The sequence below is a fragment of the Stegostoma tigrinum genome, chromosome 1 (assembly GCF_030684315.1).
Source record: "Stegostoma tigrinum isolate sSteTig4 chromosome 1, sSteTig4.hap1, whole genome shotgun sequence".
In the NCBI taxonomy this organism is placed as follows: domain Eukaryota; kingdom Metazoa; phylum Chordata; class Chondrichthyes; order Orectolobiformes; family Stegostomatidae; genus Stegostoma; species Stegostoma tigrinum.
This window is the reverse complement of record NC_081354.1, coordinates 754,461-1,034,472: the sequence shown is the minus strand read 5'-3', so window position 1 is coordinate 1,034,472 and position 280,012 is coordinate 754,461. Positions and strand designations below refer to the sequence as shown.

The following is a 280,012-nucleotide window of genomic DNA, read 5'->3' as shown; positions in this document are numbered from 1 at the left end:
CCCAATTCCTCTCTCTCTCACACACACACACACACCCCAATTCCTCTCTCTCACACACACACCCCAATTCCTCTCTCTCACACACACACCCCAATTCCTCTCTCTCACACACACACACACACCCCAATTCCTCTCTCTCACACACACACCCCAATTCCTCTCTCTCACACACACACCCCAATTCCTCTCTCTCACACACACACCCCAATTCCTCTCTCTCACACACACACACACACCCCAATTCCTCTCTCTCACACACACACACACACCCCAATTCCTCCTCTCTCACACACACACACACCCCAATTCCTCTCTCTCACACACACACACACACACCCCAATTCCTCTCTCTCACACACACACCCCAATTCCTCTCTCTCACACACACACCACCCCAATTCCTCTCTCTCACACACACACACACACCCCAATTCCTCTCTCTCACACACACACACACACCCCAATTCCTCTCTCTCACACACACACACACACACACCCCAATTCCTCTCTCTCACACACACACACACACACCCCAATTCCTCTCTCTCACACACACACACACACACCCCAATTCCTCTCTCTCACACACACACACACACCCCAATTCCTCTCTCTCTCACACACACACACACACCCCAATTCCTCTCTCTCTCACACACACACACACACCCCAATTCCTCTCCTCTCACACACACACACACACACCCCAATTCCTCCTCTCACACACACACACACACACCCCAATTCCTCTCTCTCACACACACACACACCCAATTCCTCTCTCTCACACACACACACACACACCCCAATTCCTCTCTCTCACACACACACACACCCCAATTCCTCTCTCTCACACACACACACACACACCCCAATTCCTCTCTCTCACACACACACCCAATTCCTCTCTCTCACACACACACACCCCAATTCCTCTCTCTCACACACACACACACACCCCAATTCCTCTCTCTCACACACACACACACACACCCCAATTCCTCTCTCTCACACACACACACACACACACACCCCAATTCCTCTCTCTCTCACACACACACACACACACCCCCCAATTCCTCTCTCTCACACACACACACACACCCCAATTCCTCTCTCTCCCACACACACACACACACCCCAATTCCTCTCTCACTCACACACACACACACACCCCAATTCCTCTCTCTCTCACACACACACACACACCCCAATTCCTCTCTCTCCACACACACACACACACCCCAATTCCTCTCTCTCACACACACACACACACACCCCAATTCCTCTCCTCACACACACACACACCCCAATCCTCCTCTCTCACACACACACACACACACCCCAATTCCTCTCTCCACACACCACACACACACCCCAATTCCCCCTCTCACACACACACACACACACACACCCCAATTCCTCTCTCTCACACACACACACACACCCCAATTCCTCTCTCTCACACACACACACACCCCCAATCCTCTCTCTCACACACACACACACACCCCAATTCCTCTCTCTCACACACACACACACCCCAATTCCTCTCTCACACACACACACACACCCCAATCCCTCTCCACACACACACACACCCATCCTCCTCTCACACACACACACACACCCCAATTCCTCTCTCTCACACACACACACACCCCCAATTCCCTCTCTCACACACACACACACACCCCAATTCCTCTCTCCCTCACACACACACACCCCAATTCCTCTCTCTCACACACACACACACACCCCAATTCCTCTCTCTCACACACACACACACCCCAATTCCTCTCTCTCACACACACACACACACACACCCCAATCCTCTCTCCTCACACACACACACACACACCCCCAACCCTCTCCTCACACACACACACACACCCCAATTCCTCTCTCTCACACACACACACACACCCCAATTCCTCTCTCTCACACACACACACACACCCCCAATCCCTCTCTCCTCACACACACACACACACCCCAATTCCTCTCTCTCTCACACACACACACACACCCCAATTCCTCTCTCTCACACACACACCCCAATTCCTCTCTCTCACACACACACCCCCATCCCTCTCTCACACACACACACACACCCCCAATTCCTCTCTCCACACACACACACACACCCCAATTCCTCTCTCTCACACACACACACACACACCCCAATTCCTCTCCTCACACACACACCCCCACCCCCCCCAACCACACACACACCCCAATTCCTCCTCTCACACACACACACACACCCCCAATCCTCCCTCCCCACACACACACACACACCCCAATCCTCCCCCCCCACACACACACACACACCCCCAATCCTCTCCCCACACACACACCCCACCCCCCACACACACACCCCAATTCCTCTCTCTCACACACACACACACACCCCAATTCCTCTCTCCCACACACACACACACACCCCAATTCCTCTCTCTCACAACACACACACACACCCCAATTCCTCTCTCTCACACACACACACACACACCCCCAATCCTCTCCTCACACACACACCCCCAATTCCTCTCTCTCACACACACACACACACCCCAATTCCCTCTCTCCACACACACACACACACCCCAATTCCTCTCCTCACACACACACACACACCCCAATTCCTCTCTCTCACACACACACACACACACACACACACCCCAATTCCTCTCTCTCACACACACACACACACACCCCAATCCCCCTCACACACACACACACACCCCAATTCCTCTCTCCACACACACACACACACCCCCAATTCCTCTCTCTCACACACACACACACACCCCAATCCTCTCTCCACACACACACACACACCCCCCAATTCCCTCTCTCCACACACACACACACACACCCCAATTCCTCTCTCCCACAACCACACACACACACCCCCCCCCAATCCCCCCCACACACACACACCACACCCCAATTCCACTCCTCACACACACACACACACCCCAATTCCCCCCCACACCACACACACACACCCCCAACCCCCTCCCCACACACACACACACCCCCATCCACCCCTCACACACACACACACACCCCCAACCCCACCCCCACACACACACACACACCCCAATCCCTCCCCTCTCACACACACACACACACCCCATCCCCTCACCCACACACACACCCCAATTCCTCTCCTCACACACACACACACACCCCAATTCCCTCTCTCTCACACACACACACACACCCCAATTCCTCTCTCTCACACACACACACACACCCCAATTCCTCTCTCTCACACACACACACACACCCCAATTCCTCTCTCTCACACACACACACACACCCCAATTCCTCTCTCTCACACACACACACACACCCCAATTCCTCTCTCTCACACACACACACACACCCCAATTCCTCTCTCTCACACACACACACACACCCCAATTCCTCTCTCTCACACACACACACACACCCCAATTCCTCTCTCTCACACACACACACACACCCCAATTCCTCTCTCTCACACACACACACACACCCCAATTCCTCTCTCTCACACACACACACACACCCCAATTCCTCTCTCTCACACACACACACACACCCCAATTCCTCTCTCTCACACACACACACACACCCCAATTCCTCTCTCTCACACACACACACACACCCCAATTCCTCTCTCTCACACACACACACACACACCCCAATTCCTCTCTCTCACACACACACACACCCCAATTCCTCTCTCTCACACACACACACACACACCCCAATTCCTCTCTCTCACACACACACACACACACACCCCAATTCCTCTCTCTCACACACACACACACCCCAATTCCTCTCTCTCACACACACACACACCCCAATTCCTCTCTCTCACACACACACACACCCCAATTCCTCTCTCTCACACACACACACACACACACCCCAATTCCTCTCTCTCACACACACACACACACACCCCAATTCCTCTCTCACACACACACACACACACACACACCCCAATTCCTCTCTCTCACACACACACACACACACACCCAATTCCTCTCTCTCACACACACACACACACCCCAATTCCTCTCTCTCACACACACACACACCCCAATTCCTCTCTCTCACACACACACACACCCCAATTCCTCTCTCTCACACACACACACACCCCAATTCCTCTCTCTCACACACACACACACCCCAATTCCTCTCTCTCACACACACACACACCCCAATTCCTCTCTCTCACACACACACACACACCCCAATTCCTCTCTCTCACACACACACACACCCCAATTCCTCTCTCTCACACACACACACACCCCAATTCCTCTCTCTCACACACACACACACACCCCAATTCCACTCTCTCACACACACACACACCCCAATTCCTCTCTCTCACACACACACACACCCCAATTCCTCTCTCTCACACACACACACACCCCAATTCCTCTCTCTCACACACACACACACACCCCAATTCCTCTCTCTCACACACACACACACCCCAATTCCTCTCTCTCTCACACACACACACCCCAATTCCTCTCTCTCTCACACACACACACCCCAATTCCTCTCTCTCTCACACACACACACACAAATTGCTCTCTCTCTCACACACACACACACAAATTCCTCTCTCTCTCACACACACACACCCCAATTCCTCTCTCACACACACACACACACACAAATTCCTCTCTCTCTCACACACACACACACCCCAATTCCTCTCTCTCACACACACACACACACAAATTCCTCTCTCTCTCACACACACACACACCCCAATTCCTCTCTCTCACACACACACACACACGCACACTGATTCCTCTCTCTCTCACTCACACACACACACACAGATTCCTCTCTCTCTCTCTCTCTCACTCACACACACACACTAATTGCTCTCTCTCACACACACACTGATTGCTCTCTCTCTCTCACACACTGATTGCTCTCTCTCTCACACACACACACACACACACACACACTGATTGCTCTCTCTCTCTCTCTCTCACACACACACACACACGCTGATTCCTCTCACACACACACACACACACACACACACAGATTCCTCTCTCTCACACACACACACACACACAGATTCCTCTTACACACACCCACTGATTCCTCACACACACACACACTGATTCCTCTTACACACACACACACACACTGATTCCTCTTACACACACACACACACTGATTCCTCTTACACACACACACACACTGATTCCTCTTATACACACACACACTGATTCCTCTTACTTACACACACACACACAGATTCCTCTTACACACACCCACTGATTCCTCACACACACACACACACACACACACACACTGATTCCTCACACACACACACACACTGATTCCTCTTACACACACACACACACACTGATTCCTCTTACTTACACACACACTGATTCCTCTTACACACTGATTCCTCTTACACACACACACACTGATTCCTCTTACTTACACACACACACACAGATTCCTCTTACACACACCCACTGATTCCTCACACACACACACACACACACACTGATTCCTCTTACACACACACACACACTGATTCCTCTTACACACACACACACACTGATTCCTCTTACACACACACACACACTGATTCCTCTTACTTACACACACACTGATTCCTCTTACTTACACACACACACACTGATTCCTCTTACTTACACACACACTGATTCCTCTTACACACACACACACTGATTCCTCTTACTTACACCCACACTGATTCCTCTTACACACACACTGATTCCTCTTACTTACACACACACTGATTCCTCTTATACACACACACTGATTCCTCTCTCTCTCTCACACACGCACACTGATTCCTCTCTCTCACACACACACACTGATTCCTCTCTCTCACACACAGACAGATTCCTCTCTCTCTCTCACGCACACACACACACACACACTGATTCCTCTCTCTCTCACACACGCACACTGATTCCTCTCTCTCTCACACACGCACACTGATTCCTCTCTCTCACACACACACACACTGATTCCTCTCTCTCACACACACACACTGATTCCTCTCTCTCTCACACACGCACACTGATTCCTCTCTCTCACACACACACACTGATTCCTCTCTCTCACACACAGACAGATTCCTCTCTCTCTCTCACGCACACACACACACACACACTGATTCCTCTCTCTCTCACACACGCACACTGATTCCTCTCTCTCTCACACACGCACACTGATTCCTCTCTCTCACACACACACACACTGATTCCTCTCTCTCACACACACACACACACACTTATTCCTGTCTCTCAGACACACACACAGATTCCGCTCTCTCTCTCTCACACACACACACAGATTCCTCTCTCTCTCTCTCACACAGACACACACAGATTCCTCTCTCTCTCTCTCACACACACACACAGATTCCTCTCACACACACACACACACACACACACACAGATTCCTCTCACACACACACACAGATTCCTCTCACACACACACACACCCCAATTCCTCTCTCTCACACACACACACACCCCAATTCCTCTCTCTCACACACACACACACCCCAATTCCTCTCTCTCACACACACACACACCCCAATTCCTCTCTCTCTCACTCACACACACACACAGATTCCTCTCTCTCTCTCTCACACTCACACACACATTGCTCTCTCTCTCTCACACACACACACACACACACGCTGATTCCTCTCACTCACACACACACAGATTCCTCTCTCTCACACACACACACCCACTGATTCCTCACACACACACACACTGATTCCTCTTACTTACACACACACTGCTGATTCCTCTTACACACACACACACACTGATTCCTCTTACACACACACACACTGATTCCTCTTACTTACACACACACTGATTCCTCTTATACACACACACACACACTGATTCCTCTTACTTACACACACACACAGATTCCTCTTACACACACCCACTGATTCCTCACACACACACGCACACTGATTCCTCACACACACACACACGCACACTGATTCCTCTTACTTACACACACACTGATTCCTCTTACACACACACACACACTGATTCCTCTTACTTACACACACACTGATTCCTCTTACTTACACACACACTGATTCCTCTTATACACACACACACACACACTGATTCCTCGTACTTACACACACACACAGATTCCTCTTACACACACCCACTGATTCCTCACACACACACCCACTGATTCCTCTTACACACACACACACACACTGATTCCTCTTACACACACACACTGATTCCTCTTACACACACACACACACACTGATTCCTCTTACTTACACACACTGATTCCTCACACACACACACACACACACACACAGATTCCTCTTACACACACCCACTGATTCCTCACACACACACACACTGATTCCTCTTACTTACACACACTGATTCCTCACACACACACACTGATTCCTCTTACTTACACACACACTGATTCCTCTTACTTACACACACACTGATTCCTCTTACACACACACTGATTCCTCTTACACACACACACTGATTCCTCTTACACACACACTGATTCCTCTTACACACACACTGATTCCTCTTACTTACACACACTGATTCCTCTTACTTACACACACACTGATTCCTCTTACACACACACTGATTCCTCTTACTTACACACACACTGATTCCTCTTACACACACACACACACACAGATTCCTCTTACTTACACACACACTGATTCCTCTTACACACACACTGATTCCTCTTACTTACACACTGATTCCTCTTACTTACACACACACTGATTCCTCTTACACACACACTGATTCCTCTTACTTACACACACACTGATTCCTCTTACACACACACACACTGATTCCTCTTATACACACACTGATTCCTCTTATACACACACACACACACACACATTGATTCCTCTTACACACACACTGATTCCTCTTATACACACACACACACAGATTCCTCCTACACACACAGATTCCTCCTACACACACACACACACAGATTCCTCCTACACACACACACACACAGATTCCTCCTACACACACACTGATTCCTCTTACACACACACTGATTCCTCTTACACACACACTCACACTGATTCCTCTTACACACACACTCACATTGATTCCTCTTACTTACACACACACTGATTCCTCTTACTTACACACACTCACACTGATGCCTCTTACACACACACACAGATTCCTCTTACACACACACACACACAGACAGATTCCTCTTACACACAAACAGATTCCTCTTACACACACACTGATTCCTCTTACACACACACACAGATTCCTCTTACACACACACTGATGCCTCTTACACACACACACACTCTCTCTCTCTGTAGGAGATGCCGCCGGACCTGCTGAGTTTCTCCAGTTATTTCTGTGTTTGTTATTAAACGGCAGTGCAGTGTCACTCCAGCAGTCACTGCGAGGCGGCGGGGGCATTCCCCCCGGACTCCCCGCGTCTCCCCCCTGTCCCCGGACCCCGCTCCCTCCTGTCTCCCCTCCGTCCCCTCTCTCCCCTTGTGTTCGGCCCCCGCACCCGGGGGTGACTGACTCTCCCACCCCTCGGCATCTTACCTCAGCTCGGGCTCGGCTCCGGTCTCCGTCCCATATTTCCTTCCCCCTCCTCCCCTGCCGAATGGTTCCGCCCGCTGACGTGCTGACGTACGGTGCATTGGCATAGCGCCCACGGCCTACGTGTCTCTAACGGCTCCTGAACTCCCTCCCCTTTTGTTCAGTTTTACAGAAGGTGCAGTTCCACACACTCTGATAAGTTGAAGAGGCTGTTAAACCTGTGTATGTATATAGAGCCGGCTTTGTTAGTAGCTGCCGAGGGTTGAGTAAGGCCACGTCCCCCTTTGTGAACGGTCTAGGAATCCCATTCTTTGGGAAGGACTTTGGAAAAGGTGCAGAGGATGAGGAGGCCCTGAATGTAAAGAGACAGCCTTTCCTAGAGAAACTTGGAGAGATTCATTGCATTACATCAACAGCTTCCCGAGGCAAAAAAGCTCAAGGTCTCTGATTTGAGTTGATTTACAAAACTTCTTTGTAAAATGGAACAAAGAACTGCAGATGCTGAAAATCTGAGACCAAAACAGAAATTGCTGGAGAAACTCAGCCGGTCTGGCAGCATCTGTGGGAAGAGGAACAGTTAATGTTTCACGTTTAGTGATCGTTCAGTTTCTGTTTTTGTTTGAAATTGCTTTCTTGTCCACTCACTTGTGATTTGGAAATTCATACCTAAAGAGGGATTCAATAATTCAATATACTTCAGCAATAGCCTTCCAAAATAATATGTGAATATTTAAAGGCAGAGAAGAATACAGAAAAATGGAGAAAGGATAGATGTTTATAGAGTTTTGAGAAGATTTGTAACTCGGTTTGAGGTTCTGGATGTGAGTTTGCTCGCTGAGCTGGAAGGTTCATTTTCAGACGTTTGTCACTTTTTTTATTTGAAAAAATATACTTTATTCATAGAATGTACAAAAAATAAAACATTTATACACTTACCCAGTTATGCAAGCTGCTCCGGGTTACCCGGGGTACGTACACCAACTAAAGGAAAAAAAAAACAAAGAAGAAAAAAAAACAAAGCAAAGAAAACACCCCAGCAGTCGTCACCCCGCACAGTCCCAGTTGGCCCCCTGACCAGTTGGGGAAGGCGCCAGCTGGGCCCAGTTACCAAATAGGGCCCTTTTTTCTATTCTGGACAAGGGGGTTCATACGGTGGTCTTTCCCCACCGCGCCTTGGCGGTGGCTGCCCCAAGCTTTAGCGCGTCCCTCAGCACATAGTCCTGGACCTTGGAGTGCGCCAGTCTGCAACACTCGGTCAGGGTCAGTTCTTTCAGCTGGCAGACCAGCAAGTTGCGGGCAGACCAAAGAGCGTCTTTCACCGCGTTGATGATCCTCCAGGCGCAGTTGATGTTGGTCTCAGTGTGCGTCCCGGGAAACAGCCCATAGAGCACGGAGTCCCGCGCCACGGAGCTGCTCGGGACGAACCTCGACAAGTACCACTGCATCCCCCTCCAGACCTCCTGCGCATAGGCACACTCCAGAAGGAGGTGATCGACAGTCTCGTCCCCCCCGCAGCCACCTCAAGGGCAGCATGCGGTGGCTCAGAGATTCCGGGCATGCGTAAAGGACCTCACTGACAGAGCCCCTCTCACCGCCAGCCAAGCAATGTCCTTGTGCTTGTTTGAAAGTTCTGGCGATGAGGCATTCTGCCAAATGACTTTGGCAGTCTGCGTGCGGAACCACATGACGGGATCCACTCTCTTTTTCCCGAAGGGTCTCGAGGATACTAATTGCTGACCACTGCCTGACGGCCTTGTAGTCAAAGGTGTTTCCTTTCAAAAATTTCTCCACGAAGGGCAGGTGGTACGGAACGGTCCAACTACTCGGAGCGTTCCGCGGCAACGAGGCCAGGCCCATCCTTCGCAACACCAGGGACAGGTAGAACCTCAGTACGTAGTGACACTTGGTGTTTGCATACTGAGGGTCTATGCACAGCTTGATGCAGCCGCACACAAAAGTAGCCGTCAGGCCGAGGGTGGCATTCAGTACGGCCTTTCCCCCATTTTCCAGGTCTTTGTACATGGTGTCCCTGCGGACCCGGTCCATCCTCGACCCCCAAATGAAGTGGAAGATGGCCCGGGTGACCACAGCGGCGCAGGTCCATGGAATAGGCCAGGCCTGCGCCACATACAACAGTACCGATAGCCCCTCGCACCTAACAACCAGGTTCTTACCCGCGATGGAGAGGGACCGGAGCGTCCACCTGCCCAGCTTCTGCTTCAATTTGGTGATATGCTCCTCCCAAGTCTTAGTGTACGTCCCAGCTCCACCAAACCAAACACCCAGCACCTTCAGGTAGTCTGTCCTGACAGTGAAAGGGATGAAGGAGCAGTCGTCCCAGTTCCCGAAGAACATGACCTCGCTCTTACCCCTATTGACTTTGGCACCCGAGGCCAGTTCAAACTGGCTGCAGATGTCCAACAGTCTACTCACCGACTGACGATCGGTGCAGAAGACGGCGACATCGTCCATGTACAGGGAGGTCTTGATCTGAAGGCCTCCACTGCCTGGGATAGTCACGCCCTTCAGGCTCACATCCTTCCTGATGGATGTGGCAAAGGGTTCCACACAGCACACGAACAAGGCAGGAGAGAGCGAGCAGCCCTGCCTGACTGCAGATCCGACGGGAAAACTGTCGATTCCCACCCGTTGATTGAGACTGCACTAATGATGTTGGTGTAGAGCAGCCGGATCCAATTGCGGATGCCCTCCCCGAACCCCAATTTGGAGAGGACGTTCCTCATGTAAGCATGAGAGACCCTGTCGAAGACCTTCTCCTGGTCCAGGCTGACGAGGCAGGTGTCCAACCGCCTGTCCTGAACGTAGGCGATCGTATCCCTGATGAGCGCGAGGCTCTCAGCGATCTTCCTGCCCGGCACAGCACAGGTTAGATCAGGCTGAATCACCGACTCCAGGACAGACCTGACCAGGTTGGCTATGACCTTGGCCAGGATTTTGTAGTCCACATTCAATAGTGAAATGGGACACCAATTCTTAATTTCTTCCCTCTCCCCCTTCCTCTTGTAAATGAGGGTGATGATGCCCTTCCTCATGGACTTGCACATTTCCCCTGCCCGAAGCGCACTATCGTACACTTCCAGCAGGTCCTGGCTGACCAGGTCCCACAGAGCGGAATACAGCTCGACCGGTAAGCCGTTGCCTCCGGGAGTCCTATGCCTCTCCAAGGACTTGAGGGCTCTGGTCAGCTCATCCAGGGATATCGGCCGGTCCAGCCAGTCCCTTGTGCCGTCGTCTAAGACCTCTGTGATAGACGACAGGAACGACTTGGACGCCGTGCTGTCCGTGGGCTTCGTGTCGTACAGTCCGGCATAGAAGGATCTGCTGATCCTCAAAATGTCGGGCCGAGACAACGTCACCGAGCCGTCGTCCTCCTTCAGCCGTCTAAGCACAGAGCTCTCTTTGTGCATCTTCTGAAAGAAGAAACGCGAGCACGTCACGTCCTGCTCCACGGAGCGCACCTGGACCAGAAGATTATCCTGGAGGCCTCCGCAGCGAAGAGCGAGGCTTGCTGGCCCCTCACCTCACGGAGGTCCTCCGTGACATCGACCCCCATCAACTGCAGAAGGAGCAGGTTCTGCACCCTTTTCTGGAGTCGCGACAGCTTTCCCCGCCTCTCGCCTTCCGAACACCCTTGAGGACAAAGAACCTCTTGATGTTCTCCTTCACCATCTCCCACCAGTCGCCCGGAGACTCAAAGAAGGGTTTCATGGTTCTCCAACCGGCGTACTCGCTCTTAAGTTCCTCGACGCTCTCTGGGGTCAACAGAGTCATGTTGAGCTTCCACGTCCCCTTGCCAGCCGGCTGGTCATCCTGTAAGTGACAGTCGGCCAGCAGGAGGCAGTGGTCAGAGAAGAACACCGGCTCGATGCTGATGGACCTGACCGAGAACGCCCGTGACACAAACAGGAAGTCTATCCTTGAGCGAATAGACCCGTCTGGCTGCGACCAGGTGTACCTCCGCTGCAGTCCATCTGCAGGGGCGCTGAAGACGTCGAGCAGCTTGGCGTCCTTCACCGTGCCCATCAGGAATCTGGACGTGACGTCCGGTTGACTCCCCTCACCTGCTGTCCCCACGCCGGATCTTCCATCTGCATTGATGATGCAGTTGAAGTCTCCGTCTAGGATGACCGGCCTGGACGTAGCCAGCAGGGGTGGAAGCTGCTGCAGGACGGCCAACCGCTCACTCCGTACCGTTGGGGCGTACATGTTGATCAGCCTCAGGGGAGCGTTCCTGTAGGTGACATCAGCCACGAGGAGGTGCCCCTCCTGAACTTGAGAGATGGTGAAGTTGTGCCCCCGCAGCAGAATAGCCAGGCCCGAGGAGCGACAGTCGTTACCCCCGACCAGATCGAAGGCCCACAGGTCCAGGCGCCGGACCATTTCCCGTACCTGCTGAGTTGCGGTATCCTGCACTCCTGCAGAAACAGGAGGTCCGCCTTGACGGTGGTCAGGTAGGCCAACGTGGACACACATCTTGCGGTGGACTTGACGCTGCGCACATTAATGCTCGCAACTCGTACCCCCATTGTGGGCAGTGACCGCAGTACCCTCCCCAAGTCCAAGGTCCAGCCCCTCTATCTGTCCCTTCATGCCCATTGCTCGGGCTAACTGCTGGACGCTCTCTGGGCTCAGGAAACCGTCCGTGCTGCCTTCCGGGTGGCATCCCCCCATCGGGGGTACGGAGGCAGGAGAGTCCGGCTCTGGGTCAGGCTGGGGACGCGCTGTTTTCTCCTTCCCGCCTGGAAGTTCCGGGGGGCCCTCCAGTGCCGCAGCAGCACGTGACTGGGTGTCGGAGGGAGCCTCAGGACGCCTCCCGTCACCTGGAAGCGTGGTGTTGCTTTCCTTCTCCCTTGAGATCTTTAACTTGTGCTTCGGGTGGGCCGTCTCCGAATCCCCCTCGTCAGAGGAGCTCTTTATAGCCCCCCCTGTAGCTGCCTCTGCCCACCTGATGGTTGCGGTTCCTGGGCCCGCTAACGCACCTTCCTCCTCGCTTTCCGGACCGTCGTCCACTCCCCTGGGTCGCCTGTCGCAGCCTCCATCGACTCCGGGTTGTCAGGGGGGAGCGAAGCCTGCAGGGGCGCTTTGCTGGCCTCGAGCCCATCCTGCAGGGCTGGGCCCTCCTGCATGACCTGGCCCTCCTGCACATTAGTGGGGTCCTTGCAGGGCCCTGGTGCCTTCCTCTCCTCCGGGGGGGCTGGCCCCGCATTGCCCCTGCCGGCGACCTGGGCATAGGTGGTCCCCCGCTGCGGGCATGCCCTATAGAGGTGGCCCGCTTCCTCGCAAAGGTTGCAGCTTTTCTCTTGTGGGCAATCCTTTGCAAGGTGTCCCTCCTCCCTGCAGTTCCTGCAGATGGTGGCTTTGCAGTCGGCCGCCACGTGACCTGACCTACCACAGGCATGGCAGACTTTAGGTTGCCCTGCATAGGTCAGGTAGCCCTTGCTCCTGCCAATCGCGAAGCTGGACGGTGGGTGTATGACGTTCCCGTCCGCGCCCATCCTCGGCGTCACCTTGACCTGCCTCTTACTGGTCCAGATGCCAAACAGGTCCATGATGTCAGTTAGGTCCCCTTCCACCTTCACGTACCTTCCAAGGAAGGTCAGGACATCAACTGCTGGCACATGCGGGTTGTACATGTGTACAGTCACCATACGGCTCCTCTGCGCTGGCATCACAAACAGCGGGACAGCGGTCAATACAGAGAGGGGGCCCTCACCTCCTTTCTCCTTGAAAACCTCCTGGAAGCGCTCGCAAAGCTTGGCACTCCTGAAGGTCACGTCGTGAAAACCTCCTCCGGGGAAATCCTGCAGGCAGTAAATGTCCGCAGCAGCGAACCCACAACAGTCCCACAGGACCCTCTTCACGAAGAAGGTGCGGTCCACAAGTGCACCTTCATCCACCTTCTTCACGGAAACACGGATGGTGTTCCGGACCCCCTGACCTGGGGCACGAGCACTTGCCGCAGCCATCGTTGCAGGTTGGCTGCTCCCCTGAACCAGCGTTAGGCTGAAGCCAGCATTAAGATCCACTGGTTGCACGGGTGCACAGCCAACCCGACGTCTTCCTTTCACCTCCAACACAGCGCTCTCCTCCTCTCGGTCCATAAGAGAGTGGGTCTTTATTTTGTTCCAGATGTAAGCTGGTTCACTGAGCTTGAAGGTGTGTTCCCAGATGTTTTGTCACCGTTCTAGGTAACATCTTGGTATGTTGTTGCTGCTGGTGCAAGGCTCTGGATTGTCAGTGAAGAACTTCAGATGTCTCTTGGGGGAAGGGTGAACAGCCATTGGTCCTGCTCCGTATTGATAGCAATAAATAGTTAGAAAGAGACTTGAGCTCTTACAGGCAGAGTTTAGAGAGTGTTAGATATGACAAGCAGGACCTGAAAAGTATTAATCTCTTGAATTTATTCCAGTACTTAGTATCAATAAGTATAGTAATAGGATGATACATGGCTGGGGTGACGCTGCAGAAGATTGGGGTATAGATATTTGGACTATTGGGACAGGTTCTGAAGGAGCTAGGATCTACATCGGCCGGTTGAATCGTACCTGACCACAGCTCAGATTGGGTTCTTTTGGAGGTGAATTGTTGATGCTGCAGGGGACGATTCAAACTAAGGCAGGTGTGTGGAAATTTAAAGGTCATATTGGAGAAGCAAAATAAGGTGTACAGAACATAGGAAGAGGCTGATAGCAGTGGAGTAAGAAATGTTAATGCATTTGTTGGGATCTGTATCAGTATTTTTGGATACTTGCTGTGGAGCAGTACGTAAATGAGAAGTAGGAAGCGGCTAAGGAACCCTGCAGCCTAATGGTATCAATGTGGACTTCACCAGTTTCAAAATCTCCCCTTCCCCTACTGCATCCCTAAACCAGCCCAGTTCGTCCCCTCCCCCCACTGCACCACACAACCAGCGCAGCTCTTCCCCCCCACCCACTGCATCCCAAAACCAGTCCAACCTGTCTCTGCCTCCCTAACCGGTTCTTCCTCTCACCCATCCCTTCCTCCCACCCCAAGCCGCACCTCCATTTCCTACCTACTAACCTCATCCCACCTCCTTGACCTGTCCGTCTTCCCTGGACTGACCTATCCCCTCCCTACCTCCCCACCTATACTCTCTCCACCTATCTTCTTTACTCTCCATCTTTGGTCCGCCTCCCCCTCTCTCCCTATTTATTCCAGTTCCCTCTCCCCATCCCCCTCTCTGATGAAGGGTCTAGGCCCGAAACGTCAGCTTTTGTGCTCCTGAGATGCTGCTTGGCCTGCTGTGTTCATCCAGCCTCACATTTTATTATCAGCGGCTAAGGATTGAGCATGGGGGTCAGAAGTAATGGTGTGGAATAGAGAGGGAAGCTACTGATGGCTGCCTGGCTACAATTTGATGGAGAACAATGGAATTAAGTGCCAGCCAGGTGGATGGTGGAAATTGATTGAAGGAGCGTGATGTGACTAACAGTGTCAAAGGCACCCAATAGGTTAAGAAGGATGAGAAGGGCCCAGCAGAGGTTAATAGTTTTCAGAACAAGTAACAGTTAAGAAGGATGAGAAGGTCCCAGCAGAGGTTAATAGTTTTCAGAACAAGTAACAGTTAAGAAGGATGAGAAGGGCCCAGCAGAGGTAAAAAGTTTCCAGAACAAGTAATAGAACAGAGAGAATAAAAAGGGTCAGGAATCTAAATTCGGGCACAGCAGAAATGGGTCAACTATGAGAAAGGAGCAGTCAAAGCAGGACCGAGGGCTTTGTAGTTAAATGCACGCAGTTAACGAAACAAGGTGAATAGCACAGATTGAAATTGGTAGCCACAATGTTGTGGGTATCACAGAGATGTGGCTTCAAGGGGATCAGGGCTGGGAACTAAATATCCAAGGATACACATCCAATCAAAAGGACAGGCAGAGGGGCAGAGAGGACAGGGTTGCCTTTTTAGTAAGATGAAAGTAAATTGGTAGCAGCAAGTGATATAGAGTCAGAAGACATAGAATCTGTGTGGACAGAAATGAGGAACCACAAAGGAGAAAAAGACCATGATGGGACTTTTACACAACCTCCTAGCAGTAGTAAGGATGTGGGGCAGAAAATAAATCAGGAGATAGAAAAGACATGTAAAAAAGGCAGTATTACAATAATCATGGGGCACTTAAATATGTAAGTGGACTGGGAAAATCAGGTTGGAGCAGAGCTCAAGAAAAGGAATTCATGAAATATTTACAAAGTGATTTTTTTTGGAGCAGCTTGTGGTGGAGTCCAATAGGGAACAGGTAATTCTGGATTTGGTGATGTGTAATGAGGCAGATATGATTCAGCATCTTAAGGTGAAGGGGTCCCGGGGACCAGTGACCATAATATGATATATTTCATCCTGCAGTTTGAGAGGAAGAAGTTGGAATCAGACGATAATGGTATTACAACTAAGTAAAGGTAAATACAAAGTCATGAGCGAGGAGCTGGCCAGAATTATTAGGAAGGAGGGAAGATAATGGAGCAGCAATGGCGGGAGTTTATGGGAGTATTTCAGGAGGCACAGCAGAAATTCATCCCGAGGAAGAAGAAACAATTATGGGGAGGATGAGGCAGTCATGGCTGATGAGTGAAGTCAGGGTCTGCATGAAAACAAAAGTATACAATGTGGTTTGGATTAATAGCGGTAAACCAGACGATTAAGAAGTCTGTAAAAACCGGCAGAGAACAACTAAAAAAGCAATAAAGGGGAAGAAGATGAAATATGCAAATAAACTAGATAGCCAAATAATTTTTTTGATATCTGAAAAGTAAGAGAGAGGCAAGAGTGGACATTGGAGCACTAGAAAATGAAGGTGGAGAAGAGGTAATAAGGAACAGAATTTTCACTGTGGAAGAACCAAAAACATACCAGAACTTCAAGAGAGTCGGGTCAGAGGTGAGTGTAGTGCCCATCACTAAGGAGATGGTGGTGGGGCAGCTGAAAGGATAGGATATGCCCCAGCATTCTGAAGGAGAAAGCTGAGGAAATTGTACAGGCATTGGTGGTGATCTTTCAGGAATCACTGGAGTGTCTCAGAGGACTGACCAATAGCTAATGTAACACCCCTGTTTAGAAAGGGAGGGAGGCAGAAGGCAGTAAAGTAAAGGGCAGTTAACATGACCTTGGTTATTGTCAAGAGTTTATAGTCCATTATTAAGGATGAGATTGCACAGTAATTGACTCCTTCCAATGTTGGGGCCAGAACTGTTCATGTTATACATTAACGATCTGGATGAAGGAACTGAGGGCATTGTTGCTAAATTTGCAAATGACACGAAGATAGGTGGAGGGGCAGGTGGTGTTGAGGAAGTGAGTGCGTGCAGAAGTACTCAGACATGCTTGACAAGTAGGCAAAGGAATGGCACATGGAGTACAGTATGGGAACTTGTGAGGTTATGCACTTTGATAGGAAGAAGAATAGAGGCATAGACTATATTATAAAGGGGAAGAGGCTACAGAAATCTGAAGCACAAAGCGACGTGAGAGTTCTTGTTCAGGATTCTATTAAAATTAACGTTCAGGCTCAGTGGCAATTAGGAAGGTAAATGCAACTTTTGCATTTATTTCAAGAGGTCAGAGATGTACTGCTGAGGCACTATAAGGCCCTGGTGAGACTGTATTTGGAACATTTTGAGCAGTTTTGGGCCCCATTTCCAAGGAAGGATGTGCTGACATTTGAGAGGGTCCAGAGGAGGTTTCCGAGATTGATTCCAGGGATGAAGAGCTTGTAACATGAGGCGTGATTGAAGACTGTGGGCCTGTACTCAATGGAGCAAAAACAGAAGTTGCTGGAAAAGCCAGCAGGTCTGGTGGCATCTGTGAAAGAAAAAGAAAACAGAGTTAATGTTTCAGGTTGGATGATCCTTCCGCAGAACTTGATAGAGTTTAGAAGAATGATGGGGATGAAGGATGATTGAAACTTACTGAATACTGAGAGGCCTGAATAGAGTGGACATGGGAAAGATATTCCCACTTGTAGGAGAGACTAGGACCCAAGTGCGCAGCCTCAGAGTGAGAGGACCATCAATTAGAACTGAGATGAGGGGGAATTTCTTCAGCCAGAGGATGGTGAATCTGTGGAACTTATTGCGAAGAGGCCTATCGAGGCCAAGTCATTGAGTGGATTTAAGACACAAATAGACAACGTTCTTGACTAATAAGGGGAGAAGGCAGGAGAATGGAGTTGAGAAACATATCAGCCATGATCGAATGGCAGAGTAGTCTTGATGGGCTGAATGGCTTAATTCGACGCCTGCATCTTATGGTCTTATGAAAAGCAGACTGATTCTTTGAGGAAGTAATGAACAAGTTACACAAAGGAGAGCCAGTGGACATGATCTATTTGGATTTCAAATAGGATGGTAGTTTGAAAGGATAGTGAAAGGTTGTTTTTGAGAGGGCTGAGGAGTGCAGATTTGAAAGAGTGGAATAGAATCCCGTGAGAAGTGTCAACAATGTTCGCTGACTTGGCAGCCAGGAAAGTAATTTGGGAGGTCAGTACTTTAATGAGAATTGGGTTGAAAGAGCATGAGGTGAATGTCATTGACATAATGAGCTCAGAAGACACGAGAGGCGATAGGATGGAAAGTTAGAAAGATACAATTAACGATGGAAAAATGATTCAGGATTACAACAATGAAGAAGAACCTTGGAAGAAATTTGGTCTTGTAACCTGATTAAAGGGCGCAAAGTCACTAAAATGACTGATCAGATCATCTCAGTTTTAGTGATACAGAAGTCCAGGTATTGCTTTCACTTTTTGACAGGAAGGGTGGAGAAAATGGGGAGCAGGGATTCCAGAAGCATTTTACAGTAGAGAAAAGAAATCTGGGAATTAGCTTTACATTCTAGGAATATACTGGAACAATAAACTGTTTTGATGGAAGAGAGCAGTGCCCAGTAATAGTTCATGTGATCCAGTGAATGGCTTAATGATTTGTCTGTCACATCTATTCAAATCAGTGTTCCTTGATGAAAGAGAATGGAAATTAGGGAATAAAGACCAAAAGAACTGCGGATGCTGTAAATCAGGAACAAAAACAAAAGTTGCTGAAAAATCTCAGCAGGTCTAGCAGCATCTGTGTAGGAGAAAACAAAGTTAACGTTTTGGGTCCAGTGACCCTTCCTCAGAACGGAAATTAGGGAAGTCAGCAGCCAGAGAAATCGAAAGAGTTCGGTGGGGACAAGGGTGTTGATGATGAAGGTGGTCTAGGACTGTGCAAATTGGTAGCTGCAAAAATATAGTGAACACAAACCAGGTGTTCCAAGGTGAATTGGGGAATTTATTTTCCATAGGCAGATACCAAAGGAAGTAGGATTAAGGTGATAGCAATGTTTAAGAGGCACTTGGATTCATGAACAGGTGGGGAATTGAGGGATATGGAGCATGTGCAGGGAGATGTGATTAGTTTAGAATGGTATCATGGTAAGCTCAGACATCATCGGCTGAAAGTTCTGTTCCGGTCCTGTACTGTTCTGTGTTCTAAGCTCTGTGAGAGGGGCAAGTGGGATCTGGGTGGAAAGTGTTATATGGCAACCAAGTTGTATCAGCAAATTTCTACAAACAGCAATGAATAACTAACCTGTTTTATGGTGATTAGATGATTAGGCATAGAATATGGTTTGGATTTTGTGTGAACTGTTTGAAATGGCTTTGATTGAAGTCCCATGTGCCACTTATCCTAGCAATTCATTCAGTCCCTGGAGGTCTTGCTGAATGCCAGTCTGTAGTTAGACAAAGTCCTTCGGAACCATAGCTGAACTGAACAAAGTTGGTTAATTACAGCAATGCTAAGGTGCAGGTGGCAAATCGCACCTTCACAAAGCATTTCCCTTCTGTGTTTGCAATCCCTCAGTCACAATGCATAGGCTTCCTCTGACATTCTTACAGGATGAATGTCCAAGCTCAGAGGTGGATTTGAGACGGAGAATAGAAATCATTGCAGGAAGGGAGCATTCTGGTCTCTAAAATGATACTGAGGCTTTGAAAAGAAACTTTTACCTCCCAGCAGATATGTAGCTCAGCCATTTCATCAGGCAGTTTTTTGATAACCAGAAATCCAGATATCTAACATTGATGAAGGTTCTAGGCCCGAAACGTCAGCTTTTGTGCTCCTGAGATGCTTCTTAGGCCTGCTGTGGTCATTCAGCTCCACACTTTGTTATCTAACATTGAATTAGTTTAAGATGGTCTACAATATATCACAGAGTTCTACATAATTATTCCAAACCATTGTACATAGACATGTATTACTTACTCAGGAAGGCATCTCTTGGACCTGGAATTTCATCTGGAGGCTTAAAGTTCATGAAAAATAACTTCAACCTGGTTGACCAAGACAAAGTGTAGCTAACTCATAAACACATGGGGCTAGTGGTTAACATCAAAACTACTTTTAAAATTTTCTAGACAGAACTGCTTATTATTCTGGCGTTTACACTGTGGATAGGTGCTTTACATCTTAACAACAACTATTACCACTCCTTTTGCCTTTGCTCCATGACATCTTTGGAATTTAACCTCTCTTACTATCTACCCTATACCAGACCTTCGTTTTGTATTTCCCTGCCCACATCCACAACATATAACCAATAACATTTCTACCCTCCTTCACTTCTAAAGATGAATCATATTCAATTTGATACATTAACTCTGTTTTTCTCCCTCCACAAATGCTGCTAGACCCATTTTCAGCACCTTCTGTTTTTATTTCTAAACTTTGTCAGACTATTTATTTTAATTATGTATTTTAAGCCATTATTACAATGCATATTAATCAGTGTAATTTATTTTAGTTATGCACCAAGTTATAACAATATACATTTATAAAATGTAATATTATTACTTCATTGAATATCATTTCCATTTTATACTGATCTAAAATAAACCAGGAAGAATTTCTGGCCACCATGTGGCACTATAAGCCTGTTGGTATCAGCCACTGACAGATACAGGGAGCTGATTAGAAAACCAATACGTTCAACATTTTTTATGGCATCAGACATTCAGAGTCAAACTGCATGGCCTCACCTCGTCCTTTCATGGATTGAGGATGGTTAACCCTGCCAAAAGAAGATTTGTTTATTATATCCTGTTTGAAAGAACAAACTGTTCAATTGTTGTTCCTTTTGTTTTGTAGATAACTTGCTATTTTCACATACAGAAACTAGAATAAATGAACCAGCACTGAGGAAAAACTACTTAATCTGCTCTTCACAAATCTACCAGTATGGTTAGGAGCAACCACTGAAATGTCCTTATGGACACCGAGTCCTGTCCTCATGGAGGATACATTCCATTGAGTTGTGTGGCACTACTACTGTGCAAAAAGGAATAAATTCAGAATAGCTCACATCTGGGTATCTGTGAAGTGCTGTGGACCCTCAATAATAACAGATTTATATTCTACCACAATCCATAAATTCATGGCCTGGCATATCTTTCATTCTACTATTACCATCAAGATAACCAAACAAGGTTAATAAGAAATGTAAAGAGGACATGAAGTGCAGACAATACACACATCTAAAAATGAGATGCAAACCTGATGAAGGTAGAAAATAGAGCACAAAAACTGACGTTTCGGGCCTAGACCCTTCATTAGATGAAGGGGCTAGGCCCAAAACGTCAGCTTTTGTGCTCCCAAGATGCTGCTTGGCCTGCTGTGTTCATCTACACTTTGTTATCTTGGATTCTCCAGCATCTGCAGTTCCCATTATCTCTGAAGGTAGAAAATAGAACTACGTGCTGGCTAAACAGCAGAAGCAGATCTAAATGACCCTGAGACTAAAGGATCAGGTTGAAGTTATGTAATTCTGCTACATTCAGTCACAAATGGTGGTGAACATGCACACTAGTCACACGAAAAGCAGGTTCCATGAAACCTGAACTCCAAGGGTTAAATCAGAAGGTGAGGTTACATAAAGCAGTGTTGTATTCCCTGAAATTTAGAAGATTGTGTCGATTTGAATAAACTTTGCAAGAATAATTGAATCAATAATTAGGATGGGAACTATTTCTGCTCATTAGATTGTCCAGCACTAGGGAACCTTTCAGGAGTGAAATTGAGATAAGTGGGGAGGTAAATAGTGAAGAAGAGCGCCTTAGATAACAGGAGTATTTCCACGGGCTGGTGAGATTGGCTGATTAGTGGCAAATAGAATTCAATCTGGATAAGTGTGAGGCGATGTACCTTGGCAGGACAAACAAGGCATGGGAATACACGATGAACGGTAGGAACCTGTGAAACTGGATCAGAGGGACCTTGGAGTGCATATCCACCAATCCCTTAAGGGGCATGAACAGATTCTTCAAGCACTTGGGAATGCCACCACCAAGTTACACACCATTCTAACCTGATGTTCTGTTATCTTTCCTTTATTGTAACTGGATCAAACTCCCGGAATTCCCTTACAGCATTGTGAAGGATTTCCTTCACAATTCAGGCTTCACATTTTGAAGAAGGTGAATCTTCACCAGCTTCTAAAGGTCACTCAGGGGATTTGACAATAAATGTTGTCTTGCATGTGATATTCATAACCAATAATTTAAAAATACCCAATAAATCTGTAACTTGGTCATGCTTCATAAACGGATAAAAAATTGTCAGGATACTCAAAGAGCATGCCTGCTATTCCATATGTTCATGAGGTTTTTTACATTTACCTCAAAGAACCTCTTGGGTTTAACAATGCATCCCAAATGTTACATCTCCATTAAAACCCAACACTAATCAGTAAAGTGTCAAATTCAGATTGTGTGCTACAGTCCAGTAGTGAGACACAAAATGTTAACTTGGAGGTGAAAGTAATTTAGTCAATTTGACTTTTAAAACAAGGATCAATAAATTAATCCTCAAGCAATATGAGGCTTTCTGATACACCATTGAAAAAATTACTACTGTCAATGGTTTTCTCTGACACCTGTAACCTTGCAACTGGCTTTAAAAAATTCTGAGCTGCAAGGAGAGCCTATAGAAGCCAAACTCGTTTATTGTAGAGAAGAAATATGTGATTTTATTAACACCTTCAGGATCCTTAAAAACAATAATAAGTTTAATTGTGAGAAATTGTTTACTGCAACCCTGAGAATGGTGATGATGGTGCACAGCACAAAGTTTAGAATGAGGAAGATGAATGATCTTTTTATGGGGAAATATAGAAATACAGGAGCTCAGTAAGAGAATAGGGGCCTCCCATATAAGCCACAGATGAGTAAGAGCGACTTCTCTTAAGGGGTCATCAGCCCTTAGAATATCACCCCCACCCAAGTAAAACATTTGAGATTTTAGCATTCAGATCTCCCACTATTACTCACCACGATGTGGAGGTGCTAGTGTTGGAATGGGATGGACTTCACCTGGTGAAGGAGCAACACTGTGAAAGCTTGTGATTTCAAATAAACCTGTTGGACTATACCTGGTGTTATGCAACTTCTGACTATTATTTGCAGTACTTATTCTTTTTACAAATCACCAACATTTCTTAATTTATACCCTGTTCTACAATATAACTAATGTCAAGAGATCTATAAACCCCTTCTACCGGTGACTTATTTACTATTCCTTATCAGCAGCCAAGTTGAATCTATATTTTGGTCCTCGAAACTAAATTACACTGTGAACTGTTTGATCTCTGGTGCTGGTTAGAGGTCTCCTTATTTTTTGATGTTCCTAAGAACACAGAGAAAGGTTTTGTTTAATTATCATCATACACACGTATGATCCATCATTTAATCTAATCAATACAACAGACTCTGTTCACATCTTCAGTGAATTGAATTCAACCAAAATATCCAGCACTTATTATCACTATTGAATCTCAAATTGCTGAAAATTTATTTCTGGAAACAGTAGGAACAGGACTAATTCATTCAGCTACTCAAGACTGTTCCATCGTTCACGTACATTAATCTGATCTAGTACCTGAATTCCATTTTCCCACCCTTCCCCCATATTCCTTTACCCCAATTCAACAAGATAGCTATTAATTGTAGTCTTGAAAATTTCATTTGATCCTGACCATTCACAGCCTTTTTATTCACTCATGGGATGTGAACCTCACTGACCAGCATTAATTGTCCACCCTTAGTTGCATTTTAGAAGGTGCTATCCGTGGTGTCTGTGGTGTCCAGGGATGTGCAGGCTAGGTCGATTAGCCATGGTAAATTCAGAGGTTATGGGGATAGAGTGAGTCTGGGTGGGATGCTTGTTAAAGGGCCAGTGCAGACTTGATGGGCTGAATGACCTCTCTCAGCACTGTAGGGATTATATGATTCTATATCAAGGGCGGTCACTCACCTCGCCTCTGGATTTCAGTTTTTTTGTCCATTTTACCAAAGAGATTTACATTATTTGTTTGAAAAAGGAACAGTGTTGCTTTAAAATCTATAGGATGTTGAAAATAGTTCAATGGGACATCAGTGAATTGCCCCCCCACCTCTGGGTCCTAGGTATAAATCAAATTAAACCTTTTTGCAAGGTATTAAACTCTGTATGAAACCGGTTAGACTCATTTTAACGTAATGACATGTTTGTAATGTTCGAAACCATAAAACTGCCTCCAATTGCTGTCTAAATGTGGAAACATGCATTGATGGAAAAGAGTGTTCTATGGAGAAGAGTTAAGACAAGTCATGGATAGAAATAATTAAGAATGAAATTAATGGAGTCTCAGGAGATCAAGAAAGACTTGCATTCATATCCGCTGTTCTTGATTTCAGGAGATCCTGAAATGCTATCTGGCCAACTAAAAAAGTCTTGAAGGTATTATTACAAAGTTGGAAACCTGAAGTCAAACTGCACTAGGTAAGAACCAGTAAACAGAATTATGCTAATAACCAACTCATTGGTTTTAGAGATAATAGGATCTGCAGATGCTGGAGAATCCAGCCTGACCCGAAATGTCAGCCTTCCTGCTCCTCTGATGCTGTTTAGCCTGCTGTGTTCATCCAGCTCCACACCTTGTTATCATTGGTTTTCGAGATTATGTTTCAGGAGATAGTCTCCCGACAAGGTGGTGGCAGGGTAAGTTGCTCCATTTGGAGCTCCAATCTGCTCGCCAGGTCTCTTTCTGTTTCTTGCTTTGTCTTTCCTTTTCTTTATCCCTTCCTCTCTCTCCCTGTGTAGTAATTCTATCCCTCCCCATATCTTTTAACTAACTACCTAAGGAGCCAGGTCGCGACCAGGAACCATGTGGCGGGAGCTGAACGCATGGGTTGTGTCCTGCAGTGATGGTGGATCAAGTATGGTCAGGTGAGAGCGGGCCGGAGAGACGGCGGTGGATCAAGAGTGAGCTGGAGAGATGGCGGTGGATCGAGAGTGAGCCAGAGAGAGCGGGCCGGAGAGACGGCGGTGGATCGAGAGTGAGCCGGAGAGAGTGGGCCGGAGAGACGGTGGTAGATCAAGAGTGAGCCGGACAGAGCGGGTTGGAGAGACGGCGATGGGGCAAGAGTGAACCAGAGAGACGGTGATGGATCGAGTGAGCCGGAGAGAGCGGGCTGGAGAGACGGCGGTGGATCGAGAGTGAGCCAGAGACAGCGGGTCAGAGAGACGGCGATGGGGCAAGAGTGAACCAGAGAGAGTGAGACAGCGATGGATCGAGAGTGAGCCGGAGAGAGTGGGCTGGAGAGACGGCGATGGATTGAGAGTGAGCTGGAGAGACGGCAGTGGATCGAGAGTGAGCCGGAGAGAGCAGGCTGGAGAGACGACGGTGGATCGAGAGTGAGCTGGAGAGAGTGGGTCGGAGAGATGGCGGTGGATCGAGAGTGAGCCAGAGAGACGGCGGTGGATCAAGAATGAGCCGGTGGGAGTGGATCAGTGAGGCAGTCGAATTGGGATGCTGTCAGCAGCATGGTGTGTACTGGAAAGCCCGGAGCAGGACTCTGGTGGAGTCATGATGAGGGTTGGAAAACCCGGAGCGGGATTGTGTCAGTGGAAAGAAAAATTGGGCTATCTTAAGTTATTTTTATTTGCTTGTCTTATTGTAAGTGAATGTGAATGGTGCTATGTATGTACAGTGAAGGTACACACTTTTCACTGTATTTTTACATTGAATGCACGTGACAATAAATGATTAAATTCAATAAATATTAGCTTCATTCCTCAGGCAAATAATGCTACTGTCCCTTAAAATTGTGGCCATTTGACAGGACAGACAAGTTCCCATTTAAATTCCCATTGGAATGATTGCAGCCCTGGCAATGCAGCACTTCCCTCAGCACTACAATGGGAGTGTCAGTCTGGATTATGTGTTCAACCCTTTGGAATGGGATTTAACCTCATAACTTCTGACCAAAGGTCAATGCCGCTTAACACGTGGAGAGAATAAATCTATACTGAAATTAGTAATGGTTTTAAGATCAATTTGAAATAGATGATCACACATTAAATAAATCGTAAAGAGTTGTAAACTAATGGGATATCTTAAATAATATCATTAGCACTTATCAATATTACTGGATTGCTGTGATTTAAGTTTTAGTCCTGTAATCCAATGATGCTGTAATAATTTTACTTTATTTGTTTCGGTGCAGTCTGAAAATGTGGATAGCAGACATCACCCATTTCTGATTGATAGCAGTCTAATTTAAGATGTTAATGTTATGTGAGAGCATGAAGGATCATAATCTGATTATAAATGCAAAAGCAATGAAACAGTATGAGGAAGGCTTTTGTCCGTGAAGCTAAATCCAGTTGACATTGTTGATAACAAAGTGTGGAGCTGGATGAACACAGCAGGCCAAGCAGCATCTTAGGAGCCCAAAAGCTGACGTTTTGGGCCTAGACCCTTCATCAGAAAAAGCTTTTTTGCTCCTAAGATGCTGCTTGGCCTGCTGTGTTCATCCAGCTCCACACCTTGTTATCTCGGATTCTCCAGCATCTGCAGTTCCCATTATCTCTCTCCAGTTGACATTATAATCTATTAAGTACAGACCTATAGCACAGTGTGAAAGGTATATGTATTAAATTCACCACAGTCCCAGAGCACCATAGGGCTGCTGGCTGATTAGAGAGACACGACCAGCGGTGGTTTAACCTGAGGGCCACTGCACTTCAGGCGAGAGGCAAAGTTGAGAAAGTGGGACTTTCATGGTGACTTCAGCTAGCGTGGGATCATATTATTACTTTGTTCAGCTGTTGATCTTCTCTTAATTCTTTGCAAATTTGTAGGTAGACTGGGATGAAAACAGTGCAGCAGAAGTGGGTTCCGGTTCATAGGGCACTAGCAACAGTCCTGGAGAAAGTGGGATCTGAACTGTTTGGACAGAGTGCACCTGAACACTCCGGAGCTGGTGTTTCTGCAAGCCACATAACTGGAAAAAATAGACAGAATTTTAAACTAAATAGTGTGGAAAAGGGATCAAGTTTTGGGAGGATTTGGTAGATTAAAGAGTAGAGAAAAGGTGAAAGAGAACAATACAGGAAAAGATAAATACACCATGACAGAAAGGATAGAGAGTACAAATCAAAGTAAGGTGCCATTTCAACACACCACTGTGCTCCCTGGCCAATGTCTCTGTGTCAGGCTTCTTGCAGTGCTGCAGCAAAGCTCAATGTAAACTGGAAGGACAGCACCTCATTTTCCATGTGAGAAGTCTACAGCCTATTGGAGTCAATCTTGAGTTCAACTATTTTAGGGCTTGAGGCATCTTCTCGCATGTCCTTACCATAACCCCCACACACCAGGCCTTGTTATCACGTGGTCTGCTACTACACACAACCCATTATCAGCCAGTAATAGTCCCCATTAGCAGCTATTCATTCTCCCGGGCTGACCATTATCCACTCCTTTGTCTGTCCAACTGTTCTCTCTCATTGGGCTCGATCTCCACTTATTGTTTATTCCTACCCCCTCACTCATCCCTACCTTCTGCATAAAGAAGCAAGTTTCTCCTAGCTACCATCAGTTCCGAAGAACAGTCACCAGACTCAAAACATTTTCAGATGAAGCTTTTCTGATGAAGGGTCTAGGCCCAAAACGTTAGCTTTTGTGCTCCTAAAATGCTGCTTGGCCTGCTGTTTTCGTCCAGCTCCACTCTTTGTTATCTCAAAACATTAACTTGGATTTTTCTCCACAGATGCTACCAGACCTGCTGAGATTTTCCAGAAAGACCTGGGCAGTTTCCAGGCTTGGGCTTTCAAATGGCAAACAATATTCATGCCATATAAGATAACAAAGTGTGAAGCTGGATGAACACAGCAGGCCAAGCAGCATCTCAGGAGCACAAAAGCTGACGTTTTGGGCCTAGAGCCTTCATCATGCCATACATGCCAGACAATGACCATCTCCAAAAGGGAAAATTTAACCATCACTCCTTGACATTCAATCACATTATCCCCACTATCAACATCCTGTAGCTTACCTTTGACCAGTAACAGAACCAGCTATATAAGTATCATGCCTACAAGCACAGGTAGGAGGCTAGGTATCCTGCAGCAAGTAACTCACTTCCTGACTCCCTAAAGTGCACCACTATAAACAAGGCACAAGTCAGGACTGCGATGGAATACTGCCCACTTTCCTAGGTAAACTCCAATAAAACAATTGACAACACCAAGAACAAAACTTTGTACTTTATTTGCACTAAATCCACATTCACTGCCTCCACCATTGGTCCAAACTTGCAGCAGTGTATACCATTCAAAAGACGCACTGCAGAACTTTACCAGAGTTCCTGTGACAGCACCTTCCAAACCCATAACCACTACCATCTAGATGGACAAGGCCAGCAGTTACATGAGAACGCCATCACTGAAATTCCTCTCTAAGCCACTCACTATCCTGACTTGAAAATATATCACCATTCCTTCATTGTCACTTGGTCAAGACCCTGGAACTTCCTAGCAGCATTATTGGTTTACCTGAACTAAATAGATTCAAGAAAGCAGCTCCCTGTTACCTATTAAAGGATGATTAGGAGAAAACAGAGTTAACATTTCGGGTCCGGTGACTCTTCCTCAGAACAGTTCTTTTGCTTTTTTTTGAAGGATGATTAGGAGTAGGCAATAAATGTTTTCCTTGTCAACAATGGCCATAGTCCCTGAATGAATTTTTAAGAAGAGAATAGACATGTGAACAAAGAGTAGATGGTGATTTCACGCATAGTGGTACTGCCAAATAATGTCGAGAAATTTTAGGGATAATGCATGAATTTCCTGGGGCAAGTCATGTTGGAATCCAGCATATCTAAATACGTATTAGAAAACATTTTCACTGGCACCTTTACTGAAAACAAAAGCAGGAGTATATTCTCACTATAACAGATGTGGCTACTTGACCCCAGAGGCCACACCCTCCCAAAAATAATTCAAGTCACCACAGACCCAGGGGACAATAGATCTGCTCTGTCGTTACAGATAGACAACTGGCGGTGGTTTAACCTGAGAATCACCACACATCAGGTGAAGGAAGAGGTTGAGAAGGAGAGTCCTTCATGCTAACTTCAGACAGTACAGGATTTGAACCCCATTTTGTGGGTGTCATTCACAAATCTGCCATCCAGCCAACTGAGCTAACTGACTCTTTATGAGTAGCCACTGCTAAGGTAGAGGTAGGGAAATTAACCCAGCTCATCATTCACTATGAATTACCAAGAGATCCAGTCAGATGAAGTTTCCAATTTCATGTTTATAACTTCAGGAAACAATAAGCTGCTTGTGTATAACACATCACCCACAGAATCAAGGGGCTTTAAAACATACCAGCAAATCCTCAAGACAATTGTCATGGTTTTATATCTTAAATATCCTCGTGATCGAGACAAAGAACTTGAATTTCTTTTCTTTGTCAAATGGGGTTCACCGAATGAGTCTACTGGATTTAATCTTTTTGATAACAAAGTGTGAACCAGCCCAGCTTGTCCCCTCCCCCCACTGCATCCCAAAACCAGCCCAGCTCGTCCCTGCCTCCCTAACCTGTTCTTCCTCTCACCCATCCCCTCCTCCCACCTCAAGCTGCACCCCATTTCCCACCTAACAACCTCATCCCGCCTCCTTGACCTGTCTGTCCTCCCCGGACTGACCTATCCCCTCCCCACCTGTAGTCTCCTCTCCACCTATAGAACATAGAACATAACAGCACAGTACAGGCCCTTCGGCCCTCAATGTTGAGCTGACCTATCATACCGATCTGAAGCCCATCTAACCTACACTACTCCATATACGTCCATATGCTTATCCAATGATGACTTAAATGTACCTAAAGTTGGCGAATCTACTACCGTTGCAGGCAAAGCATTCCATTCCCTTACTTCTCTCTGAGTAAAGAAACCACCTCTGCCATCTGTCCTATATCTTTCACCCCTCAATTTAAAGCTATGCCCCCTCGTGCTCACCGTCACCATCCTAGGAAAAAGGGTCTCCCTATCCACCCTATCTAGCCCTCTGATTATCTTATATGTTTCAATTAAGTCACCTCTCAACCTTCTTCTCTCTAATGAAAACAGCCTCAAGTCCCTCAGGCTTTCCTCGTAAGACCTTCCCTCCATACCAGGCATCCTAGTAAATCTCCTCTGCACCCTTTCCAAAGCTTCCACATCCTTCTTGTAATGCGGTGACCAGAACTGTATGCAATACTCCAAGTACGGCCACACCAGAGTTTTGTACAGCTGCAGTATAACCTCTTGGTTCTGGAACTCGATCCCTCTATTAATAGCTAAAAACTGCTATATCTCCCACAATTCCATTCCTCAGCATTTTGTACAATAACCTAATGTGGGGAACCTTATCGAACGCCTTGCTGAAATCCATATACACCACATCAACCTGTTTACTCTCATCTAACTGTTTGGTCACCTTCTCAAGGAACTCAATAAGGTTTGTGAGGCACGACCTTCCCTGAGGAAGAAGAAGGCTTATGTTGGGATGAGATGTGAAGGCTCAGTTAGGGCACTTGAGGGCTAGGAGGTAGCCAGGAAAGACCTAAAGAGAGAGCTCAGAAGAGCCAGGAGGAGACATGAGAAGTTGTTGGTGGATAGGATCAGGGTAAACCCTAAGGCTTTCTATAGGTATTTAAGGAATAAAAGAATGACGAAAGTAAGATTAGGGCCAATCAAGGATAGTAGTGCTAAGTTGTGTGTGGAGTCAGAGGAGATAGGGGAAGCACTAAATGAATATTTTTCAACAGTATTCGCTCTAGAAAACGACAATGTTGTCGAGGAGATTACTGAGATACAGGCTACTAGACTAGGTGGGATTGAGGTTCACAAGGAAGAGGTATTAGAAATCCTACAGAGGGTGAAGATAGATAAGTCCCCGGGCCAGATGTGATTTATCCTAGGATCCTCTGGGAAGCCAGGGAGGAGATTGCCGAGCCTTTGGCATTGATCTTTAACTCGTCATTGTCTACAGGAATATTGCCAGACGACTGGAGGATAGCAAATGTGGTTCCCCTGTTCAAGAAGGGGAGTAGAGACAACCCTGGTAATTATAGACTAGTGAGCCTTACCTCAGTTGTTGGTAAAGTGTTGGAAAAGGTTATAAGGATAGGATTTATAATCATCTAAAAAAGAATAAATTGATTAGGGATAGTCAGCACGGTTTTGTGAAGGGAAGGTCATGCCTCACAAATCTTATTGAGCTTGAGAAGGTGATCAAACAGGTAGCTGGGAGTAAACCGGTTGATGTGGTGTATATGGATTTCAGCAAAGCCTCCTGGAAAGGACACATTTGCTCCTAAGATGCTTCTTGGCCTGCTGTGTTCATCCAGCTCTACACCTTGTTATCTTATTTACATCTACTGTCTGCTTCCTGTTAGCCAGCCAGTCTTCTGCAAATTAGCTTCCCTCATTCCATGAGCTGTTTTCTTTGACAATAATCTTTGATGTGATATTCCTGGTGCTGGTTCTGCAATATCCTCCTGCACTTTTCAGTGTTTATCAAATAAAAACAGAAAGAACTGTGGATGATGTGAATCAGGTACAAAAACAAAGTTGCTGGAGAAGCTCAGAAGGTCTGACTGCATCTGTGAAGGAAAAAACAGAGTTAACGTTTCAGGTCCGGTGACCCTTCCTTAGAACCCACACCCGAAACATTAACTCTGTTTTTTCCTTCACAGATGCTGTCAGACCTGCTGAGCATCTCCAGCAACTTTGTTTTTGCTTTGTTTCAGTGTTTATCCCCTGGCTTGCTGTTAATGGTGGAATGGATGATATGCTGGGCCATGAGTCTACAGCTGAGTCTGCGTAAAAATCTGCTGCTGTTAATGGCCAACAGCACTTCACTTATGTCCATTTGAAATCTATTCCATTCAGAAATGCACTGTGAGGTTGTTATTCATAACAGTACTGTCAAGAGAAGATGGGGTTGAGGTAGATGGTGAGGATAGGTTCAAGTATGTTTTTTCCTCTTGTTAGTTCCCTCACCACCTGCTGAAGGCCCAGTCTAGCAGCTCTGTCCTGTGGGACTTGACCGCCTCAATCAGCAGTGGGGCTACCATACCAGCCTTGGAGAAACACTGATTCATCAGCTGAGGGTGGGTGATCCGATAATCAGCAGGAGAATTCCTTGCTCATATTTGACCTGATGCTATGAGACTTTATGGGGTTCTGAGTCAATGTTGAGCACCCAGGTCAACCTCTTTCCTGACCTTTTACTACTGAATCTGCCCTGCAGTGGTACAGGACATACCCAGAGATGATGATGGTGGTGTCTGGGGCAAAGTCTGTAAGTTATGGTTCTATGAGTATGCCTGTGTCAGCCTGTTGCTTGACTACCTTTACAAGCTAGCTCTCCCAAGTTTGGCAGTAGGTTCCTGGTACTATATCACTGATCTTTCGCTAAGACCGTGTCAAAATCATGGAATTCCCTGCCTACCAGTACAGTGGGTGTACTAACACTGACACCAAATGGACTGCAGTGGTTCAAGAAGGCAGCTCATGATTACCTTCTTAAAGGCAGTTATTGTGAGTAATAAATACTGGTCCAGGCATTGTGTCCCATTCCCCTTAATGAATAAAAATGTTGGTGAGAAGGACTTTGTGGAACCAAGTGGATTGCTGTTACCATTGTCATTTCTTGGGCCTAGGTTGCTGCCAAGTAGTCAATCCAGTTTTATTTCTTTGAGACTGTTTTGTGACTTGCTTGGCCATTTCAAAAGGCAGTTAAGAATCAAACGCATTGCTGATGAGTCTGGAGTTACGTGGGCTTCCTTCCCGAAAGCATATTAGTTCACCAGATATAATGGGAACTGCAGATGCTGGAGAATCCAAGATAATAAAGTGTGAAGCTGGATGAACACAGCAGGCCAAGCAACATCTCTCCTGAGATGCTGCTTGGCCTGCTGTGTTCATCCAGCTTCACACTTTATTATCTTAGTTCACCAGTTGATCTTTTAAAAAATGAAAATCAACTGGTTTTATGGTCTTAATTCCAGATTTTCTTGGATTCAAATTCCACCATTTGCTATGAATGTATTTGAACTCAGGTCCTCAAAGCATTACCTGATTTGATTTTGATTTATTATTGTCACATGTACTGAGATACAGTGAAAAGTATTGTTTTGAGTGCTATCCAGGCTTATCATACCTTACATAAGTACATCAGGGTAATAGAACAGAATGCAGAATATAGTGTTACAGCTACAGAGAAGGTGCAGAGAAAGATCAACTTTTAAAGTACGAGAGGTCCATTCAAAAGTCGGATGATAGTGGAGAAGAAACTATTCTTGAATCTGTTAATGTGTGTTTTCAAACTTTTGTATCCTCAGCCTGATAGAAGACGGTAGAAGAGAATATAACCAATGTGGGATGGGTCATGGCTGCTTTCCTGAGGCAGCAAGAAGTGTAGATGTGGTCAATGGATAGAAGGTTGGTTTCTGTGATGGACTGGGCCATGTTCATAACTCTCTGTAATTTCTTGTAGTCTTGGCAGAGCAGTTGTTAAAACTAGCTGTGATGCATCCCAATAGGATGCTTTCCATGATGCAACTATAAAAATTGGTAAGAGTCAATGTGGACATGCTGAATTTCCTTCGCCTCCTGAGTAGAGGTGTTGGTATGCTTGCGTGATTGTAACGTTGTTACAGAATAGATTGTTGGTGATATTTACTATCAGGAACTCAAAAGTCTAGACCAGTTCCAACTCAGCACCATTGATACAGACAGGGGCATGTCCTCTACTCTGTTCCCTGAAGTCAGTGACAAGTTCCTTCATTTTGCTGACATCGAGGGAGAGAATGTTGTCTTTGCTTCATACCACTAAGCTTTCTATCTCTTTCCTGTACTCTGACCCACCATTGTTTAAGAAATGACACACTATTTTGTGTCATCAGCAAATTTATAAATGGAGTTTGAGTGGAATTTAGATACACAGTCATGAGTTTGTAAGGAATATAGTAAGAGGCTGAGTATCCTGATGTTCCAGGCACATGTGTAGGGTCAGGGAGATGGTGTCTGCTATGGACCTAATGCAACAGTAGGTGAACTGTAGTGGATAAAGGCAGTCGGGGAGGCTGGAATTGATGTGTTCCATGACTAACCTCTCAAAGTATTTCATAATGATCGATGTCAGAGCCACCAGGCTGTAGCCATTAAGGCATTAAGGTCCCAGAAATTGAAGTTCCTGCTGAACAAAACCTCGGCATCCGTGACCTTTGAAAATAATCCAATGACGTTGGAGAGATTGGAGCAGTACCCCCCCAATTGAAATAATAGTTATCCAGGAAATGTTAGAGAATTAAAAATAAATTCTAACTCCTGGGTAACAATTAAACTGACCCCAAATTCACTACTCATCACGCCAGGCAGCATCTGAAGGACATGAGGAGTCAATGTTTCGGGTATAACCCTTCTCCAGGACTGGATGTGGGGTGGGGGTAGCAGATTGGGTTGTGATAGGTGGGCACTGGTGGTAGGTATGAACCTGGTTGGTCAGTGGGAAGGGAGGATCAGTAGGTGGAATGGAAGGGAGGAGGTGCGGCTGGAAAGGAAACCGGGGAGATGGGTGGCATTGAGTTCTCTGGTTTCAAATAACTCAGTGAGTGAACTATCCTAAGCTGGAATTTCAGGAACACAGCTGAGAACTGCCATTACCATGACACCTTCACTGTCCAGTAGCCTTTAATTACCCTGGCACACTGCTCTGAGGAAAGGTCACTGGACCCAAAATATTAACTCTGCTTTCTCCCCACAACTGCTGCCAGAACTGCTGAGTTTCTCCAGCGATTTCTGTTTTTGACCTGAGTGCAATTATCCGTTAACCTGATATTCCATGGTCTCCTTATTTCTGCCATTCGCCTGATCTCCCAAATCCTCACTGATGCAGGATGTGGTATTGCTGTTCTCCTGCTCAGCATCCTGCGCTAACCTGGAGTTTCAGTATTTTCCTACTGTTTACACTGATCTGGGCACACATTTAAAATTTTATGGTCAATATAATCCAGACTGTTCAAACCATGTTGGTTTTTGCTCCCAGTGTGAGGTGGAATTCTCTCTTTAATCTAACACTGACCTTGTTTTAGTTCAGCCCTGGCGCTATATGCAGAGTGAGTGAGAGCCAGAGTGGCATGGAGGCACTTGGCCAGCCTCTCTCTCTTGTTATAGCGCAGTTTCCTCTTCAGTCACAGTCTGCCTCATCCTCAGGCTCCAATCTCGCTAGATTCAGAGCAGGAAATGATAAGGTATCTTCCTCACGAGCTGCTGGCAACACTATCACCCTCAACACAGAACACCAACAGCCCAGCAGGCACAACCATCACACACAGCAGGCTAGACTGTTACCCCCAGCAGGCAGCACTGTTACCCCCAGCAGGCAGCACTGTTACCCCAGCAGGCTGGACCATCATCTCCAACAGGCAGGACTGTTACCCCTCCAGCAGGCAGGAATATCACCCCCAGCAGGCAGGACCATTATCCCCAGCAGGCAGGACCATCACCTCCAGCAGGCAGGACTGTTACCCCTCCAGCAGGCAGGAATATCACCCCCATCAGGCAGGACTGTTACTCCCAGCAGGCAGGACCATTACCCCCAGCAGGCAGGACTGTTACCTCCAGCAGGCAGGACCATCACCTCCAGCAGGCAGGACTGTAACCGCCAGCAGGCAGGACTGTAACCAGGAGAGAGAACCTGCACAGCAGCACTGTTAGGCCTGACAGGAGCTCAGTTGCGAGCATCAGCCACCCCCTGCCCCTGTCTCCTGGGGTTTGCTGTTTCTATGTGACAGTAAACTGGAGCAATTTGTTGGATCCAGGCACCAGGTGATTTCAGACCTTCCGGTTGCTTCCCCATTCGGGCCGGAAGCAAGTTTCCATCGCATCTCTGTTGCTGGGAGAAGGCAGTGAGCAGCCTGAGGTAGTGCATGGTATTTGGGACTTCCAGCTGTAGGGACGTGCTGGGGTTTCATTTATTGTTTGTTTCTGTAGGTTTGCGGGTGCTGTGGCTCTCCTGCTGGGATGGTGGGATAGTCAGACACACACACAGGGGCTCCTACTGGGATGGTGGGATAGTCAGTCACACACACACACACACACACATGGGCTCCTGCTGGGATGGTGGGATAATCAGTCACACACACACATGCACTGGGGCAATGGGATGGTGGGATAGTGACACACACACTGGGGCTGCTCCCAGCCCAGTGCCCCTTTCCCGGGCTTTGTCGCTCCCCAACCTCCTGCTTCCCGGGCTCTCCCTCCACCCCCAAATCCCGGGCTCTGCCCCCACCCCCCCACCCCGCGCCCTGGGCTGTGTTCCCCCCGCACATCCAGTTAATCTCAGCCTGCTCACTGCCTGCTCCTTGGCTCTCGGTTGCAGCGTGGTCCTGGGCACCGTTCCCCCACCCCCCCCGCCAACACACACCCCGGGGGTCGGGGCTGGTGTGACTGTGAAGCTGGTCCCCGGCTGCTGTCAGTGCTCGGTACCGTCCCAAAGCCTGTTCCCTCCCGGTTAGCCACAGAGCAGGACACTGGAGGGTTATCCCTGGGCACTGTCTGACCGCCTGGGAATGACTGTGATCCCAAGAAACTTCAGAGCAGGTCCCTCTCACCACAGTGCCCGCAATCAGAGGGAAACCTCACCGGCTGGGGAGAGGGAGAGAGAGTGGGAGGGAGAGGGGGAGAGAGGGTAACAGGAGAGAGGGAGAGAGAGAGGGAGGGAGGGGGGGAGAGGGTAACAGGAGAGAGGGAGGGAGAGGGGGAGAGGGTAACAGGAGAGAGGGAGAGAGAGAGGGTAAGGGAGAGGGGGAGAGAGGGTAATAGGAGAGAGGGAGAGAGAGAGGGTAAGGGAGGGGGGAGAGAGGGTAATAGGAGAGAGGGAGAGAGAGATGGTAAGGGAGAGGGGGGAGAGAGGGTAACAGGAGAGAGGGAGAGAGAGAGGGAGGGAGAGGGGGAGAGGGTAACAGGAGAGAGGGAGAGAGAGAGGGAGGGGGGAGAGAGGGTAACAGGAGAGAGGGAGAGAGAGAGGGTAAGGGAGGGGGGAGAGAGGTTAACAAGAGAGAGGGAGAGAGAGATGGTAAGGGAGAGGGGGGAGAGAGGGTAACAGGAGAGAGGGAGAGAGGGTAGGGGAGAGGGGGGAGAGAGGGATGGGAGGAGAGAGGAGAGGGGGAGAAGGTGAGGGGGATTTGCGGGAAGAAGGGAGAGACAAGGAGGAGGGAGAGAGGGAGGGAGAGAGAGAGGGAAATGAGAGACGGGGCGGTAGGGGGGCGTGGAAAAAGAAGAGAGAGGGATGGAGAGAGAGAGGGGTGAGTGAGAGACGGGGTGGTGGGGGGGAGAGAGAGGGACGGGAGGGAGTGGGGTGGGAGGGAGAGGGGAGTGAGGGAGAGAGAGAGAGAGGGAAGTGGGGGGGGAGAGAGAGAGGAATGAGACACGGGGCGGTGGGGGTAGAGAGAGGGGAGGAAGGGAGAGGGGTGGGAGGGAGAGAGAGAGGGGAGTGAGAGACGGGGCGGTGGGGGGGAGAGAGAGGAGAGGGAGGGAGAGGGGAGGGAGAGTGAGGGGGTGAGAGAGAGAGAGAGGAGTGAGAGACGGGGCAGTGGGGGGGAGAGAGAGGGGAGTGAGACACGGGGCGGTGGGTGAGAGAGAGAGGGGAGTGAGACGGGGCAGTGGGGGGTGGAGAGAGGGGAGTGGGAGAGGGGGAGGGAGAGGGAAGTGATGGCGAGAGGAGAGTGGGGGGGGAGAGAGAGAGGAGTGAGAGAGGGCGCGGTGAGGTGGGAGAGAGGGGAGGGAGGGAGAGGGGTGGGAGAGAGAGGGGAGTGAGAGAGGGCGCGGTGGGTGGGAGAGAGATGGGAGTGAGAGAGCGCGGTGGGGTGGGAGAGAGAGGGGAGTGAGAGACCGGGCGCGGTGGGGTGGGAGAGAGAGGGAAGTGAGAGATGGGGCGGTGGGGTGGGAGAGAGGGGAGGGAGGGAGAGAGAGAGAGGGAAGTGAGAGAGGGCGGTGGGGTGGGAGAGAGAGGGGAATGAGAGAGGGAGCGGTGGGGTGAGAGAGAGAGGGGAGTGAGAAGGGGCGACGGGGTGGGAGAGAGAGGGGAGTGAGGGGGGGGGCGGTGGGGTGGGAGAGAGAGGGGAGGGAGAGATGGGGCGGTGGGGTGGGAGAGAGGGGAGGGAGGGAGAGAGAGAGAGGGAAGTGAGAGAGGGCGGTGGGGTGGGAGAGAGAGGGGAATGAGAGAGGGAGCGGTGGGGTGAGAGAGAGAGGGGAGTGCGAGACGGGGCGGTGGGGCGGGAGAGAGAGGGGAGTGAGAGAGGGGGCGGTGCGTGGGAGAGAGATGGGAGTGAGAGGGGACGGTGGGGTGGCAGAGAGAGGGGAGTGAGAGAGGGGGCGGTGGGGTGGGAGAGAGAGGGGAGTGAGAGAGGGGACGGTGAGTGGGAGAGAGAGGGGAGTGAGAGAGGCGGCTGTGTGGGGGAGAGAGAGGGGACTGAGGGGGGGCGGTGGGGCGGGAGAGAGAGGGGAGTGAGAGAGGGGGTGGTGGGTGGGAGAGAGAGGGGAGTGAGAGAGGGCGCGGTGTGGGGGAGAGAGGGGAGTGAGAGAGGGTGTGTTGGGGTGGGAGAGAGAGGGGACTGAGAGAGGGGAGGGAGGGAGAGAGAGAGAGGGGAGTGAGAGAGGGGAGGGAGGGAGAGAGAGAGGGGAGGAGAGAGGGGGCCGTGGGATGGTGATGCGGTGGGGGGAGCTGGCTGGCCTGGTTGCAGATGGAATAGCGAGGAGACTATCTCCTAAGGGAACAGCAGGCAGTAATGGATGTGGAGTGGGGGGATGAATTTGCTGAGTAGGGAGATGTGTGTGTGCGGATTGGCGCAGGGAGGGAGGGATGGAGCGGGGGGGTGGGGGAGCTATTTTTAGAGAGAGTGCAGAGCTGGAATGTGTTAGTGCTGCTGAGGAAGGGGACGTGCTGGAGCCCGAGCTGGAGCTGTTCGTTCAGCACCTTCTCACACACACTCTCTTTCTCAGTCTCTGTCAGCCTGGTAACCAGCAGGAGCCGGTAAGCAATTCCAACCTCCTCTGTATCGCTAGCTCAGCTACAGGAGCATTTGCTGCCGAGGAAAGGGCCAGGAGCATGGTGTTGCCAGTTTGATGTGTTAGTGAGGGGGGGAGATTCGGACTACAGTGCGGCTGGAATCTCCGTTTCCTGGGCATTCGGTTCAGGAGCCTGGCTCAGAGTTCCCGCAACATGCACCGTGACTGTGTGTCGGAATTCAGGGGGCACCTTCCTGAAGGTGATCCCCGCCAACCCGGGGGCACAGATTGCGATAAGGAAATGGGTTTATTGTGAACAGCTGAGAGAGGCGGTTTGCCATTTGACAGAATCCGGAACCAGAGAGGGAACGGAGAGAGAGACAGAGACAGAGAGCCAGGCTCTCTCTCTGTAGGCAGTAAAACGGGATAGGCTGTGGGAACTAGCAAAACGCGATGCGGGTTTAGTGGCCGCGGTGTTTAATGCGACCCACGGCGACCTTGAGTTTATTGAAAGTCAGCAGTGTTCTCTCACAGTGCTGCCCGTGTTACAACAGGCAAGTGATCAGCGCGCACACACACGCACAGTGCACAGGATACACACTGTCCTGTACACACACTGCCCTGTATATACACACACAACACGGTTCTGTACACGCACAGCACAGGCTTGTACACTCACAGCATGGTCCTGTACACACATGGCACTGCCCTGTACACACATAGCGCTGGCCTGTATATGCACACACAGCAATATCTTGTACACACACAGAGCACTATCCTGTACACACAGCACTGCCCTGCACACGCACACAGCACTGTCCTGCACACGCACACAGCACTGTCCTGCACACGCACACAGCACTGCCCTGCATACGCACACAACACTGTCCTGCACACACTGGGCATTGTCCTGTATGCATACAGCACTGTCCTGTACACACACAGAGCACTGTCCTGTACACACACAGAGCACTGTCCTGTACACACATCCAGTACTGTCCTGTACACACACAGCACTGTCCTGTACACACATCCAGCACTGGCCTGTACACACACCCAGCACTGTCCTGTACACACACCCAGTACTGTCCTCTACACACACCCAGCACTGTCCTGTACACACACCCAGTACTGTCCTGTACACACACCCAGTACTGTCCTGTACATACACACAGCACTGTCCTGTACACACACAGCACTGTCCTGTACATACACACAGCGCTGTCCTGTACACACACCCAGTACTGTCCTCTACACACACCCAGCACTGTCCTGTACACACACCCAGTACTGTCCTGTACACACACACAGCACAGTCCTGTACACACAGGGCATTGTCCTGTACACACACACTACTGTCCTGTACACTAGCCACAAGGAAAGCTATTTCCACATTGACCCAGAATCTTGAACCTGAAAGTACCCTATACAGAATCATTTCCTTCCAGTCAGCAAATAATTTCACCCAGCAATTTTCTTTCGAGATAGTTTCGGAGTTTCCACCGGCAAACCAGTGGCACGGAGCCCTTTCAATTAATCAGTCCCCGCGGATGAGAAATTAGCAAACGCGATAGCAATTTGGCACAACAGAGTGGAAAGTAATTGCTGTCCGGGGGAGGAACTGCAGTTATATGAGACCGTGCAGGATTGACCCTGAACGGCCAGAAGCCCGGAGGTAAGCCCGGAAAGTATGGACAGAAAGGGAAAGTATGAACTTCCGATAATTCCTAACTATATGTCAGCAACAGTAACACCGCAGGCAGCTTCTCATCTACTACTCTCCCATTCAATAAAAAATCTTCCGAAAGTGACAGTACATATGCACGAAATCGCGGAGACGGAGTAGAAAACAGGTATCGCAGCCATCAGTTATTCCTCAGCATTCAGAGCTCAGATTAGTCTCCGGATTACTCACATCACAAAGCAGGCAGGATCATTCCCCAACCAATGCTACTGAGATTGGGGGAAAAAAACTCTCCGATTGTCACACTGGAGGGAGACAGTCAGAAAACAGGAATCTTCCCCCATTCTCACTATGTCACAAGTTACAGACACCAGGTTATAGTCCAACAGGTTTACTTGAAATCGCAAGCTTTCGGAGGGCAGCCCCTTCGTCAGGTGAACCCTGAAAGTATGTGTTTTCAAATAAACCTGTCAGACTATAACCTGGTGTCTGTGACTTCTGGTCTTGTCCGCCTCAGTCCAACACCGGCACTTTCACATCAATCTCACAACGGAGAGAGACAGTCTCATTTTCCAAAAGCTAGTGTAATTAAAAAGAACTCCAAGTCCTCACTTTTATATGAGAGCGCCTTTTCAGTTAACCACGTTCCCACAAAGCCCGCAGCCCAGTGATTACTAGCTCCCTACATTTATACAATCAATTAATTAGCTCTTCATTTGTATATGCATTACTTCTCATTTTATTAGGTCTCAGGCAATCCTAGATTATAACAGTACCTAAAGCTACTGGAGAAATTCAGCAGGTCAGACAGCATCAATGGAGAGAAAGCAGAGTTGTTTTGGTCCCTTCCTCATTGAGTCCCTTCCTCACTGAACTTGTAACGTTAACTGCATTTATTAGTATATGCTGTCAAACCTGCTGAGTTTCTCCAATAATTTATGTTTTTGTTTCAGATCTTCAGCATCTGCAGTTCTTTGATTTATTTTAGACGATAACAGATATACTTTTTCTTCTTAGATAATTCAATCTATAAGAATAGGAAAAAAAACACCAAAATGATGACAGATTATATTCAGAGATAGCAAGAACTGCAGATGCTGGAGAATCTGAGATAACAAGGTGTAGAGCTGGATGAACACAGCAGGCCAAGCAGCATCAATGGAGCAGGAAAGCTGATGTTCTTGGATCTGGATCTTTCTTCAGAAAAGGTTATATTCCCATTTTTTTTCTTTGCATATTAAAATTCCAAGTGACCTTTTCTGGTATGCCCAACAGTTTCTCTGAAATTGTTGCTTTCTTAGTAAAATAACCAGATCACTGACTGTTGTTTTTCACCTATTTCAATTTGGACATTTCTCCATTCTTCACCATTTGCTATACTGATCCTCAGCCTTTTTCTCAATGTTGAGTTTACATTATTCCGCAGTGATTTATTATCGATACAGCGCTCATTGGGTATTGTTGCTGAATCCCTATTTGATTTTCTTTCAATATTTTTGATAAGGAAAATACAATTTCTACCACCTCACCAAGAGTTAAAGCCTGTACCATTAATGTACTTTTTACTCTTTTCCAATCTTTTTAGCTTCCCAAGCTAAAGTGTAACATTTACCTCCCTTTCCTACAAGAAAGATTTTGAACCTTTCTGCATGTGGAAACCAATCACAGAGATTTGCTTAAGGAACATCACTAAAAGCAAGTTTTGTGCTCCTGGCATCTCCCATTAATAGAATGTTTAAAACACTATGTTCCATTTTTAATTTTTTCAATGGATTGTTGCCTAAATGATATCTTCTGCCTTGGGAGTTCTCATAGTTTTACTCAACTCTAATACTTTAAAATTAGCATCTTGCCTTATTTAAGTGCCAGCTAATATATCTGTCCAATGACCCTTCACAATTCCTCCACTTCGGCTTTGGAAGCTACTGTATCTTTTCGTGAAACCCTATTTTGACAAATAGCAATGGCTAAACATTTTCCAAATAAGATTGCTGTTGAAAAATGACATTGATCTATGTTGCTGCATTTCCATTCCAGTATCTGACTTCTAATTTTGAATTCTGCTTTAATTCCATTCATGACAATGTTTTTGAATTCACTGCTCTTACTCCATAAAACATCATGTAAATGCAGCATAAAAATGCTTGAAAGCTGTCCTTTATAATGCCAGTAAAACATGGCAGGGCCTTCTTTTAACTGAAGATAACCCAATTTTAATAAAACATACCTTTCTGAGAAGCAACAAACTCTAGAAGCATCATTCATGTGCACTTTGATTTAACTTACAAAGTGCCTCATTGCAAATGTGCCTTTTTAAGAGATAAAGAAACACTTCCCTCTTAAGTTGTTGTCCCTGTAGCTTTAATAGATTGATCACTCTCCCAAGCATTCATAACTACTAAGCCAAAAATTTATTTTTTATCCTATCAGTGAATCTACCCTAGTATCCTGATCCTTCATTTTTCTTCAAAACCTTGTGTCACCAGCCTTGCTTCAGCCTCATAAGTTCCATTAAAGGACATCTTTTCAATTCATACCCACTATTCTGTTGGAGCTCGTTGTGTCCCTGCTGGCACCTCTATGCATACATGTACATTCAAATACTCCGAAAAAGTAAAATCAATTGCAGTCTCTTCCCAAGATAGGAGCTGAACATTTATTATTGATGTAACTTTAGGGTTCTTGCTAAAACTATCTGCTGTGAAAAATATCTTCCAACCATCTGCAATGAATTCCTAGCATGAGCAGCCCACACTAGTGGAGGTGATAATTTAAGGTTTTGCTGATCTAACAAAATCTTATGAACTATTTTGTCTATTACTGCATGGTTCCTTTCATGTAACCCATTGCTAAAATCTGATGCCATATTCATAACCGTTACATTTATATTAACCCATATATCTCCAAATTCATCATTCGCAGACTCTGTCTCCCCACCATTATCATTGAGAAATTTTGCCAGTTATGCAAGTCCAGTACCCGTCCGCTTTTCCATTCACTTATCCATAGTTATTTTCTTGACATTAATGTGAATTGAAAATTTTTTTTTCTTTATCCCATTTCCCCTTCTTTAAATCCATGGCTGACTGAAATCTCTTGATAAGGGCAGATTTATTATCAGCTATGATGGTGTTCTTTGTATTTCTTACAAATCTCACATCTATCACATCTCTTTTATGAACTTATTGTACTGTCCATCCTTAATCATGCATCCTTTACAAAAAGTTTTAATCTTTTAGAAGATGGATGAGAAAATTGCCTAAGTAATTTTAACATAATTGACATTTTGTCTTCTAAATCTTTACCCTAATTTCTTCTTAACCTGCTATCATTAACATCTCTTTAATTCCTTTCATGGAAATGTTATATTTCATTAAAGGAATATAATATTGTCCTGATTGTGGAAATTGCAAATTCAAATTTTCCTGATATTGCTGGCTTCCATTTTCCGTTTCAACTGCGCATTCTTCATTGCTGGTTTGCTGAATAAAAAAGGTATTTCATTGGACACTATATCTAATAAAAGTATTGATTCTGGTTATTTTGCAAGGAATAACCACTCTTTTCAAAGATTTAAGTGTGTCATCATTCCCAAATCTGAAATGGTAGCACAGTCAAATTCCTTAAATTTGTTCCAATTGTTTTTACTCAGGAAGACTAGGTAGTATTTTAGCCAACCTTCTTTACACACTGGAGATGTACATCCACTGTTCAATACTCCACAATTGAAAGACTCTGTTACCAAGGCATTCACCATGGGATTAAAACCTGTTGTGACTAATACAATGTCCATTCTTTGATCTGTATCTCCATCATCTGCCACAAAATCCTGTTTCATGACTGGTTTTGAATACTTCATTGTAGTGTTTGGGACTTTACATGGGATATTGTTATTTGGAGTCACATCTCAAACATGATTCAGCATAGCCTCAGTTATTTCTGATGTTCATTCACTTATTGTAAATCCTAAATTCTCTTTGCTTTTTCAGAATTATCAATAGCATTTCTGTTCACAGTTCTCCTTTCATACAGTTTCCTGCAGCCTGTAAGTAGACAGGTCTTGCCAAATTGTTCACATTATATCCTTCATTTTTGGAGGTTTTGCCAATCACTCACTTTATGCTATGCGTGCATCTGGGAAGGAATGCTATCCTACAAATTTTTTTTAGAACTGTTGACAGTAATTGGAATGGTGATGCTAGAATTCCACACACTGAGGAAGTGGAATCCTTTCTTATTCAGGCACTCAGAGACAGAACCCTCTCCCATCTCACATGTGAGGAAGACAGAATTCTCCTACATTTTTATATTTGAGGGAGACAGAATCCTCCTACATTTTTATATTTGAGGGAGATAGGATCCTCCTACATTTTTATATTTGAGGGAGACAGAATCCTCCTACATTTTTATATTTGAGGGAGATAGGATCCTCCCTGATCTCACATTGATATGAAACAGATACCTCCCTCATTTTCATAAATGCTTCTTATTATCATTGATGATATAACTTGGCCATATTTCCAGTGATATATTATCTGTTTGTAGCCAGCCATTGGTGCAATTGTACAGATTTGCTCATACTATCAAATTATTTGATATAAAGATCAGTTCTAAATTTCTTTGCTTCAAATCTTTCCACTCTTTCTTGTTTTGGTAATTGTAGGTGCAAATGTTGCATATTAAGGGCACATATCATGAATTTAGGGCAGTTCTCCCCGTTAGGTGCCAGATTTTCTGCCTCTGGTCTGGGGGACAGATGTCCCCTCAAGGATGGACTTGTTGTCCAGAGTCAGATAATTTGCATCAGGAAATTCTAATGCCATTTGGAATGTTGAAACATTAGTATACCTTGAAAATATCATGTAATAAATGTGAACTTAATTTGGTGAAGAATGAGTTGTCCCTGTGTTATCACTTGTTCGGATTAGTTCCATTTAATATCGTTCCTGTCAATGTTAGGTCTGAAATTGGAGCCAATGTTAATGACCTGGCTGAAGCTGATGTTGTGGTCGTGACTAGAAGTGGAATTGAGTTTGAATTGAAACTAGTTGAATTATGATTGAATCAGTGATAATGGGAACTGCAGATGCTGGAGAATCCAAGATAATAAAATGCGAGGCTGGATGAACACAGCAGGCCCAGCAGCATCTCAGGAGCTCCTGAGTCTCCTGAGATGCTGCTGGGCCTGCTGTGTTCATCCAGCCTCACATTTTATTATCTTGAATTATGATTGATACCAGATGTGGGGTCATGTTGGGGTTTTGTTGAAGGCTAAAGATAGGGTTAGCTTAAGAAACCCATGTTTCAGGCTGGTGAGGTTAGGACTGTAGCTGTAATCAGGTTCAATATGCAGCTGGATTGTGGACTGTATTGTTTTATGTTAAAGGTGAGATTGGAGATAGGTTGGAATTATGGATTACATTTGCAATTGAGGACGGGGATGGGTTTGTGTATGAAATCAGTTTTGGGGATTTAGGGGCAATAGGATTGGGGTTGGATGTTGGCACTTGGAGTGGAGATAGGTCAGGTTGAGACTGGGATGAGGACTGGTGTTGTTCGAATTAGGATTGTAGTCAGGGTGATATAAGAATTGAGGACATGTTTGAATGAATCTGGGATGCAGGTTGGGCTCAGAGTAGGGTATGTAGAGGTTAGCATTGGCAGTAGGTATGAGGGGATTAGGTGTGGTGGTGATTTAAGGTTCTGTGTTGGATTGCTGTTAGGATTATGGTTGAGGTTGGGTTTGAATTGCAAGTGGGATTGAGGGAAAATTGAGGCTGGAGGTGGGATGGGGGTTGGGTTTAAATTTAGGGTTAGGCTTCAGGTTACAGGCATGGGTAGGGTTTATGGTTTAGGGTGAGAGTTATGATCAGATGGCAAGTGGAATCAGGTTTGTGATTGGAGTTTGGAGTTCAGTGATTAAACTTAAAAGTGAGATGAGGTTTTGAATTGATTTTAGAGTTGAGATAGAAGGTTGAGATTATAGTCAAGGTCAAAGTTACTGTTGGGGTTTAGCTGGGCACAGTGGTTTGGGTGTTATTCATGCTGGGTGGAAGTTGCAGGTGTGATTGTTTAGGATTGGTTTGAGATTGAATTTGGGGGTTGAGATTGAGAATGGAGTTGGAGTGGGTTAATGGTTGAGGTTGCATTGAGATCAGATTTGTGTTTGTGATTTGGAAGGTACCAGGATTGTGGGGCTATAAGTATTTGTATGGGTGTTGGTGTTGGATGACTGCTTGGAATTGAGTTTATAATTGGGGATTAAGTGAACTGGTGCGAAGACAGATTAAACAAGGCTGGGAAATTCAGGAATTCAAATATTTGGGAAAGTAGTTTGCTTTTATTTAAATTTAAATTTACTACTTGAAAATAATTTGAATTGTTTCAAAGGCAGGTGAAAATTCACTAGAAATATTCTGCTGCCTTCCTCAAAGTGCCTATTATAGAAGCTGGCCTCTGAGAGCCATTTCTAGCCAATTAATGCATTTATCAATTCACTAGAAAGAGCAAACATAAAATCTTTCTGCTATGTTTAAACTTTGCCTAACAGAGGAACCAGAAGATCTGCGGGTCTGTCATTGCCTTCAGTTCGCAAGTTTCTTTTAAGTTCTTTCACCTGTGCTCCTGCTAATCATACCATCTGTTCCTGCATCAGTCTGTTATATAACAAGTAAACTGAGACATTTTCCTAATGTTGGTAAATCACACCACATTATAAACCAGTCATTTGTGCAGACAATATACCAGTTACCTCAGAACACAACAGTAACTTAGATTTAAGATAACAAAGTGTGGAGCTGGATGAACACAGCAGGCCAAGCATCATCTCAGGAGCACAAAAGCTGACTTGTCGGGCCTAGACCCTTTATCAGAGATCTCTGATGAAGGGTCTAGGCCCGAAACGTCAGCTTTTGTGCTCCTGAGATGCTGCTTGGCCTGCTGTGTTCATCCAGCTCCACACTTTGTTATCTTGGATTCTCCAGCATCGGCAGTTCCCATTATCACTCAGTAACTTAGATTTATACAGCTTCTTTACTGAAATGAAACATCTCAAGGTGCTTGGCATGACATTGATCAAATTACAAGATATTACATCAGATGACTAAAGTTTTGTCAAGTAGGTAGACTTTGTCTCATAAGGTGGTTAGTCTATACCATGATGGTCGATATTTGTGTGAGGCACCCCATGGAGTGGCTAAAGAGTCCCACTCTGGTGCCTTGAACTCTGTTGCATTCGGTGCAGAACGGTTGAATGTGTTGAGATGGTTCATGGTTCACTGCTCGCTGTTTTCACTGGGCTTTGGCCTGTTGAGATTTTCATTTCCACTCACCTCTTCTGATGCTGTTTGAATCAGTCTCCACTTACCAGCCTGCCCTCTTCCTGTCTTACTTGTGATAATGGCAACTGCAGATGCTGGAGAATACAAGATAACAAAGCGTGGAGCTGGATGAACACAGCAGGCCAAGCAGCATCTCAGGAGCACAAAAGCTGACGTTTCGGGCCTAGGATGAAGGGTTTAGGCCCGAAACATCAGCTTTTGTGCTCCTGAGATGCTGCTTGGCCTGCTGTGTTCATCCAGCTACACACTTTGTTATCCTGTCTTACTTGTCCTTGTCACGGGGGAAAGAACTCTCAGTGTCTAATTCACAACAGAGGACCATTGGCATATGCCATTCATTGAATGAATTTGAGCTAAATGAAGCATCATTGGCTTAGCAATAAGTATGTGTTAATGGGTTTAGTACAGAGGTTGAAACAAGAGGAGTAAGTGATAACACAAGTACAAGCTCAGAAAGTTATCTTGGGTTCAAGGGTGACACCAATGTTACACACAGCCTGGTTTAATCTCACACTGCTGCCAGGGAGAGGATGATCTTTGTAGCTGGGAGGAATTTAGAGCAAGAACAAAATACAATGCCCCCTGTCTTCCCTTATTTACTTGAGGGAAATTTCTGCGTATCCAGTGTTTGATGTTAGTATATAATCTGACAAATTAATAATAGAAGAGGAATGGAGAGAAGTGGTGATGAAGTAGAATTAGGTGCCATGATCAATGTGAAAACAATGCTGTGCTTACAGATGATATGGCTAAAGGGCAGCATGTAGATGAGAAATGCAGGGAGGCCAAGATCATTCCAAGATGAATCCATGGGGCAACACCAGAAGCAGTGATGTGCTAACATTCCCACCAACTGGACTGTAGTGGAGGGACATATGAGGTGGGTGGTCTATTTAACTGTGTCAAAGGCTGCGGATAGATTGAGATGGTTGAGGAGGGTACATAGCATATACCAATTTGACCACACTGATAGTAGTAGATAGAGGGCTGGGTTTAATGGTGTTGGGGTGCGGGGTGGGGGGTGGTGTGCTGTGTGGTGGTGAACATAGTCTTGTCAGCCAACTGGAGATCTGGCAACAGCCCGTTGTCACCCCTGTTCGAGAAGCATTGCCAAATTAAGTGCCATCTAATTTTAACAGACAAACAGTGAGCCTTGCCCTATGTTTACATAGCTGCCAGCCAACCAGAGAGGATCACCTGGAGGCATGGCTGTTGTTGGCTTGACACACACCAGAGGCCTAGGACTTTTCCAGATCCAAGATCACAGGAAATCGATAGTGGAAGGAGATGGTCACGGGATTGGGATACCAAAGGAGTTAAGATGGGAGGAGTGGCAGCAAGAGCAGGGTCAGTGGCTCTCAGCAGATCCTGCCTCCCTGATGCTGGGTTCCTTGACAAGGCACTTCCTTTGAATGATAAAGTCCCATCTCCACCTCCGCACTCCCCATTCCACCCACCGCCCTTGACACTCTCAAACAAACCCAAGGGAACATGGCAAGAACCTTGGTCGTAGAATGTAGATCAGGAAGTTATCCACAGGCCTTTCCAGCAGCGATAAAGGGAAGGAACATAAAGTTAACAGGATCTTCACTCACCACTTTCCTGCCTGGCTAAATAACCCTCTACAGAGGTTTATAATTTGGTTGAAAATGTAGGTAGTCTGATTAATAAGTTTGCAGACAATATGAAAATTGGTGGAGTTATGGATAGTGAAGAAGATTATCAAAGGATACAGCATTATATTAATCACTTAGAAAGTTGGGTAGAGATGGAGTTTAATCCTGGCATGTGTGAGGTAGTGTGTGTTGGGAGATCAAATGAAAGAGGAAAGTATACAGTATATGGCACGATCCTGGGGAGCATTGATATACAGAGTGATCTTGCGGCACAAGTTCATAGCTCCCTGAAAGTGGTAAAACAAGTGGATAAGGTGATATAGAAGGCAGACAGCATACTTACCTTCATCACTCAGGGCATTGAGTATTAAAAGTTAGGTTACATTTGTAGCATTGTGAACAGCTCACTACACTATACGAAGAATGTAGAAGCTTTGAAGAGGGTGCAGCAGAGGTTTATCAGGATGCTGTCTGGATTAGAGTGTAGTAGCTTTAAGGGCAGGTTGGACAAAGTTGGATTATTTTTGCCAGAGCTGAGGGGTGACATACATGTACACATACATGAAATAAAGAGAGGTATGGACGGGGTGGATAGTTGGAATCTTTCTCCCAGGGTGGAAATGTGAAATACTAGAGGTGTGGGTTTAAGATGAAAGGGGCAAAGTTTAAAGGAGATGTGTAAGGCAAGATTTTAACATAGAGGGTGGTATGTGACTGGAATGCACTGCAGGGGAGATATTGGAAGCAAATATGATAACGATGTTTAGGGGGCATTTAGCCACTCACATGAACAGGCAGGGAATCGAGGGATTAGTTTAGAATGGCATCATGGTGGTTACAGAGATAAAACCATAAGACCATAAGATAAAGGAGCAGAAATTGGCCTTTTGACCCATCGAGTCTGCTCTGCTATTCAATCATGGCTGATAAGTTCCTCAACCCGATTCTCCTGCTTTCTCCCTGTAACCCTTGAACCCCTTGATAATCAAGAACCTATCTATCTGTGTCTTAAATGTACTCAATGACCTGGTCTCCACAGCTTTCTGTGGCAGTGAATTCCATAGATTCACCACTCCCTGGCTGAAGAAGTTCCTCCTTATCTTACTTCTGAAAGGTCTTTCCTTTACTCTAAGGCTGTGCCCTCAGGTCCTAGACTCTTCTACCGATAGAAGCATCTTCCCAACATCCATTTTGTCCAGGCCATTCTGTATTTTGAAAGTTTCAATTAGATCCCCCCTCATCCTTCTAAACTCCAATGAGTATAGCCGAAGACTGCTCAAATGTTCCTCATATGTTAAGCAAGATTGTGGCTGTTCCTGTCCTGTATGTTCTACATTCTGTGTAAATCTGTGCCCAACTGTTTTTGATCTTTTCATGAGTGAGAATGGTTTCTCCCTATCTACTGTGTCCAGATTTCTCATTACTTTGAAAACTTCAATCAAATCTTCTCTTAGCCTTCTCCTTTCCAAGGAAAATAGTCCCAACTTCACTAATCTTCATAACTAAAGTTTGTCATCCTTTGAAATATTTTCATAGACTTGTTTTGCATTCACTCCATGCATTCCTAAAATGTGGAACCCAGAACTAGATGCAATATTCCAGCTGAGGACTAACTAGTGTCCTGTAATAGATCAGCAGGACCTCCCTACACTTGTACTCTACACTCTTATTAATAAGATTCAGGATACTGTATACTTTCTTAAACTTGCCTTCACCTGTCTTGCCATCTTGAACAAAAACAGAAATTGCTGGAAAAATCTCAGAAGGTCTGGCATCATCTGTAGAGAGAAATCAGAGTTAATGTTTCGGGTTCAGACCCTTCCTCAGATCTGTGAATCTCAAAAACCTTATTTCCTCAAATACATTGGAGAAGGAATCGTTTAACAGAGATCCCTGTGCGAAATACCATTTCAATAACAATAATGATAAAATTCAAATCAAACTGGGCTGGTTTTCAGTAGTTCTGTAATTGGAATATGTCTCAGAAAACTATTACTAATGTGTAACGCTAGAGCTCTTCAGAAAATATGAGCAACGAGCTGTTCTTTCAGCTGTCTCCCTGGTTGGTCAGATGACCCATGACTTGTGATAACAAAGTGTGGAGCTGGATGAACACAACAGGCCAAACAGCATCTTAGGAGCACAAAAGCTGACGTTTCGGGCCTCGACCCTTCACAATTTGTGATCTCGGACTCTCTAGCATCTGCAGTTCCCATTATCTCTGACCCATGATTTGTGACTGCTGGTTGTCAAGGTTCAGTGTGGCTTCTAGTCTCTGCTCGTCACAATATTCTGGAGCGCACCTCTATAATTTGGTGGACCTCCTTTGGACATAGTGTCCCTTCATGTCAAGCAGCACCCTCCCATGCCATTTCCTCCACCCTCCCCCATGATGACTCCCCAGAGAGGGTTCAGAAAAGATTTACAAAAATGTTGCCAGGACTGGAGGATTTGAGTTATAGGGAGAGGTGGGACAGGTTGGGCCTTTTTTCACTGGACTGTAGGAGTTTGAGGGGTGACCTTATAGATGTTTATAAAATCATGAGGGGCATAGATAATGTCAATAACAAAGTCCTCTTCCCTAGGGTGGGGAAGTTTAAGACTGGGTTTAAGGTGAGAGGAGGCAGATTTAAAAGGGACCTGAGGTGGCTCATATGTGGAATGAACTGCCAGAGGAAGTGGTAGATGCAGGTAAATTTAAAAGACATTTGGACAGGTACATGAGTAGGAAAGATTTCGAGGGATAGGGGCTACACTTGAACAAGTGGGACCAGTTTAGTTTGGGAAACATGGATGGCATGGATGAGTTGGACTGAAGAGTCTGTTTCTGTGCTGTATGACTATGACTCTATGACTCGAGTTTTAGCAACGTAACAGCTGTTAAAAGGGCCCTCTTTTCTTTCAAGTGCTCTAGTCACTGGTTTTATTTGTGACATCCCTAGCTGTATGTTAATTGATTCTCTCTGATTAAAGATCTTGGTAAAATCTGTAAATTCTGCAAACTATATTTGATTTGATGACGTACCATTTGCATGTGGGCAGATGTACGTGGCATGGATGGTGACCTGGAAATGAATGGTTAAATGCAAGAAGCCCTTGATTGACAAACCAATAATTTAAAGACAGTTACTCCATTTGCCACTGTTGTGTATGTAGCAGCTTGTTACATGGGCTCTCAGGTTTTTCTGTCATGAAGTAACAGTAAGGTGACTTACTGCTCCAGTTCCCCTGTGGAAGCTAGTCAGCTCATGAGAGTTGATAAGCAGTGATAATCTTCTTTACTGCCAGTAGTGCAGAAGATTAGCATTCCTTAGATCTTTAAAGTCAGGTGTCACATCTCAGTGGCAGCCTTCCTGCATAACTCGAGCCTTCTCAGGCAGTTCTTGTTTGGTATGTTTCCCACTATAGGAGATCTGTACTTGGTTGAATGGCTGATTAATAGGCCTGATGAATTTCCCCATGCTTCTGTTTTTTTAGGAGCTTAGGCAGAAATATGGAAACAAGGAGCATGAGTAGTCCATTTGGCCTTCAAGCCTGATCCACCATTCAATATGCCCAAGGCTGAGCATCCAACTCAGTCTCCTAGATAATAAAATGTGAGGCTGGACGAACACAGCAGGCCAACCAGCATCTCAGGAGCACAAAAGCTGACGTTTCGGGCCTAGACCCTTCATCAGAGAGGGGGATGGGGAGAGGGAACTGGAATAAATAGGGAGAGAGGGGGAGGCGGACCGAAGATGGAGAGTAAAGAAGATAGGTGGAGAGAGTATAGGTGGGGAGGTAGGGAGGGGATAGGTCAGTCCAGGGAAGACGGACAGGTCAAGGAGGTGGGATGAGGTTAGTAGGTAGATGGGGGTGCGGCTTGGGGTGGGAGGAAGGGATGGGTGAGAGGAAGAACCGGTTAGGGAGGCAGAGACAGGTTGGACTGGTTTTGGGATGCAGTGGGTGGGGGGGAGGAGCGGGGCTGGTTGTGTGGTGCAGTGGGGGGAGGGGACAAACTGGCCTGGTTTAGGGATGCAGTAGGGGAAGGGGAGATTTTGAAACTGGTGAAGTCCACATTGATACCCTTAGGCTGCAGGGTCCCCAGGCGGAATATGAGTTGCTGTTCCTGCAACCTTCGGGTGGCATCATTGTGGCAGTGCAGGAGGCCCATGATGGACATGTCATCTAAAGAATGGGAGGGGGAGTGGAAATGGTTTGCGACTGGGAGGTGCAGTTGTTTGTTGCGAACTGAGCGGAGGTGTTCTGCAAAGCGGTCTCCAAGCCTCCGCTTGGTTTCCCCAATGTAGAGGAAGCCACACCGGGTACAGTGGATGCAGTATACCACATTGGCAGATGTGCAGGTGAACCTCTGCTTAATGTGGAATGTCATCTTGGGGCCTGGGATAGGGGTGAGGGAGGAGGTGTGGGGGCAAGTGTAGCATTTCCTTCGGTTGCAGGGGAAGATGCCGGGTGTGGTGGGGTTGGAGGGCAGTGTGGAGCGAACAAGGGCGTCACGGAGAGAGTGGTCTCTCTGGAAAGCAGACAGGGGTGGGGATGGAAAAATGTCTTGGGTGGTGGGGTCGGATTGTAAATGGCGGAAGTGTCGGAGGATGATGCGTTGTATCCGGAGGTTGGTAGGGTGGTGTGTGAGAACGAGGGGGATCCTCTTTGGGCGGTTGTGGCGGGGGTGGGGTGTGAGGGATGTGTTGCGGGAAATACGGGAGACGCGGTCAAGGGCGTTCTCGATCACTGTGGGGGGAAAGTTGAGGTCCTTGAAGAACTTGGACATCTGGGATGTGCGGGAGTGGAATGTCTTATCGTGGGAGCAGATGCGGCGGAGGCGGAGGAATTGGGAATAGGCGATGGAATTTTTGCAGGAGGGTGGGTGGGAGGAGGTGTATTCTAGGTAGGTGTGGGAGTCGGTGGGCTTGAAATGGACATCAGTTACAAGCTGGTTGCCTGAGATGGAGACTGAGAGGTCCAGGAAGGTGAGGGATGTGCTGGAGATGGCCCAGGTGAACTGAAGGTTCAGTCTCCTGTTCAACTCAGTCTCCTGTTCCCTTTTCTCTCCATACCATTTGATCCCTTCATCATATTATGGACCAGACCAAATCCCATGAAAATATATTGAGGACATAGCCTAGACCTGAACTTTTATACTATTTAAAGATGATAGAGATTCTATGAATAAGTGTATGGTGCTGTGTTCCAGGTGTAAGTTCATTGATCACACTATTTGGCTTTAAGCTAAACAGACTTCATTCTCACATGTTTATTCTTGTACCAACAAAGCAAAGAAGAACCTTTGTATCTTCAATTCTACTGGAAAACTGACCAGAATAGTGGATTTTTAAGTTACTAAACAGCTACTGTTCCAGTATAATAACATCCCATAAACACAACCTTGGCAAAGACAAATTCAGTAAAACAGATTGTCTCAATTCTGTCAGCAGAGAGAGAAAATTCTGGTAGAGAGGGAGTGAGAGAGAGACAGTTTACAGACCCAACTTCAAAAGTTCCAACAACTGCAAAAAACTAAACTAAAAACCTGGTTCTGAGGGAGCCTGACTGCACTCATTTTGCTTCTATTGTTCCAATTTAAAAAGCCCAAGACCTCACAAGCTGTTTACTTTATTGGCTTGGAACAGCCTACTCAGCACTTCTGTCTCAACCCCTGTTCCTAAAAAAAGGACAAATTACACCTGTTAAAGCCATAATATTGTTACAAGCTTTCCAACTATACCTAACTCCTTCTGAAAGCATTCAATATTTTTGCCTCAGGCAGTATCTATGGCAGAGAATTCCACAGGCTCACTATTCTCTGGGAGAAGAAATTTCTCCTTGTCTTGGTAATCATTGTTGATTGTTGTAAAAGCCCATCTGGTTCACTGGACTTACTTTTTGACATAATATGCCCAGCAACAAATTAGGTTCTAAGTTAAGAGAGTTAGAACAATTAGAACAGTGTTGTCTGCTCATCTCTATTTATATGAACACAGTTGTGGAGTCATTTGTTTCCTTAATGGTTGTTAGCAAGTAAAAAAATCTCTTTTTTGTATTTTTTATACAGTGTTGACTTTCTTTTGAGGATGAAAATACTCACTTTCATGTGTTAATCACAGACAGCTTCCACCCCACCCCACCCACTGCTATGTTTACATTCACTTTACTATCATTAATAAAATAGATGGTTAATTGCCATAATTAGGGGGTCAGTAACCTGGAACTTCTGAGGAAAATATTGCTGCCTCCATCTCCTCATGCCTTCGTGTTTCTGGGCACATTTTTCATCACTGCCTGGGCAGTACTCTGTACATTAATCCCTTTAACTTGCATCAGGATCCTATGTGCCTCCCAGGAGACTGATTAACTGACAGTAATGAGGCTTCTGCTGGATTCAATGGGTCATCTTAACTCTAACTTAACTTTATCCTGAAACCTGACCCTAAACCTAACCTTGCCCTAACCCTAATCCTAACCCTAAACCTAACCTAACCCCAACCCTAACCCTAACCCTAAACCTAATCTAGCCCTAACCCTAACCCTAACCCTAAACCTAACCCTAACCTAGCCCTAACCCCAACCCTAACCCTAACCCTAAACCTAATCTAGCCGTAACCCTAACCCTAAACCTAAACCTAACCCTAACCTAGCCCTAACCCTAACCCTAACCCTAAACCTAACCTAACCCCAACCCTAACCCTAACCCTAAACCTAATCTAGCCCTAACCCTAACCCTAACCCTAACCCTAAACCTAACCTAACCCTAACCCTAACCCTAACCCTAAACCTAATCTAGCCCAAACCCTAGCCCTGACCCTAACCCTAACCCTAAACCTAATCTAGCCCAAACCCTAACCCTAACCCTAAACCTAACCTAGCCCTAACCCTAGCCCTAACCCTAACCCTAACCCTAACCCTAAACCTAACCTAGCCCAAACCCTAGCCCTAACCCTAACACTAAGCCTAACCTTAAGCCTAAGCCTATTGTAGAAGTCTGTAGCAGACAGTAAGTGTGAGAAGGCAGTAGGTGGTGCATGGTGACTTTAACTCTCCTGTAATTCCACTCTGTCAGATTCAGTTAAAATCAACTCTTTGACTCCAAAGACAAAAAAAAAATTCAGGGAAATTCACACTTTGCACAATGTGAGCATTACAACTACGAGAGAATTGTAGAACTATCACACACAGCAGGCTGGCAACCATAAAGGAACTAAATAATTTCCTTTGCTTTCCTCAAAACAGTGACAAATGCATGTTCAAGTTACACTTTGGGTAATATTGGACATGTTACCTTGGGAGGCAGTTAATAAGTTGGTAGCTGGGGTTATTCTTGCTTCTGTTGGCTGTGTTGTGCAAAATGGTGCTCATGCGGAAGGTGCACAACATCCTACTACCTCTTTGGTGAAGGGTGTTCTAATTGCATAGACCTTTGAATTGAGATCTTTGAATTGTTTGTAGCTTGCAAGTAAAGCTGCCTCATCCCTCCATCCTGTACTGTTCCTACAGGCCGACTGCAAACAAGATATTCTCATGACAATATGTGCATTGGGGAGAAGATTGAAAACTCTCCTGAGGGTTTCTAAGCTCTCATGTAACCATAAGAGCAGAAAATGTAGGAGCACAATTGGGCCATTCGGTCCATCGAATGCTCCACCATTCAATTATTGTTGATGTGTTTCTCAACCCTATTCTCCTGCATTCTCCCCATTACTCTTGACACCCTTATTAATCAAGAACTGATCTATCTCCTAAATCCATTCAATGACTTGACCTCCACAGCACTTTGTGGCAATGCATTCCATATATTCATGATTCTCTGGCTGAAGAAATTGTACTGCATCTCAGTTCTAAAGAGTCGTCCATTCACTTTGAGGCTCGCCCTTGGAAGACATCTTCTCCGTGTCCACTCTATCCAGGCCTCTCAGTCTTCTGTAAGTTTCAATCACACCCCCAGCCTCATTCTCTAAACTCCATTGAGTCCTGAACTGCTCCTCAACAAGCTCTTCATCCCCAGGATCATTCTTGTAAGCCTCATCTGGGACTCCCTCCAAGGTACATCTTTCTTAGCTATAGGGCCCAAAACTGTTCACAATATTCCAAATGCAGAGCCTTACAAGCCACTGCAGAAAATGTGCACTCTTGCATTCTAGCCCTCTTGAAATAAATGCTAAAGTTGCATTTGCCTTCATAATTACCAGTGAGCCTGAATGTTAATCTTAATAGAATCCTGAACTAGGACACCCACATCTGTTTGTGCTTCACATTTACAGAGTCTTTCCATGTTAAAAAAATCATCTACACCTCTCTTCTTCCTACCAGAATGCATAAACTCACACTTTACCACATTGTATTTCATCTTCCAGTTCTTTGCCCACTTGCCAAGCATGTCTCATTCCTTCTGCCATCTCTCAGCTTCCTCGACATTCCCTGTCTCTCCAACTATCTTTGTGTCGTTTATGAACTTATTAACAATGTCCTCAGTTCCTTCATCCAGATTGTTAATGTAATGTGAACAGGTCTGGTCCCAACATGATCCCTGTGGAACTCCACTAGCCGCCATCTTGAAAAAGGCACCTTTATCCCCACTCTCTGCCTTCTGCCAGTCAGCCAACCCTATATCCATGCCAGTAGCTTGCCCCTAACACCCATGGGCTGTTATCTTGTTTAGCAGCCTCCTGTACAGCACTTTGTCAAAGGCCTTCTGGAAAACCAAATAGATCAAGTCCCCTGGCTCTTTTTTGCCTAACTTGCTCATTACTGCCTCAAAGAATTCTAACCTCCCACTGATAAAGCCATGCTGACTCACCCCTATTTTACCATGCACAATCTCATCCTGAAAAATGGACTATAAAATCTATGGCCAAGTTCAGGCTAACTGACCTGTAGTTTCCAGTCTTTTGTCTCCCTCACCCCGTAAACAGGAGTGTGAAATCAGCTCAGAAGTTCTGAGAAAGGGCCACCGGACCCGAAATGTTAACTCTGTTTTTTCCTTCACAGATGTTACCAGACCTGCTGGGCTTCGCTAGCAATTTTGTTTTTGCTCCTGATTTAAAGCACCTTTTGATTTTTATTTATGTGTTATATTAGCGATTTTCCAGTCCTCTGGAAACCTTCCTTCCCAAAAGATAACCATCAATGCCTCTACACCCCCTCAGCTATCTCCTTCAGAACTCTGGGGTGTTGTCCATCCAGTCCAGATGATTTATCCACCTTCAGACCTTTCGCCTTCCTCATCCTCGTCTTCTCTTTAATGACAACCACTGCGCTCACCTCTGCGCCCGACTCTCTTGAAGTACCAGTGAGCTACTAGTGTCTTCCACTGTGAAGACTGATGTAAAGTACCTTTTCATGCCACCACCATTTCTTTATTCTCCATAACTAATTTTTCTGCCTCATTTTGAGCAGTCCAATGTGCACACTGGAACGGTGGCTCAGTGGTTAGCCCTGCTGCCTCACAGTGCCAGGGACCTACATTCAATTCCGGCCTCAGGCAACTGTCTGTGTGGAGTTTGCACATTCTCCCCATGTCCGCGTGGGTTTCCTCCCACAGTCCAAAGATGAGCAGGTTAGGTGGATAGGCCATGCTAAATTGCCTGTAGTGTTCAGGGAGGTGTAGATTAGGTGGATTATAGGGGCATGGGTGTGGGTGGGATGCTCTGAGGTTCAATGTGGACTTGTTGGGCCAAAGGGCCTGTTTCCACACTGTAGGGATTCTAATTCTAACTATATTCTTGAAAACTTCTTTTATGTTAATAACTAGTCTCCCCTTGTATTTTATCTTCTCTCCTCTTATTGCTGTTTTCATTATTTGCTGATTTTTAAAGGCTTCCCAGTAATCTTCATCCTATTGTATGCTCTTCACTTGCTTTTAGGATCTCCCTGACTTCCCTTGTTAGTCACAGTTGCCTCACCGCCCTTTTGGTATGTTTTATTTCCTTGGGATGAATCTTTGCTGTGCCTCCCCAAATTACTCCCAGAAGCTCCTGCCCTTACTGCTGCACCATATTGCCTGCAAGGCTCCCCTTCCAATCAACTCTGGCCAGTTCCTCCATCATGACTTTGTCGTTACCTTTGCTCAATTGTAATGCTGTAATATCTGATTCTGGTTTCTCTCTCTCAAACTGCAAGGTGAGTTCAATCATATTTTGGTCACTTCACCAAGGTGTTCCTTAACATTAAGCTCCTGAATCAAGTCTGCCTCATCATCAAACCCAGAATTGCCTGTTCCCTATGGGCTCCACCACAAGCTGCTCCAAAAAACTATCTCTTAGATATCCCACCAATTCCTTTTCTTGCCTCCTTTGCAGAGACAAACACAGCTCTATTGCCAGTGAAAACATCCTGAACACTCTTCTGTAATTCCAGTACAGTAAAGTTCTGCCAGTCACGCTTATGTAAAGCATTCTGCGCACCATATCATCCATCTCCGATGTTCACTTAATCTATCATTGGATCTGGTGTCATTGGTTAGAACGCCACAAAATAGCTGGCTTTACCCAGCTATATCACTATGAGGTGTTTGAGTCGAAAACAAGAATGCATGGTATAATCACATCTTAGTTGTATGAATTTTAAAACTATGTAACCATTACTTTACAAATAACGTATTTGATTCTTCAGTTTCTGGTTAATATTGGGCATGTTGGGGTGATCCCCATCTCGCAATCAGTTATTGTTTCCCATAAAAGTTTAATTTTTTGTCTAAGATTCATCAATTTCTTTTCACCAAAAATTTCCACCGTCAGGCGGAAGATACAGAAACCTGAACACATGCTCAAACATGTTCAGGAACAGCTTCTTTCTGGCCCTTATCAGACTGTTGAATGGACTCTAACTTCAAACAGTGTAACTTGTAGTTGATCTGTACATCCTTTGCTTGCTGTGATCTGTTTGTACTGATCATAAACAAAGTTTTTCACTGTATTTCAGTACACGTGACAATAAAAACAATGAATCAATCAATCAATGATGTGAGAACAGACTTTCTGACTCTGAACAATTCTCTTTCCCCATAACTGAGAATTAGGTTACATGTGCAATTCCAATAGCTGGCCACATTACCAGAATTAGGTTTTTACTTCAGGGAAGCAGAAGTTGTTCTGAGGAAGGGTCAATGGAGCCAAAATGTTGACTCTAATTACTTCATTTTTTTTTCAGTTCTTTTTGAAGAAAATAAGCATGTCTTGATATATTTTCCAAAATTTTGATAAAATAACGAATCCCTTAAATGTTTCTATTCAAGGCAAGGCTATCCAGTCAGCTTGACATTTATTACCAGCATTTTGCTGGGACCACTCAGATTTAACTTTCAAAGTTGCTAAAGTAGCTCATTACTACCATTCTTCTTTAGCAAAATGCATTGGATATTAAACATTTGTATGGGTTGGAACCTATCCAGTTGACTCCAATCCTTTGGGTGTTTTGCCATTTGCAAAGTTTTCTGGGAATATATTGCCAACAAATAGTGGAACTTTGCTGTGAACCATCCTTTTCACACTACAGGGTCCTGCATACAGCATTGCCAGTGTCATGTTCAAGATTATAGTGGTTTGGGGTGGATCATATAAGGACCCTAGACAATAACAAGACTATCAGCGCAACTGTTACTGGGCACAAAAAGCAATCATATCACAAATTCAGCCCAACGTTGCCAGAATGTTAGATTAATGCCATAAAGTGAGAGCAGAATGAATGTAAATTTACGATAAGTTTTGTTCTTAATTTAATGCCAGAAATGTTGGCATTTTTGAGCTTTTTGAGCTGTCTCAGCTATTGTGGTGATAGTACTCCAAAGAGGATGTGATGTGGGAATTCTTAACACTGACCAGGAGTATATGATCATAATATGGCAAGTTCACAGTTTATATTATAAAAGTGGACATAGTGGTTTATAATAAAGCAACAAAGTGTACAAGATATAACATTCTATTTGTTACGATTTCGATGGGAATCCAGGTAACCGTGAATTCCTAAGATTATTCTGAAGTGATAAAATTTTAAGTAAATTATTGCCAGAACTCAGCAAAATGTGCCTGTCTCCCTCTCTCTCGTTTCGTTTTCAGCAAACAGTGTAATGTGATGGGTATCACAGATGGTGCACCATTTGGATACAGCAGCAAAGTACATTTTGTAATAAATCAGATTTACACTTTGCATTAATTAGTGCGCTTCATTATTATAGGTTCTAGTTTAGGTTTGCTACCATAAAGATTAATTTTCATAAAGAAAAGACTTCTAGGACTGACTTCCGAAAAGCACATTTCTTGCTTTGAATCTCACCTGGCAGATCACACATTGGGAAACCACAAAACTGCTCTCTAAAAATTTGTGGAACTGCATGGCCAGGCATTTCTTAAGTACATTGCTGGCAGTGGATATTCTGCACCAGGGATGAACAACTGCTCTTCATTACTTTGGATCACAGTGAAAGTTTATCTATTAATCTAATACTGCAGTGAGACTCTTGAGCTTCCAGTCAGCATTGCTGAATACTTCTAATAGCAAGGTATTAGGGGTGGGATGGTGGCACAGTGGTTAGCACTGCTGTCTCATGGCTCTAGGAACCCAGGTTCAATCCCAGCCTAGGGTGATTGTCTGTGTGGAGTTTGCCCATTCTCCCTGTGTCTGCATGGGTTTCCTCCCACAGTCCAAACATGTGCAGGTTAGGTTGGTTGGCCATGCTAAATTGCCTGTAGTATTAAGGGGGACAATTGTGTAATGTTTGGAGAGCCCGTCAGTTTCTGTGGGTTCCTCTCTCATGCCCACCCACCTCTCTCTTGCTCTTTCTCTGCAGACCCTGCTTCGAACAGCTGCCTGAGGAGGAGCTTTTGTCAACATCGCCCTTTGCCTCATCTGATACTATTAACTAAATAATTTCTTCTTTTTATCGTGTTTTTCCCTGTAGCTGTCTTGAAGTGCAAATCATATCATACCTTACAGTCCACCTGATAATTAATTCTATTGACAGCAATAGAACTGAATATCATAAAAGGTGTGGAACAGGAGTTGATGCCCAAAGTAGATCTCAACACCCTAAGTGTGAGGTGGCATCAGTTGTACAATTATACTGAAGAGATTCACTGTCATATATTAAATAGTTACATAAAAAGTTCTCTTTACAAGTTCACAAAATTATTGAAGATGTTTGCAATGCACTGAACCATATTATTTCCAGCTCAGTCAGTGGCCGAGGAACCCGAGTGCATTTAATCATTGTTACCATTTTACAAAACAAGAGTTAATGAAACTTTGAAGAATTACAGAGAAATTGTTCCTCTGGCATGAAATGGAACAATATACACATTTAATTGAAACACGCAGGACTATTTGAGAAACCAATACATAAAGCAGACAGGATCCTGGACTAAGAACAAAAGCAAGGAAGTTATTATTAGACTTGTACAAAGCGCAGATTTGGTCACAATAAAACCTCATACAGTTTTGAGTGGCGCAGTTTAGGAAGGATATGAAGACATTAGGGAGGTGTGGTAAAGGTTCACAAGAATGGTTCCAGGGATGAGGAACTGTTGGCAGATTGGAGAAGAAGGGACTATTCTTGGTGGGAAAAAGGATGTTGGGAGATTTGACTGACATGTCCAAAACCACGAGGTGTGATTTCACTCTGGGCTGTGTGCAGCCGTTCCAACATTCTGTGTATGGTGTTTAGCTTGCCAGTGTGGATCGTTGCACTGACTCTTAGTTCCAGAAGTCCCTGCCATGTTCAGACCGCAGAGGCCCACACAGAAGAAAGGAATTAGAGGGAGCACTGCTGAAAAGTCTAGACAGAGTAGAGAGGGAAAGAAATGTGTTCCCATTGGGGGAAGTATCAAGAATCTGTTGGTTGCAGAGTGATGCTAACAGCATGGATTTAATTCCTACATTAGCTGAGATCACAATGAAGTATTCTCCTTCTCAATTTCTCCCCTTTCCTGAGGTGTGGTGACCATCAGGTTAAACCACATTATTTGTCTCTCTAATGAGGGAACAGCCCTATGGTCTGTACCTTTTACTGATCCATTATCACTGAGGAAGGGAAAGCTCATACCCCACTTTTTGGACAGCCTGAGGTGCTGGTGGAGTATGATGGAGAGGAGGGTTATCCTTTATCGTGCAGACTTGCAACAAAGCCCTTGCCACCAAAGTCAGGCAGCCTCAAACCAGACAGGTTCTTGATCTGGTGCTGTTGTTGACACAAAACATAATGTCCAGCTTTGCATGTCAATGATCTTATGGATTCTGCAAAGCTAAATGCCATTATCCTCTGTCAGCTACCTCACAGTCTAGCTCTGACAGTGCTCTGTAAGACCACCTAGGCACATGGTCCACAACTCTCACTATTGCAAGCAGCACTTCCACTCAGTGGTCCTCACACACCACATTTTTCTAAATTACTAACACTCCTGCTCTCTGTGCTTCCTACTGACACACTGGGGACAGATCACCCTCTCTTACTCCAACACCATCACTAGTAACTCTTCCATTCACTTTCACCTCACTCAATTGCAGGAGAATCTGTCATATAATCAAGCCATGAAGACAATAACAGGGATAACAAGGTGTAGAGCTGGATGAACACAGCAGGCCAAGCAGCATCATAGGAGCAGGAAAGCTGACATTTCGGGCCTAGACCCTTCTTCAGAAATGGGGGAGGGGAAGGGGATTCAGAAATAAGTAGGGAGAGAGGGAGACGTGGATAGAAGATGGATAGAGGAGAAGATAGGTGGAGAGTAGACAGACAGGTCAAAGAAGCGGAGATGGAACCAGTAAAGATGCGTGTAGGTGGGGAGTTTGGGAGGAGACAGGTCAGTTCAGGGAGGGTGGACAGGTCAAGGGGGCAGGATGAGGATAGTCCATAGGAGATGGGGGTGGGGCCTGAGGTGGGAGGAGGGGATAGGTGGGAGGAAGCACAGGTTAGGGAGGTGGGGTCAAGCTGGGCTGGTTTTGGCATGCAGTAGGGAGAGGGGAGATTTTGAAGCTTGTGAAGTCCACATTGATGCCATTGGGCTGCAGGGTTCCCAAGCGGAATATGAGTTGGTGTTCCTGCATCCTTCGGGTGGCATCATTGTGGCACTGCAGAAGGCCCACGGTGGACATGTCATTTGAGGAGTGGGAGGGGGAGTTGAAATGGTTCGCGACTGGGAGGTGCAGTTGTTTAGTGTGAACCAAGCGTAGGTGTTCTGCAAAGTGATCCCCAATCCTCTGCTTGGTTTCCCCAATGTAGAGGAAGCCACACCGGGTACAACAGATGCAGTATACCACATTGGCAGATGTGCAGGTGAACATCTGCTTGATGTGGAAGGTCTCCTTGGGGCCTGGGTTGGTGGTGAAGGGAGGAAGTGTAGGGGCAGGTGTAGTAGCACTTCCTGTGGTTGCAGGGAAAAGTGTCGGGTGTGGTGGGTTGGAGGGGAGTGTGGAGTGGACAAGGGAGTCCTGGAGAGAGTGGACCCTCCAGAAAGCAGACAAGGGTGGGGAGGGAAAAATGTCTTTGATGGTGGGGTCGGATCGCAGATGGCGGAAGTGTTGGAGAATGATGTGTTGGATCCGGAGGTTGATGGGGTGGTTCGTGGGGACAAGTGAGATTCTGTTTTGGTTGTTATTGCAGGGAGTGGATGTGAGGGATGAGTTGCGGGAAGTGGGGAGACACGGTCAAGGGTGTTCTTGACCACTGAGGGGGGAAAGTTGCGGTCCTTGAAAAACAGGGCTTGGGTTTTCAGAAATGATCCAGGAGATGGATGGAGAGGAGGATCAAGAGCACTTGAGGGATGCACTGAAAGCTTCATGTCTAGCCAACCCAGTGAACTTGCACATCCGTCAACTAGGTCTACTATATCTGCTGCTCCCGACGTGGCCTCCTCGACATCATTGAGACCAAGCAGAGATTCAGAACCGTTTTGTAGAGCATCTGCATTCTGTATGCGACAAACGACAACACCTTTTGGTTGCCAATCATTTTAACTCCCCCTCCCACTCCCTGGGTGACATGTCCATCCTGGGCCTCCTCCAGTGTCACAACGACACCACCCGCAAGGTGCACTATGGCAATGGGCTATTTCAAGCTATGGGCTACATTCCATATGGAGGAGCAGCACCACCTAGTCCACCTCAGGAGCCTACAAACCAATAGCCTAAACATGGAATTCACCCTTGTACAGCAGTGATACCTGTGGCATGTGTTTCTGCACTGGTGAGCTCAGATAACATTGAAAAATTCACCTGTGATCTCATCAGCTTTGCAAAGATGACAAAGATTCAATTATTGTAAGCAATAAGATGGTTATGATTGTTTGAGGTCAAGACTTGTATTGTGCATTGTTGGCCAATGCATGAACTGTGCACGTCGTGCAGTTTGATAGCAGGAGTATGGTATCACTGAGTTGTTCGATACCTGCTTGGTGCACACCCTTCCCCAGACAGACCAAAGAAATAAACCTACTCCTTTCACTTTGAATGCATTGCCAGCCAACTGCTCTCCTTGTTGTGCACTTGAACTTTGGTCAAAGACGTATGGCATCAAGTTTGTTTGCTTGTGAGTAATCATCAGGATTGCTGCCATTCTTAGTGTTCCAGTTTGTAACCAAGTCAGCCTGTCAAATTTAGGCTCCCCTATGTCCTCATCCAAACCATTTAACTGTCAATATCCCCAAAAGCACCCCTCAGGCCATGGTTCACCACATTGCCATGCACACAATTGGGCTCCACTGTCCTCCCATTGAAGCCAGAATGGTGGTGACTTGAGAAAATCTTCCCCTCTTACAGGATCCAATTAATTCTATGCTGTATCAGATTCCACCTTTATATTTGGTCTAGTGCCACTACCAACCCCACCATAACCCCCTCACTGTCATTATCCCCTCAACATCACAGTATACCACAACCAGACTCGAGTTTTCCATTTAGTTCAAAACCCTGACTGCTGGCCATTATTATCAACCTCCTAGGACTGGCCCAGCCTTTGAGGACAACCATGACTGAACATGACCTACCCCTTGACTGATGCCTCCTTAGCTTTCTGACTGATGGACCTGTATACCTTGGTCTGGCTGGAGTTGATGTGCAGGACTGACCTTGGCTTTATCCCTTGACAGTGTTAGGATTAAATGACTGGCCGACTTAGTTAATCCCTTGTTCTATAATTGTTTGAGCGCCATAACAGATGCTTGGTCCCCCTGCCTGTTCATAGTCCCCCCTTGATCTCATTAAGAACTGGTTTCTTTCAGACATTGCCACACCATTTGATTGCGGCATAAGTTGCTGGCACATGTTATGGATGTGACGTTGAAATAGCCCATTGCCATAGTGCACCTTGTCCATCCCCACGACAGTTCAATACTGCCAAGCATGACAAGATGCTTTCTGTTCTGTCTGTGCTAAAAGCCAATGCATACCAAAGGTTCTGTGAGTCACAATATTAGCGCAAGTGAGTGACTGCTAAGAAAGAAAGCTAGGAGGCGTAAGATACATCCTATGTATATGCAAGAGTCCTATTGAGCACTGAGTGGTGTAGCAGCAACGGATTCTAATGACTTTCTTGTACTGGTCACACAAATGTTTCATTGATCACGAGCCAAATTGAGAAGTGTGAATTTAGATGAATCCTTTTCTCATGTAAGGAATGCTGCATGGATGTGATGATTGGAACCAGGTTGACCTTGTTGACTATGAGGTCATTGATTGGGGTTGTTAAGCTGGGCCAATCAGGAAAGGCCTGGCTGACTAATATGACCAGGGCATAAGAATCTCCTCAGTTCAGGTGACTGCCTCTATGCTGGCTGGTTGTAGCCAGTGTACTGTGTATGAGTAAATAAAGTGGGTCTTGCTAATGGGATACTGGCTTTGGTACAGTTATTTTAATGACATAGGTCTGAGAACTACCCAATGACCCCAGTGTCTTACAAGTCTCTGTTTTACAAGCTTTTGAGTAAACAGTTGAACAAATTTAGCGGTGATATTTGTATTGTTATTGCATATTATTATGGTGACCTGGTGAAAATGAAACCAGGCTGGTAACCTGGAGGCCCAAGCAAATGTTCTGGAGACAATGGGTTTAAAAGCTCGGTCTCTTTTCATTGGAGAAAAGGAGGAGGAGGAGGAGGAGGAGAGGGGACCTAATTGAGGTATACAAGATAATAAGAGGCATAGATAGAGTCGATAGCCAGAGACTATTCCCCAGGGCAGAAATGGCTAGCATGAGAGGTCATAGTTTTAAGCTGGTTGGAGGAAAGTATAGAGGGGATGTCAGAGGTGGGTTCTTTACACAGAGAGTTGTGAGAGCATGGAATGCGTTGCCAGCAGCAGTTGTGGAAGCAAGGTCATTGGGGTCATTTAAGAGACTGCTGGACATGCATATGGTCACAGAAATTTGAGGGTGCATACATGAGGATCAATGGTCGGCACAACATTGTGGGCTGGAGGGCCTGTTCTGTGCTGTACTGTTCTATTGGACATGCATATGGTCACAGAAATTTGAGGGTGCATACATGAGGATCAATGGTCGGCACAACATTGTGGGCTGAAGGGCCTGTTCTGTGCTGTACTGTTCTATGTTCTATGTTCTAAATGCCACTGCAGCAGCTGGTGGAACTTAAGTTCTGTGAATAAAAAAATTTGTAAGTTAAAGCTGATCTAATAGTGACCATGAAACTGTTGTCAATTACTGTAAGAACCCATCTCGTTCACTAATGTGCTGAAGAGGAAGTCTGCAATCATTACCTGGTCTGGCCTCCATGTGGTTCTCAACCCACAGCAATGTGGGTTGACTCTTTACAGCCCTCTGAAATAGCCTGATCAAGGTATTCAGTCATATAAACCACCATGATGTCTAAAATGAATTATACAAGGCAGACCACCTGATATTAAGAGCTCGTGGGAACTGCAGATACTGGAGAATCTGAGATAACAAAGTGTAGAGCTGGATGAACACAGCAGGCCAAGCAGCATCAGAGGAACAGGAAAACCCTGTTGCAGCTTTTCTAAAGAAGGGTCTAGGCTTGAAACGTCAGTCTTCCTGCACCTCTGATGCTGCTTGGCCTGCTGTGTTTATCCAGCTCCACACCTTGTTATCTCACCTGGTATTAATCTAGGCACTAGAAAAAACATGGCAAACCTAGCTCTATTGATCTTGCAAAATCCTTCTTAATGCCATCTTAGGGCTTGTGCCATAACTAGGAGAGCTGTCCACAGAAAAGGTAAGCGACAGCCTGACAGTCATACTCATGGAATATTGCCTTGCAGACAATGCACCAGGCACGATCATCACCAACCCTGGATATTTCCAATCCCACCAATAGAGGTGATGGCACAGCGGTATGCGTGGTTGGGAAGGACTTGATCAGGGAGTTGTCAACATTGAATCCAGGCCCTGAACTCTCATGGTGTCAGGTCAAACACAGACACAGAAAACTCCTGCTGATGGCCTGCTGACCACCTACTTCATCGTAAGGTCTGGTGGTGGTGGTGGCCAAGTAGTGGCAGAAGGACATCACAGCAACATCGCCCAGCAGCAAGAGACATGACTCCATTGTTGGTAGGTCTGGTGCAAGTGGCAGTGAGGTGATGGTGAAAGAGAATTGGCCCAGTGGCAAAAGATTACAGAACAAAGTTGCTGGAAAAGCCCAGCAGGTCTGGCAGCATCTGTGAAGGAAAAATCAGAGTTAATGTTTCAGGTCCGGTGACCCTCGGAACTGTAAAAGATTACACCTGAGGATCGGCAACTTCAGTGTTGGTTGGGTCCAGTATAGAAAGCAGCGCGGTGATGGTGGAGAAATGGCGGTGCTGCTGTTGTTGATGGTGATGTGCTGGCTCAGGACTGATGGACTCTCTTTTAGTTATATCTTTCCTTTTTTCAGTTATTCTTAAACTATTCAAAATGGCACTGAATTGTGGCAACAAATGAAAGCTTTTCACTTTATTTTGTTGTATTCTTACTGTAAAATGCATGTGAAAATAAAATCATTCATTCATTTCCACTGACCAGAGACTGGACTGGATCAAACATTTTAATACTGTGTCTGACAGAGCAGGTCTGAATCTAGGAATTCTGAGGTAAGGAGCTTATTTTCTATCTCCTCAAAGCCTGTCCACTATGTACAGGGCATGCCAGGAGTGTGATAGAGTGCTCTCCAATCGCCTGGATGATTACAGCTCCACCAACAATCAAAAATCTCAGCACCATCTATGAGAAAGCAGCCTTGTCTATTGTCACCCTATTCCCCACCTTTAACTATCATTCCATTCATTACCAATGCACTGTGACCACAGTGTTTCCCACCTACAAGACTCAGAGCAGTAACTTGCCAGGGTTTCTTCAAGCCCATGTTTTCTACTGTTTAGAGGGTCAAGGGCAGCAACTGCATGGAATTTAACCACCATACACTATCCTGATCTTGTACCACATTACTCCTCCTTCACTGTTGCTGGGTCAAAATTGTGGAGGTCCTTTCATGTAGCGTTGAGGGTGTTAGCACCCCATGTGAACTTACAGCAATTCAACAAGGCAGCTCACCACTATCCCACCAAGGGCAGTTAGGAATGGGCAAGAGATGCTGGCCTTGCTAGGCTATCCAAATTGTGAACAATTTTGTTTTGTTTGAATTACAGACCTTTCAAAGGGCAATGTAACAAAACTCAAATATTTTACTGAACCTTATGAAATTTTAATTAATACAATAGTTCAGCGTAAGGGATCCATGCTTTTGGGTCTTTTACATCCACTGGTCATGGAAAGCCTCTAGTTTACCAGTTACCTCTCCTGGGACATGTAGGAGCATACATAGCTGTGGAAGAAACTCAAGCAGTCAAGTTGAATGACTACCCCCACCGTCAACATCTCACTGCTTGGACCTGTTGATGATTACATTGGCCAAGTCCAAGACTAGGCTAATAAGCAGGTCCTCCAATTTACTAACTTCACTTGGCACAAGCTGGCCAAACAGGTACCCGAGGGACTATGTTTTCACACAGAGGGTGGTTCATACGTGGAATGAACTGCCAGAGGAAGTGATAGCTACAGGTACAGTTACAACATTTAAAAGGCATTTGGACAGGTGCATGCTCTGAGGAAAGGTCACTAAACCCCGAGATTTTAACTGTGATTTTGCTTCGTGGATGCTGCTAGACCTGCTGAGCTTTTCCAGAAATTTTGGTTTTGTTTCTGATTTACAGCATCAGCAGTTCTTTTGGTTTTTATTCAGACAGGTACGTGAATAAGAAATGTTTTAGAGGGATATGAGCCAAACACAGGCAAATGAGAAACCTAGTCAGCATGGACAAGTTGGACTGAAGGATCTGTTTCTGTGCTGTATGACTCAGTGACTCTTTCACCAGGTGTACGGAGCTGAAGTGCAAAAAATCAGAAGCAGTCCCTTCAAAAAATGAAAGAGCTAGCAATTCTTTTGTGGTCTTTTGGAAAACCCCAAAATAAAAATTAACTAAATTAGCCAGTGATTTATCTACTGACAACCCCGACAGAAAGTCTTTCTTTAGAATGTATTCAATGAATATAATCAATAAATGCTCTTCACTTGTGTACTCCTAACCTTGACAACACAATTAACATACCACTAATAATTACTTTAATACTAATAACTGTATCTAAAAGTATTTTGTCAGTTTTTTTAGATAAAATTCTCTTTAATCTTGCCATATATGAGATGACTTAAATTTCACCATAAAAACATTGAAAATAGGAGCAGGAGTAGGCTGTTCAGCCCTTCGAGCCTGCATTACCAGTCAGTATGATCATCACTGATCATTCAACTTAATATCCAGCTCCAGCCTCCTCCCCGTACCCTTGGATCCCTTTAGCACTAAGAACTATACCTATTTCATTCTTGAAAACATTCAATGTTTCGGCCTCGACCACTTCCTGTGCAGATAATTCCACTGGTACACCACTCTCTGGGTGAAGACATTTCTCTTCATCTTAGACTTAAATAGCCTACCTCTTATCTTTAAACTGAGGCCTCTGGTTCTGGACTACACAGTCGTTGGCAACGTCCTGTTTTTCCCCTGCCTAGTCCTGTTAGAATTTTATAGCTTTAAATGAGATGCTTCCTCATTCTCGAAACTGCATTGAATATAACTGATCCAATCTGATTCCTATGTCAATTCCGCCATTCCAGGAATCAGTCTGGTAAAGCTTTGTTCCATTCCTTCCATAGCCAGACCATCCTTCCTCAAATAAAACCAAATCTGCACACAGTACTCCATCATGGTCTCACCAAGGCCCATTATAATTGTAGCAAGACATCCCTGCTCCTGTACTCGAATCCTCTCGCTATGAAGGCCAACATACCATTTTCCTTCTTCATTGCCTGTTACACCTGCATACTTACTTTCAGCAAGTGGTGTGTGAGGGCACCCAGGTCTCATTGCACCTCCCTTTTCTCAATCTATCGCCATTCTAGTAATAACCTGCATTCCTGTTTTTGCTACTAAAATAATCTCCTGTGTGCTTTGGTGGCAGTAGGAATTGAATCAACAAAATATTATAAAGTTTGGGATCTTGAAATGAGTAGGATAGTGTTTGCAGAGAAACCAAGGGCACTTTAGTTACATGTTTAATTGTTTCTGAAAATAGATATTTAAAAATACTTTTGTAGTTGAATTTCTCTTAGGAAAATTTGCTCAATTAATGCTCGTTATCATTTGGTGATTTGAGTTCTACTGAGATAGGTCACTCTTGTACATAAGCCTGTTCTTGGTGATATTCTGACAAATTATGAGAAATTTATCTCACTTATCCTTTCAGCACCTTTAGTGTAGAGATATCTATTTTTGTCCATTCATTGCTAGGAATGATGTATTATGAAAGGCTAACCTGTATCTTGTTCTGATTGTTTGTAATAACATTTTCTGGCACACGCTAGTCGAGAAGGTTGATCTCCACATTCTGCTCTCTGGGGATATTTGCCTTCGTTGTATTGATTTAAGTGTAAATAAAATTCTGCAGTTGTAGCAGAATCAGTAATTTAAGTACTTGCCTGAATAGAATTATGGTTTTAGTTTTGTGGTTTGACCTTTTTATTTAAAGGGCATTGTCTTTTGAGTAAAAATGTTAGGCAAAGCATTTTTGATTGCAGGTTGAGAAAAGCTACAGGAAAGTGTGCCCTTGCACTCTGTTCGAGTGATTTTTATCGAATGATTCAACATCAATGCTACACCTCAGCATAATTATTGTTATGGTGGTATAGCAATAATATTGCTACATTGGTAATCTCAAGCTAATGTTCTGAATTCAAATGTCACCATGACAGCTGGTGGAATTTAAAAATCTGTGAATAAATCTGAAATATAAACCTTTATCAATAATGGTAATGTACAGGCTGTTGTTCTGGTTAGGAACCGAACTAGATGGGAGTACACGTTATTGAATTTACCCAATAATGGTACAGCTTTGCTCCAATCCAAGGATTTACAAAAGGGAAATCTTCCTTGATGGATCTACTGGAATTCTTTGAGAATGTAACTTGTAGAGCTAGTGAATGTGATTTATTTGGACATTAGTGTGTAAAATTAAAGTGTATTGGATAGGGATAGTGTATCAACATGAATAGAAAGCTGGTTGGTAGACAGGAAAGAATAGAAATGAATGGATATTGTTTGGAGTGTCAGGCAGTGACTAGTGGAGTACTTCAGTGATCAATTACTTCTAGGATCCCAGATATTCACAGTATATATTGGTGATTTGGATGAGGGAACTAAATATCATACAGTCATTGAGATCTACAGCACAGAAGAAGGCCTTTCAGCCCATTGTGTCCATACTGGTCCAAAACAGTCATCTTCCTTGAGATGGTGGTGGTGAGCTGCCTTCTTGAACTGCTGCAGTCCACCTATTGTGGGTTGACCCACAATACCAGTAGGGAGGGAATTCCAGGATTTTGACTCAATGGCAGTAAAAGAACGGTCATATATTTCCCAATCAGGATGGTGAATGGCTTGGAGGGGAACTCGCAGGGGGTGGTGTTCCCGTGTATCTGCTGCCCTTGTCCTTCTAGATGGAAGTGGTCGTGGGTTTGGAAGGTGCTGTCTGAGGATGTTTGGTGAATCTCTGCAGAGTATCCTGTAGATAGTACACACTGCTGTTACTGAGTGTTGGTGGTGGGGGGAGTGGGATGCTTGTGGATGTGGTGCCAATCAAGCCGCTGCTTTGTCCTGGATGGTGTCAAGCTTCTTGAGTGTTGTTGGGGCTACACCCATCCAGGCAAGTGGGGAGCATTCCATCACACTCCTGACTTGTGCCTTGTAGGTAATTGACAGGCTCTGGGGAGTTAGGAGGTGAGTTAATTGCTGCTGTATTCTTGGCATATGATCTGCTGTTGTAGCCACTGTATTTTTGTGGTGAGTTCAGTTGAATTTCTGGTCAATGTTAACAACCCCACGATGTTGATAGCGGGAGAATTCAGTGATAGCAACACCATTGAATCTAAAGAGGTGGTGCTTAGATTGTCTCTTATTGGTGATGGTCATAGCCTGGCATTTGTATGGCACAAATGTTACTTGCCACTTGTCAGCCCAAGAGGCTCTTACCTTAAATCTATGTCTCAGTCATTGATCCCTCCAGCCAGGAGGAAAAGTTCATTCCTGCCTACCCTATCTATGTCCCTCAATTTTATACATCTCAATCATGTCTTTTTCAATCTCCTCTGCTGTGAGGAAAACAAGCCCAGTGTGTCTGGTCTGTCTTCATCACTAAAACTCTCCAGCCCAGGCAACATTGTGGCAAATCTCCTCCTCTGCACCCTCTCCACTTCTAACACATTTCTCCTATAATGTGAATATCAAATTTTCACACAATACTGTAGCTGTGGCCAACGTTTTATAAGTCCCAGGCCTTCAACGCTGCTCAACTAACCAGGGCAAGTGCACCTTATGCCTTCTTAGCCACATTATCCACTTGTCCTGATACTTTAAAGGAGCAGTGTAGCTGTAATCCCTCCGACCCTCAGTGCTTCCCAGCATCCAACTGTTGATCACATATTCCCTCGCGCTGTTTGTTCTGCCCAAGCCCATCGCCTCACATTTATTTGGAATGGCTTCAATTTGTCATTGATCAGTCTTTGTGACCAGCCCGAATATTTCCCCTTATAGCCTGAGGCTATCCTCCTCACTACTTACCACCTCTCCAATTTTTACACCATCTTAAATATTTCCAAACTAGCAGATGACAGAAAGCTGGGTGGGAGGGTGTGCTGTGAGGACGATGAAAAGCTGCTTCAATGTGAAATGGAGAAGTTGAGTAAGTGGGCAAGTGCATGCCAGATGAAGTATAATGTGCATAAATGTAAGGTTATTGACTTTGATAGCAAAAACAGGAAGGCGGATGATTATCTGAATGTCTATTAATTGAGAGGAGGCAATGTGCAATGAGACCTGGATCTCCTCCAGTCGCTGAAGGTAAGCAAGCTGCTGCCGTAGGCAGTCAAGAAAGCAAATAGTATGTTGGCCTTCATAGTGAGAGAATTTGAGTGCTGGAGCAGAGATGTTTTGCTGTATTTACACAGAGCCTTGGTGAGACCACAGCTGGAATATTGTGTACAGTTTTGGATATTCTTGTTTTAGAGGGAATGAAGCATGTTGCTGATTCCTGGAATGGCAGGATTGATGGAGAGGAGAGGTTTGAATTGGTTAGGATTATATGTGTAGGAGTTCAAGAGAATGAGGGGGTATCATAGAAACCGATCAAATTCTAATAGGGCCAGATTGTGTAGATGCAGGAAAAATGTTCCTGATGGCAGTGGAGTCCAGAACCAGGGTCACAGTCTAAAGATATAATATAACCCATTTAAGACTGAAATGATGAGAAATTTCTTCACTAAGATAGTGGTGAACCAGAAAAGCAGTCAAGGCTGAAACATTGATAATGAGAACTGCAGATGCTGGAGAATCCAATATAACAAAGTTTGGAGCTGGATGAACACAGCAGGCCAAGCAGCATCTCAGGAACAGAAAAGCTGACATTTCAGGCCTAGACCTTTTCTAGGGTCTAGGCCCGAAACGTCAGCTTGTGTGCTCCTGAGATGCTGCTTGGCCTGCTGTGTTCATCCAGCTCCACACTTTGTTATCAAGGCTGAAACATTGTCTGGTTGAAACATTGAATAAACTCTAAGCCTTGGGCAATTCATAAAAAGGCACCAAGACCTGGACCTATTCCTTAGTTTACAGAGATGGATCTCTGTATATGAATGTAGCTTGGCTTAAGGTGAGAGGGGCAAGAGTTAAAAGGGACCTAAGGGGCAGCTTTTTCACTCAGAGGGTGGTGCATGTATGGAATGAACTGCCTGAGGAAGTGGTGGAGACTGGTACAATTACAACATTTAAAAGGCATCTGGATGGGTACATGAATAGGAAGGGTTTAGAGGGATATGGGCCAAATGTTGGCATATGGGACTAGATTTATTTAGGATATCTGGTCGGCATGGACGAGTTGGACCAAAGGGTCTGTTTCCATGCTGTATATCTCTATGACTCTTTGATTAAGTGACACTGCAGCCAATAAAATATTATTTGAAGTGCATTCACTTCAGGTATTTCTCCTATAACGCGATAGTTGCATTCGTATGTGACACTGCACCAAAGAAAATTGTGTTATTGGGAAATTGGTATAGAAAATCACTATACCTGTGCAGTAGAGAGTTTGTCTAATCCAGGCAGTGTCCACTATTTATCACTTGTGTTACAGCCAATTCACATTAATAAAACAAGCGTTATATCAGAAATACCTGTATAACATATATTAAATGCAATAGCCCATTTACAAAGGCTTGCTCCCATAAATAGTAATGTGATAATGATCGAATATTCTATTTTAATAATGTTGATTGAGTGATAAACATCGGCCAAGATGTCAAGGATAACTCTCTTAACAAATGGGAAAACGCTGTAAGTGCTGCAAATCTAAAACAAACACAGAATGGTGGAGAAACTCAGCAGGCTTAGCAGCATCTGTGGAGAGAGAAAGCAGAGTTAATGTTTTAAGACTGGTATGACTCTCCTTCAGAAGAAGAATCATTACAGATGCAAACGTGTAACTATCCTGCTGTTCAAGACATTTCCATGAGTTTTTCTTCTGCCTGAGGGAACAGACAGCAGATCAGTTGAACATCTCATCTGAAAAAAAAGTCCCATATTGTACAGCTCCGTCAGCACTGCAATGTCAGCTGAGATTACATCCTCAACACACTGCAATAGGATTTGAATGCTCAATGTTCTGATGCTGGGGTAAGAATGCTACAAAATGATTCAGCTGCCTTGCTTGGAAATCAAGCAGTTGCACAACCAGTAAATAGCAGTGTTGGAGAATCAATTCTCCAGTGTGGAACTTGATGAGTGAGCACTTGGAAAATGGGACAGGAGTTAACCGTACTTGAGCAACCAGCTGTATAGGAATGGTCTATATCATCACTTCTTCACTGTCACTGTGTCAAAATTAATTGGAGTAATACCTAGCACAAAGGAATATGGTTGCGGTTGTTGGAAGTCAGTAATCTTAGCTCCAGGACATCACTGGAAGAGTTCCTCAGAGTGGTGTTCTAGGCCTGGCCATTTTCAGTTGCTTCAGTGACTTTCCCTTCAAAACAGTGCCTCCAGTAACAAAAACACAAAAAGCAGATCTCTCTTTCACATCAATAACAAATCTGCAAACAAAACCCAAAAATGAAATATTGACTCTTCACTCCTGTTCAAAAGTTTTGATCTGGGATTAAAGCTATTTGGGGTGGCACGGTGGCTCAGTGGTTAGCACTGCAGCCTCACAGCGCCAGGGACCCAGGTTCGATTCCAGCCTCGGGTGACTGTCTGTGTGGAGTTTGCACATTCTCTCTGTGTCTGCGTGGGTTTCCTCCGGGTGCTCCGGTTTCCTCCCACAGTCCAAAAGATGTGCAGGCTAGGTGGATTGGCCATGCTAAATTGCCCGTAGTGTTCAGGGGTGAGTGGGTTATAGGGGGATGGGTCTGGGTGGGATGCTTCAAGGGGCAGTGTGGACTTGTTGGGCCGAAGGACCTGTTTCCACACTGTAGGGAATCTAATCAAATCTATTTAATCGGTGTCCTTTTGAAACCTGGCTGATGAATCAAAAGGTAATTACATCTATCCATTCCAAGCATTTAGAGGAGAAACAATTGCTTTTGTGAAATCCAGTAGGAATTTGTGAATTACAAACTAACCTACAATCCATTTTATAACCATTACCTTTCTATTGTTCTCTATTCATTTGTTGTTTACATGGAGTGACAGAGACCAGAAACTTGTTAGATTCTTTCCCTTTTCTCCTCTGGATTTAATATTTTTGTTTATTTTTCTGTCAGTTTTACAGTGCAAATGTGGAGTGGGGACAAATTGATTTATTACCTACAAACGTACAAATTAGGAACTGAGGTTGGCCATTCAGTTCTTCAAGCCTGTTCTGCCCCTCATTAAGATTATGGCTGATCTGTTAATGTTTCAAAATTCATACTTCCGTCTATCCCTAGTAATCTTTGATTTCTTTGCCTAAGGAAAATCTATCAACTTCATTTTTAAAATTATTCAATGTAACTGCTTCCACCACCTTCTGAGGCAGAGAGTTTCAAACAGAGATTGTACAAATGCCTGAGAAAAGAAATCTCACCTGTGTCCTAAAAGGGTAACGCCTAATTTTTAAAGAGTGCTCCTAGTTCTGGACTTACAGCATTATATCCTTTCCATATCCACCTCGTCAGTTCCTTATATACATTGATCAAATCACCCCTTGCTCTTCAGTACTCTAGTGAAAAGAAGTCCAGCCTCTCCAATTATTCATTACAAGAAAATATGCACATTCCAGATTGCAATCTTCTGAATTACCTCCAAATAAGAAGACTAAAACTGCACACAGTATTTGAGACAACAAGATGTAGAGCTGAATGAACGCAGCAGGCCAAGCAGCATCAGAGGAGCAGGAAAGCTGACGTTTCAGGCCTAGACCCTTCTTCAGATCATTTCTGAAGGGCTTGTCACATGAGGAGTGGTTGAGGCCTTTGGGTATGTTCTCAATGGGAGAGACTGGGAGCTGAGGGCACAGCCTTACAGTGAAAAGCCAACCCTTTAGAACTGAGATGAGTAGGAATTTCTGCAACCAGAGGCTGGTTAATCTGTGAAACTGTTTGTTGCAGCAAATTGTGGAGGCCAGGTCATTGAGTGTATTTAAGATAAGTTCTTAACTAGTCAGGGCATCACAGGACACAGGTTGAAGGCAGGAGAATGAGGTTGAGAATTGCATCAGCCATAATTGAATGGCAAAACAGACTTGATGGCCTGAATAGCCTGATTTCACTCTTATATTTAATGGTCTATTGTTTCCTGTTTTCTTTCTCCCTTTCTCCCTTCTTGAAAGAGGGGTTATGTTTTCTACCTTCTAGTCTGATTGAACCTTTTCAGAATCTAATTACTTGCAGAAAATTAACACAAGGGGATCTACTACCTCATTAGCCACCTCTTTCCAGACTCTAGGATCTAGTTCACCTGGTCCCACAGACTCATCAGCCACAACTCAATCAGTTTGATAAGTATTTGATTATGCTTTCACCAAGTTCCTCTCTCCTTTCCACCTTCTGATTGACTGACAGCTTTATTGTGGGATTTTACTTATAAAAATCCTGATTTTATGTATCTGTAGTTTCCAGATCTGAAATCAACTGGAAAGGGTTGGCACTGGTAACCTGGAATCTAAAATTACTCAAAGTGTCAGATAACTCAATTTGTTGCTGTTTCTTTTTGAGCTAGAAGATTGTGTGCTCAATTCTTACTCTGTGGCTTGAATATACATTTTAGGTAACACTTTGGATTAGAGGGGCCATCAGAAATGGTGGTGCTCATAGCTTTAGGGATTTAGGCTGGTAGGCTGTGGTGAGGGGTCTTGTGGGAAGGGAAACACGGGGGTCAGAGGTGAATTGTATCAAAAACCGCTACGTGTAAACTTTGAAGAGTTTCATGGAGGGTTTCTTACCATGAGTACCAGCGAGTTATCTGTCACAATTCTCAGCTGCTCATCTTATTAAGTGTGCAACACACATTTATAACACTGCTGTCATGCTCTTTTGCGCTCACCTGTGATGTTAGCTGCTGCTGGGACCCTGCAGTGTTCATAAAACTGGCACAAGTTTAAACCAGAGCTGTGCACTGTGTCTAATGCCACCAGCCTGGTCAGAAACAGTTGTGAGCACTGTCCACGGTCCACAGCTATTCCACAAGAAGGTTAGTGACTCTCTGTTCTGCAAGGGTATGCTACCTTACACATTCTAACTCTGATTGCATGGCCTCAATATTGCATGCAGAATTTTCCCTCAATGGCTTTCATGTAGCCATCCCCCAAAAACTTTGAACCACTCCCGCTCTCTGCACTTCTATTCACTGGCTCAGGATACCATCTCCCCTTTCCTGAATGATGAAAGTGCAGCCCCCCTGCTCCCAGACTGATCATAGTTCCCATTGACTGTTCATTGCTAATAAAGACACCAGCTGTAGGCAATCTGTCTGGGCTAAAAGACGAGGCAAGGCTGAGATGCTGTCAGCATCCATGTACCCTCAAAGTGAGTGACAGCTAAGAAGGCAAACTAGACCGCCTGAGAATGAACCCTGTTCTGCTGCAAGGGTCAGGTTCCTGTCCCTGCAAACAAAGTGGCCTGGCAGCAGTACTGCACAGTGAGATGTCAGTGAGCTCCTAAAGGCAGTACTGAAGTGCTGAGCTGTATCATATGTGAGCCCTGGTGATGCCAGCCTCTGGATGGAGGGTGCAGGCGGTCACTGCTTATGGAAAATGCCCTGAGGTGTTGAGGAATGCTGCCAGGATGGATATCCAAAAGGCATCTGCAAAATGCAGCCATTGGGTTTTTGTGTTTTCTGTTGGGAATTGTTATTTCTCTCCACTAACTGGAAATTCACAAACTGCATACATATGAGGCAAAATTAGGTAAAAACAAAACATCTCTCACCGCCCACTCATGAAATTCTCATCTCACTGTTTAGAACATAGAGCATAGAACATTACAGCACAGTACAGGCCCTTCGGCCCTCGATGTTGTGCCGACCTGTCATACCGATCTCAAGCCCATCTAACCTACACTATTCCATGTACGTCCATATGCTTGTCCAATGACGACTTAAATGTACCTAAAGTTGGCGAATCTACTACCATTGCAGGCAAAGCGTTCCATTTCCTTGCTACTCTCTGAGTAAAGAAACTACCTCTGACATCTGTCCTATATCTTCCACCCCTCAATTTAAAGCTATGTCCCCTTGTGTTCGCCGTCACCATCCTAGGAAAAAGGCTCTCCCTATCCACCCTATCTAACCCTCTGATTATTTTATATGTTTCAATTAAGTCACCTCTCAACCTTCTTCTCTCTAATGAAGACAGCCTCAAGTCCCTCAGCCTTTCCTCGTTTAAACCTTGGGTGGAAAATTGGACAGTTTTCTCTTGACGTTGAGCGTCCAGTTTTTGTTGTCATGCTTTACCAACTGGTTTGTCATTGCCTACATCATTCAGGAGCTCAGGAGATTACACCTGAGGGATCTGAAGAGCTTGGAGACTGTTTCTGATGGATATGGGACATCCACAATGCCAGCCCCCACTTCACCTTCAACGGCCACCAGCCCAATAAGTGTTGCTGGTTCCACACTTGGCATGGGCTCGTTCCCCCATGGGTTAAGTCCCAGGAGCAGTGGGAGGAGGTTCCTACATGGCCATCAATTGGCTGTATAAAGGCTTCAGTTGATCTAAATAGGGAAGGCTTCCAACAGCAATCCTGGATTCCAGTCTACTTAGGATGTGGCAGCAAATTGGAATCGGGAACAGTATTAGTAGATGATGCCATTTTTATGGAACATGCCGGTCCACGCCATCCCCTCCCCAGCCGCCAACCTACTCCAGCAGAGTGAGGGACTGTATTAAATTCAGCTCATGGGAACTACTCTGTCAGTTGCTCTGCCAAATGCAGACCAACAGTAAAACTTAAGGCTACATTTGGCAACATAATAGTCTTTGAGTGTTGTAATTCAGTATCTGCAAGGTGGTGTGTTAATACAAGTTACTTGAACAGGATTTTGATTACATATTTGTATCTTTTCAAATGTCAAGGCACTTAGGAGTTCTGTTTCTATTATGTTCTTGCAGTGAATTCATGCCCCACATTCTTTCAATGTACTTGTTGTTCCTGCTATTTTCGTTATTTAAGGAAGCAGCACTTCTATATTTATATCAGACTGTATAAAGCTGATGTTTAAAAACTATCAGAGTAGCTGACATTCTTTGATAATGTATTGCTGATGGTATCTTCCTGCTGACAGTGCTTCATAATTCAGTGTCTGTTTACCCCACACATTTTCATCGATAATTTTGCATAACTTTGTTGGATCATGTCTTGCATTTTAGCTGTTCTTTCTTGGAGCGTGTTACTCTCTCTTGTCCATCAGTTTTGTTTGCTGTGTGTGTTAAGCAGGTCACATCACCTTCTCTGAATTTTATATTTTTTAATTAAGGAGAGGTGTTGGCCCAGTGCTAATGGACTAGCAATCCAGACCTAAGGCAGGAAGTGTTGTGGAGGTAGGCTTATTTGAGGCTTTCAAAGGGTTACTTGATGGTTTTTTGGAAGGAAATAATATGCCAGGGTAGAGGATAAAGACAAGAAATTGGAACAGGTAATGATGCTCATTTGAACAGCCAATGAAGACATAATGAGCCAAATTGCCTCCTGCTGCATCATAACATTTTTGGTGATTCTGTAAAGTTCTGGAAACATAGTTTCAAACTTCAACATGGAGTTGGTGAAATTTGAATTCAATTAAAAAGAAATCTGGAATAAAAATCTAACCTAATGGTGGCCATAGTTACTGAATTGTTATCAAAACATTTCTGGTTTACAAATGTTCTTCAGGGAGAGGTACCAGCAGTCCTTACCCAGCCTGGCCTACAGGTGACTCCAGACCCACAGCAATGTGCTTCACTCTCAATCCAGAGCATCAAAAGGAAATGTCTGGCTAAAACAAATGTGGCTCCAGTTAAGAGTAGATAGGAGAACTTATAAAGCAGAATAGAGAAGTAGCAGAGCAATACAATGAATACTTTGTGTCTGTCCTCACTGAGGAATATATAAGAAATCTCCCAAAAGCCGAGGCTCAAGCAGTTAGGGATAGACAGGGTAGTTGTGCAAGTGTGAGGTGATGCACTTTGGTAGGACAAGTGTGAGGTGATGCACTTTGGTAGGACAAGTGTGAGGTGATGCACTTTGGTAGGACAAGTGTGAGGTGATGCACTTTGGTAGGACAAGTGTGAGGTGATGCACTTTGGTAGGAGTAACTGGAAGGCAAAGTACAGGGCTAATGGTAAGATTCTTAGCAGTGTAGATGAACAGAGAGATCTCGGTGTCCATGTACACAGATCCTTGAAAGTTGCCACCCAGGTTGACAGGGCTGTTAAGAAGGCAAACAGTGTTTTAGCTTTTATTAATAGAGGGATCGAGTTCCGGAACCAAGAGGTTATGGTGAAGCTGTACAAAACTCTGGTGCGGCCGCACTTGGAGTATTGCGTACAGTTCTGGTCACCGCATTATAAGAAGGATGTGGAAGCTTTGGAAAGGGTGCAGAGGAGATTTACTAGGATGTTGCCTGGTATGGAGGGAAGGTCTTACGAGGAAAGGCTGAGAGACTTGAGGCTGTTTTCATTAGAGAGAAGAAGGTTGAGAGGTGACTTAATTGAAACATATAAAATAATCAGAGGGTTAGATAGGGTGGATAGGGAGAGCCTTTTTCCTAGGATGGTGACGGCGAGCACGAGGGGGCATAGCTTCAAATTGAGGGGTGAAAGACATAGGACAGATGTCAGAGGTAGTTTCTTTACTCAGAGAGTAGTAAGGGAATGGAACGCTTTGCCTGCAACAGTAGTAGATTGGCCAACTTTAGGTACATTTAAGTCGTCATTGGACAAGCATATGGACATATATGGAATAGTGTAGGTTAGATGGGCTTGAGATCGGTATGACAGGTTGGCACAACATTGAGGGCTGAAGGGCCTGTACTGTGCTGTAATGTTCTATGTCCTATGTTCTATGTAGGTAAGACGTTTTCCCTGGTTAGGGAGTCTGTAAGATGAAGAGAAATTATCTTGCTCAGACGTTTGTAAACCTGTGTAGTTCTCTATAACAGAGGGCTATGCATGCTCAGTCTAGTGGGTTGGAAAATGAGGACCAGCAGTACACTATCATTGTTGTGAGAGGGAAAAGAAGGGATGAGGGGAGAAGTGCAGGATATAGGTATGACATGGCTTAGGGTTAATCAACCATTGTAGTAGGGAATCCTCATTTGAGGAGAAAGGCGGACATTTCTGAGGCCCCCTATATGTGTTTCAGATCTCCAGCATCTGCTGTTCTTTATTTCATGAGAGGATGATGGAGATGAAGTAAGTATAAGGCATTGAAGTGTTTGCTCAGTCATGGGGTAGGCTGAATAACTCTCACTCCAGCTACTATAAGGCTAGCCTTTTCAATCTTTCCTCAAAAGATAAATGCCTTATTCCAGGTATGATCACAGTAAACCTTCTCTGAACTGCCTCCAACACAGTCACATCCTTTCTTAGTGATGGCTAATGGCAATCTTCCAGAAAAATGTACTTTTTAAAATTGAAGGAAAAACCATTCAGGTACGAGTTTTTGCTGAAACAAATATGAATGCAGCAAGTCAATTTAGGAGATTAGATACTGTTTATATTCCTCTTAAACTCATTTAGAACATAGAACAGTACAGCACAGTACAGGCCCTTTGGCCCACGATGTTGTGCTGACCTATTATCCTACTGGGATCCATCTACACTGCATACCCTACATTTTACTATCCTCCATGTGCCTATCCAAAAGTCGCTTAAATGTCTCTATAATATCTGACTCCACTACCACTGCCAGCAGCACATTCCACATGCCCACTACTCTCTGTGTGAAGAACCTACCTCCGACATCTCCCCTATACCTTCCTCTGATCACCTTAAAATTATTCCTCCCAATAATAGTCATTTCCACCTTGGGGAAAAAGTCTCTGACTATCCACTCTATCTATGCCTCTCATCATCTTGTGCACCTCTATCAGTCACCTCGCATCCTTCTTCACTCCAATGAAAAAAAACCCAAGCTCTCTCAACCTTTCCTCATAAGACCTGCCCTCCAGTCCAGGCAGCATCTTGTTAAATCTCCTCTGCACTCTCTCTAAAGCTTCCACATCTTTCCTGAAATGAGGTGACCAGAACTGAACACAATATTCCAAGTGTGGTCTAACCAGGGTTTTATAGAGCTGCAGCATGACCTCATGGCCCTTCATCCCAATTCCCCTGCATTTTAGCATTTAACATTTATCTGTTCTGCCTGGCGTAATGGGAACTATAGCAACTGTGTGCTCAGTAGCTCTTCGGTACATTTGCTAAAAAAAGCTGAAATGGACATTTGAGACTTTGCTTCTATTGTTTAAAGATTATTATTGGACAAGGACAAATGTTTGATCCATCAAACCTCTTCCTTCAATGGACAACATATAGCCTATTCTATCACAAATTCCAAACTACATGTCATGCGAGACAATGTTCTCCTTTAGCTTTCAAAGAATCCAACAAGCCTTATCCAATCCCACAAAAGATAACAGGAGCACCTAACCCACCATTCAGTAAATGGGCGAAACTCTCCCCCAACCCTCAGTGAGCCAAGCTGCCCCTCAATGAGACAGAAAAGTCTTGAGGCCGGTCCAGGAAAAACTGGGAAACCTCTATCCATCTCCTGAAGTGAATTTGGGGAGACTGCTTGCTCATATTTTAATGAACAATTAAAAGAAATGCATCTAAGTGGAAGTGAAATATGCACAGGAAGTTCGGAAGGCATAGAAAATATTTTGATGGGAGAAAGTTCGGGTAGAGGAGCTTAAAAATCATTCCTCCCGAAAATCAGGATAGAGAAGTTGAATGGCCTTTTTCTGTGAGGTCTCTGTAATTCTATTTGACTAACAATTAGACATTTCCTTTTCTTTCTCTAACTTGTAAAGCTCCTTTACGAAGGACAGAGGTAAAATGTGCAACGTCCCAGTTGGCTGCTCCATGCAGATAATATTCCTCTCTGCTTTTCTGTACAGTTACTAGACCGTGTCCTGTGGCATGTTTGATCATCCCTGTCTAGACAAATTCTGTGACCTTCAATCCTGTCCCCAGCTACTTTGTTCAATATATTGTGAAACTCAGCAATGTGCGAGCAGTTTAGTCTCTGCTTCTTATTCAAGTAACCAGACAACAAAATAAATCTAGCCTGAAGGCTTTTGCTATTTTTCATGACCTTCCAGCAGACAGAATAATCCCAAAATGATACTCAGGTTGTCTCTAAGGCCAGTTCAGTACAATGTGCAGGCAGGAACTCACAGTTCGTATGATATATAAATTAAGTTTGGACTTATCTCCCTCTCTGTCGCCTTCATCTTAAACAAAAGCAGAAATTGCTGGCAAAATTCAGCAGGTCTGGCAGCATGTATGGGGAGAAAGCAGAGTTAATGTTTTGAGTCCAATGACTCTTCATCAGCACCTTGATCTTAATATCAGAAAAGGATAAAATTCAACTTTTAGTGTAGTCTTTGAACTGGTCAGCTGGATCAGAGCAAGTTCAAAGAAACATTAGGATGTTTAACCTCTTTACTTACCAGGATAAATCAGATAATGTCAGAAAAGGGGAATGTGACTTCTGGCCTGATTTTTTTGTGTTGCTCCCTCCCTCCAAGGGGTTCTGTGTTGAGTCATGTCTAAGTGATTGCCCATCAGAAGATCGCTCATAAAAGTCAGACAAAGATAAATGTGTATATTTTTGTCACATTAAGATCAGAGGTAGTGTTTCTAATCCTGATCTGAGGATCTGGACATATATTTCTAGTGGAATTTATGATCCTCTTTCCCAGAGGTGCTGGTACCACTAAGGAATTCCCTTGTCTACCAACTCTTTTCCTCTGGGAGAAATATAATAGAGATAATTTAAACCTTTTATTATAGACACCATCACTCTACCAAGGAGAGCAGAGGAAGATGACTATTGTTTTCTCACTGCTCTTAATTCTGACCTCATTAAAGTAAACATTCTGAATTGTAATTACTCCAGAGGATGTAGCGAAAGCGTTGCTGGTGGAATTTCTTTTGTCTCACTGTGGTACGGGCATGTGGTAACAGCTCCTGCCCTGTACACTAGGATTTTTGTTAACTCGTGGAGGTCTTTGTTGGCAAACTCTTGTTACACAGCTGATCTAGGCTAGTTGGTGAGAAGTGGAATAATTAATTTATTGGGAGTAGGTTAATGTATGTTTTGTTTTGGCAGCGTTCAAGGACATGTTCAAGTTTCTTGGATGCAGAATTGAAGAGATCAGGAATGGTTTACAAATCTATTGGAATAACAGCACTGTAAGGTACAAGCTGTAGATCACCTACTTATGGTGGTCAGTTTAATATTCGGACTGAGGCAACTGAAGTTAGAGATTTTCATCCAGACAGTATTTAATTGTGCCACTAGAGGGCAGCTGACCTTTGAGATGTATAAGCGCTTGCAGGTAGATTGCAAATAGTCAAGGGGCTACCCTACAGCCTTTCCTGACTGCTGTCAGGGCTGTTTCCGGCTTTCTGCTCAAGACAGTAGTAGTAATATGATTGTGTTACAGTACCTGGTCAATTGTGTTGTGTGGCACTACTGGTGTATTAAATAGTACAGGTGTCACAATTCAAAACTGGGGATCCATATGGTACTGTGCACCAGCATTGTGTTCAGTCACAACATGGCCTAGTATATCCCACTTTTACGATTACCATCAATCTGGGAGATCAGCCCTGGTTCAATGAAGGGTGCAGGTGGCATGCCAGGAGCAGCACCAGGTACATCTAAAAATGAGGTGGCAACCCAGTGGAGTGACACCCAGGATGACTTCAATGCCAACCCAGAGGCAGCATGCAATAGGCAAGACTAATCAATCCTTCAGGCACAGAGTCCCAGAGACGTACAGCATGGAAACAGATCCTTTGGCCCAACTCATCCATGGTAACCTGATATCCTATATAAATCCATTTGCCAGTATTAGGCCCATATCCCTCTAAACCATTCCTATTCATATACCCACCCAGATGCTTTTTAAATGTAATTGTACCAGCCTCCACCACTTCCTCTGGCAGCTCGTTCCCTACATGCATCACCCTCTGTGTGAAAGAGCCGTCTCTTAAGTCCTATTTATATCTTTCCCCTCTCATCTTTAACCTTTGCCTTGGAGAGGACATTGTTTATTCACCCTATCCATGCCCCTCATAATTTTACAAACTTCTGTAAAGTCACTCCTCACCTTCCAACGCTCTAGTCGAAAATAGCCCCAATCTATTCAGCCCCTCCCTACAGCTCAAACCCTCCAATCCCGGCAAAATTCTTCTATATCTTTTCTGAACCCTTTCTAGTTTTGCAACACCCTTACTATTGAAGGGAGACTAGAATTGCACGCAATATTCCAAAATTAGCCTAACCAATGCCCTATACAGTCACACATGACCTCCTAACTCCAATACTCAATGCACTGACCAATAAAGGCAAGCATACCACATGCCATCTTCACTATCCTATTTACCTGTAACTCCACTTCCAAGGAACAATGAACCTGCATTCCAAGGTCTCTTTGTTCAGCAACACTCCCCAGGACCCTACTATTAAGTGTATAAGTCCTGTCCTGATTTGCCTTTCCACAATGCAGTACCTCACATTTATCTAACTTAAACTCCATCTGCCACTCCTCAGCCCTTTGGCCCATCTGATCAAGGTGCTGTTTCACTCTGAGGTAACCTTCTTCATTGTCCGCTACACCTCCAATTTTAGTTTCATCTGAAAACTTACTAACCATAAGTCCTGTGTTCACATCCACATCATTTACATAAATGAGGAAAAGCAGTGGATTCAACACTGATCCTTGTGGCACACCGCTGGTCACAGGCCTCCAGTCTGAAAAGCAACAACTGATTGGATCTTAGCTGTACAGCCTTGCCACATCTTTTGTGAATGGTACTGGACAAATAAACAACTCACTGGAAGAAGAGGGTCCAAAAATATCACCATCACTAATAATGACAGAGCTCAGTACTCAAAGTGCAGACAGCAGCTAAATCACTTGCATCTATCTTCACCCAGAAGTGCCAAGTGACTGATCCATCTCAGCTTCCTCCAGTCTTCAACCAATTTGATTCTCTCTCAATGTGATGTCAAGAAATGGTTAAAGGCTTTATATATTGCAAATGCATTTGGCCCTGACAACATTCCAGCAATAGCACTGCTCCGGAACTAGCTGTGCCTTAGCCAAGGTGCTTCGGTAAAGCTACAATGCTGGCATCTTCCCGATAATATGGAAAATAGCCCAGTATGCTCTGTCTGAAAATGCAAGACAAACCCAGCGTGGCAAATAACTGCCACATTAGTCTTCTCTCTATCCTCAGCAGAAGTAATTGAAGATGTCTTTAAAAGTGACATCAAATGGCACTAAGAAAGGAATAACTTGTTCACTGATACACAATGCACCAATTGATTTCAACCAGGACTACTCAGCTCCTGGCCTTATTACAATCTGTTTTTTTAGATTGGATTCCATACAGTGTGGAAACAGGCCCTTTGGCCCAACAAGTCCACACCGCCCCTTGAAGCATCCCACACAGACCCATTCCCCTATAACCCACACATCCCCGAACACTACGGGTAATTTAGCACGGCCAATCCACCTAGCCTGCACATCTTTGGACTGTGGGAGAAAACTGGAGCACCCAGAGGAAACCCACGCAGACACGCGGAGAATGTGCAAACTCCACACAGACAGTCATCCGAGGGCTGGAATCGAACCAAGGTCCCTGGCGCTGTGAGGCTGCAGTGCTAACCACTGAGCCACCGTGCCGCCCACAATCTTGTCTAAACATGGACAAAAGAGCTGAATTCCAGAAGTGGAGTTCGTGTGATTCCTTTGACATCAAGGCAGCATTCAACCAACTATCCATAAGGAGCCCTGGCAAAACTAGTGTCAATGAAAACCAGTGAGCCAACTCTCTGCTAACTGCAGTAATTCCTGGCACAAAGGAAAATTATTGTGGTTGTTGGAGGTTAGCCATCTCAGCTCCAGAACATTATTTCCAGAAGTCTCCCTGGCCAAAACTTGTTCCTCAATGACCCTCCCACCATCATAAGGTCTGGTTCATGTGTGGAATGAGCTGCCAGAGGAAGTGGTGAATGCTGGTACAGTTACAATGTTTAAAAGACATTTGGACAGGTCCATGAATGGGAAAGATTTGGAGGGATATGGGTCAAATTCAGGCAAGTGGGACTAGTTCAGTTTGGGAACATGGTTGGTATGGACTAGTCGGACTGAAGGGTCTGTTTCCACATTGTATGACTTTATGACTCTAGTAGTTAGGATATTCACCAATAATTGCATAATGTTCAGCACCATTCGAGACTCCTCACATACTGGACAATATCCAGGCTTAAGCTGAAAAGTATAAGGTTAATGTTCCAGAGGAGAAAGGACAAAGTGGAGAAACAGAGAAGGAATTGTGAGTGATGGAACAGATAAACCACAGCAGATAAATAACAGTCCAATGAAGAGGTGGAGAAAGAGACATAGACACAGGTAGGTACAGTAGGCACATATACAGAGATGGAGAGATACTGAAAGGAGCCACTGCAGTGTACAGAAATATTGATGCAACCAGAGACAGAGAGAGGCTGAAATAGAGCGCAAAGTGTAGCCAAGTAGATTGATGGAGATTGACAGTGGAAGAAGGAAGTAGGAAGGCAAAAGCAGAACAAAACAAATGTAAGAAATGTAAATTGCAACGTCGAAATAATGGGAAGGACATTAGTGTGCCAATGATAGTTTTAAAAAATTGAATAATTTTCCAGCTTTGTAAATGTGTACAGAACTCCTGGCAGATGTTGTGCCAGCATTCTAAAATCCTGCTAGATACAATACAGTAAATTGTTTCATTGATCCATTTCAATGTTTGTCTTATAATAATTGCCAAGGTTATGAAATTTCTGGACCAAAAATACTCAGTAACAACTTAGTCCAATGTTGTTAGATCCTTAAAAATTGGAGCTTATTTCTCAGATTAATTACTCAGTTCTGTAGTTTATGTGGATATATGTTAATTGTAGTTTCCTAGATACTGAAATATTGCCCACAAAACCACTCATGATTATAAAATCATAAATACATTACTTTGACATTGACTTCCTCTGCTCTGTGAATTGATGTTTAATTCTGAATGTACATGTAACCTTGAAAAGTGATTTAATATTAGAAAAGACAAGGTGTGGATTTGATTATTAATAGCTGCGAAATATTTATTATTCAACTCATAGAACATGTGCAATGTGTGTATAGATTCAGTTGAAGAAAACTCCTGGTCCAAATCTTCTGGACAGTGTCATTGCTGAATGCAATGATACTGCCTGAGAAAATTTCTGTGGCCCAATCTTCTGGCGAAATAACAATGTTTCATCTCAGACATCACGGAGAAGATTGTCAGAGACGGGAAAACATTGGACAGAGACAGACTCTTTTTCACAACAATAGCTGCTGTATTAATATGAGTTTTTAAAAGCCTCCAAGGTGACCAAAACTGGGTAAAGTTTTTAGCAGAGGAGGAACTAAAGCAGGTGTCACATTGAGTGATGTTTCAGAGATGGAAGTAATGGATACAATGTTGGATTCACGGAGTGCTGAGCCAAAGACACAGCCGTAGTTTTCCCAACTGTTTCACCCTGACAACATGCCAAATCCTTGTTACCTATAGGGATAGGAGCAATGGGCCTTTTGCAGATAATAACAAAAACATGCACAGCACTATTAGAGTACTCCTTTGGAGGTATTTTGTCTCACTTAGCTGGCAAGCTGGTTTACAATGCAGTAAGAAAACAACAGCACAGGCCCTATTCCTGTACTGGCTGAGGTTAACTTTCTCAACCTCACCTGAGGCTTGGTGACCCTCGGGTTAAACTCACCAATGGGCTATCTCTCTCTAATCATAGAATGGGACTTTGGTGAATTTACCTTTTTAGAAATCCTGGATCATCTACAAAGGACCATGCAATTGTTTGGGCCTTGTCAATGAGGGGATAAAATTTCAGGTCTGGAGCCAACTTCATAAAAACCTCATCTTGTGGCACAGTGGTAGTGTCACTACCACTGGACTGGAGGCCCAGATCCAAGTGCCACCAGCACCAGAGGTGTGTAATAACATCTGTGAACAGATTGATTAGAAAAACAAATTACTTTAAAAAAAAGGATGTGTATATATAAAATCCTAAATTATCATGTTGTAACTCTCACCGATCACTGAATTTATATTTTATACATTACAGCTTCTGGCATGGGATTCACCCATGGAAAATACATCAGAAATTATACTTGACTTCAGGGCCTATGGATGTTCGGCCCGTTAATGTAACAGAAAATTCAGTAAGCTGTAAGTTCTTGGCTGACTATTTAGACTGTTGTGTCATTGTTGCACGTCAGTTTCCTGGAGATCCTCACCTCCAGCACTGTAGCAGTATTGAAGTATGTGGCTGCAACATCTAAGGCAGGTGGTAAAGTATTACTCTGTCAAGAGCAATAAACATTGCCCTTTCTAGCAATGCTCAAATCTTGAGAATGCAGCCTTTAAAAAAAAACTCTACACCATGATCAATAAAACTGGAAGGATCCTGACTGCAGTGTTTATGAAATGCAGGATTTTTTTAAAGTTCACTTGAAGGACATGAGCATCACTAGCTGGGCCAGCATTTACTGTCCCTAGTTGCCCCTTGAGAAGATGGGGGTGAGCAGCCTTTTTGAACCACTGAGGCCCGTGTGCTGTAGGTTGACCCTGTCGTTAGAGAGGAAATTCCATGATTTTGACCAAGCGACACTGAAGAAATGACAATATATTTCCAAGTCAGGATGGTGTGCTGCCTGAACGGAACTTGCAGGGGGTGGTGTTCCCGTGTATCTCCTGCCCTTGTTTTTCTAGATGGAAGTGGTCGTAGGTTTGGAAAGTGCTCTCTGAGGACGTTTAGTGAATTTCTGCAGTGCGTCTTATAGATAGTACACACTGCTGCTACTGAGTGTGGGTGGTGGAGGGAGTGGATGCTTGTTAATGTGGTGCCAATCAAGAGGCTGCTTTGTCCTGGATGGTGTCACGCTTCTTGAGTGTTGCTGGAGCTGCACTCATCCAGGCAAGTGGGGAGTATTCCATCACACTCCTGACTTGTGCCTTGTAGATGGTGGACAGGCTTTGGGGAGTCAGGAGGAGAGTTTCTTGCTGCAGCATTCCTAGCTGTTTGCTTGCTCTTATAGCCACTGTATTTATATGGCAAGTCCTGTTGACTTTCTGGTCAATGATAACCCCAAGGATGTTGACAGTGGGGAATTCAGTGATGGTAACACCACTGAATGTCAAGGGATGGAAGATGGATTGTCTCCTGTAGGAGCTGACATTTGAGTGGTGCAAGAAGTTGCATGCCACTTGTTAGCTCAAACTTAGATATTGTGCAGTTTTTACTGTATTTGGATATGAACTGCTTCAATACCTGAGGAGTTGTGGATGGTGATACGCGTTGTGCAAACATCGGCAAACATTCCTGCTGTGGTTAGAAGACTTAACGAATTGAGTGATGCTTTCTAAGGTGGCACAGTTTAGGAATATAGGCGCAAAATAGGAGGATGTGTTGGTGTCGTGGTATTGTCATGGATTGGTAATCCACAGAGCCAGGAGTGCTTTATCCTTATCTGAGCAGTCCTACATGCAATTCCAGATTCATAGCAATCTGATTGGCTCTTAACTGCCCCAGAAATAGCCCAGCAAGACCTTCAGTTCAAGGCAAGTAGAGTTAGCCAATGTGACCCACATCCCATGAATGAATAAAACCATGCAGTCTACCTCACATGCACCAAGTTTTACACTGCCTGCAACTGTAACCAACAAAATGTCATTTTAAATTTTAAAAAACCCATCTTAATATCAGAAAAATGTAGATTTGTTGGTTGGTTTTGTAATAATGTTTGACACTTTCCCCATATTTGGAGTATGAATGAAGGACAGAGAATGGGGCAGCAGAAAATGTAGAGAATGGGGCGGACGGCAGAGATAAATAATAGACTAAAGGAACGAAAAGTGAATGGATAAATGTTTTAACCGCATGTCTTGGTGTTAAATGAGTTCTTTTAGGATAGGAACTTACCATCATATTGCTATAATTCACCAAACTAGCTCAAATTCAAACTGTTATTGCAGAATTAAGAGCAAGAGTGTAACATTTAGTCAATTAAAATGACCAGTTTAATGCAGTAAATTTCAGATTTTTCAGGTTTGAGGTTTCCATGATGGATGCAGCTCCAATGTCTACCTTCAGCCCCAGTGTGAGAATTTCTCATGTCACTGCATTGGAATATCTCCAAACTCGAATTTGGCATAAATTGACATAATAATCCAAAAAAATGTAAAACCCATGCTAGGATTTTTAATTGAACCTTAAAATCACAGCAAATTTCACCTCAATGTCTGCATAGACAGCTTGGCTTTGTGCAGGGACCGTCATGTCTCACAAACTTGCTTGAGTTTTTTGAATAATGACAAAGATGATTGAGGGCAGGATAGTAGATGTTGTTTATATGGACATTAGATTAGATTAGATTCCCTACAGAGTGGGAACAGGCCCTTTGGCCCAACAAGTCCACACCGCCCCTTGCAGCATACCATCCAGACCCATCCCCCTATAACCCACACACCCCTGAACACTATGGGCAATTTAGCATGGCCAATCCACCTAACCTGCACATCTTTGGACTGTGGGAGGAAACTGGAGCACCCGGAGGAAACCCACACAGACACGAGGAGAATGTGCAAACTCCACACAGACAGTCACCTGAGGCTGGAATCAAACCCAGGTCCCTGGTGCTGTGAAGCTGCACTGCTAACCGCTGAGCCACCGTGCCGCCCAGATGGCCGTATTTAGCATGGCCTTTGACAAAGCCCCTCATGACAGACTGATACAATAGGCAAAGTCTTATAGGATCTGCATTTAGATGGATACAGAACTCACATAGTCATAGACAGAGACTAAAAGTGGAAAGGTGTTTTTCTGACTGGAGGTCAGTCACCAATGGTGTTCCATAGGGATCAGTGCTGGAACCCCTGTTGTTTGTAATATATCCAAATGATTTAGAGGAGAATTTAGGTATCCTGCTTAGTAAGCTTGCAGATAACACAAAGATTGGAGGGAAGGAGCTGCAGATAGTGAGGTGGATTGGCAGAGAACTTAGAGGATATGGATAGGCTGGAGATCTGGCCAAAGAAAAGACAAATGGAGTTTATTCCAGGCAAATATGAGGTGATGCATTTTGGCAGATTTAACACAGGAGGGAAGTATACAGTAAATGGCAGAACCCTTAGAAGAATCAACACACAGCAGGATCTGGGGGTGAAGATCCACATTTCCTTGAAAGTGACAACACAAGGGGATAAGGTGATCAAGAAGGTGTATGACATGCTTGTCTTCATCGGTCGGGGTAGAGAGTATAAAAATTGGCAACTCATTTTGCAGCTTTATAGAACTTTAGTGAGACCACATTCGGAATATTGTGTATAGTTCTGGTTGTCACACTAACAGAAGGACGTGGGGGCTTTGGACAGGGCACAGAAATGGTTCACAAGGATGTGGCCTGATTTGGGGGGTATTAGCAATGAGGAGAGATTTGACAAACTTGTTTTATTTTCACTTGAATGTCAAAGCATTAGGTGCAACCTGATAGAAGCCACAAAATGATGAGAGGCTTTCACAGAATGGATAGTCAGAGTCTTTTTATTTCCCAGAGTAGAATTGTCACTTCATAGGGGACAAAGGTTTAAGGTAAAGGAGGAAAGTCGATTTGATTTATTGCAGTCACATGTACCTAACAACAGTGAAAAGTTCTGTTTTGTGAACAGTACAGTCAGATCATAGCAAACAAGGGCGTACAGATCGTAGGTGCTTAGACAGAGCAAGGCGTATACAGTTTCAGCTGCACAGGAAGGCACAAAACACAATCAACATGATTTGAAATTTGAGAGGTCTGTTCAGTCTAATAACGGCAGGGAACCTGTTGGTGCATGTGTTCAAGCTTCTGCCTGAATGAAAGACCGCATTACCACGGTGGGGGTGGCCTTTGATGTTGACAGCCTTTCTACAGCAATAAGAAGTATAAATGGAGTTCATGGATGGGAGGTTGGCTTTTGTGATGGTCTGGGCTGTGCACTCAACCTTCTGTAGTTTTTTTTACTTTCTATAGTTTCTTACCTTCTGTAGTTTCTGACTAAGCCGTTATGCACCCAGATAGAACACTTTCTATGGTGCGTCGGTGAAAGTTGGTGAGGGACCTTACAGATATGTTGAATTTCCTGAGCTGTCTGAGGAAGAAGAGGCATTATTTTGCCTTTTTGATTGTTGCATCTAAGTTGGAGGTCCAGGACAGATGGTTGGTTATCGTCACTCCCAGAAACTTGATGCTCTTGACCCGCTCCACCTCAGTTCTGTTGATGTAGATTAGAGACATGTCCTCCTCCTTTCTTCCTGAAGTCAATGATCAGTTGACATTGACAGAGAGAATGTTTAAAGAAGGCAAGATTTTTGCAGAGGGTCATAAGTAGATGCAGATACAACAACAGTGTTTCAGAGGCATCTTGACTGACATATGAATAGGCAGGGAATAGAGGGATACAAACTGTGTAGAGCTAAAGGGTTTTTTCTTTAGAAAGACATCAGGTGACAGTGCAGTCTTGGTGGGCCAAAGGGCCTGTTCCTGTGCTATACTGATCTTTGTTCTATTTCATACACATTGCAACCAGAAAGCTACAGTCTTTCTGGTCTTATTGGTTTTGGTGCAGAGTTTTGACTGCATTCTCAGGATTTCTGCATTGCAAGAAACAGCAGCAATAATTACCCTTGTTTTGTGATGTTCCTGAACTGCTGCAGCAATGCCCTTTGAAACTGCTACAGTGCACCATGCAGGGAGTTCCAGAACTTAGACCCAACAATAATGAGGAACTTGTGTATATACTGCAAAGCAGGATGGTTTGTGACTAGGAAGGGAATGTGAACAAGATCCATAGAATTCCTACAGTGTGCAAAGAGGCCATTCGTCCCAACAAGCCCACACCACGACTCTGAAGAGCATCCCACCCAGACCCATTCCCCTACCCCAGCATTTCCCATGTCTAATGCACCTAACCTAAACAACCCTGAACACTACGGGCAATTTAGCACTGCCGATCCACCTAGCTGCATATTTTCAGACTGTGGAGGGAAACCAGAGCACCTAGAGGAAACCCACGCAGACACAGGGAGAATGTGCAAACTCCACACAGACTGTCGCCTGAGGGTGGAATCGAACCCAGGTCCCCAGCACTGTGAGGCAGCAGGGCTAACCACTGAGCCACCGTGCCGCCCTGTTGTGGCATTGCTGTAGATTTCCATGTGCTTACTTATTCACAGTGGCAGAAGTCACAGGTTCAGATGCCATTGAAGAAGTTGTCAGTCGATGCAGTGCAATCGAAGACAACACATCAAGGAAAGGCCACCACGTAGAAAGCTAAAATGAAAATTCGTTCAGTACAGCTCCAAGAAGGATGACCAGACCCCAGATGTTAATCTAATTTTTTTTTCCCCCAGGTGCTGCTAGACCTGCTGGGCTTAACCAGCAACTTCTGTTTTTGTTCCTGATTTACAGCATCTGCAGTTCTTTGGTTTATATTTACCCTGCTCAGTGCCCTGCCTCACCATTGCCACTTGCTGCAGAAGTTCTGTTTCACTTAGCAGTTCTAAACTGCCTACCAGGAGAGAAATATTGTTAACTTTTTGAGGCCATAAATTTTTCTTTAGGCCCACTCTGATCCCCTGACCCAACTGCCATGCGGGGACTGACTATTCCCAGCTTGTGTGCAGAGCCTCAGGAAGCCCACAAGTTCACGTTAGGAAAAGGTGCGATGAGAGTATGATCCCCAGGAGGGGAGAGGTGACTGAGAGGGAGAACTCGGGGAATCAGTTGGTGGTGAGATAGGGTGGCCCAGGGTGGATGATTGAGTTGGGGACCACCAGGAGGAGAGAATTGAGGAAGGGGGATAGAATTGTAGCAACAACCTTGTTGTCTTTTTGGAGTCAGAAGGAACACAAAATCTTTGAGTAACCCCCAGTTGTTAGGGACGCAGGAAAATAGGCAGCAAGCAATTAGCAGCAGCTTGACACACACCGCCCAGGACTTGGCTGTGATAAACTGGTCAGCTGTGTTAGGCATGTATTATTTCATAAAAGGGCCATGTGGTTTTACATGATATTTTAGCTCTTTGTTCTGATATGGCCATTGCCTTTCCTTAATTGTCCTTGAACTGTGTGACATACAAAGCCATTTCAGAGGACAGTTGAGACAAGCAAATTGCAGTGAAGGATATTAGTGAATCAGATTTATTTTTAAGCAAAAAACAAAGATAGTTTTCAAGATTTCCATGACTGAGACTAGCTTTCAATTCATAGATTTTTATTCACTGAATGTAATTTTCACTGTCTGCTGTGGTGTGACTTGAAGCCAAGTCCATAGAGCATTGCCCTGGGCCTCGGTGACATTGCCTCTGCATCACTGCCTCCTCTTCTAGAGTCCTAGCTGTCTCCTGTTGGAACCAGGATGATATAGTGACTGTATCACTTCTGACAACCAAAGCCTTCCCCTGCAATAAGCAATCAGTATTTATTAATACAAACCTCATTTATTACCTTCGTATTGGTTAAATGACCTGCCATGTCCTTGGGACATATCTTGCTATGTAAATGCAGCTGACATTCTCTTGTTCCCACAGTGGAACTGAAATTATACATAATGCTCAGCAGCAGAATACAGCATATCAATGGTTTCATGAATTATGGGAAAAAGGAATTAAACTTGCCACCTGAGCATAAGGAAAATTGAGTTCTGAGGAAGGGTCACCGGACCTGAAACGTTAACCCTGTTTTCTCCTCCACAGATGCTGCCAGACCTGCTGAGCTTTTCCAGCAACTTTGTTTTTGTTCCTGATTTATAGCATTCGCAGTTCTTTTAGTTTTTATTATGGAAAATTGCAGCTGACTCTCGGGTTGTGTGCCCAGTAGAGAAGGCAAAAAACACCTGCACTAGTGAAACCCCAGGCACCAGGTGGGCAGGAAAAGAAATGAGGGGTAGGGCAACACGGAAGCTGCACCCTCAACATAAGGTCTACTGAAGCCAAAGCTACCTGAGAATCAGTGCGTCACAGACTTATTCGGAAAATAGAAACGTAGCCCTGCACCCTCTTTGGTAAAGACCTCAAACCTTGAAATATACCACACCCTGCTATAAGCAGTCAAAGTCACTGTGGCTTTGGAAATCCTCTGCTTCCAATTCTTTCCAATGATCACCTGTGGACTTTTGCAGGTCATTGGGCCTCTTTTAACACCACCAGGCAGCTTCATGCTGTCCTGAAAGGTTGTTGCAAGAAATGTTTCTGTGAGCCTGCAATTCCACTTACAGCACTCGGATGGCAGCCAGAGTATTGGCTAACGTGAACTTACTTTGGCCTGCTGCCATTGTTACCACAGCTGATTTAAATCAACTGATTTAACTAGTCATTGCATTCCTGAGTTATGAAACACTTATGCAGGTTTGGGATCCAAGGATAGTCCAAATTACATTTCCGTTCCACAGTGAAAATTCAGCTGCAAAGTCATTGAGACAAAGTTATGGTGGGACCCTCTGATCCAACCGTAATCCCAAACTAAACTAACCGCACCAACCTGACTTTGGCCCATCTGGCCTCCAAACATTTCCTATTCACGTATTTATCTAAATGCCTTTCAAATGTTGTAACTTTACCTATATCCCACCACTCCCGGTGGAACTTCATTCCAAGCAGGAACCACAAAAAAAAGTACCTCATGTCAGTTTTAAATCTTTCTCCTCTCACCTTAAAAATATGCCCCTTAGTCTTGAAATTGCCCAATCTAGGAAAAAGAACCCTTCCATTTGCCTTATCCATACCCCTCATGATTCTGTAAACTTCTATAAGGTCATCCCTCAACCTCCTACGCTCCAGTGAGACAAGTCCCAGCCTATCCAGCCTCTCCTTATAACTCAACCCTCCATTCCCAGCAACACCCTGGTAAATCTCTTTTGAACCCTCTCCAATTTAACAATATCCTTCCTATATTAGAAAGGCCAGAGGAGAGAACGCTGTGCCAGGCAGGCAGCATCACTGGGAGGAGTGGGTAGGGAGAGGACCCTGTGAGCTTGGAGTATTATTCTGACTACAGCTTTTAAATTTATTTACCTCAACATAAGTATACTTGTTTTCAATCAAATGGCCACATGAAATATCAACAGTTGATTCAATTTCGAGTCAATTTCTCCTCAAATACCATGATTTACTGCAATGTCCGAGGAGTCAGTTGAGGGTGTGAGTGAGAAGGCTCTCTGCCGCTAAGTTTTATTTAAGGCAAAGTTGCATCATTATTTAACTGGTCTGTGCTGTAAACAAAGTATAATAATGATGTGTATACCCCTACATTACATTTCTATTACTTAATGTGTGCTTTTACTTTGCTTATGAGAACCTCTTACTTACCCAGAATAGTTGATCAGCCAGCACACTCCTGGTCCCATAAGTGATGTTTAATAAGACATTTGCTGCACTACCGTAAAGACAAAAGGTGGGACCAAGACTGGGTGATAACAAAGTGTGAAGCTGGATGAACACAGCAGGCCAAGCAGCATCTCAGGAGCACAAAAGCTGACGTTTTGGGCCTAGACCCTTCATCTTGACCTGCTGTGTTCATCCAGCTTCACACTTTATTATCTTGGATTCTCCAGCATCTGCAGTTCCCATTATCATCAAGACTGGGTGACCCTGGATGTCAACGGATGTAGAGGTTAGGATTAAGAACAAAAGTGAAACTAATGGCAGATACCAAGGGCTTAATTCAGTAAAAACTTTAAGTTAGAACCTTCCTGTTATAGGTGACTCAGTCTCTCCCTTTATTTAACTGCAAAATAACATATAGAGTGTTCTCAAATGTTTCAGAACAGCTCCATCATTTGTACTTTCAAATATTTTCTAAAAGTTCATGGGTTTCAATGTTATTAAGTGCTTATATTAATAGTTTTGTTGTGTTTTATTCAGGTTCCCAATTTCTAAGGATCATTCTGTGTAATGTGAATGTAACAACAAAGTTGAAGGTACAGAAAGCGATCAGAGAAGATCATGGACTTTGTTATGAAGCAGGCTCTGGGAGGTAAGGCTCACCATTGGGGAGAAGCAGGGATCAGCTTGGAAACTCATCACTACCCACACCTTGGCTAGAAACCCATATGTAGCAGGGAAAGAAGGAGACCGACCATAGAATGGAACTGGTCATGAGATTAGCAGTAAACTGAGAAAGAATCAAAAACAAAAGACTAAAAAATAAAGAATAAAGAACAAACTTGTAAAGTACACAGATTTAATAAATTATATCTTTTTTAAAAAAGTCAGCTTTATTAACAATTTGAAGACAAAGCAATTGACATAAAAGTGCTGTAGAATTATTAAGAATAATGTTTAAACATGAATAAATGAATAAAAAAAAGCAAATGGACTCAAAAAAGTGCCAGAGTTAGTTCCCCCGAGTCTTACTTATTTGAGGTAGGCTATACCAATCCATGAAGTGATAGCCTGCTAATGTGAAGAGGTTAAGGTATGTTATAACTGAGATAGGAGGAAGGCAGTGTGTTTCTTTAGTCCCACTGCTCTAAGGCATGCAACATCAGTCTCAAAAATGTTTTATCCAAGTCCCAATTTGGCCAATCGTACGCTTTCTCTATGTTATACTTGGAATGAAAGGATATCAACCAGGTTTCTTCAATAAACATAAAATTATCAATTTATTATAAAGCAAAGCCCATATGATAAGAATTGTTTAATAAGTGCAGTTTGTATTTGTAAAATGAAAATATAAATGTTTACCCAAATAAACACAAACACGCACACAAATACGCACACTTAAACTTTAGGGAAAGAGGAAGAAACACATTTTTGTCTTTAAGAAGAAAAACAAACACTTTCTGGCCAAGGATAGTTACTTTTGCTAAAAACAATGGTAAAGCATAGCATTTTATGAAATGTGTCAATTTTGTGGTCTTGCTCATGGAGTCATCACTAATCATGCACTGCTGTCTATGGGGTCTAGGCAGACACAACTTGCTCAGGAAATACAAATGGAGAAGTTATTTTTGTTGCTCTCTTCCAAAGAACAATCAGATTTCAAGCTAATTTACCACTAAGGTGCTTCAGAAACAGGAGATATTAACTGGGCATTTTATTCTTAGTGGGCTTTCCTCCCCAAATAATTCTAAAGCAGAACACTCAAGCCTCAATAACTTTTTAAACAGGACAATATAAAAGCCAATTGCAAAAGACCCAGGTGTTTTACCTGAAATAAATGCAAGCAACCAAGATCAGCAATTATACCAGGTCATACGATTTCAAAGAAACCTTGAAAAACTACAAATGTCTTTTCATTGACTGTTTTTTTTAGAAAAAACCTACCCAGGTATCTGTACAATTTTTCAAAGTCAATTAATCCAAACACAGACTCTCCTCAGTGATGTGCGGCCTTGTTTATATGTTCACTAGTACGTAAGGGGATTGTATTGAGGCCCCTGTGATAGCAGTTGATTGTACAGTGACCCTGGCCTGTCCTAAACCTATTTAACAAGGGCCACTCTCACCATGTTGTTCAAAACCTGCCATTTAAAGGATGGAATTTGTCACAAGGAACGTGTTAGTAATTTTCCATGTTTCTCATTCCTTGATCCAAATGATCTCAATAGCTCTTTCTAAAGAAGGAGGATCCATATAGGGCACTGAGCTGGAAGGCGGGCTGCAGGCAGTCATCATGAAAGAGCTAAGTGAGGACAGCAACACAGATGGTTTTCATCAGTTACTGAATATATGGGGGAGTGATGTTTCAAGGGAGGGAAGTTGAGCAGAGGACTCCAGTTATGATGTGTTTTATCGCATTCAGATGAATGTCAGTCAATATGATCTGTGTGTGATCACCTTCCTCCAGATACATGCACAATATCCTGCAAGGGAAGACAACAGGGAAAATACTGAGGTCTGGAGTTTCGTGCAAGCAAGACCCAACGTAAATGCAGCAAACTGATCCATAGATTGTTTCTGGTTTTGGCTTTTGCTGCTGTTTTCTTCAATGTCCCTGGAAGGACACTACCAGTCATTTTGGACTGGACTCTTATATATTTATGTAATTTTGTTGGCATTAGAATTACACATTGGATCCTTTAAAATTAACATTCAGTGTGAGATGCTGTGTACTGCAGTAGTCTGTTAACTTTGTAACATTGTTTGAAGGATCTGATCCAGGAAGCAGAAGAATGGAGTTTGACTGACGTAACAGATGTCATCAGCGTAGATGGCTTTCAGGCCGAGTGCAGTGTAACACTGGCAGCTGTGGGGTTGGGTCACACTGTGCCTGTCTTCAGGTTCTTTTGGAAGCATTTTTCATGTAGCTGGTGAGTGCCAGAATGTCATCATCTGTTTGTGTCCTTATGGAAACCAACTTGGTCAAATTAAAAATGGTCTTTACTTCTGGAGGAATGTGCTGTAGGATAAGATGCTAGAGATTGTGAAGCACTCAGGAAGTAATGAAATCAGAGCTAGCTGCCAGTGTGAGACCTTTTCCAGGTTTTGGAATTACAATGAAATGCCATCTGTCACATATTTAGGAGTGAATGTGAGCTAATGCTTCATATGATTTTTATTCATTCATGCAATGAGGGCATCACTGGCTCGGTCATCATGAGTAACCATTGCAAAAGTGATGGTGAGTTTCCTTCTTGAACCATTGTGGTCTATGTGCTGTAAGCAGAACCACAATGCCACGGGGGGAGAATGCCTGGATTTTGATTGCACAACAGTAAAAGAATGATGAAAGATTTCCAAGTCAGGATGGTGACTGTTTTGGAGGGAAACTTGCAGGAGGTCATGTTCTCATGTATCTGCTGTCCTCGTCCTTCTAAATGGGATTGGTCATGGCTTGGAAGGTGCTGTCTAAGGATCTTTGGTGAATTTCTGCAGTGCATCTTGTAGACGGTACACACTGCAGCTACTGAGCCTCCTTGGTGATCAAGCAGGTTCCTTTATTCTGGATGGTGTCAAGCTTCTTGAGTGTTAGTGGGGTTGCATTCATCCAAGCAGGTGGGGAGCATTCCATTACATTACTTGTGCCTTGTAGTTGGTGAACAGGCTTTAGGAAGTTAAGTGATGTATTACTCACTGCAGTGTCCTAGCCCCTGACCTACTCGTTTAGCCATTGCATTTATACGGCAAGCTCAGTTTAGTTTCTGGTCAATGGCCACCCCCAGGATGTTGAAATTGGGAGATTCAGTGATGGTTACTTGATTGAATGTCAACGGGAGGTGGTTAGGTTGCAGATCTTATTGCAGATGGTTATTGTCTGACATTTCAGTGATGTAATAATTACTTGCCACTTTTCAGCCCTAGCCTGAATATTGTCCAGATCTTGTTGTCATAGAATCACACGGTCATATAGCACAGACACAGACCCTTCAGTCCAACTATGCGACAGGAATAGTGCCAGAAGACTGGAGGATAGCAAATGTTGTCCCCTTGTTCAAGAAGGGGAGTAGAGACAACCCTGGTAATTATAGACCAGAGAGCCTTACCTCAGTTGAGGGTAAAGTGTTGGAGATGATTATAAGAGATAGGATATATAATCATCTAGAAAGGAATAATTTGATTAAGGATAGTCAGCACGGTTTTGTGCCTCACAAACCTTGCTGATTTCTTTGACAAGATAACCAAACAGGTGGATGAGGATAAAGCAGTTGATGTGGTGTATATGGATTTCAGTAAAGTATTTGATAAGGTTCCCCACAGTAGGCTATTGCAGAAAGTACAGAGGCACAGGATTGAGGGTGGTTTAGAACATAGAACATAGAACATTACAGTGCAGTACAGGCCCTTCGGCCCTTGATGTTGCGCCAACCTGTGAAACCAAACTGAAGCCCATCTAACCTACGCTATTCCATTATCATCCATATATTTATCCAATGACCATTTAAATGCCCTTAAAGTTGGCGAGTCTACTACTGTTGCAGGCAGGGCATTCCACGCCCTACTACTCTCCGAGTAAAGAACTTGCCTCTGACATCTGTCCTATATCTATCACCCCTCAGTTTGAACCTATGTCCCCTCATGCTAACCATCACCATCCGAGGAAAAAGGCTCTCACCGTCCACCCTATCTAATCCTCTGATCATCTTGTATGTCTCTATTAGGCCACCTCTTAACCTTCTCTCTAACAAAAACAGCCTCAAGTCCCTCAGCTTTTCCTCATAACACCTTCCCTCCATACCAGGCAACATCCTGGTAAATCTCCTCTGCACCCTTTCCGATTCTTCCACATCCTTCCTATAATGCAGTGACCAGAACTGTACACAATACTCCAAGTGCGGCCGCACCAGAGTTTTGTACAGCTGTAACATGACCTCATGGCTCTGAAACTCAATCCCTCTACCAATAAAACCTAACACACTGTACTCCTTCTTAACAACCCTGTCAATCTGGTTGGCAACTTTCAGGGATCTATGCACATGGACACCGAGATCTCTCTGCTCGCCCACACTACCAAGAATCTTACCATTAGCCCAGTACACTGTATTCCTTTTATTCCTTCCAAAGTGAATCACCTCACACCTTTCTGCATTAATCTCCATTTGCCACCTCTCAGCCCAGCTCTACAGCTTATCTATGCCCCTCTGTAACCTGTAACATTCTTCTGCACTATCTACAACTCCACCGACTTTAATGTCATCTGCAAATTTACTAACCCATCCTTCTACGCCCTCATCCAGGTCATTCATAAAAATGACAAATAGCAGTGGCCCCAAAACAGATCCTTGCGGTACACCACTAGTAACTGAACTCCAGGATGAACATTTCCCATCAACCACCACCCTCTGTCTTCTTACAGCTAGCCAGTTTCTGATTCAAACTGCTAAACCACCCTCAATCCCATGCCTCCGAATTTTCTGTAATAGCCTACCGTGGGGAACCTTATCAAACGCTTTACTGAAATCCATATACACCACATCAACCGCTTTGCCCTCATCCACCTGTTTGGTCACCTTCTCAAAGACCTCAATAAGGTTTGTGAGGCATGATCTACCCTTCACAAAACGGTGTTGATTATCCCTAATCAAATTATTCCTTTCTGGATGATTATAAATCCTATCCCTTGAAACCTTTTCCAACACTTTACCAACAACTGAGGTAAGGCTCACTGGTCTATAATTACCAGGGTTGTCTCTACTCCCCTTCTTGAACAAGGGGAAAATACTTGTTATCCTCCAGTCTTCTGGCACTATTCCTGTAGATATTGACGACATTAAGATCAAAGCCAAAGGCTCCGCAATCTCCTCCCTGGCTTCCCAGAGAATCCTAGGATAAATCTCATCCGGCCCAGGGGACTTATCTATTTTCACACTTTCCAGAATTGCTAACACCTCCTCTTTATGAACCCCAATCCCATCTAGTCTAATAGCCTGTGTTTCAGTATCCTGTTTGACAACATTGTCTTTTTCCTTTGCGAATACTGGTAAAAAATATTCATTTAGCGCCTCTCCCATCTCTTCGGACTCCATGCACAACTTCCCACTACTGTCTTTGACTGGCCCTAATCTTACTCTAAATTTAACTTTAAGGGCAATTCATCTTACTCTAAATCTAGATTTAGCAGTTTGGATCAGAAATTGGGCAGAAACATCTCGGTGTCCATGTGTGTAGATCCCTGAAAGTTGCCACTCAGGTTGATAGGGTTGTTAAGAAGGCATACGGTGTGTTAGGTTTTATTGGTAGAGGGATTGAGATTCGGAGCCATGAGGTCATGTTGCAGCTGTACAAAACTCTGGTGCGGTGCACTTGGAGTATTGCGTACAGTTCTGGTCACTGGATTATAGGAAGGATGTGGAAGAATCGGAAAGGGTGCGGAGGATATTAACCAGGATGTTGCCTGGTATGGAGGGAAGGTGTTATGAGGAAAGGCTGAGGGACTTGAGGCTGTTTTCGTTAGAGAGAAGAAGGTTAAGAGGTGGCCTAATAGAGACATACAAGATGATTAGAGGATTAGATAGGGTGGACAGTGAGAGCCTTTTTCCTCAGATAGTGATGGTTAGCACGAGGGAACATAGCTTTAAGTTGAGGGGTGATAGATATAGGACAGATGTCAGAGGTAGGTTCTTTACTCAGAGTAGTAAGGGTGTGGAATGCCCTGCCTGCAAGAGTAGTAGACTCGCCAACTTTACGGACTTTTAAATGGCCGTTGGATAAACATATGGATGATAATGGAATAGTAAATTAGATGGACTTCAGATTGGTTTCACAGGTCGGCGCAACATCGAGGGCTGAAGGGCCTGTACTGTGCTGTAATGTTCTATGTCCTATGTTCTAACTCATCCACACTGACCAGACATTCCAATCTGACCTAGTCCCATTTGCCAGCATTTGGCCCATCTCTCTCTAAAACCCTTCCTATTCATATACCCATCCAAGTGCCTTTTAAATGTTGTAATCGTACCAGCCTCCACGTATTCCTTTGCCAGCTCATTCCATACATGCTTCAATCTTTGCATGAAAAAAATTACTGCTCAGGTCCCTTTCATATTTTTCCCCTCTCACCTTAAACCCATGCCCTCTAGTTTTGGACTCCCCCACCCTCAGAAAAAGAGCTTGGCTATTCACCCTGTCTGCTTCCCTCAGGTTTTTATAAGCCTCTGTAAGGCCACCTCTCAGCCTCTGACACTACAGGTAAAATAGCCCTAGTCAATGCAGCCTCTTGCCAGAACTCAAAACCCAGCAATTTCCTTCTTCTGCACTTCTCTGCACTTTCTAGATTTAACAGCATCCTTCCGTGTAGAAGAGTGACTCGAATTGTACACAGTATTCCAAATGTGGCCTAATCAATGTCCTGGACCACCACAATATTACCTCCCAACTCCTGTACTCAATGTTCTGTCTAGTGAAGGTAAGCATGCCAGACACCTTCTTCAGTGCCCTGTCATCCTGCCACCCCACTTTCAAGGAACTATGCATTTGCACTCCTAGGTCTTATTATTTGGCAACACTCCTCAGGGCCACACTATTAACTGTAGAAGTCCTATCCTGGTTTGCCTCACCAAAATGCAACATCCCACAGTTATCTAAATTGAACTCCATCTGCCAATCCTCAGCCCATTGGCCCATCTGATCAAGGACCCATTGATCTGTACTCTGAGACAGCCTTCACCACTGTCCACTACACCAGCAATTTCAGTGTCATTTGCAAACTTACCAACCATACCCCCCATACTCACATCCAAATTATTTGCATAAATGACACAAAATGCATTTTAAGTGAAATTAGTGGAGTGATAAGAATATGAGTTTTAAGTGATGTCATGTAAGTGTTTTTATTCATTTACAGGACATGGCCACTGCTGGCTAGACCTGCATTTATTACCCATTTTTTAAAATTCATTCACAGAATGCGGGCATCTCTCGATGGACCAGCATTTACTGCAGTTAAAATTAAACCACATTGCTGTGGATCTGGAGTGACATGTAGGCAGTTTCCCTCCATAAAGGACATTAGTGAACAAAGTGGTTTTTCCCAATATTTAAGAAAGGATACATAGTTATCATTAGATTCTTAATTCCAGAATTTTAATGAAATGAAATTCCACCATCTGCTGTTGTGAGATTCAAACTTTGATAACATGTTTTGTAATGTGAGCATGTGTGTGTGTGTGTGTGTGTGTGTGTGTGTGTGTGTGTGTGTGTGTGTGTGTGTGTGTGTGTGTGTGTGTGTGTGTGTGTAAGAGTGTGTGTGTGTAAGAGTCTGTGTATAGAGTGTGTCTTTGTGTATTGAGGAGATGTGATAAGAGCAGCGAGGAATGTTCTGCGTATAATAGTGAGCCTGATTTGAGTGACAAAGGGCTGTTTGTACCAAAGCATTGTTACTTCTGCTCTCTATTGAAATCACAGTCCTTATCATTTTGAGATAACAATGTGCGGAGCTGGATGAACACAGCAGGCCAAGCAGCATCAGAGGAGCAGGAAAGCTGACGTTTCGGGTCGAGTCCCTTCTTCAGGAAGGGGGGAGGGGAAGGAGATTCTGAAATAAATAGGGAGAGAGGGGGAGGTGGATAAAAGATGGATAAAGGAGAAGATAAGTGGAGAGGAGACAGACAGATCAAAGAGGTGGGGTGGAGCCAGGAAAGGTGAGTGTAGGTGGGGAGTTAGGGAGGACATAGGTCAGTCCACGGAGGACGGACAGGTCAAGGGAGTGGGATGAGCCGGTAGGTAGGAGATGGGGGTGGGGCTTGAGGTGATAGGAGCGGATAGGTGGGAGGAAAGACAGCTTAGGGAGGCGAGGACGAGCTGGGGTGGTTTTGGGATGGGGTTGTGGGAGGGGAGATTTTGAAGCTTGTGAAGTCCACATTGATACCATTGGGCTGCAGGGTTCCCAAGTGGAATATGAGGTGCTGTTCCTGCAACCTTCGGGTGGCACTGCAGGAGGCCCAGGATGAACATGTCATCTAAGGAGTGGGAGGGGGTGTTGAAATGGTTTGCAACTGGGAGGTGCCCCCATCTCCTACCTACTAGCCTCATCCCAGCCCCTAGACCTGTCGGTCCTCCCTAGACTGACCTATCTCCTCCCTCACTCCCCACCTACACTCACCTTTACTGGCTCTAACCCCACCTCTTTGACCTGTCTGTCTCCTCTCCACCCACCTTCTCCGTTATCCATCTTCTATACGCACCCCCCCCTCCCTATTTATTTCAGAACGTCCTTCCCCTCCCCCATTTCTGAAGAAGGGTCTAGGCCCAAAATGTCTATCTTCCTGTTCCTATTATGCTGCCTGGCCTGCTGTGTTCATCCAGCTCTACACCTTGTTGCCTCACATTCTCCAGCATCTGCAGTTCCTACTATCCCTTATCATTTTGAGCATGGCCTACAAATCACAGAGAGAGCTGCCCCCAGCACTGTGTGAATGACAGTTTATTCCCTTTTTCTGAGCCTTTTGAAGTATTTCTCTGATAGATTAGTAGAAAATTGAGAGAATTCCTGTGAATTTGCAGAACGTATTTGTCAGTTTTACAAAGATTTTGATGATTCATGCATATCGCCGTTCCATGGTTCTCATTAAAAGTCTTAGCAAAAGCCCATTTATTGTTTCCAAACTGCAGCGAGCTATATTCTAACTGTCCCCTGCAGGCATTATACTATCGTCAACAGTCAAGGTCAGATCAGCTCTGTCTCTGATGCTTCCAGCTCATTCTAAACTGCATCTGCAGCATCAGCTCTGTCTCTGATGCTTCCAGCTCATTCTAAGCTGCATCTGCAGCATCAGCCAATCTGCCATCCAAAGATCCAGCAAACTGGTGACTGATGCTTTATTTTCAAGGGACAAAAATCTTGATGCATTCCTTTATGGGGTAACCTTCAACACTACACTACTTCTACTCCCTTGTTAATAACTGACTTTCTGTGACTGCCAAACAAATTTCAATTTTCCCCGCTCCAGCCCTAATCCCTGACCCAGAATGGACTCTATAGCCCCCTCCAGTCCTAACCCTAGACCCTAATCAGGCTCCCTGACCCCTAATTAGACACTTGACCACCCTGGCCCTGATTAACATCTCACACATGACAACAGAATCAGTGTGATGATTTTTTTTTAGTAACTTTCATGCCTGAGCAGGCTGCAAAGACGAGGGATAGTGTGGGATTTGGAGAAATTTGTTTTTTTTCCTGAACCACCAAACTAAATTCATCTGGAAAATATTGAGGAAGCAGTATAAATACTAACTATCTCTACTTGTAAATTGTGAGACTTAGTTCAATGGTGCAGACAGGAAAGTGATCAGCCTGTTAAATAAATAAAAATTGTTTTTATATTTCTCAGCTCCCCCCCCCCCTCCCCGCTTTCAGTAGAGTCACAGAGGTGCACAGCATGGAAACAGACCCTTCGGTCCCACTAATCCATGCTGACTTGATATCTGAAACTGATCTAGTCCCATTTGCCAGCATTTAGTCCATATCTCTCTAAATCTATCCCATTTATACACCCATCTAAATGGCTCTTAAATGTTATAATTGTAACAGCCTCCATTACTTCCTCTGGCAGCTCATTCTGTATATGCACTACCCTCTGTGTGAAAAAGTTGCCCCTTAGGTCCCTTTTAAATCTTTCCCCTCTCAACTTAAACCTGTGTCCCTTTAGTTTTGGACTCCCCTGACCTGGGGAAAAGACCATGTCTATTTACCCTATCCACACCCCTCATGATTTTATAAACTTCTGTAAAGCCACTCCTCAGCCTCCAACAGTCCAGGAAAATAGCTGCAGCCTATTCAGCCCCTCCCAAACCTTCCAACCCTAGCAACATCCTTGTAAATCTTTTCTGAACCTGTAATTTAGTATTTGCGAATAACAACAAAGAGAAGAGCGTGATGGACTGAACTCTAAGCGACGATACGACTGAATTTAATATTGGTCAATTCTGGTCAGAGGTACTGACAGTTTTGAACACCTCCAAATCTAAGCTAGTTACAAATCATTGATAAGTGATGATGGGAACTGCAGATGCTGGAGAATCCAAGATAATAAAATGTGAGGCTGGATGAACACAGCAGGTCAAGCAGCATCTCAGGAGCACAAAAGCTGACGTTTCGGGCCTAGACCCTTCATCAGAGAGCTGATGAAGGGTCTAGGCCCGAAACGTCAGCTTTTGTGCTCCTGAGATGCTGCTGGGCCTGCTGTGTTCATCCAGCCTCACATTTTATTATCTTAGTTACAATTCATTTCCTTCTTGAAAGATCCTCAGCAAAACTTCTATAATAGCTTTCTCCAAAACTGAATTGCTCCTCAAAACACTTTTTTTCAATTTAAGATACACAGATGGACAATGCAGAGTGATATTAGATGAAAACTCAATTGGGCCTAAATTCAACATCACCTAAAGCAGACATGTGCATTGTGATGCGTGATTAACCCAACACCATTCAGTGTGCTGTATGCAATGTACCAACCTCATGCAGCCAATGCTGACCAGACTGACAGATGGCTGGATATCTCAGCTAGGGGCCTAGAATCATGTGCAATTAACAGGAGTTAAAATTAACTTGCACTAAAATAGAAAGCGTATGACAGCTGGAAGAGCTGCTGAAAGATGTTCTGCCATTGATTTTGACTTCGAAACCTTGATATATGGACCAGTGAGTATTGCAGGGCTCCTTCAGAGCAGGACCATTGTTTCAGTAATCCTGTGGTCTGTTCTGGCTCTCCCAGCCTATACACCAGGCACTTGTATGTGCAATGTGCAACACAGAAAGTGAGTTAGTCCAGGGACTAATAATAAAAAATAAGGAAATGATGGATTTATTGAACAGATATTTTACATCTGTCTTCATTACAGAGGACAGAAATAACATGCCAGAAATAATTGTGAATCAGCAGACAAAAGAGAGGGACAAACTTACCACAGTTATAATCACTGAGGAAGGGGTATGGAGAAAATGATTAGAACAAGTAGATGACAAGTTCCAAAGTCCTGATGGCCTTCACCCTAAGGTCTTAAAATTAGTGGCTGCTGAGATAGTAGACCAAACCCCACCTCTTCCTCCGGTACATTGATGACTGTATCGGCGCCGCCTCTTGCTCCCCAGAGGAGCTCGAACAGTTCATCCACTTCACCAACACCTTCCACCCCAACCTTCAGTTCACCTGGGCCATCTCCAGCACATCCCTCACCTTCCTGGACCTCTCAGTCTCCATCTCAGGCAACCAGCTTGTAACTGATGTCCATTTCAAGCCCACCGACTCCCACAGCTACCTAGAATACACCTCCTCCCACCCACCCTCCTGCAAAAATTCCATCCCCTATTCCCAATTCCTCCGCCTCCGCCGCATCTGCTCCCACGATAAGACATTCCACTCCCGCACATCCCAGATGTCCAAGTTCTTTAAGGACCGCAACTTCCCCCCCACGGTGATTGAGAACGCCCTTGACCGCGTCTCCCGCATTTCCCGCGACACATCCCTCACACCCCGCCCCCGCCACAACCGCCCCAAGAGGATCCCCCTCGTTCTCACACACCACCCCACCAACCTCCGGATACAACGCATTATCCTCCGACACTTCCGCCATTTACAATCCGACCCCACCACCCAAGACATTTTTCCATCCCCACCCCTGTCTGCTTTCCGGAGAGACCACTCTCTCCGTGACTCCCTTGTTCGCTCCACACTGCCCTCCAACCCCACCACACCCGGCACCTTCCCCTGCAACCGCAGGAAATGCTACACTTGTCCCCACACCTCCTCCCTCACCCCCATCCCAGGCCCCAAGATGACATTCCACATTAAGCAGAGGTTCACCTGCACATCTGCCAATGTGGTATACTGCATCCACTGTACCCGGTGCGGCTTTCTCTACATTGGGGAAACCAAGCGGAGGCTTGGGGACCGCTTTGCAGAACACCTCCGCTCAGTTCGCAACAAACAACTGCACCTCCCAGTCGCAAACCATTTCCACTCCCCCTCCCATTCTCTTGACGACATGTCCATCATGGGCCTCCTGCACTGCCACAATGATGCCACCCGAAGGTTGCAGGAACAGCAACTCATATTCCGCCTGGGAACCCTGCAGCCATATGGTATCAATGTGGACTTCACCAGTTTCAAAATCTCCCCTTCCCCCACTGCATCCCTAAACCAGCCCAGTTCATCCCCTCCCCCCACTGCACCACACAACCAGCCCAGCTCTTCCCCCCCACCCACTGCATCCCAAAACCAGTCCAACCTGTCTCTGCCTCCCTAACCGGTTCTTCCTCTCACCCATCCCTTCCTCCCACCCCAAGCCGCACCCCCAGCTACCTACTAACCTCATCCCACCTCCTTGACCTGTCCGTCTTCCCTGGACTGACCTATCCCCTCCCTACCTCCCCACCCACACCTTCTCCACCTATCTTCTTTACTCTCCATCTTCGGTCCGCCTCCCCCTCTCTCCCTATTTATTCCAGTTCCCTCCCCCCATCCCCCTCTCTGATGAAGGGTCTAGGCCCGAAACGTCAGCTTTTGTGCTCCTGAGATGCTGCTTGGCCTGCTGTGTTCATCCAGCCTCACATTTTATTATCTTGGAATCTCCAGCATCTGCAGTTCCCATTATCATCTGAGATAGTAGATGTATTGGTTTTCCCTAGAATCTGGAAAATGTCCCAATGGAATGGAAAATAGTGAATGTGAATTTTCAGTTCAAGAAAGGAGAGCAATCCAAGATCAGATTGCTTAAAACCTGTCATAGGGAAAATGCAGGGATCTACCATTTAGGAGGTTAGAGTGAAAATCTCGATAAGCAGAGTCAACATGGTTTTGTGAAAGGAGAATCATGTTTGGCAAATTGATTGGAGTCATTTGAGAAAGTAACAAATAACATAGATAAAGGAGAACTTGTTGATATTTTGTACTTGGAATTTCAGAAGGTATCTGACAATTTACCACATCAAAGATTGCTATGCAAAATAAGAGCTCATGGTTTAAGGGATAACATATTAGTATGGACAGAAGATTGGTTAGTTAACATCCTCACCAACATGCCCACATCACAGTCTATTCCAGGGGTCCCGCTCCGTGCTCACCAAAGTGCCCACGTCACAGTCTATTCCAGGGGTCCGGCTCCAGGCTCACCAATGTGCCCACATCACAGCCTATTCCAGGGGTCCGGCTCCAGGCTCACCAACGTGCCCACATCACAGTCTATTCCAGGGGTCCAGCTCCAGGCTCACCATTGCTGTCCCCGCTCCAGCTGGACCACACTGGGCTTACATTGCTGCCACCAATGCAGCTGGCACTGCTGTCGATCCACCAGGAGTAGTGATTTGGGCCTACTGCATCGCTGCAACTGAAGCCCAACATCAATATGTTGAGACCCCCCGCAGATGCTGCTCTGCTACCAGTGCCATCTTGAAAGCCAGTGCTATCAACACCAGCTCAAGTCCTGTACTGGTGGGCCCACCAATGCGAAAATCACCAAGCTTTGGTGGCATCTCTTGCCTCTGGGTACACACTCACAGCGTCACAAATGCTCTAAGGGCTTGCTGTCACCTGCGCTGAGCTCACTCTCCCTGAAAGATAAGAAAATAAAGTAAGTTAGAAAGCAGGCAGATGTGTGTGAGCCCCAGGACAGCAGCTCAGACACATCGCTGTTACTCTGTTACTCTGTCACTATGAAGAGGCAGATGTGCTGGAGTTTAGAAAAATTAAAGGTCAGCTGACAGAGTGGACGCTGAAAAGATGATTTCTCTTTATGGGAGAGAATTGAACTTGGGAACTCAGTTTAAAAATAAAGGATCTTCCATTTAAGATAGAAATGGGAAGAGTTATTTTTCTCTCAGAGGGTTGTGACTCTGAAATTCTGGAGCAGCGAGAGCAGAGTTATTGAGTATTTTTAAGGCAGAGTAGATAGATTCTTGACTAACAAGGGAATCAAGTGAGTTGGATAGGAATGTGTATTCGGAGCCATAATGAGATAAGCCACAGTTTAATTTAATAACAGAGCAGCTGGAGGGGCCAAATGGCCTACCCCATTACTAAATCCCAGGTCTGTATGTTTGTGTGACCTGTTAGCAGTGGATAGTCTTTGTTTCACTGTAATCATTCTTTGGTTTGTTATAATAGGTCAAGTGTAATTGACCACATGGACTGCTGCAGAATGAAAGCTTTGTGATTACTGTCAGGATAAGCAGGTCTGGACCTGTACGATTCTCAACAGCTGGATGTGGTGGGAGCGGATAAAGTTTTGGTTCTGGTGCAGTACCCACAAAGGCAGTTCACAGCACACAGAGGCACCTTGCACCCTGGGTGACTGCAGTTGCAATTAAACTGCAGACCTACAACATCTCTGTCTCTCTGGCAAAAGAGAATGAAATGGATAGATCTTATTGAGGAAAGAGCGTCAACAACCTCATTCATACAATAGTGAACAAAAAAACTGAGATGTTATAAATATCTTCACCTTCAACCTGGACAGAGCTAGACATGCAATCATTTATCACAACAGTCACCTTGACAGCCACGGCGGGGTGTGATCCCTGCCTTACACTCAGATTCTAGTTGTGTCTGCAGTAGGTGGCAGGACCCTCCTGATTTCAGACTCTCCACATGTTACTGATATTTAGTGGAGGTGGGGGGTAGGGGTTGGGGGGGCGGTGGCGGTGGTGGGGGGTGGCAGTGTGGAGAGTGCGGGGGTGGGGTGGGGTGCGGTTCTTGCATGTCAGCTGGAGAGGCCATGGTGCCTGTTTTTGGGAAGGTCTGCCAAATTAAGTGTTTATGAAATAGACAGTGGCAGGCTTTTCTCAAGATCAAGGGCTTCAAAGTCCCATCTCCTGGGACGTCAGGGTGGCTCTCGGTCAGACTCCTTGATCGCTGAATACCTTTGAATACAGGACCCCCTCCCCACAACATCCCCGGAGCCTGTAGGCAATACTTGCTTTTCTAGGTGTTCACAGGGCCCCTCAGTACCGGGTTCATACCTTCACCAGATGGTATAAGGCCCTTAAGCAGGTATCAGTTGCACACATAATGGCTTAAATTGCTGGTGGGGTAAAAAGACCATCTACAAATCTGGTCGCCATTGATTTACCCAGCAATAGAGGAAGGCAGTAGACACTCCACACAAGGTCCTTCCCCTGATTTGAATACCTTTCCAGTCACCATGGGAGAAGGTACTAAATTCCACCCTGTGTCCCTCTCTGAAGTTCAGCTGGGTACAGCCCTCTCCTCCTCTGCTCCCTTCCAACAGATGGCCTGCTGTATATGATCTTTCATTTTAGACTCATAGAGTCCTTCAGCATGGAGACAGGCCCTTTCGCCCAAACTGGTCCATGCCGACCAAACTGACCATCCACGCTGACCCCATTTCCCTGCAATTGGCCCATATCCTTCTAAACCTTTTCTATCCAGGTGTTCATCCAAATGCCTTTTAAATGTTGTTAATGAACCCGCCTCAACCACTTCCACTGGCAGCTCATTCCATATGCATACCGCCCTCAGTGTAAAAATGTTGCCCTGAGGGTCCTATGTATTCTTTCCCCTCTCACCTTGGTCTGATGCCCTCTAGTGCTCGATTCCCCAACCCTGGGAAAAAGAAAGAGTGCATTCACCCTTTCCATGCCTCTCATTATCTTATACACTTCTATAAGATCCCTCCCTCAGTCTCCTACACTCTAGAGAAAAAAGTCCGAGCTTGTCCATCCTCTCCCTATAACTCAGTTCCTTGACTCCTGGCAACATCCTTGTAAATTTCTTCTACACTCTTTCCAGTTTAATAACATCCTTCCTATAGCAAGGTGACCAAAACTGAACACAACACTCCAAGTGTAACCTCACAAATGTCCTGTACGACTGCAACACAACTTCTCAACTTCTGTACTCAGCACCCTGACTGATGAAGGCCAGTGTGCCAAAAGCCTTCTTCACTTCCCTCTCTATCTGTGACTTCACTTTCAGAGAATCTTGTACTTGACTCCAAGGACCCTCTCGTCCACTACACTCCTTAAGGCTGTACCATTCACCATGAAACTGCTACCTTGATTTGGTTTTCTAAAATGCAACACCATACACTCATCTAGATTATACTCCATGTGCCATTTCTTGGCCCACTTCTCCAGCTGATCAAGATCCTGCTGCAATTTCTGATAACCTTCCTCACTGTCCATGACACCGCCTATTTTAGTGTCATCTGCAAACTTACTAATCTTGCCTTTTATGTTCTCACCCAAATCATTAATATAGATAACAAACACTAATGACCCCAGCACTAAATCCTGCGGCACACACCACTAATCACAGGCCTCCAGTCTGAAAAGCATTCTTCCACTATTACTCTCTGTATCCTACCATGAAGCCAGTTATGTATCCAATTTTCCAGCTGTCCTGAATTCCATGCAATCTTACCTCCCAGAGCAGCTTACAATGTGGAACCTTATCAAAGGCTTTACTGAGATCCTTAACCTATGTCTACTGCCCTGACCTCATCAAACTTCCTTGTCACTTCATTGAAGAACTCTATCAAATATGTGAGGCACGATCTCCAACACACAAAGTCATGCTGACTATTCCTAATCAAACCCTGTCTTTCCAAATGCGTGTACATCTTGTCCCTTAGAATCTTCTCAAGTAACTTACTCACCACAGATGTTAAGCTCACTGGTCTATCATTCACAGTTATTTTCTTTGCAGACCTTTTTGAATAAGGGCACAACATTCACTACCCTCCATTCTTCAGGCATCTCACCCATGGCTAACAATGATGCAAATATATCAGCCAGGACCCCTGCAATTTCTTCTGTAGCCTCTTGCAGGCTTCTTGGATATATCTGGTCAGGACCAGGAGATTTATCCACCTTCATACATTCTAATATTTCCAACACCACTGTGATAGGGACTGTCCCCAAAATATCGCCACTAACTTCCCCAAGTTCCCAAGTCTTCATGTCTTTCTCCATGGTAAACACAGAGAAGAAATATTCATTGAAGTCCTTGCCCATCTCCTGTGGTTCCTCACACTTTAGTCCTTGATGGGTCCTATTCTCTCTCTAGTTATTCTTTAACCTTTAATATACTTCAAGAATCTCTTTGGATTCACCCTAATCTTCTCAATCAAAGCTATCTTGTGCCCCCTTTTCACCCTCCTGATTTCCTTCTTCAGTAAACTCCTGTATCCCCTATGTACCTCTACGGATTCCCTTGATCCCAGCTACCTGTACCTGAGCCATGCCTCCTCCTTTTTTCTGGTCAAAGCCTCAATATCTCTTGTCATCCAGGGCTCCTTACTCCTGCCAACATTGTACTTCACACTCACTGGAACATAGGGACCTTGAACTCTAGCTATCACACTTTTAAGGGTCTCCCACTTGCCAGAGGACCCTTTGCCTGCAAACAAACTACTCCAATGAACCCCTGCAAGCTCCTGCCTAATTCCATCAAAATTCGCCTTGCCCCAATTTAGGACTTGAACCTGTGAACCAGTTTTGTCCTTCTCCATAACTATTTTAAAATTAATAAAACTATGGTCATTGGTCCCAAAGTGCTCCCCAACTGTCACCTCAGTCACCTGTCCAGCCCTATTTTCCAACAAGAGGTGGGATTTTGCCCGTTCCCAAGTAGGACCCTCTATATACTGCTTGGGGAAACTTTCCTGAACACATTTAACAAATTCCACCCCATCTCAGCACTTAACACTTTGGCAGTCCTAGTCTATGTTATTAAAATTAAAATTCCCCACTTGAACAACTCTATTTCTCCTGCAAGTCTCCACAATGTCCCTGTATAGTTGTCCCTCTAATTCCCGTTGACTATTTGGGGGCCTGTAGTACAACTCCAATAATGTCACTATCCCCTTCAGATTTCTTAGCTCCACCCACAAATCCTCACTGGATGCTCCCTCAGTTATTTTATCTCTGATTATTGCTGTGATATTCCCCTGAATCAAAAATACAACTTCCCCTCCCCTCATTCTTCCATCTCTGTCCCACCTAAAGCACCTGCATCCTGGCACATTAAGCTGCCAGTCCTATCCCTCCCTTAACCATGTTTCTGTAATGGCTATAATATCCCAGTCCCATGAACCTATCCATGCTCTCAGTTCATCAGCCTCACCTGTCAGCCCTCTTGCATTGAAATAGATGCCATTTAATCCAACAGGCATTCCTCACTCCCAGTCGTGTTCCATCCTGACCAGGCTCTTAAACTTGCTATTTTTGATTACTGTTTCTCCTCCCAGTCTCACTGTTGCCTCCCTGCTGCTGAGGATCCCAGCCTACTGCCAGGTCATTCATGGAATTAGAGTCACTCAGCATGGAAACAGACCATTAGGTCCAACTGATCCATGCCGACCATAATCCCAGACTAAACTAGTCCTGCCTGACTGTGCTTGGCCCATATCCTTCCAAACCTTTCCCATTCATGTACTTCTCTAAATGTCTATTAAACGTTGTAACTGTAGCTGCATCCGCCATTTCCTCTGGCAGCTCTTTCCACACACGAACCATTCTCTGTGTTAAAGAAGTTGTCTCTCATGTCCTTCTTAAATCTTTCTCCTCTCACCTTAAAAATAAGTCCCCCCTAGTTTTGAACTCCCATACCATAGTGAAAAGACCTTTGATATCCACCTAATCTATGCCCCTCACGATCTAATAAACCTCTATAAGGTCAGCCTTCAACCTCCTACACTCCAGTGTAAAAAGTCCCAGCCTTTCCAGTCTATTTTTTAATCTCAAATGCTCCATTCCTGGCAATATCCTTGTAAATCTTTTTGAAATGTCTCCAGTTTAATAATATCCTTCCCATAACATAATGAGCAAAACAGCACACACTCCTCAAGAAGAAGCCTCACTAATTTATTCCTGGAAGAATATCTGTAAATGCTAACATGCGTTGGAGTGACCGGTATATGAAGGAGTCTTGTAGTCTGAGAAAAATCTTTCAACACCTACCACACCATTTATTTTGCAGCTTGTTACAAAGTATTTGTGGAATTGCCAGAAAAAGATCTACTGACAACAGACAAGGGAAATGACGGCCTCGTGATAGTGTCACTGGTCTGTTAATTCAGAGAACCAGGTAACATTCTGGGAAGAGATAATGGGAACTGCAGATGCTGGAGAATCCAAGATAATAAAATGTGAGGCTGGATGAACACAGCAGGGCCTGCTGTGTTCATCCAGCCTCACATTTTATTATCTAACATTCTGGGAACTTGGGTTTGAATCCTGCTATGGCAGATGGAATTTGAATTCAGTAAATTATCTGGAATTAAGGATCTAATGATGACCAGGAACTCATTGTTAATTGTCAGGGGAAAAATCCATCTGGCTCACTATAGTCCTTTAGGCTAGGAAACTGCTATCCTCACCTGGTCTGCCCTATATGTCACTCCAAATCCATAGTAATGCAGTTGACTCTTAGGGCTAGGGAATAAATGCTGGCTTGGCCTGCAATGACCTCATCCTGTGAAAAAATAAATCAATCAACCAACAACTTTTTCTTATTCCTTCATGGGCTGATGGTATTGCTAACTGGGCCAACATTTATTGTCCATTTTTTGTTGTCCTTGAGAAGGTAATAGTGAGCTGACTTCTTGAACCATTGCTGTCCATATACTGCCCCAGTGTTGTTAAGGAGGGAGTTCCAGGTACTTTTCACTATAGAAGATACAAAGAAATCCCAGGAAGAACTGTAAATCAGGAAATGGGAGATGGAAGGAACTCGAAAATTACAATCACCAGTAAAGAAGGACAGAACAAATTGTTGGAGCTGCAAGTTGAGAAGACTCAGGTTCTGACAGACATCACCTGAGGGTCATACTGGACTCGAAATTTAACTCTGTTCATCGCTCCACGCATGCTGCTAGATCTGCTGAGTTTCTTCAGCCCTTTCCGTTTATTTCAGGTTTCCAGCATCTGCAGTAATTTGCTTTTAATTAGGTGGTTATTGTGTTGGTTTTAATTTTCCAAAATTCCCTAGATTCAGAGAAGATTCCATTTGTTTTGGATAATCACAGATTTAATTCCTTTGTTCAAAAGGGAGGAAGACAGAATGCAGGATACTGCAGGCTAGTTAACAACATCTATCATTGGAAAAGCTTCAAAGCTGTTATTAAAGATATTAATATGGTTCTGGATGCGAGTTTGCTCGCTGAGCTGGAAGGTTAGTTTTCAGACGTTTCGTCACCATTCTAGGTAACATCATCAGTGAGCCTCCGACGAAGCGCTGGTGTTATGTTGCTATTAATATGGGGCATTTGGAAAATTCAAGGTAATTAGGCAAATTCAATTTGGTTTTGTGAAAGGAAAATCATGTTTAACCAAATTAATTGCGTATTTCAAAGAAATAACATGCTGTGGATAATGGGGAACTAATGGATATATAACATTTCGATTTCAAGAAGGCATTTATTAGGTTGCTACATCAAAGATTATTGCAGGAAAATAAAATCTCATGGTATAGCAAGCAATATTTCGCCAAGGATAGAAAATTGATGAGCCAACAGGAAACATTGAGTAACCATAAATGGATCATTTTCAGGTTAGTAACTTTAATGAGTGCCATATATGCCAAAAGGATCAGTGCTGAGGTTCACCTTATATTTATGACTTGGATGAAATGACAGAAGTTGTGTTTGCTAATTTTGTTGATGGCACAAAGATAGCTGGGAACGTAAGTTCTGGAGAGGGCAGAAGGAAGTGACTAAAGAATACAGGCAGGTTAAGTGAGTGGGCAAAGATGTGACAACAATATAATGTGGGAAAATGTGAAATTGTCCATTTTGGCACAAAGAATACAAAAGAAGCATGGAATGTAAATGGTGAGAGATTGTGGGGCTCTGAGATACAACAGGGTTTGAATTATGAATTGAATGATTTATAGTCACTTAGTATTTAAACAAATAAATACAGTGAAAAGTGTAACATGCCCTAGTAAATGAATTGCGAAAGGTTAGTATGCAGCTTGTTATGATCCCAGCTGATGTTAATACTGGACAAGTCATATCCCAGAATGTTGGATCTTAACTTTGTTTTTGTGTAACCACAGAGGTGAGGCACTGAATACATTTACAAGAGACTCAGTGTACTTTTAATAAATGAAAGGCATATTAATGTGGCACGGTGGCTCAGTGGTTAGCACCGCTGCCTCACATCACCAGGGACCCAGGATCAATTCCTCAGGCAACTGTCTGCGTGGGTTTCCTCCGGGTGCTCTGTTTCCTCCCACAGTCCCAAGATGTGCAGGCTAGGTGCACTGGCCATGCTAAACTGCCCATAGTGTTCAGGGAGATGTAGATTAGCTTGGTTATAGGGGGATGGGTTTGGGTGGGATGCTCTGAGAGTCAGTGTGGACTTGTTGGGCTGAAGGGCCTGTTTCCACACTGTAGGGATTCTATGATAAACAAGAAAAAACCTATTATTTTAAGATAGACAAAATAAACACTGGAAAGATTTAATTATAGACATGAAAAAAGGATTCAAATTCACACTATTCCTTCTGTGCTGGCAATATCCTGAGAAACATCCAAACCTTAGTAACAAGTTACTTTTATTCCCACACTAAGGCTATACTTTAGTTATACAGGACAGTCGTGAGACCAGACTTGGAGTGCCAAGCACAGTACAGGCTTCCAGAAAAAATATTTCTGAAGAAGGGTCTAGGCCCGAAATGTCAGCCTCCTGCTCCTCTGATGCTGCTTGGCCTGCTGTGTTCATCCAGCTCCACACCTTGTTATCTCTTGGCTTGTATCTGCTGCAGTTTAGAAGACAAGGTTCTGCATGGGAGACTAGTTAGCAATGTTGGATCACATGGGATCCTGGGGAGCTAGCCAATTGGATACAAAACTGGCTTGAAGGTAGGAGACAGAGGTAGGTGGTGGAGGGTTGATTTTCAGACTGGAGGTCAGCAACCAGTGGAGTGTCACAAGGATCATTGCTGAGTCCAAAGAAGGGTCTAGGCCTGAAACGTCAGCCTTCCTGCTCCTCTGATGCTGCTTGGCCTGCTGTGTTCATCCAGCTCTACACCTTGTTATCTAGATTCTCCAGCTTCGGCAGTTCCTACTGTCTCTGAATCAGTGCTGACTCCACTGTTTTTTGTCTTTTGTATAAATGATTTGGATGTGAATATGAGAGGTGTGGTTAGTAAGTTTACAGATGACACTAAAATAAGTGGTGTAGTGGACAGTGAAGAAGTTTATCTCCAAGCACAATGGGACCTTGATCCCATGGGCCAATGGGCTGAGGAGTGGCAGATGGAGTTTAATTTAGATAAATGTGAGGTGCTGAATTTTGGAAAGGCAAACCAGGGCAGGACTTATACACTTAATGGTGGGGCCCTGGGGAATGTTGCTGAACAAAGGGACGGAGAGGTGCAGGTGCATTGATCCCTGGAAATAGAGTCACAGATAGTCGGGTAGTGAAGAAACTGTTTGCCTTAATTGGTCAGAGCATTGAGTATAGGAGTTGGGAGGTCATGTTGCGGCTGTACAGGACCTTGGTGAGGCCACATTTAGAATACTGTGTTCAATTCTGGCTGCCCTTCTGCAGGAAGGATATTGTTAAACCTGAGAGGGTGCAGAAAAGATTTACAAGGATGTTGCTGGGATAGAGGGTTTGAGTTATAGGGAGAGGCTGAATAGGCTGGCTCTATTTTCCCTGGAGCGTCAGAGGCTGAGGGGTGACCTTATAGAGGTTTATAAAATCTTGAAGGGCATGGATTGGGTGAAGAGCTGAGATCTTTTCCCCAGTGTTGGGGAAAACTAAGGGTCATGGTTTAAGGTGAGAGGGGAAAGATTTATAAAGGACCTGAAGGGTGAGCTTTTCATGCAGAGGGTGGTGCGTGTATGGAATGAGCTGCCAGAGGAAGTGGAGGAGGCTGGTATAATAATAACATCTAAAAGGCATCTGGATGGGTATCTGAATAGAAAAGGTTTAAAGGGATAGGGGCCATATGCTGGCAAATGGGACTAGGTCAGATTGAGATGTTTGGTTGGCATGGCCAAATTGGACCAAAGGGAGCTGAATGACTCCCTGACTCTATTAAATAGAATTTGTTTCAAAGATAACAAGGATCCTGAGTTGGTGTGACAGGATGGATGTGGAGAGGTGTCTGCTTGTCTGGGAGAATCTAGACCTAGGGGTTACTGTTTCAAAATAAGGTGTCACCTAGTTATGGCATAGATGAAGACAAATATGTTTCTGAATTTTGTTAATGAATCTTTGGAGCTGTCTTCATCACAATGTATTGACGAGCCTAGAACATACTTATGGCTGAGGTAGACAGATTCTTGATAAGCAAGAGGGTGAAAATTTATTTGGGGTAGGTGGGAATATCGATGAATCAGTTCAGCCATGATCGTATTTAATGATAAAGCAGGCTCAAGAGATGGAGAGTCAAACCCAAACTTCCAACAGCTTATTTTAACAGCAAAGATTCCCTATGCAAGTTTAGATTACATTATATGTAATTTAGACTTGTCAGATACAAGTCTTAATTATTAGTTCTGTAATCATCCACAATTAAATCTTTATAATTACATTCAACAAATTCCATTTTCAATGGCTTATTAAATCAACAGCTTCTGTTATACGTCTGATATATTTCAATCTCCCCAAAAGAAAATTTACTCTGTGCTCAGATTAGTAGATTTTAATCAGTTTCTTTATCGATGCAGCATTTATGCTTGGGCTCTGATGAATGGCCTGATCCAGAGACTGTTCAATGGAACAAATCTTACTGCAGCAATTTTCCGGCATTTTCCTGCAGTCAGCAGATTCCAGTTCCTAAATCTATCAAATCAAAGCCTAAGTACAGCTCAGATAGATTATCAAAATTCCACCAAAATGCAGCACGCAGTCAACAGTGGGATTAATTTGTCACAATGACAGCGCTGGAATAGACAAAGATGGATACTTTAAGTCATCACTTCCATAGGCACGTATAAATTAGGAGCACAAATAGGCCACTCCATCTCTTGATAACAACATCACAAATAAGCAAATTATTCAATTAGGTTATGATGATTTCCTCCTTTTGTGACGTTACAGCTGGTTTCACTCTCCTCCGACACTTCTTCCATCTACAATCCGACCCCACCACCAAAGACATTTTTCCCTCCCCACCCTTGTCTGCCTTCTGGAGGGACCACTCTCTCCGTGACTCCCTTGTCCGCTCCACATTCTCCTCCAACCCCACCACACCCGGCACCTTCCCCTGCAACCGCATGAAGTGCTACACTTGCCCCCACACCTCCTCCCTCACCCCCATCCCAGGCCCCAAGATGAGTTTCCACATCAAGCAGATGTTCACCTGCACATCTGCCAGTGTGGTATATTGCATCCACTGTACCCGTTGTGGCTCCGTGTACTTTGGGGAAAACAAGTGGAGGCTTGGGGACGGCTTTGCAGAACACCTCTGCTCGGTTTGCAATAAACAACTGCACCTCCCAGTCGCGAACCATTTCAACCCCCCCTCCCATTCCTTAGACGACATGTCCATCCTGGGCCTCCTGCAGTGCCATAATGATCCCACCTGAGGGTTGCAGGAACAGCAACTCATATTCTGCTTGGGAACCCTGCAGCCCAATGGTATCAATGTAGACTTCACAAGCCTCAAAATCTCCTCTTCCCCCACTGCGTCCCAAAACCAGCCCAGCTCGTCCCCGCCTCCGTAACCTGTTCTTCCTCTCACCTATCCCTTCCTCCCACCTCAAGCCGCACCTCCATTTCCTACCTACTAACCTCATCCCGCCTCCTTGGCCTGTCCGTTCTCCCTGCACTGACCTATCCCCTCCCCACCTCCCCACCTATACTCTCCTCTCCACCTATCTTCTTTTCTCTCCATCTTCGGTCCGCCTCCCCCTCTCTCCCTATTCATTTCAGAACCCTCTCCCCATTCCCCTCTCTGATGAAGGGTCTATGCCCGAAATGTCAGCTTTTGTGCTCCTGAGATGCTGCTTGGCTGCTGTGTTCATCCAGCTCCACACTTTGTTATCTGGGATTCTCCAACATTTGCAGATCCCACGATCTCCCTTCACTAAAACTGTAACAATTAAACTATTTCGCACTAGTTACAAGCTTGTTTCATTCATCAGCTTTCTTGCATTGATTTATATCATTATCTTCATGAAAATGTTTTATGATTTATTTTAATAATTATGATAATTATAATTAGATTGATGATAAGTTTTTATTTTAGCTGCTGTGTTCAACAAATCAAATCCATTTTTTCAAAATAAAAGCAGAAACTGCGGAAAACACTCAGCAAGTTAGGCAATAGACCTGGTCAGAGAAACAAAATTAATGTTTCTTCAGGATTCCGTATTGAAAAGTGAATTTTTTAAGGTTTGCTTACGGTCATAAAGACTCAGAGAGAGCAGTGAGAATTTAATAAAGGAGTCCGATTTGAAGAGGTGAATGAGGTTGGGGGAAGTGTATGAGAGATATTGATCTGCAAGGTACACACAAAAATAAAACAGCAAAGGATTAAGGTTAGTGTTAGATACAAGGAAGATGCATCTAAACAAAAAAAACAGAAAAAAAACAGACCTGAGGATCAGGAGTAGTTCAGATTTCATCTACCCTGATTCTCACATCCATTGCTTAGACATGCCTTGGCAGCTTATTTGCCAACGGGCCGTGGAGATAGCAAGTGCAGAGTTTTCTATGTTGGAGTCCTACCTTTTCCATCAGAGACCTTGCGGAGGAGGGTATTACATACAGCAGTCCTGTATAACTGCAGATTGTAGGGTTCGAGGACTCCCAGCACAACTGCTTATTTTGCAGTACTGTGGAATCCATGGATACTGTTGCGGGGGGGTACTTACCAGGGGCATGCAGTAGGGTGCAGGTCTCTGGCACAGAGTCTGTCCCTCTTGCACAGAAGGGAAGGGGGGATAGGAAGAGAGTGATAGTCATTGGGGACTCAATAGTTAGAGGGACTGATAGAAGGTTTGCCGGGAACGAAAGAGACTCACGATTGGTGTGTTGCCTCCCAGGTGCCACGGTCCGTGATGTCTCGGATCGTGTCTTTGGGGTCCTGAGGGGAGAGGGTGACCAGCCCCAAGTCGTGGTCCACGTAGGCACCAACGACATAGGTAGAAAGAGGGATAGGGATGTCAGGCAGGATTTCAGGGAGCTAGGGTGGAAGTTGAGAGCTAGAACACACAGCGTTGTTATCTCTGGTTTGTTACCCGTGCCACATGATAGCGAGGCAAAGAACAGGAAGAGATTTCAGCTGAACATGTGGCTGCAGGGATGGTGCGGGAGGGAGGGCTTCAGGTACATGGACAATTGGGGCTCATTCTGGGGAAGGTGGGACCTCTACAAACAGGACGGTCTCCACTTGAATCAGAGGGGCACTAATATCCTGGGTGGGAAATTCGCTAGTGCTATTCGGGTGGATTTGAACTAGCTCAGAAGGGGAATGGGAAACTGAGGTGTAGTCCTAGTACACAGGAGGATGAGCGTAGGGAGGACATGGTCAGGACCTCACTGTCACAGGACTGTGCTGGCAGACAGCAAGCTGGATTGAAGTGTGACTACTTTAATGCTAGGAGTATCTGGAATAAGGTAGGTGAGCTTGCAGCTTGGATAGGTACCTGGGACTTCAATGTTGTGGCCATTTCGGAGACATGGATAGAGCAGGGTCAGGAATGGATGTTGCAGGTTCCAGGGTTTAGATCTTTCAGTAAGGTCAGGGAAGGTGGTAAAAGAGGGGGAGGTGTGGCTTTGTTGGTCGAGGACAGTATAACGGTGGCTGAAAGAACCTTTGATGAGGACTCGTCTACTTAGGTGGTATGGGATGAGGTTGCCGAGGAAGGTTTGTCGACTGAGTCAGTATGGGTGGAAGTTAGGAACAGCAAGGGAGCAGTCACCTCACTGGGGCTTTTCTACAGACCCCCAAATATCAGTAGGGAGATTGAAGAACTCATTGGCCGGCAGATTGTTGAAAAGTGCAAACGTAGCAGGGTTGTTGTTATGGGTGACTTTAACTTTCCCAATATAGATTGAAACTTCTTGAGTGCAGATGGTTTGGATGGAGCCGTTTTTGTCAGGTGTGTCCAGGAGGGTTTCCTTACTCAGTATGTGGACAGGCCGACGAGGGGGGAGGCCATTTTGGATTTGGTGCTCGGCAATGAGCCAGGACAGGTGTCAGATCTCGTGGTGGGAGAACACTTTAGCGACAGTGACCACAACAGCCTCACATTTACCATAGCCATGGAAAGGGAAAGGAGCAGTTACCAGGGGAAGATATTTAACTGGGGTAAAGGAAACTATGACGCTATCAGACAGGAGTTGGGAAGTACAGATTGGGAGCAATTGCTCCACAGAAAGGGCACAACAGACATGTGGAGGCTGTTTAAGGAGCAGTTGTTGCGAGTGATGTATAACATTGTTCTTCTGAGACAGGTAAGAAGGGGTAAGATTAAGGATCCTTGGATGATGGGAACAGATGTGCTTCTTGTCAAAAAGAAAAAGGCAGCATACATAAGGTGGAGGAAGCAAGGGTCTAGCCCTGCTTTAGAGGATTACAGGCTTGCTCGGAAGGAGCTCAAAAGTGGACTGGGGGGGGCCAGGAGGGGGCAATAAAAAGGCTTGGCAGGAAGGATTAGGGAGAACCCGAAGGCATTTTACTCATACATGAGGAGTAAGAGAATGATCAGGGACAAGGTAGGGCCGATCAGGGATAGCGTAGGGAACTTGTGCGTGGAGTCTGAGCAGATAGGGGAAGCCCTAAATGAGTTTTTTGCTTCAGTTTTCACTAACGAAAGGGACCTTGTTGTGAATGAGAACTTTGAGGAGCAGGAAAACAGGCTTGAACAGATCAAGATTGAGGAAGTTATGTGCTGGAAATTTTGGCAAACATTAAGATTGATAAGTCCCCAGGGCCAGACCAGATTTATTCTAGGTTGCTCCGGGAAGCGAGAAAGGAGGTTGCTAAGCCACTGGCGAAGATCTTTGCTTCCTCACTCTCCACGGGTGTCGTACCGGAAGATTGGAGGAAGGCAAATGTTGTTCCTCTTTTCAAGAAAGGGAATAGGGAAATTCCTGGAAATTACAGACCAGTCAGTCTTACGTCTGTGGTCAGCAAGGTTTTGGAAAGAATTCTGAGGGATAGGATTTATGACTATCTGGAAAAGCATAGTGTGATTAAAGGGAGTCAGCATGGCTTTGTGAGGGGAAGGTCATGCCTTACAAGTCTTATTGAGTCCTTTGAGGAAGTCACAAGACAGGTTGACGAGGGTTGAGCAGTGGATGTGGTGTACATGGACTTCAGCAAGGCATTTGATAAGGTTCCCCACAGCAGGCTCATTCATAAAGCCAGGAGGTATGGGATACGAGGAGATTTGGCTGTCTGGATTCAGAATTGGTTGGCTGACAGGAGGCAGAGAGTGGTTGTAGATGATAAATATTCTGCCTGGAGGTCAGTGCTGAGTGGTGTCCCGCAGGGCTCTGTTCTTGGGCCTCTGCTCTTTGTAGTTTTTATAAATGACTTGGATGAGGAGGTTGAGGGGTGGGTTTGCTGATGGCACAAAGGTTGGAGGTGCCGTTGATAGTCTCGAGGGCTATTGCAGGCTTCAGCGGGACATTGACAGAATGCAGAGCTGGGCTGAGAAATGGCAGATGGAGTTCAACCTGGATAAATGCGAAGTGATGCATTTTGAAAGGTCGAACTTAAATGCTGAATATAGGATTAAAGGCAGGATTCTCGGCAGTGTGGAGGAACAGTGGGATCTTGGTGTTCAAGTGCATAGCTCCCTCAAAGTTGGCACCCAGGTGGGTAACCTTGTTAAGAAAGCATATGGTGCTTTGGCTTTCATTAACAGGGGGATCGAGTTTAAGAGCCGCGAGGTTATGCTGCAGCTCTACAAAACACTGGTGAGAGACCACACTTGGAATATTGTGTCCAGTTCTGGTCGCCCTATCATAGGAAAGATGTGGAGGCTTTGGAGAGGGCGCAAAGGAGGTTTACTAGGATGCTGCCTGGACTGGAGGGCTTGTCTTATGAGGAGAGGTTGACTAAGCTCGGACTTTTCTCTCTGGAGAGAAGGAGGAAGAGAGGTGACCTGATCGAGGTGTACAAGGTAATGAGAGGCATAGATAGAGTTGATAGTCAAAGACTTTTCCCCAGGGCAGGATTGACTGCCACAAGGGGTCATAGTTTTAAGGTGTTAGGAGGAAGGTATAGAGGAGACGTCAGAGGGAGGTTCTTCACCCAGAGAGTTGTGAGCACATGGAATAGTTTACCAGTGGTAGTCGTGAAAGCAGAGTCATTAGTGACATTTAAGCGACTGCTGGACATGCACATGGACAGCAGTGAATTGAGGGGAATGTAGGTTAGGTTATTTTATTTTTGGATGAGGATTACTCCGCGGCACAACATTGTGGGCCGATGGGCCTGTACTGTGCTGTACTGTTCTATGTTCTATGTTCTATGTTCAATGTTCTATGTATATATATTAGTTCTGGATGTGAGTTTGCTCGCTGAGCTGGAAGGTTAGTTTTCAGACGTTTCGTCACCATTCTAGGTAAGATCATCAGTAAGCCTCCGATGAAGCGCTGGTGTTATGTCCCGCTTTCTATTTATCTGGTTAGGTTTCCTTGGGTTGGTGATGTCATTTCCTGTTCTTTTTCTCAGGGGATGGTAGATTCCTGCCTAAGCTAGCCACCAGGATACATGAACATCAACTAGCCACAAAACGACATGACCCACTATCACTCGTATCCTTACATACAGATAAGGAAGGACACCACTTTGATTGGGACAACACATCCATCCTAGGACAAGCCAAACAGAGACATGCACGAGAATTCCTAGAAGCATGGCATTCCAACCGGAATTCCATCAACAAACACATTGACTTGGAGCCAATCTACCATCCCCTGAGAAAAAGAACAGGAAATGACATCACCAACCCAAGGAAACCTAACCAGATAAATAGAAAGTGGGACATAACACCAGCGCTTCGTCGGAGGCTCACTGATGATGTTACCTAGAACGGTGACGAAACGTCTGAAAACTAACCTTCCAGCTCAGCGAGCAAACTCACACCCAGAACCTCAACCTAAGCTACAAATCTTCTCAAAACTCGATATATATTAGTTTCAGGCAATTGTACACCCTTTTCATGTTATTTGTTATGTTTCTGGCTGCACTTCAGTCCTATGCTCCCAATCAATGGGCACCTGGTGCAGAGGCATGGGCATATCAGAAGGTGACCTCATGGGTCTGCTCCTGGGCCTGGCCAGGCTGCAGGCTTTGGAGGGGATCATATCTGCCAACTGTTTACCCCTCTTCCGAAGTTACGTTCATGCCCTGATATCATTGGAGAAGGAGAACACAGTGTGCATCAGTCCTCTCAATGTCTTTAGAGAGATGTGGGCACTGCAGGGAATACACTGATATATTTCCCCATCAAACTCCAGGATATTTCGATTTAGTCCCTCCTTGTCCTCCCTACACCACTTCACTTTTGATGATTGCATTGCATGTAATGGCCTTTGCATGTACAAAGACACAATAAAGTAGATGTAGGTTAAAAGCAAAACAAAAATCCTGGTAATTGGTAGTGGAGAAGCTATTCTGTTGTGTGTGATAATAGTTCTGTACATTTAAAAAACAGTAAGCCCGGTCCCTACCCCAGAACCAGAAGAACCTGGATTCAGGTCCCACCTATAGAAGTGTGAAATTACAGGTTGATTGGAAAATTAAGGCTTTGTATTTTGGGACAAAGCAGACCAATTGTACAGAGATGGCACCTCAGGGAGTACAGGGCTTTATTTTTCCCTCCAACACAAGTTGAATTTAGTTCTCCCTTTTGATGGTTTGTGTTCCCTGGAATGGGCTGTGCATGTAAATATCTAATTGGCCACATTGCTGATGTATTGGTGGCTGTCAATAGTTAGAAGTTAAGAAAAAGACATGGTGATTTGGTGATGCAAAAGACATTTGGTTGCATGTGACAACACTTACAGAGATATAAAAAAAGTAAAGTACACCCAATATGAAAAAAAGCAGACCCAAAGGGCCTCTTCTGATGCAGTGGTAGTGTATCTACCTCTGAGCCAGGAGGCCAATGTTCAAACCCCACCTGCTCCAGAGATGTGTAATAGCATCTCTAAACAGGTTGATTTAAAAAACACAGACCCAGAAAGAAAGATCACATGGCACAGTTGTAGTGTCCTTCGCTCTGGCCCTGGAGGCCTGAGTTCAAGTCCAAACTGCTACAGAATTGCAACATTCACATGTGAACAGGTTGAAATATATAAAGCAGACTCAGGAATGGGGCTGCAAAACTGCCTGTCCCAGGCTGGGACTAGCCTATGTAGGCCACTATTTGTAGCTCTGTTTGGATGTTCAACAACAAAGGGTTACTTTCCAGTCAAGCTTCCTGAGTTATGACAGTAACATTTCCAAGTTTACAGATAACTCAAAGCTGGGTGGGAGAAGGATGCTGAGGTGCTTCTGTGTGATTTGCACAAGTTTAGTGAGTGGGCAAATGCATGAAGTATATTGTGGATAAATGTATGGTTATCTACTTTAGTAATAAAAATGGAAAAGCAGATTATTATCTGAGTGACAATAGTTGGTAACGGTGAGGAATCTGGGTGTCCTTGTGCACCAGTTGCTGAAGGTAAGCATGCAGGTGCAGAAGTGGGTAAAGAAAGCAAATGATATGTTGGCCTTCATTGTGAGAGGTTTGGAGTACAGGAACAGGGATGTGTTGCTGAAATTAGGTAGAGCATTGGTGAGAATATTATTTGCAGTTTTGGTCTCTACTTGAGGAAGGATGTTCTGGATATGGAGGGAGTGTGGCAAAGGTTTACCAAACTGATTCCTGGGACGGCAGGACAGACTATAAAGAGAGATAGAATCAATTAAGACCATATTCACTGGAGTTTAAAATAGTGAGGGGGGGGATCTCATAGAATACGGTAAAATTCTAACAGGGTGAATGTGGAAAGGGCATTCCCCACGACCAGGAGATCCAGAACCAGGGGTCATAGTCTGAAGATACAGGGTGGTTCATTTAGGACTGAAATGAGAAAGGTCTTCACCCGGTGAGTGATCAGTTTCTGAAATGCTCTGCCATGGAAATTGGTTGAGGCCAAAACATTTAATGTTTAGAAGAAAGAAGTAGATATAATCCTTAGGGCTAAAGGGATCAAAGGTTATTGGGAAAAAGTAGGAACAGGGAAATGCATTGGATGATCAGCCATGATCATATTGAAGGACAGCAGGCTCAAAGGGCCAAATGACCTACTACTGATCTTAGTTTCTATGTCTCCATATTCCTATGTTGAAAATTATGGCCTTTGCAATCTCAGAGGAAGAAAGCAGATGAATTAAAACTAGAAATATGTGAACTGAAGTGAGTTGAGGCTGCAGAAAGAGTAGATTGAGAGTGATAATGCATTTTCAGAAGGTGAATCTTGCAAACTGAGGAGGGAAGTGACCCCATGTTAATATTTATGAGCATGGGAAGCTCTAATAGAGTGTGGAATTGAAATTCCAGTCAAATTCTGATGGGGCAGACATTGAAGCGAATATTTCAGATTAAACAGAATAAATATATTTTAACAAGAAAAAAAATTCGAAGAGGAGGGTTTATCATCTTTGATTAAGGAAAAATATGAATGAAAGTATCAAACTTAAAGAGAAAGCACATCATGGCACAGAGATTAGAGACAAGTCAGAACATTGGATAGAATATGAAAATTGCAAGGAATCACTGAAAAAAAAAACTGATAAGGAGGGAATAATTAAAGTACAAGAGAAAGCTGGTTAGAAGCATAAAGACGTATAGAAAGTGTTTCTATTGAGACAAAAGGGAAAATAATTAACGTGAACATTCGTCCAATAGAAAGCAAGTTTGTCTGAAAAATTAATAATGGAAAATAAGGCAATGGTAAGTGAACTAAACGGTATCTTATTTATTCAGTCGTGGGTCGTGGGTCGTGGATGGTGGGTCGTGGGTCATGGGTGCGCTGGCTGGCCAGTATTCCCCAGTATTGCCCATCCTTAGTTACTCTAGAGAAGGCAGTGATAAGCTGCCTTCTTGAACTGCTGCAGTCCATATGCTGTTGCTAGACCCACATTGCTGTTAGAAAAGGACTTCCAGGATTTTGACCCAGTGACATTTGAAGGAACGATGATATATTTCCAAGTCAGGATGGCGAGTGGCTTGGAGGGGAACTTGCAGTTGGTGGTGTTCCCATGTATGCTGCCTGTCCTTCTAGATGGAAGCAGCCTTGGGTTTGGAAGGGGCTGTGTAGGGATCTTTAGTGAATTTCTGCTGTGCATCTTGTAGATAGTATGTTGCTGCTACTGAGCATTGGTGGTGAAATGACTGAAAGTCGATGTGGTGCCAATCAAGCAGTCTGCATTGTTCTGTATGGTGTAAAACTTCTTGAGTATTGTTGGAACTGCACTCATTCAGGCAAGTGGGGAGTATTCCATCATTTACGCATTGTAGATGGTGGATACGCTTCGGAGAGCCAAGAAGTGAGTTCATTCGTGCAGTATTCCTACACTTCAGCTTGCTCTTGTAACCACCTTATTTTTATGGCGTCAGTTTTCTAGTCAAATCATAAACTGCCAGGATGTTGATAATAGTTGAGGGGTGGGGCGCGATGCGGTGTTCAGTGACAGTGACACCATTGAATGTCTAGGGACAGTGGTGCTTTGATGGTCCATTATTGGAGATGGTCGTTGCTTGCCTCATGTGGTACAAATACTATTTGCCACTTTTCAGCCCAAACCTGGATATTTTCCGGCTCCTTCTATATTTGGACATGGAATCCTGTGGTGTCTGAGGTAGCTGTGAATGGTGCTGAACATTGTGTAATCACTGGCGAACATCCCCACCTTTGACCTTATGATGGAGGGAAGGTCATTGATGAAGCAGCTGAAGATGGTTGGGTCTAGGACACTGCCCTGAGGAACTCCTGTAGAGATGTCCTGGAGCTGAGATGACTGACCTCCTACAGCCACAACCGTCTTCCCATGGTTCAGCTATGACTCCAACCACCAGAGCATTTGTCCTCTGATTCCCATTTTGCTAGGGTTCCTTGACACCATACCCTGTCAAATGCAGCCTTGATGCCAAAACCTGTCATTCTCACCTCACCTCAGGAATTCATCGTTTTTGTCCTTTTTTCCCTAATTCACTCATTGGATCTGGGCGGCACTGTTTATTGCCCATCCATAATCACCCAGAGGGCATTTAAGAGTCAACCACATTGCTGTGGGTCTGGAGGTATGTGCAGGCTAGGCTGAATAAAGATGGAAGTTTTCCTTCCCCATGGACATTAATGAATCAGATGGGTTCTTCCTGACAATTGACAATGGTTTCATGGTCATCATTAGACTATCAGTTTCAGATTTTACTGAATTCAAATTCTACCATCTGTCTTGGTAGGATTCGAATTCATGTTCCCAGATCATCACCTGTGTCTCTGGATTAATAGTCCAGTGAAAATGCCTCTAGACCCTTGCCTCAATACAGAACCAAGGCTGTAATGAGGTCAGGAGCTGGGTGTCACTAAGCATGGGTTTCCTCTGGGTGCACCAGTTTCCTCACATAGTCCAAAGATGTGCAAGTTAGGTGAATTGGCCATGCTAAGTTGCCCTGTAGTGTCTAGGGATGTGCGGGCTAGGTAGGGTAACCATGGAAGACACAGGACAATGGGGATTAAGTGGGGGTCTGGGTCTGAATGAGTTGTTTTTTGGCGGGTCAGTGCAGACTTGATGGGCCAAAATAGTTTCGTTGATCTCTAGGGATTCTATGATTCTATCCTTCAATAATCTCCTAGATGCCCAGTATCAGTTGCTAGATCTATTAAAATTTATCTGATTCAGCATCAGATTAATGCAAAACATGGTGGAAGGTGTCTCCAGCATGAAGATGGAACTTTGTCTCCATAAGGAATGCTTGGTGATCACTCCTACTAAAACTGTACAGTGAAATGTTACAGGTAAATTGATGACGATAAAATCAAATACATTCTTCCCTCTTGTTGTCTCTCTCACTTGTTGGTGCAGACCCAGTCTAATAGTTATGACATTTAGCAGTCAGCCAACTCAGTCAGCAGTGCTGCTGATGAGCCTGTCTTCATGATGGACATTGATGTTCCCCAACCAGAATACGTTCTGTGCCGTGCCATCCTCAGTGAGTCTTCCAAGCGGTTTTAGCATGGCGGAGAACAGATTCATCATTGTCTCAAATTGTCCTGGAAAGTACATTGTGTTAATAACTGCACGATTGTTAACATGGAAATCAACCACTGAGTTCAGAGAATTGAAAGTTACATGATAAATAGTAAATCTCCAGAACGTTTTGATCAATTTACACTGCCCCATCATTTATTTCAAACAAGCAGCGTCTTTCCTTTAGTTTTTCCATTATTTTAAGATCCCACACTTCAACTTCACATAAAACTAGCTTCAGAAAATTGTATCAATAATTAACAGAAAAAAATGGCCGTTTTAATGTGGCAGCTCAAAATTGAAATGAATGTCCACTGTGGAATCTTATTTCTATTGGTGCTAAATTGCTGCTAGAGATTAAAATAATTAAATCTCAATATTGTTTCCTTCTTTTCTTTATCAAATCTCCATTTTCCTCACTGTTACTCTTTCTACAGGTAACATGACAGTAATTTGCTTTTTTCTATTTCTTTCCGAATCCATAAATCTCCTTGGTTGAGGAGACAGACAGTTGATTTTACCATTAATTAAAATTTCCCTGTAAAAATTACCTTTACAGTTTTTGATGTAGATGCTACTTTGAGGTGAAAATTGGAGGAAAAGTTCAATTAAAATGTGGCCAATAGTCCACACTGTGGCAGTGAGGTATCTGCACAATGAAATCCACAGGTAATGGATGGGGGAATTACCATGTGAGCCTACTGATATTGTGTTCTTCTCCAAAACATTTTATAATTGATGGAGATAGGAACTGACAGGTTTACTGACCAACGAAGTAATCAATACAGCTCTGTGCAGTCAGTCGTCCTCCCTTGTATAACATTGAGACTCTTGCAAACATTTTCAATATAGACAGGCCAACCTGGAAACAATATGCCTAGGGGTATTTCAGAGCATGCAGTTTTCAAATCAAGCTCAAAATGTCACTGCACAATGCACACGTTTCAAACACATGTCAGCTGCTTGCAGATACAAATAAACCTGAGAGAAATGAATGTGAAAGAAAGATTGCTATAAGCACAGTATTAAGCAGGAGAATTTAGATCAGCACTTAAAATTGTAATTGTGCTGTAAGAGCAGCTGGAATTGAAAACACCATAAATAACTACAAAAATACAAGACCAAACTGTAATTCAGTCTTAAACCATGTTAAGAGATGGACAATTAACAAAATATATGAGCAAATAAATTATTAATGATTAAAGTCGGTAGTTTCAAAACGAGTTCAATAAATGTCCAAAAAATGAAGAATTAATAATGTGATTGGCACAAAAAACTGGAATAGAACTCACATGTACTCAAGCACAAACCTTGCACCTCAGAAGATCTAGGCAGATGCAGTGAAAAATTTTTAAAGGAGTGGACAAATGAACTGGAATGAAAGGACTGCAGTATAGGATCTAGTTAAAGCAATTTGGTTAATAGATGTCGCAAAACTCGAAAAATGACACTGATTGTTCAGTTACGTAACAGTATTTTGAGCATACCAATATTAAATATGACAATAGACTAAAATTATCAGCTGAATCTTTGAAAACATTGTAGTTTAGGCTCTCTATGAAAAAAACTCCTTGGAGATGAATTTTCATACGTGCTGATATTCATGTGAGTCTGGAGTATGCCTATCCAGAAATGTACTACCTACTATCTTGGTTAAGGAGGCTGTGCTCTGCTCAGGAGTGACTTTGGCAGTATTTTAAGTTGAAATTAATAAAGTAGGAGAGGGTCTCACAGGATGCATTTCTAGGCAGCATGTTACTGGTATTGGACAGCAATCACTTTGTGTGTTAGTTTGTGCTGTGCATTTCTTTATGAAGGTAGAATTGACAAATCTTATCACATGATTTATATTCAGTTCAGTTTTTTTCTGAAGCAACCACTTTGAATGCATAAAACAGAAATTAATAGTCAGTTAGTGTGTCCTTCTTGATGGTTGAGAGGAGAACATTGGCAAGAACACGAGGAGGATGAACCTCATGCTCTGTTGCAAATAGTATTGAATCTTTTACATCTGCCTGAACTGGTAGGTAAGGAAGGTTTTAATGGCGATAATGCAGCAATCTCACCATGCTCTGACCTGCTGCCCTGATTTGTATTCCCTGAACTTGGAGCAGAGCACGAGAAAGCGGGCATTCTTACTATAATTCAGTTTGAACAGCTCAGCCATTCTTTGTCCAGGAGCTTTGATTTCACTTCAGTGTATTCAAAAGCGAATGCTTCAATGTGCTATTCCTTGCTCACCTTCCAAATTCTATCTGGAAACTTCTAAAACTCTGCTGCTTGCATCCTTATTTGCTTCAAATCCTGGTCACTCATCACTCCATGTACTTGCTGACTCACATTGACTCCCAGTTAAGCAATGCCTGAATTTTAAATTCTCACTCTTGTTTTCAACCCCCACCCTCCACCCCCTGCCTTATGGCCTTGCCCACACCTTTCTCTCCACACATCCTCTAACCCGACCCTACAAAGAAGAGGTGCCAGTGTTGGACTGGGGTGGACAAGGGCAGAAGTCATGTGACACCAGGTTATAGTTCAACAGGTTTATTTGAAGAGGCAAGCTTTTAGAGCACTGATCCTTCATCAGGTCACCTGCAACCTTCATTTCATTCAGGGAGGAAGGAGGTGTGTCTATGTATGACTGTGCAATTACAGGCTATTGTTATGAAAAGCTCAATTAAAGTCACTGTGATGAATGTGTGAAAATACTCTCAACAATCAATACCCTCAACTGATGACTTAATAAGATGTGTTTTGGAACAAAGAAAGGTCGTTAACCCTAATAGTTTTATTGACATTCAACAGTCATTAACAGGGTGCTTCATCATTTCCATTACTTTCTTCTCTATCTCACAATGCTTTCTGTTGGAATTAATTTATTAGGCTTTCTGCAGGCTTCCTCTTTATGAACTCATGGAAAAACTAAGAGACTTCCACCAACTGACTTCATACATTGTGTGTCCAGTATTTTCTTCTTCTCTGTAGTAATCAATTTGCTTAAATAGTTTCTTTTAAATTCATTTTTAAACCCTAAAACTTCACATAGGTCACATTTCATAGAACTCACTTTGAAAATTCTTTCTCCAAAGTTTCTCTTGCTCAAAGCAAAGGTACCATTTTCTAAACTTCCCTATACTACTCAGATCCCTGAGTTCTGCTGTCATCTTTGTTGCTTACTTTGGGAAGATGTTAAAGTTAGGTTACATGCATTGAGAGTGGATAGTGAGAAAGGATTGCAGTAATTTACTCTGTCAAATTTCACTATTAATTCCCGAATGTTCTTTTGCTAAAACTCAGAACCAAAGATGCACATCTCAATTTTTAGCATAGGCACATTTACTTTCTTGTAAGCAGTTATATAATATTTCAGTAATATTATCTTCATGCTCATTTTGAGCATACATTTAGATGCAGTGAAAATGTAAAGTGTAATGGATAACTCATTATTTTTCCACCATTATTGAGATTTATTGCTCTCACCAAAAGTAGATTCAGGGCAATAAGGATAAGGGAGCAGTTATCTTTTTTCTTGTTGCTTGTTAAGTCATCATTTATGGGTGATCATAAGAACATACCCAGAGCTATGCAGGAAAACAGAAATGAACTCACAGTCTGAACAAACATTCATCATTTAATTAACAAGAAGATTTTCGATTCTTTCCATAGCATTCAGAAAGGAGAATTTATAAAGTGATATTACGAGAAACTGTGAGATGAAATTTCTTCAAAATTTTCCTCATGTGAGAGCTGTTTGGCTGAGTTCTCATCTTCCAGAATATATCTTTGTGGTGACTGCTAACACTTCAGTCTTTACCACGGAATAGATCATACTATTGGCTTTCGCCCTCTGTTCTACCGTCAAGGTGCTCAGTTTTAGAAGCACAATTTATTACAATAAGAAAGGCAGTAGTTTAGAACGTTAAGAATTGAGATTCATAATTACATCACTTGTACTAGAGACATTTACCATAGCATGTTTGGTTTCTACTCCAGATACCATTCTAAGGCTGCTGATGCCATCATTCTCCCCACTCCCTAGGATTAAACTTGTCTCCTCTCAAACCTGGTATTGTTTTTGACTATGTGATGAGTTTCTGACCACATATCTGCACTATCATTATTATTTACCAATTTCCATCTCTTAAACATCACGCATAGAACATAGAACATAGAACATAGAACAGTACAGCACAGAACAGGCCCTTCAGCCCACAATGTTGTGCCGACCATTGATCCTCATGGATGCACCCTCAAATTTCTGTGACCATATGCATGTCCAGCAGTCTCTTAAATGACCCCAATGACCTTGCTTCCACAACTGCTGCTGGCAACGCATTCCATGCTCTCACAACTCTCTGCGTAAAGAACCTGCCTCTGACATCCCCTCTATACTTTCCACCAACCAGCTTAAAACTATGACCCCTCGTGCTAGCCATTTCTGCCGTGGGAAATAGTCTCTGGCTATCGACTCTATCTATGCCTCTCATTATCTTGTATACCTCAATTAGGTCCCCTCTCCTCCTCCTTTTCTCCAATGAAAAGAGACCGAGCTCAGTCAACCTCTCTTCATAAGATAAGCCCTCCAGTCCAGGCAGCATCCTGGTAAACCTCCTCTGAACCCTCTCCAAAGCATCCACATCTTTCCTATAATAGGGCGCCCAGAACTGGACGCAGTATTCCAAGTGCGGTCTAACCAAAGTTTTATAGAGCTGCAACAAGATCTCACGACTCTTAAACTCAATCCCCCTGTTAATGAAAGCCAAAACACCATATGCTTTCTTAACAACCCTGTCCACTTGGGTGGCCATTTTAAGGGATCTATGTATCTGCACACCAAGATCCCTCTGTTCCTCCACGCTGCCAAGAATCCTACCCTTAATCCTGTACTCAGCTTTCAAATTCGACCTTCCAAAATGCATCACCTCGCATTTATCCAGGTTGAACTCCATCTGCCACCTCTCAGCCCATCTCTGCATCCTGTCAATGTCCCGCTGCAGCCTACAACAGCCCTCTACACTGTCAACGACACCTCCGACCTTTGTGTCGTCTGCAAACTTGCTGACCCATCCTTCAATTCCCTCGTCCAAGTCATTAATAAAAATTACAAACAGTAGAGGCCCAAGGACAGAGCCCTGTGGAACCCCATCTTTATCTCCATCTCACTTTGTCTGCTGAGAATCTCAGCCATGCCTTTATGATCTTTCTTTGCTATAGTAATGCGCTTCTGGCTGGTCTTCCATGCTCTCCCATTTACAAACTTATAATTCACAGCAAGTCTTCTTCACCTATCGTCTGTTCACTTGCTAACCTACACCAGCTCCTGGTGAAGGAATGCCTTAATTTTAAAATGATACCTTTGATTCCAAATCCCAGTTTTAGTAAACTCCTCCAGCCCCACAGCTCCTGAAAATATCTGCAGTCATCCAATTTGGACCCTTCAGCATCCTCAGTCTTAATCCTGCTGCTGCTGGTGACTATGCCTTTAGTTTCCCAGACACCTAATTCTGAAATATAGTTTCCATCTCCACCTCACTTTCTTCCTTAACATGCTCCTTAAAATGTACAGCTTTGAACAAGCTTTTGGTTACTTGACTTAATATTGCCTCAAGGGCTGTGTTTGTAATGTTTTGTAATGATCCTGTGAAGTTCTTTCTATTACATTAAAAGAGTTACATAAATATAATACTTTGCAGCTGTTATGGAGTAAGCAGCACAAATGGCAGTTTGAAGATATTTTCTTGTTTTCCATCAGATGATCTCAATTCTCTTGAAATTCTGGATTTGCAGGTCTCTCAGTAAAGTGGCTGTTCTTCAGGCCTGAATGTTGACAGAAAGTGTCAGCAGGTTTTATGCATAGAGGGAGCAATTTTGACAGCACAGTCTGATCATATCCTCTTCCAATGCCATTCTCCCTGGCATGGTTCTGCAGTACCATCTGCTGTGATATCCAAGGGCACATTTCTCCTCACTTTTCCTTTGAAGGGAAGTGTTGTCTCCCAATTGCTATTCCAGATCAGGTCAATGCAGTCAACACAGAATGAGTCTGATCCTGCATTTACCTCTTTGACCAAGCTTTTGGTCACCTGTCTAATATCTCCCTTTAAAATATTCTTTAAAAATGTGTGTGTGAAACTCCTTGAGATGCTTTATATATTAAAGCTGATTTACAAATACAAGTTGTTTATATTGATTTGTCTTGAAATAAAATTGTGTATTTATTATTGATTATCCTGTATTAAGGGAACAGAGTGGCATTTTGTCTTAAATGTCTAGATTTTAGTAAATTTTAGTAATGCAACATGGGTGGCAATCTTTTGATTAGATTAACTGTGTCCTGGATAAAGACTTAAATGACCTTGAGTAAGTCAATGGCAAGGATAGCCAATAAAATTGAGTGCTGATTTCAGGAACTAAATGTTATGATAACCAAGGTAAGAAAGTAGCGCAGTCCAGAAATGAAAAACTCTTTGGATAGTGAAGAGCATCAAACAGGCCCAGCATTATCATGGCTGTCATTAAATTCTTTACCATGGAGGGTTTTTAATCAGAAGGGAATCCTGGGTAATGGGGAAAAGACAGGAAAGTGGAGTTGAGGATGACCAAATAAGCCATGATCTCATTCATCAGTGCAGCAGACAAAACAGGCCGACAGGCTTGCTGCTGCTCGACTCACATGACTTCACCACAAGGACAGTTTCGCAACCATGAGTTCTGCGGTTACCAAGAATTTCCCAACAAAACAAAGTCAGCTGAGGATCTTAAGTGCCTGCGTCATCTGTGACAACATACCAGGCAACATCCTGGTGAACATTTATAATCATCTAGAAAAGAATAAATTGATTAGGGATAATCAGCACGGTTTTGTGAAGAGAAGGTCGTGCCTCACAAACCTTACTGAGTTCTTTGAGAAGGTGACCAAACAGGTAGATGAGAGTAAATCTGTTGATGTGGTGTATATGGATTTCAGCAAGGCTTTTGATAAGGTTCCCCACAATAGGCTATTGTACAAAATGCGGAGGAATGGAATTGTGGGAGATATAGCAGTTTGGATCGGAAATTGGTTTGCTGAAAGAAGACAGAGGGTGGTAGTTGATGGGAAATGTTCATCCTGGAGACCAGTTACTAGTGGTGTACCGTAAGGGTCGGTGTTGGGTCCACTGCTGTTTGAAATTTTTATAAATGACCTGGATGAGGGCGTAGAAGGATGGGTTAGTAAATTTGCAGACGACACTAAGGTCGGTGGAGTTGTGGACAGTGACGAAGGATGCTGTAGGTTGCAGAGAGACATAGATAAGCTGCAGAGCTGGGCTGAGAGGTGGCAAATGGAGTTTAATGCAGACAAGTGTGAGGTGATGCACTTTGGTAGGAGTAACCGGAAGGCAAAGTACAGGGCTAATGGTAAGATTCTTAGCTGTGTAGATGAGCAGAGAGATCTCGGTGTCCATGAACACAGATCCTTGAAAGTTGCCACCCAGGTTGACAGGGCTGTTAAGAAGGCATACAGTGTTTTAGCTTTTATTAATAGAGGGATCGAGTTCCGGAACGAAGACGTTATGGCGAAGCTGTACAAAACTCTGGTGCAGCCGCACTTGGAGTATTGTGTACAGTTCTGGTCACCGCATTACAAGAAGGATGTAGAAGCTTTGGAAAGGGTATAGAGGAGATTTACTAGGATGTTGCCTGGTATGGAGGGAAGGTCTTACGAGGAAAGGCTGAGGGACTTGAGGCTGTTTTCATTAGAGAGAAGAAGGTTGAGAGGTGACTTAATTGAGACATATAAAATAATCAGAGGGTGAGATAGGGTGGATAGGGAGAGCCTTTTTCCTAGGATGGTGACGGCGAGCACAAGGGGGCATAGCTTTAAATTGAGGGGTGAAAGATATAGGACGAATGTCAGAGGTGGTTTCTTTACTCAGAGAGTAGTAAGGGAATGGAACGCTTTGCCTGCAACGGTAGTAGATTCGCCAACTTTAGGTACATTTAAGTCGTCATTGGACCAGCATATGGACGTACGTGGAATAGTGTAGGTTAGATGGGCTTGAGATCGGTATGACAGGTCGGCACAACATCGAGGGCCGAAGGGCCTGTACTGTGCTGTAATGTTATATGTTCTATGTTCTATGTTCTATGTTCTATTAATACAAACTCTACAGCTGTCTCCATTCAGCACTGCAGCATGCAGCATTGCAGTGCAGTCTGCTTACTGTGGCAGTGTTGCAGTAGTTTCTGCTCAGCATTGCAACGTTGAGGCTCTCCCCAATCAGAATCCATAACATCACCACTTTCTGTAGTCAGCATGCAAGTATTGCAGCTCTCCCCATTCACCACTGTAACAGTACATGACTTTCAACATAGCACTGTAGTATCACAGCACTCCACTCAGACTGCAGTATCATTGCTCTCCTCACTCAGACTGTAGTATCACAGCACTCCATTCAGACTGCAGTATCATTGCTCTCCTCACTCAGACTGCAGTATCACAGCACTCCACTCAGACTGCAGTATCACAGCACTCCTCACTCAGACTGCAGTATCATTGCTCTCCTCACTCAGACTGTAGTATCACAGCACTCCTCACTCAGACTGCAGTATCATTGCTCTCCTCACTCAGACTGCAGTATCACAGCTCTCCTCACTCAGACTGTAGTATCACAGCACTCCACTCAGACTGCAGTATCATTGCTCTCCTCATTCAGACTGCAGTATCACAGCTCTCCTCACTCAGACTGCAGTATCATTGCTCTCCTCACTCAGACTGTAGTATCACAGCACTCCACTCAGACTGCAGTATCATTGCTCTCCTCACTCAGACTGCAGTATCACAGCACTCCACTCAGACTGCAGTATCATTGCTCTCCTCACTCAGACTGTAGTATCACAGCACTCCACTCAGACTGCAGTATCATTGCTCTCCTCATTCAGACTGCAGTATCACAGCACTCCACTCAGACTGCAGTATCATTGCTCTCCTCATTCAGACTGCAGTATCACAGCACTCCACTCAGACTGCAGTATCATTGCTCTCCTCACTCAGACTGCAGTATCACAGCACTCCTCACTCAGACTGCAGTATCATTGCTCTCCTCACTCAGACTGCAGTATCACAGCTCTCCTCACTCAGACTGTAGTATCACAGCACTCCACTCAGACTGCAGTATCATTGCTCTCCTCATTCAGACTGCAGTATCACAGCACTCCTCACTCAGACTGCAGTATCACAGCACTCCACTCAGACTGCAGTATCACAGCACTCCTCACTCAGACTGCAGTATCATTGCTCTCCTCACTCAGACTGCAGTATCATTGCTCTCCTCACTCAGACTGCAGTATCACAGCTCTCCTCACTCAGACTGTAGTATCACAGCACTCCACTCAGACTGCAGTATCACAGCACTCCTCACTCAGACTGCAGTATCACAGCACTCCACTCAGACTGTAGTATCATTGCTCTCCTCACTCAGACTGCAGTATCACAGCACTCCACTCAGACTGCAGTATCATTGCTCTCCTCACTCAGACTGCAGTATCACAGCACTCCTCACTCAGACTGCAGTATCATTGCTCTCCTCACTCAGACTGCAGTATCACAGCTCTCCTCACTCAGACTGCAGTATCATTGCTCTCCTCACTCAGACTGCAGTATCACAGCACTCCTCACTCAGACTGCAGTATCATTGCTCTCCTCACTCAGACTGCAGTATCATTGCTCTCCTCACTCAGACTGTAGTATCACAGCACTCCACTCAGACTGCAGTATCATTGCTCTCCTCACTCAGACTGCAGTTTCATTGCTCTCCTCACTCAGACTGCAGTTTCATTGCTCTCCTCACTCAGACTGCAGTATCACAGCACTCCACTCAGACTGCAGTATCACAGCTCTCCTCACTCAGACTGCAGTATCATTGCTCTCCTCACTCAGACTGCAGTATCACAGCTCTCCTCACTCAGACTGCAGTATCATTGCTCTCCTCACTCAGACTGCAGTATCACAGCACTCCACTCAGACTGCAGTATCATTGCTCTCCTCACTCAGACTGTAGTATCACAGCACTCCATTCAGACTGCAGTATCATTGCTCTCCTCACTCAGACTGCAGTATCACAGCACTCCACTCAGACTGCAGTATCATTGCTCTCCTCATTCAGACTGCAGTATCACAGCACTCCTCACTCAGACTGCAGTATCATTGCTCTCCTCACTCAGACTGCAGTATCACAGCTCTCCTCACTCAGACTGCAGTATCATTGCTCTCCTCACTCAGACTGCAGTATCACAGCTCTCCTCACTCAGACTGCAGTATCATTGCTCTCCTCAGTCAGACTGCAGTATCACAGCACTCCATTCAGACTGCAGTATCATTGCTCTCCTCACTCAGACTGCAGTATCACAGCACTCCACTCAGACTGCAGTATCACAGCACTCCTCACTCAGACTGCAGTATCATTGCTCTCCTCACTCAGACTGCAGTATCATTGCTCTCCTCACTCAGACTGCAGTATCACAGCACTCCTCACTCAGACTGCAGTATCATTGCTCTCCTCACTCAGACTGCAGTATCATTGCTCTCCTCACTCAGACTGCAGTATCACAGCTCTCCTCACTCAGACTGCAGTATCATTGCTCTCCTCACTCAGACTGCAGTATCATTGCTCTCCTCACTCAGCACTGCAGTTTCACAGCACTCCTCGCTCAGCCTGCAGTTTCACAGCTCTCCTCACTCAGACTGCAGTATCACAGCACTCCACTCAGACTGCAGTATCATTGCTCTCCTCACTCAGACTGCAGTATCATTGCTCTCCTCACTCAGACTGCAGTATCACAGCACTCCACTCAGACTGCAGTTTCACAGCTCTCATCACTCAGACTGCAGTATCACAGCACTCCACTCAGACTGCAGTTTCACAGCTCTCATCACTCAGACTGCAGTTTCACAGCTCTCCTCACTCAGCACTGCAGTTTCACAGCTCTCCTCGCTCAGGAATGCAGTATTGCAGCTGTCCTCAATCAGCACTGCAGCATTGCAGCACTCCTCACACAAAGCTGCAATATTGCAGCACACCCCACTCAAAATCGCAGTATCACAGCTCACCGCAGTCAGTACTGTGGTATTGCAGCACTCCTCACACAAAACTACAGCATTGCAGGAGTCCTCTTTCAGTGCTGCAGCACTCAGTCAAAACTGCACTATTGCAGCACACCCTACTCAAAACTGCAATATTGCTGCACTGCTTAGTCAGCACTGCAGTATCACAGCTCACCTCAGTCAGCACTGTAGTATTGCGGCACTCATTCACTGCTGCAGTATTGCAGTACTCTCAGCTCAACACCACATCGCAGGATTCTACACAGCACCAAAACATCAAAGCACTTGCCACTCAGAAGTGAATTATTACATTTCTGCCTGCTCAACAGGAAGCAGGGAAAAATTCTACCCATATCGCAGGACATGGCAGCAGTTCAGGAACATTACTGCACACAATTGTTGCTTAGTATCTGAAATAAGCAGAGATGGTAGGAATGGAAACAAAACGATGGTACCAGCAAGAGGCTGTGATAGAACATAGAACATAGAACATAGAAAAGTACAGCACGGTACAGGCCCTTCAGCCCACGATGTTGTGCCATGGAATAATCCTCATCCAAAAATAAAATAATCTAACCTACATTCCCCTCAATTCACTGCTGTCCATGTGCATGTCCAGCAGTCACTTAAATGTCACTAATGACTCCGCTTCCACGACTACCACTGGTAAACTATTCCATGCGCTCACAACTCTCTGGGTGAAGAACGTCCCTCTGACATCTCCTCTATACCTTCCTCCTAACGCCTTAAAACTATGACCCCTCGTGGCAGTCAATCCTGCCCTGGGGAAAAGTCTCTGGCTATCGACTCCATCCATGCCTCTCATTACCTTGTACACCTCGATCAGGTCACCTCTCTTCCTCCTTCTCTCCAGAGAGAAAAGTCCGAGCTCAGTCAACCTCTCCTCATAAGACAAGCCCTCCAGTCCAGGCAGCATCCTGGTAAACCTCCTTTGCACCCTCTCCAAAGCATCCACATCTTTCCTGGGGAATTCTAGGTTACTGTGGATGAAAGAAACCACAACTGAAAAGGCTTTACTGAAGAATGAGAAGTTTGAATTTGGGTTGCTGTATTCATAACATGTCAGTCCAGGTTTTTGACTGTATTTAAATGTTCAAACCAAATCTGACTTCAAGCAAATGCTGTTTGCAATCAGCTTAACAAAGGCAAGGAAAACAAATAAGTTCTTATGGTAGGTAGACAAACAGGAAGCTGGAAGAGCGCAGCGGGCCAGGCAGCATCTGGAGGAAAGGAGCAGTCAATGTTTCAGGTATAACTCTTATTCAGGACTGGGGGTGGTGGGGTGTTGGGGGGGGCGTGGTGCGGTGAATGAGCTGTAGATAAAGGGCTGGGAGGGGTGGAGACAGAATGCTTGTAACAGGTGTGACCTGTTGGTCAATGGGAGGGATGAACCTGGTTGGTGGCTGGAGGGAGGGTCAGTAGGTGGAATGGAAGGGAAGAGGTGAGGCTGGAAGGGGCGCCGGTGGGGTGAGGGAGGGCAGCGGAGGGGGTTGGAAGTTTATTTGAAATTGGAGAACTCAGTATTGGATCCTCCAGGTCATAGTGCCCAGGCGGAAGATAAGGTGTTGTTCTTCAAATTTGCATTCCGAGTTGCTACGACACTGGAGGAGGCCGAGGGTGGACATGTCAGAAGGGGAGTGGGATGGGGAGTTAAAATGGGGGGTGACCAGATGGTTAGGCTAGCCATTATGAGCCAGGCGGAGATGTTCAGTGAAATTGTCACCGAATCTACGTTTGATCTCACTGAGGTAGAGATGACCACATTGGGATCACTAGATGCAATAGATGAGGTTGGAGGAGATGCAGGCGAAGCTCTGTCTCACCTGGAAGGACTGTTTAAGGGCCTGAGAGGGGGTGACGGAGGTGGTGTGTGGGCAGGTGTTGCATCTTTTACAATTACAGGGGAAGGATATCGGGTAGGTTGAAGTGGTTGACGGGGAGTCTGGCACAAACTAAGGAGTGGAGAAGGGGATGGTCCGTGTGGAAGGCAGGGACGGGTGGTGAGTGGAAGATGTTCTGGGTGGTTGGGTCTAATTGGAGTTGATGGAAGTGTTTGGGGATGATGTGGAGGCTGGCGGGGGTGGATGTTTGGGCAGAGTGGTAAAGAGCAAGGAATGGAGGAGGGGTTTTGGAGGGCTGTCTGGATGGCAGAGGGGAGATAAGAGTGTTGTTGAAAAAGGCAAATGTCCGGGATGCTGGGAATGGAATGTCTCCTTGTCAGAGCAATGTGACGAAGATGAAGTAATTGGGAAAATGGTACGGAGTTTCTGCAGGATACAGGTTGGGAGGAGGTGTGGTCCTAGTAGCTATTGGAGTCTGTGGGTTTATAGTAAATGTCAGTCCATTAGCTGTCACCAGAAATGGAAATGGAGAGGTCAAGAAATGGGGGGAGGTGTGTGAGATAGACTGAGTGAATTTGAGGTAGAGGTGGAAGTTGTTAGTGAAGATGATGAACTGCTCCAGTTATTGAGGGTGAGGACGAGTTCAGCGAGGTGGAGGAGGGTATTGGTGTGGGGGGTGGGGGGTTTGGGGGTTGTACTAGATGGGTCTGTTAGAGAGGAAAAAACTGAGGGCCTGTCGGCTGCCCTTGTGGGGTATGGACACGTATAGGGATTGAGCATCCATAGTAAAGATGAAGCGCTGGGGCCAGGGAACCGGAAGTTATAAAGAGGTTGAGGGCATGGATTATGTCCTGAATGTAGGTGGGGAGTACCTGGACCAAAGGGGAGAGAATGGAGTTGAGGTAGGAAGAGGGGCAGTGGGGCAGGAGCATATGGAGATGATGGTTTGGCCGGGGTGATTGAGCTTGTGGATCTTGGGGAGCAGGTAGAACCAGGCACTTTGGGGCTGGGGGACTGTAAGGCTGGAGACAGGAGAGGGGGGTGGTGATCGGTCACTGGAAGCTATGAGGTCAGTGACAGCTTGGGAGTTGGTGCCTTGATGGACCATGGTGGGGTCATGGCCATGGGGGATGTAGGACGTGGTGGCAGAGAGTAGGTGTTCGGCCTCAGAGACATCGACGTCTGTCCTTCAGACAACCATCGCCCTGCCTTGGTCTGCAGGTTTGATAGTGAAACGGGGATTGATGCAGAGAGAGTAGAGTGCTGCACGTTCAGCGGGGAGAAGTAGGAGTGGGTGAAGGGAGTAGAGAATTCGAGGCAGTCAGTGTCCCGTTAGCAGTTAGCAATGAATAATACCCTATTTAATATTGTCTTTCAGTATTCTTCTGACCAAAACGCAATACCGCACACTTCTCTGCATTGAACATCATCTGCGACCGGTCTGTCAATTCCACCAACTTGTCAATGTCCTTCTAGAATTCCACGTTGTCCTCCTTACAGTTTACTAATCTCCCACATTAAGCCTCATCTGAAAACTTGAAAATTGTCAACTACTCACCAAGATCCAGATCACTAATACACATTAGGAAAAAGAAAGGTGCCACATTGACCCCTGAGAAATTCCACTATAAATCTTCCTTCTGCCTGAAAAATATCCATTGATCATTACAGTCTTGAGTATTGTATTTGAGCTATGATTCACTTGAATGATTGCATTTCTGAAATTGGGCACATCTAGGACAAAGTCAAGAATTTTTCAGAAGACAACTGAGCAATCTGTCTTTGGGATGATGAAAGCAAAGCATTACCACTTTAACATTCCAAAGTATATATTTTGCAATTTTATGATTTGTATTTTATACCTTATAATACCTGCGGGGTGATGCATTTTAGTCAGAAGAATATTGAAAGACAACATTTAATAGGGGATACAATTCTAAAGTGAGTGCAGGAGTAGAGTGCATATGAGCGCAGATCATTGAAGGTGACAGAGCAGTTGGAGGGAGCAGTAAACAAAGCATTCAATGTTCTCAGTTTTATTAATAAGGGCACAGTATTCAAGGGGAAGGAGTTAATGTTGAACCACACTTGTTAGCCCATGGCTGGAGTTTGGTGTATAGTTCAGGGTGCTGTGTTATTGGCAAGTTGACAGTGCAGAAGCAGTTTACTAGAATGGTTCCAGGGATGAGAAACTTCAACTCTCAAGACAGATTAAAGAAGATGGGATTGTTCCATTTGGAGAGAAGACGGCTGAGAGAAGGTTTGATTGAGGTTATTAAAATGATTAGTGGACAAGACAGAGTGGATAGGGTGAAGTTGTTTCCACTTGCAAAAGAAGCAAAAAACACAAACAATAGGGCATAGATTTAAAGCAAAAGAAGCAAGGGTAATGTGTGAAAAAAATTTCTCACACAGTGACTGGGTGGGAAATGGAATGAACTGCCTGGAAATGTAGGGGTGATAGTTGTTTCAACTGAAGCATTCAAGAGAGCGTCGGATGGTTATTTGGGTAGCAATGATGCAGGGATATAGGGAAATGGCAGGAGTTTGGCACTGGGTAATAGAATTATCCAGGTAATTATCGACCGGTGAGCCTGACGTCAGTGGTAGGGAAGCTACTGGAGAAGATACTGAGGGATAGGATCTATTCCCATTTGGAAGAAAATGGGCTTATCAGTGATAGGCAACATGGTTTTGTGCAGGGAAGGTCATGTCTTACCAACTTAATAGAATTCTTTGAGGAAGTGACAAAGTTGATTGATGAGGGAAAGGCTGCAGATGTCATATACATGGACTTCATTAAGGCATTTGATAAGGTTCCCCATGGCAGGCTGATGGAGAAAGTGAAGTCACATGGGGTCCAGGATGTGCTAGCTAGATGGATAAAAAACTGGCTGGGCAACAGGAGACAGAGAGTAGTAGTGGTAGAAGAGAGTTTCTCAAATTGGAGACCTGTGACCAGTGGTGTTCCACAGGGATCTGTGCTGGGACCACTGTTGTTTGTGATGTATGTAAATGATCTGGAGGAAGGCGTAGGTGGTCTGATCAGCAAGTTTGCAGATGACACTAAGATTGGTGGAGTAGCAGATAATGAAAGGGACTGTCAGAGATTACAGCAGAATATAGATAGTCTGGAGAGTTGGGCAGATAAATGGCGGATGGAGTTCAATCCGGGCAAATGCGAGGTGATGCATATTGGAAGTTCAAATTCAGGGGCGAACTATACAGTAAATGGAAAATTGATGAACAGAGAGATCTGAGTGTTCAGGTCCATTGTTCCCTGAAGGTGACAACGCAGGTCAATAGGGTGATCAAGAAGGCATATGGCATGCTTTCCTTCATTGGACGGGGTATTGAGTACAAGAGTTGGCAGGTCATGTTGCAGTTGTATAGGACTTTGGTTTGGCCTCATTTGGAGTACTGTGTGCAGTTCTGGTCGCCACATTACCAAAAGGATGTGGATGCTTTGGAGAGGGTGCAGAGGAGGTTCACCAGGATGTTGCCTGGTATGGAGGGTGCTAGCTATGAAGAGAGGTTGAATAGACTAGGATTATTTTCATTAGAAAGAGGGCGATTGAGGGGGGGACCTGATTGAGGTCACAAAATCATGAGGGGTATAGACAGGGTGGATAGCAAAAAGGTTTTTCCCAAAGTGGGGGAACTCAATTACTAGGGGTCATGAGTTCAAAGTGAGAGGAGGAAAGTTTAAGGGAGATATACGTGGAAAGTTCTTTACACAGAGGGTGGTGGGTGCCTGGAACGCGTTGCCAGCGGAGGTGGTAGACGCAGACACGTTAGCGTCTTTTAAGATATATTTGGACAGGTACATGGATGGGCAGGAAGCAAATGGACATAGACCGTTAAAAAATAGATGACAGGTTAGATAGAGGATCTTAATCAGTGCAGGCTGGGAGGGCCGAAGGGCCTGTTCCTGTGCTGTAATTTTCTTTGTTCTTTGTTCTTTGTTCTAGAACTGGTGGAGGCATAGTGGGCCAAATGGCCTCCTTCTGCCCCACAAAAATACTGTGATTCTGTGCAAACAGTTTCTGGGGTTTTTACAAGAAACTGATGACATTGGGCAATGAAGTTGTTTTCTTCCATTGTCTCATCAGAACAGTGACATGACAATTACTGAGCCCAATTTGTGTTGACCTAGAAATAGCCCTTTCCCAACCCTGTGACAGCAGGGACACCAATTTTCCACAAAATATGACCAATTAGCTTGAGTCGTCTATCTAAGGTTGAAAGTCAGAGCAGAGGGTGAGTGAATGAGAGAGCTGGCCTTGTATTGTTACAAGTTAATTGAACTGTGACTGAGGATCAATGAATGATTGAAATGCTTGTTGCTTTGAGGAATATATTGAATCTATCTCTTGGACCAGCTCTGAGGCTGTATTGTTAAAATGATAAGTGGTGTGGTGCACCTGATAGTCTGTAGCATGCTGTGTTGTGGAGTTGTAAATAAAGTGAGACATCTGTTTTCTGGCACAACATACTGTGTTAACTTGTATCATGAATATGTCTGCCAGCACCTTCACATTTAGTAATACACAATGAAGCTGTAATGAGCACAACAGTGGTTGATTGATATCAGAGTTCAGCTGCAATCAGTAATTTTATCAAGTCAGAACTGAAAATAAGCTTATCATACTGAAAGAGAGCATGTGTAGCCTTCTATCCACTTTATCAAGTTCGTGGAGACAGTTAACATTCTGCATGTTTGGTAAATAAAGGTGTTAGTCTTTATGGTCAAAACAACATGTCCAGGTTCCCAGTCAAACTGTGCGAAATAGTTAACTATCTGAGACTTCCTACCAGTAAAATGCAGAGAACTAGTGAACAAATTCACCACTGTGACTTATCTCCAAGTTAGAAATGTTTCAGGCTGAAAACATGCAGCAAAATTTAATTTATTCAACTTCCTGCATGCTGACGTACTTTTTGCCATGTTGCAAATGTAACAGTTTTATTCAAAAAGGAAGAGAGTTGGAAATCAGTAACCATAGGCCAGTTAGCTAAAAATCTGTAATTTGGAAAATGTTACAGTCTATTACAAAGGATGTAATAGCAGAGCATTTAGAAATACTTACCAAGCAGAGTCAGCTTCACTTCATGAAGGAAAACTAATGCTTGAAAAGATTATTAAAGAGGTTAACAAGATGGACAGATAAAGAACAACCAGTGGATATAACACACTTTGAGTTCCAAAAGGTGTTTGATAAGGTACCAAGCATAAAGGTACTCAATGAGATAAAAGGACATTGTGTTGGAAGGGCAGGTATATGAGCACAGATAGTTAATTGGCTAACTAATAGAAGTCAGAGGTTTTGGACACAAGGGCAATTTAGGGTGGCAACCGGTAGCTAGTGGAGTGCGGCAGGGATCTGTGCTGGGGCCACAATTATTTACAATATATGATTAACGATGTGGATGAGAGAAGTTAAAACATCGACAACATGTTTGTGGTTGACACAAAGATCGTGAGAAGCTAAAATGGTGAGGGTGACACAGAGAGTCAACAGGGGGCCAGCTTTCATTGTCCATCCCTTATATCTAGGAAAAGGTGGTGGGGGTGAGCTGTCTTCTTGAACCGCTGTAGTCCATGTGCTGTCAGTAGACCCATAATACCCTTAGGGAGGGAATTCCAGGATCTTAACCCAGTGACACTGAAGGAACAGTGATATTCTTTCAAGTCAGGATGGTGAGTGGCTTGGGGGAGAACCTGTGGGTTTGGAAGGTGCTGTCTGTGGATCTTTGGTGAATTTCTGCAGTGCATCTTGTAGATGGTACACACTGCTGTTACTGAGCATTAGTGATGGTGAGTGGTGAGCATGTGGATGTGGTGCCAATCAAGCAGCTGCTTTGTCCTGGATGGTGTTGAGCTTCTTGAGTGTTGTTGGAGCTGCCGCCATCCAGGCAAGTGGGGAGTATTCCATCACACTCCTAACTTGTGCCTTGTGGATAATGGTCAGGTTTCATGGAATGAGGAAGTGAGTTATTCACCACAGTATTCCAAGCGTCTGATCTGTTCTTATAGCCACTGTGTTTTTGTAGTGAGTCTGGCTCAGTCTGTGGTCAATGGTAACCCAACAAATGTTGATAGTGGGGGATTCGGTGATGGTAACACCGTTAAACGTCAAGGGGTGGTGGATATTGGAGACAGGGGAAGGGGGATTGCAGATGGCAGATGTGTCGGAGGATGATGTGTTGTATCCGATACTTCCGCTTGGGAACCCTGTAAGCCCAATGTTATCAATGCGGCCTTCACAGGCTTCAAAATCTCCCCTCTCCCAACTGCATCCCAAAACCAGCCCAGCTCGTCCCCGCCTCCCTAACCTGTCATTCCTCCCACCTGTCCCCTCCTCCCACCCCAAACCCCACCCCCATCTCCTACCTACTAACCTCATCCCACCCCCTTGACAAGTCTGTCCTCCCTGGACTGACCTATCTCCTGCCTACTTCCCCACCTACAGTCATCTTTACTGGCTCCATCCCTGCCTCTTTGACCTGTCTGTCTCCTCTCCACCTATCTTCTCCTCTATCCATCTTCCATCCGCCTCATCCTCTCTCCCTATTTATTTCAGAACCCCCTTCCCCTCCCCCATTTCTGAAGAAGGACCTAGGCTTGAAACATCAGCCTCCCTGCTCCTCTGATGCTGCTGGGCCTGCTGTGTTCATCCAGCTCTACACCCTGTTCTCTCAGATTCTCTAGCATCTGCAGTTCCTGCTATCTCTGAAACAATTTATTGGAGATAGTCACTGTCTGGCATTTGAGTAGCAAGAATGTGACTTGCCATGTGTCAGCCCAAGCCTGGATGTTGTCCAGATCTTGTTCTATTTCAACATGGACTACTTCAGTACCTGAGGAGCTGCAGATGGTGCTGAATGTTCTGCAATCCCCACCCCTAGCCTTATGATAGAGGGAAGGTCATTGATGAAGCAGCTGAAGATGGTTGGGCCTAGGACACGACCCTGAGGAACTCCTGCAGAGATGTCCTGGAGCTGAGATGATTGACCTCCATCATCAGAACTATCTTCTTCTGTGAAAATCAAAAGAACTGAAGATGCTGGAAATCAGATACAAAAACAGAAGTTGATGGAAAAGCAGAGCAGGTCTGACAGCATCTGTGGACAGAAGTTAATGTTAATATTTCGGGTCTAATGACCTCCTCAGACCTAATTATAGATAGGAACAGATAGATTTTTATACAGGTGATGGGATGGGGGTGGACATAACTAGTTAACAATAAGTGTAGATAGAACCCAATGAGAAAGAAGAACAGTTGCACGTACAAAGGAGTGGATAATGATCAGCCCAGGAGCATGTTTGAGTAATAGAAGATCATGTGATAAACAAGGCCTGGTGTGTGGGGTTGAGGTAATGACATGGAAGAAGCTCAAGCCCTAAAGCTGTTGAACTCAATGTTGAGTCCAGAAGGCTGTGAGATCCTTGAGCAGAAAATGAGTTGCTGTTCTTCCACCTTGCTGTGGGCTTCACTGGAGCACTGCAGCAAGCCTGAGACAGATGTTAGCCGGGGAGCAAAATAGTGTGGTCAAGCAGCAGGCAACTGGAAGCTCAGGGTCTTTTTTGAAGGCAGAATGTAGATGTTCTGCAAAGTGGTCACCCAGTGTACACTTTGTTTCCCCAGTGTAGAGGAGACCACATTGTGAGCAGCGAATGCAGCAGAGTAGACTGAGTGAAGTGCAGGTAAAGCGCTGTTTCCCCTGGAAGGTGTGTCTGGGCCCTGGATACTGAGCAGGCAGGAAGTAAACAGGCAGGCGTTACACCTTCTGCGGGTGTAGGAGAAGGTGCCATGGGGCTATGGAGCGGGTGTTGTGAGTGCAAGAGGAGTGGACCAGGGTGTTCCATAGGGAATGGTCCTGTTGGCGATGGTAGAAATGGCAGCTGATGTTCCTCTGGATGTGGGTGCTGGTGGAATGGTGGGTAAGGACTGGTGGACCCTATGGCTGTTGTGGGAACAACAATCTTCTGGCTGAAGATTGCTCAGCATAACCTGCTCAGTGATGCCCAGTTTGGGTTCTGCCAGGCCTACTCAGCTCCTGACCTCATTACAGCCTTGGTTCAAACATGGACAAAACAGCTGAATCCCAGCGGTTAGGTGAGAGTGACAGCCCTTGACATCAAGTCTGCATTCAACTGAGTGTGGCATCAAGGAGCCCGAGCAAAATTGGAATCAATGGGTATCAGTGGGCAAACTCTCCGGTGGTTGGAGTCATACCTGACACATAGGAAGATGGTTGTAGTTGTCTGAGATCAGTCACCTCAGCTCCAGGACATCTCTGCAGGAGTTCCTCAGGGTAGTGTCCTCGACCTAACCACCTTCAGCTGCTTCATCAATGACCTTCCCTCCATCATGAGGTGAGAAGTGGGAATGTTCACCGATGATTGCACAATGTTCAGCACCATTCGTGACTCTTCACAAACAGAACAGTCTGTGTTCAAATGGAGCTAAATCTGGACAATATTCCAGGCTGAGGCTGACAAGTGGCACTCTCACCTCACCTCTGGAATTCAGCTCTTTTGTCCCTATTTGAACCAAGGCTGTAATGAAATCTGTTTGAAGTCTTTTCCAATTAGCACGGTGATGTTGTCACATAATGTAATGGCGGGACTTTGTCTCCACTAGGACTGTGCAATGGTCATTCTTACCGATACGGTAGTGTACAGATGTACCTGCAGCTGGCAGGTTGGGAAGGATGAGGCGAAGTATGTTTTTCCCTCTTGTTGGTTCCCTCACCAGCTGCTGTGGAAGCTCGAACAGTAATGCTGCTGTCGTGCTGCTCCTGTTGGTGGGTATTGAAATTCCCCTGTCAGAACAGATTTTCTACCCTTGCCACCCTCAGTGGTCGACATTAGACTCCTAATTTCTGATCTTTTAAAGTTGATTTGAAATTCTAACATCTACCATGAAAAGCAATCGAGACCAATTGGTTAAGTATACTTAAAACTGAACAGTTTTATTTTGTATCAGAGTCAAATATAGGCAAATGAAATATGGGGAAAAGGCACAAAGATAGAGTTGGCAGAGCAGACTTGAGGGCTAAGTGGCCCACTGTTACATACCAGTCCGTAACACATCTGTCTCATGTCACACTCACTCGATGCAGAGCCCCATTAGGTACTCACCTGTTAACCATCAACCTATTACAAACTCACCATGGCATATTTGCCCTTTAAACTTACACCCACGACACAGCTCCGTTACAGAGCCCTCTGATGCGCACACATTCATTATGCACCTGACCTTTTCATATCTGCATAGTACTCCTCTGCCTGATCCAGCCCCACCCATTATAATGTGCCCATTACTCACCTTCCCATTATACTGCTGGCTTTGTCATACCCACCATTACACTCTCCTGTTACACATTCAACTACTGCACCCTGCCTGATACATATTCATCATTGACTGTATGTTTATAAACTTCTACAGTACTTCAATGGCAGTAGCCATTAATTTCTCAGGATAACATGGGATCAGCAAAGAACACCAGCATAGGCAGCAACATCCAGGCCCAAACAGTGATTTTCAGCCTCAGGTATCACTACAAAATAATTTACTCTGAGCGTCTGAGCACCCGTGAAAATGGTCTTTTCACAACAAAAGTTGGAGAAGACAGCCTTTCTGGGATAAACACTGAGAGGTTGTTACCCGCGATGGGAACCAAAAATATAGAGATATAGTCTCAGGAACAGATGGGAAATTGACTTGAATTATAAGAGCTATAGTGGTTGTATTGAATAACAGAGCTGGCTTGGGATTCTGTCCTATCCAATCCTGCTCTTATTTCTTCTGTTCTTATTAAGTGAGCTGGGCTAAATATAACTTCTGAATGTTTTATTTATTACTGTTCCAATTGGAGATAAAACTGGGAGAGAGAGCTTAGTGGATGGTGAGAGTGCTACTGAAGTCAGAATTTTAACAAATTGCTTAGTTCTAATTGTGATCCTTCTGAAGTAATATCTAAATAGTGCATTGAATTCATTCGAATATAAATGTTTTTCACCAAAAATTGTTACTGAAACAAAATTGCAGGCCAAGCAGCATCAGAGGAGCAGGAAAGCTGACGTTTCGGGTCTAGACTCTTCTTCAGAATCAAAAATCAAGGTAAACCTGGCCTCCAAATCTTCATCCCATCAAGAAGGAAATAAAAGAAAAAATTAATTTAAATAGTGCCTTTCACATCCGCAGGACCTCCCCAAGTCTTACACAGTTGATCGAGTACTTCTGAAGCATGGTCACTGTTATAATTTTAGAATTATTGAAGCCAATTGTGCACTGTAAGCTCACACGAACAGCAATGTGACAGGTAACCAGTATTGGTGATGGACAATGAAAAGAATTCAATAAATATCTGGAATTTAGAGTCTAATGATGGCCATGAATTCATTGTTGATTGTTGGAAAAACCCATCTGGTTCACTAATTTCTGAGGAAGGGTTCCAACAGGAAACGCCAACTTTCCTGTCCCTCTGATGCTGCCTAGCCTGCTGTGTTCCTCCAGCTTCACACTGTGTTATCTCTGGATCACTAATGTTCTTTAGGGGAGGAAACTGCCATCCTCACCTGGTCTGGCTTACATGTGACTCCTGACCCACAGCAATGCAGTTGACTCTGAACTGCCGTCTGGGCGATAAGAATGGGCTATAAATGCTGATTAGACAGGGATGCCCACATCCTGTTGATGAATAAAGAAAAGAAATATGAATTTCATGTGGAAAATGGTGGTAGATGTGGTATGATCTAATTGAATAGCAGAGCAGATTTGAAAGGCTGAATGGCCTAACCCTATTCCTATATAGATTGCTTTGGTTCAGATGTGGCACTGGCTGGAAGTGAAGGTAAAATTTCACCGTTATATTTTCACAAATATTATTTTTCATCGAACAGTTACAAATATTTTTTCATAAAGATATTCTGAATTATTAACTGCCCTTGATATAGAGTCATTATTAACAGTATTCATGCAGAAATTCAGCATAAGGCACAAAATGCAACAATTTTTATAACCATTTCTATGGCCGCAAACACACATCAATGCAATGTACGTCATATCAAACCATGTCACAAGACCTTCACTCTTACACAAGCTATTGGTGATGAGAAATAGAACAGAATGGTGCAGATTATTGTGCAGAATGTTTAGAACATTTCGATAACTACAAAAACGGTCCTTCGAGAAAGATATAAATTTCTCCTCAAATGTTTCCAATGTACCTACTACTAGAGGAAAGTAAATGTTTCTAGGCAATAAGGAAATAATTTGCATTTATAAAGTACCCTATTAGTTCTCTTAGAAACTAAGGACTTTACTTTTAATGAATGACTTTGGAGTAACACCACAGCCAATTTTCACAAAAAAACAATATCAGAAGATCACTGAGAGAAACAAAGTATAGAATAATGTTGAGAGGCAGAATTGAAGGCATTCTATCTGAATGCATGCAGCATTTACAACAATGTACTGAATTGATGGCACAAATAGACTGGGTGTGTGTGTCCATTATCACGACTGGATTTTATGTTCTTCAGGCAGTTAGTCATCCCAGGTCATACTTACATTCCTCTGAGTTGTCAAACTCAGTGATCTGCTGCACAGCAGGCACAGTGGAGGAGGCCTAGAGCGCAGCTAAGTGGCGTCGGGATTGCCAGGGCCCATTCAGGCAGGACTTGTTGGGGAGTGAGTTTTTTCAACAAGGGCAGCTGCTGGCAGGATTGTCAGTGAACCACAGGATGCCTGTAGAGAGGGACACCTTGCTCCCCACCCCCACATTTTCTCGCCTTAGGACTGTGGATAGGCCCCCACTGGCCGGTCTCACTGCATGGTGTGTGATAGGGAGGCAATGGGCTCTTGCCACATGTACCTCCCTCCCCAACGCCCCTTTCAGTCTGTTTCTGGGAGAGGTATGGAATTCTGGCCTAAATGCTGCATTATCTTTGAACAACAGATGGGTCACTGAGGATTCCGATCTACTTAAGCAGGACTACAACCAGCTCCTGCTTGGATCATCCAATCCTTATGAACTCTCTAAGTGCTGGAACTTTCAGCTCAAGTCTCAGCTTTCTGCTACAGCTCATCATTCCTGTCCAAGGGATTGGTTTGTGAGCTGCTGTGTGAGCGGATTTAATGGGTATTGATGATGAATCTTCTGCTATGTCCAGTCACATTTGGCTTCTCTTAAATAATATAATCCCTACAGTGTGGAAACTTCTCCAGACCTCACCCTCCTCCCTGCTGTGAGATCTTACACACACACACACACACACACACACACACACACACACACACACACACACACACACACACACACACACACACACACACGCCCTTCGGCCCATCAAGTCCACATTGACTCTCAAAGGATCCCACCAAGGCCCATACCCCTATAACCCACCTAATCTGCACATTGCTGAGCACTACGGGCAATTTAGCATGGCCAATCCATCTAGCCTGCATTTAGACTGTGGGAGAAAACTGAAGCCTTGAAGACTGATTCCTGCCTGAACCTATTTGTGAGGTTGGTGAGGCAACCTGCCCAGCTCTCATGTAGAAAAGTGGGCATCTCCCCTGTGAGCCCCCTTCCTCATCTTGTGCTCACCCCACCCGCCCATGTCTGTCCCTTGCAGCTCCTTCCTAACCCCCACCCCACATCAAGATCCCCAACCACTTTTGCCTAACCCTTTCACTCCCTTCTGCAGGTCTCACCCTCCTCCCTGCAGTGAGCTCTTACACACACACACACACACACACACACACACACACACACACACACAGAAACACAGGCATACACAGATTCACAAACACTGTCACACAAACACACGCACATACAGGAACACACACACACAAAGACACAAACACACACACACACACAGAAACACGCACACACAGACACACACACTGACACATACACATACTGACGCACAGAAACACACACACACACTCACACAGAGCCACACACTCTCTCACACACACAGACACACATCCTGTCACACACACACAAACATGCGCGCATACACACGCACATACAGGAACACACACACACAAAGACACAAACACACACACACACACACCGACACACAGACACACGCACTGACCCACACATACACACACACACACTGACACACAGACACACGCACTGACACACACACACACTGATGTACAGAAACACACACACACACACACACACACAGACACACACACTGACACAGACACACAGACACAAACACAGACAGACACGCGCACGCACACACAGACACATAGTCACACACACGCACACACACACTGACACACATCCTGTCACACACACACACAAACATGCGCGCATACACACACTCATACAGGAACACACACACACACATACACAGACACATACTCTCACACACATTGATACACACACAGACAGACATACTCACACACACACACAGGAACACACACACACACATACAGGAACACACACACAGACAGACACACACACACACAGACACACGCACTGACACACACACACACTGACACACACAAACACACATACACACACACTGTCATACAAACACACACTGACGCACAGAAACACACACACACTGACACACACACACACACTGACACATAGACACACGCACTGACACACACACACACTGATGTACAGAAACACACACACACTGACACATACACACAGACACAAACACAGACAGACACGTGCACGCACACACTGACACACACAGACACATAGTCACACACACGCGCACACACACACTGACACACATCCTGTCTCACACACACACACTCATACAGGAACACACACACACACACACACATACACAGACACATACTCTCACACACACTGATACACACACACAAACATACATACACACACACACACACACACACACACACACGAACACACATACACACACATACAGGAACACACACACACACAAAGACATAAACACACACACTGACACACGCGCGCACACACACACACACACACACACACATACACACACACACACACACACACACACACACACACACACACACACACACACACACGCCCTTCGGCCCATCAAGTCCACATTGACTCTCAAAGGATCCCACCAAGACCCATACCCCTATAACCCACCTAATCTGCACATTGCTGAGCACTACGGGCAATTTAGCATGGCCAATCCATCTAGCCTGCATCTAGACTGTGGGAGAAAACTGAAGCACCCTGAGGAAACCTACGCAGACACAGGGAGAATGTGCAAACTGCACACAGCCACCCAAGGGTGGAATCGAACCCTGATCTCTTAACAGTATGAGCCAGCAGTGCTAACCATTGAGCCGCTGTGCCACCCTAAGAGTTTGTCTGGGATTTGAACCCAGGATCTCTTGCACTCGCGACATTCACCCATAGCAAGAATCATAGCACTAGACCAATGAGCTACTGCAAAAAATTTCAGCCCAACACATCCACACTGACCCGCTGAAGAGCATTCCACCCAAACCCAGCCTCTTAAACATGAACACAGGAGCAAATTCCCTTCTTATGTGCCTTGAGCTCTCAATCATTCTGTACAAAGACTAATGCCATTTAATTTCTGTACTATGTTGTTGAGATAAAGTAACAATGTAAGGCTAGATATTATTTCAATTAATTAACAAGGTGACAAGAATTAACAACCTATCTCAAAGCCCATAGGATTCTTCAGGACACATCAAGGTATCTATGTAGGTCAACACTCAACATTTGGAAATGTCTCACTCAGACAGTTGGAGGCATTTCACGGTTCCCTGCTGGAGAGTTTGTAGGTGGAGGGGCTCTTTAAACCCCTGGGTGGCCTCCCTGTCTCTCTCCCATTTCCACCCCCCTCCTTGCCAACATGCCCACAATTTTACTTGGAGTGGAGAAGGCCTGGGGAGCCTGCCTGACACGGCTCAGTCAAGGACCTTGAAGACTGATTCCTGCCTGAACCTATTTGTGAGGTTGGTGAGGCAACCTGACCAGCTCTCATGTAGAAAAGTGGGCATCTCCCCTGTGAGCCCCCTTCCTCATCTTGTGCTCACCCCACCCGCCCATGTCTGTCCCTTGCAGCTCCCCCCTAACCCCCACCCCACATCAAGATCCCCAACCACTTTTGCCTAACCCTTTCACTCCCTTCTCCAGATCTCACCCTCCTCCCTGATGTGAGCTCTTACACACACACACACACACACACACACACACACACACACACACACACACACACACACAGACATACACACACACAGAGACATACACAGATTCACAAACACTGTCACACAAACACACGCACATACAGAAACACACACACACACACACACACACACACACAGAAACACGCACACACAGACACACACACTGACACATACACATACTGACGCACAGAAACACACACACACACTCACACAGAGCCACATACTGACTCTCACACACACACACACACACACACACACACACACACACACACACACACACACACACAGAGACACACATCCTGTCACACACACACAAACATGCGCGCACACACACACTCATACAGGAACACACACACACACACACAAACACACTCTCACACACACTGATACACACACAGACAGACATACTCACACACACACAAACATACACACACACACACACATACAGGAACACACACACAGGAACACACACATGCACACAAAGACACAAACACACACACACTGACACACGTGCACACACACAGACAGACACACACACACATACACACGCACAGACACACACACTGACACACACACACACTGACACACACAAACACACATACACACACTGTCATACAAACACACTCTGACGCACAGAAACACACACACACTGACACACACACACACACACACCGACACACAGACACACGCACTGACACACACATACACACACACACACACACTGACACACAGACACACGCACTGACACACACACACAGATGTACGGAAACACACACACACACACTGACACATACACACAGACACAAACACAGACAGACACGCGCACGCACACACTGACACACACAGACACATAGTCACACACACGCACACACACTGACACACATCCTGTCACACACACACAAACATGCGTGCACACACACACACACAAACACACACACACACATACACAGACACATACTCTCACACACACTGATACACACACACAAACATACATACACACAAACACACACACACACACACACACACACAGGAACACACACACACACATACAGGAACACACACACAGGAACACACACACACACACACAAAGACACAAACACACACACTGACACACGCGCGCACACACACAGACAGACACACACACACATACACACAGACAGACACACGCACTGACACACACACACACACTGACACACACAAACACACATACACACACACTGTCATACAAACACACACTGATGCACAGAAACACACACACACTGACACACACACACAGACACACAGACACACGCACTGACCCACACATACACACACACAGACACACAGACACACGCACTGACACACACACACACTGATGTACAGAAACACACACACACTCACACACACACAGACACAAATACAGACAGACACACACACACACGCACGCACACACTGATACACACAGACACATAGTCACACACACGCGCACACACACACTGACACACACAGGCACACACGCACACACACTCTGACACACAGAGACACACATATTCTCACACACAGACACACATTCCTACACACACACACACACACACACACACACACACTCTTACACACAGGCGTGCGCGCACACACAGACGCACAGAAACACACACACACACACACTGACACTCACACGGAGACACATACACACACACACACTGACACGCACAAAACACATATACTCACACAGATGCACTCACATACACACACTCCTACACAAACACACACTCCACACACACACACACACACACACACACACTCACACACAAATACACATACACTCACACACACACACACACACACACGCACACACACACTCTCGCACACACAGATATATAGGGGTTGATGCACTCTCGGTGCTCAGAGTGTTAAATTGTTGTGTCAGCTGTGATTAATGAGAGAGTACTTCCTGCCTGGAAACCCACCTCAAAAACTCCCGCCCAATGATGTATTTTCTATTAAATTCATAAATTGCCAAAAAACTCCAGCAGGTCTGGCAGCATCTATGGAGAGAAAGCAGTGTTAGATTTTCAGGTCCAGCAACCCTTCTTCAGAACAGAAGTTTTTTCCAGCAATTTCTGAATTTATTTCCACCATCTTTGGTTCTTTGGTTTTGTGATGTATTTTCAAAAAATGCTGTATGATCTGACTTTTCCTCTGAGAACACACTAACTTTCCCTCACAGCCAGGAGTTCATCAGAAAGCTGCTGTTCCCAGCATCAGTTAGAAGATTGTTATAGGGAATTGTTTGTACTAATTCTCATTGATATCTGAAGATCACTGGATATCTGTTTCAATATTCCTTTCTGTAAGCAACACAAAATTACATTGCACGTTTACTTTCTTCTCCATTTATTTTGACCACTGCAAACAATCTGTCCAAATAATTTCATGAGTGTACGAGAAAGTGCATTTTACTTTGCTTTATAAAATGATTCCCAGTGTGAAATAACTGGCCGGTATTACAGTGCCAAAATGTTGCAGTAGTCTAGGTGAGCTTGTTACTGTCAGTATAATTGCTGTCTATCTAAACCCAGCTCACAGAGTTTTGCAGTGTTGTCACTTTGCACCTGAGATGTGTGGAGAATACAAATTTAGAAGTAGTGTTGCAGTATAACCCTTGCTTTGCAACAGTCAGAACAAACCCCCATGACCAGATAGTAGCTGTTTAACTGTGGATGGAATTGGATTGAATGCACAGGACACAAGGAGAAAGGATAGCAGCAAGGTTGAGTCTATGAGCTGAGGTTATACTGACGATGTGTACACATGGCAGTGACTGACACATTCGAGTTACTTTTTGTTTTCATTTCACGTGCAGCGGTTGGCTGGACTGGATTGAGTACCCACTGTAGATTTGTGCTAGTGAGTGTAACATTCCCATCACTGAGTGCAGAGCAGTGAGGTCTGAATTCAGTCCCTTTTCTCCCTGGCTTAGTGTGTAATGTAGCAATGGGAATTTATCATGTAATCCAGTTAATGGGCTGGGGAATAGTAACAGTGCAATAGGAGGAGTAGCAGCCCAGGAACAACACGCGCCCCCCCACCCCACCTCACCCCTTACTTGCAGCAGAGAGTGTAACCATGTGGAAGCTACCTCAACCTGTGATGTCCCAGCACCTACCCATAGCACTGCAGACTGGTTACATGCTGTTTTCGCTCTTGTCCTTAACCATTGCTGCGCTAATTGAGATGAAGTCATTGTGCAGAAAGCTATCAGGTGTGTATTTGTTCAGAGACAGTATCTGTTCCTTCATTTTTATGGAAAGAAGAGGGTAAAATGTCATTGGTTTGCAGCGCAATCCTTACAAGGCATTCTGTTTTACCTCACTGAAGTTGCCAGTAGTTGAAAATGATGATGAGTCACTCCATCAACAACTAGCCAGCCAGTTATCTTGCAGTATGACTTCCGAGATGGGTATAGTATGCAGTTCCCTCAGTGCGGGACTGTACCAGTTTGAACATAAGAACTAGGAGCAGGAGCAGGCAAATAAACCCCCCAGGCCTGCTTTGCTATTTGATACGATCACAGCTGATCTCACTTTAGCTAAAACTACACCTTTTTGCCTGCTTTCCATAGCCTGCCAACCCATTACCAATGAAGCATCTATCTTCTCCTTCAATTTACTTCACGTCCCAGCATCCACCACACTCTGGAGCAGTGAATCAGACAAATCCCTGACCCAATGGGACAAGTAATTTCTCCTCATCACTGTTCTAAGTCTGCTACCACTTATCCTAAAACTATAACCTCTCTTTCTCTCTCTAATGCCTCTCCCTCCTTCCTGGACCTCTCTGTTTTCATCTCTGACAACAACCTGGAAACCAATGTCCAATTCAAGCCCACCGACTCCCATAGCTTCCTGGAATTCACCTCCTCTCACCCACCATCCTGCAAAAATGCCATCTCTTTTTCTCAATTCATTTGGGTCAGTGCTGAGGGAACGCCGCACTGTTGGAGGGTCAGTGCTGAGGGAACGCCGCACTGTTGGAGGGTCAGTGCTGAGGGAGCGCCGCACTGTCGGAGGGTCAGTGCTGAGGGAGTGGGCACTGTCAGAGGGTCAGTGCCGAGGGAGCGCTGCACTGTCGGAGGGTCAGTGCTGAGGGAGCGCGGCACTGTCGGACGGTCAGTGCTGAGGGAGCGCTGCACTGTTGGAGGGTCAGTGCTGAGGGAACGCCGCACTATCGGAGGGTCAGTGCTGAGGGAGCGCCGCACTGTCGGAGGGTCAGTGCTGAGGGAGCGCTGCACTGTTGGCGCGTCAGTGCTGAGGGAGCGCCGCACTGTTGGAGGGTCAGTGTTGAGGGAGCGCTGCATTGTCGGATGGTCAGCACTGAGGGAGCGCCGCACTGCCGGAGGGTCAGTGCTTAGGGGGCGCGGCACTGTCAGAGGGTCAGCGCTGAGGGAGCGCTGCACTGTCGTAGGGTCAGTGCTAAGGGAGTGGGCACTGTCGGAGGGTCAGTGCTGAGGGAGTGGGCATTGGTGGAGGTTCAGTGCTGAGGCAGCGGGCACTGGTGGAGGTTCAGTGCTGAGGGAGCGCCACACTGTCAACCGTGTCTCTCGCATTTCCCACAACTCATCCCTCACACCCCTTCCCCACAATAACGACAAAAACAGAATCCCCCTCGTCCTCATGTACCACCCCACCAACCTCCAGATCCAACGCATCATCCTCCGACACTTCCACCATCTGCAACCTGACCCTACTATCAAAGACATTTTTCCCTCCCCACCCTTATCTGCTTTCTGGAGGGACCACTCTCTCCGGGACTCCCCTGCCCACTCCACACTCCCCACCAGCCCCACCATTCCCAGCACTTTTCCCTGCATCTGCAGGAAGTGCTACACTTGCCCCCAAACCTCCCCCCTCACCCCCATCCCAGGCCCCAAGGAAACCTTCCACATCAGATATTCGCCTACACATCTGCCAATGTGGTATACTGCATCCACTGTTCCTGCTGTGGCCTCCTCTACATCGGGGAAACCAAGCGGAGGCTTGGGGACCATTTTGCATAACACTTACGCTCGGTTCGCAACAAACAACTGCACCTCCCAGTCGTGACCCCTTTTAAACCCCCCTCCCATTCCTTAGATGACATGCCCATCATGGGCCTCCTGCAGTGCCACAATGATGCCACCCGAAGGTTGCAGGAACAGCAACTCAATTTCCGCTCGGGAACCCTGCAGCCCAATGGTATCAATATGGACTTCACAAGCTTCAAAATTTCTCCTCCCCCCCACTGCATCCCAAAACCAAGATAACAAAGTGTGGGGCTGGATGAACACAGCAGGTCAAGCAGCATCTCAGGAGCACATAAGCTGACGTTTCAGGCCTAGACCCTTCATCAGAAAAGGGGGATGGGGAGAGAGTTCTGAAATAAATAGATAGTCCACATGAAGAAATGTCCTCTCTATTTCCTGCTTTTCAATCCTCTTCAGCCTGTTCTCTACCTCAATCTCCTCTCATTCTTCTAAACTCCTAAGGGTGAATGTGTAACCTGTTTAATGTCTCTTCATAGCAAAATCTCCTCATCTCTGGAATCAATCTAGTGAAACTCCTCTGAACTGCCTCTGATACAACTATGTCCCTCCTCAAGTAAGGGGACCAAAATTAATCACAGTATTCCAGATGCAGACTCACAAATACCTTATACAGTTGCAGCAATAGCTTCCTACCTTAATGCTCTATTCCTTTACTGAAACACTGCAAAAATTTCATTTGCCTTCCTTTTTACCTGTTGTATCCTATATATATAGTTTTCTGTGACTCATGCGTACTGATCCCTGAACACTGAAATACTCTGAAATTCCTCTTCATTTAAGTCATAAACTGCTTTCTGTTCTTATGACTAAACCTCACGCTCATCCCTGTTAAACTTTACCTGCCAAATTTTGGCCCATTCACCTAACCTCTTCATTTGCATTTGTAAATTTATTATTTCTTCAGCACAACATAGGCCTGTGACAGTTTGTGAGAAGGGCACAACGGGTAATTATTGATGATTTAAACATGCATATTGATTGGATTAAATTTGGCAAAGGTAGCCTCAAAGGAAGATTTATAGAGTGCATGACGGTCTGTTTCTTAGAGCAACATGTCATGGAGCCAAGCAGAGAACTAACTACTTTAGACTCAGTATTATCTAACGAAGAGTTGGTTCAAGTAGACTAAGCAAAAATATTAAAGGGCAGGACAGTTGAAGAACAGTAGCAAATTCTTAGGGAGATACTAAATACCTCTCTATTAAAGTATATTCCCAAGAGGAAGAATTGTGGAAAGTAAATGCTGGCCCTGTGGAGGATGAAAATGGTGAGGTAGTAATATGAAACTCAGAGGTGACAGAAGCACTAAGCCAATATTTTGTCTCTGTTTTCACAGTGGAAGATAGCAATTTCTCAACAAAAACCACAGTGACTACATGGGGAATTGGTGAAATCGCAATAACTAGGGTAAGGATACTAGGTAAACTAATAGGATTAAAGGCAGATAAGTCCCCAGGGCCTGATGGCCTGTACCCTGGGATCTTATATAAAATTGGAAGCAGAGATAGCTGATGTATTAGCTATGATTTTCCAAAATTCTCTGGATTCTGGAAAAGTAAGAGTGGATTGGAAACATGTTAATGTGACATCCTTATTCAAAAAAAAGGAGATAGGCCAAAAGTGTGAAGCTATGGAGCAGTCAGTTTGACCTGCTATAGTGGGGAAGTTGCTGGAGCCCATTATAAATGAAGAGATAACTGAACACTTGGAAAAACAAAGGTCAATTCACCAGTGTCAGCACAGCTTCATGCAGGGAAAGTCATGCTTGACAAAGTTGCTAGAGTTCTTTGAGGATGTAACCAGCAAGATGGATAATGGGGATCCTATGGATGTGGTATATCTAGATTTCCAGAAGGCATTTGACAAGGTGCTGCATAGAAGGCTGATCCAGAAAGTTAAATCCCAGTGGGCCAAGGGTAGAGCATTGGTTTGGGTAAACAATTGGCCGACTGATAGAAAGCCGAGGGTCGGGATAAATGGGCCCTTCTCTGCATGGCAAACTGTAACTAGTAGGGTGCTGCAGGGTTTGGTTCTTGGGCCTCAAAATATTTGCAATTTTTATAAATGATCTCCAAAGAGGGACAGAATGCAATGTGGTAAAATTTGCAGATGATACCTAAAATAGGTGGGAAAGCAGACTGTGATAAGGAGATAAAGAGTTTACAAATGGATATTGATTGGCTCAGAGAATGGGCCATAATCTGGCAGATGGAATTTAATGTGGATAATTGTGATCAGAGATAACGGGAACTGCAGATGCTGGAGAATCCAAGATGACAAAGTGTGGGGCTGGATGAACACAGCAGGCCAAGCAGCATCTTAGGAGCACAAAAGATGATGTTTTGGGCCTAGACCCTTCATCAGCTTTTCTGATGAAGGATCTAGGCCCGAAATGTCAGCTTTTGTGCTCCTAAGATGCTGCTTGGTCTGCAGTGTTCATCCAGCCCCACACTTTGTTATCTTGATGTGGATAATTGCAAGGTTGTCCATTCTAGCTAGAAAAACAAAAAGATAAATTATGATTTAAATGGGAAGCAGATTCAAAATGAATCAGGGATCTGTGTGACCCATGTGCATGAATCACAGAAAGTTAGTATGCAGGTATAGCATATAATAGGAAAGGCAAATGAGAATCCTGGTATTTATTGCAAAAGGCCTGAATTGTAATAGTGAAGAAGTGCTGTTAAATTGTGTAAGGTCTTGGTGAGAGTGCACCTGGAATATAGTGTCCAGCACTAGTCTATTTTCCTGAGGAAGAATGGGGCAGCACTAGAAGCAGTTCAGAGGAGGTTCACCAGGTCGATTCCAGGGTTGAAAGAGCTGTCATACAAGGATTGGTTGAGTAGCTTGAATAACAAGAGGGCATGGGTGTCGAGTGAGGGGAAGTATGTTCAAAACTGAGATAAGGAGAAACTACCTCTCTCGGAGGGTTGTGAATCTGTGGAACTCACAGCCCCAGAGTGCAGTGGCGATAGATTCAATGAACAGATTCCAAAAAGAAATAGATATGTTTCTAATGAAAAGCAGGATAAAGGACTACAGCAGCAAAGTAGAGCTGAGACCCAGGTAAGATCAGCATGATCACGTGAAATGGTGGAGTGGCTTTGAAGGACTGAATTGCCTATTCCCGTACCTAATTCCTGTGTTCCTGTGTTCGCTTATTTCCAAGATGACCTTCATTTGCTGGTTGAACAGAATGAAAAATACAAATGGGGGTAGTGGTATGGGGAGTGTGTGGGGTAATGGTGCTGGTGAACGTTAAGGGAGTAGGTGCTGGTGACTGGGGGGAGGTGGGGGTTTGGGGGAAACAGTTGACTACTGTTGGGGAATGATAATGGTGAGCATGGGGCATTGATGCTGCTGAGTGCAGGCCTTTGATAATTATCCGCTTAATAAAGTAATGAAGCCCCATGGGCTTGACACTATATACTAGTTGGTGATTGTCAGTAATATTTAAGGCTTTCTTAGCCCAAGAAACAATAGTGCTGTGATTGTGGAGCACAGACAGACTAAGCTCTGGAATTCCTTTCCAAAACCTCTCTCCCCCTTCATAAAGATGCTCAGTAGAGCTTACTCCATTTCCAACAGGCTATTGGTAAGGTATTGCACAAATGCTACATAGTACAACAGGCTGCAAGCAAATTATCGCATACATTTGTGAATGAGGAAGACATTGGGAAAAGACCAGGTGGGAGGAAGTGAGCCAGTTTGGGTGGCCAAGAATGGGAGAAACTCTCTTCTCTCAACAATGAGTCCTGTCTGTTCACTCCCCCAAAAGCCTGCTCTATCCTTACCTCCCAATCACATCTCCACATTGCCCCCAGCTCCATCCAATCTTGCTTCCCCAGAGCAGTTCTGAAGAAGGGTCACTGGGCTCAAAATGTTAACTTTGTTTTTCTGTCTCCACAGATGTTGCCAGACCTGCTGAGTTTCTCCAGCAATTTCAGATTGTTTTTTCAATAATGCTCTTCCAATGTGCCTTACGAAGCTCTATTATAGGTGCTACATTAATAGAAATGAAGAGCAGTAGAGATTTGGAGAAGCTCGGGGAGGCTATTTCAAAGCTTAGAAAGCTTTGTGAATGATGAAATGATGAAGTGATTGAAATTGGAGCTGCTTAAAGGAATTGCATAAATGCAGACATCCCAGAGGGTAAAGGGATTGGAGAGGAGCACAGAGATAGGAAGGGACAAGCACATGGAGAAATTTGTAAACAAGGATTAGACTTTTGCCAGAGAGAGGGCTGGTACCAGGAGCTAGCAGATGGAGTTTGGAGTGAGGAATGAAAACAATCACTCTGTTCTCCCAATATTTAATTGGAGGGAATTTCCTGGATATTGAATAAGTTGCGTGATAAAGTAACAAAAATGAAGGTGTCAGGGGAGATGTTTTTGAGCTAGAAATGGGCATTGTCCATATATGTGAAAGTTGGCAGCGCTTTGGGATGATGTCACCACAGGACACACTGTCAATGAGAAATAGAGAAAGCTATCAGTGTAAAAGTGGGAAAAAAAAGCCATTCCAAGTGAAAGGATAGTAGGAGCTACCGATGCTGGAGAATCTGAGATAACAAGGTGAAGAGCTGGATGAGCACAGCAGGCCAAGCAGCATCAGAGGAGCAGGAAAGCTGATGTTTCGGGTCTAGACCCTTCTTCAGAAATGGGGAAGGGCAAGGGGATTCTGAAATAAATAGGGAGAGAGGGGGAGGTGGATAGAAAATGGATAGAGAAGCAGATAGGTGGAGAGGAGACAGACAGGTCAAAGAGGCAGGGATGGAGCCTGGAAAGGTGAGTGTAGGTGGGGAGTTAGGGAGGGGATAGGTCAGTCCAGGGAGGACGGACAGGTCAAGGGGGCGGGATGAGGCCGGTAGGTAGGAGATGGGGGTGGGGTTTGAGGTGGGAGGAGGGGAGGGTGGGAGGAAGGACAGGTTAGGAAGGTGGGGATGAGCTGGGCTGGTTTTGGGTTGCGGTGGGGGGAAGGGAGATTTTGAAGCTGGTGAAGTCCACATTGATACCATTGGGCTGCAGGGTTCCCAAGCAAAATATGAGTTGCTGTTCCTGCAACCTTCGGGTGGCATCATTATGACATTGCAGGAGGCCCAGGATGGACATGTCATCTAAGGAATGGGAGGGGGAGTTGAAATGGTTCGCGACTGGGAGGTGCAGTTGTTTATTGCGAACCGAGTGTAGGTGTTCTACAATGCGGTCCCCAAGCCTCTGCTTGGTTTCCCTAATGTCAAGGAGGCCGCAACGGGAACAGCGGATGCAGTATACCACATTAGCAGATGTGCAGGTGAACATCTGTTTGATGTGGAAAGTCATCTTGGGGCCTGGGATGGGAGTGAGGGGGGAGGTGTAGAGGCAGGTGTAGCACTTCCTGCGGTTGCAGAGAAAAGTGCCGGGTGTGGTGGGGCTAGTGGGGAGTGTGGAGTGGACAAGGGAGGCCCGGAGAGAGTGGTCTCTCCGGGAGGCAGATAAAGGTGGGGATGGAAAAATGTCTTTGGTGTTGGGGTCGGATTGCAGATGGCGGAAGTGTCAGAGTGTTGGATCTGGAGGTTAGCGGGGTGGTATGTGCGGACGAGGGGGATTCTGTTTTGGTTGTTATTGTGGGGAGGGGGTGTGAGAGATGAATTGCAGGAGACACGGTCAAGGGTGTTCTTGACCACTGCGGGGGGGATATTGCAGTCCTTGAAAAACGAGGGCATCTGGGATATCCAGGAGTGGAATGCCTCATGCCAGGAGCAGATGCGGTGGAGGTGAATGAATTGGTAACAGGAGATGGCATTTTTGCAGGAAGGTGGGTGGGAGGAGGTGTACTCCAGTTAGCTGTGGGAGTCGGTAGGGTTGTAATGGATATCGGTTTCCAGGTGGTTGCCCGAGATAGAAAAGTTCCAAGTGAAACCTGATTACCTTTAGTTAGATACAAGTTGGGCAGGTGATAGTGGAGAGGAATTCTCTTTCACCACATTCAGTGATGGCTCAGTGGTTTTAGCCGAGGTTGGATATGACTATTGCTTATAATATTTTATTGGTTCGCCTGCTACATCATTGGTAAAGGTGTGTGCTTCACAAACTACAGAACATTGAAATAACCGAAACGTATTCCATTACGTCCCTCTGATAACGAAAATTTATTTTCTCAGTGTTAGTTTTCACTCAACACAGTTTTCATCAACATCTTTTGAAAAAGAATCCTGCAAGAATGCTATTTTCCCTTTTGTTGAGAAAAATGACTTTAGGTTTGTTCCCTATGTAAGACTATCATTTTCATATCACTCCTTACTGTAAGATGGTTGTTAAGCTAACTGATTCACAGCATCTTACAGCATAGGAAAAGTCTATTTATTTGGTTGCTGTTACGTATTGGATAGTTCCCAACATTGTAAACTTTCTCGAGATCCTTCTGCAGTTTGATCAGCTATAAGGACAGTGTGATGTGATGGTAATAAAAGTAAAATGGCTTAAAAATGGTGAGCAGTAGGTACTTGATACAGATACAAAGTGGAAAATATAAAGAATGAAGAAAGGGAGTGATGGTAGTATTGATTAGGGAAGACATTGTAGTGTTGGCAAGTGAAGATGCCTTGAGAAGACAAAATCTGTTTTGATAGAGTTGAGAAACATAAGTGGACTATTTCCTACTGGGAATACTCTATAGGCCAGTAAGTAGATAGATGGAGAGAGAGGAGAACAAATCTGTAGGAAAATCACAAAGGTGTTCCAGAACTATATAGTGGTAATGCTGGGGGACTTTCAATCACTGGGATTTGGATAATGATAACAGGGAAAAGAGACTGAGGAATTTCTGAAATGTTCTCTTTACCAGTATCTTTTTTTTCAACAATGTAGGGGGCATTGCTGGATGTGGTTCTGGGAAGTAAGATGGGCTAAGTAGAGCAAATGTTTGTGGCAGAATACACAGAGTGATTATCAGTGGCATAAGGTTTAAGTTATGAGAAGTACAAGGAATAATTTAATGCAGAATTTTGAAATTGGAAGAGGTCTAACTTAAAAAAATAAAAATAAAACGTGCACAAAGACTAATGAGAAAACTTGTAATGCAACAACGGTTGATCTATAAAGAAGAGATGCTTTGAGTACAGGATAGGTACTGTTGAATAAGGTTCAAAGGTAAGGGAACCAAAACCAGGGTCCCTGAATGACATTGGAAATAGAAAGTATATTGAAATAGAAAAAGAGGTGGTGTGATATCTGTTAGGTGAATTCTTCAAGCAAGTACCAAGCCAAATATAAGACAAAAGTGTGGAATGAAAGAGAATGTGAATAGAATGACAATTAATAGAAAGGAAACTCAAGAATCTTCTACTAGCACCTAAATAGTAAGTTGATGGTAAGAGATATTGTTCTATTGAAGTATACCCCTTTATAATCTGTAAAAGATCAAAAAAGACTGTTATATTTTAAAAAGCGCAAAAGAGAAACATCCTCATTGGCTTATGGTCTGAAAAACAAAAGGTACAAGCTGATGAATATTCACAGTCCACTGGGTTTCTTTCTGACAAAATAAAATCGCTGACAGATGTAGACTGATCGACAATCTGAAAACAAGTTTTAGTTTGGATGGAAATCAAGTTAGTATCATGTTTTGGAAAGTACTCATAGTTCAGCTTCTGAGATAATGGGAACTGCAGATGCTGGAGAATCCAAGATAACAAGGTGTGGAGCTGGATGTACACAGCAGGCCAAGCAGTATCTTAGGAGCACAAGGTGATTCCTGGGGTCACCTGCTTTGGGACCAACACAGCTCCTGTCTATACTGCCGCAACAAATAGCTTCCTTTGGGAAAATCTACTCCATTGTCTCCAGTACTACTCTGCATTTTAGGAATGATATGAGGGCCATTGAGAGGGGGAAGATGAGATTTACTGGGATGATTCAAGAGACAGAAGATTTGTGGTACTGTTTTCATTTCTGGCATTTTCCTGTTTGGAGCAAAGCAGTTGAAGGGGGATTTGTTAGGTATATAGATGGAAAGTGATGGAGAAACTCAGCAGATTTGTCAGCAACTGTGCAGGCAGAAACAGAGTTTTAATTTTGAATCCAACGTGTCTTCTAGAGAACACACAGCTCATACAGCATGTGAACTCACAGTGAGTGGGAATGACTGGATTACAATGCGAGTATCACAATGACACAGGCTCAGTACAGACTGAGGAAGTGCTACACTGTGTGACGGTCAATGCTGCGGGAGTGCCGCACTGTTATAGGGTCTGTGCTGAGGGAGCGCCGCGCTATCGGAGGGTCAGTGCTGAGGGAGCGGGCACTGTCGGAGGGTCAGTGCAGAGGGAGCGCCGCACTGTCGGAGGGTCAGTGCTGAGGGAGTGCTGCGCTGTCGGAGGGTCAGTGCTGAGGGAGTGCCGCGCTGTCATAGGGTCAGTGCTGAGGGAGTGCCGCGCTGTCAGAGGGTCAGTGCTGAGGGAGTGCCGCACTGTCGGAGGGTCAGTGCTGAGGGAGTGCCGCACTGCCGGAGGGTCAGTGCTGAGGGGGCGCGGCACTGTCGGAGGGTCAGTGCTGAGGGAGCGTCTCACTGTCAGAGGGTCAGTGCTGAGGGAACGCTGCACTGTTGGAGGGTCAGTGCTGAGGGAACGCCGCACTGTTGGAGGGTCAGTGCTCAGGGAGCGCCGCACTGTTGGAGGGCAGTGCTGAGGGAGCGCTGCACTGTCGGAGGGTCAGTGCTGAGGGGGCGCCGCACTGTCAGAGGGTCAGTGCTGAGGGAGTGCCGCACTGTCAGAGGGTCAGTGCTGAGGGAGTGGGCACTGTCAGAGGGTCAGTGCTGAGGGAGTGCTGACTAATTGGAGGTCAGTGCTGAGGATATTCAAGGGTTGTGGAGAAAGGGCAGGAAAGTTGGATCAACCACGATTCTATTGATGAGCATTGCAGGCTCAAGGGGCCAAATGGCCTAATGTTCCTATGGTCTTATATTGCTGGAACAGATAGGACTTGAACCTCGGCCTTCTGGCCCAGGAGTAGGGATACTGCTGTTACACCACAAGAGTCCAAGTTCTGTAATTAATAATGATTTACAAATTAACCTGTGAGAGATGTTATTGCACACCTCTGGATGTGATGGGATTTGAACCCAGGTCTCCTAACTCGGTGAAAAGGACTCTACCACTGTGCCACAACAGTAGCTAAGCTTAAGTGATCTACACACTCTGGATCTACTGTTCACAGCTTGATATTATTTACTTGAAGGTACAAACCACTGTCAACAAGTTCTGCAGCTATTGTCTCAGGCTGTTTACTTTGTGAATGTTTCTTCCAAATATAAAATGAGTGAAGAATCCATGCTCTGGTGGTCTTGTTTCAAAGGCACTTTATTTTTAATATTACTTGGAGGATTTATGTTTTGAAGGATGGTGTGCATGTGTGCATGTGTTTACATCTATGTTCTGGGGATATTTTGAGATATAAGCGTTTATATTTCTCTATTACTAATGGTATGTTCATCAATTGTCACATTTTTTATTGAACTCATTTTATTTTGATTATAATAAATACAATAATGGGTTTTAAAGACCTCAGTGATTAGATCCTTCTGTATAAAACTAATGCAGATAAGCTAATTAGTTAGCACCTTGGTAACTGGAAAAAGTATTTTATCCTGTGAACTACTGAGTAGTGAGAGTAACAGTACATTCCTCAACCCTTGGTTATAACAATATAGAATAAACAAATTTCAGCAGATGATATCTGACAACTACCTTATCCAGCTCTTGCTTTTATCATTACCTTAGAAATATAATTCTATCCATTAACTCCATCTACACTTCACACTGAATCAGGAAACAAACATAATCAAAGACCTCTCCTACCCTGGTTATACTCTCTTCCACACTCTTCTGTCAAGCAGAAGATTTATAAGTTTAAATATACATACGAACAGGTTTAAGAACAGCTTCTTCCCCACTGTTATCAGAGTTTTGAACAGACCTGTCAAATGTTAATTTTGATCTCTCTCTGCACCTTTTCTGAGGCTGCAACACTGTATACTGTACTCTGTTCTGCTACCCTGATGCACTTTGCATGGTTTAATCTGCCTGTATTGCATGCAAAACAATACTTTTCACTGTATCTCAGTACATGTGACCACAATATATCAGTCAAATATTTTAGAAGGACAAGTATGGGATAACACTGGGGAAGGAAACAAGTTACGGGAGAGAAAATCAAGTGCTGTGGTATTTTTGGTAATTCAAGCTAAAATGATTCTGTTAGCTTTTTCTCTTCGATGACACTAGGCTGTGAGACGAGAAGTGCACATTTACTGACCAATTAAGCTGTTGAGCAAATACTTTCCAGTGAAAATATATACAGTGAAAGATGATCATCAGTTAAAATGCAAAAAGATTTCTTTGGGATACTAAACATTCACCAAATGTTCGACGTCAAGGTAGATGTCTCTCAACAGACTTGTCAGCACCAGGAAGTGTGTCAAGGACAAAAGTTAATTTGCTGCACTCAATTCTAACTTAAAATAAGGTTGGTTATCTGCCTGCTCTTTCTCCTAAGTTAGAGGTTGCAAATTCAATAAAGAACCAAAAGAACTGCGGATGCTGTAAATCAGGAACAAAAACAAAGTTGCTGGAGTAGCTCAGCAGGTCTGGCAGCATCTGTGGAAGAGAAAAAAAAATTAACATTTCGGATTCTGAGGAAGGGTGACCGGAACTGAAACGTTAACTCTTTTTTTCTCCTCCACAGATGCTGCCAGACCTGCTGAGCTTTTCCAGCAACTTTGTTTTTGTTGCAAATTCAATCTTCAGTCCAACCCTTTAAACTCCTGCTACCACAATGCTACAGCAAGTGAATGCATTTTCATATGCATCTGGGGCAGAAAGCCAAATAACCATATTCGAGCCTGCATCACGCTGTGCCTGTTTTTGGTTGGTCACCGTCTCATAGAGTCACTGAGTCAACCAGCACAGAAACAGACCCTTTGGTCCAACTCACCGTTGCTAACCAGGCATCCCAAACTGACATTGTCCCATTTGCCAGCATTTGGCCCGTATCCCTCTAAATGTTTCTTATTCATATACCCATCCAGATGTCTTCTAAATGTTGTTATTGTACCCATCTCTAGCACCTCCTCTGGCAGCTAATTCCATATATACATCACCCTCTGCATGAAAACATTACCCTCAGGGCATTTTTAAGTTGTTCCCCTCTCACCTTCAACCTATGCCCCTCTAGTTTTGGACTCCCCCACCCGAGGGAAAAGACCTTTTCTATTCACCCTGCCCATGCCCCTCAGGATTTTACAAACCTCTATAATGTCACCCTCAAATGCCATAGAATGTAACCATTTGCAGAGCGTCTAGTAAGAGAATACAGCAAACAGCAAACCCATGGCTGCAATTGTCATAAGAAGAGAATGCTGGAGAAACAGAGGCCTGGCAGTGGAGAGAGAAACAGTTAATATTTTAGATTTTGAATTTGAATAATGCCCATTAATTTCAGTGAAGGAATTGGAAGTAAAATTCCACTTTACTGAATAATTTTAAAATCCCAATTCATATTCTACTTCTGGTGTCACATATTGTTGCCATTATTTTACGTAGAGGTTTCATTTCTGAGCAGCCAATTCTGCACATGTCCTTGCAGTGCTCCACCTAGAGGTGGCATTGGCCTTAAGCACAGTCTTCAGAAAATGGAGATAATGAGGTGTAGTGCTGGAGGAACACAGCAGGCCAAGCAGCATCAGAGGAGCAGGAAGGCTGACGTTTCAGGTCTGGACCCTTCTTTAGAGAAAAACAAAATTCTCTTCAGAAAATGGAATTATGGTGGTGAAGGGGTGATCTCTACAATGTCTGACTTACAAACACGGTCCCACACAGGGATGTAATTTTAAAGACCCAACCTATGAACATTTCCTGTACTTACAAGCAGCTGTTTTATATTGTCCTACATTGTGTTCGACTTGGATACAAATCAACTTGCAAATGGACTCCAGAATTGCAACTCAGGGATTGTCTGTACATGCAAATAGAACCTTTCAACCAGCAAATATCCCAAAGTGCATTACAGTCAGTTATGGTATTTTTGAAATAACCCTTAATTAATCCTGTAAAAATGTTTTGGCCTCAATCATTTTTTGTTGAAGAGCTCTTGAACAATCATTATTCAGCAGTGAGGGAGACGATTGTTTAATGATCTTCTAAGAACATAGAACATAGAACAAAACAGCGCAGAACAGGCCCTTCGGCCCTCGATGTTGCACTGACCTGTGAGCTAATCTAGCCCATCCCTCTACACTATCCCATAGTGTTTTGTTTATTGTTGGAACATGAGCATCACTAGCAAAGCTAGTATTTGTAGCCCATCCGTAATTACCCCAGGGGCAAGTAGCTGGTGACCCACCTTCGAAACTGCCGCAATCTAATTGGTTAGATACACCCACAGTGGCATTCAGGAGGTAATTCCACAATTTTGACCCAGCAGCATGGAAACTGCATTATAGTTCCAGGTCAGGATGGTGTGTGATTAAAGAGAATTTCTAAGGTAATGGCATCCCCATGAACCTGCTGCCCTTGTTGTTCTGAGTGGTAGTTCTCAGTGTTTAGAAGGTAGTATTGAAGAATTGTTGTGAGCTACTGCGTTCCGTAAACGGTACACACTGCAGCCATTATGCACCAGCAGTGGATTAAGAGAGAGGATTAATCAGTGACATATTTATAACAAAGGCCATTCAGCCCCTCAAACCTCCCATGCCATGCAATACGATCATGGCAGATCCTCTATCTCAATAGCATATTCGCATTTTCTCCCCATACCCCTTGATGCCTTGAAAATCTAGAATGGTATCTGTCTCTTTCTTGAATATACTAAGTGCTCTCTCCCGTTTTCTGTGGTAGAGGATTTCACAGGTTCACTACCCTTTCAAGCCAGAAACTATTACTCATGTGAGTCCCAAATGATCCACTCTGTATCCTGAGACTGGGCCCCCTGGTTCTAGACTCCCCAGCCAGAGAAAACATCCTCCCTGCATCTAGTCTGTCCAGCCTTGTTAGAATTTTATATGTTTAATCAGATCCCATTCCATCCTTAAAACTCTAGTGAATACAGGCCCAGTTGAATCAAGCTCTCTTCATAGCCCAGTCAAGTTCTATTGTACTTCCTCTTGACAATTCTATCCTTTCACAGGTTGAGAGACCTGTACTGCATACATTACCTTCACTATGGTCCTGTATCACTGCTTTAACATCAAACAGGGTGTGGTGCAATATTGTTGAATAAAACCTTTTTGGCTTTATCAATAAGCTCAGTCAATAATTGTGGAATTTCCTTCAGATTTCTTCAGACACTAATAGGGTCTGACCTTAATTCTGTTCAAATGGATGGGTTTTCAGCAAATTGAAATCATATCTCTTGTTTTCTAAATAGACAGAACTCTTGTGAGGCCCAGCTGAAAGCTCTAGTTAGGTTCTACAATGCTGGTACAAACCAGGTGGTCCATTAGACTAATGAGATAAATTGTCATAATCTGAGCATTACTGACCAGAGTTTAGTCCGTACCACAAATAGTACCCAGCGTGGATCCATCTACAGAACACTGTAGGTAACGCTGTATTTGAAACGAACAGCATGAGAGGAAGCTGGGTTCCACAAGAGCTGTTACTTCATTCTGTGCTTTGTCCTACAAATGTTTAACTCTCATAATGTGAATGCATCCTGTGTAAACTATTAGAGGAGAGTGTTTTCTGGTGAATAATCCCCTAACTCTGTTCATTACATCACACCACAAATTTAGGAGCCACCAAAGACATGGGAAAAATGTTGGGTGGTGATGAAGAGAAGGATCCAGATGCTGAGAAAAAGGAAGAAGAAAGATTAGAAGCTATTCGACAAGCGGAGGAAGAACGTGCAGGAAAATATGCAAAAATGGAGGCTGAACGGGAAGTAATGCGACAAGGAATCCGTGATAAGGTGAGCAGTCAGTTTCCTGGAGGAAAAAGTGTCAATGACCACTTACATAACTACATGAAACTGTTGCTTATTTAATTTAGTGACAGAGTAGGTAAATTGCTGATAATTGTTGAATTTATATTCAGGCTAACCCTCAAACTGTGGCTGTTATGGTGCAGCAGTAATGCACCTATCTCTGTTCCAGGAGGACTGGGACAAGTCCCTTTTGCTCCAGAGATTTGTCATAACACATCTGGATACAATGTCTGTAGAATTAGTAGTAGTGCCTTGATATGGGTTAAGCTGCTGGAGATTTGATAAACAAGACTCATCTTTCTTTACAGTCTCACACTCTAAAAATAGGTTTTTTCACAAAGTTCCTCATCAATCCCCTGTGATCCATAACAATTCAGAAAATATGGCACTCTGTAAGTTTATTCACTTTGTTTTGCCTTGCATGTTACTTTCTGTCCTTTCACCTTGTTGTTGATTCACTCACTATATCAACTGTCATGTTGCTATTGAGTCCACAGAAGTGTTTATGTGTGAATGTGATGCCAATCAAGCGGCTGCTTTGTCCTGGATGGTGTCAAGCTTCTTGAGTGTTGTTGGAGCTGCACTCATCCAGGCAAGTGGGGAGTATTCCATCACATTCCCGACATGTGCTTTGTAGATGGTGGACAGGGTTTTGGGAGGACAGTTATTCACTTCAGAATTTCTAGCCTCTGACCTGCTAGCCTTTGTAATTATGAGGCTAGTCCAGCTCAGTTTCTGGTCAATGATAACTCCTAAAATGTTGATAGTAAGGATACAATGATAGTAATGCCATTGAATGCCAAGGGGCAATGGTTAGAATCTGGGATGGTTTTTGACTGGCATTTATATGGCATGAATGTTACTTGCTATGTGTCAGCCTAATGTTGGATAATGCCCAGGTCTTGTACCATTTGAACATGGACTGCTTCAGTGTCTAAGGAGTCGCGAATGGTACTGAACACTGTACAATCATAGTGAACGTCCCCACTTCTGACCTTATGATGGAGGGAAGGTCATTGATGAAGCAGCTGAAGATGGTTGGGTCTAAAACACTACCCTGAGGAACTCCTGCAGAGATGTCCTGGAGCTGAGATGACTGACCCCCACTGACCACAACCTTCCTTCTTTGTGCCAGGTATGACTCCAACCAGTAGAGAGTTTACCCCCAATCTCCATTCACTCCAGGTTTGACAGGGCTCCTTCATGCCACACTCAGTCAAATGTGGCCTTGATGTCAAGGGCTATCACTCTCACTGGAATTCAGCTCTTTTGTCCATGTTTGAACCAAGGCTGTTATGGGGTCAGGAGCTGAGTGGCCCTGGTGGAACCCAAACTGGACATCACTGAGCAGGTTATTGCTGAGTAGGTGCTGCTTGATAGCGCTGTTACTGACACCTTCCATCACTTTACTGATGATTGAGAGTAGACTGATGGGGTGGTAATTTGTTGGGTTGGATTTGTCCTGCCTTTTATGTACATGACATACCTGGGCAATTTCCTACATTGTTGACTAGATGCCAGTGTTGTGACTGTACTGGAAGAGCTTGGGTAGGGGCTGGCAAGTTCTGGAGCACAAGTCTTCAGAATTACAACTGGAATATTTCTAGTGCACTTTGAAGTTTACAGCGCTGTGTAGTTATCTTGAAAACACATTCCTCGATATCCTTCCCATTGCACTGTATTATTGTATACACCGTGTACATCACACAGCAAGAACTGGGATTACACACCTCACATACCTTACTTCTTGCCAAATCAATTCTGTCCTTGAAACTTCTAAAACATCTTCTTTCTCATTTACCAAAAACTTCAACCTTCCTACTTTATTTCCTTTACTATCTTTATGAACACCTTGTAACCAGGAATATTACTTACTCAGATCTACCCTTCCTTAAGCCTGGTCTCCATTATTGCCACATCATTATGACCCTACAAGGCAAATTGTGCTTGTCATTGCCTAATCTTATCAACTATTCGCTATGCATTCATAGAACATAGAACATAGAACATAGAACAGTACAGCACAGAACAGGCCCTTCAGCCCACAATGTTGTGCCGACCATTGATCCTCATGGATGCACCCTAAAATTTCTGTGACCATATGCATGTCCAGCAGTCTCTTAAATGACCCCAATGACCTTGCTTCCACAACTGCTGCTGGCAACGCATTCCATGCTCTCACAACTCTCTGCGTAAAGAACCTGCCTCTGACATCCCCTCTATACTTTCCACCAACCAGCTTAAAACTATGACCCCTCGTGCTAGCCATTTCTGCCCTGGGAAATAGTCTCTGGCTATCGACTCTATCTATGCCTCTCATTATCTTGTATACCTCAATTAGGTCCCCTCTCCTCCTCCTTTTCTCCAATGAAAAGAGACCGAGCTCAGTCAACCTCTCTTCATAAGATAAGCCCTCCAGTCCAGGCAGCATCCTGGTAAACCTCCTCTGAACCCTCTCCAAAGCATCCACATCTTTCCTATAATAGGGCGCCCAGAACTGGACGCAGTATTCCAAGTGCGGTCTAACCAAAGTTTTATAGAGCTGCAACAAGATCTCACGACTCTTAAACTCAATCCCCCTGTTAATGAAAGCCAAAACACCATATGCTTTCTTAACAACCCTGTCCACTTGGGTGGCCATTTTAAGGGATCTATGTATCTGCACACCAAGATCCCTCTGTTCCTCCACGCTGCCAAGAATCCTATCCTTAATCCTGTACTCAGCTTTCAAATTCGACCTTCCAAAATGCATCACCTCGCATTTATCCAGGTTGAACTCCATCTGCCACCTCTCAGCCCATCTCTGCATCCTGTCAATGTCCCGCTGCAGCCTACAACAGCCCTCTACACTGTCAACGACACCTCCGACCTTTGTGTCGTCTGCAAACTTGCTGACCCATCCTTCAATTCCCTCGTCCAAGTCATTAATAAAAATTACAAACAGTAGAGGCCCAAGGACAGAGCCCTGTGGAACCCCACTCACCACTGACTTCCAGGCAGAATATTTTCCTTCTACTACCACTCGCTGTCTTCTGTTGGCCAGCCAATTCTGTATCCAAGCAGCTAAGTTCCCCTGTATCCCATTCCTCCTGACCTTCTGAATGAGCCTTCCATGGGGAACCTTATCAAATGCCTTACTGAAGTCCATATACACCACATCCACAGCTTGACCCTCATCAACCTTACTAGTCACATCCTCAAAAAACTCGATAAGGTTTGTAAGGCATGACCTACCCCTCACAAAGCCGTGTTGACTGTATTTGATCAAGCCATGCTCTTCCAGATGGTCATAAATCTTATCCCTCAGAATCCTTTCTAACACCTTGCAGACGACAGACGTGAGACTTACCGGTCTATAATTGCCGGGGATTTCCCTATTTCCTTTCTTGAAGAGAGGAACTACATTTGCCTCTCTCCAGTCCTCAGGTACGACTCCAGTGGAGAGCGAGGATGCAAAGATCTTCGCAAGTGGCGAAGCAATTGCATTTCTCGCTTCCCAAAGCAGCCGAGGACAAATCTGATCCGGGCCTGGCGACTTGTCAATCTTAATGTTTGACAAAATTTTCAGTACATCAGCTTCCTCTATCTCTATCCATTCCAGCATGCACACCTGCTCTTCAAAGGTTTCATTCACTACACAGGTCGTTTCTTTCGTAAAGACAGAAGCAAAAAACTCATTTAGGGCTTCCCCTACCTCCTCAGGCTCCACACACAAGTTCCCTATGCTATCCCTGATCGGCCCTACTCTTTCTTTGACCATTCTCTTATTCCTCACGTAAGTGTAAAATGCCTTTGTGTTTTCCCGGATTCCTTCTGCCAAGCCTTTCTCGTGCCCCCTCCTGGCTCTCCTCAGACCATTTTTGAGCTCCTTCCTTGCCTGCATGTAATCCTCTCTAGCTGAACTTGACCCTAGCTTCCTCCACCTTATGTAAGCTACCTTCTTCCTTTTCACTAGAAGCTCCACCGCTCTCGTCATCCAAGGTTCCTTTATCTTACCCCGTCTTGCCTGTCTCAGAGGGACATATTTACTCATCACTCCCAACAACTGTTCCTTAAACCATCTCCACATGTCTATAGTTCCCTTACCATGGAACAACTGCTCCCAGTCCATGCTTCCTAACTCGTGTCTAATCGCATCATAGTTTCCTCTTCCCCAATTAAATATCCTCCCATTCTGCCTAATCCTCTCCTTCTCCATAGCTATGTAGAATGAGAGAGTGTTATGGTCACTATCACCAAAATGCTCTCCCACCACAAGATCTGATACCTGCCCCGGCTCGTTTCCGAGCACCAAGTCTAGAATGGCCTCTCCCCTCGTCGGCCTGTCAACGTACTGCGTTAGGAAACCCTCCTGAACACACCTTACAAAAACAGCTCCATTCAAATCTTCTGCTCGAAGGAGGTTCCAATCAATATTAGGAAAGTTAAAGTCACATGTATGTACATGCAGTGTAACTCTGAATTTGAATGTGTTACCTTCTCCCTATTCTCTGTTTATGTTGTCTGCCTCTCTCAGCATTTTGTCACTGTAGGCTTACTTTCTGATGTTCTCTCCTAGTTCGTACATCCCTGCAGAGTTACTCCCCAACTGCTGAAGCGAAATCCTCTGTCAGGAACTCTGTTCCAGTTCTGTTGAGAAGTAATCCATGCGGTGTGCACAGGTGCCACAGAAACACAGAAACTAGAAGCAGGAGTAGGCCATTCAGCCCTTGAGCCTGATCTGCCATTCAATATGATGATGTATCAGAGGACTCTGTTTCTGCTTTCTCTCCAAACCCTTTGATCCCTTTAGCCCAAAGAACTAAATGTAAGTTTTTCTAAGTCCAGTGCTTTGGCTTCAATCATTTTCTGTGGCAGAGAATTCCACAGGCACATTACTTTCTAATAGCACGGTAGCTCAGTGGTTAGCTCTGCTGCCTCACAATGGCAGGGACCTGGCCATGGTAAATTGCCCATAGTGTCCGGGAATCTGTAGGTTAGTGGATTAGTCCTGGAAAATGGGGGGTCACAGGGAGAGGGGAGTCTGGGTGAAATTCTCTTTGGAAATTTGTTGTGGACCTATTGGGCTGCATGGTTTGTTTCCATACTGTAGGGATTCTATGAAAGACATTTTAGAAAGAACCACTAATGCTAATGATGCTTACATCCTATAAACAAATGTAAAACATGCCATCTTTATCCAGCTACTCTTCTTCCAGCAATCTCTTCATAGAATCCCTACAGAGTAGAAGCAGGCTATTCACACCATCCAGTCCACACCAGTCTTCCAAAGAGCATCCCAACCATACCCACCCCCCTCCCCTATCCCTGTATTCCTGCATTTCCCATGGCCAATCCACCCAGCCTGCACAACCCTGAACACTATGGGCAATTTAGCATGGCCGATCCACCCTAATCTGCACATCTTTGGACTGTGGAAGGAAACTGGAGCACGCAGAGGAAACCCACGCAGACACGGGGAGAATGTGCACACTCCACACAGTTGCCTGAGGCTAGAATTGACCCCGGGTCCCTGGTTCTGTGAGGCAGCAGTGCTAACCACTGAACCACCGTGCTGCCCACATTTTCATTTTGAAGATGTAATTCCTGTTTTCAAATTCACGTATAAACTTGTTAATCCACATCTCCACATTCATCTGGATCCACAATCCTCCAGATATCTGCAGTTCTGTAATTCATGCCTTTGTACTATTTGACTATTTTCACCATTGGTGGCCTTCCCTGCAGTGTCCAGTCCACATGCTCTGAAATACCTCCATAAATCTGACAAATTCTCTCGCCTCCTTTAAGACATACTTTAAGATTTAGATTTAGATTTTATTATCGCGTGAACTCAAGTACAGAAGTACAGGATTACAGTGAAAATTATATCATGTCACCTCACAAGGCACCATCTTAGGTACAAAGTAGTAAAAGAAACAAATTCTAAAAAGTTAACTGTTACCTTCATAGAATAAGTAGAAAAATGAAAATACAGGTAATACTTAACATTACAACTTAACACCTTCTTACTATAAAGTAGAAAGATAAAGGAATAAAGTTAAAAGTTCAACAGTCTGAGTCCTCCATATAGCTTGCTCTCTGGGAGACCTCAGCTGCCTGTTCTTGCCACCACCACCGATAACCAGGGACATCCCTCACTGTTCCTGCACTGGACCATGATGCCATCACTGCTGCTGATGCTGTCACCTTTCCGATCTCCTCCTGCTGCCTCTAGAACATGCCCAGGCAGGACCCACTCGCACGCTGAGATATCACTCTGCCAGGCCTAGACTGAAATACTGCCAAGAGACCACCATGGGCTGCTGAGAAACCAGGCAGAGAGACCACCACGCTGGCCCGAGAGATTGCACACCAAGCCAAGAGACTGCAATGGGCCGTCAAGAGACCAGGCCGAGAGACTGCCACAGCTTCTGAGAGACCAGACCGAGAGACCGTCACAGCTTCTGAGAGACCAGGCCGAGAGACCGCCACAGCTTCTGAGAGACCAGGCCGAGAGACCGCCACAGCTTCTGAGAGACCAGGCCGAGAGACCGTCACAGCTTCTGAGAGACCCGGCCGAGATACTGCCATAGCTTCTGAGAGACCAGGCCGAGACACTGTCACAGCTTCTGAGAGACCAGGCCAAGACAGTGCCACAGCTTCTGAGAGACCAGGCCGAGATACTGCCACAGCTTCTGAGAGACCAGGCTGAGACACTGCCATGCTGGGTTGAGAGACAACCACGTGTTGCTGAGAGATCCAGCTGAGAGACAACCATGGGCTGGGCTGAAGATAACCCTTTTCTGATGAAGGGCCTAGGCCCAAAACGTCAGCTTTCCTGCTCCTAAGATGCTGCTTGACCTGCTGTGTTCATCCAGCTCCACGCTTTGTTATCTCGGATTCTCCAGCATCTGCAGTTCCCATTATCTCTCTTACCTTTTCTGAACTAACTCTTCTTTGAGAATCTCTTTCATATATCTTACTTCAAGTAGGAACTCTGTGAATTGAAAATAAATGTTATCCAAGCTATGGATTTCTCCCCTAAGCAAAAAAAAAGAGTAAATTCCTAATTGTTTTAATTGAAAGCAAACTACTGGCCTTCAATGTTTACTCTGCCTGCTCATAAAATACTCCCAATGCAAACAAATTCCCATTAGCATCCCAGGGCTTGACTCTCTTATATTAGTCCAAAAGATGTCTCCATGAATACTGACAAGTTAGTCATTAAACCCCTTCACACACACAAACCGAACCCATATGCCACCAGTAAAAAATAAAAACTGTAAAGTAAATGATATTAAAATATATATAAATCACATATCTTACATTACAACTCCATGTGGCTCAGTTTCAAGTTTTGTTTGGTAATAACATTCATTTATATAGCACTTTTAACATAAAACATCTCAAGATGCCTCACATGCCTATTACTAAACAAAATTTGACAGTAAACCACACAAGCAGATATTACAGTAGATAAACAAAAGCATAATTAAAGAATTAGATATTAAGGAGTGCCTTAAAGTAGAAAAAAGTGAGATAAAAATGATTGATGTGAAATGGAAAGAGTGAAGAAGAAACAAAGAGAAATGCTGCTGACAGGATTTGCTAAGTTGAAATGTGACATTAGTTTCAAGAGCTGCCTGCTGAAAACATGACAATTGATCTTAAGTAAAATAAAAGAAAATAAATTGCTAATCCTATTATACATTATACAGAACCTTCTCTAGGTACCCATCAGCTTTCTCTTGTTATACCCGCTACCTCTGTAAAGCCACCCTTTTACTCATCATAAGTACTGTCAAGTTGTTGATAGTAACCTATTCAAGTCCTGGAGAACATTCCAATTGCTTTACAGAATTCAAAGCAGATTTAAGCAGCATCACATTAGGTGAGGGAGAAATGGATGTTCCTGCTTTTAATGATCCATTTATTCACATTCCTTGCCAGGTCAATAAATAATGCTTTTTGTATTTTTGTGGTGTGAAATAATATCAACACCTTCCAATGGTAAAACAAACAAAGTGCTCATGCATTTGAAAACTTTTCTTGTGAGATAGAATTTGTGGCTGCTCAATGGTCTGTGATTCCACAGTTTTAATCTCTGTTTCTTGCATTTGATATAAAACAAAATTGTCATAAAATTTTCAAGAAGTTTGTTGTTAAATGTTCCTTCGGGATTTACGAGTCCGTTATTCAACCTATTGAGCCAAATCTTCTGGTTTCCATGGGATCATCCATGAGAAGAGATATGACTGAGCTGATTGTAGGCATTTGCAGGAACCCAACCCCCAACACAGTCATCAATGTCATTTATATAAATGACGAATAATAGGGGAGTCAGCACAAACCTCTATGGTATGCCACTGGACGCTGGCTTCCAGTTACTAAAGCAGCCTCTGTCATCATCCTCTGTCTCCTACAATTGAGCCAATGTTGAATCCACTTTATCAAATGAAATGACCCTATCTCCTTGAGATTTGTCTTCTTGATAAGTCTCTTATGTGGAACTTTATCAGAGGCTTTGCTAAAATCCATATAAGCTACATCAGCCACACGACCCTTCATCTACATGTCTGGTCACCACCTCAAAACTTTCTGTCAAATTTGTTAGGCATGTCCAATGAACATTCAATATTTTTACACAAAGTTCCTTTGCCTAGTGTATTTCAAAAGGGTTAGTTCTACTACAATAACACTGCCAGAATAATATAATACCTACTAAAGCTGGGAGCATTGAACAGGTATTTTATATGTCTTCACTGTAGAAAATCTAGAGAAAATCCCTCTGAGATACTGAAAAAACATCAAGTGCCGAAAGGGAATTAGGAACTTAATGGGGGAAGGGCATTGGGACAGCTGCTAGACCTGAAAGCTGACAAGTCCCCAGGACCAGATGGCCCACATTCTTGGTGAGGTAGTGATCTAGTGGAAATGTCAATGCCCTTTAGGGAAGGAAACTGCCATCCTTACCTGTTCTGGCCTACATGTCACTCCAGACCCACAGCAATGTGGTTGACTCTTAGCTGCCCTGTGGGCAATTAGGGATGGGCAATAAATACTGCCTGGCCAGCAACGTCCTGATCCCATTAACGAATAAAGAAAAAAAAGTTAATGCTATATTAATCTAGGCCCAGGCTATTGCTTTAGGCATGTGAGTCAATACCACCATTGTAGATGGGAAAATCTGAATTAAATAAAATCTCGTCTAATGATGGTCATTATCATAAAGGAGATTGTAGAAGGACCATTCAGAATCTAGTGTGGGGCTGCAGGAACACAGCAGGCCAGGCAGCATCGGAGATAACACAGTGTGGAGCTGGAGGAACACAGCAGGCCAGGCTGCATCAGAGAGAATGCAGTGTGGAGCTGGAGGAACACAGTAGGCCAGGCAGCATCAGAGGGAACACAGTGTGGAGATGGAGGAACACAGCAGGCCAGGCTGCATCAGAGATAACACTTTGTGGAGCTGAAGGAACACAGCAAGCCAGGCAGCATCAGAGAGAACACAGTGTGGAGTTGGAGAAACACAGCAGGCCAGGCTGCATCGGAGATAACACAGTGTAGAGCTGGAGAAACACAGCAGGCCAGTCTGCATCGGAGAGAACGCAGTGTGGAGCTGAAGGAACACAGCAGGCCAGGCAGCATCAGAGGGAACACAGTGTGGAGCTGGAGCAACACAGCAGCCCAGGCTGCATCGGAGAGAACGCAGTGTGGAGCTGGAGGAACACAGCAAGCCAGGCAGCGTCAGAGGGAACACAGTGTGGAGCTGGAGGAACACAGCAAGCCAGGCAGCATCAGAGAGACAACAGTGTGGAGCTGGAGAAACACAGCAGGCCAGGCTGCATCGGAGAGAACGCAGTGTGGAGCTGGAGGAACACAGCAGGCCAGGCAGCGTCAGAGGGAACACAGTGTGGAGATGGAGGAACACAGCAGGCCAGGCTGCATCAGAGAGAATGCAGTGTGGAGCTGGAGGAACACAGTAGGCCAGGCAGCATCAGAGGAGCAGGAAAGTCGATGTCCAGCATTTACAGTTCTTGCTATCTCATTCAGAATCTATATACTTTGACCAAGTCACCCTTAGTCTCCTAGACTTGTTCTTTCCTCCCCCACGCCCAGTCTGTTCGCTCCCCCTGCCCCATCTGTTCTCTCCTGCCCACTGCCCCATGTGTTTTCCTGTTCCTGTTCTCACCACCATGCTCTCTGCCCCGCCCCACAAGCCCTGTCAGTTTTAATACCTTATTAACCACCTGGGACCCTGGAATGAAATCCATCAGAACCCAGAGACCTGTGAGCCCCCAGTTCCATAGTCATTAGAGAAACGGTACTACACTGCTCTGTTCTTGCTCTTAGTGTAAGTTATGTCACAAGCTCAGAGGGGTCCTTTCTGGTGCGACCTGCTATCTCGCCTTCAGTTCTCTCCTATTATTCATTTACAATGTCACCCTTTGGTAACATTGCCTGTAAGCAAGGATCCAGCTTCCTCATTCATTCAGCATATAACTTTATGTCAAATTGTGGATGGGCTAAAATATCTTCCAGTTTTAGACAGACAAAACTACAAACATTTAATTTATCTCCCAGCAGTAAGTACCCCTGAAACAATTATCTCACTATCTACATGATCCTACTGTAACCCATTGTACATAACCTAATATATTATTTGACCCTGATCTGAGCTTTTTATTTCACTTTGGCTGTTAATATCCAATCACTTTTCCCCTGCCTGGAGGTGAACCCAGTCACTGCTGTTGTAGGTCATCTCAGTCACTAGCTTTCCCCTGGTCTAGTACTGAAGGATGAGTCTCTTTTCTACAACATGTTTATTGCCACCTTAAAATTCACTTATATTGCTTTCTGTTCAATTCTATATCTTTTAAAACTCTTGAGAAATTTTACATTAACAATGCCTAAAATTATTACTCATTTTTGTGGAAATTACCAAATGTTGGAACAGAAGTTTGGACAAATGGGCACAGGTGTGAAGATCATTCAGGAAGGGCCTGAGGCGAATCTCACAAATTCACATTGTCAGTTCGAGGCTCCACATGACACACTGCAAATCCAAGCCAACAATCAGAGTCCTCTATTCGAGTTATCCAATCTGCCCTGAACTCTCACTCTACCTAATGTTGAAAATAACTCACTGAATGTCATGGAGATCCAGTTATTACTGTAAAAATGCAAATGACTGCAGAATGAATGACCTTCCCTAAGGCTATGAAACTATGTACAACTTCAGTAAGGCAATTTTATGATTATTGTACCATATAAAACTTGCTCTGAAAAGAGCAGTAGTTACCTACAGAGAGCTCCTGATTAGAACAAAGAACAAACGAACAAAGAAAATTACAGCACAGGAACAGGCCCTTCGGCCCTCCTAGCCTGCGCCGATCCAGATCCTCTATCTAAACCTGTCGCCTATTTTCCAAGGATCTGTATCCCTCTACTCCCTGCCCATCCATGTATCTGTCTAAATACATCTTAAATGACATTATAGTGCCTGCCTCTACCACCTCCACGGGCAACACGTTCCAGGCACCCACCACCCTCTGCGTAAAGAACTTTCCACACATATCTCATAGAACATAGAACATAGAACAGTACAGCACAGAACAGGCCCTTCAGCCCACAATGTTGTGCTGACCATTGATCCTCATGGATGCACCCTCAAATTTCTGTGACCATATGCATGTCCAGCAGTCTCTTAAATGACCCCAATGACCTTGCTTCCACAACTGCTGCTGGCAACGCATTCCATGCTCTCACAACTCTCTGCGTAAAGAACCTGCCTCTGACATCCCCTCTATACTTTCCACCAACCAGCTTAAAACTATGACCCCTCGTGCTAGCCATTTCTGCCCTGGGAAATAGTCTCTGGCTATCGACTCTATCTATGCCTCTCATTATCTTGTATACCTCAATTAGGTCCCCTCTCCTCCTCCTTTTCTCCAATGAAAAGAGACCGAGCTCAGTCAACCTCTCTTCATAAGATAAGCCCTCCAGTCCAGGCAGCATCCTGGTAAACCTCCTCTGAACCCTCTCCAAAGCATCCACATCTTTCCTATAATAGGGCGCCCAGAACTGGACGCAGTATTCCAAGTGCGGTCTAACCAAAGTTTTATAGAGCTGCAACAAGATCTCACGACTCTTAAACTCAATCCCCCTGTTAATGAAAGCCAAAACACCATATGCTTTCTTAACAACCCTGTCCACTTGGGTGGCCATTTTAAGGGATCTATGTATCTGCACACCAAGATCCCTCTGTTCCTCCACGCTGCCAAGAATCCTATCCTTAATCCTGTACTCAGCTTTCAAATTCGACCTTCCAAAATGCATCACCTCGCATTTATCCAGGTTGAACTCCATCTGCCACCTCTCAGCCCATCTCTGCATCCTGTCAATGTCCCGCTGCAGCCTACAACAGCCCTCTACACTGTCAACGACACCTCCGACCTTTGTGTCGTCTGCAAACTTGCTGACCCATCCTTCAATTCCCTCGTCTCACTTAAACTTTTCCTCCTCTCACTTTGAAATCATGACCCCGAATAATTGAGTCCCCCATTCTGGGAAGATGCTTCTTGCTATCCACTCTGTCTATACCTCTCATGATTTTGTAAACCTCAATCAGGACCCCCCCCAACCTCCGTCTTTCGAATGTAAATAATCCTAATCTACTCAACCTCTCTTCATAGCTAGCGCCCTGCATATCAAGCAACATCCTGGCGAACCTCCTCTGCACCCTCTCCAAAATGTCCACATCCTTTTGGTAATGTGGCGACCAGAACTGTACACAGTACTCCAAATGTGGTCAAACCAAAGTCCTGTTCAACTGCAACATGACCTGCCAACTCTCGTACTCAATACCCCGTCTGATGAATGAAAGCATACCGTATGCCTTCTTGACCACTCTATCTACTTGTGTTGTCACCTTCAGGGTACAATGGACCTGAACACCCAGATCTTTCTGTGCATCAGTTTTCCTCAGGGCTTTTCCATTTACCGTATAGTTCACTCTTGAATTGGATCTTCCAAAATGCATCACCTTGCATTTGCCTGGATTGAACTCCATCTGCCATTTCTCTGCCCAACTCTCCAATCTATCTATATTTTGCTGCATTCTCTGACAGTCCCCTTCACTCTCTGCAACTCCACCAATCTTAATGTCATCTGCAAACTTGCTAATCAGACCATCTATACCTTCCCCCAGATCATTTATGTATATCACAAACAACAGTGGTCCCAACAGTGGAACACCACTGTTCACAGATCTCGAATTTGAGAAACTCCCTTCCACTACTACCCTCTGTCTCCTGTTGCCCAGACAGTTCTCCATCCATCCAGCTAGTATACCGTGAACCCCATGTGACTTCACTTTCTCCATCAGCCTACCATGGGGAACCTTATCAAACACCTTACTGAAGTCCAAGTGTATGAAATCTACAGCCCTTCCCTCATCCATCAACTTTGTCACTTCCTCAAAGAATTCTAACAAGTTGGTAAGACGTGACCTTTCCTGAACAAAACCATGCTGCTTATCATTAATAAGCCCATTTCCTTCCAAATGTATATAGATCCTATCCCTCAGTATCTTTTCCAGCAGGTTCCCCACCACTGACGTCAGGCTCACCACTCTATAATTACCTGGATTATCCCTGCTACCCTCCTTAAACAAGGGGACAATATTAGCAATTCTCCAGTCCTCCAGGGCCTCACCCGTGCTCAAGGATGCTGCAAAGATATCTGTTAAGGCCCCGGCTATTTCCTCTCTCTCTTCCCTCAATAACCTGGGATAGATCCCATCCGGACTTGGGGACTTGTCCACCCTAATGCCTTTAGAATACCCAATACTTCCCCACTCCTTATGCTGACTTGACTGAGAGTAATCAAATATCTAACCCTAAACTCAACATCTGTCATGTCCCTCTCCTCAGTGAATATCGACGCAAAGTACTCATTAAGAATCTCACTCATTTTCTCTAACTCCTTGCATAACTTCCCTCCTTTGTCCTTGAGTGGGCCAACCCTTTCTCTAGTTACCCTCTTTCTTCTTGTATACGAATAAAAGGCGTTGGGATTTTCTTTGACCCTGTTTGCTAAAGATATCTCATGACCCCTTTCAGCCCTCTTAATTCCTCGTTTCAGATTGGTCCTATTTTCCCGATATTCTTCCAAAGTTTCTTCTGTTTTCAGTCACCTAGACCTTATGTTTGCTTCCTGTTTCCTCTTTGCTTGTCTCTCAATTTCACCTGTCATCCATGACTCCCTAATCTTGCCCTTTCTATCCCTCATTTTCACAGGGACATGTCTGTCCTGCACTCTAATCAACCTCTCTTTGAAAGCCTCCCACATATTAAATGTGGATTTACCCTCAAACAGCTGCTCCCAATCCACATTCCTCCAACTCCTGCCGAATTTTGCTATAGTTGGCCTTTCCCCCCACCCCCAGTTCACCCCCAGTTCAGCACTCTTCCTTTAGGACCATTCTCGTCTTGGTCCATCAGTGTTCTAAAACTGACAGAATTGTGATCACTATTTCTAAAGTAATCCCCTACTGAAACTTCAACGACCTGGCCGGGTTCATTCCCCAATGCCAGATCCAGTATGGCCCCTTCCCGAGTTGGACTATTTACATACTGCTCTAGAAAACCCTCCTGGATGCTCCTTACAAATTCTGCTCCATCTAAACCCCTAACACTAAGTGAATCCCAGTCAATGTTGGGAAAATTAAAATCTCCCATCACCACCACCCTGTTTCTCCTACACCTTTCCATAATCTGTCTACGTATTTGTGCCTCTATCTCACACTCGCTGTTGGGAGGCCTGTAGTACAGCCCCAACATTGTTACCGCACCCTTCTTTTTCTGATCTCTGCCCACATTGCATCACTGCTCGAGTCCTCCATAGTGCTCTCCTTCAGCACAGCTGTGATATCCTCTTTGACCAGTAATGCAACTCCTCCACCCCTTTTACCTACCTCTCCATCCCACCTGAAGCAGCTAAAACCTGGTGTATTTAGTTGCCAACCTTGCCCTTCCCTCAGCCAAGTCTCAGTAATAGCAATAACATCATATCCTAGGTTCATCTGCCTTACCTACTACACTTCTCGCATTAAAACAAATACACCTCAGACCACCTGTCCATTTGCATTCATTCATCTGCTCTCTGCTCTGCCTCCTCTTCCCCTTATTCACACTGACTTCATTATCTCGTTCCTTACAAGCTTTGGTTACTACCCCCTTACTGTCCACTAACCACCTCATTTGGTTCCCATCCCCCTGCCACATTAGTTTAAACCCTCCCCAACAGCGTTAGCAAAAGCAGCCCCAGGACATTGGTTCCATGTCTGCCCAGGTGTAGACTGTCTGATTTGTAATAGTCCCACCTTCCCCAGAATCAATCCCAACGTCCCAAAAATCTGTACCCCCGCCCTCCTGCACCATCTCTCAAGCCACTCATTTATCCTGCCTATTCTTTCATTTCTACTCTGACTAGCACGTGGCACTGGTAGCAATGCTGAGATTATTATCTCCTGAGGCCCTGTGTTTTAACTTGGCTCCTAATTCCCTAAATTCTGTTTGTAGGACCTCGTCCCGTTTTCTACCTGTACCATTGGTGCCTGTATGCACCACGACAACTGGCTGTTCACCCTCCCCCTTCAGAATGTTCTGCAGCCGATCGGAGACATCCCTGACCCGTGCACCTGGGAGGCAACATACCATTCGGGAGTCTTGTTTTCTACCACAGAACCGCCTATCTACTCCCCTTACAAGCGAGTCTCCTATGACTATAGCCCTTCCACTCTTTTTCCTGCTTTTCTGTACAGCAGAGCCAGCCATGGTGCCATGAACCTGTCTGCTGCTGCCTTCCCCGGTGAGACATCCAAAACTGTTTTGGAGGGAGATGACCGCAGAGGACACCTGCACTGCCTGCTTTTTTTTGTTCCTCTTGGTCACCCATTCCCTTTCTCCCTCAGTGGTCCTAATCTTCGGTGTGACCAATTTGCTGAGTGTGCTATCCACGGCTTCCTCAGCATCGCGGATGCTCCAATGTGAGTCCATCCGCAGCTCCCAAGCTGTCATGCAGTCTAACAAGAGCTGCAGCTGGACCCTGCCCAAATATATCAGTTCACTCACCTTCCCAGAGTGCAATCTGAACGCTCCCACTCAGCTCCACTGCCAAAATGAAGAACTTAACTTCCTGGCAGCCCCCTGGCCCGCGCTCTGACCACTCCCACTGCTGCTGTAAAAATGGAGGCCGTTGGTTCCATTTTCCATAGCATTGCCACAACTCACCATTTCAGGTCATACACTCTGCCCAGCATCTACAACATTGATAGGAATGCTTGAGAAATGTGGTTTTGCAGGGTAGACAGGAACATAGAACAATACAGTGCAGAACAGGCCCTTCGGCTCTCGATGTTGCGCCATCCTGTGAACTAATCCTAAGCCCCTACCCCTACGCTATCCCATCATTATGTGGGAATGTGAGTGGGATCTTACTGTGGATTGGCATGCTACTGTGTTTGTAATAGGACATTACTTGGTAATATTCTAGTTGCTTTGTCAACTACTCAGGACGTATTTTATTTTTATTTCAGAAAAGCAAGTCCCTGGACCCCAGCGACTGCCTCCTCATTTGCTGAGTTTACAGTGATTAGACCAGCACTTAGACTATTGAGGGCACACCGCTTGACCCAGGGCAGCATTGTTTGTTTCTCTGTGCCAGTGTGTGAGAGTTTTGTACTGAAGCTGCCAGGATTGAAGTCCCTATGCTGTCCTGAACTTATTTAGAAAGGGCCGCTCTTGCTGTGGTGTTCCAAACTCCCTATTTGACAGATGGGAAGGAACATGTTAGTGGCTTGTTCCTGTAGTTCCCAGTGTTTGATTCAAAGGATGTCTGCTGATAGATCTTACTCAGGAAGATCAAAATAGTTGGAGGTGGTGATCTGGTTGGTGAATTTAAATCTTACTGGTAGTTTTGTCAATTTTGGATAAGTCCAAGTACCTATGTAACCTGGCAGCTCAACCTGGACTGGAATTCATTGAAATAAAAAGTTCAGACAACTCCAGGCAGATCCCTTCAGTATGTGATGCCAGTGGTCCCTCTTTCTAGGATAGCAAGATCCCAGGCCTTTTGATTAGCCCTATGCCCTCTGAGCCCACACACCTCTGATACCGCACGCCCCCGACCCCATACACCCTCTGATCAGCCCCATGACCCCTGACCCCATACACCCTCTGATCAGCCCCATGCCCCCTGACCCCACACACCCTCTGATCAGCCCCAGGCCCCCTGACCCCATACACCCTCTGATCAGCCCCATGCCTTCGGATCTAGGTGGTGGGTTGGGGGTCAGGGTTCTGTTGGAAATGCCAGGAAAACAGAAGTTATCCTGACTGGTGCCTTGACCATCTTAAAGCAGACCCCCCCATATGAAGGATGGGTGCTGTTGCTCTGGAGCTGTAAAGCTATAGAAAAGTGAGAGCACAGAAAGAGGCCATTCAGCCCATCATGTCTGCACCAGCTGAATAAACTGGCCACTCATTCTAATCGCACTTTTCAGTGCCTGGTCTGTAACTCACAGCTAACAGCACTTCAGATTCAGGTTCCTTTTAAATCAGTTGAGGGTTTCTGCCTCAGCCACTGAACTAGCCAGTGAATTCCAGAAACCCACCTCCCTCTGTGTTTTCCCTTGTGTTCTCTCTAATCGTTCTAACAATCATCTTAAATCTGTGTCCTCTGATAAGTGAGCTGCCTGTTGTGGATTGGTGGTCTACTGTGCCCTCTCTATCTGAGCCCTTCATTATTTTAAACACCTTGATAAAGATTTCAGCCTCCTCTGATCCAAGGACAATAACTATAGCCTATCCAAGCTTTCCTCACAGCTATATTTTTTAAGCCCTGGCAACATTCTTGCAAATCTCCTGTGCACTTTCTTTGGAGGAGTGGCCTCCTTCCTGTATTGTAGAGACTGAACTGTATATAAAGTTATGGCCTAACCAGTATTCCTGCTTTTGGATCCTATACTTAGTCTCCCACGTCAGGTACTTATGGACATGCACTTCAAGGTTTCTCATTACCTCTACCACTCTGAATGCAATCCCATTTATTGTGTATTTCCTTACTGTTTACACCCTCCCTAAATACATAACCTCCCACCTTTCTCCGGGTTGAATTCCATTGGCACTTTTCTGCCCACTCCACCAAGCCACTGATTGTATCCTGTAATTGGCATTCTCTTTGCCAACTGAGCAACTTTTGTGTTATCTGAAAATTTCCCAATCATTCCTCCCACATTTAAGTCTAAGTCATTGACAAATTAATCATTGTATATAATATAAACAAACAGTAAGGAACCCAGTACTGAGCCAGAGGAACACATGTAGGATACTAAATAAAAACTGAAAGCACTGCGGATGCAGGAGTAAAAACAAAGTTGCTGGGAAATCTCACCAGGTCTGGCAGCATCTGTGAAGGCGAAAAAAGAGTTAACGTTTCAGGTCTGGTTCTGTTTTTTGCCTTCAGAGATGCTGCCAGACCTGCTGAGCTTTTCCAGCAACTTCTGATTTTGTTCCCGTAGGATACTGCTTTCTATTTGCACAGCCTGCATCGACTGTTGCCCTCTGTCCTATCAATGAGCTAATTTTGGATCAAACTCACCATGTTCTCCTGAATTATTTGGGCTTTAATTTTTCTCTGCAGTCTGTCACATGGCATTTTGTCAAATACCTTTTTAAAATCCATGGAGACAACATCCAGTAAACTCTACTCATCAACCCTACCTTGTTATTTCCTCAAAATATTCAATTAATTAAAACATAACCTTCTCTTAACAAATCCATGCTCACTGTTTCTGATTAATCCATACCTTTCCAAGTAACAATTAATCTTATCTCTGATCATTGATTCTAGTGAGATACCACTCTGTGACATCCTTTTCCCTGGCATCAGAGAGTGAATGTAAAAACATAGAACACACGAGCAAGAGGAGGCCATTTGGCTTTTCAAACCTGCTCCTCCATTCTTCATGATCATGGCTGATCGTCCAACTCAATAGCCTAGCCCTGCTTTCTCCCCATAACCTTTGACCCCATTCACCCCAAGTGATATATCTAGTCACCTCTTGAATTCATTCAATGTTTTTGCATCAACTACTTCTTGTGGTAATGAATCCCACAGGCTCACCACTCTTTGGGTGAAGAAATGTCTCTTCATCTCTGTCCTAAATCATCTGTCCGGAATCCTCACCATCGGGAACGTTCTCCCTGCATCAACCCTGTTCAGTCCTGTTGGAATTTTATAAATTCCTATAAGTTCCTCCCTATTTGTCTGAACTCTAGCAAAAACAATCCCAACCTACTCGATCTCTCCTCACATTGTCAGACCCACCGTCCCTGGAATCAGCCTGGTAAACCTTCACTGCACTCCCTCGAGAGCAACAGCATCCTTCCTCAGGAAAGGAGACCAAAACTGCACACAATATTCTAGGTGCGGCCTCACCAAGGCCCTGCATAACTGCAACAACACATCCCTGCTCCTGTACTCGAAACCTCTCGCAACGAAGGCCAACATACCATTTGCCTTCTTTACCACCTGCTGCACCTGCATGCTTACCTTCAGTGACAGGTGCACAAGGACACCCAGGTCCTGCTGCACACTCCTCTCTCCCAATTTACAGCCATTCAGGTAGTAATCTGCCTTCTTGTTTTTGCTTCCAAAGTGAATAACCTCACCTTTATCCAAATTATACTGTATCTGCCGTTGATTTACCCACTCACCCAACTTGTCCAGATCATGCTGAAGGATTTCTGCATCTTCATCACAGTTCACCCTCCCTCCCAAATTGGTATCATCTACAAACTTGGAGATTTACACTTTGTTCCCTTATCCAAATCATTAATACGTATTGTGAATAGCTGGGGTCCCAGCACTGATCCTGTGGCACATGAGTTACTGCCTTCAATTTGAAAAGGATCTACTCTGGAGTCACATAGGTCTCTATCTGTTCTTCTGAACATAGAATGCCTGATCCATTCTTTGTTCACTGTCACTGTACAGCTGAGGAGCCCATATTCCAATGCATGGGCTCTGGGTGCACTATCCCGAGGAACCATTGCCCTAATCGTTGTCAGAAATGCAATTCCAATTAGTAAACAGAAACAGACTCAAGGGACAACCCTACTGCCTGACAAGCTCTGTTAGATTGTCTGGTGGTCACCCATTCCCTTTCTGTGTGTACATTCTAACCTACGGTCTGACCACCTCCCTAAATGCATGGCCCACGTGGTCTTCTGTCTTGTAGATAAGCAACAGGGATGCAACTTAAATTCTAATCCCTGAAATCCTGAAATCCTTCCAGGGATGCCCTAACCTGAAGAAGTTACCCTCCTCCCTCCGGAGCTCTGATGAAGGGTCTAGGCCCGAAACGTCAGCTTTTGTGCTCCTGAGATGCTGCTTGGCCTGCTGTGTTCATCCAGCTTCACACTTTATTATCCTGAAACCACATTTGTGCAGGAACTGTCATCAGCCCCAAATGTGTTTGTCTGGGACAAACAAAGAGATCTATGATTTCAGACACACACACTGCAGGATGTACACTCCATTTGGCCAAGCTATCCTGTAACTTTACAATTAGAATTAATTAAAAACTTAGTTGAACTCATCAATCAGCTTGTTCCCATGTATGATAGTAAGAGCCAACTGCAGTAAACCAAAAATCACTTGAAGAAAAAAGCAACACTTCCTCCTCATCAAACTCTCTTGTACTGACCAAACTCCCATTTCCCATTCAGTACAACCAGAGCAGCACATAGTGCTGACAAGGCAGCACAGAGAGAGACCTCTATAAAAACTTACCCGAAACATGCTTAAAAGAAAATGGATTAAGCCAGCCTTTAATTCTCTCAGAATGCTTTTTCACAACCTATAAAATCTTGAATTAAGGCTAGAATTAAACTTAATTTCTCTTCACTTGAAGAGAAACATTTAATTAATTGCTAATGACTGGAAAAGCTAGACCAGATTTAAAAAAAGCTATCCCTTAAGATTCTCACACACACTAGCTCCACGCTCTATAGAACATGGATGATGTTATTTTGGAGGGTGGTTGCTGTATGATGATACAATGGCTTTAAGAGGTGTATTTTGTCCTTTTTTTAATGAAGCACGGTTGAGACAGAGGTACCAACTAGTCTGTTCTGAGCTATTAACAGCTTGTGAGGCCTTGGCTTTTTTTTAAGGCTAGAACAATAGAAGCAGCCTGAATGGGCATGATCAAGCTCCCACAGAACCAGGGTTTTAGTTTAAATTTCAGCAGTTGCTGGCATCTCGAAACTGGATGTGGAAACTGTTTCTCCTCTCTGTTACAGCTAAAGCTTGGGTTCTCCTTCTGCTATTGGAATTGCATGTAAGATAATCTACTTTACTGACTTCGCCTTTGCCAAGGGTGTGTTAATGGGATGTTACCATATTGGAACAATTAAGTTATTCCAATACTTCTTTCTCTTGTTTTTATTTTAAATATAGTGGAAGAGTAAAGTGTGTTTAGTTTCAAGCCTGGTTGTTTGACCAATCAAATCATATCCAGAACACAACACCTTACATTTATCTTTGAAAATAAGAAAAGTTGGGGTCTAGGCTATCTTCTTAATAGATTTTCACTTGAGTTTGGGCTGGTCCATAACAGCTATCTCTGTGGATGATGGGCAGAAACATTCACAGTTAACCCGGCCTATGAAAGCTCCCCAGATATGGAAATGTTAAGAGAGTGATCCTGCCTCAGCTCCCTCTCCCATTTTCCTGCCCCTAATCTCCTCAACCAGCCAGTCCATGGATAGGAAAACGCAGCTACACTTTTGCTGCAAATGATGCTCGGTTGCCTCAGGTGTACTTACAGAAGGTCAGTCAGGGGCAATTTGCTGGAGACAACATGGGAGTTTTTAAAGCAGAAACTGAGACATGAATTAATTATAAAGATACAAGCTCAGCCCTGACAATTCTCTGCTTTATGATGTTAATGGTGAAATCCAGGCTTTCCTGTCTAGCTCACCAGCAACACTCAATCAAAGGGAGAAAGAAACACTCGTTTGCCATCAGCTAGGGTTATGCCAAAATCCAAACTGGAAATTTCTGTTTCCAGGAAAATGACAATCAGAAACCAGCATCTATTTGGCATTTCCAAATTCATCAGAAGCTGATGGGGACTGTGCTCCCAAATGGTCTTCTGTGCTTTCCATTCAATCTCAGGTTAATCAAAGTTAGAAACTGAAGACATGAAAAAAAATTTAGAAACAACAGAGTTGTATAAAAAGTTGGTATCAACTGGTTCCCTGATCCAGGATATGACTGGTCACTATAAAAACTGTTTTAATTTGAATTAAACCCAACAAGAAACTAAAATTCCAACACTTGTGATGTTGATGCATTTACTCCTAACTGATAAGTAACTAATTTAATACGTAGAAGGCCGATACAAAAGCAAATGGATTTATCTTTAGCAGTTTGTGCCCATAGCGAACTACTGCTAATAAGGGAAATTCAGTCAAACGATCTGAGATGATGAATTGATTCTGTGAAATATCATTAACCAGAATGAGATTTCTCTTTTTATTCACAAATAGGATGTGGGCATTGTTGGCTGGCCAGCATTTATTACCTGTCCTGACTTGGCTCTTTGTTTGTAAAGATTTTTTAAACAGAATAAATTGAAGCTCAGGATCAGGGGCCCAGCACAAAAGAGTGACATCACAGGTAAAGCGCAGGTTCATTTCTTGGTGATAGGTACTCCTTTACAAGCTAACTTCAGATTGGAGGTAAATATTTACAAACTATAAACTGAAAAGCCAGTACAAATTTTTTAAAAACCAAATTAAGAACTAAGTCATTAAAACAGAGATGCCAGGCCAGGTGATGTAACTACATGTTGTGGGAGCTAGTGGACCCTCATTATAGATCATAGCGACCACATCTTTAGAAAGCGTTGGTTACTTGAGGAATTCTGGCTCAGAGTTGATGAGCTGGAGTTTGAGCTTCAAAAACTGCAACACATTGGACAGGGCGAGAGTTACCTGGACACTCTGTCTCTGTAGCCAAGATCACAAGTCCTGAAGGCTGTGTTACTTGCCTGGTGCCTGGGTGCAGGATATCTCATCTGGGCTGCAGTGGGACTGGGAATGGGAGTGGAAAGATCCAGTTGTCTTGGTCCACGTAGGTACCAATGCTATAAATAGAGAAAGGAAAGAGGTTCTGCTGAGGGAATATGAGCAGCTAGGGGCCGAATTTAAAAAAGCAGAACTAAACAGTTAGTAATCTCTGGATTACTGCCTGAGCCACGAGCAAATTAGCACAGGGTCAATAAGATTAAAGAAGTAAATGTGTGCCTCAAAGATTGGTGTGAGAGAAACGGGTTCAAGTCGATGGGACATGGGCCCCAGTACTGGGGAAGGAGGCAGCTGTTCCTGATGGGATATTGACCCCAGTACTGTGGAAGGAGGGAGCCGTTCCCGATGGGATATTGGCCCCAGTACTGGGGATGGTGGGAGCCTTTCCCGATTGGATATTGGCCCCAGTACTGAGGAAGGAGGGAGCTGTTCCCGATAGGATGGGAACCAGCTGATTCGCGCTGGGACCAGAGTCCTGACGAATTGCATAGGTAGGGCTGTGAAAAGGGCATTAATCTAAATAGTGGGGAGTGGATTCAGTTGAATGGAAAATTATGGAAGAAGTTAAAGGTGGGAGAGAGGTCTCGGCCAACGTTATTGAAGTTTCCAGAACAAGTAATAGTACAGAGAATATAGAAAGGGTCAGCAATTTAACTTCAGGCACAGCAGATAAGAGGACAACTATGACAAGAAGGGCAGTCAACGCAGGACTGAGGGTGCTGTACTTAAATGCACATTGTAAACATAAAGGTAAATGAGCTGGTAGCACAGATTGGAAATGGCAAATACAATGTTGTGGGTATCACTGAGACATGGCTGTGTGGGGAACAGGGCTGGGAACTAAATATACAAGGTTGTGCGTCCTATCAAAACGTCAGGTATGGGCAGAGGAAACAGAGTTGGTTTGTTTGTAAGAAATGAAATTAAATCAACAACAAGAATGATGAAGAGCCAGAAAGTGTAGAATCTGTGGGTAGAGTTGGAATTATAAGGGAAAAAAAGATCCTGATGGGAGATAACAAGGTGTGGAGCTGGATGAACACAGCAGGCCAAGCAGCATCAGGGGAACACAAAAGCTGATGTTTCGGGCCTAGACCATCAGATGGGAACAGTAACCATAACATGATCGAATTCTTCCTAGAGTTTGAATGGGAGAAGGTGGAATCAGATGTTACAGCATTACAATGGAGTAAAGGTAATTACAAAGACATGAGGGGTGAGCTGGCCAGAGTTGATTGGAGGAGGAGCCTCGCAGGGAACACGGTGAAGCAGCAATAGCAGGAGTTTCTGGGGGTATTTCATGAGGCACAGCAGAAATTCATCCAAATGAAGGAGGGGAGGATGAAGCAACATGCCTGACAAGTGAAATCAGGGACTGCATAAAAATAAAATAAAAAATTTACAATGTGATGAAGATCAATCGGAAGCCAGAGAATTAGGAAGTCTTTTAAAAACCAGCAGAGGATAATTGAAAAAGCAGTAAGATGGGAGAAGATGAAATATGAAAGTAAGCAAGATAGTTTTCTTAGATATCTAAAGGGTTAGGAGAGAGGCAAGAAGACACATAGAAACACTGAAAAATAAGGCTGAGAAGTATGATTGAGGAATAAAGAAATGGTAGAGAAACTGAATGGGTACTTTGCATCAGTCTCCACCATGGAAGACAACAGCAGCAGACCAGGACTTCAAGAGAGTCGGGGGAGGAGGTGAGTGTGTCAGGGAGCAGAGGTGAGTGTGTCAAGGGCAGAGGTGAGTGTGTTGGGGGCAGAGGTGAGTGTGTCGGGGAGCAGAGGTGAGTGTGTTGGGGCAGAGGTGAGTGTGTCAGGGGCAGAGGTGAGTGTGGTGGCCATCACTAAAGAGAAGATGCTGGGGAAGCTAAAAGGTCTCAATAAATCACATGGGCCAGATGGGCTACACCACGGAGTTCTGAAGGAAATAGCTGAGGAGATTATAGTATAGAAGCATTGGTGGTGATCTCCCAGGAATCATGGGAATCAGGGAGGGTCCTAGACGAATGGAAAATGGTTAATGTAACATCGCTGTTTAAGCAGGGGCTGAGGCAGAAGACAAGAACCTATAGGCTGTTTCGTCTGAGCTCTATCGTTGGTAAGATTTTAAAGTCCATTATTAAGAATGAGATTGTGGAGTATTTGGAAGTGCATGGTAAAACAGGGCTGATTCAGCACAGCCTCATCAATTAGAAGCTATGCCTGATAAATGTGTTAGAATTCTTTTAGGAGGTAATGAGCAAGTTAGACAAAGGAGAGCCAGTGGATGAGATCTATTTGGGTTTCTAAAAGGCCTTTGACAGGATGACACATCGCTAAATAATGACAGGAACCTGTGGTGTTCAGGACAGGGTACTGACATGAATAGAGGGTTGGCTGACTGACAGTCAGCATGGAGTGGGGATAAAGGGGATTTTTTTCAGGATGGCATCCAGTGACTAGTGGAGTTCTGCAGGGGTCAGTATTGGGAACATAACTATTCATGTGATACATTAACAATCTGAGGGACCTGAGGACGTTGTCACTAAGTTTGCAAATGACACAAAGATAGGTGGAGGGGCAGGTAGCGTTGAGGAGGTGACGAGGCTGCAAAAGAACTTGGACAGACTAGGAGAGTTGGGCAAAGGAGTGGCAGATGGAATACAATGTGGGAAAGTGTGAAGTTATTCTCTCGGGTGGGAAGAATAGAGGCAGAGACTATTTTCTAAACAGGGAAAGGCTTCAGAAATCTGAAACACAAAGGGTCTTGGGAGTCTGTGTGCAGGATTCTCTTCAGGTTAACATGTGGTTTGGTTGGCAGTTAGGCACATGCAGTGTTAGCATTCATTTCAAGAGGTCTAGAACCCAAGAGCAGGGACTTACTGCTGAGGCTGTCTAAGGCTCGGGTCAGATCGCATTCGGAATATTGTGAGCAGTTTTGGGCTCCATGTCTAAGGAAGGATGTGCTGCCATTGGAGAGGGTCCAGAGGAAGTTTACAACAATGATCCCAGGGTGGAAGGGTTTGTCGTATGAGGAGTAGTTGAGGATTCTGCATCTGTACTTGAAAAGAGGGGATCTGATTGAAACTTACAGAACACTGAGAGGCCTGGATAGAGCCAATGTGGAAAAGATGTTTCGACCAGTAGGAGAGACAATGACCCAAGAGCACAACTTCAGAGTGAAGGGATGACCTTGAGAGAGGAGAACTGAGAGATCAAGAATAACAGGGAAAAGTCAGAAGAATGGGATTGAGAAATATATCACCTATGATTGAATGGCAGTGCAGACTCAATGGGCTGAGTGGCCTAATTCTGCCCCTCTATCTTATGACCTTATTGTCTAATGCCATTAGGGAGGGAATTCCAGGATTTTAACCCAGCAACAGTAAAGAAACAACAATATATTTCCAAGTCAGGATGGTGAGTGCTTGGAGGGGAACTTACAGGTGGTGGTGTTCCTATGTATTTGCAGCCCTTGTCCTTCAAGATGAAAGTGGTTGTGGGTTTGGAAGGTGCTGTGTAAGGAATTTTGGTGAATTTCTGCAGTACATACTGCTCCTACTGAGCGTCAGTGGAGAGAGTGGATGTGGTGCCAATCAAGCGTCGACAGCGGAGGGAGTGAATGCTTGTCGGTGTGCAAGCGGCTGCTTTGTCCTGGATGGTGTCAAACTTCTTGTGTGTTGTTGGAGTTGCAGCCCTCCAGGGGAGTGCTGAGTATTCCACCACACTCCTGACTTGTGCTTGTAGATGTCGGATTGGCATTGGGGAGTCACTCGACACAGGATTCCTAGCCTCCAACCATTTTGTAGCCATTGTTAATGCAGTGAGTCCAATTGAGTTTCTAGTCAATGATAATTCCCAGGGATGCTGATAGTGGGGTATTCAGTGACACCATTGAAAGACAAGGGGCAGTACTTAGATTGTGGCTTATTGGTGATGATCATAGCCTGGCATTTGAGTGGCAGGACTGTTACTTGCCACTTTTCAGCTCAACCTGATATTGTCCAAATCTTGTTGCATTTGACCATGGACTGCTTCAGTATCTGAGGAGTCATGAATGGTGCAATCATTGGTGAACATCCCCACTTCTAAACTTATGATGGAGGCAAGGTCATTGATAAAACAGTCTATGATATTACCTATTTTGTTCAGATGTCCTGGAGCTGAAATGACTAAGCTCGAACAATAACCGCGACTATCTTCCTGTTTGCCAGGTACGAATCCAATCATTGGAGAGTTTGCCCTCACCGATCCGTATTGATTCCAGTTTTGTTAGGGCTTCTTGATGCCACACATGATCAAATGCAGATTTGATGTCAATTATCTATTTAAATTTTCTCATATTTTTAACTTTTCCTTCAAATGTACTGCTGGAATAAAGAAAAATGTGTTGGTTTTGTATTCAGAGATAATGGGAACTGCAGATGCTGGAGAATCCAAGATAACAAAGTGTGAAGCTGGATGAACACAGCAGGACAAGCAGCATCTCAGGAGCACAACTGCTTGGCCTGCTGTGTTCATCCAGCCCCACACTTTGTTATGTTGTTTTTGTGTGGTTGGTCTGTATAAGGTATAGCTGTGGGAGAGTTATGCAAATGTGAATGTGTATACATGTGAGGATATAGAGTCATAGAGTCATACAGCATAGAGACAGACCTTTTGGTCCAACCAGTCCATGCCAAACGCATTATGTTTGTGGTTGGAATGTAGATAAGTATCAATGTTGATATGCTTGTGATGTTTATATGTGTTGTGTGTAGGTACACATGGGAGAGTTGTGTACCTGTGAAAGTATGTATTCATGAACAAAAACAAAGTTGCTGGAAAAGCTCAGCAGGTCTGGCAGCATCTGTGAAGGAGAAAACAGAATTAACGTTTCACTTCCAGTGACCCTTCCTCAGAATTGGACGTATGCATTCATGGCTATGTTTCTTTAAGGGCTGCATGAATGTGAATGTGTGGGATATGTCGATGAATGTGTGGGACATCTGTGTGGGTGTATGTGCATGTGTGATGTGCTTTGTGTTTGTGCAGAGGTGGCTTTGTGTGGTGTAAATGGATGTGTCAGAGTGCGTGTGCGTGTCTGTGTGTGTGTGTGTGTGTGTGTGTGTCAATGGTGCAGCTATCTGTTCGATTGTGGACATTAGAGAGAAAGCATTGTGTTAAACATTGCGAGCTGGAGGCATTACTGAGTGCACGAACCAGAGTAATTTTCCTTTCAGATCATTAGATAAGACAGTAAATGCTGCCAGGACTCTGAACAATCTAATACTCACAGCAAGAGATACATTGCATTCCAAAGTGCAATTGTCTTAGTAATAAAAAAAGTGAGATTGTCAGATTCATTTTTGAAAGCACTGCAACATCCTGCTCTTTACTATGCTGTATATATTGTGATTCCAATTGCTGTGCAGAGGCCTCATCCATGAGCACCTTTCCCTGTGTCCACACTGCATTGGACCTGCACCGATGCACAGGCTCTGTGAGCGTGGAGCCAGAGTAAGTTCAACATTTACAAGGATGCTTCCATCTATTACCCAGACACTCAGTTATGTGTATGTCTCTCACTAATGCGACTTTGCACATTCAGTTTGATTTAATTTTACAGAAACATCCAGTCACATCCTATTTTAGAATCTGCACTGGTCTTTGCTATTTACATAAATAGAACTGTGAATTACATATCCACAATTAGTCTATTGTTTTTAAAAATTACTCTTTCAGAAATTCTGGCTGTCGCTGGCTGGGTCCAGCATTTATTGCCTATCTCCAGTTGCCCCTTCAGAAGGTGGGGGTGAGCTGCTTTCTGAAACTGCTGCAGTCCATGTGCTAGAGATAATGGGAACTGCAGATGCTGGAGAATCCAAGATAATAAAGTGTGAAGCCGGATGAACACAGCAGCCAAGCAGCATCTCAGGAGCACAAAAGCTGACGATTCGGGCCTAGACCCTTCATCAGAGAGGGGGATGGGGTGAGGGTTCTGGAATAAATAGGGAGAGAGGGGGAGGCGGACCGAAGATGAAGAGAAAAGAAGATAGGTGGAGAGGAGAGTATAGGTGGGGAGGTAGGGAGAGGATAGGTCAGTCCAGGGAAGACGGACAGGTCAAGGAGGTGGGATGAGGTTAGTAGGTAGGAAATGGAGGTGCGGCTTGGGGTGGGAGGAAGGGATGGGTGAGAGGAAGAACAGGTTAGGGAGGCAGAGACAGGTTGGACTAGTTTTGGGATGCAGTGGAGGGAGGGGATGAGCTGGGCTGGTTTTGGGATGAAGTGGGGGGAGGGGAGATTTTGAAGCTGGTGAAGTCCACATTGATACCATTGGGCTGCAGGGTTCCCAAGCGGAATATAAGTTGCTGTTCCTGCAACCTTCGGGTGGCATGATTGTGGCACTGCAGGAGGCCCATGATGGACATGTCATCTAAAGAATGGGAGGGGGAGTGGAAATGGTTTGCGACTGGGAGGTGCAGTTGTTTATTGCGAATCGAGCGGAGGTGTTCTGCAAAGCGGTCCCCAAGCCTCCACTTGGTTTCCCCAATGTAGAGGAAGCCACACTGGGTACAATGGATACAGTACCCTCCCCCCACTGCATCACACAACCAGCCCAGCTCATCCCCTCCCCCCACTGCATCCCCAAACCAACCCAGCCTGTCTCCTCCTCTCTAACCTGTTCTTCCTCTCACCCATCCCTTCCTCCCACCCCAAGCCGCACCTCCATTTCCTACCTACTAACCTCATCCCACCTCCTTGACCTGTCCGTCTTCCCTGGACTGACCTATCCCCTCCCTACCTCCCCACCTGTACTCTCCTCTCCACCTATCTTCTTTTCTCTCCATCTTCGGTCTGCCTTCCCCTCTCTCCCTATTTATTCCAGAACCCTGACCCCATCCCCCTCTCTGATGAAGGGTCTAGGCCCGAAACGTCAGCTTTTGTGCTCCTGAGATGCTTCTTGGCCTGCTGTGTTCATCCAGCTTCACACTTTATTATCTTGCAGTCCATGTGCTGTAGGATGACCCACAATGCCTTTGGGGAGGAAACGCAGGACCCAGCAACACTGAAGGAACAGTGATTTGGTTCCAAGTCAGGATGGTGTGTAGCTTGGACAGGAACTTGAAGGTCCCTTGCTGTTTTAGATGGAAGTGATTGGGGATTTGTAAGATGCTCCCAAGGTATTTTTTGTGGGTTACTACAGTGCATCTCATAAAATGGCTCACACTGCTGCCACAATGTGGTAGTGGTGAAGGGAATGAATGTTTAATGCGATGGATGGGTTGCAGATCAAGCAAGCTACTTTGTCCTGAATGTGGTTGAATATCTGAGTGTTGTTGGGGCTGCCCCCATCCAGGCAAGTGGGCAGCATTCCATCGCACTCCTGACTTGTGCCTTGTAAATTGCAAGCAGGCTTTGGGGAGTCAGGAGATGAGTTATATGCTGCAGAAATTCCAGCCTCAACCTGATCTTGTGGCCACTATGTCTATACATCAAGTCCAGTTCATTTTCTGGTCATGGTAGCTCCCAGAATGCTAATGGTGAGGGCTTCAGCGACATACTGCCTTAGAATATCAAAACAAGATGGTCATAGCTTGGCATTTCTGTGGCATGAATGTTACTTGCCACTTGTCACCCCAAGCCTGGATATTGTGCAGATCTTGTTGCATGTGAGCAGGGACTGCTTCGGTATCTGAGGAGTCACAAATGGTGCTGAACATTGTGCAATTATTGGTGAAATCCCCACTTCTGACCTTATGATGGAGGGAAGGTCATTGATGAAGCAGCTGAAGATGGTTGGGCTGAGGACACTCCCCTGAGGAACTCCTGCAGAGATGTCCTGGAGCTGAGATGACTGACCTTCAACAACCATGACCATCTTACCCAGCCCCACCCTTCCTATTTCTGTTTATCTCTGAGCTCCCTTCCCCCTCCCCATTTCTGAAGAAGGGTCCCGACCCGAAACGTCAGCTTACCTTCTCCTCTGATGCTGCCTGGCCTGCTGTGTTCATCCAGCTCCACACTGTTTTATCTCATCCTCCTGTGTGCCGGGTATGACTCCAATCAGTGGAGAGTTTTCCCCTTTTTTCCAGTTTTACAGGGATTAAGTGATTCTGTACTTCTTGATTTCAAGGGTAGTCACCATCATCCTGATACTTCTGATTGAAGAAGATTGCAAATGCTTCAGCTTTGTCTTTGCACTGATGTGTTATGCAATACCATGCCCATCCCCCATGATGATCTTCAATCGTTGGGGTGTTTTTGGCGTTTCTTCCTCCAGTGTCTGATCAAAGCTGGCTGATCCATCCAAATTTATGCTCATCCTATTTTTCTGATTGCATGGTACAGCTGAGTGGCTCTCCGGGGCATTTCAGAGGGCTGCTCAGAGACAACATGTAGGCTAGGCTGGGAAAGGGTAGATAATTTCTCTTCCTAAAGGACATTAGTAAAGCAGTTGAGTTTTTATGACAATCCAATTATTTCATTATCACAACTACTGATTCTAGCTTTTTAACACCAGATTTCTTTAAATTTAATTTCACCAATGCCACGATCAGATTTGAACTTCCGTTCAGCTATTCAGCCCTGGTCCCTGGCTTACTCATTGAGTAACATTCTCATGATAGTACCATTATCTGTAAACCAATTTCCAAATTCCTCATTTTCCAGGTTTGTATTTCCTAAAAATAACTTAATTATTGACTCAATTGGCCAACATAAACATCAAGTCACTGAGCATAAGATAGCAGCATGCACCAATGTGTGTTTGATAAGATCGTAAGATGGAGGATCAGAAAGCCATTCAGTCCATCAATTCTACACCACCATTTAATGAGATCATTGAATGAGATCAGGAGGAAAGGGGAAAGGGATTGTCAACAGCAGCTACCCCCTCCCTGATACCGCATCCCCACAGAGTAGCACAGATTACCTGCTCAGGGAGAGACCCAAGCCTAGGAGCCAATGGAAAACCCAACAAATTTTGGTCCATGGCCTTTGCAGACCGGTTCTGAGGAAGGGTCACCGGACCCGAAACATTAACTCTGATTTTTTTCTTCACAGATGTTGACAGACCTGCCGAGCTTTTCCAGCAACTTCTGTTTTTGTTCATCATTAATTTGTTATTGGCTTTAGGGGTAATGCATGTCAATTGGCTCAATAATGATCCAATCAGCTGTGGCCAGGAATCCCACAGCAGCTGTTCTATTCTCCCGCGATCAGGGCATTTTCTCCTCCTGCAGCAAGACCGAGGCAGGGTCTCTCCTAGTTACCACCGTTCCTGATATTATGGGTTGTATTTAAAAGAACTCAGAGTGTTGGTGCATCTGTGTATGATTTGCTTTTACCAGGAGCAGTGCCCCATCCAAGAGAAGATATACACAGACATAATACAGTTTTGATGAACGGGTATTGATATGCAACATGAACTCTGTTTCTCTGCGCAGATGCTAGCTGACTTGATGAGCATATCTAGCATTTTCTGGTTTTATTTCAGATTTCCAGTAAGTGCAGCATTTTGCTTCAGGGACCTAGCATTGATCCCTGAGGTAGGGCACTGTACACTCCCGTCACATAAACAGCCTTCTGCCTCCACTCGCTGTCTCCTGTCACTAAGCCCATTTTGGATCCAACTTGTCAAGTTACCCTGGATCACACAAGCTTTCTGTTGTAATTACACTGTGTATTTGAGATGGCAGCTTAACCACCCTATCTCAAGCTGCCAGAAAAGCTACCAATATTTGGGAATCTTTCACGTGGAATGCAGACTGTATCACAGTTTTAACCTTTGAACAATTGCACTGAATTTGTGACACTGTGTACAAAGCTAATGTCAGAACTTGCAGTATATCGAGCATGTCATTGGCGTGTGGACTCCAGTTATCTGTTTGCATATGATGAATACTCATTAATGTCAAACAGTTTGCAACCTTTAAGGTGATATCTGTAGCACATGACAGTATCAGGTCGCCTAGTTCACAGTCATTTAAACAAGGGATGCTACAGACACTTTGTGCAGTTTTGTGGAAGGTCAGGGGTTTTCTGCAGAGTACGAAGAAAAGGAACCACAGTACAACCTAGCACTGAGGACAGCAAGTCAGTGCAGAGGAGTTACAGGCTGGAGTTGGTGTCTGCACCACAGAGGAATGAAGTGGCAAAGAACTGGTGTCTCGGGTTTGGTAGGGACAAAAACATAAGCAAATGAGGAACTTAAAGAGCAATGTCCATGCTGTCCTTAGAGGGCTTTGAGTTCATTGACACCATTTTAATTCTCCATACTGAGAGTACTCTCAGCCAGTGTCTTTTACAATGCATAGGAGGGACAGCTCAGCCTGCATGTCCCACAGAACGGCAAGGAAGACATTGAACAATCATATGATAGTGAATGCAAAAGTACCACATTAATTCTTCCACAATAAAGGAAATGACCCAACATCCCTATAATATTTAATAAATGTCAACTGAGATGTCAGTACATTGAGCTCTCTAAGCTAGTTTCTCAAATAAATGATGCACATGTGAATAAAGTGAAACTAATGGAAGGTGAAATCCTTACAATTGAAATATAATTCCACAAAACACCAGTTCTCTCAACTGTTAGTAAATGGTAATGGCAGTGGGCAGGAAAGTTGTGGCCATTATACAGAGTCTCTCTCTTCGACCAGGAGCCTCTTTAACAGGCTGCCCAGAGATACAGCTGATAGCAGTTTTCTTCAATGAATAGCTTCCTCAACCAACAAATCCAAAATATTTTGTGTGCATATCACTCACACTTTGAATTTTTAGATTTTTTGATTTGGTTTGATTTGTTATAGTCACGCAGACAGTGAAATGCTTTGTTTTACAAGCAGTGTGGGCTGATTTCAGCAAGCAAAAGATGTCCAGATAAAAAAGACTTAGAGGCATCCGGGTTACATTACAGGTTATATTATTTGAGGCTAGGGTTCACTCAACAGTCTGATAACAGCTGGAAAGAAGCTGTTCCTGAACCTGCTGGTGCTTGTTATGTTCAGGCTTCTGTATCTTCTGCCTGATGGAGGAGGTTATAGGAGATCATTACTGGGCTGTGATGGGTCTTTGATGATGTTGGCTGCCTTTCTGCAGCAGTGAGCAGTGTAAATAGAGTCCATGGGTGGAAGGTTGGTTTCTGTGATGCTCTGGGCTGTGCACACCACCTTCTGTAGTTTCTTACGGTCCTGGGCAGAGCAGTTGCCGTACCAGGCTGATATGCACCCGGACAGTGTACTTTCAGTGGTGTATCAGTAGGAGTTGGTGAAGGACCTTATGGACATGCCAAGTTTCCCGAGCTGCCTTCCTGATGTGGGAAGTCCAGGACAATTTGTTGGTTATCATCACTCCAAGGAACTTGACGCTTTTCACCCTCTCACCCTCAGTTCTGTCAATGTAGATGGGGGCGTGTTCTGTTCCTTTCTTTCTGAACTCAGTGATCAGTTCTTTAGTTTTGCCAACGTTGAGAGAGAGGTTATTCTCATTATACCACATCACCAAGCCCTCTGTCTCTCTTCTGTAGTTTGACTTGTCGTTGTTAGATATCCGTCCCACCACGGTGGTGTTGTCAGTGAACTTGTAGATGGTGTTCACTCAGAATTTGGCAATACAGTCATGGGTGTACAGGGAGTACAGCAGGGGGCTGAGGATGTATTCCTGGGTGGCTCCAGTGTGGAGTGTTACTGTGGAGGGGGTGCAGGTACCTGTCCTCACTGATTGTAGCCCATGGGTCAGAAAGCTGAGGGTCCAGCTACAGAGGGTGGAGCTGAGACCAAAGTCGCACCGTTTTGAGATCAGTCTGGAGGGCGTAATGGTCTTGAAGGCAGAGCTGTAGTCAATGAGCAGGAGCCTGACTAGGTGTCTTTGTTGTCCAGGTGTTCCAGGGATAAGTGCAGGGATAGGGATATGGCATCCTCTGTGGAGCTGTTATGTCGGTAGGTGAACTATAGGGGATTGAGGCAGGTTGGGAGACTGCAGTTGATGTGAGCCATGACCAGCTTCTCGCAGCACTTCATGATAATTGAGATCAGAACCACTGGGCAGTAGTTATTAAGTGACACTGCATGGCAAACAAGGACACACAGATCATAGGGTGCTTAGACAGAGTGAGGCAGACAGGTTACACTGCACAGGGCTGCACAAAGTAAGATCAACATTGTTTGAAGTTACAGAGCTCCATTCAGCAGTCTAATAACCGCAGGGAAAAAGCTGTTCTTGAACCTCTTTATGCGTTTAAAGGGAAAAGAGAAAAAAGGCAGGTGGAAGTGATGCACACATTAGGAATATCACACTGTCCACAAGATCCAGCCCAGTGTTTATTATACCATGGTTCACTGAGAATTCAATTCCAGTTGTTGTAATTTACTGATGTTTTATGAACATTGCCTCTGTAATGGATGTTTTATTGTCAACCCCAAAGTCTGTACCTTATGGATATGGACCAAGAGTTGGACGTTGGGATTAAACTACACAGCTCATTTGTGGCTAGCATGGATATTATGGGCTGAAAGGCCTCGACTGTGCCGTTATACCTTCCATGTCTCTCAGTAAGCAGAATAGATTTCACAATTCACATTATGTAGCTGTCATCTCTGCTGGAGAAATAAGCCTGCTCTTACTGGAAGATTCAGTTGTGAGTTACATTTACTGATGTTCTGGAGATGTTTGAAATAAATTGATTGCCGTCAGTCCTCCTATAAGATCTGCTGGGTTTTTAACTGCTTGACTGAACTGTGTAAGTCAATACTCACTCATCAAATTGAAAGTACAGCTGCATGGTAGTAACAGCTTTGATGAGAGTCGGTCTGGGAAACTCTTTGTCAGCCCTTTCCATTAAACCTAAACGCTTGAAAATGAAGACATTGTCCCCCACTGAATAAGACAGACCCAGCCATCACACACACATGCTGTACGGAACATGGTCATTTAACCCCTTAGGGTTTGAAGGATATTTTCAGCTTCTCAGTCACATTACAATACCAGCAGAAACACAGTGATGTGATAATCAAACTCCTTTGTGTTTTCACAGTATGGGATAAAAAAGAAAGAAGAAAAGGAAGCAGAGGCAATGGCAGCCATGGAAGCTCAGGCAGAGGGGAGCTTGACACGGCCCAAGAAAGCGATTCCTGCTGGCTGTGGAGACGAAGAGGAGGAAGAGGAAAGTATTCTGGACACTGTCTTAAAATATCTTCCAGGGCCTCTCCAAGATATGTTCAAAAAGTAATAACATGATTATATGCAAAATAACTCCAGGTTTTGTTGCTAAGTGTAAACCATTCTCATTATAAAATGAGAATTTATCATCATTCCAGCTAATTATAATTTGACTGCTCACCTCCTCCTGTGTAATGGCATGGAATCTTCATTCACAACAGAATATCCAGGACCACGCTGTGTGGCAGTCTTGAAATAATCTAATCTAATAAGCCATGTTTATAGTCAAATAAAATCCAGATATTTAATAGCGAAAAGAAGAAACTTGTATCTTTTTATCAATGTGTGACCACTTTGACATTACAGGGCTCCAGCTAGCATTGATTCTTATAGTTATTGTTCATCATACTAGTTAAATAAAGCATCAGGTCACAACACTGGGTAATACCTACAATACACAGCTCATTTACCCAGTTTTAGAACTCAAATTAAACATTACTAACTCTGTTAATATCAACTTGTGGCAATTTTCCAATTTTGGATAGAACTTATTAATGAGTTTAAAGCCTAGGGATTATGGTGTGTTATATAATGGTCTGAAGCTTAACATATCCTATCAATTTTTTTTACCGCTATATTGATAGAGCTTTGATCTACTTACTTAAAACAGATTAATGCCCCTAAAAAGCAATAGAATGTGACGATGTTCAGTATTTGTATCCTAATATTGCATAATTTCAACTCCATATTTTACCATTGTATTATATAAATGTATATTAATATCCTGTTGGAACCATAAATTGTATTTTCTAAAATTTACTTCATAGTTCCCATATATTTTTACCTAGCATCAATGCTAACAGTGGACAGAGACTTCATGAATGTAAGCATTACAGCATGATAAATATCCTGTACAGGAATATTCAATGATCACCATACTTTGAGAATAAATCAAAGGCTTGTGCAATGTCAGACGATGTACATTAATGTCACAATGTCCTGCTCCTGCACGCTGTGACATGGGATGATGCCTTTATTAAGCATCTGGCACGTCCTGTGATGTGTCTCATGCAGACAGGGAGTTGACTTCGTTAAAAACAGTTAACTTCTCCATCCCTTAAATTGAAAACATTTTGCCATTTAAAGTGGGAAATGAGAATCTATGTATTTGATAATGCAAAAAAACTGTAATTCCATCAGTTGATAAAACCTCTTGAATATCAAGTTGTATCATGTTAGCTTATATTCTTTTCAAAAATGCCACATAACGCATCATTATGTTTAAAAGATTTCCACTGTTTGCAGAAACCTGACTTTGCCAATCAGTTTCGCAATCACAGCAAATAATTAAAACCCAGCCCTGGGAACAGTTTTGTTCGCAGTGTAACTAATCTTTATCATATAAAATTCTGGATGCAAACTTTCAATTTTGAGGAAATATTCAAACTGGGAGGCCACTGGCTCTGTGCTTCCCTTTCACAGCCATATAACCTGTGTAAAGTAGACCCTCATGAACTGAAGTGGAATGCCACAGCCAGGCCCCATTATTGTTAGCTCCGCTATTTTTGCAGGATATTATCATGCCTCCTTTGTCACATATTTGGTATCTGGTGTTTGTCACGTTATGTATTAAAATCTGTCAGAACTGTAAATAGTTAATAATTATACAAAATCAAGCCATTTAAAATTGATGTAAGGAATAGATCATATTGCTGGACATGGGATAATCCCATGCAATTATCACTGTGAAATTCCAGGGAGTGTGGAGAATTCTTGTCATTTGAAGATTATTATGACTTGTTTTAGTAGTTAAAACCACTATATCTTGAGTACTGTATTTTCCTCATGTCATACCAGCTGATAAAATATGACTCGGTAAAATGTTAATTTTACCAACTAGGGAAAAGCCTGTAGTATTTGAAAATATTTTATGGTGATTAAATGCCATATTTCTCCTGGAACTCTCCAATGAGACTTGTGTTCACTGTGGAGTTGAAGGTGAAAACTATAGTCCAGCTTGACCTTGGCGTTAAAACATATGTGTCCTATTCAGAGTGGAATGTGCAGGGTACAAAGAGCCATATGTTACATTTTGTAGCGGAAATCAAAATTAATGGGCTTGCTGAAGGACTACAAATATTTCTGAATTACAATTCATCAGAAAGGTCAGAATATTGACAGCATTTCCGTATTTAAGCAATGACCCCTGTATATAAAAAATGATGGCAGACTTGTCAATAAAATAAAAGCTAAGAACTGCAGATGCTGGAAAACTGAAATACAAACAGGAAGTACTGGAGAAACTCAGCAGGTCTGGCAGCATTATAGAGAGAAAAATAGTGTTAACATTTCAAGTCCAGTGAGCCTTCATCAGAACATCAGATTCTGATATTTCTCCAGCAATATTTGAATGCAGAATTGTCACTTAGAACCCATACCCTAACCCCCTTCCCTTTTCTCTGCCTTTCCTTCTCACTTCAATCAGCCTCTCACTCACTCCCATCATGCACCACATACTTTCAATTCTGTCTCTCTCCATTCCCTATTCCGCTCCCACTTCCCTCCTCCCTCCCTGCCACTTTATTTTATTCCCCCGCCCCTTATGAATCGCACCCTCTTTCCTTTCTTGCATCGAAACAACAAAATCCATCCCCCTTCTCTCTCCCTTACCCCCTTCCCTCCTTTTCCTCAATTACCTATGCCTACAACCCCAGTTCTGACGCTATTTTAAACATTGCCAGACCTTCCTCACAAAACAAATGAAAGTATTGCCTTCAAATTGAACAGTTTGAATATGATTTCTTTAAAACAAATACCTGTATTGAGTTTTAATTTTAATTAAACCAAAGAAAACATTGCTCCAGATTTATGATTGATGAGGTTTTCCAGTTTGGTACCATGTTGATGTTGGCCATAATGAAAAGGAACCGTTTATCTCAGGTACGGGTTCTTATGTCTGAATATCTTGCTGAATAGTTGAGTGTGTTCTTGAGATTATTTCACTTACAGCCTTTCTGTAGAATGTAAGCAAGATACTGCTATCAAGAAAACAAAAACACAAATTTAATTTGATAAGCTCCACGTGTTTCAACAGAGAAAGCCATAAAGTAGGCTTGGCAGTCTTAAATATTTGCTCCAAAATACTGAAGCACATCAATAGTTTATGTAGGACAGTGGCCTACAGCAGGCAGAAGTCTTGGAGTGTAAATTTTCAGTCACTGTGCAATCTGCTTATATTTGTGACTGAGGCAGAACGAAAGCAATAATATTCTACTTCAACCAGTTAGGAAGGGAGACACAATGGGTAAACTTTTAACCTTAGCTGCACTTTGGGAGACTGCAGAGTTAATGCTGGTTTCACAAATCCCAGGATTGTACTTCCCATGGAATTCAGTGTAGAGCAATATCGGTAGGTACACAACCTCAGCATTCCATGCAATCCCAGGGAAACTCACCTGGGAACATAGTTAAAATGACTCAGTGACAAGTCACAATGGTGATTAGAGGGGCTATGAGGGTAGAAATATACTTTAGCCCAGCACCCTGATTTCAACAGTCCGAGGCAGTTACTGATACAGCAGAGAAATGTGATTGAATTTGATTTAAGATTAGAACTGAATAGCTCCATTATTTATTCAAATATAATTAAACATTTTTAAGACATCATTGTTTTATTTCATTTTAATTACCTATGAAGTAATTTTAACAAATCTAATGCTAAAGGGCCATTTGGGAAACCAGGTTATATGCTAACAAGAATGGAGAACTATTAAACAGAAACAAATACCGTAATATTAAAAATTGGAGAGTTTAAAATATAATTCAAGACTGCCAAGCCAATACAACAATGAGATTGCAATATATCTATTAATATACTGGTCTGTGTGAAAAACCAATTTGTTTCAAGTTAACTGTGTCTTTCAATGAGGCTGTTACAGTTTCTCATTCTGGCTTCATTACTGTCTCCACAGAAATATGCTAATGACATTAAATTTACTGATAAGACTCACGGTTATTCTGTAGTTCAAACCTTTGTTGGGTCCTGAATTGAAGTGTCTGACACATCTTTAGTTGCTTTATCCACAGTCTGTCCATCATCAAACATTTCATTCATTCCATTTTGAAACATTTTAGGAAATTCAATTGGTGCTTCTTGTGATTCTTCAGAGCTTATGTGTTTTGTGTGAATTGGTGAATTTTGTCATGTGAAGGATTTGATCCTCTTTCAGGCTACATGCATGTTGTACTGTCCTTGTAGTAACTTAAAGTCTTTATGACTGAATATTATGTTGATTTTAGCAGCTGTGACGTCACTGCATGCAGCCGAAATAGAATTTATTGTAATGTTCATCTCTGGTAAAATACAAATAAAGTGACTTCAATCAAATTTGTACGTGTTTTTATTTGAAAATTAAAGGTCTCAATACTTTCAAATTACTCTGAAATTAAATCTGGTATCGTTCATAAGGCTGCTAGAAATACAAAGTCTCATTAGAGTAAAATATATCAATGTAGCAGATATCCAATAAACAGCAGGCAAAGTAAACACAAGTAAAAAAGGTTATTCACGCAACTTACTTCTCACTACATAGATTCAAAGTGACAGATATAAAAACAAGAAGTTCCTTTCTTAGTGGTGTTTTTAGCAAAGTCTCACCAATGACGGGGTAGGTTTGAATTTTGCATGTGCACATCAAGTGTCCATGTTTAAAATGTCTACTGCCAGAGGAAAAGTCAGAAAATTATGCCTACTGTCTTTTACTGTGATTTCCCAAGATAAAAAGTATTTCAAATTATAATAACACCAAGTCAATTTCTCTCCACGGTACTCATTGTAAAATGCAGCAGAGTGATGAGGACTCAAAAAACAGAGGGGAAGATAATCATTTGTTTGCTCATGGGACAACAGCATCACCAGCTAGGGCAGTACTCAGTGCCCACTGTAATAACTCATTGGGCAGTTTAAGAGTCTATATCATGATTGTGGGTCTGGAGTTAATGGAGTTCAAAGCAGGCTAAGGACAGTAGTTTCCTCCCTGAAAGGACATCAGTGAACCAGACAATTGACTGTGGTTATATCGTTCACATTACATTAGCTTTCTAGGTCAGAAACTGGGAATTCCGAAACGAGTACCTTACCTCCCGACTCACCAGAGCCTGTCCACGATTTACAACGAGCAAGTAAGGAGTATGTTAGGTGGATGGGTGCAGCTCCAGCAACACTCATGAAGCTTGACACTGTCCAGGATAAAGTAGCCTGCTTGATCAGCACCTCATTCACCAATTTACACAATCACTCCCCTCACCAACATAAGAGAAAGGATTCTTCATTGCGATGATGGGTTTTATGTTCTCTAATTTTACATAAGATTCCATAAGATGCACAGAAAAAAGCTATTCAGCCCAATAAGTCTGTGCTGTTCTTATGCTTCAACTGAGCCTTTCCTCATCATTCTGCATCTAAACCCATCACTCTAACCTTCTGTTCCCTTCACTCTCTTGTCTAGATTCTCCTTAAATAGGTCAACAATATTTGTTTCAATCATTTCCTGTGGCAGTGAATCCCATATGCACATCACTCTCTAGCAGGTGAAGTTTTTTTCTGAATTTCTGTTTGGATTTCATGGTGACAATCTTAAACCGATGTCAGATCCCACAACATCGACTTTCCTGCTCCTCTGATGCTGCCAGACCTGCTGTGTTCCTCCAACTCCACATTTTATCAACTTACATTGATGTCCTCTGGTTATCCTCTTCCCCTCAAGAGGAAACATTCTCTGCATCCAGTCCATTAAAACCCTTTTTTAAGAAAGAGACCTGTCAACCCTTTCGTGATGATATAAACCACACATTGCCTCACTCCCTTTTCAGAATATAATCACTCCAGTAGAAACTGCCTCATGACTAAAACAGTAAGATTCAGAAATACCCATATTAGGACCTGTGTCCTCCCTACATCTGCAACATGAAAACAATGTCTCAGAAAAAAAACTTGTAACACTGACCAGATTGGAGCAACAGCTTTACTTATCAATAATAGTGTGTTTTTAGAATAAGACCAAGAAAGATGCTAAGCTTATTGAATAATATGATAATAAGGGCCACAACTATATAGAGAGGGGATGTTTCATTTGAAAAGAACCTAGACATTTAAACATCGAGTTGAACTTTAGACAAGTGGATTTGAATTACTAGGGGGATAATGAAGTTGTATTCACATTGCACTCACAATGAAGAGTTGATTTATCAATGAAACAGTAGACTGATTGAGAAGCTCTTCAGATCCCAGTCAATCAGTGAAATACAGCAATGAATCTCAGTGAGACTGTGACTTCAGTTCAGTATTCAGACAGCACATTCTGGTTGCAGCAGCTTGCAAACATCCCAAAGCAAAAGTCTTCCTTGGGAACTGGTTATGGCTGCAGTTCCTTTCCAATTTTAAATGACCTGATGTCAACTTAACCATGCAGCTTCAATGACAATGAATGACGACAGTGCTTTTTCTATAAAAGTTGGCGATTCATCTCCCTAGAACATTGGAAATGTGTTTGAATTCTTTCATGGGTTATGGATGTCACTGGGAGGATCAACATGTATTGGCCACTCCTAACTGCACTTGAACTAAGTGGTTTGCCAGATGATTACAAAGGGCAATTAAGGGTCAAACACATTTCTGTGAGTCTGGAATTGAGTGTAGCACAGACCAGGTAAGGATATTCATTCTCGAAAGAACATTCATGAAACAGAATTTTTTTATGACAGCTGACAATGGTTTTCATGGTTACGATGAGATTATTTATTTTTAAATTGCAGATTTATTAACTGCATTCAAATGTTATCACCTATAATGGTGGGATTCAAATCCATGTTCCCAGAACATTAGCATGGGTCTCTGGTCCAGTGACCATACCATTCCATCCCCCTTTCTCCACAAACAGGGACAGGAATAGGCTATTGTGCTCCTTAAACCTCCTCTGCTATTTTAGATCATGGCTGTTCATCTACCTCAATGCCACATTCTCTTATGATTCCCAAATATCCTGATGTCTTTAAGAACTCAAAACCCATCAATCTCTACTTGAACTTAATCAATGATTGAGGTTCCACAGCCCTCTGGGCTAGAGAATTCCAAAGATTGACCATCCCCCTGAAGATATTCAGCATTTGGTTAATATCTTCATCCAAGACTCAAGAAATCCTTGTTCTCTATTTATTACTTGCATGATGCAACTGTCTCTCATCAACTGAATATCATCTTAAACTGTCAATAGTTCAGAATGTTCACCCTCAATCAGTCACTGACCTTTAACAATCAACAATGGAAAACAGCTAAAAGCTCAAGTGACCTCATCATCAACTGATATCCCTCCTCTCTTGATCTAGACTTGGTCACTCAGCAGATGGGAGCTCAATTGTTCACAGGGCTCCTTCAGTCTGGTCTTTTGACACTGTCACATGGCCACCAGTTCTCAGCAATGGGGCTTCCCCGGACTTCCATACTCCTACGGATTCCCTGCTCTCATTTGTGTCAATGTAAAAACTGACTGACAGAAAATCTATCTGACCCTCAGCAGAAAGACACTGGCAATAGTGAACATAGAACATAGAACATAGAACATTACAGCACAGTACAGGCCCTTCGGCCCTCGATGTTGTGCCGACCTGTCATACCGATCTCAAGCCCATCTAACCTACACTATTCCATGTACGTCCATATGCTTATCTAATGACGACTTAAATGTACCCAAAGTTGGAGAATCTACTACCGTTGCAGGCAAAGCGTTCCATTCCCTTACTACTCTCTGAGTAAAGAAACTACCTCTGACATCTGTCCTATATCTTTCACCCCTCAATTTAAAGCTGTGCCCCCTCGTGCTCGCCGTCACCATCCTAGGAAAAAGGCTCTCCCTATCCACCCTATCTAACCCTCTGATTATTTTATATGTTTCAATTAAGTCACCTCTCAACCTTCTTCTCTCTAATGAAAACAGCCTCAAGTCCCTCAGCCTTTCCTCGTAAGACCTTCCCTCCATACCAGGCAACATCCTAGTAAATCTCCTCTGCACCCTTTCCAAAGCTTCCACATCCTTCTTATAATGCGGCGACCAGAACTGTACACAATACTCCAAGTGCGGCCGCACCAGAGTTTTGTACAGCTTCACCATAACCTCTTGGTTCCGGAACTCGATCCCTCTATTAATAAAAGTTGCACAGTGTTACTTCCTCAGAGAATGAGAATCACGTCAAGAAATGATTGATCAGGCAACCAAAACATAGAAGACAAACAGAAGCTGCAATAGGCCATTCAGCCCTTCCAGTCTGCTCCACCATTCAATAGGATTATGGCTGATCATCCAACTCAGTACCCTGTTCCTGCTTTCGCCTCACACTTTTAAATTCCTTTAGTCCTAAGAGCTATGTGGAACTCCTTCTTGAAAATATTCCATGATTTAGCTTCAACTGCTTTCTGTGGCAGAGAATTCCACAGGTTCATCTTTCTCTTGGTGAAGATAGTTCTCTCATCAGTTCTAAATGGCTTATCCTATATCCTTCGCCTGTGACACCCCTGGTTCTGAACTCCTTTATTATCAGGAACTCCTCACATTTACCCCATCTGGAGCTATTAGACTTTTATAGGTTTCCAAGCGATCCCCCTCATTCTCATAAACTCCAGTGACTATAATCCTAACTGATCCAGTCTCTCTTCATACGTCAGTCTTGCCACCCCAAGATCAATCTGGGAAACCTTTGTTGTACTCACTCCGTAACAGAGTATCAATCTTCAGATAAAGAAACAAAAACTGTACACAATATACCAGCTGTGGTCTCATCCCTGCTCCGTACTTGAATCCTCTTGCTATGAAGGCCAGCATACCAGTTGCCTTCCTTACTGTCTGCCACACACAAGCTTATTTTCAGTGACTGTTGCACAGACACCCCGATCTCATTGCATTTACCCATTTCCTAATCTATCAATACTCAGATAATAATCTGCCTTGCTGTTTTTGCTACCAAAGTGGATAAATTCACATTTAAGCACATTAAACCACATCTGCCATGTATTTGCCCACTCTCTCAGTCTGTTCAAATCACAATGAAGCATCTATATGCTCCTCACAGCTCACCCTCCCACCCAGCTTTGTGTTGTGAACAAATCTGGAAATGTTACATTTAGTTCCCTCATCCAAATCATTAACATATATTGTGAATAGCTGGGGTCAAAGCATTGATCCTTGCGGTATTCCACTAGTCACTGCCTGTCATGCTGAAAAAGACATGTTTATTCCTATTATTTGTTTCATATCTGCCAACCAATTCTCTAACCATTTCAATCGCATGTGCTTTAATTTTACACAATAATCTCTTTAGTTGGGACCATATCAAAAACTTTCTGAAAATCCAAATAAAGCATACCCACTGACTTCCTCTTGTCAACTTTACAACATATTTCCTCAAAAAATTCCAGGAGATTTGGTAAGCATGTTTTTTCTTTCATTAATCCATGCTCTCTCTGTCCAATCCTGTCACTGCTTGATCAATGTGGCAGATTTTAAGGCAAATCTTGAAGGAGGAGAGAGGGACGCTGAGGGTTTAGCAAAGGAATTCCAAATCATGGGAACCAAGCAGCTGAAGGCACAGTCACCAACGGAAAATATCAAAAACTAGGGAAATACAAGAGGCTGGAATTGGAAGAGTGCAGAGCTTTTGGTGAATTATCAGTACTGAGGCTAGAGGTCTAATAATGGGTGAGGTCATGAAGAGATTTGTAAACTAGGATGAGAATTTAAAAAACTGACGTGCTTTTTTTAAGGTCGTATCAGAGATAATGGGAACTGCAGATGCTGGAGAATCCGAGATAACAAAGAGTGGAGCTGGATGAACACAGCAGGCCCAGCAGCATCTTAGGAGCAGGAAAGCTGACGTTTTGGGCCTAGACATGCAATGATGGGGAGCAGGACATGGTACGAGTTAGGACTATAGTAACAAGTTTCTGCAGAGCAGAATGTGGTAAACTGGTTGCTGGAATAGTCAATCCTACAGGCTACAAAAGCGGGTTTCAGCAGATAACTTGAAGCCAGAGTGGAATTGTGCAAGGTAAAGGGAATAAAAAGTGGGTCTTTTTAGAAGTGTGGTTGAAAGTTCAGGGTCTAAGACCACGTGAAGCATGTGGGACAGACTGAAGACTAGGGTTTCATGCTTTAGCAGCACAGTGTGAGCTCTGTCCAACGTGCAGAATAATGAATCAGATTTCACTACGTTAAAGTAAACAGCTTAAACCAACCGTACAGTAATCAGTCACCATAAACTGCGTGTGAAGAAAATTGATGAGGAAATCTGAAAGTAGAGTTACATGTAGTTTTCCTGCCTCTTTGAAGGGAAATATGGGTCAGGGATGGAACCACAATTCTGAGCTTGCTTTGCAGATGATGACTTCTATATTGTTATAAAACAAGCAGATACTTAAATTGAAACTATAACAAAATGCCACAATAATGTGGTTTCTAAATTCCAATGCAATCAAAGATGCCATGCAGTCTGCAATTACAGTTGAGTGAAGGCAACCATCAGTCCTCTGAATATTGTTTCCCGAAATGAATCATTTTATTGTCCCTGAGAAATCAAGTTGCAAAACATGAAATTTATTTTTGTGGCTTTTATATTTATCTGTGAGATGCATCATTTAATTTAATCTGGACATGTCAGAAAGGGTAATAAGATACAACTCTGCTATGATATTTGTATATGATGCTGTACAGAAATGAAATGTAAATAGGATAGAAATTGTGTTTAAATATGTTCTGATTACTCATTAAATCACTACAAAGAGATGGAACTATTATAAAGGCCTTGACAGTTTGTCTCTGAAGAACCAACAGGCAGGAAAGAGAAGTTTGAATTCACAATGTAGCTAACTCTGAAACTTTGTACAAATTATGACTGCTGCAGGAAAAGATGATAAAATCCAAGTCCTAACTAAGCATTATAAATGGAAACAGCAATGCTTACATTCACTAATTGAACAGCCAATGGGAATTTATAAAGGGCACATCTAATGTGACTAATTTAATTGAATTCTTTGAGGAAATTCTCAAGAGTTAAAAATAATGGAATGAGCAAGATAGGTAAATTCTGACTTTCAAGAATGGCTGCACAAAGTGAAGATTCAGGCCTGTGATATTTGAAAGGGACATCTGAACACACTGAGGTAGAAATGCGCATGTTTCAATCAATCCCAGGTGAAGAGTCTTGACCCCACTCTGTAACCTGCTCCATTTTCCATCCAGCCTCTGTTGGTGGGGTCATTGTCCTGTCAATGCCTGTTAACCCTCAAGGTCAGAGAGTAACACTAGCTCCATGAACACAATGGGATGGAGACCAACATCAGTGAACGCCCAGGCCTTTTAGACTGGGCACTAGCTGTAAATTGCCTGCTCTGTGCCAAAAACAATGAAACTTTAGGTAAACTTCTTCTGCAAAGACAGTTATTAATGTACACAGATTCAATGCAGCAGAGATCGAATTAAATATGTACCTGAAGAAAGATTCATTTCTACAGCACACTTCACAACCTCAGGACATTCCAAAGTCCTTTCCAGCCAATGAATTATATCTAATCTCTGCTCAGTTGTAGAAAAAACACAGAGAATGTCTACATAGCAAGATCTCACAAACTGCTTTGATGTGACCATATTGGATGTTTTACAGGTCCTGGTTCGAGGATAAATCTTGTTAGTTCAAAAGAAGAATAACATGCACAAGATCAAAATATGAAAAATCCTCATTGATCTTTTTCAGGAAGATGTGATATTCTCTCACAGCAACATGAAGTTATTTCAGGGCGGTGACTCAGGAGGATTCGGAGAGAAGTTGGCTCATTCACCACAACTAAGAAGGAGATCACAAAACACCTTGTCCTAGAAAATGAGGCAGGGCAAGTGGAGAACATCAGTGTGGGGGAATAGTTGGAAAATAGTGATCATAACACAATAAGGTTCAATATTAAATTGGAAAAAGATAAAAATTAATCAATTATTAAGTTCCCAAGCTGGAAAAAGGCAGATTTTAGGCATCTAAATGTTGATCTGGAGCACGTTGATTGGAAATGCACTTTGATGGATAACATAGCGGATGAGGAATGCGAAAATTCCAAAATGAGAGACGAATAGGATGCAAGCTAGGTACATATCCATAAGAGATAAATACAGGGTACCCAAAGCTAGAGCACCCTGGAGGACTAAGGATATTGATGAGAAAATAAAGAAGAAAAAACAGGCTTATGATGCAAACTGGAATAATAACAGCAAAAGAAATCAGGGAAGAGTATCTCAAATACAGGAGAGAGGCTAAGGCTGGAATAAAGAAGACTGAGAGGAAGCATGAGGAAGCATGTCATACTATGTTAAAACAAACACTAAAATGTTCTTCAGATTAATACTGAAAGATCAGTGAAGGATAGAATGGTCCCAAAAGGAACAATTAGGGTAAGTTGCTCACTGAAGCGAAGAATATGACAGAGTAAATGAATATTTTGCTTCTGTCTTTCCCAAATTAGCAGACAGTGAGAGTGACCCAGTTGAAAACATGGGTGTTGAGCAACTGAGCAGTACAATGATAAATAAAGACAAAGTGCAAAAAAAAGGGCTGGCAGCATTCCAGGTAGAGAAGTCGCAACGCCTGGATGGGATGTATCCAAGATTGCTAAGTTAAGGGAGCAAATCATGGAGCCATTACAGAAAGTTTCCAGGTCTCTCTGAACACACGAAAAGTTCCAGGGGACTGGCGGATTGCAAATATTATTTAAAATAGGAACAAATTATAATCCAGGAAACTACAGACCTGTCATCTTGACAGCAATAGTGGGAAAATTGATGGATGCCATAGTATCAGATAAGATAAATAGCTTGGTTAGCAAATTGGAACATTTGGGATTGATGGATGCCATAGTATTGCGTAAGATAAATAGACACAGAGAAAAAGAAGTTGATGCTGGATGGTTAACATGGCTTTGTCAAGGGCAGATCACATCTGACAATTTGAGTTCTTTGATGAGGTGACACAGGGAGTGGAGGATAATGCTGTGGACGTTGTATATTTGGATATACCAATAACAGTATACATTTTGGAAGGCGTAATCCAGATGGAAAATATACAGTAAATGGCAGAACCCCTAAGAGTACTGACAGGCAGAGGGATCTGGGTGTACAGGTCACTGAAAGTGGCAATGCAGGTGGAGAAGGTAGTCAACAACGCTACCCAAAGGTTGGAGGAACAGCACCTCATATTCGACCTGGGAGCGCTGCAGCCCAATGGTCTCAATGTGGAATTTACAAGCTTCAAAATCTCCCCACCCCCTAACGCATCCCAAAACCAGCCCAGCTTGTCCCTGCCTTCTTGACCTGTCCGTCTTCTCTCCCACCTACCCACCCCTCCTTCCTCACTGACCAATCCCCATCCCAACTCTCTACCTGCACTCACCCTTACTGTCTTCATCCCCACCCTTTGACCTGTCCATCTTCTCCACACCGATCTGCTCCTCTATCCACCTTCTATCATTGCCTCCCCCTCTCTGTATTTTATTCAGAGCCCCCTTCCTCTCCCCCATTTCTGAAGAAGAGACCCAGGCCCGAAATGTCAGCTTTCCTGCTCCTCTAATGCTGCTTGGCCTGCTGCATTCACCCAGCTCTACACTTTGTTATCTAGGGCATATGACATGCTTGCCTGCATCAGCCGGGGCATTGAGTTTAAAAATTGGCAGGTAATGTTGCAGCTTAATAGAACCTTAGTTAGGCCGCATTTGTAATATTGTGTTCAATTCTGGTCGCCACACTACCAGAAGGATGTGGTGGCTTTGGAGAAGGTACGGAAAAGATTTACCAGGATGTTGCCTGGTCTGGTAGGCATTAGTTATGAGGAGAGATTGGAGAAACTTGGGCAGTTCTCACTGGAACGATGGAGGTTGAGGGGCAACCTGATAGAGGTCTACAAATTATGAAGGACATGGACAGAGTGGACAGTCAGGAGCTTTTTCCCAGGGTAGAAGAGTCAGTTACCAGGGGCCATAGGTTTAAGGTACGAGGGGCAAGGTTTAAAGGTGATGTACGAGTTAAGTTTATTACACAGAGGGTGGTGGGTGCCTGGAATTCGCTGCTGAGAGAGATAGAGGAAGCAGATACGATAGTGGCTTTTAAAGGGCATCTTGACAAATACATGAATTGGACGGGAATAGAGGGATATGGTCCCCGGAAGGATGGGGAGTTTTAGTTGTGACGGGCAGCATATCAGTACAGGCTTGGAGGGCTGAAGGGCCTCTGTCTGTGCTGTAATTTTCTTTGCTCTTTGGACTTTCAGGAAGTATTTGAGATGGTGCCACATGGCAGGTTGGTTAGCAAATAGAAATACTTAGGATTGATGGCTGCATGGAGTAGAAATTGGCTTTAAAACAGGAAAGAGGACAGGTACAGATGGGGATTTCTCAGACTGGAGACTAGCTGAAAGTGTTGCTCCCCACGGATTGCTGCTGGGACCTTTGCTTTTTCTGATTTATATAAATGATTTGGAAATGGGGGGGGGTGAGGGCACAATCTCTAAATTTGCATATGAAACTAAACTGGGGGAATAGTGAATTGTGAGGATGGCACTGAAAGAGTTCAGAGGGACATTGATAAGTTGGCAAATTGGGCAGACCAACTGGAGGATGAAGTTCAATGCAAAGAAATGTGAGGGAATGCATTTTAGTAGAAGCAACATGGAGAGGAAATACAGGCTGAATGGTATAACTTTGAGGGGAGTACAGGAGCAGAAGGACCACAGGGTTCATGTGCATGATTCTCTGAAGATGGTCAGAGAGGGTGCAAAGGAGATTTACCAGAATACCAGGAATGAGGGATTTTAGATATAAGGAAAGATTAGGGAAATCAGGCTTATTCTCCCTGGACTAGAGAAAATTGAGAGGTGACCTTATTGAAGTGTTCAAAATTGTGAATAATTTTGATAGGGTAAAGAAAGATATTCTGTTTCCACTAGTTAGTATGTCAGGAACTATGGGCCACTGTCAGCTGGAAGGCTTGTACAGAGATGAGAAAGAGTTAACACTGAGGTCTGTGATAAACTCAATGGCGTCATATAAACTTAGGGGATGGCCAGTTCAGGATCTCAGATCTTAATCTCTGGTCCTCGTTGAAGTTGCTGCGATAATGTCCATTAAATCAATGTAACCCTGAATTAGTTACAAACGTGCAGGAAACGATGTGTTGTTAATAACAGGGGACCACTGAAGTTAGATTGGGAAGTGGGTTTTCTTAACAACATGAGACTAAGTAGGCCCTGTTGTTTCCTCCAGATAAAGAGGATGGTGGCAGCATCAGGTTTAGCCATTCAAACAGCAGAGTGAGTGGTCCCTGTCACACTTCTAAAATCACACATCCCTGGTGCTGACCAGGACGGATCTCCAACAGGAAATAATTAATAGTGAACAACTGCAATGATTGCTGAGAAGATATTAATTCATCCTAAAAGTCCACGCTGTCTAATGCAGAGGCACATGCTCAAGACAAATATGGTCTCAATTTATTTACAATATAATCAACACAAGAATGATAAAATGTAATTCCTCAAATTTTAATAGTTCCTAAATGTTTGGAATTTAATCATTATTTTCCATTCAGTAACTTATTATACTGTTTTTAGCTAAAATATTTCAAAACAAAACTTGATTTTTGAGTCTGACTCACATCATCCACGCTGTTGGTAGCAACAGAACTGATAAAGCCTTTGATAAGGTTCCACATGGTAGGCTATTGGAGAAAATGCCGAGGCAAGGGGTTGAGGGAGATTTAGCAGTTTGGATTAGAAACTGGCTTTCTGTAAGAAGGCGAGTGGTGGTTGATGGAAAATATTCAGCCTGGAGTCAGGTTACAAACGGTGTGCCTCAAAGATCTGTTTTGGGACCACTGCTGTTTGTCATTTTTATACATGACATGGACACAGTCATAGGTGGATGGGTTAGTAAGTTTGCAGATGACACAAAAGTCAGTGGAGTGGTGGACAGTGTGGAAGGATGTTGCAGGTTGCAGGGAGACTTAGATAAACTGCAGAATTGGGCTGAAAGGTGACAAATGGAGTTCAATGCAGATAAATGTGAGGTGATTCACTTTGGGAAGAATAATAGGAAGGCAGAATACCGGGTCAATGGAAAGATTAATGGTTGTGTAAATCTGCAGAGGGATCTTGGTGTCCATGTACATAGTTCCCTAAAAGTTCCCACCCAGGTTGATAGTGCTGTTAAGAAGGCTTAAGGTGTTTTAGGTTTTATTGGTAGAGGGATTGAGTTCCGGAGCCGTGATGTCATGCTGCAACTGTACAAAACGCTAGTGCGGCCTCATTTGAAATATTGCGTGCAGTTCTGGTCGCCCCGTTACAGGAAGGATGTGGAAGCATTGGAAAAGGTGCAGAGGAGATTTACCAGGATGTTGCCTGGTCTGGAGCACAGGCCCTATGAAGAAAGGCTGAGGGACTTGGATCTGTTCTCATTGGAGCGAAGGAGGCTAAGAGGACATTTAATAGAGACATATAAGATGATCAGAGGATTAGATAGGGTGGACAGTAAGAGTCTTTTTCTGAGGATGATGATGTCGGCTTGTACGAGGGGGCATAGCTACAAATTGAGGGGTGATAGATTTAAGACAGATGTCAGAGGCAGGTTCTTTACTCAGAAAATGGTAAGGGCGTGGAACGCACTGCCTGCCAATGTAGTTAACTCAGCCACATTAGGGGCATTTAAACAGTCCTTGGATAAGCAGATGGATAATGATGGGATAGTGTAGGGGGCGGGGCTTAGATTAGTTCACAGGATGGCGCGACATTGAGGGCCAAAGGGCCTGTTCTGTGCTGTATTGTTCTATGTTCTATGATAACATCAATGTCAAAGCAATGGAAACTGACTAATTTTACAGTGATAATGGGAACTGCAGATGCTGGAGAATCCAAGATAATAAAATGTGAGGCTGGATGAACACAGCAGGCCCAGCAGCATCTCAGGAGCACAAAAGCTGACGTTTCGGGCCTAGACCCTTCATCAGAAAAGGGGGATGGGGAGAGGGAACTGGAATAAATAGGGAGAGAGGGGAGGCGAAGAGAGGCTCTCTGACGAAGGGTCTAGGCCCGAAACGTCAGCTTTTGTGCTCCTGAGATGCTGCTTGGCCTGCTGTGTTCATCCAGCCTCACACTTTATTACAAACTTCTTCTTTTGTTTTCTCCATGGTTCCTGCGATTCTGGAGCGGCTACACCATGCCGCCTGCCAAAACTGGCCCTGAAGCCACCAAGTAAAGATTTCCAGACTGGAACGTGACCCCCACATCCCCACAGCCCCAACCCAGACCCTGCAACCCACCCCCTGCACTGCCAACACTGAAGCCACTGCATGACTGCCACAGCAAGGGAGGACCAGCTAGAGTCACCGAGCTGCCAATGCTGAAGCCATCAACACTTCTGTCGCTGCCCAAAGCTGCCACATCACAGCCAAGGGCAGAACCACCAAGCCACCACCGTCATCGCTATCACAATCACAACCAGGAGGAGCACAGCAGGCCCAACAACCAGGAAGCCTGCAATAAAGCTGCAGTCACAATGACCAAGAGGAATGGACATTGAGATCCACCAGATTACCCCCTCCACAGGAGACCCTCACACCACCTCCCTCTACCCCAACCATAGGAGACCCTCACACCACCTCCCTCTACCCCCTCCACAGGAGACCCTCACACCACTTCCCTCTACCCCACCACAGGAGACCCTCACACCACCTCCCTCCACCCCCTCCACAGGAGACCCTCACACCACCTCCCTCTACCCCACCACAGGAGACCCTCACACTACCTCCCTCTACCCCAACCACAGGAGACCCTCACACCACCTCCCTCTACCCCAACCACAGGAGACCCTCACACCACCTCCCTCTACCCCACCACAGGAGACCCTCACACCACCTCCCTCCACCCCCTCCACAGGAGACCCTCACACCACTTCCCTCTACCCCCACCACAGGAGACCCTCACACCACCTCCCTCTACTCCAACCACAGGAGACCCTCACACCACCTCCCTCCACCCCCTCCACAGGAGACCCTCACACCACCTCCCTCTACCCCACCACAGGAGACCCTCACACCACCTCCCTCTAGCCCCACCACAGGAGACCCTCACACCACCTCCCTCTACCCCAACCACAGGAGACCCTCACACCACCTCCCTCTACCCCAACCACAGGAGACCCTCACACCACCTCCCTCCACCCCCTCCACAGGAGACCCTCACACCACCTCCCTCTACCCCACCACAGGAGACCCTCACACCACCTCCCTCTACCCCAACCACAGGAGACCCTCACACCACCTCCCTCCACTCCCTCCACAGGAGACCCTCACACCACCTCCCTCTACCGCACCACAGGAGACCCTCACACCACCTCCCTCTACCCCACCACAGGAGACCCTCACACCACTTCCCTCTAACCCACCACAGGAGACCCTCACACCACCTCCCTCTACCCCACCACAGGAGACTGCCACAAAAGCAGAAAAGAAAAAAATGTGAACTTTGATATAAACAAGAAATGAAGAAAAGAAGAATTAAACAAAAAAGAACAAAGACGAATGCGGCTGGCCAGGTGAGCGGGAGTGTCAGGACACAGAGCCTGAATATTTCTTCCCCTATCCCTGCAGCCACCTTGCTGACTGACAAGGAGAGAACCCTGGATGGTCAGAGGTGCCGTGATCCTTGGCAATCCATCTAAAAGCTCTCCTTCAATCAGTGCCAGTGAAATAGGTCCTCTGATCCTTATCAGGTTACAGTTTGTGAGAGTGTGCTGCAGATAAAGTGTCTGTCATTTTTCCTACACTTTGCTGTGACACGCCGACAAATGAACTGAATCAGCCTTCCTACTGTAGTATTCACAACACAGTAAAATTAAAACTTTCAAAGATCCTCAAAATTGATTCTGATGTTTCCTAGCCAGATTTTTTTGAATAACTAATCCCAGACCGAGCAAATAATCAATTTCAAACACCACTCTGTAGCTTAAACAAAAGATTTAGCAATTTATTAACAATGGAATAACTTTAGCAGAGAATAATTAACTGATGAAGTGATCTAATTGATGTCTATAATTTAAACTCAATAACCTTTATTTTCAGCCCTATTCACTCAAAAGACAAACAGATAAATAAAAAAAACAAAACTGGGAAGAATATGGCAGTGATGTGTTGTTCCATTGGTATAGATGATGGTTTCAAAGGTTGATTTTCTGAATATGTCAATCAGGATTATCATTACAGTTCACTCAGTTTGGTAAATTTTCTAACATAGTATTAAACCTGCTGAGACTATTTAAAAGTGAGCAGACATATCACAGGTTGAACTCAAATGATCAGAAGTTCAAGACCATAAGGAATAATGAATTGGGTTTGCACAGCCTCATTCATTCTCAGGACATCTTAGAGTTTCACAGCTAATAACATTATTTTTAGCTCAACCACATCTCAGTTTTGAGCATTTTTAAAAATCAGATCTTTGCTTCAATGAACAATCTCATGGCAGTCTCCCTTCCTCAGCAGTGCCTGTCACTCTGGGAGGTAGCAAGTGATGGTGCTTTTCAATGTTAAGGCTGTCCAACTTTATCAAACTGATACACCCACATGTGGGTTGAAGATAGTAGGTGCTGCCTGTGCTGACACATGCTTTATAGGAAAGTTTGTTTTTTTTCAAAAAAAAATTAATTTAAGTGGACTCAGTCAGAGATCAGCTAATAAAAACAGACATAGTTAGAGTGCTCCTTCTTCAAAACTCCTAGGCCACTGGGCTTGAAACTTTAACTCTGCTTCTCTCTCCATGGAAGCTGCCAGACCTGCTGAGTTTCTCCAGGACTTTCTGTGTTTGTTTCATATCTTCAGCATCTGCAGTTCTTTGTTTTATATCAGAGAACAGCTAAATTGGGAAGTCCCAAAGGAACAAATTGATAGTTATACAAAGAAGCAAGGGACAAAACAATGGGCATTTGAGGGAATTAAATTTGCTGGAATACAGGCAAGTGGCAGAGAATAAAAGTGGCAGTGAATTCAATGGGGCGAACGGCTTTATTCTGGTCCCTAAATGATCCCATAACGATATGGTGAGATGAACTTGGCTGGCAGGCGGTTATGTACAAGATTATTCAGATGGTGACAGCAGTGCTGTAAATTTCCTGCTATAATCAAAACAAGATCAGTGGAAACCCCAGAGAATTGGTTGAATTTCTTTTATGGGATGTGGCCGTCCGTGGCTGGGCAGCTTTTCTCGCCCATTCTTGACTACCCTGGAGAGGATGGTAATGAGCTGCTTTCAGACAACTGCATCTTTGGAATGTGCTGGGAACTAACACAGCTGGATGGAGGGGGCCTCAGGATTTTGGAAAGACGAATTGTGGCAATTTTATTTCAGTTTGATTCATTCTCCTGGAATGAGAATGAGAACTGAATAGAGCCAAAGTCTCACTTCACTCCGTGTCAAAAGATTACTTTTTACAAACTTAATTATTATCCTCACAGAAAGTTAATTTTCTGTGTTAAGAATGTCATTTTCTTTCCAATTTACATCAAAATATTCTGTGTGAAGGACGGGAGGGGTAGGAGCAGTGATGTGGGGTGGAGGGGTCAGTGATGTGGGGGAAGAAGAGGGCCAGGGGAGGGGGTCAGTGATGTGGGGGGATTGGGAAAGAGGAGAGGGAAGGGATAGGTCAGTGATGTGGGGAGCAGGAGGACAGGGAAGGTGATGGGGGAAGGGGGCAGGGTGCAGTAAGCTGGGGGCATGGGACAGGCTGTAGTAATGTTGGGAGTGGGGGAAGGGCGCAGTAATCTGGGGGGGAGGGAGCAGGGTGCAGTAATGTCGGGGGAAGCGTGCAGTAATGTGGGGGGAGGTGGAAAGGTGCAGTAACGTAGGGGAGGGGGAAGGTGCAGTAATGTAGGGGAGGGGGCAGAGTGCAGTAATTTAGGGAATGGGGAAGGGTGCAGTAATGTAGGGGAGACGGCAGGGTGCGGTAATGTGGGGGGAGGGGGCAGGGTGCAATAATGTGGGGGAGGGGGCAGGGTGCAGTAATGTCGGGGAGGGGGCAGGGTGCAGTAATGAGGGGGAGGGGGCAGGGTGCAATAATTTCAGGGAGGGACAGGGTGCAGTAATGTAGAGGAGGGGGCAGGATGCAGTAATGTGGGGGAGGGGGCAGGGTGCAGTAATTTCAGGGAGGGGCAGGGTGCAGTAATGTAGGAGAGGGGGAAGGGTGCAGTAATGTAGGGGAGGGGGAAGGGTGCAGTAATGTGGGGGAGGGGGCAGGGTGCAGTAATGTGGGGGAGGGGGAAGGGTGCAGTAATGTAGGGGAGGGGGAAGGGTGCAGTAATGTGGGGGAGGGGGACAGGGTACAGTAATGTAGGGGAGGGGGCAGGGTGCAGTAATGTCAGGGAGGGGACAGGGTGCAGTAATGTGGGGGAAGGGGAAGGGTGCAGTAATGTGGGGGAGGGGGACAGGGTGCAGTAATGTCGGGGGAGGGGGAAGGGTGCAGTAATGTGGGGGAAGGGGACAGGGTGCAGTAATGTAGGGGAGGGGGCAGGGTGCAGTAATGTCGGGGAGGGGGAAGGGTGCAGTAATGTCGGGGAGGGGGCAGGGTGCAGTAATGTGGGGGAGGGGGAAGGGTGCAGTAATTTCAGGGAGGGGCAGAGTGCAGTAATATGGGGGAGGGGGGCAGGGTGCAGTAATGTTGGGGAGGGGGTAGGGTGCAGTAATGTGGGGGAGGGGGCAGGATGCAGTAATGTAGGGGAGGGGGACAGGGTGCAGTAATTTCAGGGATGGGGCAGGGTGCAGTAATGTAGAGGAGGGGGCAGGATGCAGTAATGTGGGGGAGGGGGCAGTGTGCAGTCATTTCAGGGAGGGGCAGGGTGCAATAATGTAGGAGAGGGGGAAGTGTGCAGTAATGTAGGGGAGGGGGAAGGGTGCAGTAATGTGGGGGAGGGGGAAGGGTGCAATAATGTAGGGGGAGGGGGAAGGGTGCAGTAATGTAGGGGAGGGGGAAGGGTGCAGTAATGTGGGGGAGGGGTCAGGGTGCAGTAATGTCGGGGAGGGGGCAGGGTGCAGTAATGTGGGGGAGGGGCAGGATGCAGTAATGTAGGGGAGGGGGCAGGCTGCAGTAATGTGGGGGAGGGGGCAGGGTGCAGTAATGGGGGGAGGGGGCAGGGTGCAGTAATGTAGGGGAGGGGGCAGGGTGCAGTAATTTCAGGGAGGGGAAGGGTGCAGTAATGTGGGGGAGTGGGCAGGGTGCAGTCACGTGGTGGGGAAGGGAAGCGGCAGTGACCATACTGAGATTCCCGATGCCCACTGTCAAAGTCAGGTCCTCGATAAATGCTCACAGTCTTTCCTGATTCCGTTCCTGTTGTAATGCCCCATGATATGGGTGACAGACAGGAAGTAGCTGGCAGTGCCCTGACCTCAAACCAAAAGCAGCAGCTTTGGGACTAGGTTCAATGCAGAGTGGGTGACACGGCTGACACAGAAAACCCACCCCTCCCCACCCCCAGGCCGTGCAGAAAGGCCACAGGGGGATCTTTCCTAAACTGCAGTAACAGATATCTGTCCACAGCCTCTGCATCATCCTCATAAATCAGGAAACTGATGTTTCTCTGTCACAAGCTGAACATGTTTGGGATTTAATCTGAAAATTGTCACTGTGACTCTAAACTTGTCTGACTGTTGGGTTTTCTACAATCTGTCTTTTAAATATGACATTGTGTCACAAACCTACAGAGAAAACATATGTTACAGATTGAAACTAGACTCTGGCTCAGAGATGAGGGAGGATGAAGAACATGGAACATGGATTATTAAAAAACAATTAACAACTGCATCTCAAATGCAAATAAAATTCAAGAAAAACACCCAAAGGAGCCAATTTGAAAACATAAATCTCAGAAAGGAGAACAGCAATGGAATAAAACCCACAGAGCAGCCTCCACCTGGAATAAGCAATGAAACATGAATCTGAGAGGATCTGCATCCCATCTCCCAGCTTTGCACTGGTGCATGTTGTTAAACAGCAGAATATGAGCTCAGAAAGAGAGAGGAGCAGCAGAGAAACTCTACCCCCAGTCCCAGGCCCTCAGCTTCACAGGGTTTCAATGGAAAGACCCTGAGGAGTTGCAAATTAGTGACATTAAGGGAAGCTGGGTGAGGCACGGGGAGAGACGGGGGAGAGTCTGGAGTGAGAAATAGGAAAAGGAGAGAAAGAAGGGAGAAAAGGAGGGAGGAGACAAGTGAGGTGCAACATTGCTGAAGGAGCTGGCTCTTTAGGTGAGATGGGTAACTGATGTTTGTCTGTCTCTCTGGCCTTATGGACACTGCAGATCATATGGTACAATTTCAAAGACTATTAAGGACTCAGCATTCAAGAAGTACCTGGGTGAATACATGAATAGGAAAGGAAAAGAGAGGTATGAATCCTGTAAGCGATCTAGTTTGGAAGGGCAAAATGTGTCAGCGCACATTTGGAGGGCGAAAGGGCCTGTTCCTGAGCTGTGTTGTTCTTTGTATGGACGGTGGGAGGGACTACAGGCAAGTGGGAGAGGTTTCAGTGGAGTTGGGGAGCTTCATATAGGAGGTAGTGGCTATGGGAAGGTGGGCAGGGGTTTTGGGAAATGTGGAGAAATTCAATAGAGTGGGCAGGGCTTTGGGAAGAGTGGGGTTGGCTTTATGAAGGGTGGGATGGGTTTCAACAGAGATAGACAAACAGCAGGCTGGAAGAACACAGCATGCCAGGCAGCATCTGGAGGAAAGAAACAGTCAACGTTTCACGTATAACCCTTCTTCAGGGCTGGATGTGGGGTTAGGGGGAGCTGCAGATAAAAGTGGGGAAGGGATGGGCGGAGGTGGAATGGTGATGCTAGGTGGACACTGACCAATAGAGAGGCTGCAGGAAGGATGGCAGGAGTGTAGGAAGGCAGTCAGACTGTTTGTGGGTCAGTGGAACTGCAGGTGGGTCTGAAGGAGGTTGAGTGGAACCAGCATTAAATACTGTAAAACTTCCTCCATCTCTACGTCACTTTCCTCCTTTAAGCACCTTCCTGAAAATTACCATCAACCTTTGGCCATCTGGTACAAGATTTCCTTGTAGTTCAATGTGAATATTTGATGGACAATGCTGATGTGAAATACTTGAGGTTCCTTATCCTATTCAGGGTGCTGCAACAAGTTATTGTTGTGGCAGAGAGGTAGAGAGTTTGTGGAAGGGATTTCTAGAGGTGAGGGCACAAGTAGCTGCGGGCATGGTAACCAATGTTGCTGCAATGGACATCTGGGATGTTAAAAAGGATAGAAGTGCAATAAGACAGAGATTGGAGAGTTGTGAGTCTGGGGGAAGTTGGGGAGATAGGGAGACTATGCAGGGATCCTGAGTCAAAGATGAGGATTTTAAATTTGTATGTTGTTTAACTGAGAATGAATTTGGGTTCATGAACACAAGGTTGAACAGAACCTGGCCGATTTCAGTACCTGGAACTGAACTGAGCTGGGGCAGGACAGATTGAGAGGGGCTTGGATATTCCTGACTGAAACTGACTGAAACTGAACAAAGGCAGGGATGTGGTCACTCAACAATCACTCTCTTACCCACAATATTAAGCACCATTACGGATGGCATCGGGATCCTCATTTCTATCATTCCCACATAGGATCCAGGAGCACATCAAGTGAGGGGATTGATAATTTTAATAGGAACCTTTCATTCTCCCCATGAGAGCAATGAGTTAGCTTTGCCTCTCCAGCATTCCCTTTCGATCTTTCACAGAGAACAATCAATTTCAGCTTTACAAAGTTGGCACATTTGGATTGACCATAAAATCCCAAAGGGACAGAGGTTCAGTTGAAACAATGACACATACAAACAGTCTTCTCAGTAGCATTTATTCAAGCAAACTAAAAGGATTAGATTTGAGGTCCATAATGCAGAATCAACATTTTCCCTCAAATTTAACTTGAACATTTTTTCCAAAGTTAGCTTTAATAGACAGTGGTAGTGTAAAGCTGGATGAACGCAGCAGGCTGAGCAGCGGGAAGGCTGATGTTTCAGGCCTAGACCCTTCTTAGTCTTGTCTTACCTCTGTTGATACATGCAGATCTTTGTGCTAATGATTTGTTCAAAGTTAGTAAGACTGTTCCCAAAGCAACAAACTCAGAAACAAGATAACAAAGTGTGAAGCTGGATGAACACAGTAGGCCAAGCAGCATCTCAGGAGCAGAAAAGCTGACGTTTCGGGCCTAGAGCCTTCTAGAGAGCTCTGATGAAGGGTCTAGGCCCGAAACGTCAGCTTTTGTGCTCCTGAGATGCTGCTTGGCCTGCTGTGTTCATCCAGCTCCACACTTTGTTATCTTGGATTCTCCAGCATCTGCAGTTCCCATTATCTCTGGTACAATTTTAAACTCAGAAACAAGCCTTGTCTCAGGAGATTATTGCAAATTTTAGACAGTCTCAACTGTTTCAAATTAGATTTTGAAATTGATTCCTTTCCACATAAACTAAGCTTTGCCAATATTTGCTCAAAGCTATGTTATCTCTGATTGGATGCACAAATAAAGGTTATGTTGTTAATTGACAGGCATTGTTTGCATTGCTGGACAATTGAGACTAAGATAAATATTAAGGGGTAAAGAATTTGGTTTGTATTCTTCTGCAGGTGACTGCTGAATGGCAGATCTGACCAACAACACTCCCATCCCACTCAGCCTGCTCTGCCATTCAATAGGGTCATGGCTGCTTCCATATTTCTCACACCAACTTTCCAGCCTTTTTCCCGTAACCCTTGATTCCTGACTGACCAAGAATCAATCTATTTCAGCCTTAACATATACCCACAGCATCAAATCTGCCTTCACAGCTCAATGTGGTGAGGAATTCTGAAGATTCTCAACCCTCTGTTGCTTGCAATGGAGCAGTTTAGTGATGAAGAGAGGCTGGATAGGCTCAGGTTGCTTTCTTTCCAGTAGAGTAGGCTGAGGGGGACCTGGCTGAGATGGATAAGATTGTGAAGGGTGTGGACAGACTGGACAGAAAGCAGCTACTCCCCTTAGTCAAAGAGTCAATAACAAAGGGGCATCATTTCAAGATTTGGAGGGGATTTAAGGAAAACCTTTTCATTCAGAAAATGGTGGAGGTTTGGAATGGACTTTCTGCCAGGAGAGCCGAGGCAAGAATGTTCACAACCTTTAAAAAGTATTTGAATGAGCAATGAAGTGAACAAAGCATTCAAGGCTTTGGGCCTAGTGCAGTGGTGTGGGACTAGTGGGGTTATTAACGCATTTTTGACAGACCAGGTGATTTCATTGAGGCATATAGATTTTGGAAGGGGCTTGACAGAGTCATGGGAGAGTCTAGGATTAGAAGACACTGTTTCAGAATAAAGGGATGCAAAATGAAGACTGAAATGTCTGAGGGGTGAAATCTCTACTCGTTGAAGAATCAAGGCTGAAAGCACCTCTTCTGTATTGTATAATTCCGTACTGTATAATTCCATATTGTATAATTCTGTAAATTGCATAAATCTGTAAATTGTATAATCCTGTAACCCATATAATCCTGTATTGTATAATTCCGTATTGTATAATCCTGTAAATTGTATAATCCTGTATTGTATAATCCTGTGTTGTATAATCCTGTATTGTATAATTCCGTATTGTATAATCCTGTATTGTATAATTCTGTAAACTGTATAATCCTGTATTGTATAATTCTATATTGTATAATTCTGTAAACTGTATAATTCTGTATTGTATAATTCTGTAAATTGTATAATTCTGTATTGTATAATCCTGTATTGTATAATTCTGTAAACTGTATAATCCTGTATTGTATAATTCTATATTGTATAATTCTGTATTGTATAATTCTGTAAACTATATAATCCTGTATTGTATAATTCTATATTGTATAATTCTGTAAACTGTATAACTCCATGTTGTACAATTCCATGATTCTTTTACGATTAGAGTTTGGAAAGTCTGTGTCCAAAGTCCAAAGCCAGCTATGGTCCTCAGGAGAAACATTACTTTGATGATTGGAGTGGACTCCAGACTGATACCCTCAGGATTGTTCAGAGACGAATGAGCGCAGATGGTACTGAAAGTGGCATTATGCCCTTTGTTGCGATACACTGAGTCAACTCCTGAGTCATCCAAAGGACTAGAATCCTTGTGCAGGGGCTGTGCTGAGTCTGAGCCCCAACAACTTTCATTTTTAAAAATTTATTCATTTTGTGGGACGTGAGTAATGCTGGCTGGCCAGCATTTCTTGCCCATCCCTAGTTGCCCTTGAGAAGGTGTGGTGAGCTGCCTCTTGAACCACTGCAATCCTCCTGCTGTGGGTTGGCCCACAATGCTATTAGGGAGGGAATTCTAGGATTTTGACACAGCGACAGTGAAGGAACAGCAATATATTTCCAAGTCAGGATGGTGAGTGGCTCAGAGGGGAGTCTGAAGGTGGTGATGTTCCCATAAGTCTGCTGCCACTGTCTTTCTAGATGGAAGTGGTTGTGGCTTTGGAAGGTGCTGTCTGAATTTCTGCAGTGCATCTTTTAGACAGTACACACTGCTGCTACTGAGCATTAGTGGTGGAGGGAGTGGATGCTTGTGGGTGCAGTGCCGCAAAGCCAGCTGCTTTGTTCTGGATGGTGTCAAGCTTCTTGTGTGTTGTTGGGACTGCCCCCATCCAGGCAAGTGGGGAGTATTCCATCACCCTCCTGACTTGTGCCTTGTAGATGGTGGACAGGATTTGGACAGTCAGGAGGTGAGCTACTCACCGCAGTATTCCTAGCTTCTGGGCTGGTCTTGAAGCCACTGCATTAACTGGTGAATCCAGTTAAGTTTCTGATTGATGATAACTCAAAGGATGTTGATAGTGGAGGATTCAGTGAAGGTAACACCACTGAATGTCAAGGAGCATTGGTTAGACTGTCTCTTATTGGTGATGGTCATAGCCTAAATTTTGGGTGCTACTTGTCACCCCAAGCCTGGATATTGTCCAGATCTTGCTGCATTTGAACATGGACCACTTCAGTACCTGAGGAGTTACAAATGGTGTTGAACATTATGCAATCTTCGGCGAACATCCCCACTTCTGACCTTGTGATGGGGGGAAGGTCACTGATGAAGCAGCTGCATATGGTTGGGTTCAGGACACTACCCTGAGGAACACCTGCAGAGATGTCCTGGAGCTGAGATGACTGACCTCCAACAACCATAACCATCTTCCTAAGAGCCACATATGACTCTAACCATCAGAGAGTTTGTCCCCACTACCCATTGATTACAGGTTTGCCAGGGCTCTGTGATGCCACACTCAGTCGAATGCAGCCTTGATATCGAGGGCTGTCACTCTCTCACCTCACCTCTAGAATTCAGCTCTTTTGTCCATGTTTGACCCAAGGCTGTAATGAGATCAGGAGCTGAGTGACCCTGGCAGAACCCAAACTGGGCGTCACTGAGCAGGCTATTGCTGAGCAGGTGCTGCTTGATAGCGCTGTTACTGACACCGTCCATCACTTTACTAATGATTGAGAGGAGACTGACGGGGCGGGAATTGGCCGGGTTGAATTTGCCCTGCTTTTTGTGTACAGGACATACCTGGGAAGTTTTCTACATTGTCAGGTAGATACCAGTGTTGTAACTGGACTGGAACAGCTTGGCTAGGGGAACGGCAAGTTCCGAAGCACAAGTCCTCAGTACTATTGCTGGAATGTTGTCAGGGTTGGTAATCTTTGCAGTATCCAGTGTCTCCAACTGTTTCTTGATATCACATGGAGTGAATCAAATTGGCCAAAGACTGGTATCTGTAATGCTGGGGACCACTGGAGGAGCCAGTGTAAGAACTCCAATACAAGGTCCAAGTTCTATCCCAAAGTTCGTGGTAGGGATTACAAATATAAATACAGAATATTCCAGACACCATCCATTCCACCTCTGTAAGACAGCACATGCAGATAAATTAAGTTGATATAATTCTAACAAAAACTGTATCTGCTAACATCAAGGAACAACATTTGCTTATTTGCTACGGAAACAAAACAATGCAAAGATTAGAAATCTGAAATTAAGAACAGAAAATACTCAGCAGGTCATGGGGAGAAACAGAGCTAACATTTCAGCAATGACTTGTCACGAACAATAAGAGTTAAATGTAACAGGTTTTAACTTAGAACAGGAACAAAGAAAGATCAGGGGTTGAGGAGGAAAAGAAAGAAAGGGCAAGTTGCATGAGCGGGAGAGATTTGTTGATGACAGGGGTGATGAGACAACGTGAAAGTAGATGCTAATGGCATAAATAAAAGAACAAAAGACGAGTCTCAAGGAGATACAATGGAGATTGCAAAACTATGTCCAGAACCATTAGAGAAATTAGAGGGTCCATGAGGCAATAAGAAACTGATGGAACATCAGTGATGGATTTTGAGAACTGTGCTTGGCTCTAAAGTTACTGATGAAATGGTGGCAATGTTGGGACCAATCAGGAGTAATAAGATTCTACTGACTTTTTAAAAACATTTGTTTGTACCATCTCTTCTGGAACAATCTCCTCATCAACTAATGTGGAGCTGGAAAAGCACAGCAGGTCAGACAGCATCTGAGGAGCAGGGATGTCAACATTTTGGGATGGAAGCCTTCCTCAGGACTTGAGAGTTCAATACATTTGCAGATGACACAAAGAGAGGTCTGAAAGTATTTTGTGAAGAATAAATAAGGAGGATGCAGATAGCTATAAATACATTGAGCGAATGGGGAAGCCTCTGGCAGATATAGTTGTTCACTTGGGCAGGAGGAATGAAAAGAGTGGAGTATTATTTAAACAGAGATGACAGCAAAATTCCAAGGAGGGGAATTCCAAGGAGCAAAGGGATCTAGGTGCTCGAGTATATGAGACCCAGAACATGAGTATGCAGGTATGACACATAATTGATAAGACTAATGGGAGATTATCCCTTGTTACTTTCATATTCAATTCCTCATGTAATCAGATAATGCTTCAGTTACACAGGGTAATGAGACACATCTCAAATAGTGTTACAGAGATAATGAGAACTGCAGATGCTAGAGAATCCGAGATAACAAAGTGTGGAGCTGGATGGACACAGCAGGCCCAGGAGCATCTCAGGAGCACAAAAACTGACATTTTGGGCCTAGACCCTTAATCAGAAAATGATGAAGGTCCAGGCCTGAAACATCAGTTTTTGTGCTCCTAAGATGCAGCTTGGCCTGCTGTGTTCATCCAGCTTCACACTTTGTTATCTCAGTGTTACAGTTCTGTTTCTTTATTTAAGGAACAATATAAGTGCATTGGAGATGGCTGAGCTGATACATATTAGATTAATACCTGGAATGAGTTTATGAGGAAAGATTGGACAGACTGAGCTTGCTTCTGCCAGAGTTTAGAGGAGTGAGGGGGACTTTAATGAAATGCATAAGATTCTGGATGGTCTTGACAAGGTGGGCATGGAAAGGACATTTCCTTTTGTGGGTCAGTCCAGAACTAGGGGGCCGTGTTTTAAAATTAGCGACTGCCTTTTCAGGACAGGGACAAAGACTTTTTTTACACTCGGAGGGTTGTGTGACCTTGAAATTTTCCCCTCAGCAATGGTGGAGTCTGGGCAATTGAATATTTTTAAGGGAGAAGCAGGTGGATTCTTGTGAGGCAGTGAAATCAAAGGAGAGAGGGAAACATGATCTTATTGAATGGCAAAGCAGCTCCAAATGGCCTGAGAGCCCAGCTCCTGCTGCTATTCCATATACTCATATCCTACAGGAAGTACATAAAATTAAACCAGAGTCAGGCAGGCAATGGCCTAGTGCTATTAATCACTCAACTGTTAATCCAGAGACCCAGGTTGTGTTCTGAGGACCAGGGTTTGAATCCTACTAAGGCAGATTAAATAAATAACATGGAATTGAGAATTTACTGTCAATTGTTGGAGAAACTAATGTGGTTCGTTAATGTCCTTTAGGGAAGGAAACTGCCATCCTTATCTGTTTGGCGTACATGTCACTCCAGACTCCAGACATGTGATTGACGCAGAACTACCCCCTGGGCAATAAACACTGGCCTGGCTAGCAATGCCCTCAAGCTGTGAATGAATGATATAAAGGACAGAAATAGGCCATTCAGCCCTTTTCTCCAGCATTAAATATGCACAACTATAAGTCATATTGCACTGAAGGAGAGGACTAAAAGATTTACAAAGCTCGGTAAAGAAATTTCTCCTTATCTCAATCCTAAACAAACAAGCTCTTTTGATTCCCTGTTTTACATTCCCCAGAGCTCTGATGAAGAGACATCTAGACTCAAAACATTAACTTGTTGTCTCTCCATGGATGCTGTCTGACACACTGTGATCTCCAGCATTTGGTGTTTTCAGTACAGATTCCAGCATCAGCAGTAATTCCCTTCCACAGTGGGTTCTTACAACAACTGATGATAGCGATGGTGACCATGAAACTGGGATTAGCTTTTTAAAGAAATAATCTGTATTTATTTTTTGAATATAAATTCCATCAGATGTTGTGGTGGGATTTAAACCCCTGTCACCAGGGCATTAGACCACGCCTCTAGATTGCTGGCCTGTGACAGAACTGCTATGCTGGTGACACCCCTCTCACGTTGACTTGTTCTGATCATAGTAACTTTTCCAACTGCATTGTTTAGACTTCCTTCACGATAGATCATAGCACTCTCCTGGTGCCTGATATTAGGCTGGTGAGTCTCAATTTGGAAAATGGAGTGACTGGGTACGTGGCTGGAAAAAATGGTACAGAGGGAGTGCTGTAGATTTCTGCGGAGTAGGAATTTGTCCTGGTGCAGTTCAAACATATACATCTCAGCAGGGAATCTGCTGAAGAGCTCTGTTAGTTATGTTGAGGAGGGTTTAACCTGTTATTGGGGATAGAAACTGAAGAAGGAATTCAGATAGAATGGTGGCAAAGCTGGTTGTGAGAACTGAAAACAGCTGCAAGTGAAGTTCAAAAGCAGCAGAAACAAATTATCCCGAAAGAACTTACAAAATAATGTTAGAAAAGCAGAAACAAAACCTCTGTACTTGAATGCAGACAGCATTCACAGCAAGATAATAAAATGTGAGGCTGGATGAACACAGCAGGCCAAGCAGCATCTAAGGAGCACAAAAGCTGACGTTTCGGGCCTAGACCCTTCATCAGAGAGGGGGATGGGGAGAGGGAACTGGAATAAATAGGGAGAGAGGGGGAGGAGGACCGAAGATGGAGAGTAAAGAAGATAGGTGGAGAGAGTATAGGTGGGGAGGTAGGGAGGGGATAGGTCAGTCCAGGGAAGACGGACAGGTCAAGGAGGTGGGATGAGGTTAGTAGGTAGATGGGGGTGCGGCTTGGGGTGGGAGGAAGGGATGGGTGAGAGGAAGAACCGGTTAGGGAGGCAGAGACAGGTTGGACTGGTTTTGGGATGCAGTGGGTGGGGGGGGAAGAGCTGGGCTGGTTGTGTGGTGCAGTGGGGGGAGGGGACGAACTGGGCTGGTTTAGGGATGCAGTAGGGGAAGGGGAGATTTTGAAACTGGTGAAGTCCACATTGATACCATATGGCTGCAGGGTTCCCAGGCGGAATATGAGTTGCTGTTCCTGCAACCTTCGGGTGGCATCATTGCGGCAGTGCAGGAGGCCCATGGTGGACATGTCATCTAGAGAATGGCATTTTTAATATTCCCAATGTTGCCCTTTATTTCTGTTATACAATCAAGTAACTTCACTTTGGATACATGCTGTGCCTGTCTTCAGTGTCCCAGCCTGTTACTCCTTCCTGATGATAGTTTCTCCCGTCTCTGTTTCTGAGGGATATTTGCCTCCCATTCTCTAGATGACATGTCCATCATGGGCCTCCTGCACTGCCACAATGATGCCACCCGAAGGTTGCAGGAACAGCAACTCATATTCCGCCTGGGAAACCTGCAGCCATATGGTATCAATGTGGACTTCACCAGTTTCAAAATCTCCACTTCCCCAACTGGATCCCTAAACCAGCCCAGTTCGTCCCCTCCCCCCACTGCACCACACAACCAGCCCAGCTCTTCCCCCCCCACCCACTGCATCCCAAAACCAGTCCAACCTGTCTCTGCCTCCCTAACCGGTTCTTCCTCTCACCCATCCCTTCCTCCCACCCCAAGCCGCACCCCCAGCTACCTACTAACCTCATCCCACCTCCTTGACCTGTCCGTCTTCCCTGGACTGACCTATCCCCTCCCTACCTCCCCACCTATACTCTCTCCACCTATCTTCTTTACTCTCCATCTTCGGTCCGCCTCCCCCTCTCTCCCTATTTATTCCAGTTCCCTCTCCCCATCCCCCTCTCTGATGAAGGGTCTAGGCCCGAAACGTCAGCTTTTGTGCTCCTTAGATGCTGCTTGGCCTGCTGTGTTCATCCAGCCTCACATTTTATTATCTTGGAATTCTCCAGCATCTGCAGTTCCCATTATCTCTGATAGCATTCACAGCAAGAACTGATGGTGTTAGTGGAAATGAAAGGATATGATTTAATTGCCATTATTGACACTTGGCTTCAGGATTAAAGAACTGAGAACAGAATGCTAACATTTAGGAAGATAGGCAAAAGGGAAAAGGAGATGGGTAATTTAAAGAAAAAAGGATGGGATCACTGTACTTGTGCAAGAGGATCTCTGATCAGATGTAAAACCTATTTAGGTGAAGGTAAGAAACAGCAAGGGATTGCAAACCTTGGCAGTAATGTTATCAAACACTAGTGGGAATGTAGCACATGTTATAAATCAGAAAATTACAGATGCATGTATCAAGGTGAATCCAGTAATCATGGGTGACTTCAATCTACAACGTAGGCAGGTAAGTCTAAGGACTACCAATGCTTTGGAGAAAGAATTCCTGGAATATGTTCAAGATAATTTTCTTGAGCAAAAATTTGAGGAATGACTAGGACGCAGATTATTTTGGACCTAGTATAATGTACTCAGAAAGGACTAATCAATGATTGTGTTGCAAAAGAACCTGAAGAGAATAGTGACTTTGCAATAATAAAATGATATATGAGCAGGAGGAGACCATTCACACCCCTTCACCATCCAATAAACTCATGGCTGATCTGACTGTAATCTCAAACCCACATTCCTGCCTACTCCAAAGAATTTCACTCTTTTGAGAGAAAAAAAAATCACTTTGTCTGTTTCAATCAAGTGACCCCTGATCTTTAAGGTATGACCTCTGGTTCTAGATTCTCCCATCAGAGGAAACATCCTCTGCACGTTCACCTTGTCAAGACTCGTTGAGATTTTATATTTTAATTAACAAATCCATTAAGTTTTAAAAAGATGCAGTTCAATCTGAAAGTAGATTCATAAATCGAAACAAGGGTGATTCTTGGACAGCTTCAGAATCTAGGAATCGTGGAAAATCACAGCCAGTGTATCGTCTATCCCTGCAGATCTTACTTTCAGAGCCTGTGGATGTCGGACCCATTAGGTCTTTGTTATTCAAGTTTCTCTAGTTCCTGTTTTCTGTTGATATTAATTTTCTTAATTTCTTCCATTTTTAATATTCCCAATGTTGCCGTTTATTTCTGTTATACAATCAAGTAACTTCACTTTGGATACATGCTGTGCCTGTCTTCAGTGTCCCAGCCTGTTACTCCTTCCTGATGATAGTTTCTCCCGTCTCTGTTTCTGAGGGATATTTGCCTTAGCCCCTATCTTCCTTACATATTTATAAAAATTCATATAATTCATTTTTATATTTTTGACTTGTTTACTGTCAAATTTCATTAATTTTCCCTTTTTATCAACATTTTGTTGCAAGATAATTTACACACGGAAGAACAGAAAGGGTGGGAGAGGTTTGGAACTTTCTTCCACAAATGGCAGTGGATGCTGGGTCAGTTGTTAATGTTACATCAGAGATAGTTTTGTTCTTAATTAAACAAAGGTATTGAGGGAGATGGAGTTAGGCCATAGAGCAGCCATGATCTCAGTGAATAGTGGAACAGGCTCAAGGGGCTGAATGGCCTACCCAAGTTCCCATGTTCCTGTGTAACTGATAAAGTAAAAGATACATTTTTTTAAGCAAGGTCAAAATAAATGAAGGTTAAAAGCCCATACGAATCACAATTCAGTTGTAAATGACCTCAATTTACTCACAAGAGCACAGCAGCTGACAGCTATGCAGAACTTCGATAAACAATATCTCTCACGCTCTCTTCACTCCTGAATGGCTCATGTTAAATTCTCCTTCATCTCAACTATTCTTGACAGTGAACATCCCCTGCACCAGTGTTCAGGTTTCTGCACGTAGTTATTAGTTCAATGATATGCAGATCTCCCAGGATCTACACATTAATTAATCCTGGCCAATCCTAAAAAGTAGAGACAGATTCCCTCCAGTAAACAGGGCAATCAGTTGGGCATTTATGAGAATTCAACAATTTCATGTTTATCGACACTAAAATCAGCTTTGAACCAAATTTGATAGAGACTAAATACAAATTTTGAAATTGGATGGGATTTGAACTTAAGAAAATAAAATCAGAGAAAAGGAACAAAGATGCCTCCAAATTTGTTTTAATTTCTTTGATAGCCCTCAGCTGATTTGCTTAAGTACACATACATTTGCAGGTGGCAGAGTGGCTCAGTGGTTAGCAGTGTTGCTTCACAGCGCCAGTGATCAGGGTTTGATTCCAGCCTCAGGTGACTGTGTGGAGTTTGCACATTCTCCCCGTGTCTGCGTGGGTTTCCTCCCACAGTCCAAAGATGTGCAGGTTAGGGTGGACTGGCCATGCTAAATTACCCACAGTGCTCAGGGTTGTGTAGATTAGGTGGGTTAGCCATGGGAAATGCAGGAATGGACTAGAGGAATGTGTCCCTGTATTAGATTACAGCATGTATTCAAGAGGTTCTTTTCAGATTTGAGTAAATATGATTAAGAGAAGGCTCATCTAACAGCAATTTGCTTAAATATGCATGTTCATTAAGTAATAATACCACTATCGTAATAAATGATTATACTGGGTATTATAAATGAATAAGTGAATAATAAATGGAAGTGAAAAAAAAGCAGAAGTCTCACTGCCTATCAGGGCCCCTTGACCAACGGCTGGTATAGAGGCTTAAGTTTGTTTCTGCGCACTTTTGTGATTCTGATCTGAGGTGAAGTCTAGCAGCTTGGAACGAAAGCTCCTGTGTCTCTTTAAGAGTCAGCACAAAGAAAGCAGATACAGAAAGATAAAACTGCTGTCTGGCACAGAAAACACAGCTACAGAAAAAACAAGCTGCAGGTGCCATCTTCAGCCCATAAAGGAATGTTTACAGGACTCATTCAAGGTCATGCAGCTTGTCAAGTATCATCCTAAACATTCCCAGCCTATTTTCCCATCCTATACAATCTACTTTCCCATGCAGCTGTCGAATATCACCATTACCTTCTCATCATTTGGCCCATCCTAAACAATCCCTCTAAACATTCCTATTCATGTATCTATCCAAATGCCTTTTAGATGTTGTAACTGTACCAGCCTCCACCACTTCCTCTGGCAGCTCATTCCTTACACCCACCACCCTCTGTGTGAACAAGGTGCCCCTTAGGTCCCTTTTAAATCTTTCCCTGCTCACCTTAAACCTTTGTCCTCTAGGTTTGAACTCACTTAACCCTGGGGAAATGACATTGGTTATTCACCTTATCCATGCAATTCATGACTTTATAAGGTCAGTCCTCAGCCCCCGAAACATTCCAGGGAAAACAGCCCCAGTTTATTCAAGATAACAAAGTGTGGAGCTGGATGAACTCAGCAGGCCAAGCAGCTCCAGCCTTTCCCCATAGCTCAAAGTCACCAACTCTGGCAACATCCTTGTAAATCTTTTCTGAAACCTTTCAAGTTTCATAATATCCTTCCTATTGTAGGGAGACTGGAATTGAATGCAGTATTCGTAAAGTGTCCTAACCAATGTCTTGTACAGTGCAACATAACCCCAACTCCTATATTCAATGCACTGACCAATAAAGGCAAGTGTGCCAAACACCTTCTTCATTATCCAATCTAACTGTGATACTTCTGTTTATATTTGTTCAGCCCAGGCTCCCTGAATGGACTAGATTAACAGCCCAGTCAGAGAACTCATATTCTATGAGGTCCACCTGGCTGACCTTGTTACAATTACCACACTCCTCTACTCCACTTTCTTACATTTTTAAAATTTAGAATTTTTTTTTCTGTACTACTGACAGCTGGAATTTTGGTTTGATTATTCACTGAATCACATTTGCACAGGTAGGATTTGAACCCATTGCCCAGAACTTCAGCCTGGCCCTTGAGATTACCCGCCCAATGACACTATCGCCATATCACCATCTGTGCAGAAACAGCGCTTTTGTGAGAAATTGTTTTTCTCAATCTACCCAATTTGCTTTTCTCAATACATTGTGGCTTTCAGTCAAATCCACCCATAACCTTCTAAACTCCAGGGAATATGACATCAATTTTGTAATTTCTCATTATTTAGTCTTTTGAGTGCTAGCATCATTCTGATAACCCTATGCTGCACTCCCTACTTTACATCCTCATCTTAGACCAGAGCACAGCAGTATGAAACCACTTCGATACATAACTCCAGATACTATCACAGTATCACAGAGGGATTATAATGCAGAAGGAGGCCATTTAGCCCATCATGCCTGGACCAGCTTGTTAAATGAGCATCAATTCTTAATATTAAGGTCCTGCTTTTTCTCTATAGCCTTGCACATTATTTTTATTCAAATAATCATTCAATGCCCTCTTGGAAGCCTCAGATGTGGCACAGATCTTGATTGGACAAAAAAGCACATTTACTTTTGGGGGAAATGTCTGTGTGTACACTGGGCCTGGACGCTTGCTGAATCTGGGCGATTCAGTGTAGAAACATACACAGCCAGAGCAAAGGGAATGGGTGTTGAAACCTCATGTTCTTTTTTGACAGAAGCTATAAGATTTTTCTTTCTTCATTCCTTCACACGACAAGGGTATTGCTGACCAGGCAGCATTTATTGCCCAAGCCTCATCACCCAGAGGGCAGTTTTGTCAACCACATAGGTGTGGGTCTGGACTCACATGTAGGCCGGACCAGGTAAAGATGGCAGTTTCCCTCCCTAAAAGACATTAGGGAACCAGATGGGTTTTTCCTGACAATCAACAATGGATTCATGGTCTTCTCTAGATTCTTAATTCCTGCTAGTTTGTAAATTTCAAATTCCACCACCAGCCGTGGCACGATTTGAACCCAGGTCCCCAGAATGTTATCTGGATCTCTGGATTAACAGTCCAGTGATAATACCATTAGGCCGTCACCTCCTCTTCCAAGATTTAAAAATCTTGAAGCTTCTTTAAAATGTGCCGAGAGAAGACAAATATGTAAATGAAGCTCATAGACGGAGTAAACTGGCAGGTGGGTAAAGCTGATTGCCCATCAGAAGTTTCAATATCCCAGGGCAATTCTCAGTCTGTGGTACCAGGACCAAAATACATGGTCCCAAAGTGCAGCATCCGTCTCTGCTGCTGCACAACTGGGCCAAGGAAAAACATGCATTTTTAAAGCACTTTCTGTCACCTCAGGATGTCCCAGAGATTTACATGCAATAGAATACTTTTGAAATGGTCATTTGTGTTATGACGTAGGAATAGCCAGTAATACACATAAATGCGTAAGAAATAGTCTTTTTGGATCTTGAGACCTTCCTATTAGGAAACGGCTCAGGCTTTTACATCAAGGTCAGACCAACGATTGGCCAAATCAGCTGTGCAATGACAGTGTGTTTCTCCAGGCTCCATACAGAAAATTCATCTAATGACCTGAACTGAACTACCACAATGTTCTCACAGGGCAAGTGGTAACAAATTTACTATGAATGGTAATAAATCAATTTCCTGGCAAAATCTTATAGTTCTCCATGGAAACAGATTTTCAAAACTGTACACTGAGCCAACAGCAGGAATCCTGATGACAAGTTCCTCACAGAGATCTAAACCCCTTTGAATTTTGGCCTGGGGCTCTGCTTGTTATACTGTACCTACCTTCCCAGCTCTAACACCACCAGCAGCCATAGTACCCACAGACAAATACAGCAACATCAGCTGATATCTCCCTGTGATCCCAGGCACTTGGGTTGATGTATATATTGGGGTTTGGTGTCAGTGCAGCAGAGTATGTGACTGTTGGATTTAGGGCATGAGACCAGTGTGAAGCAGGTAATAGCGAGGTAGGTCATTCACTGATATCCTCTGGCTCAACTGGTGAACAGTTTCAGAGGATTTCAAGAAGTTTGAGCGTTTCATTTGGGTGTCGATGTCTGGTTGGGGTGTTGGATTCAGGTGTGGGTGTCCTAACTTAGGAGTTTTAGAACCCTCAGAAATGAAGCTATCAAAATAGGTGGTATCGTGGACAGTGAGGAAGGTTATCAGAAATTGTAGCAGGATCTCATCAGCTGGGGAAGTGGGCACAGAAGTGGCAAATGGAGTACAATAAAGTGACCGTGGAATTACAGTGCATGATTCTCTGAAAGTGGAGTCACAGATAGAGACGGTAGTGGAGAAGGTTTATGGCACATGGGCGTTCGTCAGTCAGGGCACTGAGTATAGAAGTTGGGAAGTTATGTTGCAATTGTACAGGACGTTAGTGAGGCTACACTTGGCGTGTTGTGCTCAGTTTTTGTCACATTGCTACAGAAAGGATGTCACTAAACTGGAAAGAGTGCAAATGAAATTTACAAGAATGTTGCCATGTCTAACTGTCTGAGTTATGGGGAGAGGTTAGACAAGCCAGGACTTCTTTCTTTGGAGTGTAGTTGACGTAGGGTGGGTCTCATTGAAGTGAATAAGATCACGACAGACATGGATAGGGCGAATGCATTCCGTCTTTTTCCCAGGGGTAGGGAATCGAAGACTAGAGGGCATCAGTTTAAGGTGAGAGGGGAAAGAATACTTGTGGACCTGAGGGGTAACTTTTTTACACTGAGGGCGATACGCATATGGAATGAGCTGCCTGTGGGAGTGGTTGAGGTGGGGATGTTAACAACATTTGAAAGATATTTGGACAAATACATGGATAGGAAAGGTTTATAAGGATATGGACCAGGTGCAGGGGAATGGAGTTAGTGTGGATGGACATTTTGGTCGGCTTGGGCTGGTTTGGGCTGAAGGGCCTGTTTCCGTGCTGAAGGACTCTATGACTCTACCATTTTGTAGCCTCTTTATGTTCTCTTTATAAATTACTTTGGGTAATTTGAGTAATTTCCTTGAGTCATCGGTAAATCTGTCCTTTCCTCTAAGCCATTTACATGAAATATAAACAGTTGCGGCTCCAGGGTGTACCACTCTTTAATGGGATTACGATTTGAAAAAGAGCCATTGACTCCTATTGTCTGCTTCTTGTTAGCCAGTCAATCTTCTCTCCATGTCAATATGGTTGCAACTTGAGTCGAGGCAAAGTCCTTGTAAATTTCTTCTGAATTGTTTCCAGTTTAAGAAAAGCTACATCGTGAGCTTTTATTTTTCACAAGAATCTTTGATGTAGCACTTTATCAAATCCAAGCACAGTTCACTGAGCAGTTCACCTTCACCCACAGTTTATTTTTCTTCCTTGAAGAACTCCAACAGATTGGTTCAACATAGACCATTCTAAAAAAACCATGTTGACTCTGCCTGGTTGCTTGAAGTTGTCCAAATACCCTGTGATAACTTCTTCAAATAATAGCCTCCAACATTTTCCCAACAGTACGTGTTAACTGGCTTGCAGTTTCCTGCTTTCTGTCTCCCTCCCTTTCTGAATAAAAGAATTAAATTTGTCATCTTCCATTTGATTTATACGTTCCCCATATCAAGAAAGTTTTAGAAAATTAGAATCGTTGCAACATCTATCTCTCTGGCAAATTTGTTTTACACTCCATCAGTAGGCAGCCACTCGTCAGCCCACAGCTCCAATAATTTATTCTGTGCCACTTCGCTGGCGATTGTAATTTTCCTGAGTTCCTCCCTTCTTTCCATTTTCTGCTTTAGAACATAGAACATAGAACAGTACAGCACAGAACAGGCCCTTCAGCCCACAAAGTTGTGCCGGCCATTGATCCTCATGTATGCACCCTCAAATTTCTGTGACCATATGCATGTCCAGCAGTCTCTTAAATGACGCCAATGACTTTGCTTCCACAACTGCTGCTGGCAACGCATTCCATGCTCTCACAACTCTCTGTGTAAAGAACCCGCCTCTGACATCCCCTCTATACTTTCCTCCAACCAGCTTAAAACGATGACCCCTCGTGCTAGCCATTTCTGCCCTGGGAAATAGTCTCTGGCTATCAACTCTATCTATGCCTCTCATTATCTTGTATACCTCAATTAGGTCCCCTCTCCTCCTCCTTTTCTCCAATGAAAAGAGACCGAGCTCAGTCAACCTCTCTTCATAAGATAAACCCTCCAGTCCAGGCAGCATCCTGGTAAACCTCCTCTGAACCCTCTCCAAAGCATCCACATCTTTCCTATAATAGGGCGACCAGAACTGGACGCAGTATTCCAAGTGCGGTCTAACCAAAGTTTTATAGAGCTGCAACAAGATCTCACGACTCTTAAACTCAATCCCCCTGTTAATGAGAGCCAAAACACCATATGCTTTCTTAACAACCCTGTCCACTTGGGTGGCCATTTTAAGGGATCTATGTATCTGCACACCAAGATCCCTCTGTTCCTCCACACTGCCAAGAATCCTACCCTTAATCCTGTACTCAGCTTTCAAATTCGACCTTCCAAAATGCATCACCTCGCGTTTATCCAGGTTGAACTCCATCTGCCACCTCTCAGCCCATCTCTGCATCCTGTCAATGTCCCGCTGCAGCCTACAACAGCCCTCTACACTGTCAACGACACCTCCGACCTTTGTGTCGTCTGCAAACTGGCTGACCCATCCTTCAATCCCCTCATCCAAGTCATTAATAAAAATTACAAACAGTAGAGGCCCAAGGACAGAGCCCTGTGGAACCCCACTCACCACTGACTTCCAGGCAGAATATTTTCCTTCTACTACCACTTGCTGTCTTCTGTTGGCCAGCCAATTCTGTATCCAAGCAGCTAAGTTCCCCTGTATCCCATTCCTCCTGACCTTCTGAATGAGCCTACCATGGGGAACCTTATCAAATGCCTTACTCAAGTCCATATACACCACATCCACAGCTCGACCCTCATCAACTTTTCTAGTCACATCCTCAAAAAACTCGATAAGGTTTGTGAGGCATGACCTACCCCTCACAAAGCCGTGTTGACTGTATTTGCTCAAGCCATGCTCTTCCAGATGGTCATAAATCCTATCCCTCAGAATCCTTTCTAACACCTTGCAGACGACAGACGTGAGACTTACTGGTCTATAATTGCCGGGGATTTCCCTATTTCCTTTCTTGAAGAGAGGAATTACATTTGCCTCTCTCCAGTCCTCAGGTACGACTCCAGTGGAGAGCAAAGATGCAAAGATCTTCGCAAGTGGCGAAGCAATTGCATTTCTCGCTTCCCAAAGCAGCCGAGGACAAATCTGGTCCGGGCCTGGCGACTTGTCAATCTTAATGTTTGACAAAATTTTCAGCACATCAGCTTCCTCTATCTCTATCCATTCCAGCATGCACACCTGCTCTTCAAAGGTTTCATTCACTACAAAGTTCATTTCTTTCGTAAAGACAGAAGCAAAAGACTCATTTAGGGCTTCCCCTACCTCCTCAGACTCCACACACAAGTTCCCTATGCTATCCCTGATCGGCCCTACTCTTTCTTTGACCATTTATTGCCGCTTCAGGGATTTTGCCTCTATCTTCTGTAGTGATGGATAGAGCAGGGTCAGGAATGGATGTTGCAGGTTCCAGGGTTTAGATCTTTCATTACGGTCAGGGAAGGTGGTAAAAGAGGGGGAGGTGTGGCTTTGTTAGTCAAGGACAGTATAACGGTGGCTGAAAGAACTTTTGATGAGGACTCGTCAACTGAGGTGGTATGGCTGAGGTCAGAAACAGGCGAGGAGAGGTCACACTGGTGGGATTTTTTTTATAGGCCCCCGCAAAGTTCCAGGGATGGGGAGGAGAGGATCGGCAAAACTATTCTGGGCAGGAGGGAAAGGTACAGGGTGGTCATTATGGGAGACTTTAACTTACCTAACATTGACTGGGAATGCGTTACTCTAGTATGTCGGAGGATCGATTTTTGTCCAATGTGTGCAGGAGTGTTTTCTGACACAGTATGTCGAAGGGCTGACAAGAGGGGAGGCCACATTAGATCTGGTACTTGGTAATGAACCAGGCCAGGAGGTTGATTTAGTGGTAGGTGAGCACTTTGGAGAGAGTAGCCATAATTCAGTTATGTTTACTATAGCAATGGAAAGAGATAGGAACATGCCACAGGGCAAGAGTTATAGATGGGGGAAGGGCAATTATAGTGCGATTAGGCAAGACTTAGGAGGCATAGAATGGGTTAGCAAAATGCAGGGGATGGGGACAATCGAAATGGGGAGCTGGTTTAAGGAACAGATATTGCGTGTCCTTGATAGGTATGTCCCTGTCAGGCAGGGAGGAAGTGATAAGGTAAGGGAACCGTGGTTTACTAAAGAAATTGTATCTCTTGTTAAGCGGAAGAGGGAGGCTTATGTGACGATGAGACGAGATGGTTCAGCTGAGGCGATGGAGAGTTACAGATTAGCTAGGAAGGATTTCAAGAGAGAGTCAAGAAGAGCAAGGAGGGGACACGAGCAGACATTGGCAGGTAAATAAAGGAGAACCCTGAAGCTTTCTATAGGTATGTGAGGAATAAGAGGATGACTGGGGTAGGAATAGGGCCAAAGACAGAAGTGGGAAGTTGTGTGTGGACCCTGTGGAGATTGGAGAGGTGCTAAGTGATTATTTCTCATCTGTTTTCACTGAGGAAAAGGAGAATATTGTAGAGGAGATGACTGAGTTACTGGCTACTAGAATTGAAAGGATTAAGGTTACTAAGGAGGAGGTGTTATCAATTCTAGAGGGTGTGAAGGCAGATAAATCCCCTGGGCCGGATGGGATTTTTCCAAGGATTCTCTGGGAAGCTAGGAAGGAGATGGCGGAACCTTTGGCCTTGATCTTTGAGTCCTCATTGTCTACAGGTTTAGTACCAGAGGACTGGAGGATGGCAAATTTTGTGCCCTTGTTTAAGAAGGGCAGTAGGGATCACCCAGGTAATTATAGACCTGTGAGCCTTACGTCTGTTGTAGGAAAAATTTTGGAAAGGATTATAAGAGAAAGGATTTATAATCATCTCGCAAGCAACAATTTGATTGGAGGTAGTCAGCATGGATTCGTCAATGGCAGGTCATGTCTCACAAACTTCATTGAGTTTTTTGAGAAGGTGACCAAGCATGTGGATGAGGGTTGGGCAGTTGATGTGGTGTACATGGGCTTCAGTAAAGCCTTTGATAAGGTTCCACATGGTAGGCTATTGGAGAAAATACAGAGACACGGGATTAAGGGAGATTTAGCAGTTTGGATGAGAAACTGGCTATCTATAAGAAAGTAGCAAGTGGTGGTTGATGGAAAATATTCAGCCTGGCGTGAGGTTACTAGTGGTGTGCCTCAAAGATCTGTTTTGGGCCCACCGCTGTTTGTCATTTTTATAAATGACTTGGACGCAGGCATAGGTGGATGGGTTAGTAAGTTTGCAGATGACACTAAAGTCAGTGGAGTGGTGGACAGTGTGGAAGAATGTTACAGGTTGCAGGGAGACTTAGATAAACTGCAGAATTGGGCTGAAAGGTGGCAAATGGAGTTCAATGCAGATAAATGTGAGGTGATTCACTTTGGGAGGAATAATAGGAAGGTACATTACCGGGTCAATGGAACGATTCTTGATGGTGTAGATCTGCAGAGGGATCTTGGTGTCCATGTACATAGTTCCCTGAAAGTTCCCACCCAGGTTGATAGTGCTGTTAAGAAGGCTCACGGTGTGTTAGGTTTTATTGGTAGAAGGATTGAGTTCCAGAGCCGTGATGTCATGCTGCAACTGTACAAAATGCTAGTGCGGCCTCATTTAGAATATTGCGTGCAGTTCTAGTCACCCCATTACAGGAAGGATGTGGAAGCATTGGAAAAGGTGCAGAGGAGATTTAGCAGGATGTTGCCTGGTCTGGAGTGCAGGCCCTATGAAGAAAGGCTGAGGGACTTGGCTCTGTTCTCATTGGAGAGAAGGAGGCTAAGAGGGGATTTAATAGAGACATATAATATGATCAGAGGATTAGATAGGGAGGACAGTGAGAGTAGTTTTCTGAGGATGATGACTTCAGCTTGTACGAGGGGGCATAGCTACAAATTGAGGGGTGATAAATTTAAGACAGATGTCAGAGGCAGGTTCTTTACTCAGAGAGTGCTAAGGGCGTGGGACGCCCTGCCTGCCAATGTAGTTAACTCAGCCACACTAGGGGCATTTAAACAGTCCTTGGATAAGCATATGGATAATGATGGGATAGTGTAGGGGGAGGGGCTTAGATTATTGCACAGTTCGGCGCAACATCAAGGGCCGAAGGCCCTGTTCTGCGCTGTATTGTTCTATGTTCAATGTTCTATGAATTATCCAAAATACCTGATCAATTCATTTGCAGTCTCAAACTCCTTCACCAAACAGGGAAATATGGAAAATTGACAGATTTATATAAACTCTTAACACCTGGTATTAGTCTTTCGGGTGTCTATAGGATGCTCGGCTGCTGAGCATAATGGAGAAAAAGGCATGGACCCTGGGCTTTTCCCTTTGTACCGTTAAAAAGATGTTTTCTCTCAAAGGCAGGAAGATCCCAATCCTGGAGGAGCAGCAAGTCATTCTCATTCTCATGCCGGAAATCCATTAGGATCTGGCTTGATAGATCCAGAGGTATAGTCTTGAGGTATAGCCTACAAATCATGGGAAGTATAGACAGGGTGGATAGCAAGAAGCTTTTTCCCCAGACTGTGGGACTCCATTACTAGGGGTCATGATTTCAAGGTGAGAGGGGAAAAGTTTGAGGGAGATATGTGTGGAAAGTTCTTTACACAGCAGGTGGTGGGTGCCTGGAACACGTTGCCAGTGGAGGTGGTAGAGGCGGACACGATAGCATCATTTAAGATTTATCTAGACAGATACATGAATGGACAGGGAGCAGAGGGATACAGACCCTTGGAAAACAGGGGACAGGATTAGACAGAGGATCTGGATTGTTGCAGGCTTGGAGGGCCGAAGGGCCTGTTCCTGTGCTGTAATTTTCTTTGTTCTTTGTTTCACAATCTTTTCAAGAATAGAATGTGTGGAAGAATGAAGGGTAAGGAAGTAAGTGCTATAACATCAGGGTTAAATTATAACACCAAAAGAACCTTCACCGTACAACCCTGAACAACACAAACAATAATGAATTGATAGTATGTTGAACAAATAAGATTATGATCATAAATTTCTACCCTAAACTTAATCCAACGAATTTAATTTAGTTTCATCTTCTTCATCCTGATCACTTTTTAAACAGACTCGCTCTCTGGAAGGCAGTCCTTTTTCATTCTGGTTCTGGCTGTGTAGGTCATAGCTCAGGTCTATGGTATGACCGTATCAATATGGCTTTCCAGCTCAAATGCCATCAGTCATATGCCATGACCTATCCAGACCCAAAGACAGACAGACACACACACACGCACTCTGTCTCTCTCTCACACACACCGTCCATTGGTATCTATTCTGTGGTTTGAATCCTCCTTTGCAGTAGCTTGGTCTGACTCACTTAGTTAAACAGCTTCATTCTGTGCTACACGAGTTTATGATGGGCACACATTTTGCCATAACATGCAAATCAGATGAAAAGGTTTAAATTGGGACTAGGCACCATTCATTTGAAGGATCCTGGTGGTGAATTTGTCAATGTATGGGACCATGGTTAGTTTTCTCACCTCCGTTTTGAAGTGCAGGTAACTGGAGAGATCAAAGAACATAGAACAGGACTGCACAGGAACAGGCCACTTGCCCTTTTCAGTCTCCTGCTTTATCCCCATCCCCTTGCACACTCTTTCTATCCATATATTCATTCTCCTGAATTCCCCAGTGAAACGTGCCTTCACCACATCTCTAGGAAGTGCATACCAGACCCTCACTATTCATTGAGTAAATAAATCTTTTCTTGCAGCACCCTTGCTTCTTTTATACATCACGCTAAATCTATGCCCTCTCATTCTTGTTCCTTTCATGAGCAGGAACAGCTTCTCCCTAGCTCATCTAATTAGCTTCTTCACGAAGTTCAAATTTCTTCAATCTATCCTCAAACTAAAGGTCCTCATTCCTGGAAAGATTCTAGTAAATCACTTGTGCAGTCTCTCCAATGCACTCATATCTCCCCTGTCATGTGGCACCTAAAACTGTACACAATCCTCCAGTTCAGTGCCAACATAGAATATGGAACAGAAGAGGAACAGGCCCTTCAGTCCACCTTGTCTGTGCTAACCATGATGCCATTTTAAACTATTTGCATCTGCCTACACTTGGTCTCTATCCCTCTGATCTCTGCCTGTTCATGTATCTGCCTAAATGCCTCTTAAATGTTGCTATTATATCTGCTTCTATCAACTCCCTTGGCAGCTCGTCGCAGGCCCTCTGTAAAACACTTTCCTCACATATCTCCCACCCCTTTCCTTAAACCTATGCCCTCAGTATTTGAGATAATGGGAACTGCAGATGCTGGAGAATTCCAAGATAATAAAATGTGAGGCTGGATGAACACAGCAGGCCAAGCAGCATCTCAGGAGCACAAAAGCTGACGTTTCGGGCCTAGACCCTTCATCAGAGAGGGGGATGGGGAGAGGGAACTGGAATAAATAGGAGAGAGGGGGAGGCGGACCGAAGATGGAGAGTAAAGAAGATAGGTGGAGAGAGTGTAGGTGGGGAGGTAGGGAGGGGATAGGTCAGTCCAGGGAAGACGGACAGGTCAAGGAGGTGAGATGAGGTTAGTAGGTAGCTGGGGGTGCGGCTTGGGGTGGGAGGAAGGGATGGGTGAGAGGAAGAACCGGTTAGGGAGGCAGAGACAGGTTGGACTGGTTTTGGGATGCAGTGGGTGGGGGGGAAGAGCTGGGCTGGTTGTGTGGTGCAGTGGGGGGAGGGGACGAACTGGGCTGGTTTAGGCATGCAGTAGGGGAAGGGGAGATTTTGAAACTGGTGAAGTCCACATTGATACCATATGGCTGCAGGGTTCCCAGGCGGAATATGAGTTGCTGTTCCTGCAACCTTCGGGTGGCATCATTGTGGCAGTGCAGGAGGCCCATGATGGACATGTCATCTAGAGAATGGGAGGGGGAGTGGAAATGGTTTGCAACTGGGAGGTGCAGTTGTTTGTTGCGAACTGAGCGGAGGTGTTCTGCAAAGCGGTCCCCAAGCCTCCGCTTGGTTTCCCCAATGTAGAGGAAGCCGCATCGGGTACAGTGGATGCAGTATACCACATTGGCAGATGTGCAGGTGAACCTCTGCTTAATGTGGAATGTCATCTTGGGGCCTGGGATGGGGTGAGGGAGGAGGTGTGGGGACAGGTTCAACCGCAGGAAATGCTACACCTGTTTCTGTTTCATCCGTGTTACATGCTTTCTCTGGAATCATACTGCAACCAACATTACCACTTTGTGGGGGAGGGGTGTGCCTTTGAACAATTTACACCAATCTTTGTTACTCCTTGCTGTAATTTAGCTTCAATCTTAATTCTTCAATTTCAGATTATCTGATCTCATTCATAAGAAGTGATAAGTGGCATTGTAGACAGTACGTGTGATCGTATAAAATTACAAAAGGTCATTGATAGACTAAATGAATGTGCAATGCTGTGGCTGATGCAGTTCAAAGTAAACGAGTGTGAGTTTATCCATTTTGGATCAAAAGAGGAAAGATTAGGGTAGTTTCTAGATCAAGTTAAATACAGTGGTTGTCCAAAATGGTTTGGGGTTCAGGTGCACAGGCCTTTAGAATGTCACAAACAGATGCAGAAAATAATCAAGGAAGCTAATGGAATGTTGACATTTATATCTAGAGGACACTGTACAAGAATGCAGAACTTAAGCAGCACTCATACAAAACCTTGGTTCGATTGCACTGGAAGTACTGTGAACAGATTTGGGCACCACACCTCAGGCTGAGGCCGTTGACTTGCTCACCAAGCTGGCTGGCTCTCGTTCAGCTATTTCGTCACCATGTTCAGTGACATCATCAGTGGGGCCTTTGATGAAGCGATGTTATTCTACTCTGCTTGGAATTTATACTATTTGGTCCGTTATGGTGAGTAGTATCATTTCTGGCTTTGATCTGTATGGGTTTGTATTTGGGGTCCAATTCTATGCTTTTATTGAATGCATTACGGGTAGAGAACCATGCCTCACGGTGTGCATGTCCTGTTTGGCTTGGGCTACTATGGTTACTTTCTCCAAGTTAAACTGATGGCCTTCATTGTCTGAGTGTACTGATATTAAGGAAAGGTCATCATGTTGTTTTGCTGCTAGTTAATATTCATGTATTCCGATAGCTAGTTTTCTTCCCGTCTGTCCGATATAATGTTTGTGGCAGTCATTGCATGGTATTTTGTAAACCACGTTCATTCTGTATGTTGTGGGAATGGGGTCTTTAATTTGTAAGTGTTTGTCGTAGAGTGGCTGTGGGCTTGTGGGCCACCATGATTCCTAGTGGTCTTAGGAGTCTCGTTGCCAGTTCCAATATGTTCCTGATGTAGGGCAGTGTGGCCATTCCCATTGTCAGGTATTTTTTAGCGTGTTGTGCCTGTAGGTTTTTGAAGTTTTACAAAAACCTGTAATACAATCAACAAACACATAGAACAGGACCCCAGTTACAAACCCATACAGATCCAAATCGGAAATGACAGTACTCACCATAATGGACCAGACAGTATAAATTCCAAATGGAGTAGAATAACATCGCTTCATCGGAGGCCCTACTGATGATGTCACCTAGCATGGTGACGAAATGTCTGAACAAGAACAAGCCAGCTCAGCGCACAATCAACATGCTTACCCACAACCCGAGCTACAGATCTTTGCTAAAACTTTAAACACTTTAGAGAGACCTTTGAAGGAGTACAATGTAGGTTTACAAGAATGACAATTTAACTCCTGAAGTCCAAGTATGAGGAGATATTATATAATTAAGAATTTAGAAGATTAAGGGGTGATCTGATGAAAATCTTCAAAATATGACCAGGAAAAGACAGGGTAGATGAATTTCCACTGGTTGGGGAGTCTAGAACTAGGCACAGTCTGAGAATTCGGGCACCCAGAGGAAATGTTAGGAAGCACCTCTAGACACAAAGGGTGGGACAGGTTTGGAACTCTCTTCCACAAATGGCAGTGGATGCTGGATGGCTCATTAATGTTAAATCTCAGACAGATACATTTTTGCTAAACAATGGTATTAAGGGATATGGGCCAAAGGCAAGTATATGAAGTTAGGCCACAGATTAGATTTGATTAGATTCCCTACAGTGTGGAAACCGGCCCTTTGTCCCAACAAGCTCACACCGCCACTTGAAGCATCCCACCCAGACCCATCCCCCTATAACCCACACGCCCCTGAACACTACCGGCAATTTAGCATGGCCAATCCATCTCACCTGCACATCTTTGGACTGTGGGAGGAAACCAGAGCACCCGGAGGAAACCCACGCAGACTTGGGGAGAATGTGCAAACTCCACACAGACAGTCGCCCGAGGCTGGAATCAAACCTGGGTCCCTGGTGAGGCTGCAGTGCTAACCACTGAGCCACCGTGCCGCCCCAAATCATCCGTGACGTTACTGAATGGCAAAGAACGGGCTCAAGGGGCCTTGAGTGACCTATCACTGTTCAATTTCCTGTTAAGTGCTATCCTTTTTCTTTATGTTTATGCAGCTAAACACCAAAAAGCTTCAGATATTTATTTCCCTTTAAAGGTGACCCTTTAGTTTGTGCATTCAAATCAAATTTTTGCAAATCTATGTCAACTCTGTCCAATCCTACTTTTAGTTTCTGTCCAGTCATCACTTTCTTTATAATGGATTCCAGCATTTGTCATACTTCAGCTGTCAGATTAAAAGGCCTGTTGTTCTCTGATCTCTTTACCTCCTTTGTGAAAGTGATGTTATGTTTGCAATCTTTCAATTTGCAGGAACTGTTCTATAATCTATAGAATAGTTATTTGATTACACAAAACTGGAGTCTGAAAAATACCAATAAAGGGGAAAGGCAACATTTAGGCTTTTTCCATTTTCTGTGTTCTCTTTACCAGTATCCCTTCCTTTTTGTTCTGTACAAATGGTCTCTTGGGATCATTTGCTAACACCATGTGACATTAATAGCGTATTCCCTGGTAAATTATCTGCTAACATGGTGCATACCTGCCTGAGCATTCCCCAGTCTGGTTCCGTTTATCACCACAGTAGCTATCAGAGCCGACTGGGCTGGGTCCTCCCCTTTTCTCTCAAAAGGGCACAGGGAGCCCCATTCCTGTTTATCTTCCTTGCTGTACCTATCTACCTTGCTAAACCTCACCAGTCTATGTCTCCATCACATTCCCTCTCTATTTCAGTTCCAAAAGCACACAGTATTCCTTACAGAGTAGCAATTTCCAGCGTTACTCTTCTTCTTCTGATTTGGTTTAAAGGCTACATTCATAGCAGTCTTCAAATCATTGCATTGCTTTTTCAATGTCTCTTCCTCTTCATGATCTTGTTTAAATGCCTCCTTATATTTATTTTTCTATCTCATTGCTCAAACTTTTTCATGTGGGTGAAATAATTTTCAGCTTTCTCTGTAAGCCTGTTTATCTCCTTTGGAAGGTCATCCATCGCAGCTCGAAGGTCCAGCTACTTCTGCTGGCTGTCTGCCAAGTCCTTTAACAGACAGTCTGGTACAGCCACTTGCAGTTTTTTTAAACATAACAACCTTTGGGTTTCCCCAGAGGTTTTTCCTTTAACACTGACACCACCAGCATACTCCCCATAGTGCAGCCACTTCCCTATTACAAACGCTTGGATAGGCCTCCTCCAATCAAAACAACCAAGTCCTCAAGACTAGAGAGATAACAAAGTGTGGAGCTGGATGAACACAGCAGGCCAAGCAGCATCTCAGGAGCACAAAAGCTGACATTTTGTGCCGAGACCCAAGACTCAGAGGTTCCTTTCACTTCCTCATCCTGGGTTAATTGACTCAGTTCCTGCTGACTCAACAGTTTTCAGGTCACTGTCTCTGTCCAAGACAAGTTAACACATTTAAGCCCAGACTCTAGTTCTCTCTGTGCTTTGCCAATCAGGGCCGACTTGAGTTCTGAGGAAGGGTCACTGGACCTGAAATATTAACTCCAATTTTTTTCTTCACAGATGCTGCCAGACCTGCTGCGCTTTTATCCAGCAACTTCTGTTTTTGTTCCTGATTTACAGCATCCGCAGTACTTTCGGCTTTTATTGTGTTCCCGCTGACTCAAGGGTCCTCAAGTCCACTGACTCTGCCCCAGACAGCTGTTACCACTGTTTATTTTAACTCCTCTTGCTTATTGGCGCCCCTTCGGGACCTCAACCTGGATGTTTTCTTTTAGGAATCAGTCCAGAAACATCAGGCAATGAAACTGCTTCTTGTTGATGGCCCACCAATTAATGTTGCTTGGTTAGTGCCCTCAACAACAGTTACTGACTTGGCACAAAAAAGCTAAGAGCTAAGTCGGTTTCAACTAAACACCCATTTTATTAGTTTACTTAAAACAGACATAAAATGTGCACTGAGATAACAAGGTGTAGAGCTCCATTTCCTGAAGGGTCCAGACCCAAAACTTCAGCTTTCCTGCTCCTTTGATGTTGCTTGGCCTGCTGTGTTCATTCAGCTCGACACCATGTTATCTCAGGATATCCAGCATCGGCAGTTCCGACTATCTCTGATACAATGCACACTGCTTAGTTAACAGCAGACACGCAACTCATACAAGGCTAAAATCCAAGCACACACCCACTGAGTGTCCAGGACATTTCCCCAAATAGTCAACAAAAATAAATGCTAATACCTAAGAAGAGAAGCTCACACTGGCCAGGCGATTTCTCCGAGGTCGAGGTTATCTCCGTGTTTCTACGCATGGGGGCCACAACTGCACATTGGTTAACCGCTAGAGTTTTTGCTGAAATCCTTCATTTTTATCCTTTATCCTTATTCTCCTGAACTGTGGTGTCTTTTCCTTATTGGTTCTTAGCTCATCTGATAAGCCGGTGTCTTTCTACTATAGGCTCACTTCAAGGACACCATTAGAACCACCTCATTACTCTTCCACCATATAAGGATTTGCACCTCATGTCATCGCTTAAAGTTGAATCAGTTTGAGTCAGCCCAAGCAAGTGGCTGGCCCTCAGGTAACTTCAATTCACAAGCTGCTGCTATTATGTGGTAGCAGCCCCTGGCCAACAGTCCGCTATCTTTAAATTTGCAGGAACTGTTCTAGAATTTATAGAATAGTTATTTGAACTTGAGCCTGAAAAATACCAATAAAGGGAAAGGGAACATTTAGATTTTTGGATTAGATTTAGGTTTTATTATCATATGTACTCAGGTACCGATGTCATTGAAAAGTATACAATGTCACCATTCCTGGTACCATCTTAGATACAAAAGGTTCCCAGGTACAAAAACAGAAAAATAAAGAAATAAGTTAAAAAGTTCATCACTACAGTTCTTCTTAGTATAAAGTAGAAAAATAAAGAAATAAAGTTATAAATTAACAAGTGGTTTAGAAAAAGCAAAGGGAAGATGGAGTTGAGAAAACAGGATAAGCCAGTGAGTTTTGTTGAAGTGGTAATAGAAAGCAAAGTGGAAGCTAAAAAGCTGCAAAAGAAAGTACTTCCTGATCAGGGGTAAGTTGTGAACAAAGTGCCAGAACTCTAAAGAGTTTACTTGCATCTGTAAGATCTAATCATGCATGCCAGGAAGAATAGGTAAAGAAATTAAGATCTTAAGAGGTGTGCGAACAAGGCAAACTTTGATAGTGAGAAATGAGGATGCAAATCAGAAGGAATATTGCCAGAAAAAGTGGTAATATGTACAATTCATGATGGAAAGAGCAGAGTTCCATCATATAAAGTAAGATTGGAGAGTCCAGTGAGAAGTGGTGAAGTGGTAGTACGAGTAATGCAGAAATTCTTGATTCCAAGAATACGATTTTTCTTTTGTAATGATATAGCTGGATCACAGGTGGGAATGATTCCTACTGTGACTGAAAAGCCAGTAGAAAATCAGACAACTGGGGTGTTACAGGGAGTATATCCTGGTAACAAGGTCACAAAGCCACAGGCAGAAAAAGGAGCAGAAATCAAGGAATAAGATAGAGAAGTTGAAGTTCAATTATCAGAGACTATATTTGGTTGAGAGAAAATAAAACAAGAACAGGTGGAGGACAAAGTGGGTATTTTTAGTTTTTTTATTTTTAATTCAGAGAAATTAGTTGAATTACATCAGAAAAGTGAAAAACTAAAACAGTTGTATCAAAAAATTGTATACGGAAGAATCTGCGAGTATCCCAGAATGTTACAGTCTTAAAAATGATGTCTTGATGAGGAAATGGAGTCCATCACATATTTAGGCGGATGAGAAATGGACAGATGTTCATCAAGTTGTACTAATGCTGGGTTATAAAAAGGTATTGAAGGTAGCACATGAATTACCAGGAGGAGGTCATTTAGGAGCAAGAAAAACTCAAACCAAAAATACAAAATCAATTTTATTGGCCTGGATGTGGTTGACTTTTACCAGACATGTCACATGTGTCAGGTAATTGGAAGACCTCAGGCAGTGACAAAAAGTAGCATACCCAATACCCATTCCAGCATTTGCAGAACCTTTTACAAGAGTCTTATTTGATTGTGTAGGAGCCCATCCTAAAACAAAAAGTGGGAATTAGTATTTTTTTTAATGGATGCATCCACTAGGTTTCCAGAGGCCATTCCATTATGCAGCATCATGATTAGAAGGAATGTAGAAGAGCACCTCAATTTTTTTACTAGATACAGACTACCAACAGAAATACAATCAGATCAAGAGTCAAATTTTGCATCCAAATTATTCAAGGAAATTATGGATAGCCTAAGAGTAGAGCAATAAAATCGACTGTATACCATCCAGAATCACAGGGAGCATTAGAACAGTGACATCAAACTTTAAAGACAATGTTGAAGGCTTATTATCAAGAATATCCAGAGGGTTGGGATAAAGGAATTCCATTTACAACTTTTGCAATTAAGGATGCATCTAATGAATCAACAAAATTCAGTCTATTTGAATCAGTTTTTGGACATGAGGTGAGAAGACCACTTAAATTACTTCTGGATAAATTGGTGAGCCAGAGTTCAAACACCACATATTTCGACTGTGTGTCAAATTTTAGGAAAAGATTAAATGGGGTGGGTGAGTTAGCTAGACAGCATTTAAAACAGCAGACAAGAAATCAAAAATGTGTAGTCTTGCAAAAGGATATAAAGTGTTAGTATTACTCCCCATGTTAGGTGAACCTTTAAAAACAAGATTCAGTGAGCCTTACCAAATCAGAAGGAAATTGAGCGAGGGGAATAATAAGAACACCAGATAGAAAGATATCTCAGAGTGTGTCATGTGAATATACACAAATGGCATTTTGATAGGGAAGGAAAGCAAAAGGGGAACATGTTACTGGTTGCAACACAGAGTGAAGAACCAAGTCCAGATGATTCTGAATTGGACATTCCTCAAATTAAATTGGACAATGAGGAAGTTCTCAAAAATTGGGTTAAATTGAGTTACCTTCCAGTGGAAAATCAAAATGACCTGAAAAGTTATTACTATCACAGAGATAGGTATGTGGGAATAAGCTGGCAAGTACTGAACTCATTATGCATTATGTCGATATAGGAAATACTGTTCCAATTAAGCAACATGCTTAGATACTTAATCTTCGAAATTTGGTACAGGTCAAAAAATATTGAACACATACTCAAAGACAATATAATAATATCTATCAATGATGAGTCAAAATACAGAAGGAAGACAGAGGGCTTGACGATGTAGTGCAATGAAAACAATCTGTCTCTCAATATCGACAAAACTGAAGAACTGATCATCGACTTCAGAAGGAAAGGAGAAGGAGAACACACTCCCATCTACATCAATGGAACTGTGGTTGAGACAGTGAAGAGCATCAAGCTCCTCAGAGTGATGAAAACAGATGACCTGATCTGAACTTCCCACGTAAGTGAGACAGTCAAGAAGGTACAAAAATGCTTCTTCTTCCTCAGACGGCTCAGTAAATTTGCTATGTCCATAACGTCCCTCACCAACTTCTAGAGATGCACCATTGAAAGCATACTGTTCAAGTGCATAAAGGTGTGGTATGGCAACCGCTGTGCCCAGGACCAAAAGAAGTGGTAGACGCAGACATGAGTGTCTTTTAAGATGTATCTGGACAGGTTCATGGACGGGCAGGGAGCAAAGGGATACAGACCCTTAGAAAATAGACGACAGGTTTAGACAGAGGATCTCGATCGGCGCAGGCTTGGAGGGCCGAAGGGCCTGTTCCTGTGCCGTAATTTTCTTTGTTCTTCTAAACTACAGAAGGTGGTGTGCACAGCCCAGACTATTATGGAAACCAACCACGGACCCCATTTACACGGCTCACTACCACAGAAAGACAACCATTATCATCGAAAACCCATGTCACTCCAGTAATGATCTCCCACAACCTCTTCTGTCAGGCAGAAGATACAGAAGCCTTGAACACACACACAAGCAGGTTCAGGAACAGCTTCTTTCCGGCTGTTATCAGCCTACTGAATGGACTCTAGCCTCAAATAACGTAACCTGTATGCCCTCTCAGTCTTAATGATCCGTACATCCTTTGCTTGCTGTGATCTGGCTATACCACTTGTAAACAAAGCTTTTCACTATATTTTGGTACATGTGACAATAAAATCAATCAGAAGTGAGTTGCAGCAAATGGAGCTCACCCATACTAAAGGTGCCGAAACCAGATGATACCCAACAATTATGTGTGGGCTATTGCAACGTAACTGCAGTTACAAAATCTGATTAATATTCTATTCCACATTCGGAAGACAGTATTGAGAAGGTGGGATAAACAACTCACATTTCAAAAATCAGACTTGCTCGGAGAATACTGGCAAGTATCTATCTGAAGTAGCGTAGGAAATTTTGGCTTTTGTGACATTGAATGGACCGTAACAGTTTAAAGTCATACCATTTGTTATGAAAAATGTGACAGCCACAGTTCAAAGTCTACCAATAAAATCATTTCAGGATTACCTAACTGTGTGGGTACATTGACAGTCTGGTGATTTTCAGTCACACATGGAAGGAACATTTGGAGCATCTACAGAAATCGTTCAATCAGCTTCGGGAGGCGGGCTTGGTGATGCAATTGGCTAAAAGGGAGTTCACAAAAGCTCGTCATGTTCCTGGGCCACATAATTGGACATGGACAAGTGACCTCACAGAAAGTTGAAACAAAGATTATTGTTGAGTTTCCCATATCATCGACGAAGATGGAAGTACTACAGGACTGAGTACTTTTATTGGAAGTTTCTACCAAATTTTAGTAGTATCAGTGCTCCAGTGGGTGGCTTGTTGAAGAAGTGCAGAAACTTTCAGTGGATAACTGCCTAAAAGTTGTGTCAATCATGCCTAATTACGTAAAGACATTCAAAGTGGCTTTCGCTGCGAATGATGTGGGTGTCAGTGCTGTACTTTTGCACTGATGAGAAGATAGAAAGGCCTATTGAGTATTTTTCCAGAAAATTGAATAATCATTAACAGAAATATTCCTCAGTTGAGGAAACCCTGATTTTAGTGCTGGCATTACAATATTTATATTGCCAGTCATGTGTCTGAGACAACTGTATATAATGATCATAACCACTTGAAGTTTTTGGAAAAATAAGGATAAAAATTACACACTGTTTAGATGAAACTCATTATTGCAGCCATTCAAATTGAAAATTATACACTGGGCAGGATAAGAGAACATAATTGCCATTTCAACTCCCCCTCCCATTCTTTAGATGACATGTCCATTATGGGCCTCCTGCAGTGCTACAATGATGCCACCCGAAGGTTGCAGGAACAGCAACTCATATTCCGCTTGGGAACCCTGCAGCCCAATGGTATCAATGTGGACTTCACCAGCTTCAAAATCTCCCCTTCCCCCACCGCATCCCAAAACCAGCCCAGCTCTTCCCCTCCCCCCATTGCATCCCTAACCTCAGCCCACCTCCTTGACCTGTCCGTCTTCCCTGGACTGACCTATCCCCTCCCTACCTATACTCTACTCTCCACCTATCTTCTTTTCTCTCCATCTTTGGTCCACCATCCCCTATTTTATTCCAGAACCCTCACCCCATCCCCCTCTCTGATGAAGGGTCGAGCCCGAAACGTCAGCTTTTGTGCTCCTGAGATGCTGCTTGGCCTGCTGTGTTCATCCAGCTTCACACTTTATTATTTACATTGTCGAGGTGTTGACGCAACTTTGATGAGTGAAGGAGGAACTTGAGGGCATGAGATAACAGACTAAAAAAAACTGTAAAAGTGAATGTTTGCATGCTTAGAGTCAATGTAATATCTATGTATTATAATGTACTAATACCACAAGGCGACTAAAAAACAAAGCCATTGCTCATGTCGATGGCTCTTTTTTTTAAGGCAGGTGTGATAATACGATGGCTTTAAGGAGGGGCAATTTTTCCCAGCTTTACTTTCATAGGGAAAGGTTGAGATAGAGGTGATGAGCAATCTGCTCAAAGACAATAAACAGTTTCTAAGACCTTCCTTTTTTCTTTCAGAAGTTACAACAAGAGAAGCAGTCTGAATAGATGATGTTAAAAACCCTGGTT

At 44.4% G+C, this 280,012-nt stretch overlaps 2 protein-coding genes across 3 annotated transcripts in view; one reads left to right on the top strand and one right to left on the bottom strand.

Annotated features, from left to right (window-relative positions):
• Nucleotides 1-8,737, bottom strand: part of gne (glucosamine (UDP-N-acetyl)-2-epimerase/N-acetylmannosamine kinase) — a 78,145-nt gene extending 69,408 nt beyond the window's left edge. The window contains exon 1 of the mRNA XM_059645985.1: nt 8,655-8,737. The gene's annotated coding sequence lies outside the window, so the exon portion shown is untranslated. The remainder of the gene's footprint in view (nt 1-8,654) is intronic.
• A 31,210-nt stretch (nt 8,738-39,947) lies between these two features.
• LOC125465379 (complexin-1) lies at nt 39,948-225,418 on the top strand. 2 transcript variants are annotated; one of them, XM_048559232.1, is made up of 4 exons: nt 39,948-40,070; nt 101,885-101,996; nt 184,567-184,742; nt 220,907-225,418. In XM_048559232.1, the coding sequence occupies exons 2-4, from the start codon at nt 101,966-101,968 to the stop codon at nt 221,099-221,101; spliced, it is 402 nt and encodes a 133-aa protein (XP_048415189.1). In that variant the 5' UTR covers nt 39,948-40,070; nt 101,885-101,965; the 3' UTR covers nt 221,102-225,418. The 2 variants fall into 2 exon arrangements, with proteins under 2 accessions (XP_048415189.1, XP_048416023.1); XM_048560066.2 differs by lacking the exons at nt 39,948-40,070; nt 101,885-101,996 and adding an exon at nt 121,349-121,443.
• Nucleotides 225,419-280,012: the final 54,594 nt, after the last annotated feature.

Excerpts from the sequence above, each read along its gene's own strand:
- LOC125465379 (XM_048559232.1), top strand. The coding sequence starts at position 101,966 with ATGGACTTTGTTATGAAGCAGGCTCTGGGAG. Across the intron at positions 101,997-184,566 it reads TATGAAGCAGGCTCTGGGAG|GAGCCACCAAAGACATGGGA; the intron begins GTAAGGCTCACC and ends CCACAAATTTAG. Across the intron at positions 184,743-220,906 it reads GACAAGGAATCCGTGATAAG|TATGGGATAAAAAAGAAAGA; the intron begins GTGAGCAGTCAG and ends GTGTTTTCACAG.